General features: G+C 42.1%; 1 protein-coding gene and 1 non-coding gene across 5 annotated transcripts; both read right to left on the bottom strand.

The window, feature by feature from the left end:
• Positions 1-48,910: 48,910 nt before the first annotated feature.
• Positions 48,911-270,668, bottom strand: runx1 (RUNX family transcription factor 1). Of its 4 annotated transcripts, none has more exons than XM_059968726.1 (8): positions 270,573-270,668; positions 269,247-269,348; positions 99,328-99,572; positions 98,414-98,570; positions 97,277-97,381; positions 68,449-68,640; positions 56,265-56,426; positions 48,911-51,443 (listed from the first exon to the last, which is right to left on the bottom strand). In XM_059968726.1, exons 2-8 carry the CDS (start codon positions 269,302-269,304, stop codon positions 50,938-50,940), a joined length of 1,425 nt encoding a protein of 474 aa, XP_059824709.1. In that variant the 5' UTR covers positions 269,305-269,348; positions 270,573-270,668; the 3' UTR covers positions 48,911-50,937. The 4 variants fall into 4 exon arrangements, with proteins under 4 accessions (XP_059824709.1, XP_059824708.1, XP_059824710.1 ...); XM_059968725.1 differs by lacking the exon at positions 270,573-270,668 and adding an exon at positions 269,528-269,645; XM_059968727.1 differs by lacking the exons at positions 68,449-68,640; positions 270,573-270,668 and adding an exon at positions 269,528-269,645.
• LOC132393606 (U6 spliceosomal RNA) lies at positions 185,531-185,637 on the bottom strand. Its single transcript, XR_009511997.1, has one exon. It is a non-coding gene; the product is annotated as a U6 spliceosomal RNA (small nuclear RNA).
• Positions 270,669-288,358: the final 17,690 nt, after the last annotated feature.

The raw sequence follows: 288,358 nt of genomic DNA, 5'->3' as shown, positions 1-288,358 counted from the left end.
CAGCATTAAATATACCCAATGACTTGGCCTCCACAGCCATCGATGGAAATGAATTCCACAGATTCACCACTCTCTGGCTAAAGAAATTCCTCCTCCCTATATCCCTAAAATATCTGCTTCTACCACTACCCCTAACAGCGTCTTCCACGCGCCCATCACTCTTCACGTAAAAAAAAATCTCATCTCTGACATCTGGTCAATACTTTTCTCCAATTATCTTAAAAATTGTCCCCTTGAGTTAGCCTTTCCCGCCTTGAAAAAAATCCAAGACCGTCCACTCGATCTATGTCTCTTATCATCTTCTACACCTCTATCAAGTTACCTCTCATCCTCCTTTGCTTCAAAGAGAAAAGTCTTAGCTTGCTAAACCTATCCTCATAAGAAATGCTTTCCAATCCAGGTGGCATCTTGATAATTCTTCTCTGCTTCCTCTCTAAAGCTTCCCCATCCTTCTTACAATGAGGCAACCAGAACTGAACACAATATTCTAAGTGTGTGCTAATCATGGTCTTGTAGAGCTGCAACATTGCCTCATAGCGCTTGAAATCAATCCCCATCAAACCATACATCTTTATAACAACCCTATCAAATTATGCGAGAACTTTAAGGGATTTATGGACATGAACCACAGATCTCTGGGTTGAAGCAGTAACACCTTATATTCTGTCTGGGTAGTCTCCAACCTGATGGCATGAACATCCATTTCTTGAACTTCCGGTACTTGCCCCCACATTCACCATTCCCTATTCCTGTTTCCCTCTCTCACCTTTTCTCCTTACCTACCCATCACCTCCCTCTTCCATGGCTTTCTACCCTCTCCTATCAGATTCCCCTTCTCCAGCCCTTTATTTCTTTACCTATCAGCTCCCAACTCTTTACTTCACCCCTCCCGCTTCCTGGTTTCACCGATCACCTACCAGCTTGTACTTCTTCCTCCCCACCCCCCCCCCCCCTTACTCTGACTTCTCATCTTCTTTTCCAAGTCCTGATGAAGGGTCTCAGCTAGAAATGTTGACTGTTCACTCTTTTCCATAGATGCTGCCTAGCCTGCTGAGTTCCTCCGGCATTTTGTGCATGTTGCTTGGATTTCCAGTATCTGCAGATTTTCTCGTGTTTGCTGTCCCTGTGTTCCTCCATACTTCTGAGAATTCTGCCATTAACCCTGTATTCTCCCTTCAGATTTGACTTTGCAAACTGCATCTCTTTACACTGCTTAATATTTGCTAGAAGTAAATTTCTGCTTACTTTTGCAGGTGAAAATGGGTTTAAGTCCAACTTTGCAGAATGCCTTGGAGAATGGAAAACTTGTAATTAAAATCATTAATGTTGCAAATGGGAGTGTGGTTATAAATTACACAATTGCAGTTGCAACAGATCTACAGGACAGTTCTGCAACAGTAAAAGATGCGTTTATTCAATCCTTAAACAATAGTCAACTGTATGATATAGATCTTCAAAGAACAGAAATTGAAGGTAGGGAACTGCCACACAAACATTGCAACCATTGGCTTCATATTGCTTTGCAAATATCTAGAAATTGTATGTGTATTGAAACACAAACAGTTAATGCAAGATACCACTATAGCTACAGCAACAGAATAGAGTCAAATGTTGTCTATGTTTGGGTGATGCTAGGATGGGGCTTTAAAACCCTGGAAATGAAAAGGTAAGGAAAATGGAAGGAAGGGAGAAAAAAAGTCTTTTAAGTTTGAATAAGAAATTATTTGATTCCAACACAGTGAATTTGTATTCATGAGCGTGCAAGTTTGACTCACATTGGGTTTGGTGGCCAAATTTTTTCCAAGTTCAAATGAAAACTTGATTTGTAGATTAAAACAAATCTTTATAGGACAGTTGCATCATCCAGACCAGCTCAAAGGTTTAGCGTTGGTTGGACTGGATGGTGCGTGGCAGGCAAGGTTCAAATATTCGGTTAAAAGATACCTTTAAAAACAATCAACAAGTATTAAACACAATAGAAAGTCATGATTTAAATGTAAGGCTTTCTTTCAGATCATATTTACTATGAATGCTATTACTTTCTAGTAGCGGTTAATTGGACTGTAAATAGGTTCTGGAAACTCCCTCACTTACAGAAATTAGTTTATTTATTTATAAACCAATTAGTTTATTTATTGATTGATTGAGATACAGTGTGGATTAAGCCCTTCCAGCCCTTTGATCCACGCCACACAGCAATCTCCCAATTTAATCCTAGCCTAATCATGGGGCAGTTTACAATGACCAATTAACTACCAAGTGGTACATTTTTGGATTGTGGGAGGAAACCAGAGCACCTGGAGGAAACCCACACAGTCATAGGGAATACGTACAAACTCCTAACATGTACTTACTATTTTCCAAAGAGCCACGGGTTCATACAGAATGGCAACGTGCCTTTCATCCTACTGAGTCTGAGCCAATCATCAGCTCCTCATATATGCCTATCCTAATTCTCCCCACAAAACCCACAGCTCCGTGTAAAATTCTACCACTCATGAACACTCAGTGGCCATTTTATTAGGAACCTCTTGCACCTACCAAGGCGGCCACTGAGTGTTTCTTTCTGGTCTTCTGCTGCTACAACTCGTCCACTTCAAGGTTTGACTTGTTGTGCATTCAAAGACGCTCTTCTGGACACCGCTGTGTAATCAGGATTCAAGCTCAGGCCCAAAATGTCTACTCTTTATAGATGCTGCCTGACCTGCTGAGTTCCTCAGCATTTTGTGTGTGTTAGATGCAGTTTAATCTGCACACGTGTGAGGTGTTTCACTTTGGAAGGTCACATGCAATGGGAAAGCGTATAGCAGATTTATGTACAGAGGGATCTTGGGATCCATATTTCTAGCTCACTAAGGGTAGCCATGATACTTTTGTTTTAAATTGAGAAGAGACTTTCACTGAACCTCTTTTCTGGAAGTTTCCACCTCTAGCAAAGAAGCACATTTTCTGCCTTGCACTGAAGTGTCAAACCACATAAAGTGACACGATGACAATGCTAATCCATAATCTTCTGAAGAACTAAATCTATTTTCGAATATTTCTCTGTCTTGTCATTGCAGAGGTAGACAGCTGCCAATCTGATTTTAATGATTGTTCAGATAATGGAATTTGTATCAGGCAGGGTTCAACATATACCTGCCAGTGCAAAGCTGGATTCACAGACCAAGCTCCTGATTTTCCAGGGAGCGTGTGTGAAGGTAGGCCCGTCTCTGACCTTAATATCACTTCAACACTACAGGAAAGTGTCTTTTGCCCCAGGTGATCACTTTAATCTAACTCTCATTCCAGATGTGGACGAGTGTCAGACGGGCAACAACACATGCTCTGATTTTGCTGTCTGTACGAACACTGCAGGCAATTTCTCATGCAGCTGTTTCCAGGGAATTACGGACGACAATTCGGCAAACCCTGGCACACAGTGTGCAGGTAAAGAACATAATTGTTTAAACCTGGAATCGTGAGATAGGATGGAGTAGAACGAGGCCTGATTCCAAATCATCCTTGGCATAATTAACAACTGCTTAAATTGTTAGAGGAGCTTAAAAGTGATAAAATCTATAATTACACATCCCAGTCTTGACAATATTAATACTTATAATGATATCGTTATAAGAGATAGTCACAAATTGCTGCAAATGTTGATATAGAGTCAAAGCAAAACCCCCGGGATACAGGTCTATGAGCCCAACAAATCCAATTTCCAGCATTCAGCCCCTATCACTCTAAGCCTTAACCCTGCATGTATCTATGCAATGATACTACTGGACCTGCCTCAACCACTTCACTGGCAGCTCTATCCATATACACAACACTACCTGGATGAGAAAGTTGCCCCTCAAGTCCCAATTAAATCTTTTCTCTCTCACCTTAAATCTATGCCCCTAGGTTTATACACCCCTTTCCTGGGAAAAGACAGTTACAATCCATCTTGTCTCTGCCTCTCATAATTTTAAACAGATTCGATTTGTTCTATTCAAATGTGAAGCAGTTAGTACCAAATACTATAAAACTACACACTGGGACAGCATAAACCTCTAATGTACAGGCGCAGACGTTTACAAGGGTGGAAGGTGTGGGTGGAGTGAAAGGAATGGGAAGTTTGGAAGGGAACATTGAGAAATCCATGAAGACTTAACATCACTGTATGTGATATGTGATTTTTAACTTGATGGATTCTATGTCCAGAAGTCAACCTATTTTACAGCACTGTGCAATAGTCAAGCATATATATATAGGGGGCCTAAGACTTTTGGATAGTATGTATTTGTTAACATGGAGCAGGGAGCATGTTTGTCGATCTGGCAAGAGCAAAGGATGCTGGGAATGGCAAGGGTGGAGTGCCACAGGTGGGGTGTAGGACATGTGACAGAGAAGGAATTCCAGAGGCGGTGGGGGTGGGGTGGGAGGGTGGCACAGGTGATTTCACACCCAGCCCTGGAAAATCAGGCAAGACCATTTGATTACAAACAATGGTTTATTGATCATTACAGAATATCTCTCCGGTGCTTCCCACTCCCTTCCCTTTCCCTTCTGCTCTTCCCAACCACGATTCCACTCTCCCTACCCCTTTTCCACTCTCAGTCCACAATAGAGACCCATACCAGAATCAGGTTTATCATCATTCACATATGTCATGATATTCATTTTTTGGCAGCAGCTCAATGCAGAAAATTACCATAGTACTGTGTAAGTCTTAAGCACCTTAGCTATATACTGTATATGTGCCTAAGCTTTTTGCATAGTGCTTGACACCTTTTCGTGAAGAGTGTTTTGTAAAAGAACTCAGAAGCAGGAAGATGCTAACTATGGCCCTGGAGAGGATATGGGTGGGTGGCTTGAGAGAGTTTAACCTATAACCTCAGTGTAGCTGTGAATAATTGTTTGGTGAGATAGAGTTGGGAGGTGAAGGATGGGCAGATAGGTAGGTGTGGGGAAATACAGTGAGGTGAAAGGCTGGGAAAACCTCCTGCCTCATGAACTTTCTCCTCAAAATATCTCTTGCCTCTCTTCATCAACTTATCTTTGAGAAATTCAGACACTCCAAAACAAGCAAAACTAGTTAAATTAATAATTTCCAGCATCATTTCACTCTCCAAATTTCCAGCCCTGGAACAGGTTGATCTTCTACTCCTTAACTCATCTCAATTAAGCTGTGGAAATGTTAACACCTGCCCTGAATTCACCACAAAAAAAAATTAATTAAATTCTGATGTTCTGAAGAATTTTACACAGTATTGACCTGAATTTCTTTCTTTCTACTGGCAGATCCAAATAGCTGTTTCAGATTGAATGTTAACTGTGATGTGTATCGATGCCTGACAATGGGAACCAGCTGCCCCTGTAAGTAATTTTACCAAATCTGACTTTCATCTATGATGCGTTCTAGGTATTTAACAGGTGATCTTGAATATGATGTCACTGCCCCCTGGACAGTAATAATCCGTGCCCTCCTATATTCTTCTGAAACCTGGATTATCTTCAACAGGCATCTCCAGTTTTTTCTTGTCCTCTCTTCACTGAAAAGCACATTTTATTCCTGTTTTTAGTCTATTTCTTATTCAGAGATATAGTGTGGAACAGACCCTTTCGGCCCTTTGAGCCACGCCACACAGCAACCCACCAATTTAACTCTAGCCAAATCACAGGACAATTTACAGTGAACAATTAACCTACTAACAGGAGTATCTTTGGACTGTGGGAAGAAATCAGAGCACCCGGAGGAAACCCACATTAACACTGGAAGGAACATACTAACTTCTTACAGAGGACGTGGGAATTGAACTCCAAACTCTGACACCCTGAGCTGTTATGCTACCACTGTGCCCCGTATTGTATTTCCTTTCCCTGTCTCTCCATCTCTATGTTCAATGTCTTCTTGAACTTGGAGATAACATCACAAACCCCAGCTTCGTACTGGAATCCATTCACCATCTTCTGTTGTTTCAAGCCTGCTGAAACAAGCCTGCTGTTTCAATCTCCCTTAGAAAGTCAAGTTTATTTCAAGTGCACAAGTACATGGATGCACAAGCGTATGAAAAACTTACTGTACTTGTAGCAGCATCAGAAGCACATAGCATTAAAGACCTCTCGTAAAGTTCATAAAGTGTGTGGACTGGCAAAAGCGTTGCTTTTCCTTTCTGTGTCTTCTGACTTTCAATCATTGTGCCAACTACCCCTTATTTCTGCAAAATCCAAATATTGTAGGTGAGGGAAGTCTAATATAAAACAGGCAATATTGCAAATGATCAATGGGCAAATTAGCTTTTACTGAGACAGAAAAGAAATTAATGTTGAGTCAGCAGAACTCTTCGTCAATTTATTTTGAAAGGTTGCCAACGTGAAACATTAACTCTATTCCAGCAGACTCAGGAAGAAAGCAATCAGCATAACCAGAGACACCACACACCCAGGCCACTCCTTGTTTGACCCACTGCTGTCCAGCAAAAGGTTCAGGACACTAAAAGCCAGAACAAATAGACTGAGGAACAGCTTCTACCCCAGAGCTGTAGCCTCCATCACACCACTCCCACAGAACAATAACTGAAACTGTGAGCACACACACGCACACACAAGGACTCAAATACTTGCACTAAGGCCACTTTGTGCATTACTGTGATATTCTGGTGCTGCTGCAACTCATTTTCGGCTCCTTATCTATTTAATACTGTTTTTCTATTACTGTCTTGTTTTTATCTACTGCTTTGTTTGATTGCCTGAGAGGAAGCCAAACAGAGTTTCATTGCACCTACGTAAAATGGTAATAAAGATCATTCAATCCAATTCATTTCAATTCAGTTCAATTCACTGCAACAGAGATGCTGAACGATCTTCAGAGCATCTCCAGGTCTATTACCTTCCCTTCCCAAATACCCAAAAAGGAACTATCTCAGTATAGGGAGCTTACATTTTGCAATTATATGGTGAAAGTTTTTGGCCTGACAATTTGAAGTCTCCTGATAAATTAAAGCATTCTATTCTGACACATATTGCGTGGACGCAGCAGACCAGTAACTGGTTTGTCGTTGTTCCAACAGCAAAGAAGTTATTCAAGGGGAAAATAACATTAAAGTCCAAACCATTCAGCAATGAGTTAAAAAATCCTGCAAGTGAAGCTTACAAGAACTTAGCAAAAGAAATTATAACTACGGTAAGTGACATGTTGCTTGTTTACTTGGGGAGAAAAATTTGATAAATTAACAATTAGAATCAAGGGAAATTTTAACATCATCCCACGCACCTTGGAAAACTAGAATAAGCCAAAGGTTATTGAGTTAAAAATTGATTCACAAAAGGCTATTCTCAATTTAATCAAGAACGTTGAAGATCAAGTTGGGGACTCATTCTCAAGAGCTGGGTCAATAGTTAAAAGGAGGTGCAGTAGTCGCGAGGAACATAAAAATAAATAACAGCAGATTTCCTGAACAGGAGACTGTGCAATGCAAAGGGAAGAGAGTTGTGTGGCCAGGTAGAGGTATTTGTTTCACAAATAGCCATGGCTGAGGTACAGGAGGATTTTAAGTTGAATAATGTTGTGCCTTTGTTTAGGAAGGGCTACCAAGACAACTCAGAAAACTGAAGGGTAATGAGTCTAACACCAATGGGGGACAAAGCTACTGGAGGGTACTGTAAGGGACAAGATCTATATGCATTTGGAAAAGCAAAGACTGATTAGGGGTAGTCATTATTGCTCTGTGTGTGTGGGAAACTATCTCATAAATTTGATTGGATCTTTCTAAAGACAGTCAAATTTAAGAGGATATTAAAAGGATTGATGAGAGCAGGGCTATAGATATCTTCTCTACAGACTTCAGTAAAGCTTTTGACAAAATTCCACATGGTAGACTGGTCTGGAAGGTGAGATCATATGGAATAGAAGGTAAGCTAGCCAATTGGATAAAAAAAACGAAAACTGGCTTGCTGGAAGAGGCCGGAGGGAGGTTTTTATTCCCTGACCAGCGGTGTGCTACAGAGATTGGTGCTGGGTCCACTGTTTATCTGCTATGTTAATGCTTTGGATCAGAATGCAGGTAGCATAATTAGTGAGCTTGAGTATGACACATAAATGTGAGGTGGACTTGAAATAAGGTTGTCCAAAGTTTTGGGAGGATCTAAGACCAACTGGGAAACTGGGCAAAGGAATGGCAGATGATGCATTTTGGGAGGTTAAAACTTACACTTGGGTGGCGTGTGGAGATACATCTCTACCAAAGGAGGTGCAACACCCGCTTAGCCCCTGATCATATGAAATCATGGGAGCATTTGGTGGATGGTCATATGAGTAGCTGGTGCATATCACAAGTCCACTGACACCATGAAGAATATTGATAATGGCTGGGGTCAACCCATCTTATAGAGACGCTGCCCAGAAGAGGACAATGGCAAACCTTCTGTAGAAAAATCTGCCAAGAACAATCATGGCCATGGAAGCACCATGATCACTCACGTCAAATGACATAGGACATAATGAATGAACAAAATTTACAGGAGATGTGGCAGTATAAAGAGTGGCGTATCACCTAGTTGCCTGTTGAAAGAGGTGTATGGCACATTTTTCTTAATTGAAAAATGCATTGAATACAGGAGTTGGGGACATCATGTTACAGCAGTACAAGACGTTGGTGGGACTGCACTTGGAGTGGTGTGTAGCTCGAGTCATCACCAATTGGAAAGGGTGTAATGAAGTAAGGGAAGGTGCAGAAAAATTTCACACAACTAGAAGGTTTGGAGTAGTAGCTGAGACTGGATGGGCTGGGATTGTTTTCTTTCAACGAGGAACCCTACGGAGGTCAATAAAAACATGAAAGACATGGTGGATGGTCACAGTCTTTTTCCCAGGACAGTGGAGTCTAAAACTATAGGGCTTAGGTTCAGAGTGCAAGGGAAACATTTAGAGGGGAACTGTCAGACAAAACTTTCACACAGAGGGTGGTGGGCAAGTGGAACGAGCTGCCAGAGGAAGTGGAAGAGCTGGATACAATTACATACAATTACATGGTTTAGAGCAGAGATTCCCAACCTTTTTTTTTAATTAGCAAGTAGGGCTAAATCATGTAGGCAACTTTGTTGGTGTGGATGAGCTGGGTTTAAGGTCCTGTTTCTTCATTGTATAATTTTAATGTCCTCTAACCCTATACATTATTTTCACAGATTGTGCCGACTGTGCAAAATACACTGAACGACAACAGCTTTAACATCACAATCGGTGGTTTTCAGAATGGTAGCGTGGTGGTGAATCTCCTGATTTTCCTGAACTTAACCTCAAATGTCACTGTAAAACACTTACAAGAGGCTATCAGTGAGGCAACTAAAAACTTAGACAGTCAAAGCACTGTGAACGTAACAGGTAAGGATGAGCCATACCTTGGGCAATTTAGTCATTGTTTTAAAAAAAGGATGAAACTTTAAAATAAATTGAAGATGTCAGGAATTTGGAAAAAAAAGATAAAATACTGGAAAAAAACACAATGGGTCGGGCAGCGTCCATGTAAAAAGAAATAGTTAATGATTCAGGTCTGGAGCCCTGTGTATTAAACCCAAGGCACTGTTTCATTTGTCCAATGATTTACAGGGAGAATATAGAAATTAGATCAGATCATGAGACCAATGGTTAATGTTTAAGACAGTTCTACTAAAATTAAAGAAACCAGCCACAGCAGCTCTGTGGCACTGTAACTGTGGCCAGCACGACAGTGTAGCGGTTAGCTCAATCGCTTCCCTGCCACAGCGATCACTGATCATGCTTCGATCCCCCCATCTGTCAGTGAGGAGGTTGTACATTCTCCTCGTGACTCTGGTTTCCTCCCACAGTCCAAAGACATGGTTAGGGTCAGTGAGTTCTGGGCATGCTGTGTTGGTACCGGAAGTGTGGTGACACTTGCGGGCTGCCCTGAACAATCCTCGCTGATTTGATTTGATGCTAAATGATGCATTTGATGTACATGTGACAAGCTATGAACTCAGCCAATGATCTTGGGAAAGGAAGCAAACTGAATGGAAGAGCATCACATTATCTTCTCCTGTGAACCCAGTGATACTCAGTTTTGTGTGTGGTTCCAAAATCACCTCGTCAAATGGCTTTTCCTTTGGGATACTCTGTATAGGAACAAACTGAAAGGCCACACGGAGTTGATGTTTGAAACATCAGATGCATACCAGCAGACCGGTTAAACAAATCTACCTGAGCATGAATTTGATACAGCTTTTACATTCTCAGTTAACATAGAACATAGAAATCTACAGCATATTACAGGCCTTTCAGCCCACAATGTGCAGGCAATGTAATCTACTCTAGAAACTACCCAGAATGCTGCATAGCCCTCTATTTTTCTAAGCTCCATGTTCCTAACTAAAAAGACCCTATTGTATCCACCTCCATCACCGTAACTGGCAGTGCATTCCATGCACCCACCACTCTCTGAGTGAAACACTTAATTCTGACATCCCCCTTGTACCTACTTCCAAGCACCTTAAAACTATGCCGCCTTGTGTTGACCATTTCAGCCCTGGGAAAAATCCTCTGACTATTCAGATGATGAATGCCTTTCATCATCTTATACACCTCTATCAGGTCACCTCTCATCCTCTGTCTTTCCAAGGAGAAAAGGCCCAGTTTACTCAACCTATTCTCATAAGACATGCGTGGTTGACAAGAATATTGGTCAAACTATAGTTTGATAAAAGATTGGTGGCTACAGAAACACCTAACTAAGCAGTAAACTCAGTCCTGACTACAGAGTAAAATGATTATCCACATATGTGGAGAGGATGTTTGCAAAAGTGGGACAGTCTAGGACCGGTGGGCACAGCCTCAGAATAAAAGGACATCTCTCTAAAATAAAGATGAGGAACTTATTTAGCCAGACAGTGGTGAATCTGTAGAATTCATTGCCAAAGACAGCTGTGAAGGTAAAATCATCGGGGATATTTAAAGTGGATTATATTGACTGGTTCTTGATTATTAAGGGTATCAAAGGCTAAAGACCATAAGATGCAGGAGCAGAGTTACCCCATTTGGCCCATTGAGTCTGGTCCGATTCCCTCTCAGCCCTAATCTCCCGCTTTCTCTCCACATCCTTCCATCCCCTGACCAATCAGGAATCCATCGACCTTTGCCTTAAATATACCCAATGAGTTGGCCCCCACAGGTTACGGGTAGAATGCAGGAGAATGGGGTTGAGAAGGAAAATAAATAATCCATAATTAAATAGCAGATCAGACTCCACAGGTCGAATGGCATCTTACGCTCCTGTATCTTAAGATGTTATGTCAAATGGCAAATTCAAGTTTCTATTACATAGTGGATGCATGCTGTAAAATATTTAATGAAGTTTCATTTTACCACATTAGTGCAATCCACTTTCCTGTTTATTAGTTATTAGCCCACACTGTACTTTTTCCTGACAACACTCTGTCGCATCAATAATGGGAGAGAAGTGAAGTTTCCATTTTGCACCATAATTTGCAGAACGTGCACTATCTTGCTGATTTTGTTCCATCAACCCCCATCAACAATCCAGTCGAAGACCGTGCCTCAATTACTCTTTGAACAATACACTCGACAATCTGGAGGAACTCAGAAGGCCAGGCAGCTTCTATGGAGGAATAAAGAGTTGACGGTTTGGACTGACATCCTTCCTCAGCCAGTCCTGAAGTAGGGTCTTGGCCCAAAATGTTGACTGTTAATTCATTTCCATAGATGTGCTTGACCTGCTAAGTTCCTCTTGCTCTTTGTTTGTGTTGTTTTGGATTGCCAGCACCTGTAGAACTACTTGTGCTCGTCATTAATGTCTACTAGCTTGTATTTCTTTCTACCTCACACCTGCTCCATGATAAAAAAAATAGCCACGGTTTTGACAACAGAATGATCCTCGATGTCAAACAAGACAGGACAGTGTCCCAATATATTCCTCAACTCTTCTCATTGCAAAGATGCATCTTACCTCCAACAAAATTCTCCTCATTACAGGAGGGAGGCGAAAGGATTTAGAGAGGGTGCAGAGGAGATTTACCAGGATACCATCTGGATTAGATAGACTGATGAGATTACTGATGAAGCTATATTTTACTAACAGAATTGTGGCCTCAGAAAGACTTAATTAACCATAGACTAAATTCTGACTACAGACTAAAATGATTATCCACATATAAGATGTTGATTATGAGGATAGGTTGAGTGAGTGAGAGCTTTTCTCTTTGGAGCAAAGGAGGATGAGAATTGACCTAATAAAGGTGTATTTATGTTACTGAATTACTCTTTTTTTTTCATTGAATCCAACTTTAGGTGCAATCTCTACGACAGCAGCTCCCATCCATACAGAAGGGATTCTAGCAGAAAACACTGGATTCAAAGTGGCTGTGATAGTTTTGGGAGTTGTACTGGGTGTGGCCCTGCTGGTGATCATAGCTGTAACCGTGGCAATGATCCTCATTAAGAAGAGAACTGGACAATATTTATTCGACACCTCAAACATCCTCCAGAAGTTCACTTATCACAACATTTAGCGTGTCACATGAAATTTCACACTGAACACTTTTTTGGAGTTTTTGGGATAAGCGTTGCTGCATAATGCAGACTCAAGGATGATACAAGCAATATTGGAAATGAGATGTGGATTAATTGTATTTTCAATCTGGCACAGTTTTGCTCTAAATGTCCCTATGATTGGGAGATGAAATGGGAATATATATATATTACTAATTAAGTTATTAATTAAAATTACGTGATATTCATGGAACACAAATCTACACTACATCTTTAACCAAATTTTTGGTTATCTGCCCTCCTATCCCCTAATGGAGCTCTATGCCAAATACTGATTGTTTGCTATATTCGATATTGGCTGTAGATTGGGATGTTTTGCTGCAGCAAAGGTGCAATAAAAATATAAGTTATGACTATCAAATAGACAATCATAAATATATGATTTTCAATAACTTATCTATGGAAATAAGTAATGTTTATAATTAATATCCAAAAGATTTGAGTAGACCTTATAATCAGTTTTTTTTGCACAGTCAAATGTGGAGAAATGAAAGGGAGATCTTGCTAACTGTGACTGGTGACTATTGCATGAGAACTTTTAAAATTAATTGGTACAATTATTCCTAAAGAAGTTAACAGGAAAAGACCTTGCTGTCATCTAGAACCATTTACAACCTCAAGTGTGGAGGCAGCATTGATGTGAAGGAAAATGCAGAGTGCAATGTATGCATAAATTTCTGCAACAATACAGTCTTTTATTGATGTTGGTGGCACTGTCTGCAATTTCTTACTGATTGTTAAATCCGCACTAGAAGACAAACAGTTTTATCTCTGGGCTGCTTGTAAGGTCCTCTCTCAGGAGTGCCCTGTAGAGTTAATTTAAATTATACTTTGAAGTCTCTGCAGTAGGACTTTAACGCACAATCTTCTACATTTGTTTGAGCCAAGTCCATCCTGCCACACATAGTCCAAAATAAATGAACCCTTGAAAAGGAACTTTCAAAGAAAGACCTTGAATCATTACATTCTGTTAATTTCCTACTGTCCTGAAACATTTGACAAAACGTTAGCCTGATGTATATGAAAGAACAGCTTGCTGAAACTACTATACATATGAGGGTGTTCTCTTTCTATGGGTTTATCACCCGCACAGAATCTTATCTATTCATTTACATTGTGACATGATGTCTGGAACGGACAAAGATATCCCTGCAGGGTTTTGAGTCTCTGAATATCATAAAGCCTCAGGCAGGTCAAGTGCAAATGATAATTTCCAAACTGCATGTATTTACATATTTGTCAGTGCCCAGTGTCAGATTCATGAGTTGAGAAGCGCTAAATCTGTTGAAATACTGTACCCACCCAAGCATTTTATGTGTATTTTATGTGGACACTAATTGAACTCAAATGTTACTTTGGATGATTTTCAAACCTGTTATTTATATTTAACTGTATCTTATTTTCTTAACGTATTATAAAAGCCAAAGCTGAACAAAACACAAGTAATTACGTGATGAGTTTCATTGAACTGTTGTTCTCTGTAAGAGGCGGAGCGGGAAGAGGCTCGGAGGGAAGCTGGTTCTCTTCGCCGGTCGCGGCGAGGAGGCCGGACTGCGCAGGCGCGTGAGAGTCGGCTCGCGACGCAGCGGGAAGATTCAAACGGTGAGCAGAGGCTGAGTCCGAGCACCGAGACCGGACCCTCAGCTCAGGCGGGAGGGAGGGGAGAGAGGAGAGCAGTAGTGATAGGGGATTCGATAGTTAGGGGGACAGATAGGAGGTTCTGTGGAAGAGATCGAGAATCCCGGATGGCCTGTTGTCAGATGAGGTAAGGCCGGGTAAGCTCCTTTAATATATCTAATTAGCTTAGGAGTAGGTAATGGAGGCAGCAGTTAGGGCAGTTGAGTGCACCGTTTGCAGTATGTGGGAAGTCAGGACGAGCACAGCTGTCCCTGATGACTGCACCTGCAAAAGGTGCATCCAGCTGCAACTCCTGACAAACCGTGTTAGGGAACTGGAGCTGGATGAACCTCGGATCATTCGGGAGGCAGAAGTAGACAGGAGTTTCAGGGAGATAGTCACCCCTAGGAGTCAGGAGACTGGTAGTTGGGTAACTGTCAGGAGAGGTAAGGGGAATAGACAAGAAGAGCAGAGCACACCTGGGGCTGTTCCCATCAACAATGAGTATACCGTTTTGGATACTGTTGGTGGGGACGACCTCCCAGGGACAAGTAGAGATGCAGTGGTTGCATCTCTGGCACCGAGACTGGACTCTCAGCTCAGAAGGGAAGGAGGGAAAAGAGGAGAGAAGTAGTGATAGGGGATTCGACAGTTAGGGGGACAGATAGCAGGTTCTGTGTAAGAGATTGAGAATCCCAAATGGTCTGGTCCCAGGGTCCGTGATCTCTCGGATCCAGTTCTCAGTATTCTCAAGAGGGAGGGTGAGCAGCTGGATGTCGTGGTCCATGTAGGGACCAATGACATGGATAGGAAGACTGAGGTGGTCCTGAAAGGTGAGTTTAGGGAGCTAGGTGCCAAGTTAAAGGACAGGACCTCCAGGATAGCAGTCTCAGGATTGCTGCCAGTGCCACGTGCAGGTGGGTTTAGAAATAGTAAGATAGTGCAGATCAACACGTGGCTGAAGACATGATGCAGGAGGGAAGGCTTCAGATTTATAGATAATTGGGCAGTTTTCCAGGGAAGGAAGACCTGTTCCAGTGGGACGGTTTACATCTGAACTGGAGGGGGACAAGTATTCTTGCAGGTAGGTTTGCTAGAGAGGCTCCAGTGGATTTAAACTAGATGTGGGGGGGGGGGGGACCAGAGTGTAGGAACAGATGTATGGGAGAAGGAAGAAAAAGAAGACAGTAAAGTTCTTTGTACTGTTAGAGATAAACAGAGAGGAAGAGGTGGAGAATTTCTTAAATGCATTTATTGTAATGCTCGGAGCATTGTAAGAAAGGTGGACAAGCTTGGAGCATGGATTGATACCCGGAAATATGATGTTGTAGCTATTAGTGAAACATGGTTGCAGGAGGGGTGTGATTGGCAACTAAATATTCCTGGATTTCGTTGCTTCAGGTGTGATAGAATCGGCGGGACAAGAGGAGGAGGTGTTGCATTGCTTGTCAGAGAAAGTATTACAGCAGTGCTCTGGCAGGATAGATTAGAGGGCTCGTCTAGAGGGGCTATTTAGGTGGAATTGAGGAATGGGAAAGGTATAGTAACATTTATAGGAGTGTATTATAGATCACGTAATGGGGAGTGGGAATTGGAGGAGCAAATTTGCAAGGAGATAGCAGATATTTGTAGTAAGCACAGGGTTGTGATTGTGGGAGATTTTAATTTTCCACACATAGACTGGGAAGCCCATACTGTAAAAGGGATGGATGGTTTGGAGTTTGTAAAATGTGTGCAGAATAGTTTTTTGCAGCAATACATAGAGGTACCAACTAGAGAAGGGGAAGTGTTGGATCTTCTGTTAGGGAATGAAATAATAGGTCAGGTGACGGAGGTATGTGTTGGGGAGCACTCAGTGATCACAATGCCATTAGTTTTAATATAATTATGGAGAAGGAGAGGACTGGACCCAGGGTTGAGATATTTGATTGGAGAAGGGCTAACTTTGAGGCAGTGAAAAGGATTTAGAAGAAGTGGATTGGGACAATTTGTTTTATGGGAAGGATGTAATTGAGAAATGGCGGTCATTTAAAGGTGAAATTTTGAGGGTACAGAATCTTTATGTTCCTGTTAGGTTGAAAGGGAAGATTAAAAGTTTGAGAGAGCCATGGTTTTCAAAGGATATTGGAAACTTGGTTAGGAAAAAGAGAGATATCTAAAATAAATATAGGCAGCATGGAGTAAATGAGGCGCTCAAGGAATATAAAGAATGTAAGAAGAATCTTTAGAAAGAAATTAGAAAAGCTAAAAGAAGATACGAGGTTGCTTTGGTAAGTAAGGTGAAAATAAATCCAAAGGGTTTCTACAGTTATATTAATAGCAAAAGGATAGTGAGGGATAAAATTGGTCCCTTAGAGAATCAGAGTGGACAGCTATGTGTGGAGCCGAAAGAGATGGGGGAGATTTTGAACAATTTCTTTTCTTCGGTATTCACTAAGGAGAAGGATATTGAATTGTGTAGGGGTAGGGAAGTTATAGAAACTATGATGATTGAAGAGGAGGAAGTATTGGTGCTTTTAAGGAATATAAAAGTGGATAAATCTCCAGTTCCTGACAGGATATTCCCTAGGACCTTGAGGGAGGTTAGTGTAGAAATAGCAGGGGCTCTGACAGAAATATTTCAAATGTCATTAGAAACGGGGATGGTGCTGGAGGATTGGCGTATTGCTCATGTGGTTCCATCATTTAAAAAGGATTCTAAACATAAACCTAGCAACTATAGGCCTGTCAGTTTGACGTCAGTGGTGGGTAAATTAATGGAAAGTATTCTTAGAGATGGTATATATAATTATCTGGATAGACAGGGTCTGATTAGGAACAGTCAACATGGATTTGTACGTGGAAGGTCACATTTGACAAATTTTATTGAATTTTTTGACGAGGGTAAAGCAGTGGATGTTGTCTATATGGACTTCAGTAAGGCCTTTGACAAGGTTCCATGTGGAAGATTAGTTAGGTGGGTTCAATCATTAGGTATTAATATTGAAGTAGTAAAATGGATTCAACAGTGGCTGGATGGGAGATGCCAGAGAGTAGTGGTGGATAATTGTTTGTCAGGTTGGACACTGGTGACTAGTGGTGTACCTCAGGGATCTGTACTGGGTCCAATGTTGTTTTTCATATACATTAATGATCTGGATGATGGGGTGGTAAATTGGATTAGTAAGAATGCAGGTGATACTAAGGTAGGTGGCATTGTGAATAATGAAGTAGGTTTTCAAAGTTTGCAGAGAGATTTAGGCCAGTTAGAAGACTGGGCTGAGTGATGGCAGATGGAGTTTAATGCTGATAAGTGTGAGGTGCTGCATTTTGGTAGGACTAATCCAAATAGGACATAAATGGTAAATGGTAGGGCATTGAAGAATGCAGTAGAACAGAGTGATCTAGGAATAATGGTACGTAGTTCCCTGAAGGTGGAATCTCATGTGGATAGGGTGGTGAAGAAAGCTTTTGGTATTTTGGCCTTTATAAATCAGAGTATAGGAGTTGGGATGTAATGTTAAAATTGTACAAGGCATTGGTAAGGCCGAATTTGGAGTATTGTGTACAGTTCTGGTCACTGAATTATAGGAAAAATGTCAACAAAATAGAGAGAGTACAGAGGAGATTTATTAGAATGTTACCTGGGTTTCAGCACCTAAATTACAGGGAAAGATTGAACAAGTTCAGTCTTTATTCTTTGGAGCATAGAAGGTTGAGGGGGGACTTGATAGAGGTATTTAAAATTATGAGGGGGATAGATAGAGTTGATGTGGATAGGCTTTTTCCATTGAGAGTAGGGGAGATTCAAACAAGAGGACAGGAGTTGAGAGTTAGGGGGCAAAAGTTTAAGGGTAACATGAGGGGGATTTCTTTACTCAGAGAGTGGTAGCTGTGTGGAATGAGCTTCCAGTAGAAGTGGTAGAGACAGGTTCGGCATTGTCATTTAAAGTAAATTGGATAGGTATATTGTCAGGAAAGGAATGGAGGGTTATGGGCTGAGTGCGGGTCAGTGGGATTAGGTGAGAGTAAGTGTTCGGCACAGACTAGAAGGGCCAAGATGGCCTGTTTCCGTGCTGTAATTGTTATGTGGCTATATAACTTATTAAATAGTGCAAGTTATAAACAATTATACACACACACACACATATACATATATACACACACTATATATATAAGGCCTTGTATGTGATTTATATTTGGGGACCAATCCACTTGGATTATTATAATGTACTAAAAGATTGTCTGTGACACGTAGAAGGGTAGAAGTTAATGACAGATGGAAACTGATCATGACGAGAGCACGCATTCTCAACGTACTTTTTGCATTCACATTTTGAAGACCCATCCTACTAGGTTTAAAAACTTGTCTGCAGTCGAGTAGACAATGCCCATTTGTGTACATGTTTTAGGAAGATAACTTCTAAATGAGAATTAAGCTATTCTAGCAATTCCACATCACCCACCACAAGGAGGACTTCCCGATGGCCAAACATTTTAATTGCGATTTCCATTCCTGTTCCTATGTGTCCATCCATTGCCCCCTCTTGTGCCAAGCTTAGGTCACTCTCAGGGTGGAGCAGTGCCTCATGTTCTGTCAGGGTTGCCTCCACCTTGATGGCATGAGTATTGATTTCTCCTTCCAGTAAATAAATTCCACCCCCATCTTGCTCTATTTCCCTCTCTGACCTTTTACCTCTTCTCACCTGTCTATTACTTCCCCCTGGTCCCTTTCTCATTCCCTTTCTCCCATTGTCCACTCTCGCCTCCTATCAGATTCTTTCTTCTCCAGCCCCGATCTTCGCTATACACCTGGCTTCACCTATCATCTTCCAGCTAGCCCCTCCCCCCCTCCATTTTTATTCTGGCATTTTCCCTCTTACTTCTCAATCCCGATGAAGTCTCAGCCAGAAACAACAACTGTTTACTCTTTTCCATAGATGTTACCTGACCTGTTAAGTTCCTCCAGCATTTTGTGCATGACCAGCTATCCCATTACATTCATGTAACCTAATTTTCCTATGCTATGCTTTAGGACTGAGAGGAGGAGAAATTTCTTTACGCAGGAAGATTATGGATGGAGATTAAAGTTCTCTAACCCATAGAGCTGTGAATAGTTTCTATTGAAATCAAAAGGGTCACAACTTATAGTAATATTTAGAACCTGAAAAGGTAACAGATGAATTGGTCATGATCTTTCAGGAATCACTTGTTTCCAGCATGGTCCAGGAGGACTGGAAAATTTTAAATGTCACTGCACGCTTTAAGAAGGAAGGAAGAGAAAAGAAAGGAAATTATAGGCCAGTTAGCCTAACCTCAGAGGTTGAGAAAGTGTTGGAGTTGATTATTAAGGATGAAGTTTCAGGATACTTGGAGACCAATGATAAAATAAGTCAAAGTCAGCATGATTTCTTTAAAAGGAAATCTCGCCCAACAAATCTGTTAGAATTGTTTGAGGAATTAACAAGCAGGGTGGACAAAGGAGAGGCAGTTGACGTCATAAGGTATTTGATATGGTACCTCACATGAGGCTGCTTGACAAGGCAAGATCTTACGGTGTTAAAGGAAATATTCTGTAATAGGTAGAGGAATGGCTGACAAGCAGGAAGCAGTGAGTGGGAATAAAAGGGGTCTTTTTCTGGTTGTCTGTCCCTGACTAATGGTGTTCCTCAGGGGTCAGTATTGGGACTGCTGCTTTTCACATTGTTTGTCATTGATCTAGATAGTGGAATTGTTGGCTTTGTGGTAAAGTTTTCAGATGATAGGAAGATAGGTAGCGCTGAGGAAGTAGTGTGATTGCAGCAGGACTTGGACAAATTGGAAGAAAGGGCAAAAAAGTGGCAAGTGGAATGCAGGAAATATATGGATAATGAATTATATGGTGAAAGGAACTATAGTTGCCAAAGACAGCTGGCATTTGATAATGTATTCAAAAAGCTAAACAGGGACACTGTGTGTGGAACAACTCCTCCTCTGGTATTTTATTACAGATAAAGATATCTTAGAGTATATCTGGAACCAGTTTTCCTACAGTTTATGCCAAATGACTAATTGAGACTGCACCAAGTAATCTGCGTTGCCACAATAATATTTGGCTGTCAAGTCTCCAATCTTAACAGATGCTCAAGATTTCATTCATCTGATTTAGATTTCCAAAGTGAAAATATTCAGTGGGTAAGGATGTAGGGTTAACTGAGAAAATTGTTTTAAGTTTCAAAAACACGAAGAGATTCTGCCAATGATGGAAATCCAAAGCTACACGCGCAAAATGCTGGAGGAACTCAGCAGATCAGGCAGAATCTATAGAAATGAAAAAAACAATTGGCGTTTTGGACTGACCCATCTTCAGGACTGGAAAGGGGGAAGATGTCAGAATAAAAAGGTAGGGGAGGGGAAGGAGAACTAGCTAAAAGATGACAGATGAAGCTAAGTGGGTGGGACAGGTAAAACGCTGGAGAGATAAGAATCTGAAAGTAGAGGAGAGTGGACCTTGGGAGAAAGGGAAGAAGGGGGGACAGTAGGGGGAGGTGATAGCCAGGTGAGGAGAAGAGTTAAGAGGCAACAGTGGGGAATTGAAGAAGAGAGAAGGGAAGGGAAAAAGATTTTATTGGAAGAAGAAATCGCTATTCATGCCATCAGGTTGGAGGCTCCATTGATGGAATATAAGGTGCTGCTCCTCCACCCTGAGAGTGGCCTCATCATAGCAAAAGTGGAAGCCATGGACTGAGATGACAGAATAGGAATGGGTGTTAGTATTAAAATGTTTGGTGACCAGGAATTTCTGCTTCTCACAGCTGGAGTGGAGGTGCTCGACAAAGCAATCCCCAGGGATAGATTTCCTGTCATCCTCACCTACCGCCCCATGAACTTCAGCATTCAACACATCATCCTCCGTACCTTCCGCCATCTTCAACAGGATCCAACTAACTAATACATCTTTACCTCCCCCTGTCACTTCCTCTGTGATTCACTTGTCTATTCATCCCTCTCAGCTAATCTTCTTCTTGGGACATATCTCTGCAAAGTGACAGAAATGCTACACCTCCTCCCTTACCAATTTAATGATATCCTTTTTACATGGTTCAATAAGAAAGTTTTCTTTAAACAGGTGTTTGTTATTCTTAGTGACTGTTACACCCAAGTAAGTAAATTGATTCCTTACAGTTTTAAAAGGGAGATTAGTATTAATTGATACCAAATTATTTAAAGGAAATAATTCACCCTTATGTAGGTTCAAATTATATCCTGAAAACTGGCTAAAATGGGGGAGAAAAGAAAGTATGCAAGGTAACGAGGTCTCAATATTAGAGATAAGAAGCAATATATCATCAGCATAAAGCAAGATCTTATGAGTAATACTCCTTAAAATACCACAGATATCATTAGATTCTCGAAAAGCAATGGCAAGGGTTCTAAAGCTAGATCAAAGAGCTCAATGGACAGCCTTGTCTAGTTCTGCCTCCCTTATGAGCCCCAATCAGTCCTTCCAGGTAAGGCACCACTTCATCTGTGAATCCACTGGGGCTGTCTACTGTATCTGTTGTTTCTGATGTGGCTTCTTCTTTTTATGAAGCATCTATTTCCTTAATTCTTAAAAAAAGATAAAAACCCTGTTGAATGCTCATCATGTAGACCTATTTCGTTATTAAATGTGGATACAAAAATTCTTTCTAAAAAATGGCTAACCGCTTGGAAAATTTTTAATTAAAATCGTCTCTATGGATCAAATGGGCTCTATTAAAGGCCATTACTCTTTCTCTAATGTTCGGAGATTGATGAACATTATTTATTCACCATTATCTAAGCATTATCATTCTTCTATGGAAAAATAAAGGGATCCGTTTTTTTACAGGTTTATTCTGTGATGGTCAATTGATGACTTTTGAAGAGTTAATTAACAAATACTCTCTCGCTCATACAGATTTTTTGCAATATTTTCAGGTTAGACTTTTTTTACAACAATATTTACCTAAGTTTCCATATTTACAAGAATCTGATTTGTTGGATACCATTTTGAAATTGAATCTGTTAGTGAAAGGTTCCATTAGCAGAATTTATAATTTACTTTTGTTACAAGAAGAGAACCTATCACTAAAGATTAAATGAGAGAACTTAATATGACCTTTGTGAATGAAGATTGGGTTCAAATTTTGGAAAATGTAAATTCTTCTTCTATATGTGCCAATCACTGTTTAATTCAATTTAAAATTGTCCATCATTATTATTTAACAAAGGAGAGACTATCCAAAATATTTCCTAGTGTAGATAATTACTGTGATAGATGTAAAACTGAAGTAGCTACTTTGTCACATATGTTCTGGTCATGTTCTTCATTAAAACTGTTTTGGAAATCTTTATTTTCTACAACCTCTAAAGCTTTGAAAATTAATTTACAACCTAATCGACTAACTGTTCTATTTGGAATAGTTCCGCATCATATTCAGGGTATTTCATCTTCAGATTAACATGTAATTGCATTTGTTACATTGTTGGCAAGAAGGGCTATTTTATTAAAATTGAAAGATATCTCTTCCCCTACATTGATTGAATGGTTTTCTCAAGTAATGTTATGTTTCAGCTTGGAAAAAATTAGAAGTAGAACTTTTGAACCTCGATTTGATTTTGAGAGAAGATGTGGTTCTTTTGCCAATTATTACTATTTAATTTGAATTATTCTATATGGTTTCCTTCCAATTTTATTATTTTTTTTAAAAATGTGAATTGGTGGTTGATGACTTTTTCTTATATATCTAGATGATGGTTAAACGTATTGCTTCCGGGGGTTGATACCTAATGGTTTTTTTTGCAGTTAATGGGTTATTTTTCTTAGTTAGATGGGGTTCTTTTTTTTTTCCTTCTTTTTTCTGTACAATTTTTTTTTCATTTTTATATATTATGATTAGTTTTTTCTTCAGCTTTATTCATTGCATACATATCAATTTGTTGAAGTATTGTATTATTCTATAGTTATAGATGATTATGTAGCAATAAAAAGATTCTAAAAATGAAAAGTGGCTTCCCCTACATTGGTGAGAGGCCCAATGTAAACTGGGGGAACCCCTTTGTCTAGAACAGTGGTTCCCAACCTTTTTTTGTCCATGCCCCACCTAATCACCTCTAAAATCCCGATGCCCCCTGTGGTGATATATAATTCTTATTACTCAAAAGGTGAACCTCTATTCACCTGGAGGAAGCCTAAAAGACCATTAACTTGGTTTAAACAAGCTTCCAAAGAACATGGCATTCATGAAAGAGAAAAATAAAAGAACCAAACGACTGTTAAAGTTCTGAGGGAGAAATTACTAAGAAATTGTAAAAAGAAGAACATTAAGTGATATTAAAATAATAATAATAAATAAATAAAACAATGCCGATTCGTTTCTACAGCATACAAAGACAGATAGACCGTTTAAAAGAGATGACGCAATGTACACACCTTCACACCACCAACAACCGAAAGCTACTGCAAAAAGCAGCATTGGCGCGACCTCGTACGAGTTTCTTACGTATTTGGACTTGTTCATTCGTTCCTTCCTACATCAGTCAATTCATTAATTTAATTATGAAAGCCATTTGATGGTTGTAATGATGGTGATACACTATATATACAGTACATACGCAATTACACATGTACATACACACAAGTTTTTTTATGTGTGCATACTGTATATACACATATGTATTAACTCACACACACACATACGCACACAGACTTACTAGAAAAAATTCACTGTTAATAACTCATTCTCGAATTGCCCCCCTTAAAAATCAAATTACCCCCCTGTGGGGAGTACGCCCCACGTTGGGAACCACTGGTCTAGAACGTCTGTACAATCGGTAAATGTGGATTTTTGTGGTGGCCCACAATTTTAATTGCTATCCTTATTCCCATTCAGCATGTCGGTCCATGGCCCCCTCTTTTGCCACAATGAGAATACTCTCAGGGTGGTGGAGCAACACCTGCAGTGTAGAAACGGACACATCAGGCAATCAGAACATTTCTACTGGCTATTATTTCAAGCCTCATGAGAGGTTACTCCAGGCAAAGAAGCACTGTAGCCTTAAGAGGAAGAACATGTTTCATGGCATTAATTCAGTTATGTTAAATACCTTTGGTCCTTTCTCTCAGGACACCCTTGCCTGGACACATTCCTGACCGTGTTCAGCAGGAAAAGACTAGGAGAAAATAGGCTGTGGGATTGAAGCTCAGAGAATGCCAGTGAATTTGAACCTCCCTGGAAATGGTGCCGAACTTTTGATCACTCAAAGTCTGCCATTAACATCAACACATTTTTATCCATAGGGATGGCATGGAAAGCCAGTGATCATGAGCAAAAAGCCTGCATTATCACATTATGCAGAGTTATTTTCCCACTGGGATTGAGGGATCAAGAACTAGAGGGCACAGGTTTAAGGTGAGATAGGTAGGATTTTGTCTGTCTTATTACTGTGCAAGGCGTGTTGGAGTAGAGTTTCTGGATGGTGTGGAAACCCCTTCCACCCCCACTGAACGCATTCCCCCAAAGTCCCATCGAGTGAAATTGATAGTGTTTCTGCTGGGCCCTGTAAGCCAAGTGTGATGTAATGGAAAACTTGAAGATAGTTAATGTTGTGTCTGTATTTAAGGGCTGTGAGGACAACTCAGGGAACTATAGGCTGGGGAGCCTAACAACAATGGCAGGAAGGTTACCGGGAAGGTTTGATTTTATTTATTTATTTAGAGATCCAGTGCGGTAACAGGCCCTTCTGGTTCAGCGAGCCATGCTGTCCAGTTGCAGCCCAATGATAAATTAACCTTCTAACCCACATGTCTTTGGAATGTGGCAATATGGTCAGTCTATCTCCCAGCCAGCGAAGGGGAGTCTAAAACCAAAGGATTTAGACTTAGGGTGAGAGGCGAAAAATTTAAAGTGGACATGACAGGTAACTTTTTTGCTCAGAAGATGGTGTGTCTGGAATGAGCAGATAAAGGATGTCATAGAGAGGAGCAACGATTACAATGTTTAAAGGGCATTTAGGCAGGTGTGTGGTTAGGAATGTTTTAGACACTTGTGGGCCAAATGCAGGAAATTAGAATTAGCTAAGGTAAGCATCTTGGTCAGCATTGATGAGTCAGGCTGTACAACCCCCTGTTGTTAATAGTGCAGAAGGCTATCATTGATTGCAGGGGGATCTTGATCAGTCAGCAAAGTGGACTGCAGTGTGGTAATTGGATTTTAATGCAGATGAATATGCAATGATGCATTTTGGAAAGTCAAACCAGTATAGGACTTACAATATGAATGATACTGGGGTGTTTAATGGAAAAGAAGGATCTAAGAGTATATAAAATTGTTAAAAGTGCCATTTCAGCTAGACATGGTGGTTAGAAAAGATGTTTAGGGGGCATAGATTAAGGGTGATGTTGGGAGGATATACAAGGGTCCTAAGGAGCAACTTATTCCTGCAGAGAGTGGTGAGTAGATGAGAGGAACTGCCAGTGGAGTGTTTGAGGCAGGTACAATAGCATCATTGAAGAAGTACTTGGCTCCATACATGGAGGGGGCCGGGATTGTTGGGACGTGGGTCAAACATGGGAAATTGGAGCTAGCTGGGTAAGCACTGTGGTCAGCATGGATGGGTTGTTGTATTACTCTGTTGCTCCTGTTTTCCAAAGTGCGATCTGTAGGCTTTTATGCTGTAGCAATTCAAGTGCCAAACCATCCCATCCAGCAGGGAATTCCTGGCTTTAACTTCTCTTTCTCTAAAGTGCTCGGAATCTCCTATCCCAAACACTCTGCTTATAAACACCTCTCCTGAGATGAAACATTTCTCATGATCCACTATATGTATGTCAGTGGTTGGGAAGTTGTTGGAATCGATTGTTAGGGATGGGATTACAGAGTACCTGGAGGCACATGACAAGATAGGCCAAAGCCAGCATAGTTTCCTGAAAGGAAAATCCTGCCTGACTCACCTACTGCAATTTTTTGAGGTAATTACAAGCAGGGTAGACAAGGTGGTGCACAGGAGGCTGCTTAGCAAGATAAGAGCCCATGGAATTACAGGGGAGTTTCTAGCATGGGTGGAACATTGGCTGATCGGCAGAAAACAGAGAATGGGAATAAAGGGATCCTATTCTGGCTGGCTGCCGGTTACCAGTGGAGTTCCACAGGGGATGGAGTTGGGACTGCTGCTTTTTACGATGTATGTCAATAGTTTGGATTATGGGATTAATGGATTTATGGCTGAATTTGCTGATGATACAAAGATAGGTGGAGTAGCGGGTACTGTTGAGAAAACAGAGAGCCTGCGGCCTCATGTGCGGCACCTTGTCAAAGGCCTTCTGAAAATCCAAGTACACTACATCTACTGCATCTCCTTTGTCTACCCTGCTTGTAATTTCCTCAAAGACTTGCAGTAGGTTTGTCAGGCAGGATCTTCCTTTCAGGAAACCATGCTGTCTTTGGCCTATCTTGTCATGTGCCTCCAGGTACTCCACAATCTCATCCCTAACAATCAATTCGAACAACATCCCAACCACTGATGTCAGGCTAACAGGTCTATACTTTCTTTTCTGCTGCCTCCCACCCTTCTTAAATAGCAGACTGCAATTTTCTAGTCATCCGGTACAATGCCAGAATCTATCAATTCTTGAAAGATCATCATTAACACCTCCGTAATCTCTCTGGCTACTTCCTTCAGAACCCGATGGTGCATTTCATCAGGTCCAGGAGATCTATCTACCCTCAGACCATTAAGTTACCTGAACACCTTCTCAGTCGTAATTTTCACTGCACAAACCTCACTTCCCTGACACTCTTGAATGTCCGGTATACTGCAGACCTCTTCCACTGCGAAGACTGATGCAAAATACGTATTCAGTTCTCCTCTGCTATCTCTCATTACAATATCTCCAGTGTCATTTTGTATTGGTCCTATATCTGCTCTGGAATCGCTTTTACCCTTTATATACTTAAAAAAAAACTTTTAGTACCTTCTTTGATATTAGTTGCCAGCTTCATCATAATTTATCTTTTCCTTCCGAAAGACCTTCTTGGTTCTCCTTCTGCAAGTTTTTAAAAGCTCCCCAATCCTCTGTCCTCCCACTACTTCTGGCTTCCTTGTATGCCCTCTGTTTTGCTTTTACTTTGGCTCTGACTTCACTTGTCAGCCACAGTAGTGTCCTTCTTCCCTTTGAAAATTTCTTCTTATTTGGAATATATCTGTTTTGCATTTCTCTCATTTTTTGCAGAAACTCCAGCCATTGCTGCTCTGCTGTCCTTCCTGCAAATTTCCCTTTCCAGTCAACTTTGGCCAGTTCCCCTCTCATGCCATTGTAATCTCCTTTATTCCACTGAAATACTGATACATTGGAACTTAGATTCTCCTTCTCAAGTTTCAAGGTGAACTCGATCATATTGTGATCACTGTTCCCCAATGGTCCCTTAACTGTAAGCTCTCTTATCACCTCTGGATCATTGCACAATACCCAATCCAGCACAGCCAATCCCCTAGTGGGCTCAACAACAAACTGTTCTAAAAAGTCATCCCTTAGGCATTCTACACTTTCTTTCTCTTGAGGTCCAGTACTGACCTGGTTTTCCCAATCAACTTTCATGTTGAAATCACCAACGATTATCATGACATTGCCTTTCTGATACACCTTTTCTATCTCCTGCTGTAATTTGTAATCCACATCCCAGCTGCCGTTTGGAGGCCTGTGTACAACTGACATTAGGGTCCTTTTACCCTTGCCATTTCTTAACTCAACCCTTAGAGACTCTACACCTTCTAATCGTATGTCATCTCTTTCCAATGATTTAATATTTTTTCTTATACACAGAGCCACACCACCCCCACTGCGAACTAACATATCTTTCCAGTACACCGTATATCCTTGGATGTTCAGCTTCCAATGGCAGCCATCCTTTAGCCAAGTTTCAGAGATGGCCACAACGTCATACTTGCCAATCTGTAGCTGAATTTCAAGACCATCCATTTTATTTCTTATGCTATCTGCATTCAAATACATCACTTTCAGTCCAGTATTTGTTGCTTTCTGTTTTAACTGCACCACGTCTCTGTTGCCCTGTAACTCATCCCACTGGCTTTGATTAAGCCTCACCTCCTGCCTGTTCTTTCTATAATCTCTGTTGTGTGCTACCTTCAATTTATTTCTGTTTTCCCCTTCCTCAGGGTTATCATTCCAGTTCCCATCCCCCTGCCAAATTAGTTTAAACCCTCCCTAAAAGCTCTATTGAATGTGCCTGCTAGGATATTGGACCTCTTTGGGTTCAGGTATAACCCGTCCTTTTTGTACAGATCGTACCTCCCTCAGAAGAGGCCCCAGTCATCCAGGAATCTGAAGCCCGGCCCCTTACACCAGTCTCTCAGCCAGTGTTCTAAAACCTTCCATCCTGAATCACTCATTCAGCCATATATTCATCAGACCTGCCTTTCCACACTCTATAGCTCTTAGCCAGGGATTAAAAACGTTAAGTTCTTTCTTTTTTTAAGACGCCACCTAAGGTCAAGTTACAGAGCCTCGTCCTGCATTGTATTACCCTGTTCCTTTATAAGACCTTGCAACCATTCTGTGACATCGCTGACCTTGGCACCAGTGGAGCAACCAAGTCAAGTCAGGCCACTTTTTATTGTCACTTCGACCATAACTGCTGGTACAGTACATAGTAAAAATGAGACAACATTTTTCAGGACCATGGTGCTACATGAAACAGTACAAAAACTGCACTGAACTACGTACCAAAAAAAACACAGAAAAAAAGCTAGACTACAGACCTGCATAAAGTGCACAAAACAGTGCAGGCATAAATAAACAAGACAATAGGCACAGTAGAGGGCAGTAAGTTGGTGTTAGTCCAGGCTCTGGGTACTGATGAGTCTGATGGCTTGGGGGAAGAAACTGTTACATTGTCTGGTCGTGAGAGCCTGAATGTGTCAGTGCCTTTTCCCAGATGGCAGGAGGGAGAAGAGTTTGTATAAGGGGTGTGTGGGGTCCTTCATAATGCTGTTTGCTTTGTGGATGCAGCGTGTACTGTAAATGTCCATAATGGCGGGAAGAGAGACCCCGATGATCTTCTCAGCTGACCTCACTATCCGCTAGAGGGTCTTGCTATCCAAGATAGTGCAATTTCCGAACCAGGCAGTGATGCTGATGCTCAGGATGCTCTCAATACAACCCCTGTAGAATGTAATGAGGATGCTTCAAGAATGAATCTATCCTTCCCTGGTCGGGCCTTGCTAATCGTAACATTGGCGCCACCCAATGGTGGCAAGAAAGATTAACAGAACACAATGGATTAAAACTGCTGTCATCAAACCCTCGGGTATTCTTTGTTTAAAGTCAATTTGAGGTTATCGCCATGCATTTAGGCTTGAAATTCAAATATAAGCATTGACAGTTAAATTGACGAGTAACCCACAGCTCTATGGCGCCTGTGAGTAAACTTACTGGTAGGAATCTAAAAGTTAGGCTTTATTATTGAAACTAATCATCATACCCGCAGAGAACACAGTTGTCCATCACAAAGCGTTTTGTGTTCTGGGTTTAAGAACAAAGATTTTTTTCCAAATTGCCGATGTCACACATTAATTAGGCTGAACAGGCTTGAAGTGTGTTTTTGTAGACACGTATCACAATGGAAATGGGCTTCTACCTCCCCCTGGTGGATTGTAAATATATTACAAGTAGTTCACGCTTTTAATAAAGAGTTATCTTTAAAAACAACCTTTCAATCTTTAACTGGGCAAAAATGTAGCAGTGGATATTGCAGGAACATTGGCAAGTGATTTAAAGAAACATTATGTCCAACTACATAAAGCAGAGATAGGTTTTAATAAATGTTTTAAAGAAACAGAGATTGAGAATGGCCAAGAGTTATGAACATTCATATCAGGAGCAGTCGGCCCCTTACACTTTTGAGCTTGCTCTGCCATTCAATAAGCTATAACTCTACATTTCCACTTTTCAACCCATTGGCTTTAATGCCTCTGCCTTAAAAATGTCCAGACACTTCCTTCACCTACATGATCTTGCACTATATCTACCTCCAGTGTACTTCCTCTGTAGTGGCTGCACTTTATTCTGCATCTACTTTTGTTTTACCTTACTCTGCCTCAATGCACTGTTTAATGAATTAATCTGTATGAACAATATGCAAGACAAGTTTTCACTGGACCTCTGTACATGTAACAATAACAATCAACTCCAACTCCAGATTTCCAAGGACTCATAAAACCTTTCATTCCTCTTTGCTTAATTCTATACTCACCCCTTACCTCACCCCCCCCCAAGAGTCTGCTCTGTCAATCTCTCTCAGAACTTATGGTTCAATAAAATCATCTATCATTCTTCTAAACACCAGTGAGCATAGGCCTAACCTGCCCAACTGTTCTCCATACATTAACCCTTTCTTCCTAATAATCAAAAGTCTTTTAGCTTACCAACTTCTGTCCCGATGAAGGGTCTTGGCCCGAAACGACGACTGTTTTCTCTTTTCCGCAGTGCTGCCTGATCTGCCGAGTTGCTGCAGCATTTTGTGTGTGTTGCTCCTGGTAACTTGCTGTAGCTGCATAAATAAACCTTTGCACCACGGAGGTGATTGCACTGCTGAGGACACGTGACTCCGCCTTCAGAGCAGGTGACAAGGTAGCGGGGGCCAAACTGTCCCAGGCCATCAGAGAGGCAAAGCGTGCACACGCCCAGCGAATCCACAGCCACTTCCAGGACAGCGGCGACACGCGGCGCAAGTGGAAGGGCATCCAGGACATCACCAATTACAGGACAACATCACCTGCTGTGCTGGTGATGCCTCCCTTCCAGATGTGTTGAACAACTTCTATGCTGGTTTCGAGGTGGAAAATGACATGGTGGCGAGGAAGACCACTCCTCCTCCCAATGACCGGGTGCTGTGTCTTACCGTAGCTGATGTGAGGAGAACCCTGTGCAGGGTCAACACACTGAAGGCTGCTGGACCAGACAATATTCCTCGCAGAGTGCTTAGAGGATGTGCAGACCAGCTGTCAGATGTTCTAACTGACATCTTCAACATCTCCATGAGCAGCACCGTCGTTCCAACGTGCTTCAAGGCTGCCACCATCATCCTCGTGCCAAAGAAGTCTTCGGTGTCCTGTCTAAATGACTACTGTCCCGTTACACTCACATCCATCATCATGAAGTGTTTCGAGAGGCTCATCATGAAGCACATAAAGACCCTGGTGTCCCTTTCACTGGACCCCCTGCAGTTAGTGTACCGTCCCAACCGCTCAATAGACGACGCCATTGCCATCACCCTCCACTTGGCCCTCACCCACCTGGACAAAAAAGACAATACATTTGAATGCTGTTCATAGACTTCAGCATTCAACACAATCATTCCTCAGCACATGATTGGAAGGCTGAAACTGCTGGGCCTGAACACCTCCCTCTGCAACTGGATCCTAGACTTCCTGACTGGGAGACCTCAGTCAGTCTGGATCGGGAGCAGCATTTCCAACACCATCACACTGAGCACGGGAGCCCCCTCTGGGCTGTGTGCTCAGCCCACTGCTGTTCACTCTGCTGACCCACGACTGTTCAGTAATACACAGTTCAAATCACGTCATGAGCTCGCCGATGACACGAGTCATCATACAGAGAGGAGATGCAGCGGCTAACAGACTGGTGCAGAGCCAACAACCTGTCTCTGAATGCGAGCAAAACAAAAGAGATGGTTGTTGACTTCAGGAGCGACCGAGCACAGAGTGACCACTCCCAGCTGAACATCAACAGCTCCTCCGTTGAGATCGCTAAGAGCACCAAATTTCTCAGTGTTCACCTGGTGGAGAATCTCACCTGGTCCCTCAACACCAGCTCCATAGCAAAGAAAGCCCAGCAGCGTCTCTACTTTCTGCGAAGGCTGAGGAAAGTCCATCTCCCCCCCCCCCCCCCCCCTCCACCATTCTCATCACATTCTACAGGGGTTGTATCGAGAGCATCCTGAGCAGCTGCATCACTGCCTGGTTCGGGAATTGCACCGCCTCAGATTGCAAGACCCTGCAGCTGATAGTGAGGTCAGCTGAGAAGATCATCCGGTCTCTCTTCCAGCTATTACAGACATTTACAGCACATGCTGCACCCGCAAAGCTAACAGTATTGTGAAGGACCCCACACACCCTTCACACAAACTTTTCTCCCTCCTGCCATCTGGCAAAAGGTACCGGAGCATTCAGGCTCTCACGACCAGACTGTGCAACAGTTTCTTCCCCCAAACCATCAGACTCCTCAATACCCAGAGCCTAGACTGACATCTACATCATTTATTATTATATTGTAATTTGTCCTCTACTGTGCCTATTGTTTTGTATATTAATTATTCTCCTGCCCTGCACTGTTTTGTGCACTTTATGTAGTCCTGTGCCGGTCTGTAGTCTAGTGCAGTTTTTGTGTTGTTTTACATAGTCTAGTGTAGCCTTGTGCTGCCTCACATAGTCTAGTGTAGTGTTGTGTTTCATGTAGCACCAGGGTCCTGGAGAAACATTGTTTCGTCTTTTCTATGTACTGCTAGTCAAAATGACAATAAACTTGACCTGACCTGACTTGACTTGACCATGCATGAAGACACCCAGACCTCTCTGCATCACAGATTGGATGCTTCTTTCATTTTCCACACCAACATAATCTATCTTTATCATATTGTAGACTACTTAAATTCATTTTGTAACTTACGTTCCTACATATCTTACTGGCTAACTTAGCAACTATAATGTCTTGTAAAATACTGGGGCCCCTGCACCAACCACATTGTTCCTTGTACCTCAGTAATTAGCTTTCTGTTGCCCAGCCAGCTTTGTAACCAGACTGCAGGGTAACTCCAACAGCAGGAACTTTAATTTTTTTGCAATAACCTATGATGTCACATGTTAACAAACCTCAGGGACATCCAAAAGTTCCCTTGTATCCACAGTTACTTCCTGAAAGAATTCCACTGAGGGAGTGTCTGGGGGAATTCCAGAGCTGGAAATTTTGCCAGTCTCCATGGCAACTGAACAGCAGCTGCCTTGACCTCAGGAGATGGGGAGGGTGTCATTAAGTGTCATGCGATAGGCCAGGGTATTATCTTTAGTGAAATAATTGCCAGGAGGGAAGTCTGGTGTGCTGGGGATTGTGGGGAGGAAGGTGCTGGCTTCAGTAAACCTGCTAGCATCCACAGGATAAATCACTGAAAAGATGCCCCCAGCAGTCTCCTCGGAGTATGAGACTCTTCACAGTAAGTTTCTTCTCTTCACCAATGCTACCACAATGACCGGCACATCACTGTGAACGGTTGCAGCAAGTCGAGAGGGACTCATTTATTGGTGTCTTGTGACCAGGGCAGGTGGATCTAAAAAGCAGCCTGTGAGGAGTTATTAGTTGTCAGCTGATCTCTCCGGCCTGACTACCAATGTTGACAAGGAGAGCGGTGAGTTAACTGGGCTTACTTTGGAGATTGGGCCAAGGCCTTCTCTCTGCCAATTGAAAATGCTATTAATGACACATACTGTCATTTTCCTGATGAATCAGAAGAGAATGTTTAGGCAGGAATTAGCCATATTAGATTTGTTCTGCTTTTGTGAACAGGACATATTACAAGTAAATTTAATTGTCCTTGTAGTGGGCACACTCTTCTTAAAAAGACCATAAAACATAGGAGGAGCATCCGGCCATTCGGCCCATTGAATCTGCACTATCATTCCATATTGCCTGCTTTATTATTCTCTCTACCCTATTCTCCAACCTTTAACGCCCTTACTAATCAAGAACCTATCAAACTGTGCTTTAAATATACCCAATGACTTGGATTTCTCAGCTGTCCATGGCAATGTTTTCCACAGACCCCCCACTCTGGCCAAAGAAATTCCTCCTCATCTCTCTACTAAGGGAACATCCTTGCACTCTGAGGCTGTGCCGTCTGGTCCTAGACTCCCCCATGTCTCCACATCTACTCCATCTAGGCCTTTCAATGGGAAAAAATGTAGCAATAGACACCACAAGAACATTAACAAATAAAAGAAAAGAAAATAATGTCCAACAACATAAAGGAGATGTAGGTTTGGCAAGACAATAGAGTTGAGTGGATGTTAGGATTGTGATTGTAGTAAAGCACCTTGGCGATTGACCCAGAGAGCAGGTGAATGGTGCTGTGGTCAGGACCTTGCTGAGTCCTGCACACTTAACTGTTATCCAGTGCTCTGGTGAATTGAATTGGTTGAATGGCATCTGTGAAGTTGGGAACTCAGAAGGAAGATGAGAAGAATCACCCAGATTAGATTAGATTAGCAATATTTCTTGCCTGTGCATAAAAACATTGAGGCATACAGTGAAATGCGTTATATGTACCAACAACCAAACCAAGTCTGAGGATGTGCTGGAGAAGCCCACAAGTATGGCTATGCTTTCAGCACTAACAATATCGTACCTACAGCTTACAAACCCTGACCAATGTGTGAGGAAAGTGGAGCACTGGAGGAGATACATACAGTCACAGAGAGAATCCAAAATTGGCTTACAGACAGCAGTGGGAATGAACCCCCTTCACTGGAACTGTGAAGCGTTATCCCAACTGATACATTACCATGCCACCCACACATCACCTTGAGACAAACGTGGGCATGTCTGCTTCAAGCTTCTAGATGTGCTCCCACCATCAAGCACATCTACACACAGCATTGCTGTAAGAAAGCAGCATCTACCATCAAAGTCTTCCACCTTCCAGGCTATGCTCTTTTCTCACTACTACCTTCAGGAGGGAGGTGCAGGACCCTCAATACCCACACCACCAGGTTCAGGAACAGTTGATACCTGTCAACCATTGGGCTCTTGATAAGGGGATAACTTCAATCAACTTCACTTGCCCCGTCACTGAACTGTTGTCATAACTTATAGACTCAGTCTCAGGACTCTTCATCTCATGCTTTCAATATTTATTGTTTATTTATTTACTATTATTATTATTATTATTATTATTATTATTATATAGTTTTCTCAGATCAAGCTGAGGTACGGGCATAGCCAAGCATGCTCATTTGTCAATTGCTAGAAACTTTCAGACTATTCTTGTTGTGTTTAGTATTGTGTTAAGATTTACATAAATAATGTTGTGTAGCCCTAATTGTTTAATGCTACTGTGTAGTGACATCGGGATGTAACCAGCTTCTACACCAGAGCTGTGGCCTCCATCACACCACTCCCACAGAACAATGACTGAAACTGTGAGCACACACAAGGACTCAAATACTCACACTAACAGCACTTTGTGCATTACTGTGATATTCTGGTGCTGCTGCAACTTATTTTCTGCTACTTATCTATTTAATACTGTTTTTCTATTACTGTCTGGTTTTCATCTACCGCTTTATTTAGTTACCTAAGAGGAAGCCAAACAGAGTTTCATTGTACCTATGTATAATGGCAATAAAGATCAGTCAATTCAATTCAATAAATATTACTATTGGGACAATGTATACCCTGTTCATGTTCCATAGTCTCATTTCCCCTTTCAATTCAGCATATTTCTGCTGTTATTTAATCATTGATTTTCAGTATTTTACTGGTGCTTGAAAATGCTATACCTATAAAGTAAGTTGTCTTGCTTGTTTATTGTCTAATATCACATATCGATGTTTATTATGATTGTCCTATCTGTAATAATGCATCAGTCATAACACAATTTATAGAAAAGTGTGATTTAGTTTATGAGTTTGTTTTTTAAGGCAAGGCTCTGATGAATGATGTTTGCCCCTTGATTTTGCCTGTGTAACTAATCAAATTGAGTTAAACTGCTGTAGAATCCAGTAATGTGTTGGATTGTTTCTGGTTTCTATTGGAATTTTCTGCATTTATCATCTTGAATTTGTTGGTCTTTTATTATGTATTTTTGATCTTTTTTTGTGTTAACCTCCTGTTCCTGTGTTGCCAGAAGGGACCCTTCTGTTTCTGGGAAGAGGTCTCCAACTTTGAGTTTGACACATACTTGTCGATATCTAGTCTGCTCAGATCGTGGAGATGTCTTCTATGGAAGGTCATGTTCTTCCATTGGTTAACTTTTTTTCCTGTAGTGAGAACTTCTTCATTTTTCTGGGCTGTGGTTTCATTTAAGTTTATTGTTAATCGAAGTGCATTCAAGTGTACATAGTGTTTTCTAAAATTTGTGATTTCAGTTCTTAATTTTCTTTGTAAATTTTCAAGATCAGTTTCAGACCAAGATATTGTGCCAAAATATGGGTATAGCAAAAGTGTTATTGCCTTTCTTATAATTTTCACCGTTAAACCTGTTTGGCAGATCTTCTTAAGCCCTGAAGGAAATTCTGTCAAAAGTTTTCTCTTTATGACACTATAATCTATTTTCTTTGCTTGTTGATATCACAGATATTTATATGTTTCATATTCATCCATTGGTTTGTTTTGTATGCTGCTGCTGTTTTTTATATTCTACTAGCTCTATTGCACCTTTCTTTAAGTTTAATGTTGTGCCCAAATTTCATACTTATAACTTTAGAAAGTACTACTATTTGAATTCATTCCTTTAGGTTTACTGATGAAGCAGCAGGGAAGTAGTCACCCCTAGGTTGCAGGAGGCAGGTAACTGGATGACTGTCAGAAGAAGGAAGGGAAATGGGCAATGCTGAAGATACTTTGACCAGTCCCTTCAATAATAAGTATACTGTTACGAAGGATAATCAGCTCTGATGGGCAGAAGAGTGCAAGGTTGCCCACGTCCCCCTCCCCTGGGAGAATCACAAACCGTTACTGTTGCCAGGCTGCTAATGAGAGAGAAAGAGATGGAACAAAAACATACTGGGACTGGAACATTTGCTTCAGACAAGGGTGAGATAACACCGGGGGAGAGAGACCATATTATGACTCCTGTAAGACTCACGGCTCCGGAGAAGGCTGTTTACTTGGTACTATTCTGTTCATTAAAATTCCTCAGTGGACAGCTGGAGTGGGCTGGTTTGATGGGCTAAGCCATTCAAAACTGATTGACACCTGAGACCCTGTGAGTAGGGATAAAAGTGGGGTCTGGGGAGACACCCCTCAGACACACCAGGAGACGCACCAAGAGACACACTAGTGAGCACTGTTTAAGTGTTGGAACCCATAAGAAAAGTGGGGGGCATCAGAGACCGAACGAAGGATTGGTCAATTTTAACTCACAGTGTTTATAGCGAGGCCAGTGGGGGCTTGTGTGTGTGTCCACCCTTGCCTGGGTGACGAGTCCACCATAGAAGAACGGTCTATATTATTATACCCACACTTTTAGGTTTAGTATTGCTAACATGTATTATCTGTATATTTGCATTGTTGATATTGATTTGTATATTTTAGTAATAAACACTGTTTTGAAAATAGTACCAGACTCCAACGGACACTTCTATCTTTGCTGGTAAGACACCCAGTTACAGGGTACATAACATTATTATTTTGTATACTGTTGAGGAGGATGATCTACCAGGAGGGCTGTAGCAACTGGGTCTTTACAACTGTGATTCAGAAGAGAAGAGATGTGAAGAGGACTACAGTAGTGATAGGAGATTCATAGCTAGAGGAATAGAGTCGAGGTTCTGTGGACGTGATAGAGATACCCATGTGCCAGGGTCAGGAAAATCTCTCAGTCTGGTTCCCTGGCATTCTTAAGAGGAAGGAGGAGCCGCTAGAAGCCTTGGAACATATTGGCACCAATGACATTGGTAGGAAAGGTGAGGAGGTCCTGAAAAGAGATTTTAGGGAGCTCGGTTGAAAACTGAAAAGCAGGGATACCAGGGTAGTAATCTCTGGATTGCTGCCTGTGCTATGTGCAGTGATAGTAAGAATAAGATGATTTGGTAGGTGAATGCATGACTGAGAAACTGGTGCAGGGTCAAAGGTTTAGATTTATGGATCATTGGGATTTCTTTGGGGGAAGGCATGATCTGTACAAAAGGGACTGGTTACACCTGAACCCGAGGGTGACCAATATCCCGTGGGCAGATTTGTTAGAGCTGTTTGGGAGAGCTTAAACTAATTTGGCAGGGGGGTGGGAACCAGAGTGATAGGGCTGAGGATGGACTAGTTGGTTTACAAACAGAGGCAGTGTACAGTGGGACTGCTAGGGAGGAGAGACTGATGATACGGCAAAGTTGCACTCAACGGGATGAGTTGCAATGTAAAAGGAGGTCAAAATCAAAAAGGATGTTGAATACAGGACTGAAGGTGTTATACTGTTCTTGAATGCACACAGCATATGGAATGAGGTTGATGAACTTACAGTGCAGTTACAGATTGGCATGTATGACATTGTGGGCATCACTGAATTGTGGCTGAAAGATTATAGCTAGGAGTTTAACAGAGAGTGAATTTGTAGAAAGCCAATGAGATGTCTTTTTAGAGCAGCTCATGGTTAAGAACACTAAGGGATCAGCTATTCTGGATTGGGTGTTGTGAGGTAAACCAGAATTGATTAGAGAACTTAGGGTAAAGGAACTCATAGGTTCCCATAGTATGATATAATTCGCTCTGAAATTTGAGAAGGAGAAACTAAAGTCAGGTGTATTGATATTGCAGTGGAGTAAAGGGAATTACAGAGGCATGAGTGAGGAGCTGGCCAAATTTGCTTGGAAGAGAACTCTAGCAGGAATGATGACACAGCAGCAATGGCTGGAGTTTCTGGGAGCAATTCGGAAGGCACATGATAGATACATCCCAAAGAAGTATCCTAATGACAGGATGATGTAATCTTGGCTGACAAGAAAAGCCAAAACCAAAGAGAAGGCATATAATTGAGGGAAAATTACTGAGGACTGGGAAGCTTTTAAAAACCAACCAGAATGCAACTAAAAAAGTCATGAAGCTGGAAAAGTTGTAATACAAAGGTAGGCTAGCCAATAATATTAAAGAGAATAATGTTAGTTTCTTCAGATATATAAACTATGTAAAAGAGAGGTAATACTGGACATTGGACCGTAGGAAAACAATGCTGGAGAGGTAGTAATAGGGGAACAAGTAATGGCGTTCGAACCAAATAAGTATTTTGCAACAATCTGTGGAAAATACCAGCATTATGCCAGAAGATCAAGAATATCAGGGGGCAGAAGTGAGAGATATTACCATTAGTGAGGAGAAAGCGGTTGGGAAACTGAAAGGGCTAAAGGTAGGTAGTCACCTGGACCAGATGATATACACTCCAGGATTCTGAAAGAGGTGGCTGAAGAGATAGAGGAAGCATTAGTGATGATCTTTCAAGAGTCAGTTGATTCTGGCATGGTTCCAGAGGAGTGGAAAATTGTAAATATCACTCCACTTTTCAAGAAGGGACAGAGGCAGAAGAAATAAAACTATGGGCCAGTTAATCTGACCTCAGAGGTTGGGAAGATGTTGCAGTCGATTGTGGTTTGAAGTACTTGCAGACACTTGAAAAAATAGTTGTAGTGACAAATCAGTTGGAAATCTTTGAAAAAGCAAACAGAATAGACAATGGAGAATCAGTGGATGTTGTGAACTTGGATTTTCAGAAGCCTTTGCAAGTTGCTACACATGACGCTGCTTAACAAGTTAAGAGCCCATGGTATTACGAGAAAGATACAATCATGGATAGAGAATTGGCAGGAGCCAAAGAGGCAGAGTAAAGGGAGCCTTTTCTGGATGGCTGCCAGTGATCAGTGGTGTTCCACAGAGCTCTGTGTTGGAATTGCCTATTTTTATAACATGTTGATGATTTGGATGATAGAATTAATAGCTTTGTGACCAGGTTTCTGGATGATTCAAAGATAGGCGAAAGGGCATGTAGTCTGAGGAAGCAGATAGGCCTCAGAAGGATTTGGACAAATCAGGAGAATGGGCAAAGGAGTGGTAGATGGAAGTGTATGGTCATGCACTTTAATAGAAAAAAATAAGAGCATAGACTATTTTCTAAATAGAACAAAAAATTTTAAAAATCTGAGGACTTGGAGTCCTCTTATGGTATCCCCTAAAGATTAATTTGTAGATTGAGTCAGTGGTGAGAAAAAAATGCAATGAGAACTAGAATATAAAAGCAAGGATGTAATGTTAAGGCTTTATAAGGTGCTGGTGAGGCCTCACTTGGAGAATTGTGAATAGTTTTGATCCCGTTATCTAAGAAAGGATGTGGAGACATTGGAGAGGGTTCAAAGGAAGTTGAAAAAAATGATTCTTGGATTGAAACTTATACGAGAAGTTTGATGGCACTAGGCCCATACTCATTAGAATTCAGAGGAATGAAGGGGATCTCACTGCAACCTATCTAATGTTGAAAAGGCTTAAGAGAGTGCAGGTGGAGTGGATATTTCCTATAGCAGCAGAATCTAAGACCAGAGGACACAGCCTGAGAATAGAGATGAGGAGGAATTTCTTTAGCCAGAGAGAATCTTCGGAATTTGTTGCCTCAGCCAGCTGTGGAGGCTAAATCAATGGGTATATTTAAGGCAGGGGTTGGTAGACTCTTTATTAGTTAGGGCATGAAGGGGTAAGGAAAGAAGACAGGACAGTAGGGCTTAGAGCTGAATGGATAGCCCATGATGACATGGCAAAACAGACTCGATGGGCCAAATGGCCTAATTCTGCTCCTATATCTTAAGGTCTTACAGTCTTATATGATTTTGAATTGTCCGTGTTTCAAAGGTGTGCCAAGGTAAAACTTATTTGGTTTACTCTGTATTGATACCCGTAAATTAGAGAGCAGGATTAAATCTAGACAAAATCATAGTGGGCTTATAGAGTTGCCCTAGAAAATACCTCAGTTTATTTTGATCACAGTGGTTGTGTAGCGATGTACTACATACAGAGCTAGAGGTGACACGCAGTCGGTAAGTCGTTTCGAGACTAGTTTATTCAAACTTCGCGGTGCTGGCATTTAATCCCTAGCACCCACCCTCTCCGGGCGGAAATGACATCGGGGTGCATGACCAAAGTCTCCCCCTGTGCGCTGGCTATTTGTGAGCCGGTTTGCCTGCGCAGAAAGTGGGTCACCACATAACACCACCCCCCCCAGAACCTGCGATACACCCCTCAATGTCCACAGTCTGGATCAGCCTCTGTTTGGGAGGTCTGCCTCTGAGCCGCGGTGCCTGAACCTCAACTGGCTGCGCCAAGTCCACATGGGCTGGTTTGAGTCAGTCCACCGTGAAAACCTCCTCTTTCCCCCCAATGTCCAGAACGTACGTGGACCCGTTGTTGATCACCTTGAACGGCCCCTCGTACGGCCACTGTAGCGGTGCCTGGTGTCGGCCACTTCGTACAAACACAAACTTACAGTTCTGCAGGTCTTTGGGAACATGGGTTGGGATCCATCCGTGCTGTGAAGTTAGTACGGGGGCCAGGTTGCCGAGCCTCTCGCGTAGTCTGTCCAGGACTGCTGCGGGTTCTTACTCTTGCCCCCTTGGGGCTGGTATGAACTCTCCTGGGACGACCAGGGGTGCGCCATACACCAACTTGGCCGACGAGGTGTGCAGATCCTCTTCGGGCACTGTGTGAATTCCAAGCAGGACCTAGGGAAGCTCGTCCACCCAGTTAGGTCCTCTCAGGCGGGCCATGAGAGCCGACTTCAAGTGACGGTCGAAGCGTTCCACCAGTCCATTCGACTGTGGGTGGTGGGCAGTTGTGTGGTGCAGCTGCGTTCCCAACAGGCTGGAGGTGAACTGGGTGCCTCTGTCAGAGGTATTGTGGGCCGGTACCCCGAAGCGTGCTACCCAAGTTGCAATCAGTGCTGGGTGCAGGAATCGGCAGATGGGTCGGTGAGCGGGACCGCCTCTGGCCACCTCGTGAATCGGTCTACCATAGTTAGGAGGTACCGCGCTCCTCGGGACACTGGTAGGGGGCCCACGATATCCACATGAATGTGGTCGAACCTCCGGTGGGTAGGTTCGAACTGCTGCGGTGGGGTTTTAGTGTGCTGCTGCACCTTGGCTGTTTGGCACTACGCGCACGTTCTGGCCCATTCACTGACCTGCTTGTGAAGTCCGTGCCACGCGAACTTGCTGGAGACCAGCCGGACGGTTGTCCTGACAGATGGGTGCATCAAACCGTGTATGGAGTCGAAAACTCGCCGCCTCCAGGCTGCCAGGACAATGGGGCGAGGTTGGCTGGTAGACACGTTGCACAGGAGGGTCCTCTCACCTGGGCCTACGAGAAAGTCCTGCAGCTGCAAACCCGAGACTGCAGTCCTGTAGCTGGGCATCTCGTCGTCTGCCTACTGCGCCTCCGCCAGTGCTGCATAGTCCACCCCCAGGGACAGGGCCTGGACAGCTGGTCTGGAGAGTGCATCCGCCATGACTTTGTCCTTTCCTGAGACATGCTGGATGTCCATCGTGTACTTGGAGATGTAGGACAGATGTCGCTGCTGGCAAGCCAACCAGGGATTGGACACCTTCATGAACGCGAAGGTCAACGGTTTGTGGTCCGTGAACGCAGTGAACTAAGAGGTACCTGAAATGCCGGATTGCCAGATACAGTGCCAACAGCTCCCGGTCAAAAGCACTGTACTTGAGTTTGAGTGGTCATAGGTGCTTGCTGAAGAACGCCAAGGGTTGCCAGCGCCCCTCGATGAGCTGCTCCAGCACCCCACCGACTGTTGTGTCAGATGCGTCCACCGTGAGTGCGGTCGGAACGTCCATTCTGGGGTGCACCAGCATTGCGGCATCTGCCAAGGCTTCCTTGGCTTTGACGAAAGTGACCGTGGCCTCCTCGTCCCAAGTAATGTCCTTGCCTTTACCCGACATCAGGGTGTACAAAGGGCGCATGATATGGGCTGCTGAGGGGAGGAAACGGTGGTAGAAATTCACCATACCAATGAACTCCTGTAGGCCTTTAACCGTGTTGGGCCGGGCAAAGTGGCAGATCGCGTCCACCTTGGTGGGCAGAGGTGTTGTCCTGTCTTTGGTGATCCTGTGGCCCAGGAAGTCGATGGTATCGAGACCGAACTGGCGTTTGGCTGGGTTGATCGTGAGGCCGAAATCACTCAGGCAGGAGTAGAGTTGGCGGAGGTGGGACAGATGCTCCTGGCGACTACTGCTGGCTATAAGGATGTCGTCCAAATAGATGAACGCAAAGTCCAGGTCGCGTCCCACCACATCCATTAGCCGCTGGAACGTTTGTGCGGCATTCTTCAGGCCGAACGGCATTCAGAGGAACTCGAACAGGCCGAACGGAGTGATATGTTTTGGGAATGTCTTCAGGGTGCACCGGGATTTGATGGTATCCCCGGACGAGGTCTACTTTGGAAAAGATTCTTGCCCCATGCAGGTTTGCTGCAAAGTCCTGTATGTGCAGCACTGGGTAGCGGTCTGGAGTTGTAGCCTCGTTCAGTCTGTGGTAGTCGCCGCATGGTCTCCAACCCCCAGCTGCTTTGGGCACCATGTGCAGGGGGGAGGCCCATGGGCTGTCAGACCTCTGTATGATCCCCAATTCCTCCATCCTCTTGAACTTCTCCTTCGCCAGGCGGAGGTTTTCCGGGGGGAGAGTTTGTGCGCGGGCGTGGAGGGATGGTCCCTGGGTCGGGATGTGGTGCTGAACCCGTTGTCTGGGCATGGCTGCCGTGAACTGCGGTGCCAGAATCGATGGAAAGTCCACCAGGATTCTGGTGAATTCGTTGACCGACAGCGTGATGGGGTCCAGGTGTGGGGCCAGCAACTTGGCTTCACCCAGGGAGAACTCCTGGAAAGTCTTGGCATGTACCAGTCTTTTCCCTTGCAAGTCCACCAGCAGGCTGTCAGCTCACAAGAACTCCACCCCCAGGAGTGGCTGGGCCATGGCAGCCAGTGTGGAGTCCCACGTGAACCGGCTGGTGCCTAACTGCAGTTGCACTGTACAGGTGCCGTAGGTCTGTATCGTGCTGCCATTTGCGGCCCTCAGGGTGGGTCCTGGCTTCCTGTTGCGGGTGTCGTACCCCATCGGGGGCAAGACGCTGATCTCCGCTCCGGTGTCGACCAAGAAGCGGCGTCCCAACTGTTTGTCCCAGACATACAAGAGGCTGTCCTGGTGGCCAGCCACCATAGTCATTAGCGGTAGCTGGCCCTGGCCCTTGCAGGGCGGGCGACAACGGTGGGCTTTTGTGCCCCAGCGCTGGTGGTAGAAACACCACTTCACTGACCTCCTCACTCCTGCCTCTGTGTTGTGTGCACCTCCCTGCCGGGCCTGGTCTGGTCCACTGTTGGGCGTGTGGCCTGGTAATCTGACCAACAGACGCCACGATCTCCCTCTTGGCTTTCCACAGCACGCCTGCCTGGGCCGCCACCTATCGGGGGTACTGAAATCTGCGTCAGCCAGCAGCAGATGTATGTCCTCGGGCAGTCGCTCTAGGAACGCTTGCTCGAACATGAGGCAGGGCTTGTGTCCGTCAGCCAGGGCCAGCATCTCGTTCATCAATGCTGACGGCAGTCTGTCTCCCAAACCGTCCAGATGAAGCAGGCGGGCACCCCGCTCACGCCGTGAGAGGCCAAAGGTCCCAATGAGCAGCGCTTTGAATGCTTCATATTTGCCTTCTTCCGGGGGTGACTGTATGAAATACGCAACCTGGGCGGCCGTCTCCTGGTCAAGGGCGCTCACCACGTGGTAGTAACACGTGGAATCAGAGGATATCTGCCGAATCTGGAACTGGGCTTCTGCTTGGCTAAACCACACGCGTGGTCGCAGCGTCCAGAAAGTTGGCAGCTTTAGCGAAACTGTGTGAACAGATGAAGAGTCGGTCATCTTTGGTCCAAATCCCGTTTGGACCGTCGGGGTCACCAATGTAGCGATGTGCTACACACAGCGCTGAAATAACGACACGCAGTCGGTAAGTCGCTTCGAGACTAGTTTATTCAAACTTCGCGGCGCTGGCATTTAATCCCTAGCGCCCGCCCTCTCCGGGCGGAAATGACGTCAGGGGTGCATCACCAACGTCTCCCCCCATGCGCTGGCTATTTGTGAGCCGGTTCACCTGCACAGAAAGTGGTCGCCACATACTGGTCTTTTTTGGTTGTTGATGGTTATAGTACGTCAGTGCTTCATCAGATGTCGAACAAATTTCACAAATGTTGGGTGTATTTTATATATTTAAACTGCTTATTAACCATGAGTGTGGGATAGCATCAGATGGTTTTTGGTAGTCAATCTAACAACATGAAAGATTTCTGCTTTTTCACCAGGCTTGGTTTAGATTTACAGAATCTATTATCAGTTGTTCTTTACATCCTTTCATACACTTATAGCACGCTTTCTGCTCTTCTGCAAGTATATTTTGGCTATCTACTGGAACTGAGTGGTGATCAGTTGCAAGATGTATGATGTGACTATTTTATACATAGTTTGTAAACAAGTAATAGGATGATATTTGATGGGTCATTTGTGACTGCTCCGTTAAGTAAGAGATACGTTTTACCTTTTGTCAAAGAGATGGGCACTTTTACAGGATTTTAAGAAAATTGTTGATATGTGTTAATAGTTAAGACCATAAGATAAAGGAGCAGAAGTAGGCCATTCGGCCCATCGAGCCTGCTCTGCCATTCAATCATGGGCTGATCCAATTCTTCCAGTCATCCCCACTCTTCTGCCTTCTCCCCATACCCTTTGAAGCCCTGGCTAACCTATCTATTTCTGCCTTAAATACACCCAATGACTTGGCTTCCACAGATTAACCACTCTCCGACTAAAGTCATTTGGAACATTTCTATGAGATCCCCCCTCATTCTCCTGAACTCCAGGGAATACAGCCAAAGAGCTGCCAGACGTTCCTCGTATGGTAACCCCTTCATTCCTGGAATCATTCTTGTGAATCTTCTCTGAATCCTCTCCAATGTCCATATATCCTTTCAAAAATAAGGAGCCCAAGACTGCACACAATGCTCCAAGTGTGGTTTCATGAGTGCCTTATACAGCCTCAACTGCTCTCATATTCTATACCTCTAGACGACATTTGCTGTCTTCACCACTGACTCAACCTGGAGCTTAACCTTTAGGGTATCTTGCACAAGGACTCCCAAGTCCCTTTGCATCTCTGCATTTTGAATTCTCTCCCCATATGCTGCCCATTTATTTTTTCCACCAAGGTGCATGGCCATACACTTTCCAAAATTGTATTTCATTTGGCACTTCTTTGCCCATTCCCCTTAACTATCTAAGTCTCTCTGTAAGCTCTGTTTCCTCAGTACTACCCGCTCCTCCACCTATCTTTGTATCATCAGCAAATCCATTAGTCCCATAGTCTAAGTCGTTGACATACATCGTAAAAGGTATGGATGAAGACAGTAAATTTTTATACCAATAATCATGAATATTATCACTGTCAGTACTTCTCCAGTTGTGGGTACTTTTTATAACCGCTTTTAGCAAATCCATTGTAATTCAGGTGTTTGCATGCCTTCAACAGTATGAGTGTGTTCGTTTTCCCCCAATCCAGCTAGTTTCTTCATTGTGCATATGTCCAGATATGTGACCAAAAGTCCATTATCTCTGTATTCGTTCATAATTCTGTGCTAGGGGTGTTGGTGACATTTTGGTGTACTGAGGCCCTGTATAAACCTTTTCCATTGTTCCTGAAGTGATAATTTTGTTTTATTTGTCTGGCACATTTCATATACCAGCTGTCCCCCACTTTACAAAGGTAGAGTATTCCTATGAAACCTTTCTTAAGCCGAAATGGTGTAAAGCGAAGAACCATTAATTTATTTGGGAAAAATTTTCATAAAAGTGAAAATCCTCTTTGTAATTTGAGAACAGGTCACTAATGTAGGTCTTTTGTAAAAGGGAAGTGCGTAAAACGAACGTTCGTAAAGCGGGGGACGCCTGTACGCATATCTAATTTTTTTTCTCTTGCACTCACTAATTTGTTGTGTTTTACACGTTGGTTATTATCCAACCTGTTGGGTGTGGTCTTTCCCTGATTGTATTTTGTTTCCTGTATTCAAAGTAACTGCCCACAGAGAAACGAATCTCAGGGTTGCATTTGGTGACATATACAGTATGTACTTTCATGATAAGTTTACTTTGAAATTTGATATCTTCACAGTCATGTCACCGAGGGCGGGCATATTTGTGAGCACTTCCTCTTCTTGCTAACTGTTTGCTTACCCATCACTATTCACAATTATATGTGGAGATATCATCTGATTTAACAGTTGTGATATTGCTTTGCTCTTTCCATTGGATGCTAGTTTTGCTCTTTGAGATAAAATCACTATGATGAGCTTTTTCTTAATACGTCTGTTTATTCATTTTGTGATACAGCATGGTAACAAGCCCTTCCAGCACAACCCAGTTACACCCACGTGACCAATTAACTTACTAACCTGTACGTCTCTGGGCCGTGGGAGGAAGCCCACACAGTCACAGGGAGAATGTACAAACTCTACACAGAGAGTGGCAAGAATTAACCCTGGGTGTCCAGCGCTTTGAAGTGTCACACTACTGTTTTGATGATGTTTGTAATCATGGCTGTGGAAAACTTGCCTTATGTTGAAAGGCTGAACAAGTTTGTGTTTAAAGAATAGAGTCAGTGGAACTTATGAGACAGAAACAGGCTCTTCAGCCTTTTGAATAGCCAACTGACGAGTACCTCTCCACGCCAACCCAACCGTCTTAGTCTTTCTCAATAACAGAGATACAGGCCTAGGCTGATGGATGCTAGTAACAGTCATAGTACACAAGTGCAAGGCAGTGACAATATACAGCAGGAGAAAATCACCCCAACATTCAGTGGAATTGCTGTCAATGAATACCCCCTCTATCAATATCCTGCTGAACTTACATTTAAGGAGGTGCAGAGACTAGTCCACGACTGTTTTCCTAGAGCAACACACACAAAATGCTGGAGTAACTCAACGGGTCAGGCAGCATTTATGGAAGGGAATTAACTGTCGATATTTTGGTCCATGACCTTCATCAGGAATGGAAAGCAACAGGGCAGAAACTGGAATAAGAAGGTGTGGGAGACTGAGTTCTTATCTGTGCAAGGGGAGGGTGATCCGCATTAGCCAGCAATATGGACTGGCCATTACAAGGGCAGCATGGTAGCATAGTGGCTATTACAGAACAACCTGTAAGATCGGGTTCTAATTCCCACTGCTGTCTGTACATTCTTCCCGTGGCTGTGTGGGTTTCTTACGGATGCTCCGGTTTCCTCCCACATTCCAAAAGATGTACGATTAGGGTTAGTGAGTTGTGGACGTGATTTGTTGGCACCTGAAGCATGGCAACACTTGTGGGCTGCCCCCAGCTCATCCTTGATGCAAACAATGCTGGGGGTTAGAGAAGTCAAAGCGAGGGAAGAAAGAGGGTAATTTTACACAGAAGGGCATGAGGGGGAAAGAGGTGAGGAAAATTACAAGAAGCATCAATTTCTCTAATCTTTGGTAATTTTTCCTCCTCCCTTTTTCTTCAATTCCCCATTCTTCTTACCCCTCCCCCTCTTCTGCTCACCTACCCATCATCTCCCTCCTCCTTCCCCTCCCCCTTTTTCTGTGGTCTACTCTCCTCTCCGCTTCCTTCATCTTCAGCCCTTTACCCCTTCCAACAATCATGTCCCAGCTTCTGACAACCCCACTTCCTCATGTACCCACCTTCCTATTCACCTCGTCAAGCCTATCAACTGCCAGCTCATACACTTTCCCCTCCCCCCCACCTTCTTATTTTGGCTTCTTCCCCCTTCATTTCTAGTCCTGGATGAAGGGTCTCGGCCCAAAACATTGACAGTTTAATCCTCTCCATAATGCTGCCCGACCAGCTGAGTTCCTCTGGTATTTTGTGTGAGCACTGCAGATAATAAAACAGATGCAAGTCAATACTTGTCCAACAAACTAATTTATTAGCCAGCCACAGAACTATGAAATCGTTCAACAAACTTTGGTACAAAGAGTATGGATGACAGTGACGTTCCTCAGAGAACCTGCAGCAGTCCAGCCGCTCTGGGCATCATTCCCCGCTGTAGTCATCTGCTGTGCTGGAAGAAAAGGCGCCCAAGAGCTGGATTGCGGTGAACAGGAAGAGCTATCTTAACGCATGTGATTCTACCTACAACACCTAAGCTCGAAAATAAAAGAAAAACTAGAGTTTTGCAAATGCCATTGAAAATTCTTTGACCAAAATGAGAAATCTGAAAGCGGTGTGGAGCAGAGTGATGTTTGTACACATACTAGCCATGAGGAGCTGGAAGATTTCTTTAAAAAAACTCTTGCTTATTTACAAATATAGGTACAATAATAGGCTTGACTCAAGAAACTGATATTTATAGTTCATTAGAATTGCGTAAATGATCCAGTCTTACGTCAACACACTGAACACATGTTTAAGACAGCTGACATATCTTGATTTTATAAGGTAGCAAATAGACGCAGGAGAACCTTATATCTTGTTTTTAAAGAATAAACGACGAATTCTTGAAAACACGAGCATTAAATAACAAATCCAGCTAGATTGCTGCCAGCAGCCCTACACCTTCCCCTTTCCAATCATGTTCCATTCTTTGAAACACCAATTTAAAGTCCCGCTTTGCCATCATCTTTCTCTGTTGACCAGCAAATGAAACAATACTCACGAAGCAAATTAAATAACATTTAACCAATAACTATAAAAGCCACGACATTGTTTTTGGAAGTGGGCTCTGGTAACTGGGTAGAATGTGCATGGCCCCGAGATTTCGCCGGATGCTGGACACGCCCGGAACTGTTTAAATTTGCAGTGTCATCTGTCCATCTTTTACCCTTTCATATATACGTCTGCAGGTCAACTGTTATTCAACCCGGGACCATCTAGAAATGGTATTTACTCGACTCCACGGGCATTGGTTGCACGTCCGGAAAACAAAAAAACTCAGTTCAAATCTTTGCGCGAGGATGAATGAAAGGCCACCGATGTAACCGCCGGGAGTTGCGGCAAGGTCGGAGCCGCCACGTTTGGTATCAACATGCTTACTGCCAACTCCGCCCAAATCTGTGTTGGCTTCGAGGCTCTCTATCCATCCCCTCTCCTCGTGATATCGCTTTGGTAAGCCTGCTCCGTATCAGACAGGTAACCGTATGTAAAATGTGCGTGTGATCTTCGCCGCGTGCATCAAAGATGCCAAGGTGTTCCGTGCGTCTCAATCTCTGCAGGACAGACGAATCCTGCTCTCTGAAACCACCGGAGGTGTTGAAGAGGTGGAGAAGGCCGGTGCTGCCTCCACCTGGCCGGGCTTTCAGTGGGAAGTAGTCAACATTTAATTTAAAATGATAGTTGGAAAACATACAAAAATACACGTTAAATGTTAGTGCTCTTGGTCTATGCCAAGCAGCGGCCCTCTGTCCCAATGTGTCATGCTAGTAGAGAGAAAAAAAGACACTAACTGACGTTAGGGTGTGAAGCAGAAACTTGCCACAATTCAGATTTACTCCAGTTCGGCCGCTGAAGTGATTTCAGTCAGTGTTCTTTATTTTTTTCTCTCAAAAATTATTTTCTAACAAGATCTCCATACTGCTTCCGAAACTGGCTGCACTGTAGAAACTATGACCAAAGAAGGACAGACAGCAGCAAAAGGGTATGTTGGGAAATTCCTTTCGGCTTGTACACAAAGGTCTCAATTTATTTCCTCGGCGCCAAATCTAAAGGCGAATAGGAATCGAAACATTTGCTTTATGATAAGGTGCACGACGAAAAGATGTTTTGCCAGTAAACTCGAAACAGTTTGGGAGAATGGGAAAAAAAGAGGACAAAATCGTTTAGGGTAACCAAGCAAACACAATGATGTCCTTTTCGCGATCGAAGTTCTTGCTGTGTCCCCAGATCCATTGGGGATTTCGGCGAAGGTGGAATGGTCAGCTGAGGAGCTTTGTTTCAGTTAATATGGTCTCCACACGGCTTCTTCCAGCCTCCCAGCGGTGCTAATGTTTGTCGGGGAGTTGCTGTGGCTTCCATCTGCATCCACCACGTCGCTCTGGCTGGGTAGGTTTGGGTTGAGGAGGCTCGATCCCGTGGAGGCATTAGTGCAGGCGGGGAGGATGCGGGGCGGCGACCGCTCTCCGCCGGCCATCATGGAGAACTGGTAGGAGCCAGTAGAGGTGCCGTAGTACAGATGGTATGGAGAGGAGCTAGTTTGGAATGGTCCCGCCTGCCCCTGGGCAGAACCGGGGTAAGGGGGAGGCAGGTAGGTGTAGCGCGCTGCAGTTGTCATCGCTGACATGCCGATTCCGATGCCGCTGGTCACTGGCGTGGGCGTGTACGCGAAAGCTCCCGGGTAGTGCATCCGGGGGTCCGCGAAGCGGCTATCCGAGAGAGAGGGGAGAGCCGAGAACTGGCGGTCGATTCCCATTCTTGGGTCCCCAAATGCGGTGAGATCGGAGGCTCCTGCAAGAGAATACGGATCCAGTTAGCTAGGTAACTAACATTCAACACACAACAGGCAACTTCTCCCCAAAGTGCTCAACGTTTGGGGGTTTAATCCAGTTGGAAAATAATGAATAACAACGAAAGCAATAGCTTCAATCAAAGACCGGTTAGATAGTGCAGGCCGGCCTTCGGTCGGGCATTAAGTATAAAGATTGGGATGTCACGTTACTGTTGTAGTCGGCAGTTCTGGTCGCTTGGTTATAGGAAGGATGTGATTAAGCTGCAGAAGGCTCGGGGGGAAATTGACAAGGATGTTGCCACGGCGGGGGAGTGGCGTTACTGGAGGTATAAGGAGAGACTGGATACTCTGGGACAGTTTACATGGAGAGACGGAAGCGGAAGGGTGAACTCACAGAGATTTACAGAAACATGAAGAGCGTAAGTGACGTGGAAGGTCTTTTTTTTCCTTGGGGTAGGGGAGACTAAAAGGAGAGGACACAGATTTAAGGTGAGGGGGAGGAAATTGTTAAAGAAGGCCCGACGGCCACGTTGTAGTAAACATAGGGTGTTGCTTATATGCATCGTACCGCTGGAGGTCGTTGGTGGCAAGTACAATTACACATTTTGAAGATATTTGGACAGATAGATGATAGGGAATGATTTGGAGCGATTTGGGCCAAACAAAGGCAAATGGGACTAGCACAGATGGGCACACTGGTCGGCATGGAGGGATTGGGCCGAAGGGAGTGTTTTCCTGCTCTATATCTCCATAACTAAAAAAGCAAAAGGCGTTTTGTTTTACTTTCTCAATTCTGCTCAGAATCCACCTCAAATGGAACAAATACTTTGTACACCAAACTGTCATGCTGCACACGTCTGCAGATTGTTCAGTAAACGATGTTAAAAGACTGGTTATACCATGGGTTGGTACAGCAATTCCGACGCAGAAGAACGCAAGAGCCTGCAGGGAGTAGTGGTCGCTACCCAATACATCACAGCACAGCACAGCCTTCCCCACCACTGACGGAAGGTAGCATGGATCCCCAGCATATGGGACGGGTCCTCTTTTCTCCGATCATCAGAAACCTGAAGTCCCGCCCCGCCAAGTTCAGGAACAGCGACTTTCCCGCAATCATCAGGTTATTGAATAAATCTGCGCACGCCTGACCCTGGATTTCCAGCATTCGCAGGTTTTCCCGTGTTTGTAACCCTACCTCAGCAAGGAAACACTACGAGCCATCTCTTGCACTATAATGAAGTTGTCTCTCATTGTGTATTTTGCAAATTCGTTCTCCCTCTCTCCCATCCCCACGCTCCGGTGATGTGTGATGAGTCTGCCTTTCGTTGTCCGGTTTCCTCACCGTCCTTGTACAGGACAGGAGCTCGAATTTGAAATAGTTTCTGCAATTCGCAAATGCGTGGCCTGAAGAAATTTCCTCTTTGCTTTTGTTTGATAAGGGGCGAGAAGACAAACCAAGGATATTGGATTGTGTGGCGTCAGTAACAATAATGAGAAGGCGTCTTTTTATATACACTACTGAGGAATCCCTACCTGACATTCTAACAATGACAGTGTGTACTTATAAAGCATTAGTAATGTAGCAAATAAAAACCTCCGAATGGCCTCGGGACAGCTGTGTCAAACAGAATACGAGGCACACCACATAACAGGAAGTTGAGGCCGGTAACAAGAGCTGACCAACGCGGGCAGAGGAATAGATGGGACACCTAAAAGCGGGAGAGAGCGCCACGGAAGGCGACTGCCAAGGTGCCTTGACATTAAATTCAGGTCGAGTCCCGGCGAGCATGATAACAGTTCCCAGTATCATGCAGTCTAGGTTCGATGTCTCGGACACACCAATTCGGAATGGTAATGAACTCCTGGTTGATCTGCCAGGATCAAAAAGGTTTCGTGGTCATTTATCCTGCTGCCAGGCCAAGCATAATCAGGATTTGTTGTGGTTGTGATGGGATTTGTGGCCAGTCGATGGCAAACACGGGAAACCACTTCCTCTTTCCACAAGGTGACCCCATCTATCAGGGCCGTCTACACTGTACAGCGAAGCAATTGTCAACCACAGACTGTATTCCTGTGCAAACGCTGATTACTCATCGTCTGCCCAGTAAACATACATCGGTGATGTTGGTTTGGCTGCTTGTGTTTTGCCTCAGGAACTTTCCCTCAGTCTACACGGAGTTAACAATGCGGACTGTGTCCATGCTGCTCTTGCACAATCCGCACGGTGACTAAAGCGGTTGACTCACTTTGTAGATTTGCCATGTTTGGGAATGAACATAACCACTTCTTTGCTGAAGATGCAAATTTTAGAAAGATGATCGCATTTAGAAGGCTTTGTGTGTGTGAAAGAGACAGAGAGAGTGAGAATTTTACGCTAAATACAAACTCTGGGCAATTCTATAACAGCTGTTGTAACCTACATTGAGATTATTATAAACTTAATTGAGGTAGTGAATCAGGTTGCTAGTTTTTGTTTAATTGTTTTTTTTACAAACTATGTATAATTTATAGTTCAGGTTTTTTCTTGTTATGTTGCTTACATGTTTCTAAATGCCTGTCATGTTGCTGCCCGTAGGTTTATTCATTTCACCTGTGCGTACGCGTACTTGTGCTCATGAGAATAAACTCGACTTTGACCTTGACCTACAGCGACGGTGTTGTAACCCCCGCTGAAGTTATTCTACAACATGGAGTTGAAAGTTGTAACACTGAGGTCGCTGTAACCTACGCTATCGTCCTTCTAACCTATGGTAACCTACAGTACAACATAATGGAGACTAACGTACATGAATTTCATTTGTCGCTGTCCATCTCGGGGACTTGACTTGTTCGCATTGGCTACCCGCACTAATGACAAGCCAGTCCGGTTCACTCCATTCGCTCGCTTTCTATTCCTCCAACTGGCACTAGGGGTCACCCTTGTGCTCAAACGACAAAGTCTCAGACACACCAGATTCTGTAAATGCTAGAAATCTAGAGCAACACACACACACAAAATGATGGAGGTACTCAGCATCTCAGACTGCGCCTGTGGAGGGAACCATACAGTCGATACTTTGGAGACCCGATGCGGGGTTTCGGCCCGAAACGTCCAAATTCCTCCAGCATTTTGTGTGTTTTACCGAATGCCTTAGGGTGCCCGAGACACTTCTGTTTCCTCGGCCTTGAAGCATTACCTCTGTTTCTCTTATCACAGATGCTGCCTGATCCGCTGAGTGTTTCCGACATTTTTGTTATTTTATATTTCCAACATCTATATTCCCCCCTCCCCTGTTACTGCTTGCCCGAAGCCGCGAGTCAGAGAGAAACTCAGCGCCTTTCAAATCAAAGCGATCCGCCACATCGAGGATATCTTGGCTGCAAGCTGGATCTATTACAGCGGTGACAAGTCAGGACAACGTCTGCCAGACAAGGTGCGGCGGTGTTGTGAGGGTAATCAGACTGTGGAAGCAGACACAGGGTGACGAGCCAAACTATGACGAGCTCAACAATATCAGGCAGACCGCCGTGGTCTGCAAAGAGTGCAATATTTGATAAATAGAGGTAACGACTCTCTTCTGGGGGAGTGTCTTATTGTTTCTAACCTGTCTCATTATGTGGCGACTGTACAGCCGTCTCCCCTGAACGTCAGTGGGCGCTCCGCTTCACTAAAGTTACCGACTTTGCAATAACTTTACTGCCTGGGACTTGCTAAACTATTTCGTGTGGGCCACACTGTTCAGGGGAATTCCCTCAATCGTCCTTAGCCCAAGAGCGAGGGGGCCATGTAAAATAATTCTGCCTCCTCACACTCTCCCACCTCGGTGTACTTATGCATGGAAGGTTCTGTCTTCGGCAGCACATTCCCCGATAAAGGTTCACATCAGCAAACTTATCTTTACGACAGTCAGCGTCTCGCACAAATTCCACCTTGGGACCTAAGATGCACAGTATCCCCGGATAGTCCCATTGACGCTTGAATAGGTAATTAAATAAGGACAGCAGTCGCTTTACCTCCTGGCCTCAGCGCTCACAAATCGGATGGGATACCCACTCCACGTCCTCACAAGTGTGAGTTTCCTCTGTTAACATCTCACTGCGTCTCCCCTCAAAGTGACCCGTTCCCTGTTCAGCACGCAAAATGCCGGAGGAACTCAGCAGGCCAGCGTCGACCCGAAATGTCGGCTGTACTTTTTTTTCCATAGATGCAGCCTGGCCCGCTGAATTTCTCCAGCATTTTGTGTGTGTCGCTCAGATTTCTCGCATCTGCAGATTTTCTCTTGTTTGCTCCCCGGTTAGTCTTGCAGGTAATCTGGATTTTCTAAGACAAGGAAGTTCTATACACTGGGGTCTCCCTTGCAGTCTTTTTAATAGATTGTTAGATTAAATAATGTGTCTGGTTCTCTCTGTGATAATTCGAAAAAGTAGTGCATGATAGAAAGTTAGACTTCAAACGTGTTGTCATGTTATTTCGGCAAATAAGAAAAAGAGCCTTTGCTCTTCTCGTTAAATTGAAGTTTGTCTCCTGTATCAGTCTATTTTAGATCCTATTTATCTTGTATGTAAGGTATTAGTCCGCTGTCATGGGGTTCGACATAAATATCAGAATAGGTACGTATAATTAACCGCTCGTGAGAGTGGTCCGAAGACTACAGGTACCTCCATGTTTTAAAAATAAGTGCAGACTTTAATCTGCTTGGCTATCCCGCAATTATTCCCATTAGATGCAATACCCGCAGTCAGCTCAGGGGGGCAGGCTTGGCCAACTCTTTCGCGAGTGCAGCTCATTTTCTCTCCCCCCAAAGGTCACTTCTGGCTAAACTTTAAGACTTGTGGCTCACCTGAAAGCCGGCTGGAAATTTCGGCTGTGATTGTTGGCATGCCGCTTGCTCGGCCGGGGGATATGGGAGTTGCAGGATGAACGGAGGGTGTTGTTATCTGCCCGAGGTAAGGGTAGGACTGATCGTAGCTCCACGGCGGAGAGGGCTGGACGTGCCTGGTATCTGGAGAGAGAGGATGGTAGAAGGTGTTGAGACAGCTGGAGAGAAAATAAAAACAACCATCAAAACAGACTCGGGGGCTTATTGCGTCATTATTTCCAAACCATAAAACTTAGGAGCAGAATCTGGCCATTCGGCCCATCGACTTCGCTCCACCATTTATAAATCCCATTCTCCTGTCTTCTCCCTGTAACCTTTGACACCTTTACTAAGTAATCAACCTCCACTTTGAATATACCCCAATGACTTGGCCTGCACAACAAATTTCACAGATTCACCACCCTCTGGCTACAGAAATACAGGGGAGTAAACAGTCAATATTTCCAGCCGAGAGCCAAATTCTGTCAGCACTTGTCTGTGGTGCTGCAGAACCTATTCTGTCTGTGACAGCACCAAGGCTCTCTGCTTCTGGAGAAATTATTTCAAATACTTTGATTTCAATGGGGAATAGGTGGCATAGTTGACACTTCCCATCATTACATGGACAGTACTCACTAAGGGAGTGGAAAACTTTACTTGAACTTTGTAATGAGGAGCAGACAGGACACATTCATTTTCAAAGAGACCAATCCACTGGAAGTTTTCTGTGGACAGTACTTTTCTGGGGAAAGGATCCTGTGACCTCCCTGAATCCACACACCAAGTTGATGCTTGGTGCTGATATGAGATCCATGGGAGTGCTTGAATCACAGTAGGAAATCTTGTGGATCAGAAAATGGCAAGAAAGACTCCAGATCTGAAACAATTACGTCCCCCCCCCCTTTCCACAGATGCTGCCCAACCTGCAGAGAGCTTCCATTGTTTTCCATTTTGAACCTGGTGCCTGGCTCAACCCAGGGGAGGGCTGAGCACCAAGACGCCCAGCAGGAGCAGAAAGTTGAATGCTGCGTAACCTGGTTCTCTGAAGGCAGCTGCTGGAGTCGGGAAGAGCTGCTCATAGAGCCACAACCTGCAGGTCCAGAGGTGCAGGCTGATGAGCTATCAGCACAGAAATCGGCTTCTCAGCCTAACTGCTCCCTACTGGCCAGGAAGACCAACTAAGCTCATCCTATTTGAGCACATTTGGCCCACATCCCTCTAAACTAGAGGTTCCCAACCTTTTTTATTCCATGGACCCCAGGTTGGGAACCTGCTGTAAACATTTCCTTTCTCTGTATTTGTCTTTTGTTAATGTACCTGTATCAACTATTTCCTCTAGCAGTTCATTCCTTGCAAGGACCACCGTCCATGTGAAATATTTGCCCTTCAGGTCCCTATTAAATGTCTCCCCTCTCACTTTAAACCTATACTCTTTAGTGTTTGATTGCAAGCATCACCAGAACTATGCCCCCCTAGGATTTTATACAACTCTATTAGATCGCCTGTCATTCTCCTACGAGAAGCAGAGAATGAGGAAGGTCACTAGCGGAAGTCACACAAGAAAAGTGCAGGAGGATGGGATGGAATGCACGGACACTCCCTAATAGAGAGAACGTTTTCTAATGGAACCGTAATCACAGTCCAGCTCGCCCCGCTCTCTCATCCTCAACATTAACGCAGTCCACGGTAATGAGGCAAGAGCACCTAGATGACTCATTATAATCCTCCATATCTTCGCTTGCTGGACAATGCACACTAGTTACAGCACTTAAATATACCAGTCCCTGATCTGCTTACTGAAATGTGTTTATTTACTATTTTATTTAGAGATACTTCGCGGTAACAGGGTTATGCTTATCGCTGCACTACAGTGCTGCCCGGAATGACTCGCGGCCTCTGGTTACTGAGATAAGAGGGACATAGTGTTTCTGTGCGCATTGCTCCACTCAGATGCCCCAGTGCAGACAAATGTAGTCTCTTCCAGTTGGGATCTTCTAATGGTGGTGCTGCTGCTCTCCAAGTTTCTCAGCACACTGCAAGTTACTAGAGTGGTTAAGAAGGTGTATGGTGTGTTGGCCTTCATTACTCGGACAATTGAGTTCAAAAGTCATGAGCTGATGTTGCAGCTTCTATAAAACTCTGGTTAGGCCACTGCTGGAGTATTGCGTTTGTTCTGGTCACTTCATTGCAGGAAAGGATGTAGGAGCTTTCAGAGAGGGTGAGGTGATGTTAAAACTCTGGTTAGGCCACTGCTGGAGTATTGTGTTTAGTTCTGGTCACCTCATTGCAGGAAGGATGTAGGAGCTTTTAGAGAGGGTGCAGAGATAAGTTTATTTATTGAGATACAGTGCAGAATAGGCTGCTATGGCCCTTTGAGCCACACCGCCCAACAACTCTTGATTTAACCCTAACCTAATCACAGGATAATTTACAATGACCAACTAACCTAGCAACCGGTACATCTTTGGACTATGGGGGGAAACTTGGAGCACTTAGAAGAAACCGACATGGTCACAGGGAGAATATAATAATCCTCACAGGCAGCAGCAGGAAAGCTGCTAGGATGCTGCCTAGATTGGAGAGGATATCTTATGAGGCTAATGTTTTTCTCTTTGAAGTGAAAGAGGATGAGAGGTGACTTGACAAAGGATTACAAGATTATAAGAGGGATAGATAATGTGGACAGCCAGTGCACAATGGCCAAAATGAGGGGCATAACACTGAGGTTTTTGCAGGAAAGTAAACCGGGTTGTCGGGGTAGTTTTTTTTAAAACAAAGAGTAGTAACTGTATGGAAGGCACTGCTTGGGGTGGTGGTATTACAGATATATTGGGGACATTTACGAGTCTCTTAGACAGGCACATGGATGAAAGAGAAATTGGGGCTATGTGGGAGGAAAGGGTCAGATTGATCTTGGAATAGGTTAAAAGGTCGGCACAACATTGTAGGCCGAAGGGCCAGTACTGTGTTGCATTATTCTATGTTCTCTCCTAATATGTATCTCACTGACAAGGATTCTTTTTGAGTGAATTTAGGGAACAATTCCCTCTCTTCCCTCGGTAGCCAGAGTGTGTTGCAACATCTTTCTGCTGAGGTCAATGTGTCTTTGAGGACCGCTGTCCTTCTCGGATTGATGAGTAGCAAATTGTTGGAATTCAATCAAGTTGATCCCTTTTGGAACAATGCAGATTTCGTTTCAACTCATGTCACTGGGTGTAAATCGGATTCTCTGTCCTTTCAGGATCCAATTGGACATTAGTATTCTACACAATGTAGGTTTAGCACAACAAAAAGGTCAAGTCCTTTTTCTAGACTGCGTTGTGATTCCTGACAGCCACAGTCAGACACTATATGTTCCTTACATTTCATATCTGCACTAAGAACCAAGAGGCCTGGTACTTTCGAAGTACTGTATACACTGGTCCAAGCAAAAATACCATCCAGTTTCAAAACAACATTTGTTGCCAAAATGGAGACAAAGCTCTGCCTGGGGCAGTGTTTAATCTTTGCAAACTCAGCAGAATACCACACCTAAATCCTGACAGTAAATAATGAACAGACTCAAAGAAACATTTTTATGAACTGTTTTAGAACTTCTGCCTGTCTATCACTGATCCTTCGTATCAGAGCTTTATTCCTGAACTCAAGCATGTTGGGTCACCCTGTAAGTAGGTACTGGATTGTGTTTGTTTGTCAAATGAAGTTAAGAATATTGAAAACTGACTAATGAGGAAAATCTTTAACAGACTAGTGAGAAATAGCAGGCTCTGTATTTTGTCCTGACGAAGGGTCTCGACCCGAAACGTTGACAGCGCTTCTCCCTATCGATGCTGCCTGGCCTGCTGTGTTCCACCAGCATTTTGTGTCTGTTGAGGCTCTGTATTTTGTACAGTTCATTATCAAAGGGGCTGATATCTGGAAGCCTTTTGGGTATGAGGGATGTAAGGTGCCCCATGGGGTGCTGGGGTGGAGATACCTCTCTACCAAAGGAGGTGTAAGGTGCCTTCCCTCTGCTAGCCTGCAGGTGTAGTACCTGCTTAGCCCCCAATCAGGGGCACATGAAGCCATGGGAGCAGATGTGCATATCACAGGTCCTGGTTATACGACTCAGTCCTGACGAAGGGTCTCAGCCCGAAACGTTGACTGCTTGTTTCAATGGATGCTGCTGGACCTGCTGAGTTCCTCCAGCTTGTTTGTACGTGTTGGTTATGCGACCACTGACACCAGGCAGACAATCTCTGAGTATTGATAATGGCTGGGATCACCCACCACGTAAAGTCACTGCCCAGAAGAAAGCAATGGCAAACCACTTCTGTAGAAAAATTTGCCAAGAACAGTATTGGCCATGGAGACCATGATCACCCATGTCATACGACACGGTACACACTGATGATGATGAAACTGCCCCAGAATCAGTGGGGTGCAGTTAGAGGGGGTGAGTGGTTAGTGATACCAAAATGAAAGCAGGCTCTCTTTCCCATTTTCTGAAGGATCCCATGGTGATTCAGTAATTTTATCAACTCAATGATTCGGTGCTGGCTGTACTTCCATTTCTTTTCTCTTTTCAGTTTTGAGGGAACAACATTTCTCTTTCCATTGGATTAACCTCTGGCATATTGGTTATTTGGACGAAAAGGACAACAATGGGAATGAAGATGGGGAGAGTGTTTAGGGGACAGTGGGATTTATATCATGGATTTAACACAAGTCAAGGTAACCTCTGGGATTCCTATCTCAGTTCACTTCCATTAGGATCATTGCTCAGAATATTAGCTGTTGCTTTATCATTTCCCAGGGCAAACACTTTCAATCCAATTCCTAAGATGGTACAGTTCACCATATCAAGGGAACACAGTCTCACAGGTTTCCTTGGTCTACTTGGAGTTATAGTCTTGGAGCCAAACAGCATGGAAACAGACCTATCAACCTAACTGGTCCATGGCAACCAAGAAGACTGTCTGAGCTCATCCTATTTGCTCCACATCCCTCTAAACCTTTTCTCTCCATGCCCCGTCCAAGTATTTCTGGATGAAGTACGCATCAGCTGTGAGAAGATGAAGGAATCCAAGGCTTTCACAGCTGGGGTGATATCCTTGAGATGTCCAGACCTGGAGTGATATCCTGGGGATATCCAGACCTGGAGTGATATCCTGGGGATATCCAGACCTGGAGTGATATCGTGGAGATATCCAGAGTTGGACTGATATCCTGGAGATATATCACTGCCGGAGTAACATCCCCAAGTATTTTTCATCAACTAGGGAAGGGTTTTCTGTATCTTGTTCTCTAGAATTAGCCTGGGTAATTATCAGCCTTTTCAGCTTACCCAGATCATGTGATCTAGGGTGAAGTAGAATCTTTTTGCCCCAAATATGGTGAGATTATGGGATCTCTGGAGTGAGAGACCCAAAGACCAAAAGACCCAATCATGAAACTCAGCCACCACTTTTTGCAGCAGAATATTTGGATCTTGGATTGACCTGGATAACCACGTGTAGACCCACCAACATACAGCCACTTGGGAGAACATCATATACGAACTAAGTGATTGCAGAGGGAAGAAGGATGGAGAGTGGCAGCAAGACGTTCTGATCTCCGAACCCCTAACATGAATTGAGTGGCTCCCGTCTGTGCCTCACTTTCTCATTTTTACACCAGGCACAAGACTATTTGCCAGGAAGACAAATAACCATGAACACATAGACAGATAGCCCAGTCAACACCATCCCTTATCAGAGCATGCATGAAATAAGGGAAGCTGTCTGCTTACAAGACAAATATTGTCCATTCATAGACTGTGTGGCCAGCAAATTGATCTCCTTCTTGCACCTTTGGTCCTCCTGGATGCAGTTTCCAGGAAATATTAGAAATATTTTAATCTTAATTTGTGGTTAATGTTCTTTCAAAGGAATTTAACAACACCCACTATTTTAATGAGAGACTGCGGTAAACCCAAAAGGTTATTTAGTAACAGCAAAGAACCATTGCCTGAGGCGCAGGCACTATCATGCCTGACTCCCTGACCAGCATGGAAGACAAGTCAGGCGTAACTTGAGGAGACTCCCCAATGGAGACATCCTGCGGTTGACAGTCAACAACCTGAATGTGTTGTGGTCAGGTCACATGGCAAACTTGTACTTGTGACATTTCCCAGAAACACCCTGGACTGCCATATATGCAGAGGAAAAACTCTGAAATGCTTTGCTACTTGGCAACCTTCTCGTGCATGTCAATAAGCTACGGTAGTGAGCGGCCAAAGAACCAACTTCTGGACCTAAGGAAGCCTGCCAAGGTTCAGACCCTTCGACAATGGTGCCCAGAGGACACCACAATGGTTTTCTAGGTCAGAACAAGCTTCCCTCATGTCAAATTCCATGCTGAATATGATGCAGTGTTACAAAGTTTACCTCAAAATGTATAGCCAGCTACCTTAAAAATCTTCTTTTGAATCCCCTTTTACTTTGGCTTCCAAAGATGACCCTGATGACACAGGCAGCTAACAATCTGCTCATTGTCTCAGACAGGTGTTAGGTTTGAGTTGATTCAGAGCCAAGGCGTGGATCTCAGCCAAATCTCTGAGCAAAAACATATACCAGCCATCCGGAGCTGTTGCAGCAGCAAGCTGGGGAGTCAGCAATTCAAAGCTCATCTCTCTCTCTCTCTCTCTCTCTCTCTCTCTCTCTCTCTCTCTCTCTCTCTCTCTCTCTTCTCCCCCCCCCCCCCCCCACACACACCAGACAGAAGCAGGATCAGTCAACAGCCAGTTCTTCAGTTAACGTCTGCAGACTATCTGTAAAAATCAGACAAATGTCTGTTTGGTTTTACCCTGCCTTCCAAGCTATGTGAATGCCCTCCAAAGCCCAATAGTAAATGGCATTGATAAAAATCCTAGCATAAAGCTTTCAAAGACCCTGATCTGAAATATTAAGGGGTAGAAATTTGAAACCTTGCTCTTGCGCAGTGGACCACATTTCCAAACTGTGGTTCCACTGCTGTCAGCAGCTGCAGTGCTCCAAGTACATACATTACTCCTTTACCTGTGTAGTGCAGACAAAGGCAAACAATTTTTTATTTGGGTTAAGTGTTGCTTTTGGACTAAAAATCAAAAACAGGAACATCAAGCTCAAAGGAGGAGTTGGCCAGATGTTGTTTGAAGCAAGTAATGTCTGGTCTGGTGATCAACTTGTCCACATGCCTGCTCAATTCCCATTTCCTCTGCTCCCCTAATGTCATACCAAGTACTGATATACTGAATGGACTGGGCAGGGGAGAGTGGGATGGTGCCACCCTGTAGTCTCAATGTTCTTGTGCTGGCAAGCTTTAAAGATAAAAGTATTTTCCCAGTGCAGGCTACAGTCCAAACTTCTTCTGGGGAGCACAGATGTAGACAGAGTAACACTTGGCTATCATGTTCTCTGTGAAAAACCAACCCACCAACCTCCACTTATGTTTGAGAAATGGCACTTGGAAGTGGTCCCTGACGACAGTCAGAACCAAAGGACCACACCCTGTCAAAGGTCATCTACTTCGAGGGATAAAGGGAGAAAAGAAATCCAGAGGAGCATTTTCAGAAGGCAGCATGCATCCATATACAGCCTCCCATCCTTATCTCCAAAAAAAAATACACAGCATTGCAGGAAGCATTCAGATACAGTGCGATTATACACACTGCTATGAAAACTCCCCAAAAGACAAACACTGTTACACATGGATTTTCTGTCATTCTGAAGTTGTAATGTGATTATTCTTAATCAACAAGTGCATGACTTGTGGAAGTAGTTTCCATTAGTTTTGCTCACTATTGAAAGTCCATTCATAAAACTACAATAGCAGTTTGATAATAAATCTGTTTCCATTTGTCTTTTTACATATGATTTAAATTATCCAATTTGAAGTCAGTCCAGTGAAAAAGCCATGTTTCAGAAACTGTTTTTCCGGTTCAAACAGTAAAGAATCCATGCAGATAAAATCTGAATGATTTTATGAAAACATTTTTAAAATATTTTATAAAACTCAAAACACATTGGTTTGGACAAGCAAAAAGAACGGTGTGAACATTATTTTATTGAAATTAAAATAAATAAGTTATTTCCAAGTTTTCCCTCCTCTCCTAAAAGTGCAACATCTGGCTAGTTTATGATTAGATCTGGGTTTTGAACTTCTGCCCAAATAACCATCTCCTATGATATACACTGACAAGATAAATATGGATGAAAAAGTCAATTTTGAACATCTTATCTTAATTAGCAAACACTATCACTCCCAATTCCTGATCTGTGGACATGAATGGTACACTAACTTTACTTAAGTAATCCTGTTCCCTCAGAGTTGACTGGACCAAAGTTAGATTAATGCCATTCTAAAGATGCATTTCCAGTATGAAATATTGCAGACTAGGAATGTAAGACCAGGCTATATAAAAAAGATGACTGGAGAAGCAAGTATTTTTCTTGGAACAGGAGTTACACGCGAGAGCAAAAAGACAATTCAAAATAAAGAAGGGAGTAGATTGTGCAGATTGGTAGACACTGCAATAAATACAATGGATCTGAACACATGAACGCACGAGAATCTGCAGATGCTGGAACTTGAGAAATGCTCAGAAAATGCTGGTAGATTTCAGCAAGTCAGGCAGCAGCTGCAGAGTGGAATAAACAGGCGATGTTTCAGGCTGAAACTCTTCATCAGAATATTCATTGATAAATGCACTCAGTGTCCACTTTATTAGATACAACTGCTCATTAATGCAAATATCTAATCAGCCAATCATGTGGTAGTAACTCAATGGATAAAAGCATGCAGACCTGGCCAGGAGGTTTAGTTGTTGCTCAGACCAAACATCAGAATGGGGGAGAAGTGTGATCTAAGTGACTTTGAATGTGGAATGACTGTTGGTGCCAGACAGAGTAGTTTGTAGTATCTCAGAAACTGCTGACCTCCTGGGATTTTCACGCACAACAGCCGCTAAAGTTTATAGAAAATGGTGCGAGAAACAAAATAGAAGCATCCAGTGAGTGGAGGTTCTGTGGGCAAAAACACCTGTTAATGAGGGAAGTCAGAGGAAAATGGCAAGATTGGTTCAAGGTGACAGGAAGGCAACAGCAACTTAAATAACTGTGTGCTACAACAGTGGTGTGCAGAAGGTAATCTCTGAATGCACGACACCTCAAAGCTTGAAGTGGATGGGTTACAGCAGCAGAAGACCACAAACATCTGCTCAGTAGCCACTTTATGAAGAACAGGAGCTACTAATGGAATGGCTGCAGAGTGTATATGAATATTGTGAATGGCTGGATCTTCAAAAAGTACATTCTGAACAACAGAGAACAATTGAAAATACGGATTAAAGCTGATATATTTAGTGGTGAGATATTTGAAAGAATAGCATCTGAACACCTTTCTAGTCTCTCATTACCAAAACTGACAACTTTAAACAGTATTTTTGATCATCTCTACAGTTCATAGTGTGCAATATTCACATATGTATCAAAGAATGCAGACAACAGGACAGACATGTTGTTCCTTGTCAATGACTGGCTGCTGCAAATTTGTAATAGTATCAACAATACCAATCGTGGAATATCAACCTATTTTAGAAGTTGCAACGTCATTGTACAATGACGGAATGTACACAAACAAATGCCTGTCAGACGCAACGATGGAGAATCTATATCACGTTGCATTAAAAGTGGCAGCAAAACCAACACTTTGATTTTAACACCAGACTACTCAGGGGTTCAGGACTGGGTTATTTAAAATACAGCTGGTTTTTAACCGAGCTCTCATGTCCTTGACAATCTCACCTGGCTTCTCCGAACAATAAAATCAGGTCTTAAATGACATCAAATGGGTGACAAACAAGAGAAAATCTGCAGATGCTGGAAATCAAAGTAATCCACATAAAATGCTGTAGAAACTCAGCAGGCCAGGCAGCATCAATGGAAAACAGTAAACAGTCAACGTTTTGGGCTGAGACCCTTCACCAGTCCTGATGAAGGATCCCAACCTGAAACGCTGACTGTACTCTTTTTTCCTTAGGTGCTGCCGGGCTGCTGAGTTCCTCCAACATTTTGTGTGTATTAATCAAATGGGTGACTTCATTCTCTGCAGAGTAGGGTCAGGAATTGTATCCAAATGAAGAAGGAATGGTTTCAAGTATCCTAGTTACTGTGGTAATGAACAAGCCTAACTTAAAGCTTTCTGAACATTAATATAAGGCTTGAGAAGGGAAGATGGTTATGTAATTGAGTAGTTAGTATGTATACTACTCAGATGCTGTTGTTTCAGTTACTGTGGAAAAAGATTTTCAATTGTGTAGCCATATTAGGAGATGGTGCAGAGCTGAGATAATGTGTGAAAACCTCTTCATTAAAGTAGTCTAGGGGGTCCTAACCTGGGTCCATAGTTCCCTTGTTTAATGGTATTAGTCTATGGCATAAAAAAAGGTTAGGAAACCCTGAAGTAGTCTTTGACACAGAGACTGTTAGTGCAAGCAATTACCTGTCTGTAATTTAGAAAGATTACATAGATGATTCGGATCAAAATTATATGGTCATTAAGCTGGGAGAGTCATGGGAGTAGGTGCAACTATTCTTAGACTAAAGTTATATGGTTAGGAAGGGATGGGTGCAGATATGAATACAGCATTGGGAAAGCAGAAGCTATACAACAGAGATAGGGGACAGCAAAGAAATGGTGAACCAGCTCATGATTCCCACATAAGGACTGAAGGGGACTTGAAGTGAGTGAAGTGAAGGCGGCTGAGACATTACAGCACAGTTCAGGCCCTTCGGCCCAATATGTTGTGCTGAGCTTTTGACCTACTCTAAGATCAATCTAATCCGTCCCTTCCCACATAGCTCTCCATTTTTCTATTGTCCATGTGCCTATCCAAGAGTTTCTTAAATGCCCCTAATGTCTCAGCCTCCACCATCAGCTCTGGCAGGACATTCCATGCACCCACTACTCTCTGTTTCATCTTGTGCACATCTATCAGGTCACCTCTCCTCCTCCTTCGCTCCAAAGAGAAAAGCCCTGGCTCACTCAGCCTATCCTCATTATCAAGAGAACACCATAAGAAGAGAAGTATTCCAGAAGGACAGCTACAGGTGCAAAGCTTTACCGGTAACTAGTGCAATCGTTAAGCAATTACCTTGTCATCTCTAGAACAACTCAACGAACCTCAGCTTGATGTGTAAGCTGAGTCTGTACCCATGAAGTCTACATTGACAAGAAGCCACATGCTTACTTTGAATGGGAGTGTCGATAAACTGAACGAGTAAACGGCCTGAGACACAAGACTTCATTGGAAGGTGCCCCCTTTAGCCCATCAAAATGAGGTATCATATTAAATCACATAATTGTGATGAAAAGAAAGTGCTTGTGTGGAATCGGAACAAAGGTGACCTTTCATCTGCCCGCTTGTGTGATGTGGTGACAACCGGGCCAGAACCAGGTAACAACTTGTTTGGGTGACTTACTGAATGAACAGGTGCTTTCTCTTCTGCGGATTAGAAGAAACAAAGGCCTGCCATTTAGTGTAGGGTTCATTTGCCTGAGCATGTATCAATCAAAGACTATTTTGCATGTGCGCTTTGTCCTGTACTTACTCCACACTACTTTATTAGAATAATAAAAACAATGGTTTGACTAGACTTGAACGATAAGTGGTTTTAAGTTGAAAAATAAATGCTGGTTTTGAATAGATTGCAAAACTGTCAACGTCCTCCACAGTGTGTTTTCCCCCTTTTGACACAGGTGCTTAATCTTTTGCTGAAGGCTAAATTATATACATCTATGTGAGACTGGATGTTGGACAATGAACCTAATGCTTTATGTGTGTCATGAAGTGAATTCAGGTTGTGGAACAGAGTCCATCAGTCTGCCCACCACAAGGACATGTGTTATCATGTTTCTACTGGCAGATGTTGCCTTGATATGATTGAAGGATTAAACATCTTGAAGAATAATCTAATTTGAAAACAACAGAATCATCTCTGTTTAGAAATGGCACAATCTAAGTCAACTTACATAAAAAAGCTGCAGATACTGTAACAGATTGCAAAACTACTTTAAAAAAAAGAATAGTTCAACATAGCACTCAAAAGAAATTAGTAGAGATGCTAGGCTTGTCGTGCCTCTTTCTGCATAGCTGTCATGTACCTACCTTGAATTTGGGCCTGTGCCTGAGGGTTAAAGGCGGCTGTGGGGTTCAGTGAGGGCCGTGGGTTGGGAGCGGTAGTGGGGTGATGAGGGCTGAGCCTCATGGCCGAGCGACGTAGCTGCTCTAATTCACTGAGCCGTTCTGAGAAGGCCAGGCCCGCACTCTTACTCTGCTCTTCCAGCTTCTGTCTATGTCCTGCAGGACACAGGAAAACATTTGGTCTTACTTCAAAGGAAAAGGAAATAACGTCTTGATCATTTGTGTTGCAGGGTTAGAACTTCAAGTCAAGATTTTCCTGAAATATTAGTTCCCCTTTTTTTTTCCCTTCAAACACTTTGATTCTCTCACTTCGCACCAGGAAGGATGGCGTGACACCTGTGAATTCGTCTGAAAAGAGTTTGCACCAGGTACCTGTCTGACGGTTTCAAACTTAAAAGGAAGCACTCGTCCTAATTTTTGTATCAGGACATGATAAAAGCTAATCATAACTCACGTCACTGCAGTCTTGCATGACACCACCCCCACCACACCCCTTTCCCACTGTTGCCTGAAATCAAACAGACAGGCATGTGTCACAGATGAGGAGGGGAATACACTGATTGATGGCCCAGACGGTTTACACAGGTGCCAGATCTCAGGTGTTCTTCTAGACAATCTCCAAGTCAGAAACAAGTAGGATAAAAAAGCCTCTCATCAGTATTTAGTCTGGCTTGATACAAATCAACTTCAGATCTAAACATCTGGTTCTCCGTCAAGGGAGAAATTTGTCAGATATTCTTATCTTTTTCATTGCAATTTTTATACAGGCCAGACTTCCACCTACTGCCATATCTGGATGTGTTCTCGGAGACACAAAGAGATTGCAAATGCTGGAACCTGGCGCGATAATAAACTCTGGAGGAAATGAACAGGTCAAGCACCAATTTTAGGTCGAGACCCTGCACCGGGGCTTCAGAGTGGAGAATGAAGATCTCCTCTCTCCTCTCAGTTCCTCTAGCAGTTTGTCTTGCTCACAAGTTTGTGCTTGTCTTCTATTCCAGGAACTTCATTTCCTAATATTTATCTGACAGACTGGCCAGCAGAGACTTTTAAGGTCTTCGGGGTTGAGAGAAAGGCTAAAGTGGGAGGCTTTATATACTGTCCAGAGAAGAGTTAGAGTAGGAATGATTGTTGCAGCTTGGGAACAAAATGATGAATTATGTGAATTATGCTTGCAAAAATGGAGAATACAGTCAAGGACATGTTTTTGTGACTTGCATTGCATTCCCATGCAGCAGAGAATCCCTGAAGGAGAATGGTATGGATCCACTTTGCCAAACAGCTCCTCCTTCTGAGACCCAGACTTCCTGATAGCACACATTCACCATTTCCTATTCTAAATTGGCCAGCTTTGGCCAGCCAGTTTGGTGCAAAGCTCAGAGATGCTACCTCACCTTCATTCTAGGTATCTGTCAAATATCTCATCCAGTAAGAAGTTTAAAAGTACATCAAACTGCAGGCCTTTACTGCCTGGTGGCTTCTTGCATGATGCCTATCAAAAATTGTACAGGAAGAGGGTTGAATTTGTGATGTGTGTCACCGGTAGCACATTGGTTGAAGTTTGATGGGAGAAATTGCCCTTAGGTTCCTGATGCTAAGTGGTTGTGAGAGCTTCAGTAATCATGCCTGGGGGGGGGGGGTGGTGTGGGGAGGGTTGTGCCACAGTGACATGGGGTGCCAAGGCAGTGTACTAGTTACTGTGATGCTATTACAGCTCAGGGCCTTGGAGTTTGGAGTTCAATCCCAGTGCCTTGTGTAAGGAGTTTGTATGTTCTCTCCATGACCACGTGGGTCTCCTTGGGTGCTCCAGTCTTCTCCCACAGTCCAAGGACGTAGCGGGTAGTAGATTAATTGGTCATTGTAAATTGTCCCGTGACTGGACTTGGATTAAATAGGTGGGTTTCCAGAACAGCATATTCCACACTGTATTATTAAATAAAAATAATATCAGCTCGCACCTCCTTACACTCGCAGATGCCAACAGTGGCCACTAAGATAATGCTTAGTGTTTTCTCAGAAGCAGCTACAGGCAAGTTTCACCCCCTCTTGTGTCCCGCATGCCAATTTGGTTTGAGGAACCGAGTGAAATTCAAATCAAGAATCTGTCTCAGTTCACTGAGAACGTACTTTCTGTCCACCAAGTTCCAGGTGCCAATTTTGGCATTACCCTTCAAATAAGTTATAAAGATGCCAAAACAGATAAGCATTTCAGAAACCAAATCTATCAAAGCCACAATTATTTGCAGCTCCTTGAATGACTTTTGCCCAAACACAAGCTCCAGATTCTTTCTGCCTGCTGGAACGGCATCTATTCCTTCACCCAATGTAAATTAGACTGAGTAGCCTACATCAGTGATTTAGATGAGGGGAGTAAATCTATTCTATATCTGTTTGAATATATTGAGAGAAGCAGACCCAAGATTGCTGAAGATACAAAGCTGGTGAACTTGTGAGCTGTGAAAAAGGTGAAAGGTGATTTTAAGGGTAAGTAGATAAGCTGAGTGAATGGGCACAGAAATGGCTGATGTGGAAATATGTAATGTCATACACTTTGGCAGAAGCATATAAATGAAAAGTACTTTATACATGGTGAACATTTGCTAAGTGTTGGTGTTCAAAGAGACAACTGCCATTGTAGAGAAATTCCTTTCACTTAACTTGCATGTGGTGAGAAACACATACAAAATGCTGGGGGTGGCATTGCCTGCAGTGATCCCTGCAAAACTACATGCGCGATGATGAGTACGGATTCAATGTTCCTGCTGAGGGAAAGAGGTACTTGCGACAGAGGGTTTGCAGCATAAATTAACTAGACTGATTTCTGACCAAAAAAAGGTTTGCTATACATGGAAGGATTATGCAAACGGGGCTTAAACTGTCCATAATGTGGCAGAGTGAGAGGTGATCTAACTGAAATGCATACAATTCTTATGGGGCTTAAATGGATGAATGTATGGAGTTCGCTTTCATAGGCTGGAGACTCCAGAACCTAAGGTCACAGTCTCAGTATCAGGGTTCTGCCATTCAGTGCAGAGAAGAGAAGACTTTTCTTCATCCAGAGGGCAGTAAATCTTTTGAATTCTTTACCCAATAAGGATGCAGATGCTCATTTGCTGAGAACCTTCATGGCAGATCAATAGCTTTTAAGATATTAAGGGAATCAGGGGATTTGAGGTTAGTGTAGGAAAGTGGCAGTGAGGTAAAAGAGCGACCATGATCTTGTTCATTGGTGGAGCGGCCAGTGAGCCTGCTCCTTGCAATGCTCCTTATTCTCTTCAGTTCCCAGCTTAAAGAAATACGAGCCCAGCCTAGCAACGGAATAGCTCTGCATGGCGGAATGCTTCTCTGTTCTGACGGCAGAGTAATGTTTGTGATTGTTGGGTTGCCCACAGCACAGCATGTTGAAAATCACCTCAAAATATAACAATTTTCAGCTCAAAAAGCCAAAGGATGTTTGAGAGAAACTGCACGCACAATGAATGGATAGTATGCTTCCTTTCATGTTCTAAATTCAAGACATCTATGTTTACAGTCCGTAGCCCGGAGTCATCGAATGTTAGACTGTTCATTGAAGGAGGTAGGTGAGCACTGATCCTGCCCGTGAAGAAATCTTCCTGCTTAACCAACAGCAAATGATGATGTCCATGAAGAATACAATGCCTGAAGCTCATACTCCCCTCCCAGAAGAAAGAGGGAATATTGATTGGTGATAACAGAAACTACGTCCAAAATATGGAAATTCCCTAACTGATTTCCCACAGCACTTAATCACAGGGGTGCCTTTTCATAAAGCCAACTGGGATCAATTCTTAATGCAAGACCTGACCTTTAGTAACACACGCAAAGTTCTGGAGGAACACAGTGAGAGAGGCAGCATCTATGGAAGCAAATGCACAGTTAGCATTTCCAGCTGAGACCCTTCATCTGGAAAAGCCTGGACAGAAAGGCAGCAAAAGCCAGAATAGAAAGGTGGAGTTAGAGGGATAAGTACAAGCTGGCAGGTGAGGGGTGAGACCAAGTGAGGGGGAAGCGGTTGAAGTGATAAGCTTTGGTCTCACCCCTCACCTGCTGACTTGTACTCCTCTCCTGCCCCCCTCCCCAACTTCTCATTCTGGCTGCTGCGACCTTTCCCCCCAGTCCACATGAAGGGCCTTGTCTTGAAATGTCAACTGTTTATTTCCCTCCACGGATGCTGGATCTGCTGAGTTCCTCCGGCATTTTGTGCGCGTTGCTCAAGATTCCCAGCGTCTGCAGAATCTCTTGTGTGTCTGCCCTTTAGCGAGGGGTTCATGAGTCAACAAAGCGTGTGTGGTTCAGTCTAGCATCTAACAACAAAGAGCAGACATGTCTTCCTTGCAGCTGGAATGTAAACTCTGGTTTAGCCGGAAGTGAATCATCACTACCCACTACAGTAAGATATACAGTACATGAGCAACCAGCAGAAAGCAAGCACTCCATTTCATTCGCTGCTGGCCAAGTTTTCAAAGATACATTGTATATTTGTTATCGAAGTATGTATAAATTATACAGCCTTGAGATGTTCCTGTTCACAAACAGCCACAAGGCAAGAAACCTGAAAGAACTCAATTATCGAAGAAAGAAAGAGCAACACCCAATGTGCAGTAGAAGAGGGAAAAAAATCATGCAAACAACAAAGGTTCAAAGTTCAATTTGTTAGCAATGTATATACATTATATAACCTTGAGATTCATCTCCTAATAGGCCCCCACAAAACAAAGAAACCCAAAAACAAACCCCATTATATGGAAAAAGACTAACTCCCAACGTGCAGAGAATAAAAAAAAATCATGTCCATAAGAAAATAAGAGAATAAAATAACCCATAAAAAGACCATCGAGCACCAAATGTGCAGTGTAAGAGCAACATCATGCAAACAGTAATCGCAGGCAAATAGCATGTGCAGAAGCAACAGCGTTCCAAACTGAGCTGAGTCCACAGGCCCAAATCCCCGGAGCAGCCTGCGTAGGCCCAAAGCATCGGCCTCAAGTTCATATACCTGAGCTCGCAGGCACGAAGCTGCCTCAGCCTCGGTATCTAACAGAACTTGAGTTTCTAAACTCACCAAATATGCAAGCAGACAACTCAGTTGCATCCAGTAAGAACCATAGGCATATTAAAGATCGATGGGAATGTTAGCTCCTGTCAATCTGATTTCTACTTAGGGGAATACATAATTACCTATATTTTCTTTGTCAGCCACAAGCTTTATGAAGTACTTTTCCTTAGTAGTTTCCTCAGTCAATCTGAATAAAATTCTGTGGGAGTTGTCTCCCATTCTGTCACTCTTGAATACGTGTTTCAGGAAAGTCTCCCAATACCATGCAGATAATTGAACAAACAGGTATCATATTCTCTCTTTGCAAAGTCTCAGTTCGTTTAAATACTTCCCCACAAAGCTGTGAGACTTAGTCCTCACCCTAGCTCTATTATTTTTGAGGGTAATCCATGCCACAAGCCTGAAACAAGACCATAAGACATGAATTAGGCCATTCAGCCCATCATCTGATCCATCATTTGATCTTGCCTGATTTATTTCCTCTCTCAAACCCCTTTTCCTATCTTTTCCCCATAACATTTGATGCCTTTACTAATCAAGACCCTAATGGCCTCTGTATTAAATATACCCAATGGTTTGACCTCCAGAACTGTCTGCGGCAATGAATTCCACAGATTCACCACCCAAGCTGGTAAAAGCTTCCTGCCTGTATTGCCCTATCAGTAATGACTTTTAACCAATAGCTTGCACTTTAAGCAAACAGCTGATCATAAATATTGCAAAATCATTATGGTATAAACAACTATTTCAAAGCGGTTGCAGATATTGACATCTGTGTTAAATATTGCTCTGTTGGTGGAGCCAGCTCCAATCTCATTTTGACAAGAAGGATTATGTTGATGAAACGTCCAATGCCCAGAGGTTGAAGGATGGCTTGTCAATGATGGAGTAGCCATAAATGGGCATGGATTGTGGAAGCAGAGGAATGATATACAGAAAAGTAACAGCAATGGTGGACAGAGGGAATAATGATAAGGAATGGATGAATAAGCAGGAAATGTGATGGCTAGAGTGGGATAGGGAAAAGGGTAAAAAAAAAACAAGATTATGAGAAACTGAAGGATCTTAGCAGGTCAAACATCATCTATGGACGGGACTAAACAGTCAACATGTTAGGCTGAGACCCTTCGTCGGGACTGGAAAAGAAGTGATAGGAGAAGACAGTGGACCATGGGAGAAAGGGAAGTAGGAGGGGCACCAGCGGGAGGTGATGGGCTGGTAAGGAGAAGGGAAGGGGTAAGAGGAGAGGCAAGATGGGGAATGGAAAAAGAGAGAAACGGAGGTGAGGGGCAGGAGAAATTACCAGAAGTTAGAGAAATCAGTGTTCGTGCCATCAGGTTGGAGGCTACCCAGATGGTATATGAGGTGTTACTCCTCCAGCTTGACAGTAGAGGAGGCCACGGACTGACATGTTGGAAAGGGAATGGAAAATAGAATTAAAATGGTGGCCGCCACAGAATCCCACCTTTTGTGGAGGACTGAGCGAAGGCGCCCAACAAAGCAGTTTCCAATCTGTGTTGGGTGTCATTAATGTAGAGGAGGCTGCACCGGGAGCACTGGATACTGTAGATGGCAGTAAAGTATGAGAAAGAGAATACAAAGTGTAAATAGAATGACACAAAATGTAATTCCACTGACACCTCAGTAAATGGCCTGGTCAGTGCTCAGGGCTACTTAACAAGTGGCAAGTAGCACTTGTTCCACACAAGTGCCAGGCAAAGGTCATCTCCCAGACGGCAGGGACATTCAGTAACATCACCATCACTGTCCTTCTTTTTGACCACCCACATTCACCACTGGCCCAAAGTTTAACAGAACCAACCATGTAAATACAATGGTTGGATACCCGTGGCAAGTGATTCACCTCGAGATCCCCCCTACAAAGCTTGTCAGGAATATGATGGAATACTCTCCAGTTGCCTGGATGAGTGCATTTCCAATTACATCCAACAAGGCTGGCAATGTCCAGAGAGGATGCTGGAGGCCAAAGAAGATGACCTACCCTGGGGTGAACGGAATGTGCACGTGCACGGGTGGGTGGCTGTGAGGAAGGAGCAGGGCTTGTTATGCCATTTTTGTGACACTTGTGTTCTGAGTTTTTCTGTCGAGCATGCTGAGCATGTTACATGGGCACCAGGATGTCTAGTGACACTTGTGGGCAGTCCTCAACACCTACTAGCGTGTGCAGGTTGTTAACACAAATGATTCATTTCACTGTAAATTTTGGTGTTCGTGTGATAATCTGAATCTGAAGTAGTTTGTTGAATTGGAATAAGCTATTTGCCACTCTGCACTCTGTATATTTACTGCCTTCATTACCAAAAAACATGGGATTCAATGCATATTATTTACAACTATTCAGTGAAGCTTCTTCCAAAGCAGCTCCACAAACCACAAATTTTATCACTAAGGAGGACACGGGCGGTCAGGAACAGCGCCACCTGCAGGCGGTCCTTCCAAGTTTCACAACATCCTTACTTGGGAGTCAATCGTTATTGTTTGGTCTATGTCCTAGATCTTCATAACCAAAACGCTGTGGGAGTACCTTCACCAGAATGGTCATAGCAGTTCGTTCACTAACCCTCCTCGAGAGCAGTTACAAGTGGGGACGAAAAACAGGCCTGTAAGTGGATAAGCAAGAGAAAAGAAAAAAATACTTTTCCAGAATGAAGATCAGAAAGAGTTAAGAATAAAAAGACAGAAGTGATGAGCTAAGGAACATACAAAGAGAAGGGTGAAGTGCAAACAAGCGACAGCTTTTGAAGGAAATCTCGGTTGGTTGCTGTTGGTCAAACTGAACTTTTCTGTTACCCAGTTTTCCTCAGTAGGAAACACATTTGTGGGGAATACTGTTAAAATTCATCATTAAAGATCAGAGAATGAGATTAAAGTTGGTGAAGGCTAGAAGGGCCTGTGTGGACAGGCAAACTAGGTTTAGTTTCTAGACTGGCCTTGAGCTCAGAGTCAGATCAGATTACCTTGCGTAGTTCCTTCTGCTCATGTTCGAGTGAGGGGCAGTAACTCTTGAATATATTTAGAGCCAAAACTGGATGGGTAAAGAAGCAGACAATGCCTACATCATCAGTCTCCTGAAGTGACACTCTATCTTTGACTCCATTCCATAGTACAGTATCTGCCACAACATGAAGACAACTGCAAACCTGCAGAGAGCTGAAAAAGCTACCCGACAAATCAAAAAGCAACAAGGCCTTTGATGCAGGTGAAGTCACTTCTGAGGTATAAAATATGATGAAGTACTTCCGATCCAAATTTATGGCCTGATTTTTGTCTTAAAAAGAAGAACACTTGCTCTGAGATGTCAATCAGAACCATGAGAAAAGTCTGCAGATGCTGGAAATCCAAAGCAACGCTGGAGCAATTCAGCAGGTCAGGCAGCATCTATGGAAATGAATAAATAGTTGATGTTTCAGACAAAGACCCCTCTACAGTCCCGATGAAGAGTCTCAGCGTGAAACATCGCCTGTTTGTCCTTTTCCATAGATGCTGCCAGACCTGGTGAGTTCCTCCAGCAAAGCCTTTAGTTGACAAAATATAAACGTTCAAAGTCTAAGATCTCTTAGGCATGGCTGTAGTGCCGAGTGGTCTTTGTTTTCCTCTACAGTTTACAATTATCATCAATACTATATGACTAGAGATGCAGCATCTGTGATGTTATCCAAATTCAATGACAGGAGGGATGAGCCAACATCAGTTTCCTCTCGCCAGCATCAAGACTCTGGTTACGCTTAAAGCAGATTGACCAAGCTGTATCATACCATACACATAGCTAACCTTATACATAAGTGTATTACTCTGAGTCCTGTCTCTGCAAGAAGATGCCAGCCAGGACTGGAAAAAATACTTCAAGGACGTTAATGTGGTTTCATTAAGAAAGTTTAAGACCCTTGCTGACACGGGGATCTCTGTCCCATGCACGTTCACAATAGGAAGCCACAAAGTACTCTGAGCCTGTTTGACAGGTAAGTCCAGAGGTGATGCATCGACATCCCACCCGCTCACTCCCATTATATAACACAGCTTGCGGCAGGTTCTGCATAAAAAGGTATATCAGGATGTTGCCAGGACTTGCAGGACTGAGTTATGAGGTGAGGATGGTCAGGGTAGGACTTCATCCGTAAACACAAAGGCTGGAAATCCAGAGCAGCACCCACCGAGTACTGGAGGGAATCAGTAGCTCAGGCAGCATCTATGAAGAAGAATAAGCAGTCGACATTTTGAGCCGAGACCCTTCATCAGGAAGGGGGCAGAAGCCAGAATGAGAAGGTGGGAGGGGTGGGGAAGTAATACAAGCTAGTTGGTGATATGTGAGACCAATTGAGGGAGAGGGTCAATGAAGCCCATTTCTTTTTCAATCCTGATGAAGGGTGTCAGCCTGAAACATCAACTGTTTATTCCTCTCCATTGATGCTGCCCGACCTGCCAAGTTCCTCCAGCATTGTGTGTTTCCAAACATTTTATTCATTGGTGCATTGGTGGTTTGCGGGATCATCTCGTAAGTGTATTAAGTCATGAGGGCCATCGAGAGGGTGAATGTACATACATCAGCTTTTTCAAAAGACTTGAGAACATAATTTTAAGATGAGAGGAGAAAGATTTAATAGGAACCTGAAGGGCAACTTTTACACCTGGTATATAGCTAGTATATGGAGTGAGATGCCAGAGACAGATACATGGACAGTTAGGGTCAGGTCAGGAATTCCAAATGTTTTTTGTGCAATGGATCAACACCATTAAGCAAAGGGTCTGTGGAACCCAGGATGGGAACCCCAAGTTAAGAGGTATATTGGCAAGTGAAAGAACTAGCTTAGGTTGGCATCTAGGTTGGTATGGAGTGGTTGGCCTAGAGGGCCTGGTTCCATACTGTGTGACTCTGACTCTTTTCCACACAAGACTCTTCAGCTACCTCCGACCCACATAAACTGAAGTGGAATTAAATCATCCCCAAGGCCATCATAGAAAGAAGGAGGAAACCCATGCAAGAACAAAGTATATGTATTCACATCTACATGTTGCTTAGATTCAAATACGGTTCAATTTCATAATTTACACGTGGGGTGTAAAGCAATAGTTATCAACATTTTGCTTTTGGAAGTGATTTCATTCATTGATCCTTGTGAATATCAGAATGGACACTGTCCCATATGATTACTTCGCTTGCATCTGACTCTGAATTTGAGCACAGTAGTATGCAATACACACACTTCATTTACCCCAAGCACAAGAGATTCTGCAGATACTGGAAATCCGTAGTAACAACCGCAAAATGCGGAAGGAATCCAACAGATCAGGAACAGAAGGAAGTTTTAAGCTGACACCCTTCATCAGGATCTTATTTACCAGTTATCTCTGATGTATATGTGACGTGGGTTGCATATAATGCAACTGGAAACTGCACTGCACACAAACTGGGGTTTACTGTTACATAATTGTAACTAGATTTGGCATGTTGGTGTCCCCTCTCGCTGTGGCAGGACAATATCTGTCTCTCCCTCATGAGTGAGAGAGAGGGCCTGTTGAGATGGACAGTAGTTCCTGATGGACTTTGGGGGCTTATTGTTGCATGCTGGGGAATAGTTGATGCTTTTGCTGCTGCTCATGCATGGGAGGAGGGAGGGGGGCCTTTGGGGTTCTAATGTTTTCCTGTCACTCATTCTTATTTTTCCCTCTCTATTTCTGTGAGGAGTGAAGTATTTCAGCTTGTATACGATACACGTACGTTCTTGGATACTAAATTGAACCATTGAACCAATAACCCCTTCATACAAGAAGGAAAGCATCTCACTTTTCGCCACTTGCCTAAAGAGCCAGCAAGGAACATGTATCTAAAAGCAGGGCACAGAAGGTAGAATATCCATAACAGAGCTCAGTGAAACACCAAGTCATTTCAGTCAGTGAATGGCGTCAACTATGTTAAGCACTTGTGTTTAATATTCTGGTAGGTGCTCTCACAATATAATTGCTGGCAGCGCAACATTATTACCCTCTAGCTATCTTCGTTGAGACTTCTGAAATGCTCTTCTATGAGGTGGGTATGACACAGAGCACCTACACCAAGGACAACACACTTAAATTGCCACAGCAATAGTAATAGAAATACAGGCACTTAGTCTGAATCTCCTCCTGTTTGCTATGGGTTTAAAATAAAACTGCAAGAGGAGCAGTGTTATATCAGTAGCACTAAGTGTGTGTGGTGTGCTACCCACAGGTTGTACTGACCCTCCCTCACACAGTTGAGTCTCATTGAAGGGCACAGAACTGAATGTGCGGACGTGTGGACAGCCCACAGCCAGCAGAAAGCAGCAGAAAATCTCTCTGCCACAGACATTAATCAATGATGTTAATCCCTTTCAAATGTTTCCTTTTAAAAACTTCTTTAATCCCTTTAAAATATTTCTTCAGTTGAAGCAAAACTAACATATAAGAGACCACCAGGGGGCAGGCCAGACAATAAAAGCCTTTTATGCTTCCTGTATTATACAATTTAATAGTTATTAAGATCACATGAGGTATGATAGATGGAACATGTTTAGAATAAAGCCCTGTTTCTAACATTTACACTGTTAAAAAAATCAAGATGCAAGGGAAGAAGCAAAAGAAAATCCAAAGACCTACGATCATTTTTACAGTTGCATCCGTGAAACCGTGACTCATCCAAGAGATTAATTACAGTTTGAAATCTGAAAGTTATAAGACATAACCAAACTTACAGTGACTTAAACAAAGAGTAGGAAGTGAAAATGGGAATTAAGATGTAAGTGTGAGACTAAGGGAGGAACTGGGTCAGGCATGAGATCAGAGAAGAGGGGTTGGCTAAGAGATGTGGACTGGATCCATTGACACCCAGTGGGGGAGTGGATACCAAGTGTGAAGTACAGCTCCTCTAGGGGGTTCTCTGCCTGTTGCTCTTCTACAAAGCAGATGCTCCGACTGACTGGTTTCACCATATCCTGTTTTCATTGTCTGACCCTGTACATCGCCTCACCTTTTCATCATCTCCTTCATTTGCGCAATCGCGCTTTTCTAATGACTCACATTGCTCCACAGAGATGATCTTTCATATCATTTAACGTGTTCCTGCTTCTCCACTCGGCAGCTTAACCCACTAACACCCGCCCTGAGGGAGAATGATGGAGGTGATTCGGGCGCAGACATTGCCCGAGACGCCAAGGGAGCCTCTCAGTCTTTGAATTACACACTGTCATCCTCCTGCGTCAACAGAGAAAGAAGGCACAGTAATCTTCTGGTTTAATGCTGATTCGAAGCAAAACATCTCTGGTAATTTGCCAGCCCCTCAGGATAATGGAATGATTATGCAATCAGATTTAAACGTACCGTGAAATACGCCATTTGCGTTAACGACCAACACACCCAAGGATGTGCAGGGGCACATCAGATATTCCAGCACCAGCCCCTCTCATTCACTGTCATTAATGAAGCTCCCCAGATATGCATGAGGGCAAAAGCACTTGGCAGCGGCAGATTTGGTTGACTGTCACATGGTGAACACACGAAAGATGAATGAGTTTACAACACGGCAGTAGAAGAAAAGACCACAGCAGCAAAACGAGCCCCTTTCCCACCCACCCAGGTGGCTGGGCAACAAGAATTAGGGGCAGCTGCTTCAGAGAGCTCCAACAAGCTCATACATTTTGTGTGAAGACATCATTGCACCTAATATGGAAAAAACATTAATTGAATAGTCTTCTAAGAGCAAAGAGCAGTCAATGAGCATTATTTCCTTTGAGAACCAAAGCCTATAATGGTTTAGCACCTTCGACAGACTTACACACTACTGCATACATTTGTCCGTTCACCTACTACGTCCACGAGTCTTCCCATCTATCCATTCCTCATTTCTCTCATTTCCTTTCACATAAATCTCTTCTTGATTATTTTGCAATAACTTAACAGGGGGCAACTTACAAGAGACAGCTAACCTGCCAACACACTTTTTGGATGTGGGAGGAAAAGAAAGTGGAAGTTAGAAACACATGTGATCACAGGAAGCACATGCGAACTCCACACAGACAGCATCTGAGGTCTCGATTGAACCTGGGTTATTGGAGCTACAAGGCTCAGAATGATAAGAAAAAGAAGGGTACAATCCTTGATGATGTTTAAAGGGAACAGCAGAGGGAAAATTAAACAGTTTGAAGACCAATGCCTAAAGCTGCATCTGCAAACCTGTGACTGACTTATTCAGAAGATTAATAATAGGGCAAAATCTGAAGCTTGTAGGCCCCAATGCAGTTTCAATTTTCACACTTCATTTGAGTAATATTTAGTTCTGAGATTTAAATACAATTACCAAACCAACAATAAGTTACACAGAGTTAATATAATATCACAGGGATGTTATCAAACAAAATTTAACACTAAGCTCTATAAACAGATACCTGAGCAAGTGAAAAGGACAGAGAGTTGAACGCACCTAGGATAAGAATTACAGAGCTCACAGTACATCCTGCCAGAATTTGGATAATTGACATAGTCTGGTGTCAGAGAACATGGAGTGGTACAGCATAGTACAGGTCCTTGGGTCTACGATGTTGTGCTAAACTTTTAACCTACTCTAACATCAACCCAACTCTTCCCTTGTCTAAACCACCATTTTGTTTTCATCCACGTGTCTATCTACCAGTCTCTTAACTCTTCCTAATGCATCTGTCTCTACCACCATCCCCGGCAATTCACTCCATGCACCTACCACTCTCTGTGTATAAAAACTACCACTAATATCCTCCTTATATTTTCTTCCAATCACTTTAAAGTAATACCCCTCGATTTAGCCTTTTCCACCCTGGGAAAATGTTTCTGGATGTCCACTTGATCTGTGCTTGTTATTGTCTTGTACAGCTCAGTCGAGTCACTTCACACCTTCTTTTGCTTCAGAGAGCCCTATCTCGTTCAACCAGTCCTCATAAGAAATGCTTTCTAAACCAGACTGTATCCTGGTAAGTGCCCTGTGCACTCCAGAATTCTTCCTATAAGAAGGTGACCAGAACTGAACACAATTAACCAACCAACCCACACATCTTTGTGAGGTGAGAGGAAATTGCACTCAAAGCAAACCTACTCATGTACAGAGTGATGTCAGGTAGGCAAACGACGTGGCCACAAATTACCAGACTCTACACTCTCCCAAAACAGGCACTCTGTTCCAAGTTTTGCTGTGAGCGGAATTATTCAAGGATATGCTCAAAGTTTCTGTGAAGGGTTGCTATTGATATCCCTATCGATTTCTTGGGAACCCCCAGTGCATGAGCTCTCAAAGTGAAGAAGGAGCACTCGGAACAGCGTTGAGAACAAGGAGATGGTGAACCCGGAGCAGACCACGGAGCAGGAGATGCTACCAGCCCCATGAGCCACCTCCCGTCATGGAGTCTGCATGTTCTACATTGACCTCTGATGCACAAAGGCAGAGCTGATGCAAGTCATTCTCAAAAGACAGCCTGGGAAGAGGGGATTAATGTACAAAATAGGAGCAGGAGGAGGGTGTGTGGTCTCTTCACAGCCACTTCTATTGATCCACAACATCATGGCTAATCTGGTCTTGCTCTCAAATCTCCTTTGCTTGTTCCCCAGGGACCTCGATTTCCCTGTAGTCCAAAAATCTATCTGAAGATAAGCTTTACTTGTCGCCATGCTTCTGACGCCAACGTAACATTCCCACAATGCTAACCACCACGCTACTGTGCCGTCTCTTAGCCAGTTTTGAAGATATTCGGCGATATGGACACAACATGTCTTCACGGTCGAAGAATTCCAATGGTTGTTGGAAGATAAATTCCTGTTTAACTTCCTCCACGCTAAACAGATGCTACAGTGGTGTGGCAGTGCCAATGACCTGGGTTCAATCCTGACCTCTGCTGCTTATCTCTGTGGAGTCTCCACGATCCCCAGACACGTCTGAGATTCTCTTGACTGCTCTAGTGCTCTCTGTATGGAGATGAGAGAATCTGGGGGAGGGGAGGAGTTGAGGGGAATGTGGGGAGAGTAAGAGAATCGGATTGGTGTAAGGTTAAAGGAAATGAGTGCTTGGTGGTTGGCACCGACTCAATGGGCTGATGTGCTCTGTGATTCTCCTTACTCTGAAGTCATGTCCCCTATATCTAGGCTTGCCAAAGAGGGCTGGAGTGCAGAGGTCCCTGATGCTGTTCAGCTGGTAAAGCTTTTGTAGAAATAGGGAGAAGGATGGACTCATGGACTGGTGACCTCTGTGAAGCATTATGCTCAGAGCTGAGGGTGAGTGAGATGGTGCGAGTCAGGACACAGGTGGACGGCTCTGCACAAGGCTGTACATGGACTGCTCAGTGGTACTGGCTTTGTGTCAACAGCAGTGTGTCGAAGAACCTGCCTGAGCCAAACATGTGTCAGTTCAGGAATTAACTTCAGCTGCAGGACCACCTCATTGAATCGGTATCATATATCACAGCCTTCATGCCAGCTGTATCATATATCATATCATATATCATACATCACAGCCTTCATGCCAGCTGCAGGACCACCTCATTGAATCGGTATCATATATCACAGACTTCATGCCAGCTGCAAAGCCAATCTTGAAGGATAAAATGAGGGTGTGTGAAGTTCCCAGCCAGCCCACCTTTACATTAACAATGCTACTGACCTGCTGCCCCAGATGAGATTCCCTTCGTTGTCAGCAGACAATTTGCAATGTCCATAAATTTGACCACAGGCAAGGTAGGCCACTTTCTCATGGCCGGAGAGCACTGCCCGGCTGTTCCTATTACTCACACTTCCCCAGACTCCAAAACTAGCTTGAAGCAGACGTTCTGTCCATTCCAAAGAAAGGATGGCACAATTGGTCGTTGGGATGCACAAAACTCTGTTCAAGCTGACTGTAGCATGTTCACCAGTTCAAGGACAAACACATAATCAGCGGCCACTTTACAGGAACGGAGCCCGGTGTGGCCTTCTGTCGTAGCCCAGTCGTTTCGTGGTTTGACACGTTGTGCATTCAGATGTGCTCTTTTGTACACCACGTGCGTGGTTATTTGAGTTACTGTTGCTTTCTAGTCAGGTTGAGCCATTCTGGCCATTCTCCTCTCACCTCTCTCATTAAAAGGGCCCTTGTGCCGACAGAACTGGGTGTTTTTTGTTTATCGCACCAGTCTCTATAAATTCTTGAGACTATTGTGCATGAAAGTCCCAGGAGACCAAAGGTTTCTGAGATACTCAAACCACCCTGTCTGGCACCAACGATCACTCCATGATGGAAGTCACTTAGATCACATTTATTCCCCATTCTATTGTTTGCTCTGAACAACAACTGAACCCTTTTGACCATGTCTGCATGGTTTGATGCATTGAGTTGCTGCCACATGATTAGCTGATTAGATGTTTGCATTAATGAGGCGGAGTACAGGTGTACCTAATAAAGTGGCCACTGCGTATATTTGTCCACAGGCAAAGTGGGTTGCTCTGTCATGGCAGGAGAGCAGCATTGGGACAAGACTATAAATTACTCCTCCCCAGAAGCAGATTCCAAAGAAAGGATGGTGTAGATTGTTGTTGGGATGTGAAAATGCTGTTTGAGCTAATTGGAGCACAGCCCCAGTTAAGACGCAAACGTACTTACTTCCCTCAATCCATCTATATAACCTACTTTAACGCGGAGCTCCTGAGGGAAAACCATGTGGCCGGCGTGGGGGGGGGGGGTGGGGGGAGAACATGCCAACTCCACACTGACAGCACTGGTGGAAAGGATCAAACCCAGCTCTGGCACTTGGTAGCACAATGCTATTACAGCCCCAGCAGCCCAGGTTCAATTCCACCACTGCGGTCTGTAAGGGGTGTGTACGTTCTCCCAGTGAGCATGTGGGCTTCCTGTCACAGTCCAAAGACATATGGGTTAGTAGGCTAATTAATCACATGGATGTGCAGAGTGATTGGGCTGAAAGGACCTGTATTTATGATGTATCTTGAAATGTAATTTAAATCGAATGTCTATTCATCTTCATTTCCATTTATATTGCCTAAATATGACAAACGCAACAATTTGGGAGAAATTTGTATGGTCACCATTGTAGTAGAGACACATTAGAAGAAGGAACTGTAAATGTTTAAATCACAATAGAATAATAATGCTCATTTATTTAGTAAGAATGTATCATATTGCTTGGACGGACTCCAGTTGGCTTTGCAGCTAGAACCAGATGAACCTATGTTGCCGTATAATTCTCAGCATTAACCTTATGAGAACTGAGCAAGCTTGTGAGAACCAAGCAAAACGGCTCGTCTGTTTGTTTAGTTGTTCAGCTTTCATAAACACTCACACACCACCACACACAGTCACATCCGCCCACACACAGCCACTTTTACAGAGGCCCCCCCCCACACACACCCACACGCTCAAGTGCACTGAAACACACACACATATGCAGCACATCTGCGGCATGCTGACCTCAACCCACACTCACACCCTCCCCCAAACACACACACACACACACACATCTACACATACACACATCTGGTCACACAACTATGCCTGCAAACACACACACACACGCGCACATTAGGTCACACAACTATGCCTGCAAACACACACACACACACACACACACACACACACACGCACATCTGGTCACACAACTATGCCTGCAAGCACACACACATCTGGTCACACAACTATGCCTGCAAACACACACACACACACACACACACACATTAGGTCACACAACTATGCCTGCAAACACACACACACTCATTCACAAATGCACACACATACGTGCGACAACAACGTGGCAGTGTACTGGTTTGCGCAATCGCTTCACCGCGATTGAGGTTCAATTCCTGCTGCTATCCATAAGGAGTTTGCATGCTCCCCCTATGGCTGTGTGGGTTTCCTGCATGTGCTCCGGTTTCCTCACGCATTCCAAAGATGTTTAGTTAGGGTTAGTGTTAGTATGTTGGTGCGGGAAACACGGTGACGTTTAAGGGCTGTTCCCGGCACAATCCTCACCAATTCGAGTTGACACAAAAGATACCTTTCACTGTACGCTTCAATGTTTGGATGTATATGTGATAAATGAAACTAATCTTTATCTTTACACTCCAACATACCAACATACTTATGGATATCTGTCTACACATGTAGCTACTCCAAATAGATCGATATATATGTACTTGCAAACACATAAATGCTTTTAGTCCATGAAACACAACACTTAAGATTCTTTGCATCTTAGCTGTGGTGGCATTCTTGCCTCTGAATCAGGATAAAGTCTGATGTCAGACATTTGAACACAAAAATGTCAGACAACTTGAGGGAATGCTACACTGCTGCTCTACTGCCAGAGCTGAGGCATTAAGCTGTGACACCATCTGCTCTGACAAATGATTTTCAAAAGATCCTGTAACACTGCCTCAAAATGATGCAAAAAGGCCACCCTTGATGACCTGCTCAACTTTTGCCCCTCAATCAGCATGACTCGGTGCTGCTTATAAGAACTTTCATTGCACAGATTGGCTGTTGGACAATACTGTGCAAAACCCATAGGCATGTATATATCTATGGAGCCTAAGACTGTGTACGTCACTGTACTGCTGCAACAAAAGATCAAATTTCATGACATATGTGGCTGCCACGTCTTTCCCCGTTCTCCTGCTCTGTCCAACTCCTTTTGCAGCCTCCCTGCTTCAACACACCACCTGCATCTCCACCTATCTTCATATCATCCACAAACCTGGCTACAAAGCCATCAATTCTGTCATCCAAGTCATTGACATACCTTAACTTAAAGGACTGCAGATTTTCAAGAAGGAGCATCCCCACTACTTTCTCAAGGGCAGTTATGTACAGACAATAAATTTTATCGACAACTACAGTACTATGGAAATATAGCTATATATACTGTATATAACTAAGCCTTTTGATAAAATTACTGTAGTAATTTTATGTAAAGCACACCAAGAGAAAAAACTAATTTCATGCCATATGTGAGTGATAACAAACTGGATTCTGATATGGGTCTCTTTTGTGGACTGAGTGGAAAGGGGGTCAAGGAGAAGGGAATTATGGTTGGGAAAGGTGGAAGGGAGAGAGGACGGAGCGGGAAACACCAGAGAGATGTTCTGTAATGATCAATAAACCAATTGTTTGGAATCAAGCGATCTTACCCGGTGTCTCAGGGCTGGGTGTGTCTGCACCCATGCCACCCCCTGCCCCTGGCACTCCTTCTCTGCCATGTGTCCCACACCCCTCCCATGGTGCTCCACCTTCGCCATTCCCAACTTCCTTTGCTCCCACCAGATTTACAAACTCGCTCTCCACACCACATTGACAGATGCAGTACTGTGCAAATGTCTTAGGCACCCTAGCTATATATACATGTGCCTAAGACTTGTGCACAGAACTGTATTTCCCACATTAGAACAGAGCCTGCACTTCGAAAGCTAGTATTTAATATGTGATAAAGGTTTTTAGGATAACTTGACATGATGCCTTTTCTCTCTTACAAAACAAGTAGAATTGCTTTTAAACGGCTCAAAGCCCTGAATAAACTATTTATGTATGAAAGACTTTAATTCATAAGCCCTCCATATAACCAGTCATAAAGATTGCTCAGTCTGATAATGCCAAGTACTCAGGCCAAACAGGTTTCTGCCACAGCTTTAACCGTAAAAAAACAGTTGTTAGTGTTTTCCATCCATGTGACCCTTTCAGAATGCTTATGCCTCAACTAGATTGTGCAAAACTAAAATACAGTAGACTTCTTGAGACCTAAAAAGAATAAATTATGATATTAGCACAAAAATAACATTGCAGGCCGTAATTTCTTTGCCAGAGGTTTGTTAAGCAAATCTATTAATTGGTGCTGGCAAACAAACAGTCAAGGGTATATTTTGACAGTAATGCTGTAAACCAGTTCTTGGTTCACTATTTTTTATGGATGTTTATCTATTCATTTTAAATAAATGAATGTTTCTGTTGGAATAGCAGAAGAATGACATTAGCCAGTATCAGTAATGGCATGCTTTAGGCTGTAGAACATATTCATTGAGTTTAACATATGTTATTCACTCATCATTATTTTAAAGGAGACCTCGCTTATTCCAAATGGTGTTATGGTAGAGAAAGGTCATACGAAGGTACTAATTATTAGCGTGCTGATTAGAAACATTAATTTCTTGACTTGTATTATCTAAGATCTACAAGGAGCTAAACTAGGTCAATCACTGTGCGGAAATGCTTCTAGGATTCGAATACATCGAATTTAAAAGTGACATTGGATTGAACAATATCAGCATTCCTGCAGAGCATACTAACACAGGCTGCCTAATATTATCTCATTCATTGATGTCTTTTTGGCAGTCACACGCCTGACAGTTTGCACAGAAATGAATAATACTCCTGACACCATAAATATCTTTGTACATTTAACTGATGCTGACTGGATTCTTCAAGTAATACACACATAGTGCACTGGTTCCAAGGTAAATTGCAATGGGCCAGACACTAATATGCCAATTTCATTTGGTTACAATGACAGAATGGGTATTAAATCCAAATCCAATTCTTCTCCCAAGTTATTTGTCATTTTTTTTTTAAATTGCTTAAGTCAGATGAAAGTAAAATTGTTTGGGGCTTGAAAAGGTTAGTAAAAATGATTCAATAGCATGACCTTATCTTTATTGCTATAATGGTATGAAGTCTACCATACTACTGGCAATATACATAATGCAGCTAACTTTGATTGCTGTAAGAGCTAGTAAAACTCCTCACACTAGTAGAAGGCACCTATTAACAATATATTGTGATTTTCCATGATGAATTTATCCATGATTACCATGATATAATCACTTTGTTTGCAGTGTATTATACTTCCTCATCTGCGGTATACCACAGTGAACTATGCAGTGAGAAAATAAACCTTCCAGATCCAAAAAGTAGGAAAACCTGAGATGTTTCTTTAAAAATCTGGACATGATACAGATGATGAAGGAATAGGCAAATTGGGCATGAGAAAAATATTCTCCGCTCAGATGCCAGTTTAATTCAGCTGTTTAAATATTGCTGAAGATTCAAAGTGCCTGCATATCCACATGAAGATAGGCTCATTGAGCCCACACCAAGCACCAACTATCTATTTATACTGATCCTACACTTATCCCATTTTATTCTCCCCACACAAAGTGCTGGAAGAACTCAGCAGCTCAGGCGGCATCTATGGAGTGGAATAAACTGTCAAAGTTTCAGGCTTGGCCCAAAACATCAACTGTCTGTTTCTCTCTGTAGATGCAGCCTGACCTGCTGAGATCCTCCAGCATTTTGTCCGTGTTGCTCTCTTGTGTGGAATCTCTTGTGTTTATTATCACCTCGTTTGCAACTCCTCCCAGATTCTACCACTCAGGTGCACACTATATTTATAGTGACCAAGCAAGTGGAAGGAGACTGGAACACGCAGAGGAAACGGCTACGGTCATAGGGAGAATGTGCAAACTTAACACAAATTGGGCACCTTTGGAGATCAGGAGTAAACCCATGACTTCGGTGCTGTGAGGCAGTGGTACCACCACGTCACCGTCTTATTCAGTCAAACACCCTGTCCTAACACAATTACTCCCCCCAACTTCTCCCTCTAATCTACTAGTGACAATTTCATCAACCAAACTGCATGTTTTTAGGATGAGTGAGGAGATCTAAGCACTCGGGGAACCCCACACAATCACCAGGATGACAGAAATCTGGAAATCACCGAGTTTAGGATTCAACAAGGATCACTAGATATGTGAAGCACCACAGTACTGCCCTATCTGAGTGGATTGTGGTCTGATTGGCACTTTCAGTGCAATCTAAATATAATCATGGGAAAGCACTTTATTTCCAGGAAATTATTTCATAATTCTGAAATATTTTTATGATACTTTACAACCAATTTGTGAAACAGAATTCCAAAAAATCTATGATAATTTTCCTACTGATAGCTCATTTTATGGACAGAACTGTCAAATAACCTATGAAGTTATTATACAAGAGTTATAGATCGGTGGGACCTCACAAATTTTGGGGCAGCGCAGTAGCATAGTGCTTAGTACAATGTTTGACAGTACCAGTGATCTGGGTTCAGTTCACACAGCTGTCTGTCAGGAGTTTGTACTTTGTCCCCCTGACCGTGTGGGTTTCCTCTGGGTGACCCAGTTTCCTCCCACGGTCCTATGGCATACCAGTTGGTAGGTTAATTGGTCATTGTAAATAATCCTGCCATTAGGCTAGGATTAAATTGAAGGTTGCTGGGTGGCGGGGATTTAAGTGTTGTAAAGGCCTGTTCCATGCTGTATCCCAATAAATAAATAAAATAAATAAACAGAAATAAAGCAACACACACATAATGGTGGAGGAACTCAGCAGGCCAGGCAGCATCTATGGAAAAAGAGTAAACTGTTGACGTTTTGGGACGAGACCCTTTGGTAGGACTGGGTCTTGGTCCAAAACATCGACTGTATTCTTTTCCATAGATGTTGCCTGGCCTACTGAGTTCCTCCTGCATTTTGTGTGTTGCTTGGATTTCCAGCATCTGCAGAATTTCTCGTTTGTGAAATAAAAATAAATAACTGTTTCTACAATGCATGATACTGCTCTCTGAGATAAAGATAATTAGAAAACTGCAACTAGCTACTAAGTACAGGTACAGTAAGTGTCGATATATCAGCAATGTGGCACCAATTCTAGACGAGATTATAAACCAACTTCTTTAGATATACATATCTGAGATATAAGCCAATGCTAATTCCATAAATGCATTTCCAAATTTCACTGAGGAAACTGAGTGGGCAAAACTAGCAGCAAATTCAATGTGGGCAATGTTCTGTCCCCAGCAGAACATTTTTTTTTGGGATATTGGTAATTTTTACCAGCTCACATTGCCATACAGATAATGTAATGGTGAGAAATTGCTTAGAAATGTTTGCAATCATTGTGCTGAAGATTTGTTATAATTATAAATTTATTAATTTACAAGAAAATTAATCTCAGGATTGTATATGGTGACATACTGTACATGTACTTTGATAATAAATTTACTTTGAACAATGCTGCAGAGTGCTGCCATCAGGAAGAAGGTACAGGAGACTCAGAACTCACACTAGCAGGTTCAGGAACAGTTATTAACTCTCAAACATCAGGCTCTTGAACCAGAGGGGATAATTTCTCGCAACTTCACCCACCGCGTCATGGAGTTGTTCCCACAACCTATGGACGCACTTTCAAGAACTCTTCATCTCACGTTCTTGATATTTATTGCTTATTTATTTTGTTTCTGCTTTGTATTTGCAGTTTGCTGCCCTTTGCACACTGACTATTTGTCTGTTCTGTCGGGTGATGATACTATCATGTTTCTTGGATTTACTGTGCATACCTGCAAGAGGAGAAACCTCTGGGTTGTATATGGTGACATATATATACTTTGATAATAAATGTACTTTGAACTTGAACTTTAACCTTTGAAGACACAACCATAATTTTGACTCAGCAGCAATGAAATAACAAGTAAATATTTCCAAGTCAGAATTTTGTGTGACTTGGAAGGAAAATTAGAAGTGCTAATGTCTCTTAGCTCATACCTCCTTTAGAATCACGAGTCTGATGCTACTTCTGAAGGTGGCTGACTGAATTGTAGCAGTGGCAAAATGTACTGCAGTCTCAGCCGGTTAGATGCTTAAGACAATAAATGAAGTAATAATCTCTGTTTTAATATGAAGAGTCTTTTTGACTGCACACTAATAGACAAGTGGCGAGAATTGTATTACAGATCTGATTGGAAAATAATGGAGAGCAGGCAATGGTAAACAAACCATTCATCACTGAACATCCAAATTCTGACCTGATTTAGACACCTGACACACTATTCATGTGTTCAAAGGTCACCTCTCCAGATTGTTAATAAAGAGAGCAATGATAATGCCAATAAGCATCATGAGGAAATTATGTCACAAAGATGACTCCAGTCAATGCCGAACCTCATGCCCTCCCAATCCCAGCTCTCACTGATTTCAGGCTTACTGAGTCTACCAAAGGTTCTTTGAAAAACTTCAAATTTTGATGTCTGCACATGTAGGGGAAGGCAAGAATACGTTCAAACTCATCTTCAGACAATCATGCTGCCAAAAACTAGAAGACCAGAAGATATAGGAACAGAATTAGGCCATTTGGCCCATGGGGCCTACTCCACCATTTCATCACAGCAAGTTTATTATCTTTGACATCCTTAATAATTAAGAAGCCATCAACCTCATCTTTAATGAACTCAATGACTTGGCTTCCACAGCCGTCCGTGGCAGTGAATTCCACAGGTTCACCACCGTGTTAGACTTTCATTACTTACATATGTAAAATTACCACTTGGAGTGAAATAGCCAAGACTAAATTATCATCTAAAATATGGTAAGTAGAAATTTGTGACAAAATGGCATTTAAATAATTCACAGCAGTTGAGTGAATAAGTCAAATAACATCAAAAATATAAAATTGTTTTCTAGACTTTGTCATCTGTGTAAATACCAAATACTGATCTAGCCCATAAATCATTTTATATTTAAACAACCCTGTGCAGCCAAAGTACATCATCAGTAGTCTCCTAGCATCTCACGCTGTTCAGCATATGATAAAAATCCCAGGAATCAGAAGCTAAATATGATCAAAATTTGTAACTTTAAATATTGCACTTTATATTGAATTTGGTAAAAGTTGTGACTTAAAAAAAAGAAAATGAAATGCCTTTAAACTTATTAGCAATTCTTATGCTTCTCGCAATTCCAGTTGTCAGATTTAAAATTAAACTGCTATATTTACAAACTGTAGTTAAATTTGTGATCAGAATTGGCTTCTACCTTCAACAATCTTAAGAAAAGACAAAATAAGCAAACTATTTTTTTAAGAGGACTTTCATTTTGGAATACTTAAATTTAATTTTGATTACTATCTGGTTTTGGAGTTTCAACAGTCATTTCTGCTTTAAAAAAAAAGCTAGTTACTTCACAGTAAGTTATTTAAACTTGAAGCCTTGGCTTCCAAATTCCAAGAATCATTCTTTATCACAGCACTGTCAAATCTGGCAAGGCATAGTAAAATTTTCAGCATGACTTGCTGTTATAGTAAAGGATTTGATTTGATAATATGCCCTGTAAATTTCTTCACTTACCTGTACAAAAAATAAACCAATAGAAAGACCCAAAGGCAGTACTGGCTTCAGTGCAACTCTGAAGTGCATGAAGCCACGTGCCCTAACTTCTCTTTATATCACTTTGCTTCTCACTGTTTTTAAAGTATATCATGGTGAAGCAATTGTTTAGGAGATGAAATCGTTAATCAATATGTATATTTCTATCTTAACTCCACCATGGACAGTCCCAAGTGAAAGGAGGAGGGTCAGGCATGGGGCTAGCAACCCATCCCATAAAAGCCCAGAGCTACAGAAACACCAAAGATCTTATTCCTGGGAGCGGAAGGACATTTGAAGATGGGCTGCACTCAGGGACATCTTGAAAAGTTGGCCCAAGACAGAGGACTCTGGCAAACTGCAACTGGCAGAGTATTCCCCAGTAGGAGTAAGGGCTTAGGTAAATAGGTATACTTCTACCCTAAAAATATCCTGCAATTTGTATCATTTTTAAGTTGAAAGAGTCCAAGTGATAATAATATTAACTTATAACATTAGCTATCAAATCACAATTTCCTCTACAATCATTAATAAGTCTTTGGTTAGTTGATCAGCTATGCAAACCGATGGCATATTGTTAGAACACAGAACAGCACAATAAAGGAGCAGCCCTTCGGCCGACAATGTTGTGCCAAACCAATTAAATACATAATCAAACGGCCAACTAAATTAATCACTTCAGCCCACACAATGTCCATAATCCTTCCATTTTCTTCACATTCATTGTTAATGAATTATCACAGCTCTGGTTTATAGAGAGCACTTTGACTCAGCTCTGTGGTTTGGCAATGAAGTGAGCTGAATCTTTATCTGAAATCTGTTGGTTCCTCTGATGTTTACCAAACACAAGATCAAAGGTAATTCTGTGGTTTTGATGAATGTATGGAAGGATAATCTGCTATTTATAACATTACTAATTCCTTATCAAACCCCCCCAGTACCCTAATTGTGTTTTATATGTTATTGTAATTCCATGTAAATATAGAAACCTTATGCAACACATACAAAATGCTGGAGGAACTCAGCAGGTGAGGCAACTTCGATGGAAATGAATATTCAGATAATTTTGAAGTACTTTTTATTCTAGTAGAGATTGATTTTAGATTTAAGCCTGATTTATTATTTACAATACAGAATTTACACTTCAAAGTACAGAAAATAAACTAACATTTACTAATAGTTACTTTAATAAACTAACTTCAAAATAAATGTAAATATTTTGTATCAGTATAATTATTTGCACTTTAAGAAAATATGATAGTCCTTGAAACAAGCTGTATCTTTTCATACTCTTTTAATCAGAAAGTCATCATCACTACCCACTGCATGTGCAAACCACATAAAGAATCTCAAAGCTTCTAGATATCCAAGATAAAATTCTTTTGACTGAATATAATGTGCTGGCAAAGAGAGACAGAATTTTAAAAAAATGTTTGAAGGGAAGGATCAGTGGAATTATTAATCTCTTCTTTTTGAAATGAAGTAGAGCAAATCATTTCAGGCTTTTGTTGATATGTTTAGCTTGGTATATTAAGCATAGCCAAACACTGAAATTAAACTCAAAGTAAAAATAATATATTTCCAGAAGGAAAGTATTTGTGATGGTTGAAACTATGAAAGCTGAATTTGCTGAAGTACATTAATTAATAACAATTATGGCTATCAAATATTGTCACCCACCAAGCTAAATAAATGTCTAAATACTTACATAAATACATTTTGAAATATTTGTGCACATATTCTTTGCACATTTTGGTGTTTGTTATTGAACAAACACCATGTATTTGGCTGCATAGATGAGTATTTTAAAAGCAGGAAATATATAAAGAAACATAGTGAAATTAATAATAAATAATACACTCTGCATTTTAGTTAGAATCATTGCATCAAATCATCTCAAAAATGACTGTGGTATTCCTTTGTAACTGTGCCCTCCTTACAGGTATTCATTGCCATGCTCTTCTGTAAGTCACATCTTTATAAAATGCTTAAAAATAACACCATATTTAGGGTAGTAATTCCATATCTTACGTTACAAAAAATTCTAAGTGTCTTTAGAATTGGATTATTAAAGCAATGGTGTGTTTAGTTTATTCAAGCATTCTACAACTAACCCTGCTTATGTAATTTTTAAATATGTACAATCATGTCAGCTTTACTTTTTTTATATTTACCCTGAGAAAATATACTTACTCCACATTCCTGTTGAAGTGTCAAATAAACTTATCAGATTAAAAAATAGTCATTTTTGTTGATGCTCTGATTTGGCGTAGATTAATCTTTGCAGCAGAATATATCATGTTTCTTCAATAACAAGAACTGACGTTTGAGAAGAATATGTGTACAAATCATTCACAATGTACTGCTTATCTTACCGTTTATTCAGCTTGTCAGGTGATAATAGTGGGCATTTCTGTAAAAATATTAATAGCTGCAATTGTTATTAATTATGTATAATGAGATTCCGTTGCTATGGCCTGGTAATGTCTAAAATCTGACAAAGTATTAATTATGTGAGACTAACTTCCAGCATTAGATTTCGCAACAATTACAATTACTTAAAAACTGAGTCAAACATGATTGAAGTGATTTATATAGTAGTCTGCTTGCTGTTAGCAGGTGAGCTTTCCTTAATAATTTACTATTGGATCTGCTTCTACTAATGGACGTAGATAGTCAAAAAAATTCCCTAGCCCGCAATTTATAAAAAAAAAGCATAAAATCATCCGATATAAGGCGTATTAAGGATCTCCGTGAACTGTCTTTGATTAACGTAAGGAATGGAATTCCACAATATTTGAATACTTAAATAGAAAGAATCTTTAGTTGAAGTATTTGTGTAGTGTCTGCATTATACGTATAGTGAATGTAACGTTTTCTTAAACGGCCGGTGATGTGCGAAGATATAATACATGTTCAAATTACATTTAATTTTTAAAGTCTTGTACGGATATGTTTTACACCTTAATACCATTAATGTTTCTACATAATAATTTATGAATAAAACTTCACCAAACTGGCCACCAGACAGTCTCACAGAATCATGAAAATCATACTAATAATAGGGTAAGAATCTTTCCATATATGAATAGTTCATTTATCTGATGACAGAATTATCTAAAATACTCGGTAGACGTCCCATTACGGTTTGTATTCACTTGAAAGCTACGGATATTTGATTTGCTCCCATAACTATACGCGCCCGCCTATGTACAGCAAAACTATCGGCGTGAATCGAGCTTTACTGTTTTATAAAACATTTGGCTTGCATTTAAGATAAACAGAAGTCACCTGACTGTTGGATTTTGACAGTTTCGAACAAACAGCAGATAACTTCTAGTGCGTTTGCAAAATGTAACATTAGGTTGCATTTGAACGATTCAGTGAGACCCAGAACACAGAAAACAATTCTGGAAGTGTCCCCATCCGACCGCATCATTACAGAAATATTGTAAAGGACTCAACACTTAAATCCCACGCACTCGGATAAAGCAAGGACAACTCGGGTACTCACTCCTGGGCTCTCTGGGTCCGTCCACGGTAATCTTGATGGCCCTGTGGTAAGTGGCGACTTGAGGAGGGTTCGTAAACACTGTGATGGTCAACGTAAAACTCTTCCCTGAAACACGGGCACAGCAATCAATGAGCAGGTTACAGAGACGAGGGAGGTTTAAGCAATAATCGGAACATGTTACTCGTATTAACAATAAAAATTAAAATCAGGCCTAAATCAACAGTTCTACTGTTAATGTATATCTAAATATTTTAATCGAGTGTCACAGCATGCCTTCATCACATTTTCCGTTCTTTGTAAGTGTTAACTCTTTTCCATTAATAGAATCCAATCACTGGCAATTTTCTGTGACATTAGAAGACTAATCGCCATTTATAGCAAAAGGGGAAGCAAATGTTTTATTGAATTAATTGAGTATCCTTTGTAATATATTTTTTAAAAGATTACTTAATCCCAGTTTCCTTCTGTCCACAAAATACCTAATTCTGAACAAGGGTTTTTTTAAAAAAAATTGTGTTCTTATGCAAATATAGCAGTTAAATGCTGTTCAGATTAGTTGGCATTTTAATTGCCTTAAATTCATTGTAAATTCGGCTGCTAACTTTGCGGGTTGATTTAGCCATCTTAATGTCACCCAAAGAGGTGGTGAAAATAGTTGGACTAAGCGAGGGTTTTCGGCACTGGTTGGATCACTGTCAGGTCCCAAGTGGGGTATGAGGGGAGAGGACGATGGAGCCGTAGAATCGAAACGGATCACTTGAAATTGTGACTAGGTCGATTGAGTACCCGTTTGGTGTCTGCGAAGATCACCCCCACCCCCCCCCCCCCGCCGCTTCCTATTCCTAAACCACCATCCCAAATAATAACAACCCCTGACCAAAGTAACACCAAGTCCCTCAGCGGATTGTCAGCAGCCTCAGATATTAAGCACGCAGTTCCATCTGACAACATAGAGTCAACAAAACCCGATATAATCTACATTTTGAGACTTTATCAGGCCCAGATGACTGCTACTTGATACTTTCTGAGCGGGTATATGCGTTGAGGATTATAACTATATAATCAAGGGAGCAACAACGAAAGTCTGAGGACCTCCCGATGTGATGAGTTTTGTTTTATTTTCTTTGCTCTGACTACCTCGTCCACTCCGGCCGACGAACCGCAGGTCGTTAAAGCGGGCGACTTGGTTCTTCATGACGGCCGTGGCGTTACGCAGCTCAGCCGAATAGTTCTCGTCGTTGCCGGCCAGGACCGTGACCAGAGTCCCGTCAGGAACATCTCCCAGGGCGACCACCTGCATCCGGGAGAGGAGCACAGGTCAGGGCGAGTAAGGGAAGCCAGGCAGTCCACCGCCTCGCCAACCCTCTACCGCTTTATCGCCAAATTGAACCCTCCAAATAACCCCTCTTCCCATCTTGTCGAAACGCAGTGCACCCCCCCCCCCATGCTCTGACTCTAAAAGCAGCGCAGAATAAGTGATTCAAAGGGTGCGTGTTAGTGCAGAAAGTCCCTCTGAGTTAAAACAGCAGCCATGAATCGAGGAATATACACGGGAGGGGCGCATATGGCCTATTCTTACTTATATTTCTGAGATACTTGTAAAAACACCCTTTGTCTATTTTTTTTCCGCGAAATGCGGTTCTCTGCACAATCCCGGCCAAATGTGTGGGAAAGGCCCGCGTGTGTGGGTGGGAAAGGGGAGGGCGTGCGGGGGCGGCAAAACGGGTGTAATTATAATGCAGTGTGTAAAAAAACTTAAGTTATGGAAGACCAGTACAAAGGCTAATCTGGGGGTACGTTCATCTAAACCTCCTCCTAATAGTTTAACTGGACCTGTCACTACTGCATATTGGTTTGGGATTTTTGAATCACTTTAACGCATATATTAATCTACATCTGATAGTATAATTAAAACACACAGCAACAATGCTAACTTTTTGCTCTTTAAACTGTACAAGACCCAGTGAAGGTTCACTTATAGCCACTGTAGGTGCCAGTGGATCCTCCGACTAGTAAAACCCACCAAAGTACACAGAGCACACGGGATTTACCTTAAATGCGATAGGAAGGGTCTTGTTACACCTCCAGTGAGTCGGCAGGACGGAGCAGAGGAAATTTGGACTGTCGGTCCGGACCAGCTCTCCGGGATGATCAGCTAACACGTCGACCATGCTGCGATCCGCCGGCCGCAGTTTACCCAGAGCGCTGTCCGGCGGCGCCAGCGGCAGGGAGTCACTCATCTTCGCCGTGCTCAGCGTTGTCGAAGGCGGCGTGAACCGGCGGCTGGTGTTGGTATCTACAGGGATACGCATTACAACAAAGCTTAGCAATCTCAAAGACAAAAATTCTCAACACCGGGCAGCTACAGAAACTTGGCCTGTCCGAGGGTCTCTGCCTCTCTCTCCCTCGTCTCCTTCTCCCCTTCCCTCAAACAATCCACCTGCGACCCAGTGCAGACCCCCGGAGTCTTTGGAGAGATGAAGCCTCCGCTCGAGTCTCTGGCGAGTTTCAGTCGCAATCAGCAGGCGTAGGTGGGGTTTATGATCGGTCCGACTCAGTGACGGGTTAAAGTAACGAAGTGTCCACCTGTAGACGTTCTGTTGTTGACCCCCTTTCAATTTTCAGTTCTACACCGCGGTTCTGGTAGCCGGCAGCTCTGCCGCAGCATATCGAGAGAACATTCGCTGAAACTGTCGCTTGATCGTGCAGATCACCGATTAAACTCAAAAACAACGAAGAGGCAACTTTCTTAAATAAAAGAAGCTCGGTGAATTTATCCAGCAGTTGAAAAGACCACAGTTCACTCTGCTCAAATAAAATAAATCCAAGTTACTTTTCCCCTTCTCTCTACGATCACAGCCACGGTTTAATTCTCGCAGCTTTCGCTTTCTAGATCTTTATTTTGGGGGTAGCGCGGTTTTGCAGCTCGGTTAGACTTGTGGCTCTCCTGTGGTTTGAGACGTGCAAACACCATATATATAATCCCCTGACCAAAATTCAGAGCGCACAGAGAGAGAGAGAGAGAGAGAGATCAGTCCAACGTGAACTTCACACGAGACACCCGCCCTGTGGATGACTGCACCAAATAACACAGAGCCTTTAAAGTTCTTTTTTAAACTTCAGAACAACAGCTGGAGAAACCTAAAGAAGAAATTGACTTTTTCAATCATAAGTAACTTGCTTCTCTTTTCTGCATCGGCACTCCTCCTCTTAAGGTGTTGTCCTTGTAAAATAAAATGATTTGAGCACTAAGCTGGCAGGAGCAGGAGCACTTCAGCGCTTTATGAATGAGTCTTTCTCTCTCCCTCTCTCTTTCTCTCTCTCTCTCTCTCTTTCTCACTCTCTCTCTCCTTTATGATTTAAGGTGAATGTCTCGGAATTTCTACACAAAACCCCCGGCGATCTCTTGCTGTCAGCACGAACCCGGCGGATTTGCATATCCCATGAACCAACCAATCGGCAGCGCATTCTAGAATTCGGGCCCGGCCAGGAAGGAAGGAGTGGGCGGACCCTTTGGATGGCTTCCAGCCAATCGCAGAAAGCGTCTTTGTGCTTTCGAAAGCGCCCGGGAGTGCGCGGTTCCGGAACGCCCGTCGCGCCAGGACGTGCGCGCGTGCACGAACAAGCACCGCTACCATCAATGGGATTCCTTCTTTCTGAACCTCATCCTCAAGTAATCTTGCAATGTAAACTAACCTCTTTTACACCTTATTAGATCTAGAATAAAAGTTATTTTCAGAATCAAAAATGTATTTATTATCCTCTGTTCCAAGTCCATTGAGCAAAGGAACCATAAACCTGTTCGAAGTTACCTTTATTTCGTGCATTTCCCCAATACATCCAATATAAGCAGATAACCAAACAAAACAGAAAATATTTAGTTTATCCAATCCCCATTGGCGACCTTTTTCTTTTTGACTGTACTGTTTATGTACTGACAACTAAATATTTATATATATATTCGATTTGGAGTTTATATCAGTAATTTTAGCTTTTTTATTTCTAAATATTATGTTATTTTTGGGATTTCAGGTTTTTAAAGTTATCTCCACAACGTTAGCATACAAACACACATGTAGTGTAGGGGGTGAGCAGACAGCGGACATGCCTAGTGGATTCCTAAGTCTGGTCATTAGTTTACATAAGTTTATATCCGGATAAATATATATTTTTGAGTCAAAAAGCTTTGGAAACTATCATAAAATCTACGTCGACTGAAAGAAAACAACGCATAAAGTGCGAAAACATGACATCAGTATGCACACCCTGCGGTAGATCAAAATTAAAGCAGCTTAAAGGCTTGTTCTATTTGTTTATAAATTTCTAATTATAACGTTTTAAATATGTTCAAACACGAGGGCTGAGGCACTAGGCTACACGAAGCTCTCTGCTTTCCAGTCCCATCTCCTACTGAGGGAACAGCCACTTCCTGGTGCCTGTGTATTTTTGATTATGACATTAATGGTCTGGCCGCCGGCAGATAATCACACAGGTATGATTTCTATTCCACACACTCCGTGGTTGGTGACCCTTTGGAAACCGCAGGAATCCAGCTACTGTCTGCGACACTGCAGCAAGAATGGGAGATTAAAACAACGTGAGACGAACGGCGACCGACTCATGAGGCAATGGGCCGAAACCTCGCTAGTTTCCTGTCATGGTAGAAAATTTAATAAACAAACCAAATGAAAAAAAAACCAGCCCACGCATCTCTGGTTTTCTTCGACACAGCAGAACTGCGTCTCGGGAGCAGCAGTTCCTAACGATGAGCTCCAGAGGGCAGCAATGGACCTTCAAGCGGCGCTCTCGCTCTGCACAGGTCTGGCAGCTCAGCAAAAACTGGAGTTCTGTTTTTGGCTGTTAAATTATCTTTTTTTTTGCAGGGCAAGCACTACCTCTTTTTGAAAGAAGAACAGAATGTGCGTATTAACCCCATCCACATCGTAGGCGAGTTTATCTCCTGACGGATTAAACACTACATTAACTATATATTTTTTATTCCACGTGTCAGACATATCATGTGCGCGATGCTACATGTCTTGGCAGTACATTTTGGTTTCTATAGCTAAACAGGAAGAGTCTCAATAAAGATATGAGTATTAAGAAAAATGCAGCGGCAGCCTTTTTGTAGAAAAAAAACGATTTTCCAGAATACAACGCTGAGGGCTGTATGCCCAAAAATAACAAGACAATTAGAAATATTGATTTATTTAACTTCAGAGATTCACATGAATTAAATTATGTTTATAAGATTGAATTATTATTTTGGCAAAATGCACAAGGCGGCAGGATAAATGTCTACTGACAAAATTGTAATAGATTTTCTTTTGCAATGCCAGGCCAACCTTTTAAAATAGAAATGATTTTGAATTGAGTCTCCGTCTTATTCTTCCCCTCTTTCATCCGGTATTAACTAAAATCGCCCTCTGTGTGGATTTAAACATTTTTTTCATCTGGGGCATCTGCAAGGAACTATGTTTATAACCTGATTGTCAGAATTACTAATATTTCCAAAGGTGTTTTAATTTAAATTTGATATTTTTTTCTAATGGGCGACTTGAATCTTATATTTTGGCTGCAATCGATTCAATGCTTCGTCCAAGCAAACGTAACAGTTAAATAATTAATTCATATGACATGATGTTAACGTTTAACTCTTTTCAACTCATAGTCATACACGGACGTGAGGCTTAAGTGACTGCTCAGTTATCTACAGTTTAATCGGCTTTAAAGGCACTTAGAAGAGCCGAATATCAATAATCAACTTCAACTGTTTAGTTTAAGTTCAGAATAAACTGACACAATATTGGTTGGTTTATTTTAAACTAGTAATCCCTACAAAGAAATCATGACTATTACAGTTATCAGAGAGAGAGAGAGAATAAGATCCCAACTGCAGTTACAGCCGGTTTCAAAGGCATCGCGGGAAGCCAGGGGTGTAAATTCATTGAAACCGTGGCCAACATAACGAAAACAGCGAAGAACGTAAACTTGGATGGGAGCATTATCAGAAACGAGGAGATTATGTTTAATAAAGAGGATCATTTTTGAGTTGTGGTTTGAGAATCAGCAGAAATAGATCCATTTGAAATACACATTTGAAATAAAAAGCCACAGGCTGTCGATATGACTGGCTGGATTGTTAGTTCGTCGTTTCTCATCCAACGTTTCCCCGTAGCTTTAAAGCAGGGGTTCCCAACCTGGGGTCCACAAACTCCTCGCTAAGGCTCCATGGCATTAAAAAAAAGTCTGGGAGTGCCTGCTTTACAGGTTTATTGATAACAAAAATACACTACATAACTTCAGCGATGTACCTGAATCAGTTGTACGTAAGTCAGGAGACAGAAACTGCCTCTTCAATTCGTGCTGCCTGATCTCACAAGATGTGTGGGATACTGTGTGGGCGGAAATATGTTTACCTGTGCAGAAATGTTACTTTCGTTACTGGACTCGTGGATGAACTCATAAATTAAGAGTAGAAATTAAAAAGGATCTAGATGCGGCTGCTAATACAACGGTAATCTCGAAATGTGTTGATGTCAATTCAATAATACTTTTGTTTTAGTGATTCTGTTCGGCTTTGCATAAACTACGCGCTCGTGCTGATTAATGTTGCTGAAAAACAGAACACTATAAAAATTTCATTAGACTGTGTAGTGATTGGTTTAACTAAACCAAAGTAACGTGACAGAAAATAAACTTATTTATCTTGTCTGGTGTAGAAGTCTATGCCCCTCTTAAATGTAAGCATGGTCACTGAGGCCTTGTTACCTTAATGAGGAGACTGTTTCTCCCAGAGATTATTAAACGTTTCCATGTCACATGGTTATGTAAATATTTGATGAAATTGGCCGGGTCTCCCTCTGTTTTCAGTGTGGAAGGAGAGTGGGGAAATTACCCTACGGTCCAACTTCACTTTATCGATTGTCAGCTTCCTTCAATAATTCCATTGTCTCCAATGGTTTAACGGTTTCGCGGAGCAGCCGTGGGTAAAATCGAAACGGGCAAAGCCAACATCGTTAAAAGTTCAAACCACAAACATATCTGGAAATCTGAAAATGTATTAGAGCGGATTTTATTTCATATGCAACATACCTCAATGCCTTTCAAAACAGACCAACGAGTTTGGTTATTTTAAAACTGTTCTCTTCTACAATAGTGACCACTCATAGTTTACCTGGAATCAATGATCAGTTGCACATGCATGAAGTGTAAATGTCCTCCCCTTGAACAGACGGGGCAGTTGACTGAGTATGAAATTACCTAAGTATGCTTCAGCTTGTAAGGATAGACGGTGACTGTTAAACATTGAGTTGAAATCTAAATCCCAAGGGCTGTCATTTGCTGAACAAAGCAACCCCCTATCGCAGAGCTTTCCAAAGATTTTATAGTGGAATTTACCATAGGAGTTGTTTTGTTGGAACATTTGTCTGATAAATTGTAAAAGGGCTTCAGTCGGTAAACACCATAGTTACCACATCTGTAACTGATGCCAACAATTTGCTTTCGCCCTGCACTCAAATCTGTATTCCTATTTCAAATTTCAAGTCCTGCTTTATGCCATCAGAAATCTCGCATAAACAAGAAGTAATTACCTGGAACTAAACACCTTGACATCCCGTTCCTATTCTCAAACTCCGCTTGATTTGCAACCCATCTGACCGTTACCCGGCGAGATTGAAGAGTTTATTAGTGTACTATTTTTTTTACAACGGTCTCCTAATTTTAAAAAATATTTTAACTGTGTACGTGTACGTTGCATCTTCGCAAAGACCCTGCAAACACAACATCTAACTGTCTGGCGTGTGTCATACTTATAAACCAATAATCTAGATGCCAATCAATGGCAGTTTGCCCTCTCCGTCTGGATAATGGTGAAAATACGTTTTGGCGTTGATTTTTTTTTTGTTTTAGAAACAGACAAAGTCCATCTTCTATTTACAATTTGTTTCCTTTCTTGAAGATCTACGAGGTTGAATTCTGATTCGGTTGGAGGTTGATTGAAAGATCAAATTCTTCTCCATCAGAAACCACGGCCCCACAAATACCATATATAAACTTAACTACGTCTAAAAGAATACCGGGTGCGTTTTTAACAATGGTAAATGTTTGGGTAGATCGCTGTTGTGAATGGGTTTACAAGCATCTTATTGATTTTATGGGGACCATCTTAAGGAAGAGTTTTGAACATAGCTAGCAAGAAACAAAAAAATACAATACGATGTTATTGCACAGATAGCAATCGTTTCATCACCGTTTAATCTCCGGCACCCAACATTTCGCTGACCATGGTGCTTATAGTGTTTCCGCATAATGTTACCGAACCCATTAAATAAACGGAGCTCGTATTTGATTTTGAGTAGCGAACTAAAATTAATGGTATCTGGGGCATTTGTTTTTCAATCGGGAGGAATCAAGGCAGACGGGATTTTCAGTCATTCGGGGGATAATGAGCGGGGATTTGTTTTGTATCGTGCTGCTCATTGCCGGTGTAGTATGCGGAGACCACAGATGAGAGATCAGCCACGTAGGATGCTGTTGGCCGTAGTAAAATGTTCTCTCCTGCTGTGACGTATCACACTTCACTCGTGGCCCATCTTAAAGCACTTATTTCATACTGATGGTTATGTTACTCCAGTGTGCTGTGTCTGTTATCGTGGGTATGGTAACTTGGAAGTAATTTATCTCCTTAAAATATATATATACAAGCCCACAAGGCATCAGTTATTTGTTCAGCCTACCCGCATCAAGGGCATATATACAGCAAAGTGCCGGAAAAGGCCAGCAATATCATGAAGCATCCCACCCACTTTACTCATGGACTGTTTGCCTCACTCCCATCAGCGAGGAGGCGACGTAGCATCCACGCCAGGACCATCAGACTCAAAACCAGTTATTTTCCCCAAGCAGTAAGGCTGATCAACACCTCTCCCACCAACACACCCTACCACCGCTTCTTCACTATTTCCTGCCAGAGTATCCTCATGTACGGACGCCCCTGAGCCTAGGGTCACTTTACTGACATACAATCTATGTATATATTATGTTTTTTAAATTATTGTGTTCTTTATCTTATTGTGTTTTTTTGTGCTGTATCAAATCCGGAGTAACAATTATTTCGTTCTGCTTACACTTGTCTACAGGACATTACATTAAACAATATTGAATTTTGAAAAATGCAGTCTGATTTCTGGATTTTTCGTCAATTTCCTGCAGTCATAGAAAATATAATAAAGGAAATATACGTATGCTCGAAAGGTGACGAGCATCAAATCCCTTAGGAAGCATTTTTCGTTCCAGATTTCGAAAGAAGACTTGTCCTGAGTTACTACTAAGTATATTTCCATGGTTACTAACTATAGTTATGACCACAGTTTCCGGGTTTGGACTTCGTTAGCTGTTGCATTTTCTACCGATTTCTGGTTGCACACCTGAATTTTTTCCATTTGTCACCTCCCACTCTAAACCGCTGGTGTTTGTCTGAGGGTGTGCTTAAACAGTAGTTTTTTATCCACCCTTTTAACATGAATACGTCATATTTGTTTTCGTACGTGCGTAGCCACCCTGTCAGAGTCAGTGTAATTTGAATTAGCCTCTACATATTGCTTAGTAACGGTAAGGGGAAAGGTTGATCCACGAAGCCGAGTGTAACGGAAGCTGTTCTATCAAACAGCGCCGTTTAAATTCCTAAAACTATGCAGGCTTTCCTCTTTAACTTTGCTTGCCAGTAACTCTGTTGTACAGTTAGTCTGTAGCGGCATTGAGATCCCGAGTATTCAAATAATTCCCAGACCTCACACAAATAAATAATCGATTGCCTTGCCAAAACTAGAGCTTGTAGCTGTCAGTCTGGTTACTCCTAACCCCCCCCCCCCCCCCAAAGCAAACACTTAATACCAATGCGAGGAAGTTCCTTTCGCAGACTCTTCCGATATGAACTTGAGTTACAAAGCTTATCTTACTCTTGAACTGCACAGCGTGGTGAAGGCATAGCCCCGCTAATTCTGCATATTAAATCAGCATTCTCTTCCGAGGACTACAGGGCATTAGTTAACTGTCCTGCCTGACACGTTTGTAACACAGACTGTTCCAATACAGTATCAGAGTGCCTTGCAATGGTACCTGCTGCAATATATTATTGTAATTAAACAAGCCATCTTGACATTTGTATTTAGCTTGTTGGAGCACCCAAACCTACATGTGTGAAATACCGCAGTCTCATCTGATTGAACGGAGAGTCTCGCTGAAGTGGAAGGCCTATTAACCACGACCAGCGCCGCTAATGCATCATCACAGCCACAGTTAAAGCCGCAACTTAATCTCATAAACTCCTCTTTCCACTTAACAGGCCGATTGAAAGGCCTTTTAAGGAACTCGTCTTTGATTGCAGCCTAGCCAATGAAAGATTACAGCTGCTCGTAGATGATGATAAACTATCTCTCTTTTTTATTTTGAGTGCACGCAGGCACGCATGGAACATATTCTAGAACAGAACCGCTCGAGAGACACAACGAACAAAAGGGACCGCTCGGCAGAAAATGACATCCCGCGACCAATCCCGCGCACTTGTTCACCGAGGTTGTGGTGTGACCATTTACTTCGCAAGAATCACATAGAAAACAATCAACATTTTGCGTTGAAATGCAGATTTGTGCTGAAATAGATGATATCCAGAAAATAACTTTAACTCGCGTTCAATAAGAATAAACGTTAATTACCAAATTGTTGCATCAGGCACAAATTACCAAATTTAAACAAAGTGGCCTTGCGTTGTTCATGCCATATTATTGGGACAAAATCACATGCTATTAACGTTGATAGCTAGACATTTAACACATGCAGGTCGTGTAAAATAGTATTGTGTAACAGGAATGAAATTCGACGCTACCAAAGATGTTGGTTGCAGCTCTTCCGTCTCGCATCAGGTACATAGCCCAGGAGAAGGGAGGGAATAAACCAGACTGCCCCTTATTCATTGTCAAGGTTGCCAAAAAACAGAAGTGGTTGGTAGTAGTGAGGCACCAGCTGCGAAATGCTCAGTGTTAGGGCAAGGTGTTTGCTTTTACTTGGACTCAATCTACCCTAGAGATTATTAAATACTGACAAATTGGAAAATGACATGCAGTCATGCTTAATAAGTTTTTCACTTACCAAACTCACCAGAGAGTTTGATCCGTTTTTGCCTGAGGCATTTAAAACCTGGTAATTTCAATTAGACACTGAAATGATGTTCATCTTTTCCATCATGTTATTTAAACTTGAGTTGCAAGGAGAACTTCATTTTTGTTCACAATATATAAAAAAGAATATATCTTGAGAATTACTGCATATCTTAGAAGGATGAGTATGTTAGAAAGGTGCTCCTTTTCGCATTCCTTTAACATGGATATTAGTCCAATTAGAATGAATGGGTTGATCCAAATAGAAATATCCCAAAATGTGCTAAAGCCTCACAAGTTTACATGAGGACATGAGTTGAGAGTTTGGGGACAAAAGTTTAAGGGCAACACGAGGGGGAATTTCTTTACTCACAGAATGGTAGCTGTGTGGAACGAGCTTCCGGTAGAAGTGGTAGAGGCAGGTTCGGTATTGTCACTTAAAGTAAAATTGGATAGGTATATGGACAGGAAAGGAACGGAGGGTTATGGGCTGAATGCGTGTCAGTGGGACTAGGTGAGAGTAAGCGTTCAGCACGGACTAGAAGGGCCGAGATGGCTAGTTTCTGTGCTATAATTGTTATATGGTTTACATGATCAATAACATCTAAAGCTAACTAGGAAATGCTGGAAAGAACAGGCCAGGCAACATCTGTGAAGACAGTGAGGATGCTAACATTTTAAATCAAATAATCTTTCATCAGAATTGATAAGATTCAGGTCACTAGCCTGAATTTCTGTTCCTCTTTTAGCAGGTGCAAGCCAATCTCCTAATCTCTTGAACATTTTCTGTTCTATCACCACTTTGCTGCCACTGCAGGAGATTGCCTTGAACATTTTCTAAAATATGGGTAACAGCACTGCATTGATGATGCACAGATAAAGCAGTCAAAAATTGACATGTTTTGAAGGGTCAGTGCCATTGCAAATAATGAAATGAGGAATTAATTGGCCTCTGGGTCATGAACAAAGTGCATTTATACACTCAGTGGCCACTTTACTATGTACAGGAGGTACCTAACAAAGTGGCCAATGAGGTGATGTTCGTGGTCTTCTGTTGCCATCCACATGAATGCAGAGATGCTCTTCTACACACCACCATTGTAATGCCTGATTATTTGAGTTACTGCCACCCTCTTGTCAGCTTGAAACCATCTGGCTATTCTTCTCTGACCTTGTTCATTAATGAGGCACTTCTACCTACAGAGCTGCTGCTCATTGGATTTTTTTTTGTTTCTTGCATTATTCTCTGTAAAGTCTAGAGATTAATGTGCATGAGTATCCCAGGAGATAAAGTCATAGAGAAGTACAGCACAGAAATGGGCCTTTTGTCCCATCTAGTCTATGCTAAAACCATTTAAACAGTCTACGCCGATTGACCTGCACCGGGACAATAGGCCTCCATACTCCTAACATCCACGCACCTATCCAAACCTCTTAAATGTTGAAGTTGAGCTTGTATGGATCACTTGTGCTGGCAACTCACCCACACTCTCACAACCCTCTGAGTGAAGAAGTTTCCCCTCATGTTCCCTTTAAACTTTTCACCTTTCACCCTTACTCGATGACCTCCAGTTGTAGTCCCACCCAATCTCAGTGGGAAAAAGCCTACTTGCATTGACCCTCATAATCTATATCTATATCCCTCATAATCAGCAGTTTTTGAGATGCCCAAACAACTCCGTCTAGCACCAACAAACATTGCACAGTTAAAGTCACTTAGAGCAAATTTCTTCCCCCATTCCTCTGAACAGCAACTGAACCTTTTAATCATGCCTGCATCCTTTTAGCATTGAGTTGCTGCCACATGATTGGATGATCAGATTTTTCCATTAACAAGCAGGTGAACAGAGGTACCTAATAAAGTGGCCACCACTTGTATATCACTTTTACACACTCTGGCTTTGTCAAAACTGTTAATAGCTGGGAGGCAACTCTACAGCCACTTTTGTAACTTTGAAATCAATTAGAAACAAGCATCAAGCATTGAGTAGGAAGAGCAAAATAATTTTATTTCAAGGCAACAAGTAGACTGATCTTCTAAAATGGAGAGCAGCAGGGAATATCCTGGCAGTGAGAAAAGATTACTGATGCAAAACAACCACAGGCTCTTTGCCCCTCAAAAAGTGATCTGGACGAAATAGAGGATGAAGAGACAGTAATAACATCAAATCTTAGCTTGTTTATTTATTGAGATACAGCGTGAAATAGCTTCTGGCCCTTCGAGCTGTGCCACACAACAAACCCTAATTTAGCCCAAGAATAATCACAGGATAATTTACAGTGACCAGTTAACGTACCAACCCATACTTCTTTGGTCTATTGGAGGAAACTGGACAACCCGAAGGAAAGCTACGTGGTCATGGGGAGAATGCACAAGCTCCTTATGGACAGTGGCTGGAATTGAACATGGGTCACTGGTACTGTAAAGCGTTGTGTTAACTACTTTACTACCATCCTGTCATGCTTTTGTCATTCCGACAGGAAAAGGCCAAAGAAAGAAAATGAGGGAAAATACTGCATTCCTGACTAATTGCCTTCCCCATCTTCTTGGTTGATATTGAGGTTGGATAACCATACAAAGAAAGATAGAAAACCTGCAGCACAATACAGGCCCTTCAGCCCATAAAGTCATATTAAAAGGAACAAAATTAGGCCATTCAGCCCATTGTGTCTGCGCTGCTATTCCATCACAGCTGGTTGCTCAATGATTCCAGATGATTCCAGGGTTTGCATGGCGATGCCTGCATTCTAACACAGAACTGGGGCAAACTTGAAGAGTGTTATTTGATGCAGAGGAAAAATTGTGGTGGCATTTCCACATCATTTTTCAGGGAGTTCTCGGCAGGAAGAGAGTCACCTTCTTTTAAACAGGTGGGAAAAAGATTACAAACAAATTGAGATTATTCTGGCTTCATCACTCTTCCTTTGCGGTACTGATGAGGGGCTTTGGCCCAGAACTTAATCCTCTCCACATATGCTGCCTGTATGTTCTCCATTTTCTGTATGTTGTTCTGGATTTCATGTACCTGCAGAATATTTTGTGTTTCTAAGTTAAGCAATACGTATGCACAGGAATGGCAGACTGTTATATTTGACCCATGGCAGACTGTTATATTTGACCCATTTGCCCCAGTGTTGGCATGCCTCTCCCCCCATAATTCTCAGCAATCTGATCTTATTCCTGCAGCACACTTTGCACCATTTTCTTGTGCCTGCTGCAGCACATTTTATTTGCCACGTTCAGTGTTATTATTGCTTGCTTTCTCATATATTGTCCATCTTTAACGCACGGCAACACTATTACATCCTGCTGTGTGCAGCCAAGCATTTAACACAGACATGATTCACTCTTTATCGCAGGGTCAACTTTCCTTTGAAGATTGGAGAGTGAAGTAAGAGTGAAGGTCTACTCTTCCTCATGAAGATAACTTATCAGCGTCGTGGTCAAAAAGCTACACACACAAAATGCTGGAGAAACGCAGCAGGTCAGGCAGCATCTATGGAAAGGAATAAGCAGTCAATGTATTGGGCCGAGACCCTTCATCAGGACTCTGCTCATGAGGATGGGTCTTGGCTGAAATGGCAACTTTTATTCCTCTGCATGGACGCTTCCCAATTGGCCAGTGGTGTAGTGGCATCAGCACTGAATTTTGAGGCAAATGATCCCAGGTTTGAATCTGACCAGCTTCACTCAGCCTTACACTTGTAGACACTATCTTGGAGCCAAGCAATACACTTAGTTCATACACCCCCAGAAATTTGACTCTGAAGTTAAGCAGAGGAAGAAGTCTGGAGGAATAGCTATGAAGTGGCTCCATTGTAGCGCAGTGGCTAGGAAAATGCTATACAACTCGGGGCATCAATTTTCAGAGTTCAGTTCTGGATTCCATTTTAAGCAAGTTTCTATGCTCCTTCCTGTGTGTGTGTGGGGGGGGGGGTTCCTGGTCTCCTTCACACAGTCCAAAGATGTACCAGTTATTAGGTTAATTGGTCATTGTCAATTGTCCTATGATATGTTAGGGTTAAGATCAGCAGGTTGCTGGGCGACGCGACCTGGTGGGCCGGAACAGCCTGTTCTGCACTGAAAATCTCTAAATAAATAAATAAATAGAAGGCAGTCTGCAATGCCCTGGAAACCAACCATATGGAGAAAGCTTAGTGTTTTTTTTTCCTTTTGCTTGCCTTCGTCCAAGGGAAGTTAACAAACTGCTAGCCTTTCACTAATGTGGTGTAATTGACTTGCCAAGTTGCTATCTGTACAGGAAACATGTTAATAATGTTCCTCATGTCCCCAATGATAGATTTGAATGAGCTGGGGGCAGTGGAGTTTAGGGCCACAGCACATTGGACCATGCAGTATGTATCTCAACATAGAGCTGAAGCAGGAGGGAGAACTCACAGAAAAATAGTCACTAAATATATTGCTTCTCTGTGACGGCCAGGTGTGGCATAATGCTTAGGAAGTTCCCCTGTGCCCTTAATTGGAGTCCTTGCTGGCTTTTATGTTGTTGCTCATCACACTAATTTGACAGCCTTGGCAGCAACCTCAGCAAACTAATTACCACCTAATCAATCAGCTCTCGGCAAAGTGTGGAAAGGTAACATCGAATGTACTATCCAGTGGCTTTGACTCAACAGTGCCTGGTATGGGTGCCATTCAGCTGCATCCCTCATTGTAGCCTCGGAGTCCGCAGCCAGGGGTCCATGGACCCCTTGCTTAATGGTGCTGGTCCATGGCATAAAGAAGGCTGGGAACCACTGAATATATAGCGGCAGCTGAATTCTAGAGATGAGTGAGAATTCAAGGTAATGGTTAATCATGTGCAGCTTCAGGGAACCCTGGTGAGACTGAAAGCAAGAGGTGTTAGAGGACCCGTAGAGGCGTTAATGGTTGGAATGAAATCTTTCAAACTTGCATAATGGAAGTTGGTTGTAGTTGCTGGAGTCCAAACAAGTCAGTACCTAACATTAGTGCAGGAGTGCCGCAAAGTAACTATATAGCTCCAGACAGGTTCAACTGCTTCACCTATTATGTTCTTTCCATCATAAGATCAGATCACAGGACATCAGCTGAAGACTGCATAATGTTCAAACTCATTTCAAAAATAAAGACCATGCCCGCAGGCGGCAAGACCTAGACCATTCAGGTCAGGACTATTAAGTAGATTTGTGCCACGAAGCCTCCACCTTGACACTACCACCATGGAGATCCTACATCTGAATCCTGGAGGTGACAACTGACCAGGGTCCCAAATGGATCAGCTACATAAATACTGTGGCTGCAGGAGTAGGTCAGAGTCTGAGGAGAGTTGCTCTTTTTCTGACACCCAAAACCCTTCCAAAGTTTACAAATCAGGCATGTGCCAGAATACCCATTTGGAGGAGTACAATGCAAGAAGCACAAATGCTTGAATAGTTGAATGCCTAATCCTAAGTGTTAATTTTTTTCATTATAGATGGTGCAGTACACTCAGAGACCATTTTATTAGGTACCTGCATTGTGCGTTCAGAGATGCTCTTCTGCACACCACTGTAGTAACACAAGGTTATTTGAGTTACTGCCACCGCCTTTTCAGCTTGAGCAATTCTGGCCATCCTCCTCTGACCCCTCTCACTCACAAGGCACTTTATGCCCACAGGACAGCTGCTCACTGGATATTTGTTGTTTTTACATCTTTCTGTGTAAACTCCAGAGAATATGTGAGAAAATCTGAGATGTTTCTGAGATACCCAAACCACCCCATCTGGCACCACAATTAAAGTCACTTAGATCACATTTTTTCTCCATTCTGATGTTTGGTCTGAACAACAGCTGAACCTTCTGACCATGTCTGCATGCTTCTATGCACTGAGTTGCTGCCACGTGATTGGCTGATTAGATATTTGCATTAAAACATGAGTACAGCTGTACCTAATAAAAAGGCCACGGAGTGTATGTGGTTTCTATAGAGAACACTGCATTAACTAGTCTAGACTGCTCTGAGAGCAGTTCCCAACCTCTCTAAAACCAACAGCAGTAGGTGCATGGAAACACTGCCACCAGCATCTCCCATTTTGAATGCACAATTACCTGGTTTAGAATGATTTAGCCAGTTCTTCATTGTTGCTGGTTCTACACCCTGTAGCTCCGCCCAATAGGATAACCTTGACAAGAGATATTTCAATCATTCAGGAAGTCTAACTCAGGTAGACCACTTGGCAGCGTGGATGTCGGGTTGAGGGTCCTACTTAAGAAAGTTCACCACAACACTCTCAATAGCTGTTGAAATGGACAATAATTACTGAGCAACACACAACATTTTGGGGACATCAGGAGGTCAAGCAGCACCTAAGGTATGGGATCAACAGTTGAGTTATCAGGCTGAGACCCTTCTTCAGGTCTGGAAGGTACAGGGAAAGAAGCCAGCAAAAGAAGGTGGAGAGGGGATGGAGTAGAAGCTGGTAGGTGATAGGTGGAATCAGGTGAGGAGGAAGGTGGATAAATTGAGAAGCTGAGAAAGGGACACAAAAATGTAAAGGGCTGAAGAAGAAGGAATCTAACAGGAGAAGAGAGTGGACCATGGGAGAAAAGTAAGGAAGAGGGGCACCAGGGAAGTTGACGGGCAGAAGAGGAGAAGAGAAGGGGTAAGAGGAGAGCCAGAGTGGGGAATGGAAGAAAAAGGGGAGAGAGGAGAATTTATCTGAAGATAGAGAAATTGATGTTCATGCCATCAAGTTGGAGGCAACACAGATGACCTATGAGGTGATGCTCCTCCAACCTGAGAGTGGCCTCATTGTGGTAGACCATGGATCAACATGTCTGAATGGGAATGGGAAGTAGAAATAAACTGGGTGGCCATCGGGAAATCCTGCCTGTTTTGGATGGAGCTAAGATACTCAACAAAACGGACCCCCAGTCATGTCTCATCGATGTAGAGGGAGCTGCACCGGGCTACAGTAGACAACTTTAACAGACTCGCAGGTGAACTGAGGCCCTGAATGCTGGTAAGGGAGGAGGAGACGTGGCGGTCGCAACACTTGTTCCACTTGCAGGATAAATAGACACTGACCCTGCTGGCAAAGCCAGTATCACTAATAAAGAACAAACTACATCCCCCTCATATCCATTCATTGCAAGGAAGCAAATCTCAACAGAGTTCAGTGCAGTTTGTATGTTAGGAGAATGAGTAACATTTGCAGAGAGCCTACTTCAGCACTACTTTGTTTACTTACTGCCTCCAGTTCCTGCTAACGTATGGTTTACACAAATCTCCTATTTAGTTCACGATTGAGAACAGAAGAGTAGAACCAGAGTTGATAAAAGGCCATGCAGCCCATCCATCTCACCCACTCACATCAGTTAACATTCTGGACTGGAACAGATTATTTGGTTTTTATTGCTGCCAAATTCATATCCTTCTGTTGCTTGTTGAATTAGGAATATGTCCAGCTCTTAGTTCAATGCTTCATTTATTTTAATAAATATAACTAGCTCTTTGCCAGTTCCACATAGTCAAGGCCCAGAGGTTATACCATCATTCATTCAGTGCGTATTGGATTATATTGCGTGGGTTAAAGCCCTTACACCAACAGGAAGTTATTCCATAGTAAGAGGATAAGACCAAAAAGAAAACATATAATGTATGATTACTTCATAAAGCTACATTTTAAGTGGAGCTGTTACATATTGGGTGCAGAGTTAAAGTTGGGCTAAATAAAGGGTTCTGTTGACAGAATGGCCTCAATCACATGAACACTGGATTAATATCAGAGGTTATACCATGACGCTTACCTCCTCGCCTGCTTTCTGCTCAGTTTGGGGCATTTCATGAAATGTTGCACTCTATTTCATTTTCCTGAACTTCAGATCAGTTCTGCTTCTTTGGAGTCTTTAGACATTAGATCTATTAGGTTTATTTATTAGGTACCTCCTGTTCATGGTCTTTTGTGGCTGTGGCCCATCCACTTCAAGGTGCAATGTGTTGTGCATTCAGAGATGCTCTTTTGTACATTCCTGTAGTAATGTGTGGTTATTTGAGTCAGTATAGCCTTCCTGTCAGCTTGAATCAGTCTTCCTGTTCTCTGCTGACCTCTCTCATTAACAAAGCATTTTCATCCACAGATCTGCGGCTCACTGGAGTTTTTTTGTTTCTCACACCATTCTCTGCAAACCCTAGAGACTATTGTACTTGAAAATCCTGGGAGATCAACGGTTTCTGAGATAATCAACAATCTGGAACCAACAATCATTCCCCGGCCAAAGTCACTTAGATCACATTTCTTCTCCTTTCTGGTATTTGGTCTGAACAACAACTGAACCTCTTGACCATGTCTGCATGCTTTCATGCATTGAGTTGCTGCCGCATGATTGGCTGATGAGATATTTGCATTAATGAGCAGGTGCACAGGTGTGCCTAATAAAGCAGCTTCTTCATATGTGTCATGATGTCTAGAGTGTTCCACTTACTTTTTCTGAAGTAGGGCTGGTGTGAAGCAATGTGGGATAGTGACAATACGTGTGCATATCTTTGTCTACTGTGATCTGAAGAAATTTGAATTCAGGAGTCAGCGAGGGAGTAAAGTTAAATGCTTATGATCAGTCTCCAGTGACAGCCATAGATAAGAATACAAACATTGAATTACACATAATTTCAAAATGTGAACTGCTTACGGATACTTAATGCCGAGGCTTAAGACTGAAGACTAACCACTTTGGAGTCAGTCTCAGGGTTTGCTGAGTCTTGGTGGCCAGTGATGACAGTCACCTCTTGTTTAATACTTAATATTGATGGATAGGACCTTTGGAACTAAAGCCAAGTTTGACAAATTTGGAAAGGAAACTGAGGGATGAGGTTAAAATAAACATGAACAAAATGATAATAAAATCAACCACAAAATCTGAATTCAAAATCTCACTTGGCTGCTTATACTCATCAGAAACAGTTGACGTCATGCTCATTTATGTCTGTATTGTAGCTCCAATATTAATAGATGACTGGTACCTCACATGTTAAGTTATTAAGAAACAAATTAGAATTGTACCAAGGGAATGTCTGTGTACAGATGGACTAAATGGCTCAACTTGCTTGAAACTATTACTGTTACTGAACGGTAACTTAATAAGCCTTGCAACAAGAAGTTGCACCCCTCTCACACAGGGTTTCATAATCTTTTCCTTTTAATCTAATTGGTGAGGCAACGTTATTTGGTAATGTGCGTTATTGTGACAGTTGTGCTGCTGACTGTCACTCTGATGTTTCAGCAACTTATAAACAAGGTGTTTCCTGATGAACTATAGTGATGAGGCTCAGCTGCCTTCATTGTGTTTCAATGAGATAAAGGATTTCAGCCAGACACGATCTCCACACTGGGCCACCACTGAGAAGTAGGATAAGGTTATCATTGTGGAAGTTTGACACTCAGTGCCACCATCACCACCTACTCTGCTCAATCCCCAAAGTATGCTCTGCCAACACTTCTGCCCGTCTGATAACTGTGACGAGGCTGCAGGGCGCACAGTCTTTTTGTGCACTTTATTTGAAGGCAGAGTTTCAGATTGAAAAACTCACCCTTTGTTCTGTTTAATAATTCAAATGGGAGTATTGTGTGGATACTCTTAACTGCTACTTAAAAGTAATTAATTGATTTTCTGACATATCACTTAACAATTTATTGCACTGACATGAAGTTGGGATCTTCTGTTGATTGGAATGGATGATTTGATGTTTACCCAGGCATTAGTTTAGCATGGAAAGTCTAGAAACCCTTTCACATTACAACTGCTTAGTTTTCTGAAGGAAAAAAAGTTCCTTTTTTCTTGTTTTTGAAGTCAAGGATTCAGCATGTTTCTCTACTTAGGGATTAATAGTCTTTTTTGCCATAACTGGCTGGATAATGAGTCTTCTTTTTTGTTCTGTATTTTCTAAAGCTCGCACATAAAGGCTGTAATATTTCTTTATTGTAAAGAAATTATGAGGCTGCTGGATTGAGGAGAACAAAGTTCTGTTATCAGTTGGAGCATCAATGAGTAACCATAAATTACTGCAATGCCGGGTGGGACATTGATGAAGATGATATCTTTGAGAAATGCAGTAGTTTTATGCCTTCGATGAGATTACTAATAAAGAAACCAGGAGAGAAGAACTGACTGCTGCAGTGGGTTAGGTACTAGATTCCAAAAATGTGACTTAAGTTCATAGTTTGCTGCAGGTCTTGAAAGACTCTATAGTTAGCAAGAATAAACTTTTTTAAGGGTTCTACAAGAGTAAGCATTGGTCAGCTCTAATTCAATCCCCTATGAATACGTGACTTTAATGTTAAAACACTCCACAGATAAATGTTGCTGTCAATTGAAGATAGTACCATATGGGGATGGGGGAAATATCAGATGAGATATTGGGGTTGTTTCTGTGACAGAATTTTACCTTTGATTGGCATGCCTGATTTTACTTGATGCTAATGTTGAAGGTCTGAAATGGAGGTTGCTCAGTTACCTAACAAAGTGAGAGGGGAAAAAATTCTGTTCTGATAAAGCACCTGTTGTACTCTCCCTTCAGTTTGCAAATTTGCATTTGTGCTAAATTGCAAACCAGTTTATAAAGAATACATGTATAAATTTAGTCAGAAACCACATTGTTGTACTGCATAACAATTGTGGTAAAGCTCCATTTGCAGAAAGAAGCTATTTTCTGTTGTTTTTTCAAAAGGAAGTTCAATGATTAGTTATAGACTTTTTTGGAACATTAGAGATATGACCAGCACACAGTAGATCAATGACACACAGCCACACATTTTTTTGGGAGTGGTTCACAATGTGAAGCGTTATTGTTGATTTGATCATGAACTGCAAGGCTCTATTTCTCCTTGCAAATTTAAGTAGTGTTTTTACACAGCGAACCAGCTGAGGGATATAGAGAAAATGAGGCTTGAGCAATGGATTCAGTGAGGTGAGTTGAACCATTATTTTTAAAGTGCATCATTTGGCTTTTTCAAAAGCTGTACAATTTGTACAACATTAGGTTTCTCACTGTTCCATCCATGGAAGAACAATATGTCAATGAGGAGTTAGCCAGACAGGCAACTTCTATATTGATTGGAAAGTTGGAAGTATTGCTGAGGTTACAATTACCGAGAGGATGGATGGAAGTACAATGGGTAGTGCCAGTCAACATTCCCCTCTCTTTGATCTGTGTGAAGCCTAACACTGGAGTAACTGGTAGACACATGGGAGAAGCTATAGGCTGCAGCCTTGTTAATTGATCTATTGCCCTAGCACTGTGCTGTTTTGCTATAAAATCAATGTGATCAGAAATGGAAAAGAATGGAGTTCACCTCATAACAGCAGAGACTCAACAAAAGAAAATGGTGAATGTGAGAATGGAAGCAATGAAAACCAAATACTAAGGTGATTCGACAGCTGAAGAAATTTATACAATGTGGAGAAGTTCACGCCTTTTTTAAAAACAGAACCTTAAAAGAAAGGTGTTATACATCCAAAACAAAAGCAATGTACATAAACTAAGTTACATTAAAAAATAAAATCGAAGACTTTGTACTACATCTCCCTGAGATTTCTTGTTGGAAATAAAAAAGGTCGTTTTACATATCTGCCCATAATGAGGCTGGACCACTATTTGGAATCAATTCATCCAACTTTCAGTAATTTCTACCCCTTCCACATTTTTCTCTTTTTCCATTTCACTTTTTGGCATCCCACTTATCCCTTCTCTCTTCTCATTTAACCAATATCTCCCTCTAGTGCCTCTCCTCCTCCCTTTTCTTCCATGGTCCATTGTTCTCTCCTATCAAATTCTTTTTCCTTCAGTCCCTCAACTCTTCCACCTATCACCTCCCAGCTTCATACTTCATCCTCCTCCCCCACCCATTCACTTTCCCCCTCATCTGGTTTCACCTATCACCTGCCAGTTTGTACTCCTTCATCTCCCTCCACCTTCTTTTTCTGACTTCTGTCCTCTTCCTTCCCAGTCCTGACGAAAGGTCTTGCTCGAAGTGTTGACTGTTTAGTCCCCTCCATAGATGCTGTATAACCTGTTGAGTTCCTCCAGCACTATGTGTATGGTTCAAAAGTATTGAATTCAATGTAAGGTGCCACCCGTTTATATGTAATAATAAACCTATAATGGAAGTGGATCATCTAGTAGGATTCACACCACTGATCCCATGGCATTGCTGTGCATGATGGGTGTCCATGTGCCACAGGGCCATGGCAGAGTGGACTTGATGGGGCAAGTGGCTTAATTATGCTTCTATGTCTTAAGGTCTTACTCAACCCTTCCTCTGGCTCATTTTGTGGGAAACACCAACATCTTGTGAATGGTGAATGTGGAAAATTGAAATAGTGATGAAGTAGATAGCAATTTGAATTATGAAGCATTTAACACTGTTGTGAGAATCAGCTAGAGTTGGCAAAGTGGAGACACGGCCATCACAATGTGGTGTCCAATTCCACTGTAGAGAAAATGTGGACGATAGTCTTCTCATCTTGTGTTGTGTCTAATAATGCAACAGAGCTGTGCACAGGAAAGGGATTCCACGCCTGAAGGCCCCACAATGTATTATTAGTTTTCTTTGTTTAGATGATGAAAAAACATTTAATTAAAAACATTGAAAAAACTAACGCGTGGATCTGCTATTGTCAATGCACTACAAGGTACTTGGGTTGAGAATAGAGCATCACTGAGGGGGAGGGGAAGAAACCTGTGGTTAATAATTTACAAGCTGGTTTAGATGGTGAAAAGTATCACGGATTTGCTGAAATAATTGATTGATTTTCTGACACAACAGCTGAAGTTGCAAAGCAGTTGCTTCCAGCAAAAGTGTTGGTAATTCAAGCCATCCCAATCTTGAAAGGATTTTATCTCTTGTGTTTTGCAGTGTCTCACTACAGGGAAAAATAAACTTGAGATCAGCAACAAAAAAGAACAGATTCCAAATGATAAAGTAGCTCAATCAACATGACTGAATAATTTTCACTGAATATTTTTATTTATGAGTTTGGAACAAATTCTGATCATTCTTTTTACAAGAGGCTTCTCCATGATACTGACCATAGTTTACATACCACCAAAGGTCAATGTTAAGCAGGCACTCAGGGTATAGAGAGCTGCCATCAGCAAACAAGAAATAGCCTACTCTGACCGCCTTTCAAGTCATTGTTGGGGACTTTCATCAGACTTCCAATTATCATCAACATATCACCTGCAGCACCTGGGGTCCCAACATACTCGACCATTGTGATACTACAATAAAAAAATGCCTACTGTTTGATCTCTGGACTGCATTTTAGGAAAACTGATCATTTGGTTGTCCCCCTTCTACACGCATACAGGCAGAGGCTAAACAGCACAGCATATATGAAGGAGATTGAAAATCTGGTTGTTTGGTGCCATAACAACAACCTCTCACACTATGTCAGCAAGACCAAGGAGCTGATTATTGACTTCAAGCAGAGGAAACCAGGGGTCCAAGAGCCAGTCCTCATTGGATGATCAGAGGCAGAGAGGGTCAGTAAATTTAAATTTCTTGGTGTTATCATTTCAAGGAATCTGTCCTGGGTCCAGTAATTCTGAAGAAAGCACGGCAGCACCTCTATTTTCAACATGAAGATTCAACATGCCATCTAAACTTCTATTTATGTGTGGATCAGGGTATATTGACTGGCTAGAAAAAGTTATAGATACAGCCCAGTCCATGGGTAAAGCCCTCCCCGCCACTGAGCACATTCACATGGGACACTGTCGCAATCAACATCAAGAATACCCTCTATCCAGGCCATGCTCTCTTCTTGCTGCTACCATCATGAAGAAGGTACAGGAGCCTCAGGACTCACACCACCAGGTTGAGGAACAGTTATTACTCCTCAACCATCAGGCTCTTGAAGCAGAGGGGATAACTTCACTCAACTTCACTAGCCCCAAAACTGAACTGTTCTCACAACTTATCGACTCACCCCCAAGGACTCTTCATCATATGTTCTCTATATTTATTGCTTGTTTGCTTATTTATTTATTTATTTATTTATCTATCTATTTATTTATTTATTTATTAATTCTTGTTGTCTCTGCTCAAGCTGGTAAAACCTGAGGTACAGGCATAGCCAAGCACACTCATTTCTCAATTGCTAGGACTTTTCGAACTACTCTAGCGGTAAAACTAAAGTTTTGAGGCTTTCTGGAGATTTACATAAAAATGCTGTGTAGGCCTTATTATTTGTTGCTATTGTGTAGTCACTTTGGGATAATAACCACTTGTAGATATTACCACTGGGACAATTTATACCCTGTTCATGTTCCATCATCTTTCAATTTCCTCTTTTAGTTCAGTCTGTTTCTGGTGTTGTTCACCTATTGGTTTCTGTATGCTATGTGTGTTTGGAATGGCTATATCCATTAAGAAAGTTGTTCTTGCCTGTTTATCCTGTAACATTATGTCTGAGCAGTTATTATGGATTGTCCTATCTGTAATAGTGGATCAGTTGTAATATAATTTGTAACTTTCTGACTCTACAACTGGATTAGGTTTGTATTTATAGTAAGGTATGGTGTCTTTTATGAGCTGCTATTTCAAAGCAAGATTTTGGTGAATGATATTTGACACTTGATTTTGCCTGTGTAAGTGATCAAATTGAGTTAAACTGCTGCAGGATCCTGTAATGTGTTAGATTATTCCTGGTGTCTCTTTGCATTTTCTACATTTATCATCTTTAATTTGTTGGTCTTTTATTGTGTATTTTGATTGTTTTTATGTTAACCATCTGGTCCTGTATAGCTAGAAGGAATCCTTCTGTTTCTGGGAAGAGGTCTCCAGTTCTGAGCCGGGCGTTTCACGCTTCCCTGTTGATGGGTAGTTTGCTCAGATCGTGGGGATGTCTTCCATAGAGGGTCATGCTCTCCATTGGTTAACTTTTTCTTCAATTGTGATCATTTCTTAATTCTTATGGGTTGTGGTTTCATTTAAGTTTAGTGGTGTTTACTTCTTATCAGAATTGGATATGCTGAGGTGGAGTGCTGAATTCTATTTTCACTGATGAAAATATATCCTTAGAAGTTTTATCTAATTCTTGTGAATTCTGTTATTCCTTGTCTTCCTTCTGTCTTAGGTAGTGTTAATCTACGTAAGTGCATTCTAGTATACATAGTGTTTTCTAAAATTTGCCATTTCAGTTCTTTTTTCTTTGTAAATTTTCTGGATCAGTCTTGGACCAAGATATTAAACCAAAAGGCTACATTAATACAGGAATTGTGAAAGTGTTTATTGCCTTTGTTATATTTTTACTATTGAGCTCTGTTTGGCAAGTTTCCTAAAGCTTTGAAGTAAATTCTGTCAAAAATTTCCCCTTTATCATTCTATTATCCATTTTGCTTGTTGATATTCCAGCAACTTATATGGTTCATATTCATCCATCGGTTGTATTGTATGCTGCTGCTCTGTTTTATGTTCTTCTCGCTCTATTGCACCTTTCTTTATTTTTAATGTTCTGCACTTATCTAGTCCAAAGTTCATGTTTATATCTTTACAGAATAGTTCTACTATTTGAAATAATTGCTTTAGCTTTGCTGATGAAGGAGTGTATCATTTCAAATCATCAATGTATAGAAAGTGTGTCAAAGTATATAATTCATTTGATTGTTTCTGATTTGATACCTTATTTTTGTCTGATTCAGTAAATTAGAGAGCAGGTTTAAAGCTAAGCAAAACCCTAGTAGGCTTAAAGATTTGCCCTGGAAAAGGCCTCAGTTTATCTTGATAATGATGGTTGTTCTTTTTTGATTGTTCATAGATAAGGTGATTATAGAATGCCAATGCTTCATCAGATCTTAGAGGAATTTCACAGATATTGGGTGTAGTTTATATATATATATATTAAGAACTTCTATTAACCATTAGTGTGGGACAGATACAATGTTTTTTGGCAGTCAATATAATAACACAAAAGATTTCTGCTTTTCCTCTGGGCTTGATTTAGAATTACAGAATCTATTACCAATTATTCTTTACATCCATTCATACCCGTATGGCAAACTTTCTGCTCTTCCGTATGTACACTGTGTTTAGCTAAGTGAGTGGTGATTAGTTGCGAGATGTATGATGTGACAATTTTATATAAAGTTTGTAAACATGCAATAGGATAATATTTGATGGGTCATTTGTGATTTCTCCGTTAGGTAAGAGATATGTTTTACCTTCTGTCAAAGAGTTGGGCACTTTTGATATGTATTAATAGGTATGGATGAAGGCAGTAAATGTTTATACCAATAATTATGAATATTATCACTGCCAGTACTTCTCCAGCTGTGGGTACTTCTTATAACTGCTTTTAGCAAATCCATTATAATCGAGGTATTTGCATGCCTTCAACAGTGTGAGTGTGTTCTTTTTCTTCCCAATCCAGCTTCCTTCTTGATTGTGCGTCACTCTGTTTAACAAGATATTAGACGTTCATCATCTCTGTGTATGTTGGTAATTTTATGCTAGGGTGGTGTTCTAAAGGGACACCCTCTATTCTGAGGCAATGCCCTCTGATCCTAGACTCCCACACTGTAGGAAACATCCTCTCCATGTCCACTATATCTAAACCTTTCAAAAAGGTTTCAATGACATTCCCCCCCCCCATCCCTTTTAAATTTCAGTGAGTATAATCCTACAGCTATCAAACACTCCTCACACATTAACCCCTTGATTCCCAGGATCATTCTCATAAATATATAACTGGATCTGCATCTAGTTATATATTTAATATAGTTAACATCATTTTTATTTACTAGGAGAGTTCAGTTTAAAATCTGAAGAGACTGCCAAATGTCTTACAGGGAGGAAAAAACTATTTCCCCTTTCGGAGGGTCACTAATGAGGAAGTCAGTTTGAAAATGAATTTAAAACAGAGATTACGAGATTTTTCTTAACACAGTGGGCCATCAAAGCATGCAGCTGATAAGGAATGGTTAAAACAGAAGCTAAAGATAATTATTCAAAACAGAGAATGATAAGAAGCTGAGAGGTGAGATGTGGATGGTGCAACGAAGGTCTGGTACAATTATACTGGACCAAATGCCATCATCTAGAGAGTCAACTATCACAGTTATAGCTGCTTTAGGAAACAGGAGAAAGCCTTATCAGAAATGAGCCTCTAGAAGCAATTGGCTTTTGCTATATTTCAAACAGTAATGGGAAGCGTGATGAAAAAAGAATATCCAAAAGATCTTTCCAACTTCTCTTTCTGTTTATTATTCCCATACAGACAAGATGAATTTATTCATAGCTTAGACAGTGAGCTCACTGCAATAATAATATGGAATAATTAATACTAAAAATTAAAATAACATTGGGTGTTGGCAAAACAGGAAGCTTTCACCCTGCATCCTCTCTCAGATGGATATCTGCGTGAGAGGCTATTCTATGAAGATTGCACAAAATTTCCTGCAATTCAGAGTCTCATTGAAATAAGGCAAAAACCTTAGCAAAAAAGATATATTTTTAATTCATCCATTGGTTGCAGACGATATTGGGAGGATTGGCATTCACTGTCCTCTCTAAATGCCATTGAACTCCATGGTTTGCTAGGCAATTTCAGAAGGCAGCTAAGAAATTATCCTCATTGGCAAGTCTGGAAGTACAAATATCAGACCAGGCAAGCATGATATTACTTAATTAATCAGGTTTTTAAGGTGCTAACTTATGAATTTCATTTTAGACGCACTTAAAATCTCCAGCAACCATGATAGGGTTCAAACTGATATTTTCAGAAAGTAGTCAAAGCCTCTGATTGTGATCCAATAAGGTAACCACTGCAATTCTGCCCTCTGTCATCAGGTTTCTGAATTGACAAAGAACCATAAACACTCCCTCACTATTTTTGCTCTATTTATTTAATTTAATTTTTAAAATATATATTTCGAGTTCAAGTTCGAGTTTATTGTCATTCAACTGTACACTTGTTTACTGCCAAACAAAACAACGTTCCTCCAGACCAAAGTGCACAACACAGTACATAAAACTCACAAACAGCACATAAAGTAATATTACCACAAATAAATTAACACGGAATAAGATATATTCCAGAAGACTGACATTTAGCGTAATGTGTATTTACAACACAGGTTATAACAGTATAAGGCTACTGGCACTTCATAAGTGATGAGATCTGCATTGTGTAAGGGAGTTCAGTGGTCTTATAGTTTGGGGGAAGAAGCTGTTTTGCATCCTAACGGTCCTTGTACTAATGCTATAGTACTGTCTGCCTGATGTTGGGGGGTGTCAAAGAGATTGTAATTGTAATTTCTTATTGTAGTTTATAGTTCCTTTTATGTATTACATAATACTGCTGCTGCAAAGTAACAGATTTCATGACATATGTAAGTGATATTAAACCTGATTCTAATTCTGAATATTTTATTCCCTGGTGCCTTTGCTGACACTTTTCATTCAGGAAGACTGTACTTTCGAAGGTTGGCCATGACTAGGATCAACTCCCGCCTAGGCAAGGATCTGGACCCACTGCAATTTGCCTATCACCATTGTAGGTCTACAGCAGCTCTCTGCCTTGGGCTTGGATCACCTTGAAAATATTAATACCTACATCACACAGCTGCTTATTGATACAGCTCAGCATTTAACACAATCACACCCTCAATAAGTTCCAAACCTGCACCTATTTACCTCCCTCTGTAGTGGATCCTTGACACGAGATCACAGTCCGTGTGGGTTGGAAATAACGTCTCCACCTCAATGACAATCAACGCTGGCACACCTCAAGGATGTGTGTTTGGCCCTCTGCTCTACTCTCACTACACTCACAACTGTGTGGCTAGGCACAGCTTGGATAGAATATAACCTTACTGCCATTGCTCAAAATAACAAGACTCCATTCCTTGCAGTATGGATTTTTTTTAATTCCCGTATTTACATGCACCAAGTAATTGATCGTCCAATTGGCAAGCTGGGGATTAGCATTATTCAGCTGTACAACAGCCCTTGGCCTGAAGTTCTTTTTCAGTCTTACTGTCTCGGCTAAGATGTGTTTGTATCTCCTACCCAATGGTAGAAGATTGAACATTCAGTGTCTGGGAGGAGATGGGTCTTTAATGATGTTACAAGCATGCCGTAGGCATCAAGTTTTGTAGACTGTCTCCAGGTCAGGTAGTTGAGGCCCATTGATGTGTTGAGCTGTCTGAATGACCTGTTGGAGTGCTTTGTGATCTTTGCTGCAGCTAGAGTACCACACTGTCATTCCATATGTCAGTATGCACTATTGCAGATCGAGAAAAGTTGGCCATCAGTTTTTGGGAGAAGGTAAGTTTTCCTTAAATACCTCTCGTGGTATAATCACTGTTATGCCTTCCCTTCTATTGAGGTTGTACTGGTGGTCCAAGAGAGCTCTTCAGTGATGTTCATCTCCAAAAACTTGAAACTGGGGTCACTTTGCACTACCTCACCATTTATGAATAGTGGGACTTGTTCAGGACATTGTGTTTTCCTGATGTTAATCATTCTATCTACAGATTTGTTGACTCCTCGATCTTACTGACATTGATTGCAAGGTTGTTGTTGTGACACCACTCAACCAGCTGATTGATCTCACTCCTGTACACCTCGTCGTCACCATCTGAAGTTCTGTCTATCATAGTTGTGTCATCAACAAATTTAGAGATGGGATGATTAGCTTCAGGAAGCCCTCTACCATCAAGGAGGAGGCCCAAGAATACTCAACGCTTCAGGAACAGCTTCTTCCCCTCCACCCTCAGATTTCTGAATGGACAACAAACCCATGAACACTACCTCACTATTTTACTAGTCAGGTACAGGATCTCATACTCCAGGTACCCATCTATCTGTACTCGACTGGGAAAGATAATGTCAAGTGGACTAATTTTTAGATGAGTTTAGTCAAGATGTGATATGTGCAGCATACATCCATAAATTTAATGAGCTTACCCAATTAGTTTTGTGAAACGCCACAGTATTTTGTTGTTTTCAAGTATATATCCTATATTGCTTTTCAGAAAGTTACATTAAGGCCACATTTAACAGAAAGTAAATAGCCAATGCGGGAAAAAAAGTTTCCCCTTCATGTTCCTTCAAACTTTTGACTCCTGTTGTCCTTACTTTATTGTTAATTTCCCCCTCCCCACCAGTGGAAACACTCTCCCATTTAAAACCCTTGTTTTCCATTTAATTCCGCAGTAAGTTTGTCTGCAGTGTACTTGATTACACTAGGCTTGATCTTGCTGACCTAGTTCACCTACCAACCCTGACACTCCCCTCCCCCAACTCTTCTAACAACCTGGCTCAGATGTTGACATAGGATTTCTCTGGTTTGAGGCATCCAGATATTAGTGAAGCAGTGAGAAAGCCTCCTGCCCCAGACAGCTGCTGGAATCTCTGACTTCTGGCATTCCTACCCTCAATTTTGCAGGCTGCCAACTCTGTGAATGATTTTTAGTAGTCCTTATATCTATCTGACACCGAAACACTTAAAAGTAATTTAAAACTAAAATGAAATCACTTTAGAATGGTAACCCTTACCATTGCTTCCTAATTCTTCCCTATAAATTTCCTATCAAAATCAATAGGGTCTTGGCTCCTATGTTAGCAGTAAACTGGCGCAGAATCTGAGAGGTAGTTCCCCAGCATTAGATGGTTCCCTTGCTAAGCTAAGTAAAGTGATAGATTCAGTCTGACAAATCAGTCAGTAAGACTTTCCCTTCTATGCTTTTCAATAAATGGGTGCAAGACCTGGATTTCAACAGCCAAACACCAACAACTCAAATCAGCATTGCCAGAATTAACCAGTGAGACCCAATTCTCTTTATTCACCTCGGCACTGTTGGGATTTTCCTCATCTGGTGTCGGGAAGTAAAGTAGGTTAATGAATTTAATTGATCAATTTATAGAAGTGATTGATTCCTCAGGTGAGGTAACAACTCCATTGCTATTGTAGAATGGGAGAAGTTCAAAGTGAATTATTTGCTGCTGCTTTGAGTCTCGCTGTTTTTGAGTTTTATTTCTCCATGTCACACAAACTGCTCATAAGCATTTGAATTTGTTTTAAATCACAAAAGAATTCTCAGAAGCGTGCGAACATGTAAAATTTCTAAGTAAGTCAACACATTATGTAATACTGGTGGTTGAAATTCCACTAGTAAATGCTTACTTATTTTATTTGTCTATTAATTAATTGATCAATTAATTGCTTGTTTGTTTAGAGATACAGCATAGCCCAATGAGTACTGCCCAACAACCCACCTATTTAACCCTAGCCTAATCAGAGGACAATTTAACCCAAGCCAAGTCACAGTGATCAAATAGCCCACTAACCAGAATGTCTTTGGACCGTGGGAGAAAACTGGAGCACCCAAAGGAAACCTACATGGTTACAGGAACTACGTGCAAACTTCTTATAGATGATGCTGGAGTTGTACTCCAGACTCTGGAGCTGTAATAATACTGTGCTACTCGCTATGCCATCGTGGTGCCTTTATATGTGTAAGTACTCAAGGATGAGTATTTTGAACTTTGAACTTGCATTGAGAGAGGAAAGTTGCATAAAACAGCCCCTTCCTCTTTTTTTAAGATGTTTAACATCAACCAAGCAGTGAAAAAAAAAGCCTCAATTCTTTAAAACGTTCTCACCCTGAAGACAGAAATTCTTCTATTCAGCAGTGGTCTGACATGAGCTCATGTGATGGAATGGACTCGATATGTGCCAAACTGACACTTTGACAATGAGTAGATTGTAGGAGGACAAGCAAAATGAGGGGGTTAAGCTTCCTGAAGCTTAGATAATAGTGTACCCATTCCTGAAAATAGGGACCATAGTGCGGTACAAAATCAGTCACATCTTATGCAATGGTTGGCAACAGTGGTCCTGGTGTGATCCTTTGACAAGCAGTAAGTTAAAGGTCAAAGCAAGATGAAGTGGCTTGCCACATTTTGATGGCTTCAGGAGGATTTCCCGCTATTCTTTCAGTCCAATATTGTTATTTTGATGTTATCTACAGGGGAAAGAAAGGGTCTACCCATTCCAGGATTTGACTGCCTAGCATTGGTCAGGCCCTGATTACATCGGCCATCTTCATTTTCAGCTTCTGGCTGCCCCAATAACCTGAGAGAGGGAGAGACAGAGAGAGAGAGAAGAGCGACAGGCAGACACATTCAGAGGGAAATAGACAGAGAGAAAGACAGTATTTAAGTACTCCCGCACATGTGTGCGCTTATGTATATGTGGTGTCTGTGCGTGTTTGCGTGTGCGTGAGTCCGTGTATGCATTTGTTCACTGACATGTGCACATGTGTCATGTCCATGTGGCATTATCTGTGAACCAGATGGCTCAATATGAAGATTATAAGCAACAGATATGAGATTGGAATAAGTGGGTTACTCACTGTAAAAATAAAAACTGCTCACCTGATTTATTTCCTCCCCATTAAACTGTTAGACGGGCAAAGAACAATTTTAAACAACAGAAAGATAAATATACACTGGCTGGTTAAGACTGATACTAGCAAAGTAATACTAATGCACAAATAAACTGAAAAATATTTAAACAATAAAAAATTTATAGTTCACATGCATGGATTTTTGAGAACTTTGCCAAGCATTAATAATGGTTTAGGTGGCTGGAGATCAGTATTCGAACTCAGACTGTCAGCAAATGCTTTTCATCTGACTGTGATAAATTATTGTACCATATTTAGAAGGATATATGCTGCAGTTTTGCATCTGCCCATAGGGGGTGCTAGAGATCAGTCTTGATTGCTCAGGTGAGGTAGCAACCACATTGCCAATGCAGATCCAACCAGTAGAGTAACTGAACTGAATTATCTGTGGTGGACATATGCCTGGCAATTCTTAAGTTTCAGTTTTGTCAGCAAATGCTTTCAGCCTGACTGTGGTAAATCACAGTACCATATTTAAAGGAATATAAACTGCAGCTTTCAATGCACCCATAGGGGGTGCTAGTGATCAGAGACTTCGAAGAGCTTTCCTTTTCCTGATATTATCTTTATTCCCAAAATAGACAGCTGTAAATTACAGAAGAATTGCTAGGTTTGTTCAGATCTGGCTGCAAAGCAGCCTAGACTGATTTTATTAAAAAGTGGATAATTTCACATGCTCCCACATAATATTCAATCGCTAATCTTCTGTCCAGAAATCTCAATGTGTTTCATTCTCCTATTATCATAAAAACGTACACTTGTAAATGTGTTACTGTGAGATTGGCGATGTATTGTAGGGCATGGCAGAAATGAATAAAAATGAAGATTTAAAGAGAAACACTTGAGTGCTGTGAATTCAACAATCAGGAATAAAATCTACACTATTTAAAGAAATTTTGATGTACATACAATATTTTACAACAGTATTTCTGAAGTTTGTTACATTCTAACCAGTATCATGTAAGATAATTACTTAAATAATATGAATGTACATTGGTTATTACTTATTTATTGAAGCACAGTGCGAATTGGCCTCTCTGGCCCTTCGAGCTGCACTGCCCATCAGTCCTCTGATTTACTCGTAGCTCAATCGCAGGACAATTTACAATGGACAGGACCAATTAACCTACCATCTGGTACATCTTTTGACTGCAGGAGGAAACCAGAGCAACCTCAGGAAACCCACACAATCAAGGGGAGAATGTACAGACTCCTTACAGGCAGCAGCGGGAATTGAACCTGAGTCCCTGGTACTATAAAGCTTTGTGCTAACCACTATGCTACCTTGCTTCCCATTGTCATGTGTATGAAGGTACAGTGAAAAAGCTGTTTATACAGTGCATTGAGGTAGTGCCAGGTAAAACAATGACAAAGTTCAGAATAAAATGTTACAGAACAGAGAATTGACAGTGCAGGGTGCAGACATAATGAGGTAGATTGTGAGGTCAAGAGTCCATTTTACGATCCTGGGAAATCATTCAATAGTCTGATAATGGCAGGATAGAAGGTCTCCTGGAACCTGGTGGTACATGTTTTCAGGTTTTATTACCTTCTGCCTGATGTGAAGAGAGAATGTCTAGGGTGGGTTGGCTCTTTCATTACGCTGGCTGCTTTACACTGTCAGCGAGAAGTGTAGGCAGAGGCCATAGACGGGAGACCATTTTCCATAATGAGCTGAGCTTGGTCCACGACTCTCTGTAGTTCACGTGGTCATGGGCAGGACAGTTGCCTTAATGGTGCGACAGTGCTTTCAATGGTGCATCAATAAAAATTGGTGACAGTCAGATGGGAAATGTCAAACTTCTTTAAATTCCTGAGGAATTTGAGGTGCTGGTGAACTTTCTTGGCAGTGGCATCAACGTAGTTGGACCAGAACAGGCTACTGGTGTTGGAACTTAAAGCTCTCAACCATCTTGTCCTCAGCACTGTTACTGTATATAGGAGCATGTACACCACTCCTTCCCTTCCTGAAACCAATGACCAGTTCTTTAATTTTGCCAACATTGACAGAAATGTTGTTGGCATGACACCATGTCATTAAGCTCCCTGTCTTCTCCTTCCTATACACTGACACTTTTGAGATACAACACTCTATGGTGGTATCATCTGCAAACTTTTAGATAGAGTTAAAGCAGATTCTGTCCATTCAGTTGTGATTGAAAAGGGCATAGAATAGGAGACTGAAAATGTGGCCTTGTGGGACATCAGTGTCGAAGATAATCGTGGCAGTGCTTCTGCTGCCTTTCCTTACAGATTGTGGTCTGTTGGTCAGGAAGTCAAGCATCCAATTGCAAAAGAAAGCATTGAATCTGAGGTCTAGGTGAGATTGCTTGGAATTATAGTATTGAAGCTAGAGCTGTAATCAATAAGCATTGGTCTAATGTAGGCGTCTTTGTCAACTGAATGCTACAGAGACAAGTGTAGGGACAGGGAAATGTCCTCCACCATAGACATATTTCAGCAGTAGGTGAATTGCAGTGGGCAGAGGTTGTCTAGGAGGCTGGAGTTAATATGTGTTGTGACCTCTTGAACCATGTCATAATGATGGATTTCAGTGCCACCATGCAGGAGAAATTGAGGAACATTATGTTGTCTTGGGCACTGGAATGATGGTGAAATAAGAAGCAGGATAGATAAAGGAGAATCAGTTGATGTTGTGTACTTGGACTTTCAGAAGGCCCTTGACAAGGTGCCACGCATAAGGCAGCTTAACGAGTTAAGAGCCCATAGTATTACAGAAAAGATATTAGCATGGATAAAGCAATGGCTGATTGGCAGGAGGCAAAGAATGGGAATAAAGGGAAGCTTTTCTGGTTGGCTGCCCATGACTAGTGGTGTATCACAGGGTTCTGTATTAGGATCATTGACTTGGATGATGGAATCGAGGCTTTGTTGCAAAGTTTGTGGATGATATGAAGATAGGTGGAGGGTCAGGTAGCTTTGAGGAAGTGGAGACACTACACAAGGACTTAGACAGAGTAAAGGAATGAGCAAAGACGCGGCAGATGGAAAACAGTGTTGGGAAGTATATAGTCATGCTCTTTAGTAGAAGAAATGAAAGGGTGGACTATTTTCTAAATGAGGAGAAATTTCAAAAATCTGAGGTGCAAATGGACTTGGGAGTCCTTGTGCAAGATTCCCTAAAGGTTAGTTTGCAGGTTGAGTCTGTGGTGAGGAAGGCAAATGCGATATTAGCATTCATTTCAAGAGGACGAGAATGTAAAAGCAAGGATGTAATGTTGAGGCTTTATGAAGTGCTGTGAGCAGTTTTGTGCCCTTTATCTCAGAAAGGAGATAAAGAGGATTCAAAGGGTTCAAAGGAGGTTATCGAAGATGATACCAAGATTATCATATGAAGAGTATTTGATAGCTCTGAGCCTCTGCTCACTGGAATTCAGGAGAGTGCGGGATGACCTAATTGAAACTTACCAGTTGGTGAAAGGCCTTGATAGAGTGGATGTGGAGAGGATGTTTCCTGTAGTGGGAGAGCCTAGGACCAGAGAACACAGCCTCAGAATGGGGGGGGGGGGGTGTTCTTTTAGAACGGAGATGAAGAGGAATTTCTTTAGCTAGAGAATGGTGAAACTATGGAATTCATTACCACAGGCACCTGTGGAGGCCAAGTCTTCACAAATATTTAAGGCAGAGGTTGATAGTTTCTTGATCGGTCAAGATGTGTGAACGGATACAGGGAGAAGGTAGGAAATTTTGGGCAGAGAGGGAAAAATGGATCAGCCATGATGAAATGGTGGAGCACACTCGATGGGCCAAATGGCCTGATTCTGTTCCTGTTCTTTATGGTCTTGCCTTTCTGTTTACCCGTTGCACAGAAGATACAAAAGCTTGAGAGCATGAAAGGTCGACATCTATCCCAGTGTTATCTGACCCTTGAACTGATGTCTCACTCACTAAAAGAGGCCCTCTTGATTTTCCAGTAGCCCTTGCACTTCATTTGTCTAGCTGCACTTCACTTTCTCTGTAATTGCAATGTTATGTTTCTGGCTTCTTCCTCCTTCCTTTCCAGTCCTGATGAAGGGTCTAGGTCCAAAATGTCAACTGCTATTTCCTCTCTGTAGATGATGCCTAACTTCCAGAATTTTATGTGTGTTACTATGTTCTGCATTCTGATTTCTTTTCATTCCCTTGATGCAATTATAGATGGTACACAGAACGAAAAGCATTTCCCTGCAGTTCAGTACATCTGAATAATAAACCAATACCAATATCAAAATGGACGGAACATGCCGTCACGATCGGAGAGATAAGAACAAGGAATCAGGACAATGGCACCAATTCAAGCTTTGGCACTTGATGGATTATATTACTGTCTGAGTGAGCAATTGTGAAAATGTTCACATCGCTTTCATCAAGTACGGATGAGTGCTGGACTGATCATGGCCTGATCTGCTCCAGTATTTCCATCAGCCTGGAAAGATTAAAGAATAGCTTTTTTTGTTACATGTATACAGAAATAGCAAAACATACCATAAAGTGCCTCGTTCTTGCGTCAATGACCAACAGAGTCTAATAGTGCTGGGGGCAACATAAGAGTCGCCATGCTTCCAGCATGAACGTTGCAAGCGCACAGCTAACTAACACTCACCTTTTGGAATGTGGGAGGAAACCGGATGGAGCACCCGGACAAAACCTATGAGAACATGCAAACTCCTTACAGACTGTGACAGGAATTGAACCCGGACTGGTGTCAAGTGATTGCTCCAACTGCTGCTCTACCGTGCCACCCAGCATCACTGGAAACAAATCTACAAAGAAGATCGATCTCAACCTTTCAACACAAGAGATTCTGCAGATAGTGGAAATCTAGAGCAGCACACACGAAATGCTGGAGGAACTCAGCAGATCAGGCAGCATCGATAAAAATGAAAAACAGTCACTGTTTTGGGCTGACACCCTATGCTGAAGGGCCTCGGCCTGAAACATTGACAGTTTACTCATTTCTACAGATGCTGCCCAACCTGCTGAGTTCCCCCAACACTTTATGGGAGTTGCTCTCAATACCAAACTTAATGCTTTCAACTGAAGTCTACCAGAATTTTCCAGCTGCAAAGAGGTAACTTGGCTTCCCTTACTCAGGACTGCCTTGCTGAGCAAAAGCAGTAGACTGAGGAACTAAACAACTGCGCAATTGCTTAATGAATAAATTACAAAAAAAAAGGAAAAATGAGTGCGGTAAAGGGTTCGGCAATGGTCTGGTTTGATTGAGAGTTACATACAGGAATGAAAAGCTTATTTAGAATTCTATATTTTTTTTTAATTGTCAGCCTTGAAAGATTGAAACATCAGGGGCATTCGCTCTCCGTGTATAAACACTTGTCCTCCCAGAGTGATAAGCCTGCAACTTCCTCCACAGTACATTGTCGAAACAAAGCCAAACTGAATGAGACTGTCAATTGCTGGACGTGTCACAACCCATTAGTCAGTTCTGACAAGGAGGACGTCTCAATGTGTTTCCCTGAAAGCATCACTTACATTGGAATCTCAGAATCTGGCTTAATATCTCCGGCATATGTCACGAACTTTATTAACTTTGTGGCAGCAGCACAATGCAATATATGATAAATATGTAACAAACAGAATTATCGTAAGAGTATATATATGTGTGTTAAATTAAGATAGGTAGTGCAAAAGCAGACATTTAAAAAAAAGTAGTGAGGTAGTGATCATGGGTTCAATGTCCATATAGAAATTGGATGGCAGAGGGAAAAAAGTTATTCCTGTATTGCTGAGTGTGTGCCTTCTAGCTCCAATACCTTCTTCTGGATGGTAACAATGAGTAATCAAACAAAACTCATTATGAACCACTAATTTTCACTTTCATGGGACTATTTGTAAACAAGTCTACAATTACCCTATAGCCATCAGAATTGGCACAGGTAACTTCACTCACCTCAGCTCTGGACTGATTCCACAACCTACAGACACACTTCCAAGGATTCCACAACTTGTGTTCTCAGTTGTATTTATTTATTACTATTACCTTGCACAATTTGCACATTGGTAGTTTGTCAGTCTCTGTTAATGTGCAGTCTTTCATAAAATTTATTGTATTCCATTATTCCCTGTAAATGCCTGCAAGAAGATGAATCTCAAGATAGTATATGGTGACATATGCATACCTCAAAAATAAACGCATTGATTTTGAAGTCTTTCTGAAAATATTTCTTCTTAATCAGCAACTTTAGTAGAGCATGAAATCTTTCTTCTAAATTTTATCCCTGAATGCTATAGAAATCAAAAGTTCAAAGTAAATTTTGTTATCAAAGCACATATATATCACCATATACAACCCTGAGATTCATTTTCCTGTGGGCGTACACAGCAAATCTAACTCTAACACAATCAGTGAAAGATCAGCCAGAGGCAGAAGACAACAAACTGTGCAAATGCACGTAAATAGCAATAACTAACGAAAACATGAGATAATGAGATAAAGGTTGCTTCAAAGTGAGATCGTTTGTTGCTGGAACATTTCAATGATGGGGCAAATGAAGTTTAGTGTGGTTATCACTTTTTGCTTAAGGGCCTGATGGCTGGGGGGAGGGTAGTAAATGTTCTTGAACCTGGTGGTGCAAGTCCTGAGGATCTTGTATTTTCTACCTGACGGCAGTAGCGAGAAGGGAGCATTGCCTGGGTGGTGGGGATCTCCAATGATAGGTGCTGCTTTCCTATGACAGCATTTCATATAGATGTGTTCAATAGTTGAACTTTGCCAGTGATGTACTGAATCCACTACCTTTTGTAGGATTTTTTGTTCAAAGTACTGAACTTACATTATCTTGCAGTTGCAATGTAAATGGGAAAGAATGTTGTCTGAGGACCTATTCTCTGTATATGGGCTGGGATAAGTGACAAGTTGTTTGTTGTGTAAATTTGGGTGGGACAGGTGGTGCATATAGCATTGATAAGAAGCTCAGTTCTAACCTTATTTGCTCTGCAAAAGTTCCTTCAGAGAACCACAAGAAATTAACCAGCATATGCTGCATAATTTCCATTTAATTTCTGAGTCCTCATCTGCATTAGAGAATATAGTTTGCATCTCCCTCACAGCATAATGACTCCACACCCATATCAGAGTGTAAACCCCACACCTTTTAGTGAGTATGGATCCCGTACACGTTGGACGCTCAATTTCTGTGCACTAAGAGTATGCAGAACCCGCAGACCTTTCTGAATACAATCTCTTCCTTGCTGTGTTAGTCCGGAGAGAAACTCACTGCCATTCCCACTCCGGTGGCCCAGCAAAAAGCTACTATCAGATTTTCTTTCAATCACTTGGCTCAAAGAGGGTCAATACTTAAAAGGATTAACTCGTCATTCTGCAGATCCTGGAAATCCAGAGTAACACACTCAAAATGCTGAAGGATTACGAAATATGCCGATGATATTAAACCTGATTCTGATTCTGACTTTGATTCTGGCATTTCTTTAGCCAATGAGTGGTGAACCTGTGGAATTCTTTGCCACGGGCAGCCGTGGAGGTCAAGTCTTTATGTATATTTAAGGCAGAGATTGATAGATTCTTGACTGGTCGAGGCATGAAGGGATATAGGGAGAAGGGAGGTGATTGGGGCTGAGAGGAAAATTGGATCAGCCATGATGGAATGGTGGAGCAGGTGCAATGGGCCAACTGGCCTAATTCAGCTCCTATATCTAATGGTCTTATGGTCTTAGTTGGGGCTGAGGCCCTTCAACAAGATGGGAAAGGAAAGGGCAAAGTATCCTCCCTTTATTGTGAATATTTAAAAGGATTCTGCCTATTTTGGGCAGGAGCCCTTTGCATTTGTCCAACTGATGAAATTATTACCAAAAGGATATCACATGGTGACCTGAGTAGTTTGGTTGCTTCCTGGCCAGTTTTTCACCGATTATGAAATTTTCCTCAAATGAGTAAATGCACACAATTCAGATTACTGAAAGCTCTGTATTTGTGAAAGTTATGGAGCAAGGTGGACAGCAGAGGCTTCAGGGTGAGGAATCCGGTGACAATGCCAGATTTGTGTCAGCAGCATTACACATGAATCCAATGTCATCTAAGTGAAGCTGAGTATTTACTTGTCTTTCAGATGTTGGTACAATGCTGTAACTAAGTTTAACTTAACAGAGTTAATCATAAGCACGAGAAAATCTTCCAATGCCTGAAATCCAGGCAATGCACACAAAATGCTGGAGGAACTCAACAGGCCAGGTAGCACTTATGGAAAAGAGTATAGTCAGCATTTCGGGCTGAAAAAGATGAGGTGTCAGACTTAGAAGGTTGGGGGAGGGGAGGAAGAAACACAAGGTGATAGGTGGATCAAGTGGATGGGCTACAGCAGCAGAAGACCATGAAAGTACACTCAGTGGCCACTTTATTAAGTACAGAAGGTACCTAATAAAGTGGCCCCCTGAATGTATTTTAAAGTGTAATTATTATTGTCATTAATAGAAAAATACAATCTATTAAAATCTTTAATTGTGGACAGCTCATTCAGTGCATGTACATTGAAAAAATCCACAAAGCTTTATCACAAAACCTCTTTCACCATGCAGATTACAGCTGTTTACAAAGTATTTCCTCAAGGATTTTTAGGGAATGACAATAAACGCCAGCCTCTCGGGCCTTCTCCACATGGAAGAAGACAGAGCAATCAGTTCTTTCCCTCTGCTTGGGGACATTTCATCAGCTCAATAAAATCTCATTAGCTCATCAAAAAATCAATCTATGACTCTAAATGTTACTAATTGTTTGTTGTGTCTGCCAGTCAGAGATGTGCTATTCACTATTTTAAACAGAAACTAGTTGAGAACATAGTGAGAGCAGTGAACTCTATTCACATCACATTCTAATTAACATCTTAAAGTCAAAAACAACAATTTGGAAACTTCAGAGTAACATGATATGCCCTCTGATGTAAAAACCTTTAGTATAGTACATCTTGAATACTGACACGTGCTCAAACATTTCTGCAAATTGCGAAAGGGAAGGTCATTTAAGCAAACCCCATGAGATTTCAAGACCTTCGGTTGGTATGTTTCCCATTGTAGATGGAAGTGCACTAATAACTAGATAGAAATGTGGTTGGACAGTTGACTACTAGACCCAAGGCCTACCAAGAAAAATATTGGCAGCTGTATGTAGAACAGTTTGGAACTATATGAATCGACTTCTTTAATAATGTAATTGCATTAAAACTACCGTATTCAGTTCATGTCAGTTTTATTGAAGCCCGTACTCTAAAAGACAACTACAATTTGCCATCAGCCTTCTGAATGAACAATAGCCAACCCATAAACATGACCTTTTCTTGGCTGTTTTTTACATTATTTTTAAAATTTAAAAACTAAATTCTAGTAAGATTATAAAACTATAAATTTAATATAAATTATGTTTTTAAATGTATTTATGTATTACTGTTACCACAAAACAACAAATTTCACAATATATGTCAGTGATATTAAACCTGATTCTGATTCTAACAATTATTACTCTGTTAGGGATTCAAGTCAAATAATATCCAAAATACTGAAGTTAGGAGTTTGGCATTGATGAAAACCAAAATGAAACTAATATTTAAAATATTCTTTAAGAGTTTTCGACTTCCAGTACTAATTTTATTTAAAATTAGCTGGAGTATTTTGGAAGGGTGCCAGGTTGTTTTCTGTCCATATGTATCTCCCCATGAAATAATACATGAACTGGACTGCCTTTTGTCTTTCTCATTCAACGACATTAATGATCTGAGAAGTGCAAATAAAATACACCAATGTTACCTTTTACATTATTCCCTTAATAAAACACAAAAAGGTGGAATGACTGGGTTTTTAGTTTCAGGAATCAGGTTAAAGCAGGCATATGTAGCTTTGGCCCAAGTATTTAGTATTCTCAAATATCTTCCAAACATTGTGCCTATTCTTTGATGTTCACTACTTTTGGACATTACTAATTTCTCTCTGCTTCAATATGAGCTTTAAGAAGACCATCATTACCTCAGTCTCTAAGGAAAACAAGGTAAGATGCCTTAATGATTACAGCTTGGTAGCACGGGCACCCACAGTCATGGCTTCGAGAGGCTGGTCATGGCATGCATTAACTCCAGCTTTCAAACCAACCTGCAATTTATCGACACCAAAACAGATCTATGGACTCCATCTCCTTGGCCCAGCACTCATCTGTGGAGTATCTGGATGGTAGAGTACTGCTTGTTGACTACAGCTCTGCCTTCAGTACTCTATTTCCAAGCAAATTCATCTCCAAATTCCTATAACTGTGATTCAGAACCTCCCTTTGCAATTGGATCCTTAAGATCCTGGCCAACAAATCCTAGTAAGGATACACCACTGCCACCATAATGCTCTACACTGTTGCCCCACAAGACTGCACACTCAGCCCACTATTAACTCCCTAACCACTCCCAAATGTGTAGCCAGATTCTGCTCTAATTCCATTCACAAGTTCACAGGTAATACCACTGTAGAGGCTTGCTTCTTAAATAATGATGAGTCAGAGTACAGGAAGGAGACTGAAACCTAGTGACATAGTATCATGTCAACACACTTTCTCTCTGTCAATGTCAACAAAAGAGATGGTCACTAACTTCAGGGAGGGGATTGGTACATGCTTCAGTTTACGCCAAAGGTGCTGAGGTCGAGATGGTTGAGAGTTTCAAGTTCTTGGGAGTAAATATCAGCAATAGCCTGTCCTGGTCCAACTGCATTGGTGCCAAGGCCAAGAAAACTCCCAGCCTCTACTTCCTGAGGTAGCAACAGAAATGTTCTGTGTCCCCTTTGACCTTTACCAATTTTTATGGTGCATTATAGAAAGCATCCTGTAGTTTGTCATACCAAGCTATGACATATGAAACTACAAAGAGTTATAGACACAGTTCAGCACATCATGGAAAACAACCTCCCCTACATGGATTCTATTTGTACATCTCATTGCCTTAGCAAAGCAGCCAGCATAATCAAAGACCTCACTGATCACAGATAACCAGAGACCTCACTGACTTCCACCAGCAGAAGATACAGAAGTCTTCTTTGTAGAAGACTTTGTCAAGAAATGGGTACAGAATATGAAGTGCTTCTCTACCACACAGAGGTTCACTGGCTTTCAAGATGACAAGTGTTGAAGCACTTATTCGAATTAAGGACAGAAGGTTCACTTTTCTTGAAAGAAAGAGAACACCCACTCTTGAAACACCTTGAAAAAGAAAAGGATTGTATCCTTGTGGTGGCTTTCCTAGCAGATTCTTTTAACCATACTTGGAGTATTGTCAACAGTTTTGGACCCCTTATCTCAGAAAGGATGTACAATCATTGGAGAAAGACCAGAGCAGGTTCACAAGGATGGTTCTGGGAATGAAGGGGTTAACATATGATGAACATCCGGCAGTTTTGGGCCTGTACTCACTGGAATTTAGAAGAATGCTTGAGAATCTCATTTAAACCTTCCAAATGTTGAAAGGTGGATGTGGAGAGGATGTTTCCCCTGGTGGGGGCATCCAGAACGAGAGGGCACAACCTCAAGATTGAGGGGCGACCTCTTAGATCAGAAGTAAGGAGGAATTATTTTAGCCAAAGAGTGGTGAATCTGTGGAATGCTCTGCCACAGACCGTGGTGGAGGCCAAATCCATGGGTATATTTAAAGCGAAAGTTGATAGATTCCTGATTGGTTGGGGCATCAAGGGAAATAGCGGGAGGGCAGGTGTATGGAGTTGAATGGACCACAAGACAAAGGAGCAGAAGTAGGCCATTCGGCCCATCGAGTCTGCTCCACCACTCCACCATGAGCTAAACTATTCTCCCATCTAGTTCCAAATTCTGGCTTTTTCCCCATATCCCTTGACACCCTGACTAATTAGATACCTATCAATCTCCTCCTTAAACACCCTCAATGATCGGGCCTCCACAGCCGTATGCGGCAACGAATTCCATAAATCCATGACCCTCTGGGTAAAACAATTTATCCTCATCTCTGTTTTAAATGGGAACCCTCTAATTCTAAGACGGTGGCCTCTTGTCCTGGACTCACCCACCAAGGGAAACAGCCTTTCCACATCTACTCTGTCCAACCCTTTCAACATTCGAAATGTTTCTATGAGAACCTCTTATAGGACTGGGGATCAGATATGATGAAATGGCAGAGTGGACTCAATGAGCTGAATGGCCTAATTTTCTCCTGTTATGGTCTAAGCCGGGGGTCGGCAACCTGCGGCTCCCGAGCCATTTGTGGCTCTTTCACCTCTGTGCTGCGGCTCCCTGTGGCTTTGGGAAATAATTGGTCAGTATTTAATTAAAATGTATTTTATGTTAGTTTGTTAGCTTTTGAAATGTAATTCTAAATTTGAAGATTATGGTGATCTTGTACAATCTAAGTGTGGCGACACATTTCCTGGCACATCCGAAACGGCTCACAATTAGCCAGCATTCCGGCTAAGGGAGATAGCCTACGGGCGTTTGTGAGTACGCGTCTTTTGCAGCATCTGCGTCCATGGGGGCTGGGTTGAGGGAGGCTTAAAAGCAAGGCTGTTTAGTTCGAATAAAGTTATTCGACTGCAGTTTACTGACTGCGTGAGCACACCGCTACAACGTGTTTTTATCGCTATTAATATACGTCACCACTGCCAATACCTGACACCCGCCAGTGCGCGATTTCTTTAATTTTTCGATCCAAGGTAAGCCAACTATGGAGAATTCTAAAAAAAGAAAAGTGACTGAAGAAAACAGAACGTTTAATGATACGTGGACAGATTCATTTGCTTTCACTGTTGACGAGACTGGTTTACCGGTATGCTTAATATGCAATGAGAAACTAGCAAACAACAAAAAGTCAAATGTCGCAAGGCATTTCCAGAGTAAACACGCAGCCTTTGCTCAAAAATATCCAGATGGAGATGAGAGAAAAAAAGCCGTTTCGGAACTGATGCGGAAGGTTGATCTGAGCAAAAATCATTTCCAGAAATGGATGAAGTCTGGAAAATCAACGACATACGCCAGTTATATTGCCGCTCAGGAAATAGTCAGGCACGGGAAGCAGTTTACAGATGGTGAATATATAAAAGAATCTTTCATTAAGATTTCAGAACATCTATTCACGGACTTTAAAAACAAGAGTGAAATTGTGCAGAAAATCAGGGATATGCCCCTCTCTGCAAAGACTGTCAAAGACAGAACCATAAAAATGGCAGAAGACATCACAAGACAGCAAATTAAAGACATCAATTCAGCTGTGGCCTACTCGATTGCCTGTGATGAGTCTAAAGACAAAGGTGATATTGAACAAATAGCGTTGTTCTGCCGGTATGTAAACTCTGCCGGGCCACAGGAAGAACTGATTGAGTTGATACCTCTAAAAGACCAAACACGGGGGGAGGACATCTGTGAGGCTGTCTTGAATTGTTTAAGAGCCAAAGGAATAAAGACCACCCATCTGGTGTCAGTAGCTACTGATGGGGCTCCGAATATGACGGGAACGCACAAGGGATTTGTGGCTTTACTGCAGAAGTCGCTGGACAGAAAGCTGCTGACTTTTCACTGCATCTTGCACCAAAAGGCACTGTGCGCTCAAACATTTCCTCCGGAATGCACAGAAGTAATGGATGTTGTCATTCAGATTGTCAATAAAATAATGGCAAAAAGTTTAAATCACCGTCAATTCCGTTTGTTACTGGACGAGATGGAAAGCGCATATTCTGATCTCCTGCTGCACAACAAAGTCCGGTGGCTGTCCAAAGGGGAGGTGCTGAAACGCTTTGTCGCGTGTCTGGAAGAAGTGAAAACTTTCCTGGGCAGCAAAGGGCTCACCTTTCCTGAGCTGGAACAGCCAGAGTGGCTGGAAAAGCTACACTTCATGGTAGACATGACAGCGCACCTGAACACGCTGAACACAGCTCTTCAAGGGAAAGGACGCAGAGCCCTGCACAAGTTGGAGGATGTTTTGGCATTCGAGCGCAAGTTGACAGTGCTTGCCAGAGATTTACAGAAAGGCACTTTGTCTCACTTCCCCAATTTGAGAGAGTTCAAACAAGGTCACGACATGATAATTTCGGAGTATTTACATTCTGCAATCATCGCAATGCAAACATCGTTTGGGAAACGCTTCTGTGAGTTCAGAGAGGAAAAAAACACATTATCCTTCCCGGTCACTCCCTTAAGCATCGATCCTTCCCTACTGAATACAACAGCATTGGCAGGTGTGAGTCAACCTGATCTTGAGATGGAACTGGCCGACATAGCCGACAAAGACATATGGGTGTCCAAGTTTAGACGCTTGACAGCAGACCTTGAAGATGTTGCCCATCAGAAGACCGTTCTTGCTCAGAATCACAAATGGAGTGATATTGAAAACCTTCCAAAACCGGACAAACTTGTGTTCGAAACATGGAATGCTATGCCCGACATTTATGTAAACATGAAAAAGTATGCGCTTGGAGTCCTGTCGATCTTTGGATCCACATATGTATGTGAGCAGGTGTTCTCCAACATGAACTTTATTAAAAACAAACATCGCGCACGCCTCACAGATGACAGCTTGCGATCCTGTGTAAAGATGAAGGTGACGTCATACAGCCCTGATGTGCAGACGCTGTGCGCTGAGGTCCAGGAGCAGAAATCCCATTAACCAAGTATGATAAATATTTTAATTGCCTATTATTTTATGTATATTCATATTTTTTCATTGTTCAGTGAAATAGTCCTTTTATTTTTCAGGCTGACAGCTGGCTGATGTTATTTTTGGTTTGCTGCTGGCGGCAAATTTAAGTTTGGCGTTTTTCATAAATACAAGAGGGACTCAAATAGACGTTGAGTATTTTACTTAAAAGTAACCTTCAACCCAACGTCTTTTTTTCGGAGTTCAAAATGTTTTTGTTGCATGCAGAAATGTAATTTCGGTTTCTCTGCAGGAGTTCATCAATTTCATAAATGCAACACATTATAGTTTGTTTATACATAGCATAAAGGCAAAAAAAACGTTGTATGCAGTGTTATTTCATTTTAAATGTCAAACGGGTTTTGCGGCTCCCAGTGTTTTCTTTTCTGTGGGAAACGGGTCCAAGTGGCTCTTTCAGTGGTAAAGGTTGCTGACCCCTGGTCTAAGCAAATACAATTGGCTCAAGGACTGCTTTTATCCTGCTTTTATAAGATTATTGAACAGCTCCCTTGTATAAAAAGAATGGCTCTCAAATTCCATCTACCCCATTATGATATTGCACCTTACTGCCTACCTGCACGGCAGATTCTCTCTACTATAACATGTTATTCAGCACTCAGTGTTGCTTTACCTTGCACTGTCTCAACGCACTGCATAATGATTGATCTGTATGAAAAATATGCAAAGCAAGCTTTTGGTACATGTGGTAATAATAAGCTAATTTATCAATTTATTTGAGACAAAGACACCTGTTACTCCTTCCACAAATGGAAGAAGACTACTGTCAATTCACCTCACTGCTGGAAATGTCACTTTGCTCTTGTGTATAAAACATATTACTTAAAGATTTAAGAACTGTCAATGTGTTTTGAAGAAATTCTATAATCTGAAATTTGAAAATATTTTTGAGATGATGCTATAGGAACGTAATTAATAATTTTCTTTCCTTCAATTTATTAGAATAAAGAGAAACATTGAACTATAGGATGGTGTAAAACAGAAGGTGACCACACAGTTCATCATACTCGGCCTTCTTGAAAGATCCAGCTGATTAATGTTCAACCTCATTGCTCCTTCTTCCTTTTTTATAAACAATTTTTTGATTTGGGTAAATTCTCTTTTTATTCATGGGTTATGGATGTTGTAGTAAAATTGGCATTTATTATCCTTCCCCCTTTGTACCTGAAATGATGTGGCATATAACATTCAACCATGATCTTAAGTCTGGAGAAACATGTACGTGTCTCTGGTTAAAGATGGGAGAATTACTTCCTTGAAGACTGTCAATGAATCATATAATGATACCTAGACTATTGTTCCTTCGCTGGTTCTGGGACGCCATTTCTAGTTGTTGCTTTAGCTTCTAGCTAAGGTCTAGATTTGCTTGTCTTTCCCAATACAATGGCAAATGTGCAGTTCACAAAAATAGCAGGACAAATTCGAACTCTAGGCTAAAGTGTTCTGTCATCCACCCTTCTGTGTTGATTTGAAGTGGGGCTGGGAGTATCAGTGTGGTTACAACCTAACAGCTTATGAATTTGAAGCTGGAGAGGACAATTTTGTCCTTGAGTTTACTCCGCCATTCAGTAACATCATGACTGACCTTTCACTTCCACACCTCTATTCTGCAGTAACTCCACAACCTTTTGTTTCATTGATATGTAAAAATCTACCAATGTAGTCTGAAGGCTATTACAAACTTTGTAGACGTGGTGGAGAGATCCAGCATGCTTGGGCGATCAGGCATCATTAACAAATGTAATCTAGTGGCTGAAGTAAAGAAACGGAAATACTGATTCATTCAGCAGGCTAGGCATCACTTGTGGAAAGAGAAACAAAGTTAATGTATCTGGTTAAAATCCCTCCACTATAACTACGACATTAACCATGTTCTTCTTTCAACAGATGCTGACTGCCCTGCTGAGCCTTTCCAGCATTTTATCTTTTGGTTCTAGATTTCCAATATCTTCAGATCTTTTGTTTTCATTTGGTGTTGGGCTGTGTGGACCAGAAGAGTTGCCCAATACATTTTGCAATACTGAACAGAGCTGAAGTCAACCAGGCCAGATTATGCAACTGAAGGAAGCCTGGGGGCAGGTCTACAGCTGTATGAAGGAGGAGGCTTTGAAAGCATTACCATATGTTGTAATAATAAAACAAACTTAATTCCTAGGAAAACAAGACTTTGGCACAGAAATAATGTCTACTGCCCTTTATTATAATTCTGTTGTTTTCCCTGGCCTATCACACGGAAGGAGTGGCAATCTTTTCCTCACCTAAAAAGACAAGTTGTGTTGTGTTCACAATTAATACCTCTGAAGCATGTGTAGTTGTACTATGACTCGCCTTGACTTTGTGTTTAGTGAACCCTGATAATATTAATTTTAAATGGGTTATTTAAATTCAGTGCTTAATTGATACCTTAAATAATTGGATGGAGGACCATCAATATAATAAACATTGCTTTCATTCATCATTCTTCCAAATGCACACACATACATTTTAGGTATCACTTTCTTTGTAATTTTAAGACATTCGATAGTTGAGGTTCTTTTCATAGTGCATATTTTCCACTGCATTGCAAAAGTTGTACGTTTTTGATAATGATAAGAGCAAAACAAAATCAATAAACTACTTCAGGAAAACCTGATCTATAATTTCCAATAATTCATCATCTTCCATCCTGTATTGCTTCTCAAATGCACTGCCTTTGAAGGTTATTAAATAGCTATACTTATTGACTTTATCCCATTAATTTTGAAGAATGCATGCAGATATTTCTGACCTATCTTCGGTTGTTGATTTCCTGATACATTTCCATACATCTCAAATGCCACTATGCAGGAAACAATGCACGTAACAAACTATATTTTAGACTTTATGGACTTCATTAACCTGTTCACATTTCCATCATTTTAAATGTAAAATCCAAGCTCCATTTCCATGATCCAATGTCTGTCTGTGCTGATTATTGATAAGTTACAGCACATATCCTTAATCCTGATAAGATCAATAAATGGAGGAATAGAACTCCCGAGTGAACTGCCTTGGCTTTAAGTAGCCTTGACTAAGTATTTTATGAACTGAATGATTTAACTTAAGAAAACATACTTCTAAATTGAATGCATTTAATGAATTGTTTGGAAATATGTGAAAATTTTGCCTTTTTTATATCCTAAAGTCACCGAGGAAAATTCTATGCATCAATCAAGCAAAACACTAAAATATTCATCCATCTTCCTGTCTTCATCAACTCTGTCTATGCTGAGCAGATTTGCTCGAGCCTGTATCCTGATATGCTGGAATCTTTTGGAATGACAAGGAAAGGAAAGTTTACCAGGCCAAATATTCCGATTTCTGTGATCAGTGGAAAAAAAATTAACAGCATTCTTTAACAGTGCACACATAATGCTGGAGGAACTCAGCAAGCCAGTAATCATCACTGGAGGGAAATAAACAGTTGACCATCTCGGGCCGAGGTCTTTCATCATGAATGGAAAGAAAGGGAACAGTCCCCATGGTCTCAGCCTCAAATGTTGCCTTTTTATTTCCCTCCATAGATGCTGCCTGACCAGCTGAGTTTCTGCAGCAATTTGTGTGCATTGCTCAAGATTTCCAGTATCGGAGAATTTTTCTATCTCCAGCACCTTTTTCTGATTTGCCTGAATTGGAAGGCCCTGGAAGTATCTCCATCTATAGCCCAGATTCAGGAACACCCCTCCTTGTCTCCTGATGTCCTTCTCTTTGGCTTCAATAACAAGTCATTATTCTACCAATTGAGATATCTGATTCTCATATAATTTACTTGCTTCTGTGCTCTCCTAAATAGTTTGAAATAAGATAATTATCTAAAGGTTGTAGCACAGCTGTGAGCCAAAAGAGGAACATTATCTTAGGCCTTGGATTCATTCTCAATGAAACAGATGTGAATGTTAACAAAAGGAAATTATAATTCCATAGTGAGGCCACCCAAGAGGAAAAAAGTTATAAGTTCAATGAAAGACGATATAGAGGGCAAAATGAAAACTGGGAACTTCTTAAACTGTGAATTTCTCCATTAAGTACCCATTTGAAATCCCTTAATTTTTGAAGAAGTGTCAATTAAGACATTTTTGACTCTTTCTACTTTGTAAGTTAGATGCAGCTTCTTGATAGCTTGCCTGTTAGACTTGCATGGATAAACACAAATATTCTGTCTGGGCAGCCTCCAACCTGATGGCACGAACATTGATTTCTCTAACTTCTGGTAAATGCCCTCGCCCCATTCCCCATTCCCTCTCTCACCTTATCTCCTTATCTTCTTCCTCTCCTCCCCCACCTTTTTACTCTGATTTCTCCTCTTTCGTTCCAGTCCTGATGAAGGGTCTCGTCCCGAAACGTCAGCTGTTCACTCTTTTCCATAGACTGGACTGCTGAGTTCCTCTAGCTTTTTGTGCATGTTGCTTCAGATTTCCAGCATCTGCACATTTTCTTGTGTTTGTAAACACAATCTATAATGTGTTATATTTAGTCTAAAGGGTCTCATTTATGCTTACAGCAAAATAACTGTAAAATGTGTCTCAGTGTAGAACTGGAAGGTTAAAAACTACTGCCAATAGATTGATTCTTCTCTAATTTACCCATTATAATGGTGGTCATGTTTCCCAATCTGACCCAATGTCATATAATCATCTAAATGAAAGCTCCCATTTACAGAGATAAATGGCAAATTTAACATGTCAAGTTAGTTGCAGTTGTAAAGAAATAAGAGAAACTGCAGATGCTGGAATCCAGAGTAAAAATCAAATTGCTGAAAGCATTTTAAGACAACTGCTGATCTTAACCCAAAACATCAATAATTCTGTTCCACTCACAGATTCTGCTCAACATGTTGAGTTCCTCCAACAGTTTCTTTTGTGCTTGTAAGTGTGCTTAACATCCAGTGGTGCATTTGTATGACTACTCAACCTCTGATCATGTTTAAACTTAATGTCTTACTTTGAATGGGATTTGCTTGACACTTTGCAGCATCACAGTATTTTTGATAACATTGAGGCGGCACGATCGTGTAGTAGTTAGCACAATGCTTTAAAGTACCACGACCTAGATTCAGTTCCCGTCACTACCTGTAAGGAGTTTATACTTTCTCCCCGTGACCGCTTCGGTTTCCTCTGGGTGTTCTGGTTTCCTCCCAGAGTCCAAAGATTTACCGGTTGGTAGGTTAAATGGTCATTGTAAATTGTCCCATAATTAGGCTAGGATTAAATCAAGGGATTGCTGAGTGTCGTGGCTCGAACGACTGGAAGGGCCTATTCTGAGCTCTAGCTCAATAAATAATAAATAATTAAATTGAACAAAAGTGCTTTAGTCAGAAAATAATTGCATTTTTGCATTGTCTCCCTCTACTTTAGAGCACCCCGCAGCCCTTTTCAGCAATGATTTGAGTTTGGTGTGGACACTATTACAGCATAAGATTGAAACAGACAATGAATGCCCGGCAAGGTCGCACTAAAAGCAATGGTAATTACCCGATCTTTTTGTGATGTTGGTGGCTGAGTGATAGATATTACCCAGTTCACTTGCTCTCAAGCCAGCTGGGTCTTTCACATTGTCCTGAACCAAAGTCTCCTCGCAGCATGTTATTTGAAATATGACACCTCCAAAAGAGCAGCACTCTTTCACTACTGCACTGCAGCACCTACCAGATTGCAGGTTGCAATTCATGGTCTGCAACTATCCAATGACAAATATACAGATTCTGATTCCCATTCAGAATTACGGCTCAAATCCACATGAAACCATACTGTAAAATGTGGGCCTCTGGTCCTTGAAACTGGAATCTTAGTCTTACAGTCATTTGGCCTCCAACCTCCACTCCCTGACCCAGAGTTGCAGATATTGGGCATCTGACCTCCAGACAAGTCCGCTCAGGGACTTTGACCTTTGGGCCTCTGCCTCTGAACTTGCCAACTTCTGTCTTTGACTTTCAGGCTTCTACCTCCAGACTCCCTGAGCTCTGGACTTTGACCTTTGGCTTTGCCCTTTGGACCTCAAGGACCTCTTGGTATTGACCCCAAGGCTCTCTGATCATGGGTTTGACCTTTGATCGTTGATCATGACTTTGGGAATCAACTTCCAGAATATTTTGATGATTGTGACCAAATTGATTCATTCACCAAAACATATGAGAGGATGGGTTTGAACATTTTCAAAGGAAAGGCAACATAACATCCCAACTTTTATATTCTATGCCCTAGACTATGAAGGAAAGCATATAATTTGCCTTCTTCACCATCCTATCTACCTGTATTGCCACTTCAGGGAAATATAGACTTGAACTCCTAGGTCCCTCTGTTTCATGTCCTACTACTTACTAAATGTCCTCTTTGACTTCTCAAAATGTGACACCTCACATTTATCAGGATTAAATTCTATCTGTCAACACTCCACTCAGCTTTTCATCTGCACTATAAATTACTGCCGTCTTAGACAACCCTTATCACTAACCACTCTGATTTTGTGTCATCTGAAAAGCTACCAGCCTGTCACCACTGTACAACAATATCCTCCGATAATAAAGGACCATCACTCAATGAAAGTAGACAGCGTTGATGAGACTCACCATGACCTTCGGTGCACCAGCATGGCTTTTAGCTGCCTGAGCATTTGAAGACTTTGACCTTAAATTAACCACAATGCTTATGGTCTGCAGGACAGCAGTGATCACTAGTTTGCTGTTCGTCTCTGAGCCATGAAATAGCTATAAGCTATAGCATGCACCTCAAATCTCTGCAGACATAACACTAATGCTGCTTCCATAAAATCTGCTAAATGCACTAGTTGGATAGCCAGTCTCCACTTCTGGACCAAGTCCCCAACAACAATGCTCTAATTATACTCATAAACACAAGAGATTCTGCAGATGCTGTAAATCCAAAGTAACACACATAAAATGCTTGAGGAACTCAGCAGATCTTGTAGCATCTATGGAGTGGAATAGACAGTTGACATTTTGGGCTGAGCCTGATGAAGGGTTTCAGCCCAAGATATCGACTGTTCGTTCCTCGCCATAGATGTGGCCTGATCTGCTGAGTTCCTCCAGAATTTTGCGATTACTATGATTATACTCAGTTTAATAGGCAGGACACACGTTTTGCAGGACACAACTTCCAAACTGTGCATTCCACTCTGAACTCTGTCATAGCATAACATTAGCAGGCAGACTGGAGATCAGCATTCCTGTGAGTTTCTCTTTCAAGGGTGTTCCCAAACCTTCAATGAAAAGTTGTAACTTCCGTATTGACTAGTTGAATCTCTGGCCAAAACACACTCAGGATGGATGTGGAGCAGTTTGGATGGTATTGAGGCTTCCCTAACCAAACGGCTCCATTAAACATCTTCCTCTACCCCTGTGGCAGAGTCTGTGCATATATTTTCATGTGTTAGAACCTACAGAAGAGAGCAGAAGTAGCTGATCCTTGACAGCAAGAGACAGTTCATGGATAGATCGTTATTAGGTGCTCACATATCAAGCAACAAAACAGACCTTTTCCATGGAAGTTTACAGTGCGGACCATTTGTCAGTTCACAGAACTCTGAAGAAAGTGACAAATCACGAAGGCTGCACTCCCCTTGGAGATGAGGGAATCGGTTTCTTTGCAGCGAAGCCCTGTCAACTTGAGAGTTCCTGAGATGCCGAGAGTGATGCCGCCAGGAGCTTAGCTCATGGTAGGTTCACCGTGGTGGTAAAGTCAAGGGGAAGCTTTCAGACAAAGAGCAATCCAACCGGGACCTCAACAGTGGACCTGGCAGAAGATAATGAGAGATCACAATGGCCGTTGAGGGCAGGAGAAGGCTGCAGCAGTGACGGTTCCTCTGAGGTCTTGCACTCAAAGCCACTGGACCCAGATCCCCATGTGGTGGCTGCCCGTGACTCAGCCTCCCCACATTAAACAAAGCCACATACAGTTGCTCTCCATTAAGGGAAGAACCACTTAGGTCTGGGGTTCCCAACCTGGAATCCATTGACCCTTTGGTTAATGGAAGGGCTGCATGGCATAATGAAATTTGGGAAGCGCTACCTTCGGAGAACACTACACTCGACTCGAGTTATCGTACTACTGTTACCGTAGGGAATAAGTGAGAGTAACAATTGGATTTCCACAATTAACTGTGCACGTGCATGTCCTGCAGGTTGCTATGGTTTTCGACTGTGCAGCAATGGTGTGTGCTGACTAGTCATTATAGTTACAACATTTAGATAAATAATTTTTCCTTTCTCCTGCGGGTGCTTTCACTGATGCAACATCCACTCGCACCGATTTCCATCTGCTACCTCTTCCTTCTGACTCCATCTTCACAAATGATTGTAGAAAATTGGGCATCACAGTTGTGTAGCAGTTAGCACGATGTTATTACAGCTTTGGGTGTTGGAGTTTGGAGGTCATTTTCAACATCATTTGTAAGAAGGATCTGTATGTCTTCCCTGTGGAATGCATGGGTTTTCTCTGGGTGTTCCATTTTCCTCTCACAGACCAAACATGTACCAGTTAGTAGGTTAATTGGTCATTGTAACTTGTCCCACGATTAGGCTAGGATTAAATCAGAGGTTGTTGGGCAGCATGGCTCAAAAGGTCCAAAGGGCCTATTCCATGACTGAATCTCAATGAATCTCAATAAATCATGAGAAACTGTTTGTCACGGTTGCCAACGTAACTCAACAGCATCATGTCCCTTTGTCCTCTGATGTTCACAACTCTCTCTCTCTCTTCTCCTCCCCCCCCCCCCCAGTAATTTTTTTTTCTTTTCTCCCTTTCTTCTTCTTCTATTCTCTACTCTGGCCTTTTATCTTTTCTCCTCACCTGCCTATCAGCTCCCCCTGTTATCTCCCCTTCATTCCTTTCTCCCATGGTCCACTCTCCTCTCTTATCAGATTTCTACTCCAGCCCTGTATCATTCCTATCCACTTGGCTTCACCTATCACCCTCTAGCTCATCCTTCTTCCCCTATCCCCACCTTTTTATTGTGGCATCATTCCACACCCCACCCCCCTCTAATCCTGAAGAAAGGTCTTAGCTCGAAATGTTGACTGTTTTATTTATTTACTTCCATGAAAATATGCACTTGGAATCTGACACACAATATCTCACACATTGCACATGTATACACTGAGACCCACTCACATACCCACTCACATAAATGTATAAGTGGAAACAAACCTATGCACACACACATACACACATGCATATACACACATTTACATAGTTTCACACAGACACACACATACAGTACTAATGTACATGCACTGACACAATATCACATACATGAATAGACACACACATGACGTGCACACTGACACAATTTCAAACACACACACTCAAAAACTGGAAGCTGAAGGATTTCTTTGTTCACTTGCTTGAAGTCCTACAGCCTTTTTGCAGCTGAGTTTTTTTTTGAATGAACTAGTTCAAAGAAGGCTGGAAGTTAAACTTAAGCCTACAATGTTAATAGTTAATTGTTATCAGTTGTTATGCTTCCATTTGAAGCAGAGGGATGCGTGTTTCATTCTAACAGTAGTGACTGGAGCCCACTGTTTCGGCTCAGTCCAGTACGCAGAGTGAGCTTTGCCTTTGAGACACGTCTCCTGTGGGATGTGACATTAAATGGAGACCACACTTTCCTCTCACAAGGGCATAATACACCGGGGCATTACTTTGAATAGTTCTGTTGCTTAATATTTATCTTCCAAACAATATCACCAACAAAAAAAAACTAACTGCTCCTTATTACATTAGGATGACTTTGTGTTTAATTTGGCCATCTCATTTCCTGCATTACAATACAGAGTGATGAACGTCACTTGCTGTGAAGGGCTATGGGACTGCCTATAGATGTGAAAGGAGAAAGTTTATCTTTCTACAATACTGTCGTTCTTTATTGCTTTAAAATTAAAATCAATATGATTTCAGCAAAGCACATCAATAACCAACTAATGTTGATAATGAGCTGTAAACAATGATAAAAGTTATTTTGCAGGGTTTTTAAATTTCAAAATTTGGCCTTTTTCACTTTTTTTTAACGCTTTATAATGGGGGGAATGTTAATTGGTAAAGTTGGCCCCAACCAACTTTATTGTCACCATCATGGTTAACCAATGAATACTTGTTCTGCAGACCTTCCCATGGTACAGTGATGACAATATTTCCTGGATTTTCATTGGCTGTAAAAGGCATTGGGGTAGTGTGAGGTTGTGAAAGGTACAATATGAATGCTTTAGTCCTGAGAAGGGGTAGGACAGGTCAAACTCATCTGGAAGGTAGACATGGGCATTAGTTTCAAAAGATCATAATGAAAGCAAGGTTGCATAGATTTCACTGAGGGCCACATTCAAATGTCTTGCATTTGAACAATTAAGACGCTCATCTTTCGCAAAATTGTTGGGATTGACGATATTTGAGAACAGGAACAGAGGTAGAAGCCAGCCACAGCTAGGGAACTAGCCTGGACTTACAACAAGGGCTGGGCATGGAGAGGTGCAGGGAGGGCTTTCCACAACGGTTCTGAAATACGAATGAGGCAAACCGTAAGGGAGAACCAGGGTGATGGCCTGTTCCTATGGAGATTATTCTTACTTATTCCTCCTTTCTCTGGGTATTTGGTTGGATCTGGGAGGCTCCATTATTGGCTCTTAGATTTGCCAGGCCTCTGTAAATTTTGTTTAAAATCCTATTGCTCTACGAAAATGATGTTTATTGATCTGCAGCTGTTACATTTAGCAAGGCTCTTGAGCCTGTATTACAGTCAGAGTTCTTAAATTATTGGAAGGTGGAATCAAAAGGTCCAGCCTAGTCTGAATGCAAATTCACAAACCATTCTCAGCGGAGGCTATGTAGATGGAGTTAAGTGAGGAAGTTGTTGTCATTGATTGTTGAAACACTTTTCCTTGGACAGTTCCTCAGCATTACTTCCACTCTACTTTTGTGGGCCCTGAGATCATAACTGAGTCCAATATGGAAACCATAATGTCTTCCACGTATGCGGCAGCAAGTGGTTGAGAGTGAATGGAGGTGTAATTTGTGAGGTGGTCCATTCCTGCTGCTGACACAGGGTCGCTGTCTGCTTTGTGGCTCTTAATACTGTCCAAGTAGTTCTCTGGACAGTCATGGGACAGAGATACCGATGTTAGGAGGCTTTGAACACTTTCCTCTGTGCAGCAGTAATCTTCCCAAGTAAGAATTCTGAACAGATTGTGAGTTTGGCATGAATTGAAGGTTGCTCTGTCTAAATCACTGAGTGTAACCAACGATACAGTCTCAGGTTAGCCTGGGATAGGATGTTGGTGTGCTTGAACTTGGAGACAATTTCAAGGACCAAGAGGATTGCAGTACCTTTTGAGTGTCTAGAGGTAGCAGTCTAGATCTCAGAAGCATGTTAGAGGGAAGGGATCACTGCTGTCTAGTAGGCCATGGCTTTTGTCCCTGGCCTGAATCTTGACCTTCAAATGCCCTTTTCTCCAGGGCTTACACCTCTGTCAAACTCTGCACCAGGTCAAAAGATCTACCAACCGCCTCAATCCCTGGGTGAATTGTAATTTTGCTACTGTGACCATGCTAAAACTAACTATTCCTCCAGACCCTTCTCCTCCCCTCCGAGTCTCAGTAGCTACCGATATAAGTCTGCTAAAATGGTTCAGCATTTTGGAAATTTGTAACGGATTTTGATTTACCCCATGTACAGGTATTGTTCAGGAACAATAGAAACATTTGTTACTGAAGAGCCCATGTAATGTTAAGTGCGAGCTGAATCCTTGGTGACTTTGATGGTTACGTGCTTTTTTTTCCAAAACATTAGGGGAGAAAATAGAAATCTAAAAATAAACACATGTTGATATTACTCACATCCTCCTCTTGAACTCTCTTTGCATATGGTTTTGCTTTTCATTTACCATTCTTTTCTTCTGACTAATTACGGCTGGAAGGACATCTTAGTTTGCCAGATCGCCAAGGGATTTACTTTTTTTAAACCTTAACTCTCTTACTGTCGTTTAACAACACTGGGGATGTGCTCCTTTTCACACTAAATGTTAAGGTTTTATTCTGAAATGACAAACCCGTTTATATGCACATTTATTTTCTGTTATTTGTGGAACATTGTTATGTGCAAATTGGCTGTTGCATTTGCCTACAAAAACAAGAAAGCACACTTCAAAAGGCATGCATTGGCTATGATACACTCTGGGAGGTCTGGAGGTCATAAAAGTTTTCATTTTAATTCAAGTTAAAGTCTTCAAGTTCTTTAATGCTTTTGATTGATCTCATCCCAAATAACCAGCCTCTCATCGTTGACATCAATTCCTTTTCCCTTCAGAAGAAACATTGGACTGTTACTGAATGTGTTTTTATTGATCATTTTAAGGGAAACTTATTCCAAAAGTTGTCTTTCCTTTAAGTAAGAACCTTCTGTTTGATTTCTGTCTTGTTCCTTACTTCCTGGTTTCTCATTCCCCGTCCACTGAGGAACTCTTCACTGTTAGCTCATACTTCTCATGACAAAGGAAGAGGCCATTTGACCCATTGAGTTGTTGTCAGCTCTCAGAGCATTTCTATTGGCACATGCCTATTATCCATTATCTCTGACATGCCCATCAATTCTGGATGACGAATAATTTAGAAGGGATCTAAAGGGCAACTGTTACACAGTGGAAACACAGAATGAGTTGTCAGAAGAACTGGTAGAGGCAGACACAATTACATATTTAAAAGGCATTGAGACAGGCATATAGATAAGAAAAAATACATGGATACAGGCCAAACACAGGCAAATAGGACTGACTCAGATAGGCAAATTGGTTAGCATGGATAAATTGGACTAAAGGGCCATTTTCCTGGACATATAACTCTATGACTCTAATTTCTTCCAACCCCCAATTCTCTTGCTATCAGGGACAATATGTCAGTAACCAATTAATTGGCCAGTATATCTTTTGGGATGTGGGAGGAAGTCAAAGCACCCAGGGATATTGATGCAGTCACAGGAAAAATGTGCGCATACCACACAAAAAAGCACATGAGATCAGTTGTTGACTCAGGTCACAGGAGCAGTGCAGTAGCACTGTGAGTTGCTGCATTTCTGTCCAATTTAGTCTCAATTTTCCACATTTATTTTGTCTTTTTTCAGTATGGTGTTAAAATGCCTGATATTATGACCTTAAAATGTTTGCTGTTCAATCATGTTCAATGCATCAACACAACTTTAACAGGGCAGTTCTATTTATTTCGATCTGTGAGACCAGTAGCCAAGACTAGCACCCATGTGAAATTCATTTGATATGCTGCCTCGCTGGTGATCGACTATATGATATCTGAGAAAGTGTGCACGATATGTTGAAGCAAGGGAGATGGAAGTCATGGTCTGCATCAGGAGAAACAAAATAGGGTGAGGGGAGGTGAGCAGAAGTCAAAGCCTGGTGATGTGAAGATACCACTTCAAGGAAATTAAAATGCAGGTGCTTGAAGCTGTTAATCATTGGCTGACTCTCAGTTCCAAGCATAAGAAAAATATGCTGCCAGCTATTTACCCATGATGGGGACTTTTACCAGCCTGAACCAACCAGGGTGCTTACTGGGTTATACAAGCAGAAAATGCTGGAAATACTCAAGAGGACAGGCAACATCTGTGGTGAAAAGAAACAAGAATTGAAGTAGAAGATTGATGACCTCCGATCAGAGTGATCTCCTATTTCCAGCATTTAGTGCTTTTATTTCAGATTTCAGATTTAATCTTGCACTATGGGGTCAGTGAATGAAAGGAGACAAAGAGGTAGTACTAGTTAGGAGGCAGTGGGTAAAAGAGCATCTAGATTCAACCCCAATGAGTGCTGGTGAAATGAAAGGAATGAACTTTCAAGGCAGAATGTGATGCAGCAAAACAAAACTTAACATAATTGATTGGGTTGGATTTCTAAGCACATAAGGGTAGAAATTGTGGAGATATTGGTCACCATCATCTTTATATGCACATGTCATGAAAGAACAATGAAGTCACCAATGTTGCAAACTTGCTAAAGAAAGAGAAGGATAATTGTGGCATTTTATAGGCTGGTCCATTCAACTATAATGTTGCAGAAGCCTTTGAAACAATAGCCCCTTGGACAAGCATGGACCAAAACAAAAGAACCAGCATTGATAAGGGCAAGTCAGGGCTGTGTAAAATAACTGAGGTTTTTTTGAGACAGCAGAGGGGTGTGGATGAAAACAGTGCAGTTGATGTTATGAGCTTAACCTTTCAGAAATTGCTTAATAGTGTTAGGTCTACTATTAATTTTGAAACAACAAATGGAACACTGACACTGTGGGGATAGAATTGGCTAAGAGATAGTGTTTAGAGTTGTGGTGTATGACTGTTTACCAAACTGGAGGGAAAGATACACAGTGTTTGCCAAGGTTTGGTGCTACATTTTTATGTATGTATCAATGACTTTAATTTTAGTTAAATGGGAAGAATTAGAAATCTACTAATGCCATTAAACATGGAAGTGTGGTAAATTACCAGAAGAGAAACATAATAACAGAACAGTGGAAGGGTTAGATGTGGGGGGCAGGGGGTGAAACCATTCAGAAATTTATGAAATGATTCAATTTGGTGGGGAAAATGACAAAAGGTACAACATTATAGGACCCATTGCGAAATGAAAAGAGATATGCAATGTTTGTGTAGAGATCTGAAAATGATGGCAAGTTAATAAAGCAATAAATAAAGTCAATGGGATCTTGGGTTACATAAACTGAGGCAAATCCACAACTTTGGATCTTTGCACCTCTATCTCAGGAGCACAGAAGAGGGTACAAAAGATTATTTGAATAATCCCAGGGATGATGGAGTAGGTTTATACGGATAGGCTGGAGAGGTTTGGACTGTTTGCCCTGGGACAAAGAAGCTAATGAAGATTTTATAGAAGTGTTTATGAAAATAAGGAGTCTCTGTGTCCAAGGGCTGATCAACAGGGGTAACAGATGGCAAAAGGAATAAAGATAACACGAGGACATTAATTTTATACAACAAATATTCCAGATTCAGAATGCACTGTTAGACTGGAGGAAACAGATTCAAATGAAGCTTTCAAAACGGAAATGAATAAATATGAAGGATGATAATGTTGCATTGAACTGGGGCAATTGCAAGATAGTGGGTCTAATTGAATTACTCTTTGAATAGGAATAGACTCAGTAGGCCAAAGGCTTTTGCTCGGCTGCACTCTTCTATAATTCATTCAATTTATTTATTTAATATTCCGTGCTAAAAGTTTATTTTCCCCTCAGGGTTTTTGTGCATCATTCTACAAGTTAAAAGTATTAACCTTCTTCCAAACCTCTGGCACTGTCATTCTGGATAATGTGCTTCGATGCTCATGAGGAGTGCTGGGTCCTTTGTTACTTGTCATCTATATCAATGATCTGGATGATAATGTGGTAAATTGGATAAGCAAATTTGCTGGTGATACAAAGATTGAAGGTGTAGTGGACAGTGAGGAAGGTTTGCAAAGCTTGCAGAGAGATTTGGACCAGCTGGAAAAATGGGCTGACAAATGGCAGATGGAGTTTAATGCAGACAAGCGTGAGGTATTGCACGTTGGAAGGACAAACCAAGGTAGAACATACAAGGTAAATGGTAGGGCACTGAGGAGTGTAGTAGAACAGAGGGATCTGGGAATACAGATACGTAATTCTCTAAAAGTGGTGTCACGGGTAGATAGGGTCATAAAGAGAGCTTTTGGCACCTTGGCCTTTATAAATCAAAGTATTGAGTGTAAGAGTTGGAATGTTATGGTGAGGTTGTATAAGACATTGGTGAGGCTGAATTTGGAGTATTGTGTGCAGTTTTGGTCACCTAATCACAGGAAGGATATTAATAAGGTTGACAGAGTGCAGAGAAGGTTTACAAGGATGTTGCTGGGACTTGAGAAACTGAGTTACAGAGAAAGGTTAAATAGGTTAGGACTTTATTCCCTGGAGCGTAGAAGAATGAGGGAAGATTTGAGAAGGGTATATACAATTATGATGGGTATAGATAGAGTGAATGCAAGCAAGCTTTTCCCACTGAGGCTAGGGGAGAAAAAAACCAGAGGACATGGGTTGAGGGTGGAAAGGGAACTGTTTAAAGAGAACATGGGGGGGGGGGGCGGGCTTCTTCACCCAGAAAGTAGTGGGAATGTGGAATGAGCTGCCAGGTGAAGTGGCAAATGCGGGTTCACCTTTTACATTTGAGAAAAAACTTGGACAGGTACATGGATGAGAGGGGTATGGAGGGACATGGTCTAGATGCAGGTCAGTGGGACTAAGCAGAAAAATGGTTCGGCACAGCCAAGAAGGGCCAAAAGGCCTGTTTCTGTGCTGTAATGTTCTATGGTTCTAACAGGTTTCAGGGAGAGACACACTTTGATTTTTCTTCACTTTGTCTTGGAACGGAACACCAGAATGTTCTCCCAAACCGCTATTTATCACATCTTTTGAAAAACTGAGCTGGCTAATTTAGCTATAAAGGAAAAAGCACAACAGAGATCCTTCCAAGCTAAATATAGAAATAGTTCAAAAAGACTTGATAAGCCGTTTAATGCCAGCTTACTGTGTATCCATTTACTTACTTCCATATTTGTTTCAATTCCTATATGAAGAACACATGTTTAGTCTGGTTTAGTCTGGAAACTGATTGATTAATTTGAGATCTAAGCATTCTAATTATGTTGTCTAATTACAGTTTTTATTTTTCTTTTCATTTCTCTTCCTCTGTGTAATTTCTTAGTTTGATAAATCTACTTTTCAAACACTGGTAAGTATATAGCAGAGATCTGCAAGTGGTATTATGAGAAACCTGCACTTCTAAGGAAAGTGAGCTAGGCCTCAACCTCTTCTTTTCCTATTTGGTTTTGGTTGGTTATGCTTTGCAAAGCATTTGGTGGGGGCAGTTTTATCTATCAGATGGCCAATATCTAAGGACGTGTCTCATGCCTGTGGCCATTGAAGTGCAGCTGGTGAAATCACACATCCCAGATACCCTTTGTGGCAGAGGGAGGTTTGGGTTTGTCCTTTGTACTCATGGTGACAATGGCACCCTGAAGTTTATTTAGTCTTTCTTTTGAGAAGTGTGGATGCCAGGTTGGACAGTGGAATCCTCTTCTTACATAATGTAGGAGGGCAGAGAGGCCTGCAGTGTTCCTGATGGCTACACTTGCAAGAAGAGAATTCAGCTGTCTGTTCAGGAGTTGGAACTGGAGTTGGATGAACTCTGGATCATTCAGGAGAATCAGAGGCTGATAGACAGGGAGGTGGTTACCTGAGGTATGGGAGACAGGTAACAGGGTGATTGTCAGGAGAGGGAAAGGGGATAGGCAGCCAGAACAGGGTACCCTTGTGGCCATTCCCCTCAACAGCAGGTTCACTGCTTTGGATACCGTTGGAGTGATGACCTAGCAGGGGAAAGTCTCTGGCACTGAGTCTGGCTCAGTGGCTCAGAAGGGAGGGGGTGTGGCAGAAGAGGCAAGCTGTAGTGATAGGGGATTCATTGGTTGTGGGAATAGAAAAGAACTTCTGTGGACAAGAATGAGATTCCTGGATGATACGTTGCTTCCTGGTTGCCAGGGTCCGGGACAGCTCAGATCAATTCCACAGCGTTATTAAGTAGGAGGGTGAGCTGCCACAGGACATGGTTCATGTCAGTACCAATGACACGGATAGGAGGGGCGATGAGATTCTGCAAAGTGAGTTCAGGGAGTAAGGTGCTCGGTTAAAGGACGGGATTTCCAGTGTTCTGATCTCAGAACTGATACTCATGCCACGTGCTAGTGAGGTCAGATATAGGATGATCATACAGATTAAGAAGTGGCTACGGCGATGGTACAGGAGCGAGGGCTTCAGATTTTTGGATCTTTGGGCTCCCTTCCAGGGAAGGTGTGACCTGTACAGAAGGGATAGTTTGCACCTGAACTGGAGGGGGTCTAGGGGTCTAGTCTCCTGGTGGGGGGGGGGGGGGTTGCTCGTGCTGCATGAAGGGGTTTAGATTAGAGTTGCAGGGGCTTGGGAACCAGATTGCCGGAACAGATAGTGAAGTGGTTGTTGAGAAAGACGTTCTTAGGCACTGGGGCTAAAGCACTGGTGACCCTGTTTTCATCCAAGGGGTCAGTGTGGACATGGTGGAGGATTACAAATACCTGAGGATACGAATTGACAATAAACTGGACTGGTCAAAGAACACTGAGGCTGTCTACAAGAAGGGTCAGAGCCATCTCTATTTCCTGAGGAGACTGAGGTCCTTTAACATCTGCTGGCTGATGGTGAGGATGTTCTACGAGGCTGTGGTGGCCAGTGCTATCATGTTTGCTGTTGTGTGCTGGGGCAGCAGACACCAACAGAATCAACAAACTCATTCATAAGGCCAGCGATGTTGTGGGGGTGGAACTGGTCTCTCTGGCGGTGGTGTCTGAAAAGAGGATGCTGTCCAAGTTGCATGCCATCTTGGACAATGTCTCCCATCCACTCCATAATGTACTGGTTAGGCACAGGAGTACGTTCAGCCAGAGACTCATTCCACCGAGATGCAACACTGAGTGTCATAGGAAGTCATTCCTGCCTGTGGCCATCAAACTTTACAACTCCTCCCTCGGAGTGTCAGACACCCCTAGCCAATAGGCTGGTCCTGGACTTATTTCCACTGGGCATGATTAACAATATTATTTAATTAGTTATGGTTTTATATTGTTATATTTCTTCACTATTCTTGGTTGGTGCGGTGTGTAACGAAACCCAATGTCCCTCGGGATCAATAAAGTATGTCAGTCTGTCTGTCTTATGCTCTCATACAAAGTCAGGATCAAAAGGTCAAGCATAGTTTGGGGCTCCCATACTCTTAAAAGGGCTGAATGGGAAAGAGTTTGTCAAATTTATTCAGGAAAGTTTCCTTAATTAGTACATACTGTAGATGTCACAACTAGGGAGAGTGCAATACTAGATCTCAAAGAGGTAGGGTAGGTGACAGAAGTTTGTGTAGGGCAGCACTTTGCATCTAGTGATCACAATTGCATTAGTTTCAGGGTAATTATGGAAAAGGATAGGTCTGGTCTTCAGGTTGAGATTCTTAATTCAAGAAAAGTCAATTTTGATGGTATTAGAATCTGGCAAGTGTGGATTGGGACAGGTTGTTTTCTGGCAAAAGCGTACCTGGTAAGTGGGAGGCCTTCAAAAGTGAAATTGTGAGAGGACATAGCTTGTATGTGCCTGTCAGAATAAAGGGCAAGGATAGCAGATGGAAGGAGCCTTGGCTTTTGAGAGATATTGAAAAAGGAGGTGCATAGCAGGAATAAGCAGGTAGGAACAAATGAGTTACGTAAGGAGAATGAGAAATGGAAGAGAGCTCTTATGAAGGAAATCAGGAAGACTAAAAGAAGGCAAGAGGTTGCTCTGGCAGACAAAATGAAAAAGGTCCTAATACAGATATATTAAGAGCAGAAGGATAGTGAGGGACAAAATTCATCCTCTGAAAGATAAGAGTGAGTTGAGCCAAAAGAGATGGGGGAGATCTTAAATGAAACTTTTGCATCTGTATTTCCTCGGGAGATACTGAGATTGGGGATGTAATGGACAGTGAGGAAGACTATCAAAGCTTGTGCTGAAAAGTGGCATGTGAAATTTAATGTAGACAAGTGTGAGGTGTTACATTTTGGGAAGACCAACAAGGATAGATCTTACACAGTGAATGGTAGGGCACTGGGCAGAGTGGTAGAACAGAGAGATCTGGGAATACAGATCCATAATTTGTTGAAAGTGGCATCACAGGTAGATAGGTTCGTGAAGAAAGCTTTTTAAATCAATGTATTGAGTACAGGAGTGGGAATGTTATGCTGGAATTGTCTAAGATGTTGGTGAGGCCTAATTTGGAGTGTTGTGTTCTGTTTTGGTCACTAAACTACAGAAAAGTTGTAAATAAGATTGAAAGAGTGCTGAGAAAATTTACAAATATGTTGCCATGACTTGATGACCTGAGTTATAGGGAAGATTTGAATAGGTTAGAACTTAATTCTCTAGAGTATAGAAGATTGAGTGGAGATTTGATAGAGTTATACAAAATTATGAGGCGTATCTCTAGTTGCAGTCTGACTCAACCACAGGATTTTTCCACTAAGGTTGGTAAGACTACAACTAGACATCATGGCTCAAGGGTGAAAGGTGAAATGTTTAGTTGAACATGTGAGGGAACTTCTTCACTCAGAAGGTGATGAGAGTGTGGAATGAGCTGTAAGTGGTTGTTGTGGGGTTCATTTCAACATTTACAGTAAGAGAAATTTGGATAGGAACATGGATGATAAGGGTATGGAGGGTTATGGTTCTGGTGCACTTCAGTGGGACTAGGCAGATTAATGGTTTGTCACAGACTAGATGGGCTGCTGGGCTTTCTGTGCTGCAAGTGTTTGATGACTCTATGACTGTATTATGTTTAATTTATGTTTCCCTTGTGAATTTTGTGCATATGATGGTAGTGTGTCTGTGATGCTGTGATTCATTGCCACCGATGGCCGTGGAGGCTAAGTCATATTTACAGTGGACGTTTGATAAGTTGCTGATTAGCCAGTGCACCATAAGTTATGGGAGAAGTGAAGAGAACGAGATTAAGAGGGATAATAAATCAGGCATTATTGAATGGCAGAACAGACTTGATGGGCAAAATGGCCTAATTCTGCTCTTAAGTTTTATGATTTTATGCTGCTGTAAGTAAGTTTTTAGCTTCACTCATGCATACAATAATAAACTCAACTTGCTGTTTTATTACTGCATCTGCTTGATCTTACAGTAGTTCATTGAGGGAACTCTCAAGCCTACAGTGTAGATTACCCAGCAGAAGACCAAGTCCAAAAGGTGGTGGTGCAGAAATGGACCAGCAAGCTCCGAACCTCACATTTGACTTTCCACTGGGCCAGAGGGAGTTAAAATTGTGCCTTTAACCTTCCTGCCAATCAGTTCTGTTTGACAATGAGCAGTGATTTAACACATTTAAAGTTAACACATTCCCAGTGAGGAATGTGAAGGGCATTGTCATAGATTCACATAATACAACATGGAGACCTTTCGGCCTGTTTTATCCATGCCACCCACAACATCCTTCTTTCTATTTTCAGCTGCGAGTCCCTATCATGGAGACAGGCTGTCCAAGGCCTGGCACGTGCAGTAATTGGCCTCAAAGCCCTGAGCCAGTGAGAGAAAAACACTCTCCTGTTTCTCATCATTCCTCTGAGGTTGTGGCTGAGGATAGTGCAACCTTTCTCTTTATTCTCCCCGTCTCCTTGGTTTGACCAGCCAGATGTGGCATGTGCCAGGTGGCAGAGGAGGCCCGCAGCCTACTTTTCTCCTGCAAGTGTACATAGGGGACAGGGTCAAGCTTCACTGCCGCAGGTGAGGAAATGGCGCTGGGTTACAGTCCAGGACACAGTGCTGGAGTTGGGGATGCCCAGACTTGTCAGGAGGTTTAAGCCTATGCGGCGATGTCTTGTGTCATTGTGAGGCCTGAGTGAATGCTGCTTCTCCTTTGGACCTAGGAAAGCAAATGACCCTCCCACCCTCTTCTTGGCCACATTAAGGCTGAACTAATGGTTGGCTCACACTGCATTTCTACGTCACCTACGGGGTGACAATCTGCATGGTTAAAAGGCCAGAGTCAGGGTCTGGCCACCTAGTGAGACAGAGATAACTTATCCCTCAGTGAGAAACCGGCTGTGCCATTCTCCACATTTTCTCCACCCCAGACGCTTGCACCAGGAAACCACAGACATGTCTCCCTTTAAACTGAACACTATAAGCCATGTGGAAGGGCCAGAACTCTGTCAGACATTGTCAGGAGAGGATAGTGACAACCATACAGAAAGTGGAGACACTAAGGACTGCAGATGCCAGGATCTGGAGCCACACAGAGGATGTGGAGTTTACAGTTTCACACTGTCGCTCTCGGTGAATGATATGTCTGTGTTTGGTTAGTGGTTCTGAGTTTAGAGTGGATCCCTGAAGCCTTCCATTGAGGATCACGGCTCAAGGAAAGTTGTTGAAAACATGCTAAACTGTGAAATGCTGTGACATAGTTTCTCAGCTTCTCTCATGGTGTACTTCCGACTTCACACATGCTGCCCTGGATGGCTGCCCAGCGGAGACCAGGCACAGGAAGGCAGGATGAAAACCCTCCAGCACCATTCCTATACAGGCCCCATGGTTTGTAACAGAGCTCATTCAACTGCTCTCTGGATTGTGTGCTTAGCAGCATTCCTTGTTTTCCTCCCTCACCAGAGGGCTAGAGAAGGAGAGAGTACCAATAATTAACGGCAGAGATAAAACGCACATTCATAGCTGGAGATCGGAAGACCATAAGATATTGGAGCAGAATTAGGCCATTTGGCCCACCAGGTCTGCGCATGGATGTTTTTTATTCAACCCCATTCTCTTGCTTTCTCCCCCCAGCCCTTAACCCCCTTGGTAGTCGTGTCACAGGAGGTGGGCTGGCTGCTTGTAGCCTTGCTTTACCTCAGGAATTACTGTTACCTCCATGTTTTCCGGACAGCTCGGTTCTCAAATTCATTCTGTTTGAAAGGGGACATTTAAATCCTCTTTAGCATTTGCTAATGTGGGACAAATCATCTCTGTTAGTTCTCTTGATGGTGGATGATTGACCATTGCTGACACTTCCCACCCTATCCTTCATATCCAGGGAAGAAAGCAAACTGCTGTGTAGGAATGCACACAAAATGCTGCTGGGACTCAGCAGGTCAGGCAGTATCTATGGAAAAGGAACAAATCAGTGATATTTTGGGCTGAAACAGTTATCAGTTTTGATGATGATGTTCCTCAAGTTTTCTGGCACCTGCAGGGTGAAGCGTGTTCTTTCCGTTGAATTCTTAGTGTACGTCTGCTTGGTAACATTTGTCAAGTCTTGTCTATGTTCTATCGAGGGTGGTGAAGTAGGGTAATTTTAGGCAGTTTCTAGAGCAGGTCACATGGTCAGCACAACATTGTGGGCTGAAGGGCCTGTAATGTGCTGTAAGTGTCTATGTTCTATGTTCTTCATTACTATAACAGATCTTGACAGCATTAAATAGTCACAAACACACGTGACTGCACATGCTCACACCAACATTTTTGCACTTATTATAAATACAGATGTGCTGTGTGCAAATACAGAGCAACATTCAAGATGGAAGGATGATGAGGCTTTTCAGTCCCTTGGGTCTGATCTACTATTCAGTAAAATATTTGCTGCTACTTTCCTGCTCTATACACCTTGACTTCATCCACAGACTACATAAAGAGCTGTCAAACTTGTTCTTGATTATACTCGTCAACAGATTCCACAGCCACCTTGGGTTAATTCCAGAGATTCACTACCCCTCCAAGTGAAGCTGTACATACAGAAACGTCAAAGGATGGAATAGGTGAAGGAGTTTACTAGCAGTCCTGAGATCTTGGTTTTGGTTGGACTTCCATGCTCTCCCATCTGCAGCCTCATACATCAACAAACCCCTTCTGAGAAACATTGAGTTAAAGCCATCTGAAAGTCATTCCACTCCATTAGAAGGGAGGGAGGGAGGCAAAACAAAGGAAATTATAGATCAGTTATCTTGACTTCAGTGGTTAGCAAGGTGTTGAGGTTCATTATTACAGACGAGGCTTTGGGGTACTTAGAACATGGAACACAGAACAGTGCACCACAGGAACAGGCCTTTTATACCATACCAATTAAATTAGCAATCAGATGGCTAACTAAACTATTCTGTTCTGCCTACACAATGTCCCTATCCATCCATTTTCCTCACATTCATATGCTTATGTCAATGTCTCTTAGGTTTCTACCTTTACCACTGCACTAGGCAGCATAATCCAGGCACCCACCTCTCTCTGTCTAAAATCTTGCCCCTCTCACCTTATATGCATGTACTCTGCTATTAGAAATTACACCCCTTAGTAAAAGATATTATCTATTTAGACTATCTATGCCTCTCAAAATCTTATAAACCTCTATCAGATCTCCCCTCAACCTCAACCACTGCAGAGAAAACAACCTAGTTTGTCTAACCACAAGCCCTCTAATCCAGACAATATCCTGGTAAAGCTCTTCTACACCATCTCCAAAGCTTCAACATCCATCCTATAATGGGGTGACCACAATACAGTAGATGTGGCCTAACTAAATTTTATAAAGCTGCAGCATAACTTCCTGACTTTTGAATTCAGTGCCTTGACTAACAAAAGCAATCATGCCATATGCATTCTTAACCATCCTATCAACCTGTGTAGCCAATTTCAGGGAGCTCTGAACTTGGACTCCAAGATCCTCCTGCTCATCAATATTGTTAAGATTTCTTGCCTTTAACACTGTACTGTCTCTTTGCATTTGATTTACCAAGGTGCAACTCTTCACATTTGGCAGGGTTAAATTCCACTTGCTATTTTTCCACCCTTATCTGCAACTCATCTAGATCCTAATATATTATTTGCCAGTCTTCTACGCAATCCACAATGCCATCAATCTTCACATCATCTGAAATCTTACTAAACCATTTCTATCCAGGTAATTTATATATATGAACAACAGCAGACATCCCAGTACAAATCACAGACCTCCAGCTAGAATAAGTCTCTTTGACCATTACCGCCTGTTTTCTATAGGCAAGCCAGTTCTGAAACAAAAGCTATTTGGAGTCACATGATAAAAAAGGCTAAAGTCAGCTTGGTTTCCTTCAGGGGAAATCTTGCCTGATCAATCTGCTGGGATTCTTTGAGGAAATAATCGGCAGGATAGACGAAGGAGAGTCAGTGGATGGTGTTTACTTGGGTTTTCAGCAGGCCTTTGACAAGGTGCTGCACATAAGGCTGCTAAGAGAAATGAGCCCACGTAGGAAGATTGGCTGACTGGCAGTAGGCAAAGAATCAGAATAAAAGGGGCCTTTTCTGATCGGCTGCTGATGACTAGTGGCGTCCCACAGAGGTCAGTGTTGGGTCCACTACATTTCACGTTAAATGTTAATGATCCAGCTGATGGGATGGTTCACTTTGTGACCAACTTTGCTGATGATACAAAGGTAGAAGAAGGGCAGTAAATGTTGAGGAAGTAGGTATTTTGCTGAGGGATTTAGACAGATTAGAAGAATGGGCAAAGAAGTGACAGGTGGACTATAGTTGAGAAATCAAGCACTTTGGTAGAAAGAAGCATACACTATTTTCTAAATGGGGAGGGAATTCAGAAATTGATGGTGCAAAGGGACTTGGAAGTCCTAGTGCAAGATTCCCTCAAGGTTAACTTGCAGCTTGAGTCTGTGGTGAGGAAGGCAAATGCAATGATAGCATTCATTTCAAGAGGACTAGAATATAAAAGCAAGGAGGTGATCTGGGATTTTATAAGGCATTGGTCAGGCCTCAGTTGGAATATTGTGAGCATGTTTGGGCCCCATATCTGAAAAGGGATGTGCTGACATTGGCGAGGATCATAAGAATGATCCCAAGATTGAAAGGGTTAAAGTATGAGGGGTTTGATGGCTCTAGGCCTGTAAACAATGGAGTTTAGAAGTATAAGTGGGTTCTCATTGAAACCTATTGAACATTGAATAGCCTAGATAGAGTGGACGTGGAGAGGGTGTTTCAAATAATGGGAGAGTCTAGGACTGAAGGGTACAACCTCAGAATAGAGGAACAATCCTTTAGTACAGAGATGAGAAAGAATTTCTTTAGCCAGCGTGTGATGAAACTTTGGAATTCATTGTCACAGATGGCTATGGAGCCCAAGTCACTGGCTATATTAAAAGCAGAGTCTGATAGGTTCTTGATCAGTAAGGGTGTCAAAGGTTATGGGGAGAAGGCAGGAGAATGGGGTTGCGAGGGAAGATAAATCAGCCATGATTTATCACAGAATAGGCTTGATGGGCTGAATGGCCTAATCCTGGCCTCATGGTCATATTTGAATAGGGTTGCTATTCTGGAAAGACCCTGACAAAAGCAATGTCTATAAATTAACACTGCAGGCGGGTGCCCTTCTGAACACCCCACCCTAATCTTGCTCATCCAATCAGATCCTTGTGTAGTGGCTTTAAAGTAGCGGGTAGGATCGCCACACAGTCCAATGTCAATACAAAAGCAGCTTTGACTTACTCTGAAATAAAGAGCAGTAGAAAAGAAGTGCAGTGCTGGTATATGTAATGAATTATTGTTTTGGCAGTAAGATAAAGGCTGTTATTAGCAACAGGAGAGACCAGAAGATCTTTCAAAAAAAAAAGATGGAAGTTAATGGAAACTCATCTCCTGTCCTTACCCTCATTGCTTGCAGCTGACTCTCAGCTAAAAAGACCCAACTGAGTGAATGAACATTAAAAGGAGAGGTTGAAAAAGGAAATGAATGGAGCTTTATTAGAGCATTTCTTCTTCCTCCTGCTTGACCCAATTATCAGATTTTACATTTCAGCTTAAGACAGTAGATCAAACGACAAGAGCCACTTTGTACTGCAGCCAGGAGACCATATGATGCCTCTCATAGAACTTCCCATCTGCCAAGAAATTGTGCCTTTAAGTAACTTTGCTGTATCTTGCAGCAGTAGCATGATTAGTGATGAAACTAGTGCTGTGGAAATTATCCCAGGATTTTATTGTGCTTCGTAAACATTTTCAACAGAAGAATAAAAACATAAGAAAATAATTAAGGAAAGAAGCCCATCACGAATGCAGAAGGTGATGTGTGCCAAAATATTCTGTGGTAAAGCACACAGTGTTTATATTAAAAAAACATACAAAATATGAAGTATGCTTACAAGCAACTTTTTCCCCAGATTGCAGATCATTTAACTTCAAAGCTGGAAAAAATACATATATTTATATTGCACCCTATCACATTTCCCAGGAATTTCCCAAAGGACTGAGCAGAAAACAAATTACTTCAAAGTGTTCTTACTATTATGCGGGCTGATATGGCAACCATCTTGCACACAGCACAGACTTGTGAATGGCTGTGAATTGCATGAGCAAATTAGCTGTTTTTGGTGATTTTCATTAACAGAGGAATGATGTCAGAGTACTCCCGGTTCTCCTTAAGTAACATCACGGAGTTTTCTCATTTTCACAATGGGATCAGTGGGGGGCAGGCAGCCTGCAGCTGTGCTACTGATAGGAAGGCAGGAGTGTTGGATTTAACACCCCTACTTGGCATGAAACAAGTAAGTGGCTAGAATGAGAGAACCGAAAAACCCAAGCCCAAACCAACCTATGGCTGTCTCTTCAGCATTGAGCAAACATAAATCAGGCCAACTAAAAAGCTCAGAAGGTCAGTACTAATGATACTTAGGATACATGGAAACATAGAAAAACCTACAGCACAATACAATCCCTTCGGCCCACAAAGCTGTGTCGAACATGTCCTTACCTGAGAAATTACCTAGGGTTACCCATAGTCCTCTATTTTTCTGAGCTCCATATACCTGTCCGGGAATCTCTTAAAAGACCCTATTGTATCCACCTCCACCACCATTGCCGGCAGCCCATTCCACGCACTCACCACTCTGCGTAAAAAGCTTACCCCTGATATCTCCTCTGTACTAATGTATCATGGTCGTGAACTGACTAGAGTGAATATTAGTTAGCTTTGATTTCCAGCTGCTAGTGCAGGAAAGGAGAGCTGCCTAAGCTAAATGCTTGTGGCCTTGAGGATGGAATTCAGGCTCCTGGCACTGTAAGATTGGTTTGTCATTCGAAGAAAGTAATTTTTGATCCATGCCAAACCTCTGTTCTTGTTCATGTCAGATCCCATAGCCCTCAGTCACCATAATGTTCTTTCCCCTCTCTCAGTGGAAATGATTATTCCTCGTGATGTCATCTCCCTTCTCCCAGTAACACAAGTCATACCATTCAATAAGATATTTTACCTCAGTAAAATTACCTCAGTATTTTATCTTCAAAAAGTGATGCCTCAAGAAGATGGAATCCATCATTAAGCACGCCACCACCTGGGACATGCCCCTTTCTTATTACTACCATCAGAGAGGAGGGACTGGAGCCTGAAGACACATACTCAACATTATAGGAACTGCTTCGAACCTTCTGCCATCAAATCTCTGAACGGATATTGAACTAAACATCGAACAATACCTCACTATTTTGCTCTCTTTTGCACTATTTATTTCTTTTAATTTGTTTTAATATATTGTATATTTTGCATTGTATTCCATAGTATTTTTATGTTTTGCTGCCACAAAACAACAAATTCCACGATATGTGTCAGTGACATTCAATCTGAATCTATGCAGTTGAGTCGGCAGTAACACCATATCGCTTAATGATGCCTCCCTGCAGTTTAAACATTGCAAATATGCCCAATCCCTGGCAAAGTCGGCCATCCTGCAGCAAACTCTTCAGCTGGCTCAATACCTACAGATCTATGGTCGAATCAGGACAGCCTTGATCACATTGGATAGCTCAAATCATGACAGTTTCAATCCTTTTAATGTGCATATCAACCAGTCACTGCTTCTTAACTTATTCCATTTTACTTCTTGCTCTCTACAACTTTGATCTAACAATGTCTAATCTATCTGTTAAAGACAGATTAATGATGTGCCTGAATCAACATCCTAACGCAAACGGAGGAGTTGCTAAGCTCTTTGAGATCATGGAAGAATTCTCAATGGGCTCAGTGGTATCCTGGTTGATTTGTATCCTGACTTTATACATTTCATAATATCTTCAAGTTCAAGTTTATCTTCGATTCTATTATAAATATATTACAAAACCCACATTTTAATTAATGACCTAATGATCTAGTTGTTCTTGTGGATCAGAATTCAAAACTTTAATGCTTTTTGTGCTGAAGGTTCTGGGTGCTTCTTCACAGTGATGCCACCGTGTTCCTGGTCTTTTCATTACTCTGTTACTGACACTTCAGAATTCTTTTTGTGCAACTTCTCTCTAATTTCACTAATATATCAGCAGCACTCTGTTCTACTCTGGACTGTCTCTGTTGTTATTGTTGTATTTATTATTCCATGAAGACTGTTTACTCTGTGAATTTCACACGAGCAAGGAATTTCTTAGCACCCAGGGGTATATGGTAATAAATTAATCTGAATCTGAGCCCACAGGTCACAGCACAATGTTTCAGGCCCTCCCACCAGTGGAAAGAGTTTCTTTATATACCTTATCCAGAAAATGTCAATCTAATCACCCCTAAACTTCAAAATTCTAGGAAAATAAAGGTTTGTATATTTTTTCCTTAGACTGTAACCATTGCGTTCAGATTCCACCATTCCTTCCAAAGTGTTATGAGTGCAGCTGGTCACAACACTCCAGGTCTGGTGTAGCCAGCTCTTTGTACAGCTGTAAAATGCCTTTCTAATCCACTTCACTTAATTCAAAGTCAATCACTCCATTGGCCATTTGATTATTTTCTGTACCTGTCCATAACATTTTTATGATTTTTGTACACGGTCCCCTAAACCTAACTTGACATCTGCACTTTTAGTATTTCACCATGTAACAGATTACTGTATTAGCCAATTTAAGTCCAAGTCAGTGAAGTCACATTCATTGAAGCCCATTTGCTAGAGTTTTGTATGATTGCCTAATCTATTAATATTCCATTATAATTGACTGTTTCCATCCATTCTGAATTTCATGACCCCTGTCTTTGAATATGTAGCTTTCTATACCATCAGTTGAGTTGCTTATAAAAATAGGTAGTAGTACGGCCAGAAACACAGACCATTAAGGGATGCCACCAGTCATAACCTGTCAGTGCATTATCTCTCAATAATACCCACTATTCTCCTGCTTAGCTGGCTTCGTAACTGGCTGAGTAATTAGCTAACAGTCTCTTACAAAATAATATATCAAATAGCTTCTGGACACCGGACTAGAACGAGAGGCCACAGATTAAGGGTGTAAGGTGAAATATTTAAGGGAATATGAAGGGAAACTTGATCACTCAGAGGGTGGGGTAAGTATGGAACGAACTGCCAGCTGAAGTGGAGGATGCAGCTTCGATTGCAGTACGAGAGAAGTTTGGATAAGTACATGGGTGAGAGGGGTATGGAGGGCTATAGTTCAGGTGTGTGTCAATGAGATAAAGCACAATTGCTGTTCAGCATGGACTAAGTGGGCTGAAGGGCATGTTTCAGTGCAAAAGTGCTCAATAATTCTATGACAATGTGAATAAAACACACAGAATAATACCTTGTCTCTACTTGAGGCACCTCTTCATAAAATTCCTTCAGAGTCCTCATGCACAAGCTACATTTACAAATCCCTATAAATTCATCTATAAAACAAAATTATTTAAATAAGATTAATTGCTTTGCATCACTCTGCTGTTAGTAATACCTTACACATTTCAAAGTAATATATGGTACATGACATGCTTTGAGATGTGGCAAAATAATGTTTCATTGCAACGTTTTCTTTAATGGATTTGATGGCTGACTTATAGATAATTAAGTGTAGTATTAATATCTTAAACTATTTAATCACTCTTGTTGCCTTAGAACAAAAGCCAATTAATTTATAAATATAAAGCACTAAATGAATTAGTTAGGAATCAGATACAACTTAATTCTTGGTAAAAATATAACAACATCATTGATGTTCATCTCCTTGGTTAGTGAAATATAATAACCAATCAATCTGTTATATTTTCTCTATCAATCGAAATTGAGGCATCTATTCCTTTTCCACTCCACATTTCTTCTTTTTTCCTTTCATTCCTCAACTTCCTTTGCACAGTGAGTCATAGCAATCTGCTCCCTAAGTTTCAGATCTAATTCATGTATATTATTTCCACCTTGCACCATGATAGTCCATTCTACCTTCTCCAAACCTCTTTGTTTTGAAAACAATATTGTAGCAATAGTCTCTACCATGTCATAGCTATAAATGTGGCTTGTTCCTTAATGCACAAAATTAGTTAGAATTCATAAGATGAAAGCAACCCAACAGGTGCTACACAGATCTTTTAATGTACTTTCCCTCACAGGAAATTCTGCTATTATTCATACCTTGCTATATTGTTTTTGTTTTGGATAATAGGACTTTACAGACAACTAGGAATAGTAGGGAGGATGTTTGGCAACTGAGACGATCATGGAGGATGTTGTAGTTGGCATGAAAGAGTTGGGCCGAATGGTTAGATTCCTTTCTGTATTACCCTGACTCTGACTCAATGACAGTGACTCAGATGCTTCCTGGGACAATGAATTCAGGTGGAAGTGTGTTATTATGTGTGTGCATAATAAGGGACCACTTACACCGCACCCTTTACCAGACAAGGTGCACTTCAAAGTTGGAGTGGATTTGTTTGATAGTAATGGGAAGAGTCATGTTGTTGTAACAGACTACTTTTACAATTGGCCAGGGGTTGTAACACTGCAATCAACATCCAGCAAAGTGGTCATTGCCTATCTGAAAGCTGCGTTTGTGAGACTTGGGAGTTCCATGCAAAATAGTATCAGACAATGGTCCACAATTTTCAAGCTGTAAATTTGAGTCCTTTGCTATTGATTGGAGGTTTTTACATACAACTTCAAGCTCACATCACCCAAAATCTAATGGCCTAGCAGAGAGTTTGGTCGAGTTAGGGCCTCATGGAAAAGGCACAAATGGATGAGAGGACTTCCATAAATGTCAAATGTCACTGCAGAATAGACTTCAGCCAGCCAAAATGCTGATGGGTCAACGCATACACACTAACCTTTGAGTGCACAAAAATCTGTTGACACTTAAGGAGCACACAAGATCAAATTGGCTAAAGACAAAAGGAAAGGACAGTAGAAACAGTATTACGACAGGACTGCAAAAAGCCTACCAGTCCTGAAGCCTGGAGGTCAAGTGCGAATCCAGGATCATAATTCTGGCACATTGTCCATGCAAGGATATGTGCATGAGGAAGAAGCTCCACATTTTTACTAGATCCAGATAGAGCAAGGGACATCACTGAGAAGGAGCCATGTGGATCTACAACTACAAGCTCCAACCCTAGCTATGACACATTACCTGTCAGTACACCAAAGAGGCCAGCAGATATAAAAAAATGAACATATGGATCAGAGTTCTCAGAAAGACACAAATATTAACTTAATGAATGCAAGCAATACACTTGTGGAAACCAAAAAGGATAACTTAACAACTCCAGATTTTGATTGAAAGTTGCTGAGTGAAAAAGGGACCAGCTACAGAATGTACATGTCTTTGTTGGAAAATGATTATTGATCCTTGCAGGTTTATGAGGTTATAGTATTGTGTTTGTTTTTCTTTAAAGGGGGAAGATGTGTTATTATGCCTGTACTTAATAAAGAACTTCAGTTCCCAGTGGGCAATGCAGATGATTCACCCTGCAACTGGAAATGATATTGGTGAGCTGGTCACATATCCTCAGTGTTAAGCTAGAGCCATTCTGTAAACAACATGTTTTAGCATTTTATCCACACTAAATTTATCTTTATTAAGAACAAATATTACAGGAAGGGAGTGACTCTGGGAGTCTTCAGTATTGACTCCAAATCCCATGAAGTTTTGTGGCATCATATTAAATTCAGACAAGCAAACTTCTGTCTGATTACTTTTGGACTGGGCTGTAGTATTTATTTTTTATATCATTTAACTTTCCTCTATGCTTGTTTGTATTTTATATAATCACTGATATACATCTGATTGTTCAGTGAGTTTTCCAGTAATTGCAATGCATTTCCCAGTGTATTTGCCTCAGTGTTTTTTGAGTACGTGTGAGGTTATCCACTTTGGGAGTAAGAACAGGAAGGCAGATTATTATCTGAGTGGTGTAGAGTTAGGTAAGGGAGAAATGCATAGAGATCTAGGAGTCCTTGTTCATCAGTCACTGAAGGTGAATGAGCAAGTGCAGCAGGCAGTGAAGAAGGCTAATGGAATGTTAGCCTTTATTACAAAGGGAATTGAGTACAAGAGCAAGGAAATCCTCTTGCATTTGTACAGGGCCCTGATGAGACCACACCTGGAGTACTGTGTACAGTTTTGGTCTCCATGGTTAAGGAAGGACATCCTGGCTGTAGAGGAAGTGCAGCGTAGATTCACAAGGTTAATTCCTGGGATGTCAGGACTGTCTTACGCAGAGAGGCTAGAGAGACTGGGCTTGTACACGCTGGAATTAAGGAGATTGAAAGGGGATCTGATTGCAAAATATAAGATTATTAAGGGATTGGACAAGATAGAGGCAGGAAATATGTTCCAGATGCTGGGAGAGTCCAGTACCAGAGGGCATGGTTTGAGAATAAGGGGTAGGTCATTTAGGACAGAGTTAAGGAAAAACTTCTTCTCCCAGAGAGTTGTGGGGGTCTGGAATGCACTGCCTCAGAAGGCAGTGGAGGCCAATTCTCTGGATGCTTTCAAGAAGGAGCTAGATAGGTATCTTATGGATAGGGGAATCAAGGGATATGGGGACAAGGCTGGAACCAGGTATTGATAGTAGATGATCAGCCATGATCTCAAAATGGTGGTGCAGGCTCAAAGGGCCGAATGGTCTACTTCTGCACCTATTGTCTATTGTCTATTGAAATCTTCTTGATTTCAGTGGTGGGTGTCATATAAAATAAATCTGCTACTTCATTGGTTAACAGTTAACTCCAGTCTGGTATGAGGTGACATGACAGCTTTTGAATGCTCGCTATCCTTTGCTTCTTTTGCCATACTTCTCCTCCCTCTTTGCTTTTGTAACGCTCAATAAAATGGCCATGAGCAACCAGCTTCTTGCCTCATTCTTGACTTTTGAAGAACTTTTGGACCACAGAAGTATCAGGATTACCATCCTCAGTGAATGAAACACTGCTCTTCCATGTTGACCAACACTTAGAGGAAATTCTGATAGTTCTAAGGCCACAGACGTTACTCTGACGAATGTTCATCCCTCTGTAGCTTCATAGCACCTGTTCTGATCAAGTTGGATGAGTTCTGATTGACACTGCTGCTAGGCCAAGTCTGAGGCAGGGGAGAACCACTACAGGAGATAAATCTGTTTGACCTTGTACTCACCAGGGTACCCCTGGTAGCTGTAGAGGCCACTGTGCAGTCCTACAAACGGGTCTCAGCCCGATACATCAACTGTACATTTTTCCGTGAGTTCCTCCAGCATTTTGTGTGAGTCACTATACAATCCTTGTGGAAACAGCCTTGAGTTCACCTTGAGGAGTTTTTCCATGGTGTTTTTTAGCACTACAATTGCACGAATTGAGATAGATTTAATTCAGAATTTTCTATCCCACACGGTCGTGGGAATTGGTTTATTAGTGTCCGTTGGACTGGGATACAGTGAGAAGCTTGACTTGTATTCTGTTCATACAGATCAGATCATTACACAGTGAATTGAGGTAGAACAAGGCAAAACAATAGCAGCATATGGAATGAAGTGTAACAGCTACAGAGAAAATGCAGTGGAGGTAACCAATAAAGTGCAAGGTCATAACGGGCCAGACTGTGAGGGCAAGAGTCCATCTTGTCATGCTAGGGAACTATTCAATAGCCTTGTAACTGCAGAATAGAACCTGTCCGTGAACCTAGTGGCATGTGCTTTCAGGCTTATGCCTGAAGGAAGAGGGGAGAAGAGAAAATGTTCAGGTTATGTGGGATCTTTTTATTATTCTAGCTGTTTTACTGAGGCAACGAGAAAAATAGCCAGATTCCACAGAGCGGAGCTGATTCCTGTGACGTGCTGTTTTGTCCACAACTCTCTGCAGTTTCTTGCTTATACATGCAGAGCAATTGCCATCCATTAAGGTGAGGGTTAGGGCTAGCTGGTGATTAGGTGGGCAGCGGGAACATTACCCCTCTTGTGTTTCTTGATTTTGTTATGTGAGATTCAGTGTCATGCAACCCTGCCACTTTGATCTGGCTCACATCTTCATTAACCAGGTCCAATGTGTGCCTTTATTGGGATCTTTCTAATTTTCAGGTTTATGGTTATGAATATGCTAAGGTGATGGGGTTATTATTTATGCTTGGTATGGGGGGTGATGTTGGATTGTAGGGAATGAGTGCTCAGGTGTGGGGGCATCTACATAAGGTTTAGTGGGGAGCTGGCAGCATAGGTTTAGGGTTATGGGTAAGGTTGGGGTGTAATTATGTGGGCAGTGGGAAAATTATCCTTCTTGTGTTTCTTGATCTCATTACAGAAGATTCAATGTCACTTGATCCTGCCATTTTGGTTTGGCCCATGTAGTCTTCCCAAACCATGTTGCACAAGATAGGATGCTCTCTATGGTGCATCAATAGAAATTGGTATGGGTTCATGGGGATGTGCTGTATTTCTTTAGCCTGTCAAGGAAGTAGTGGACCTGGTGAGCTTCCTTGGCCATGGGCACCTATGATTTGCATTGGACTATCAGAAGCAGCAGAAATGGACACACCACAACCTGTAATCTGGCCTGGCATTTCCCTCACCCTGCCAATACCCTTAAACCAAGGGATTACTTCCAGTTTGGTGGGGAGTCTGTGAAGGAATACTGCACACAGCATCAGGCATAATGAAAGCCGTGGTGTTAACCTGGTGAAGCTGTACAATAGCCTGCAATAGGAGGAGCTCAGCAACTTCACAAGCAGCAGGTTAGGCCAAATCCCAACAAGTCCAACTCATCAAGGCGATGAACCAATAAGCTAATGACAGGAGGAGACACCAAGAATATCCCCACCCTCAGTAGTGACAGGGCCCAGCATGCAAATGCTGAGACAAGGCTGACATCTTAAGCCAGAGGTGTTAAAAAGATGCTTCCTCCTTTGAATCTCACAACCACAGAAGCCAGTCTCCAGCTAAATCAATTCACCCCACATGATACTGAGACATGACTGAGACCATCAGATGCACAAGGGCTGTAACGTGAGACAAATATCTGAGCTACAGAAACAAAATGCTTGGATGTCTAGCATTATCTGAGCTCCAGTGTTGCAAATGTGTGTTCTCAGGCTGAGCTGTGCTTTGAGTCACAGTGCCCCCATTACAATACTGGCAATGCTGTCCAACTTACACAAAGCAGGACAAATCCAACCTGGCTAATTACAGTGTAATCACTCTACTGTCAATGATTAGCGAGGTCATCGACATGGACAATCCTGTCCTAACAGTAAGCTGTGCACTACTTCCCAGTTCACATTAGATCCAAACTTTATTACAACCTTTGTTGAAGGATCAGAGGATTAAATTCCAGATACTGCATTTGACATCAAGATGCATCTGATTTAGCATGGTGTCAAGGAACCCTGGCAAAGCTGAAGTCAATGGGAATCAATGAGTAAACACTTACACACCTTCCACAAAGGAAGTTGGTTGATTGGTCATGGAAGTCAATCATCCTCGTCCCAGAATGGCACTCAGGACAATATCCTTGAGCTAACTACTTTTAGTTGCTTCATTAGTGACCTTATCATAAAGACAGGAGTGGGGATATTTGGTGATGATTGAACAATGTTTAATTCTATTGCAGTTCTGAAGCAAATGAAGCTCCCATGCCCTCAGCAAAATTCAGACAATATTCAGGCATGGGAAAACAAGTAACAAGATCGCAAAAGTAGCAAGTAATCATTGTCAACAAGACAGCATTTAACCATCTATTTTTGACACTTCATTGTTGAGTACCAAGGAAAGGCCAGGAACTCAATAGGCTAACCCCATAAATGCCATGGTTATAAGAACATATCAAAGACTGGATTACATAACTTACTCTCTGATATGCCATGGACTTCCCATCATCCAGAAATCAGAAATGGCCTGCATGGTTGAAATGCAGAGGCAACAATTTCCAAGTTGCTCAACCCTATCCAAGACCTCATCCATGACCCTAAGCATTCATTCTCTCTCTTCACCAACATGCAATGGTTATACAGCATGCCATAAACAAAATACCCTCTGTACCTGCCTCAGAGGCCAGTTCCCAAACATGAAACCTCTAACATGAAGAACCTGGAAGACAGGTGCATGGAAACACCACCACCAGCAGGTTCCTACTCTCCTTATTTGGAAACATATCTCTGGTGCTTCAGCATCTCAGGGTCTAAATCCTGCAGCTACCTACCCTGCAGCACTTTAATGGAAGCATTGCAGAGGTTCAAGAAGGAGGCTCATCACCACCATCTCAAGGACAATTAGGTTTGCTTTAGTCTAATCAGTGACATCCAGGTTCCAAAAAAGTAAATTAACTTAGAAAAATCCTCAAGAGGACATACTAAAATACAGCGCTTTGTACGAATTTGGACTTCCATAAATTGGACCTTTCAAATAATTATAAACCTGTTTACTGCCTGTAGTGGTGACATAGAAATAACTTCTGCACAAGGTCAGATGACAGGGACACTGTTTGTCAGCCTGTTTGAGATCAGTGAGGTATTTTAGGGTGCCAACCAATTTCCAGTTGATCAGCCTACGGAAACAACCCATGTTGCTTTGCAAAGGGAAACAATGTGTAGGTGGATGTTGTCAATGGGCCACCACATCCCTGATGTGTGTTGACATTATGGGAGTAAAAAGGAAGTGATTTGGTCTTTTGGAATTCTCCACTTGGATCAGGTGTATGTTTATCTGGATCTCAATTTATTTATATTTTGCTACACAAATGCTACTTCAGTCTATGAGGGGATAAAAGCATCTTTATTTTGCTTACAGTTTGGTTCCCCAGCTGAAAAAATACACTCTGCTTTTGCTTTTTACTTTTTAAATGGATCCCACAAAGAAATAGTGTGCTTATGAGGGATGGATTAGAGAGATAATCTGTATTTTAAAAAAAGATGCAGACCTTCATAGGTTGTAAACAGTCATGTCTCAAATAGGATGTTCTTTATTGTTATATTTATTCTTATAAGCAAGATGGAAAATGCTGACATTTTCCAAATTAGAACCTCAATCATGGCTGTACCTTTTATTGAGGGAACTGTTCTCTGGCGATAAATTTTGGTAAATGTGGTTTATATAACACAAGGGATTCTTCCTCCTTCCCCCTCCCCCCACCTTTTCATTCTGGCATTTTCCTCCTTCCTTCTCAGTCCTGAAGAACGGTCTCGGCCCAAAGCATCGGCTGTTTATTCATTTCCATAGATACTGCCAGACCTGCTGAGTTCCTCCAGCGTTTGTGTGTGTTGCTTTGGATTTCCAGCATCTGCAGACTTTCTTGTGCTTAGGACATTCTGCAGATGCTGGAGATCTCAATCAACACATACAAAATGCTAGCGGAACTCGGCAAGTTAGGCAACATGCACGGAGTAGAATAAACAATTGACACTTTAGGCTGAGAACTAGAAAGGAAAGGGGCAGAATTCAGAATAAAAATGTGAGGGTTCATCTATTTTTAGGGCAGGATAGAATTCAGAGGCAAAGTTGATGAAATTGATGGGCTGAATATGGGAAAAGGAAGTTGCGCCAATGCAGTTGTCAATGTAGCAGAGAAAAGGCTGAGGAGCTGTAAGGCTTAGAACTTGGACTGTTCTACAAAGCCAACAAATAGGCAGACATAGATGAGGCCCATGTGAGTGCCAATGGTCACACCTTTGGTTTGGATAAAATTGGAGGAGCCAAAAGAGAAATTGTTGAGAGCGAGAACCAGTTCAACCAGACAGTGGAAGGGAATTGGTTAGTCTATTGACAAGAAAGAATTAGAGAGCTTTAAGGCCTATCCAATGGGGGTGGATATCCACAGTGAAAATAAGGTGGTCTGGACCTGCGAACTGTCTGTGATTAAACTGATAGAAAGCTTTGAAGAGTTATGAACATAGATAAGAAGGGACTAATTAATACAAGAGATCCTGCAGATGCTGGGAATTAGAGCAATACACAGAAAATGTTGGAGGAGCTAGAAGATCAGGCAACATCTGTGGAAGTGAATAAACTGTTGATGCTTCAGATGGAGACCCTTGATCAGGATTGAAAAGGAGGAAGGAAGATGCCAGATTAAGAAGGTGGGGGGTGGGGGGGAAAGAGGGCAAGCTAGAAGGTGCTAGGTGAAGCACCTAGGGTGGGGGAGTTGGGATGAAGCACGAAGCTGGGAGGTGATAAGTGGAAAAAAGCAAAGGGCTAGAGAAGAAAGAATCTGATAGGAGTGAAGAGTAAATCATGGGAGAAAGAGACGGAGGAGGGGTGCCAGGGGCAGGAGAGCTGAAGAGGTAAGAGGTCAGAGAAGGGACTGAACTAAGAGTGACAAATTGGTGTGAGGTATGCAGATTCAAGCTTAGTGGGGCAGGAGAAGGCAGAAGCAATTGGCCTATGTGGATCTTGGGTAGGAAGCAGAAACAGGCATTGCAGATTACGGGAACTATGTGGAATCGACATATAATTAAGTTATATTGAATGAATATTATTCCACAGTAGCCATTCTCATATCCATATAAGCTTGGCCATCATCCATTTATCAAGTTTTGTTCAACTAGACAGTCATAATCCCAGCAACTTTCATGTTTTGCATTTTTTTAAACACCCAGGAATTTGAGATTGGAGAAGCTATTATAATGTATCTTGCCTGTCCTTTATTTTCATAAAGGCAACCCTCACTTTAATGCTTAAGGAATTCATAAATCATGACATCAAAATTTGAGATTTAGAATAAAATTCACGTTCATAGGATTTATGTGGAAAAAACAACAGAATGTTTTTCAGTTTGACACATGAGCAAATGAAGCAGTTTCTTGTTATGAAAAATCATCTTATGGCTCTTGTTCTTGGAATGAAATCCAGGAGTCACCTGTAAACTGTAAACATTTTCATGAGCCACTGTCAGGTCTTTTTTGCTCTAGAGTCATGGAGTCAAGCAGCACAAAAATCTGCCCCTTTGGTTGACCATGTCCTTGCTGACAATGACCAGAAGCCTCTTTCTCACCTTCTGCTCAGATCCACTCTTAATCTATAGTTTGATTATTATCTATGACCAGCTTGAACTTGCCTCAGGCTGTGTTCACTGACAACTTGCCTGATACTCTGCTCACCAGAATGTGGGAACATGATTCAGGGTGGCCAGAAATAGGAATGGCTTTTGTTAAGGGAAATTTGTCAATTTTGCAATGTGTTTGTGAATGTATGTACTAGTCTTATGTAGGGGCCATGCTAACTTTCTTAGTATCATTCCAATTTTAGTGAATGCTGTTACTACTCACTGCTGTGGCCTGAGGTTCCACCTGCTTCAATAGAGGAGCATTCATACCAGTGCCCAAGAAGACTAGGGTGAGCTGTCTATCTATTGTAATGAATTGCTTTGAAAGGTTGATTCAAGGTAGAATTAACCCCAGCTTGAGAAAGGACCTGGACCCACTGCCACAATAGGTCTATAGTGTCTGCACACACACCAGTCCTGAATGAGAGTAAGTCTTAGAAATGGTGAGCAGCTTCGAGTTCTTGGGTACCAATATTTCTGAGGTTCTGTCCTGGTCTAACATATTGATGCAATCACAATGAAGGCATGCCAGCAGGTTTACTGCATCAGGAGTTTGTGGAGATTTGGTACATCACCAATGGCTCTTGAAAACTTCTGTAGATGTTCAGTGGAGAGCATTATTATTGGCTACATTAAAGTTTCTAATGAAGGGGCCAATGCAGAAGATTGAAAGAGGCTGTAGAGGATTGTGGAGTCAGCCTGCTCCAACATGGGCACAATCCTTCCTACTATAAAGGACAGTTTCAAGAGGCAGTGCCTCAGGAAAGCAGCATCCAATATTAAGGACTCTCAACATCTGGGACATGCCCTCTTCCTGATACTACCACCAGAGTGGAGAGAGATGAATCTGAGACATACTTGTAAGTTTAGGAACAGCATCTTCCCCTCCACCATCAGATTTCTGGAATGGCCCATGAACACTACTCCATTATTTTTTACACTATTTATTTCTTCTATAATTTATAATAATTTTATGTCCTTGCACTGTACTGCTGTTGAAAATCAAATTTCACATCATGTACATTCAGCAGCCACTTTTTTAGGCACACCGGTTCACCTATTTGTTAATGCAAATATCCTGTCAGCCAATCATGTGGCAGCAACTCAATGCATAAAAGCATGCTGACATTGTCAAGAAGTTCATTTGTTGTTCAGACCAAACATCAGAATGAGGAAGAAATGAGATCTGACTTTGACTTTGTTGGTGCCAGACAGGGTGATCTGAGTATTTCAGAAAGTGCTGATCTCCTGGGATTATCATGCACAACAGTCCCTAGAGTTTACAGAACATGGTGCACAAAAGCAAAAAGAAAATCCAGTGAGCAGCAGTTTTGTGGGCAAAAACACCTTGTAAATGAGGGAGGTCGGAGGAGAATGACCAGCCTGGTTCAAGCTGACAGGAAGGTTTTAGTAACTTAAGTAATAAGCAATTAATTAAGTAATATTCCAAAGGGTCAAATAATATTCTCAATAAATATCTTTCCTATTTACCTCCATTCCTTAATTTTTATGTTCTATATATTGTAATAGATATGTTGAATTAACATTAATTAGCTTATTAATTTTATGTGCAATGATCAATTTTTGATTTCTGTTGTTGGTGAACTAATAGACAAAAGTATAAAATTAAAATAGTAAGCATTCATTTACAGTATATATTCATTCAGGGAATCTGGACCTTGCAGGCTAATCCAATATTTAATTGTCCACCCCTAACTGCCCTTGAGAAGGTGGTAATGAGCTGTACTCATGAACCACTGTGTCTCCTGAGATGCGGGTATACCCACCATGCTGATAGGGAGAAAGTTCAGTGATATTGACCAAGCAAACCAGGATGGTGGTGTTCCCATGTTATTGCTGCCTTCGTGCTTCTATTTAGTAGACATTGTGGGTCTGGAAGTCTTGGTGAGTTGCTACATTATGTCCTGCAGACATAATGTACAAGTTGCAGCCTTGGTGCATCAGTGGTGGAGGGAATGAATGGGTTGCCTATCCACCGAGGCAGTGAGCGCAGTTGTGGTCGACTGAAGATTTCAAATGGACTGAAGGCTCTGGAATATATACATACATACTCCGTGGCATATTATACTGATATTCTATATGGGTTTGTTGACTTGCATGCGCGAGGACTGGGCCTCGAGCTGCAGTGGGGGGGCAAGTTGAGCGTAGGGACTCTTTTATTCTGTGGTTGTGTGCTGTACTATGTCTGATTGTTGGTACTATGTTTTGTACCTTGACCCCATAGTAATGCTGTCTCATTTTGCTGTATGCGTGCATGGTTGAATGACAATTAAATTGAATTTAATTGAGTATTGAATTGAATCAAACAGGCTGCTACCTGGTATGGTGTTGAGCTTCTTGGCTGTTGTTGAAGCTGCACTCAAACAATTAAGGGAAGAGTATTTCATCAACCAGGAATGAGGAGAGTATTCCACCACACCCCTGACTTGAGCTATGAAGATGGTGGACAATTTTTGGAGAGTTAGGAGCTGAGTTACTCACTGCAGGATTCCAAGCCTCTGACCTGCTCTAGTTGTCATATTGTCTATATGGCTTCTCAGTTCAGTTTCTGGTCCATGCTATTCCCCTGGATATTGATAGTGGGGGCTTTCAGTAAAGGTAATACCACTGAACAACAGCGGTGATAGCTGGATTTTCTCTTATTGGATATCTACATGGTGTAATGCAAACATTACTTGGCCTGGATACTGTCCAGGTCTTGCTGCATTTGTTTGAAGACTGCTTCATTATCTGAGGAGTCACGAATGCTGCTGAACATTGTGCAATCAGTGAACGTCCTTCTGATCTTACTGATTATGTGACAGCATCATGTGCAACGAACATAACTTGGCCCACACTAAGGAAAATTACTTGCAGATATAAACCAAATAAATTGTATATTGAGCAATTCACCTCATGAGATGGTTTGTGTTGTTTCAATAACTTCAAAGCCAGAATATCTGATTGGAATGAAGAAAGTTTTAGACTTAGTTTCACATCCAGCCTGCTTCAGCATTTGGATTTTGATATAACAAATGCAGAAAATCTATCTACACACGAGTATGTTGCAGCAAAGGCATCAGACACATTTTTGCGTTATCGCTTCATTTTCCACCCCTATGCACATACTGAGAATTGATATTGAGATATTATCAATTCTTTTACTGCTTTTTAATTTTAAACCAAGATAGTTTGTTTTAATAGCAAACACGAGGAAATCTGCAGATGCTGGAATTTCAAGCAACACACACAAAATGCTGGTGGAACACAGCAGGCCAAGCAGCATCTATGAAGAGAAGCACTTTCGATGTTTCTCGCCCCAAAACGTCAACAGTGCTTCTCCTTATAGATGCTGCCTGGCCTGCTGTGTTCCACCAGCATTTTGTGTGCGTAGTTTGTTTTAGTAGTGTTTCTGCTGCAATTTTATTGCATTAATTTTATTTCTTTGCTCAAAATATTGGGAAGTCACAAGCCCACTATATTCCTTGCAGCAAGCTCTGCTTTTTGTTCCCTTACCAACATTTATACCTATTATTTTTCAATTTTATTGTCTCTCAATCAAAGGCTTCTTGATGTGGTGCCATAAGAATCCTTAAATTCAGTATCTGAATCGAAGGCAGACATATGTACTGAAGCCAATGGGAATGAGCATCTCAGGCTGATGTGTGCTTGGCTCCAGGCCACAATTAATTCTGTGCCCCTCTAATCATTGGCAGTCAACTTAATATGCTTATTTTATTAGAAGATCTTTCTTGCACAAAATAAATAGCCTGCCAAAAGCTAAGCAACTAAGATTCACAACTTGATTCAAATCAGACTAGCTTTGATTGAAGTCTTGGTCACCATAGACCATCAGGGTTAAAGAGTCTGCTTCCATGCTTGATAACTATGGTTCCATGTGTTGGGAATCTGTTCTTCTGTTGGCACCCCTCAGCATGCACAATACCAAAGAATTCAGCATAAAACAGCGGGAGATGATATTTCTTGTTTCGTTAAAGGCAAAGAGCAGAAAAGCTGTTAAGTGATCACAATGACACTGCTGTGTGAGCTAGTTTTGGTCTTTGTCATCATAGTAATGTCCCAGTTACCTCCTCCTCAAGCAAGAGCATGTAAAGCAGCACGTGCTAAATAGATTTTCTGATTTCTAAATGCAGAACATGGAAGGATGAGAAAACAAATACAGTTTTGCATTAAAAAAAATCAAATTTAGTTCATTCCTGAGATCTTTATTTAACATTACCTTGGCAAGGAATCCCAGTGGTGGACCTGTGAGCCATTTACCTTATTAGCTATTTTAATCTTTATGGAAGAACTGGACTCATTGTCAACCAACTAATGGCCAAGGAGGTTGAAAGCAGAAAACAGCCTTTCAGCACCATCTCTAGTTCATTCACTCCTGCTGAAGGGTCTCGGCCCAAAACGTTGACTGAACTCTTTTCCATAGATGCTGCCTGGCCTGCTAAGATCGCCCAGCATTTGGTTGTGTTGCTCTGGTGCATTCACGTTGGTTTTCTCCTGCTCAAACTTGCTGAGGATCTTAAACCCCTCAACAAAACAGCATGGTATAGCAGAAGTTTGTTGAAATTGTGTATGTTCACGGTGCAAGTTTTTATTCCACAACCTTGCCTTTGCTACACTTTGAGATTTATCACTGTCAGCCCAGTTACCTTTTTCCTTTCCCACAAATCCCTTGAGATGATCATCGGGGCTCAATGTCGCATACCATAGGGATAATGGTATAATGCTGCAGCCTTTTTATTTCAATTGTCGTTCTAAATATGATCAAACACAGGTAGTCTTTCTCAAGCTTGAACCCATTCACTTGTGTGCGTAAGGTGCTCAAACAGCAATCAAATGCTTAGACATTAATCAGCAAATGGGTAACATCATAATTAGTTCACCATTAAGTGCTTCAGTCATGGGCCAGCCACTGAAAGCTTACAGTCACTACACAAGAACTCAAGCACTAATTAATCTATCATGCAGGTACTTCTATTCCCTGCCGAACTTTATGAACTGCATTTGCACTCTATCTCTCTCAAGTGTAATCTTTCTTTTTTAAAATTAGGAAACCAAAGGTATGCCTAGTATTGCTGGTGCTGTCTCAGCAGGGCAGTAAACAATTATTAGTCTTGAACTCCAATCCTCTTGCAATAAAGGTGAGAATATCAATCACTACTTGTCACAGCTGCATGTTAATTTTAGTCATTTGTGTACAAGGATGTTCAAGTGTCACTGATCTCCAATGCATTGCAGTCTCACCATTTAAGCATTTTGCTTTTCTATTTTACATGTTATACCTCACCTGCCATATCCTCACCAGCTCACATTGTTTATTTCCGATCAAAACCTTTAAGTATTTTCCTCAAAATCTGAATTCAGATTCAGCTTTTGGAGCATGACCTCTTCCTCCAAGTAATAAATAGATAGGACAGGTTGAGTGAGCTAGCACTTTTCTCCTTGGAGAGAAGGAAGTAGAGAGGTGACTTGATAGAGATGTACAAGATGATAAAAGATATAGGTAGAATGGCCAGCCAGAAAATAATACCCTGAGAACAACTTTAAGGTGTTTCAAAGAAGGCATGGGGTTGGGAGGGGGAGTCAAAGGTATTTTTTTTAACATACAGGGAGGTGGGTATGTGGAAAGGGACAGATATATTAGGGACATTTAAGAGACCCCCAAATAGGTACATGGACGAACAAACTGGAAATGATCTAATTGAAAAATACAATATTTTTGTGGGTTTGACAGGGTGAGTACAAGATATTTCTTTGGGCAGGACTGCCCAGAACCAGGTGTCACAGCCTTGGAACAAGTGACTACCCATTCAGAATAGGAGTTCCCTCATCCTGGGAATAGTGAATCTTAGGAAAGTCTATCCAAGAGATATAGAAAGAGGTTCATTTATTGGGTATCTTCAGATCAGAGACCAACTGAGCTTTAAATGGTGGTGGGAATGAAAGGATATGGTATTGGAATGTGGAATACTTATGCTAATGTACAACATGCTTAGGGGATTATAGTCAATTTAGTGATGATGGGCAATATAAAGGAAAGAATAGAAGAACTTGAAAGGGGACATTTTAATCATGCATAATCAGGCACGATATCAGAAAAGAAAATCATCCTTGACCAAAATAATAGAATCTCTTGAAGAGGTATTGGAGAGAATTGGTAACAGTAACACTGCATATATACAGGATGCACATACCAAATGCTGGGAACTCAGCAGGCCAGGGAGCACCGATGGAAAAGAGTACTGTCAACATTTCAGGCCGAGACCATTTAGCAGGACTGCTGAAGGGTCGCGGTCTGAAACATCGACTGTACTCTTTTCCAGAGATGATGCCTGCCCTGCTGAGTTCCCAGAATTTTGTGTGCATAGCTTGGATTTCCAGCATCTGCAGACTTTCCCTTGTTAGTGATTGGATATCCACAGGATGGGTATTTTTAGAATGGATTTTTGAAAGATACCTAATTAGTAAGGACATCAAATGTTTAGTGGAGAAGGGCTAAGAGGGAAAATAGATCAACCATGATTGAATGGCAGAGTGGACCTGATGGGTTGAATAGCTTTATTCTGCTTCTATATCTTATGATCTTTTGGACTGCTATTTGGCTTTAAGAAAAAAACAGAGAGTCTGAGCAAAGAGAAGCTATTCACAGTGAAAGGAAATTAAAAGTAGGTGAGTGATACAAAGCCATTTTAATCTTGATTAGATCATTCTGAGTATGGGGTATTCTGCCCACTATATTATGAAAACAGTATAGAGATGGGGATGTCATCTAAAGAAAATTTACAAGGATGTTACCAGAAACACAAGGGAACACATATCCAAAAATATAACCACATGGCTCTCCTTTCCTTTAAAATTTTCATTGAGACGTAGTAAAGTGTTTCAATTGATTGAGTATAGATGGAATATTTCAATTTGTGGGAGAAACATTTAGAAGCATATGATAGAGGCATGTAAATTTAATAGGGAGTTCACTTATGCAAAGATTGGTGGGTATGTGGAGCTCCCTATCACAGGGTTCAACTGAAATGAATTGTATTTAAGAGGATGCCAGGCTAGCACATGAGGGATAGGGGAAAAGACTGTTACATTCATTTTATTATTTTATTTTATTGTGATACAGAGTGGAATAGGCCCTTCAACCCACGCTGCCCAGCAATCCCCCAATTTAATCTGAGTCTAATCACAGGAAAATTTACAACGATCAGTAAATCTACCACCTGGTACGTCTTTGGACTGTGGGAGGAAACCAGAGCACCCGGAGTAAACCCATGCAAGGAGAACATACAAACCCCTTACAGAAAGTGGCAGGAATTGAACCCTGGCTGCCTGTACTGCAAAGTGTTGGGCTAACTACCACACTATCATTAGGCAAGAAAAAAGGGGAAGAAGAGCCTTGAGTATATACATTGGTACAAACTGGCTGGACAAAATTACACGTTTCTGCTTTATGTAGCCTTGCTAACATTATCATAACTTAATATGTATTTCTATCTATGCAAAAAGTCACTATTGCTTTCAATTCATAAAACTCAGGCAAATGTTGAGCTCAGAGGAGTGAATTCTGGGCTGTGGTATTAATGTGAAACAACTGGCTTGCAAAGGTGAAGTGCAGGTTAGAGTGGGTGGTTCCAGCTGAGTTACTGATCACTTTGTCAATTATTTCTGCCACTATTTGCATTCCAGCAGCTGTGCTTGCTGTTACTTCCTTGCTGCTGACGCTCAGGGCAGCTGCAGCCGGGACGCAGACAAAACACCACGCTTGTTGTTGTTACCACCTTCCATCCTGCAGGTGAGCCATTCGGTTAACTATGTGGCTCTGCACAGTCTCACCACTGAGGAAGTACCTACTGACGAGACGGAATGCTGACTGTTGTTTTAATTAATCCATTAAGTTATGGTAAAGTGAAAAGGTCAATTGAAACTCGTCTTCTTTAGTTTGCCAACTCAGCAGTGGTTGTGAGCCATTTGTAATAGTGCCCAAGTATCCTTTCCCACACTTATACACATAACCTATAAGGCTTTACTCAAGAATTAGCTGGAATCCATAATGTAAAAGTGCTCTCCATTTAGACTGTAAGCCAGAGAACAGTCTGCTTTTATTTTTGGAACAATGATATTTTACATTCTGGAAACAAGAGATCTGCAAATCTTTACATCTGTCTCACATATGAAAATTAAAGAAAAACAGTGAAGTCAACATGGAGATATGTAGGAGACAGACCAAAGACAATAATGAGAACAAAAGCCTGCAAGTTGCAAAATGCAGCAAGTGTTTGAGTTCCGGAAATCTAGAAAACTCGATTAAGTATTCAGTGGTGGGAGTTGAAATATTGTCACAACAACTGAAGATAAATTAAATAATCTGGTGTTTAAAACAAGACCACTCTTAGTAATGGTGACCATGAAATTACTGGATCGTTGTTAAAAACCGATCTGGTTCAGTAATGGCCTGAGGGGAAGGAAATCCTATATATGTGACTCCAGACCCGTAACAGTGCGGTTGCACCTTAATTGCCTTCTGAAATGGTGCAGTTCTATCAAAACCACTACTTGAAGCACAGTAAGAACAAAAGTAGACAGACCACCCATCACCAAACTCATTCACAGCGAAGCCGCTCCCAGATCCCATGCTCTTCCTCGCACATGTCCAGGAGCTAGTACCTAATTTTGGGGAATTATCCCACAGATTTTACCATCCCCCTCAGCTGATAAATTAATAAACTTCAACACTGAGCACTAGCAGGTTTCTACAGATGTCTGGTGGTAAGCATTTGGACTGCTTTCATCATCAGTTGACACGGCGATGCCAATGCATAGGATTGGATAGAATTACGCTGTTGTTAACCAAACCAGCTCCATCACGGGCATTAGCTTCCCCCCTTCGATGACATCTTCAAAAGGTAATGCCTCAAGAAGGCAGCACCCATCCTGAAGGACCCTCACTGTCCGAGATGTGTTCTCTTCTCATTACTACCGGCTGAAGGAGGTACAGGAGGCCTGAACGTGCACACTCAGCATTTTAGAAGCAGCTTTTACTCCCCTGCCATCAGATTTCTGAATGACCCATGAACCAACCCATCAGCACTACCTCATTAACCTGCTCTCCATTTGCACCATTTTAAAATATATTCTTCTTATTATTTATAATAGTGTTTATGTATTGTACTGTACTGCTGCCACAAAACAAAAAGAATCATGACATATCTCAGTGATAATAAACCTGATACTGATTCTAAACACCAACTGAAAGAAGTGGCAAGGATTTAAATGTTCCCAGGGTGGAATCTTCAATGCTCATAAGTGACTCAATGTCGTCATCACTGATTTAACTAGCTAAGTTCATAATTTTGGAGATTCCTGTGCAGAGTGTCATCAACCGAATGATTAGTGCATCAGGAAGGTGGCTTACTAATAACTTCTGAAGGGCATTTAAAGACATGTAATGAAAACTGCTTTTACCAGCAAAACTTGCATATTCATAATCAATTTGAAATAAGAATTTAAATATGAAATAAGAATAAGCCATTAAATAAGAATCACAATAGGAAACTTCAAAATGGGTCTGTACTTGTCTCTACAGCACCAGTGGGTTGGAATAACTTCAGATTTTTTTTTAAGTAAGCAGCTTTCTTCAAAGTGAAACAATTAAGTTCATGCAAATGTAACCCTTGAGAGAATTTGTGGTTATTGTAAGATTTTATTCAACATCAGAAGGATTGCATTAATTTCAGAAACACAAAACAAACTTCTGTTTCCGAACCTTGACAATCCCTCTTTAAATCTTGTTATCTATCAAAATCCCATAGATTTTAGAATGGTTCCTTCAGACTCGAAGGCAGCAAATGCAACCCCACTACTTTATGGAGGAAGGAGAGACAAAATGACAAGCTAGCCTGTCGTCAGTAGAGGGGAAATGAACATTATTAGAGAAGTGGCATATGAGACAAAGAGAATAATAATACAATAGGGCTGCGTCAAGATGAACTTATAAAAGAGAAATCAAGTTTGACAAACTTGAGTTTTTTTAGAGGACGTCACTAACGGAGCAGACTAGGATAAATCAGAGGATGCTAAGTATTTAGACTTCTGACATGCTTTCAAAATGGTGCCATGTAAGTGGCTATTAAACAAAATTAGAGAACATAGGATGGGATTAATATATTGATATGGATTAAGACTTAGTAAAGTCAGCCTAGGTTTGAAGGCTGAGTTGAGTTGGATGCTACAGGGTTCTTGTCTCTACAGACAATTTTGCTCACAATCAATGTGTTCAACTATCGTACTTCTGACTAGATACAAAACTGTGTGGCAATGTGAGGAGAATGCAAGTGTACTTTATGATAATTAATATGCAATAAAAACAAACTATCAAGAAAGCAAATGATATCTTGATCTTCATTTCAAGAATATTTTAGTACAAGAATTACTAAATTTTACTGCAATTCCATTGAATCCTGGTGAGAGTGCACCTGGAATTGCGTGTACGCATCTGGTTTCTCTACCAAGGAAAGGATATACTTCCGAAAGAGAGAGTGCAACTAAAGTTCATGAGGCTAGCCTGTGAATTTGTGCAGAGGAACTAAGCAGACGATGTTTAGAAGAATGGGAGGAGATCTCAATGAATGATACAATATTCTCATACTGTTTGACAGGGTAAGAGGAGGATATTTCTTTGGGCAGGATTGCCTAAAACAGGAGTCACAGACTTGAAGTAAGGTACTGGCCATTGAGAACAGGAATTTCATCATTCTGGGAAGAGTGAACCTTTGGACTTGTCTACCTAAATGATAGAGAGATGCTCAGTTGTTGAGTATCTCCAAGTCAGAGACCAATTGGTTTCTGGTTTAATATGGCACTGGTGAATCACTGTGACGACTTTCCGGCAGCTAACACAACTACTAACTGCTTTATTACTGACATTTTTTTTCTCAAACGATCACTGTAATCAATAGCCTGTAACTTTCCTTTTGGAGTTGAGTTTTTGACATGTCTGTATGACCTGGCATTTTTGCAATGTGAACTGAAGGGTTGAAGACGTAGGATGGTTGTGGTGTGGCAAGTACAGGCCAAATTGAGGCGGCAGGCCCTGAGCCTGAGAGTGGGAAACTAGCCAGTGTTTGGCTGTTGCTGGAGAGGGATTGGAGTTGATTCGAAGCAGTAAATCCAAGGTGAGACAGAGTCAAAGCAGCAGAATGCAGGCTCAAGACTGAGGAACAAGCTGAACTTTGATTGAGCTAAGTGCCAGGCCAAATTGAGCCAGAGAGCTCTCTGGACCAGAGAGCATTTGAAGCTGGTAGGGCCTGGATCCAAGATCAAGATATGACCCAAGGTTTGACCAGTTTAAGCACAGGCCAGAGTGAAAAGGTCAGGGTCAGGGAGGCAAGGTAAAGACTGGTATTCAGCTTGCTGCGCGGCGAGATTTACTCATCTCTGCTCTGCATTGAGACTGTGGCCTTCAACTAATGTGCTTCAGGACCGACTGCACTGAAGTCTGGCTTTGTGACTGTGAACTCACTTTCATGAACTTCAGTTCCAAACGTTATTTGTTTACTTTTATTGTTGACAGTTTGTTTTTTTTACACATTGGGTGTTTGACGGACTTTTTAAAATGGGTTCTATTGGGTTTCTTTGCTTTGTGGCTGCCTGTAAGGAGACGAACCTCAAGGTTGTATATAGTATACATAATCTGATAATAAATGTACTTCGAATTTTGAATAGGGCTTTAAATGATGGGGGGTGGGGAATGAAGGGATGTAGATTTAAACAGGAATCTAGAACTTATGCTAAGTATCAGGCATGTTTAATTGAAGAAAGAGCGCGACTATAGTTTCATTCTTAGCATTTATCTTCGTTGGCTACTATGGACAAATCAGAAGCAGCTGTGTATTTTCTGCACTCTTAGGATAGAGAATTAACTTACATTGCATCAACTATCTTTGCTGGTGTTCCTTGTACAGAACATATATGGACTGGGTTAATATTATAAGCGATAATTTAAACTGCCCCTATTTTGCAAGTGGTTACAGGTTGATGCGAATAGGCAGTTTAAATGGTTCGGCATGGACTAGATGGGCCGAAGGGCCTGTTTGTGTGCTGTACTTTTCTATGACTCTGTGGGTTCTGTCAGACTCCATGCTCTGAATTCACAATGGTTGAAAATCGCAAGATGTAGTCTTTAACGGGGTATCCTGCCCCTCTTGAAATAAATCTCCTCAGTCTGAAGCATTGCTACCATTTTCTCAGACTCTGCCAAAACCCCTCCCTGACTCTATCATACTACTGAACTCCAAAAGGGATGAAGTCCTCAAAACACCAGTAAATGCTGCAAACATCTCACAAAATAATATAAATCAACTCCAGCGCCATTGTGAATGAGTAGTCCTGATGTATTGAATGTTAGAACATCCCACCCCTGTGGTTATGAAACATTATATCACCCTGAACAAAGGCATGGGGAATCTGTGTAATCTGGACATGCTGCTGAAATACTTCATACATGTATTCCCCGTGTATATTTTAAAAGAAAAAAAATAGGAAAACAAAAACAGCCAGCCATTTGAACTATGGAGAAATTCATCCATCATTTGAAATACAATAGGTGGCAGTTTATCAAAGGAAGGTCCTCTGCAAGAATCAGGAATTTAAATTTGACTGCTTTTGGGCAAGAGACATTAAAGCAACAAATCACACACAAAATGCACATCCTTAATGTTGTTAGTAATAAATGGTAAGTACCCAGTCGTCCTGCTGATTTCACCTAATCTCATGCATTTGATGGTTTATTGCTCGTGATCTAAGGAAGAAAGAATCTGCAAGTAAGTGGTTCCCAAGAAGTTTCTAATATTGAAATATAGCAATACGTAACTGCTCCTTCCTGTTATACTCAAACCCCAACCACTAACCAGATGTTAAGGATGAATACCAATGAGGCAATTTCAGGTTTCTTTGGCCTTCTCAATCTCAATAAACCATATGCAAGCCATCCCAGGCAAGCTATAAGATGTAAGAGATGAAGGGTCTCAACCCAAAAAGTCAACTGTTTAGTCTTTTCCATAGATGCTGCCTGGCCTGCTGCGTTCCTCCAGCATTTTGTGTGTGTTGCATAAGGTGCAAGAAACATTTTCCATTGTACAGGCAAGAACCAATGATGTACATGCAGATTGTGTGGGGTGGCAAAGAGCAAAAAGAAGGCAGCGAGTGAGGTGGTAGAGAGAGAGAGAATGAGAAGGAAGAGAAGCAGATATATCAAGAGCGGAAAAGTGGAAGAGAAAGTCTCACAACTCACAGGTGCAGGTTCCGGATCTGATGCACAGACTAACCTCTCCTCACTTAGTGCCAGGGTTCGGATTGTTTGATGCCCTCCCTCCCATGGTTCAAGACTGATGGAAACCATTGGCTCTCAGGGTCTGCCCCTCGGCTCCAACTGGATACAATTCAATGATGTATATTCATTCATGGGATGGAGGTTACATCAGCGTTTACTGTCTGTCCTTAATTACTCTGAACTAAAGTGTTGACCATATTGGTTGGCCAGCAGTCACATACAGTCCGTAGCACAGCAAATTTTGTTGAACAGGTCTGGTACTGACTTACATTCCCCACCTCATTCACTCTGCAGTTCACTCCAGTTCATCTGCAACTGGCTTAGCCAACAACACATGGAGCAAAGAAAGAAAAAAAATTAAATTTAAGCATTAGCTTTATTTGTCATATGTACATTGAAATATACAGAGAAATGCATCATTTGCATCAATGACCGACATATTCCAAAGATTATGCTGGGCACAATCCTCAAATGTTGTCATAACTACCAGTGCTAACATAGCATGCCCACAATTCACTAACCCTAACCATTTGGAACGTGAGTGGAAACCAGAGCACCCAGAGGAAACCCGCACAGACACCGGAGAATGTACAAATTCCTTACAGACAGCAGCAAGGATCAAAACCCGATCAGTGATCACTGGTGCTGGAAAGCAATTGCACTGACAATTATGCTATCATGCCGCCCAGTAAATATGGTCACATCAGAGTGAACCCTGCTACACAGACTCCACACTTTGTCCATGTGGTCCTCTCACCCTGAAAAAACTATTTCTAGTCTTTAAACTCAGTTATTTTACAAAGAGTTATGGTATCACTGGTAGCCCAATCAAAAATGGGGACTGCAGGAGGCTGGAAGTTTAAGGGTGCAAGGCCAAAGAATATCAGGGAGGCAAGGGGGGAGGATCTTAGATCAATTTAAACATAATAAAATTTTAAAAATGATATCAATGTTGGTTACTATGGCAAAGCAGTTGTCTAAATGACATTCAGATAATCTGTGACCTCTTTATTAGGTACACCTGAACGTTCATGAAAATTCAATCAGCCAATCATGTGGCAGCAACTCAGTGCATAAAAACATGCAGACGTGGTCAGTTTTCCAAACAACAGAATGTGGAAGAAATGTGATCTAAGTACCCCTGACTGTGGAAAGATTGTGGTGCCAGGTGGGGTGGTTTGAATATTTCAGAAACTGATGATCTCCTGCGATTTTACAATGGTGGTCTAGAGTTCACAGAGAATGATCTGATAGATATCTGATATCTGATATCCAATACAGGACAAAATCTACAGATGCTGGAAATCAAAGTAATACACACAAAATGCTGGAAGATCTCAGCTGGAGGAATTCATCAGACGTGTCTTGGCCCAAAACTTTACTCTTTTCCATAGAGGCTGCCTGGTCTGCTGAGTTCCTCCAGCATTTTGTATGTAAAAAGTATCCAGTGAGAGGCAGTGAGAGGTCAGAGGAGAATGGCCAGACTGGTTCAAGCTAACAGGAAGGTGACAGAAACTCAAATAACCACGTGTTACAACAGTGGTGCGCAGAAGAACGTCTCTGAATGCACAACATGTTGAACCTTGAAGTGGAGGGGCTGCAGCAGCAGAAGACCATGAACGTACACTCAGTGGCCACTTTATTAGGTACAAGAGGTACTAAGTAAAGTGACCCCTAAGTGTATATTACCATCCTGCAACAAATAGAAGGGAAATAAAACAGCAATTAACTTGCAAATATTTTAATAGCACAAGTAAGTTTGATTAATTGTTTATTAAGACCTTCAACGGTCCAACCTTTGTTTAAAAAAAAGCCTGTTCCTAAACATGAGTGGAAGCTTCTGCAGACGAAAGAACAGCTGCTGCTCAAACAGTTCGGGGTAGGGACCATGAGACGAAGCGTTTGACTTTAATAGCTGGAAGTGAAGCTTCACGTACCAGCTGGGGGCAGATGTTTTTGCTTTCTACGCGGGGCTCAGTTTGTGACTTAAGCATTGCCAGATGGATTAATATTTTAATCCACTGGTTCTTGCCTGAAAGTAAACTAAGCAGCAGGTTAGTGGATTTAACACTGGAAAAATAGAGCGTGGAATAGCTACAAATGTTTAGAATGTCAGAAGCAAGTATAGAGGTGATGACCTATTCGTAGATTGCTAATTATTAGAAGAAGTTTGCTTTTTAAAGAAGCATCCTATAAGACAACACAGTCAATTAGGGATGTGATACAATGCTGCCTCTGCCCAAGAACTGAAAGGAAAACTATGCCAAAAATCCAATAAAATTGTCTGTATAAACCAATAATCACACATGCCAAAAAAACTTTGTTAGGAAATTAAGGGTCAATAGCTTGATATGCTCTCTGAACACTGTCTGGTCTAATCGTCAGATACAGTAACAATTTATAGAATTCTCTCTCAATCACCACAGATATTTCATTTTCACCATGAACCTTTCCACACAGCTTCCGTACAAATTAAGAGAGGGGAAGCATCCTTTCTTGGCACTTATTAACCTTCTAATTTATGTCACATTTATTCATTATGAGCTACACAAAATGAGATAATTTACTTTCAATAGGCAAACCAGGGTTTTCTTACAGAGCCTTGCCCCATTAGTTAATGGTAGATTTAGTTGCTCCAATCTCTGCCCCTCTCCTACATTTAATGCATCAGAGACTGTCCTTAAAGGATAGCCAAGTCCATTCAGACCAGCATAATACCCATTAGGACTCTTGCTATTATAGAAATGGGCCCATCATATTCATGCTGATCTTTTTGTCCAACCAGACTATTCCCCGTGCTGTGTTAATGGTAGAAGGGATAAAAAAAAGTAGACTATTTTCTAAATGGAAAGCAAATTAAAAAATCGGAGAGCCCTTGTGCAGGAATCCCTAAATGTTAATTTACAGGTTGAGTCAGTAGTGTGGAATGCAAAAGCAATGTTAGCATTTGTTTCGAAATGTCTAGAATATGAAAGCAATGCTGAAGCTTTATAAGGCACTGGTGAGGCTCACTGGAGTACTGACAGCAGTTTTGAGCCCCTGTTTGAAAAAGGATGTGTTGACGTTGGACAGAGTTCACAAGAATGATTCTGGGATTGAAAGGCTTATCATATGAGGAACGTTTGATAGCTGTGGGCCTGCACTCACTGGAATTCAAAAGAATGAGGGGCATCTCATTGAAACCTATTGAATGTTGAAAGCCCTTGATAGAGTCGATTAGGAGAGGATGTTTCCTGTCATGGTGGAGTCTAATACCAGGGGACGCCGCCTCAGAAAAGAGGTACGTCCATTTAGAACGGAGATGCGGAGGAATTTTCTTATACAGAGAGTGCTGAATTTGTGGAATTTGTTGCCACAGGCGGTTATGGGGGCTAAGTCATTGGATATATTTAAGGCAGACATTGACAGATTCCTGATTAGTCAGGGCATGAAGGGATACAAAAAGAAGGCAGGAGATTGAGGCTGAGGGAAATGGATCAGCCATGATGAAGTACTGGAGCAGACTTGATGGGCTAAATGGCACATTTCTGCTCCTATATCTTATGGTCTTATGGCCTTAATTGGCTTCATTGTTTGTGTGGTAATAAGGGAGCTGTAATTGGTCTAAGAACCTGAAAAGAAAGATTTGCCATTAACCACTATCCAACAACTTCAGCTGTATCATGCAAGTGTGACTACATGAATGTACCTTGGGTGGGGAGAAAGCCAGCTATAATGTGTAATGACTAAATGGGGGTGATAGTCATTGGCCTGGATTCAACACAACTGATAGGTCTGCTTCGGAACAGGACAGTGTGAAAACCATCTGGCTTCAGGCAGGATTCAAGTGCAGAAGAAAATTTGTGGCATAGCACAAGGGTAAGAGGTGGATTGTTTTAACTTTGGATCATTATCTTCAAAAGAAATGGAAATTGGGAGACATGCAAAACAGATGACCAAATCAGAACCGCCTGCTTTACACAATCAGACAAGGTCAAAATGACGTACTCTAATGATGCCATTCCATTCTTGAATTTACCAGCAGTAAAGTCTTGACAGAAAGCAACAGGAAATAATCATTCAGAAGCAAATCACACAAATGGAGAGAAATACTTTTTCACATTTGCTGACTGAACCACTTTGCTGGTTAAACCCTTATTTCAGTCATGTCACACAGCTACACTCAGTGGCCACTTTATTAGGTACACCTATCCACTTGCTCATTATTGCAAATATCTAATCAGCCAATCATGTGGCAGCAATTCATTGCATAAAAGTATGCAGACCATTAACTCAAATGAGGTTCCGTTTGTTCAGACCGAACATCAGAATGGGGGAGAAGTGTGATCTAAGTGACTTTGACTGGGGTGGCTTTAGTGACTCAGAAAAGGCTGATCTCCTGGGATTTTCATGCATAACGCTCTCTAGAATTTAGAGAAAATGGTGCGATAAACAAAACAAAATCCGGTGAGCAGCTATTCTGTGTGGGCAAATGCCTTGTTAATGAGAGAGCTCAGAGGAGAATGGCCAGACTGGTTCAAGCTGAGAGGAAGGCAACAGTAACTCAAATAACCACTCATTACAACAATGGTGTGCAGAAGAGCATCTCAAAGTGCACCGCACATCAAACTTTGAAGTGGATGTGCGACAGCAGCAGAAGACCATGAGCGTACACTCAGTGGCCACTTTATTAAGTACAGAAGTGGCCACTGAATATAAAATTCCCTGCTATCTGTATGAGATATCTGTATAAGCATTGCTTAGGTGGCTTAGGCAAGACTGGCCGTAACCCCGTCAGAGTGAAAACCATCAGGAGAAGGGAGGTGACAGGAGAAAACGATTAATAATCAATGACGTGTTCCTGGGAAATTGTTACCATCTGTAGAAAGTAAGTTGAATGAATGAACCAAAGTGTGGTTGCTCAATTTGCTGAAACCACGACAAGTGGTAGGAGAACAAGTTGTGAAGAGAACTACAAAAAGAAACAGATGAATTAAAAGAGTGAGCAAAATATAGCAAATATAATATTGCAAAATGTGAAACTGTATATTTTGGCATGAAAGAAACTAAAAAGCACGTTATCTAAATGAAGAGAGAGTGTAAAGCTCTGAGGGTCTGGGGATCCAGGTGTCTTTGCTTCTGAAAGAATAGCACTCAGGTGCAGTGAGGAATTAGGAAAGTGAACAGAATATTAGTATTTATTGTCAGGGAATTCAGTACAAAGGTATGAAAGTTATGCTTTGATTACATTGGGCACTGGCACTGGTTCAATTTTAGCATGCTGTGGAGAGCTTTGTTTTGTTTAGGGATGTTAATGCAATTCAGACCTTTACTAGACTATTACTTGGAATAAATGTGTTGCCTTAGGAGAGTCTAGGCTTGTAACCATTGTTTAGAAGAGTAAAAGGGAGTTACTGAAACATAAGGTTCTGAGGGGATTTGAGCGTATGGATGTGAAGAAGATGTTTCTTCTTCTGATAGAATTTAGAACCAGGGGTCATCCACGTAAAACAATTGAAATTTTTTTCCATAAAAGGGTGATGAGTAATAGAACATAGAACATTGGAAAGGCCCTTCAACCCACAATGTTTGTGCCAAATATGATGACACTTTAGACTAATCCCATCTGCATATACAGGGCCTATATTCACTGTATCTCCAGACTGTTCCTGTGTCTGTCTAAATGCCTCTTAATTGTTCATATTGTATGTGCTCTTATCACTCCCATACCATACATTCCAGGCACCCATCACTCTCTGTGTAGGTAGCTTGTCCCACACACCTCCTTTAAACTTTCCTCCTCTCATCTTAAGGTTATGTCCTTTAATGTTTGACATTCCCATGCTGGGAGAAAGATTCAGACTATCTAGCCAATCTATGCTTCTCATAATCAGGTCACCCTTAAGCCATGAGGGGCCCACAGTAACATAGCAGTTAGTGTGATGCTATTGCAGCTAAGGGCACCGGAAGTCTGTACATTCTTCCTGTGGGACTCCTCCACTTGCTCCCGTTTCCTCCCATTTTCCAAAGACGTACCAGTTATTCAGTTAATTGGTCACTGTCAATTGTCCTTTGATCAGGCTACTGTTAAATAGGTGGATTGCTAGGCAGCTCATTGGGCTAAAAGGGCCTGTTCTGTGCTGTATTCTAAATAAATAAAACCCTCAACACTCAACTTGCTCAACTCTTCTTATAGCTAATAGTCTCTAGTCCAGGCACCATCCTGGTGAACCTCTTCTACACCCTCTCTAAAGCCTCCATTTCCTTCCTGAATTGTGGTATGCAGAACAATACACAACACTCCAAAGTTTTATACAGCTGCAACATGACTTCCTAATTATACACGCACTGCCACAACTGATAAAGTCAAGCTTGCCATATACCAAGTGTACCAAGTAACTCTGTTTCTCCAGCATTTCGTATGTGTTGCTTTGGATTTCCAGCATCTGCAGAACCTCTCTTGTTTAAAGTATACCATATGCCTTCTTTAACACCCTACCTACTTGTGTTGTCACTTTCAAAAAACTATGAGCTTGTATCCCAAGATTTCGATGTACATACATCAATGTTCCCAAGAATCCTAAACATCCCTGTGAACACCACTGGTCATAGACCTCAAGTCAGATTAGCATCCCTCCATCACTACTCACTGGCTTCTATAGCCAAGCCATCTTTGAAACTAATTTCTGATCCAATGTGTCTTAGTCTTCTGGTTCAGCCTGTCATGAAGGACCATGTAGTATGTACTAAAGTTCATTGAAACAATGTCCACTGCTCTACATTTAGATAACTCAACCACATTTCCAAAATATGCCCTTCCTCTTGTAAAGGCATGTTAACTCTCCCTAATAAGCCCATTCATTTCCAGATGTGAGTGGATGCTATCCTTAAAAATCTTCGCCAAAAACTTCCCAAACATTGTTGTAAGGCTCACCAGTCTACAATTTCCTGTTTTCCATTGTTGTCCTTCTTAAAGACAGGGACAAATTTGGCCATTATCCAGACCCCTAGAATCTCACCTGTGCATAAAAGAAGATACAAAGATTGCTGTCGAGGCCCCAGCAATCAGTTCTCTCAATAATCTGGGACAGATGCATCAGGCCCCAAGGATGAGGGCCTTTGGAATGCTTTTATTCAAAGGGAAGTGGAAGCAGAATCTCTGAATAATTTTAAGGCATATATAGATAGATAATAAAAAGATAAAAAATTACCACAGGTAGAAAGAAACACAAAGTTTAGATTTATATCAGAATAACCGTGATTTTATGAAATGGTGATACATGACAAAGGGATTGGCTTAGAGTATTGTGAACAGTTTTGGATCCCTTATCTAAGAAAAGATGTGCTGGCAAAGGAAAGGGTGCAGTGGTGGTCATGAGTGTGGAGAGGATGTTTTTTAAAGTGGGTGAGACTAGGACTAGAGGGCACAACCTCAGAATAGAGGGATGTATATTTAGAACAGAGATGAGGAGGAATATCTTTAGCCAGAGAATGGCTTATCTGTGGAATTCATTGCTACAGATGGCCTTGGAGGCCAAGTCACTGAGTATATTTAAAGTGGAGGATGATAGGTTCTTGGGGAGAAGGCAGGAGAATAGGATCGAGAGGGGTATAAACCAGTCAGAATGGAATGGCAGAGCAGACTCGACGGGCAGAATGGCCTAATTCTACTGCTATATCTTACGGTTTTATGAACAATCCGTTCCTGCTTCTAAGTATGTTTTATAAACTATTCAATGACTTAATCAGCTTATTCTACATACAGTCTCTGTGTTATTAAAGGCTCTAATACAACGCCCCAATAAACTCCACATACCGAGAATTCTCATTGTGGTAGTTTACCAGAGGGCCAATTCCAGCATTGATGTCACTCCAACCAAATTACCAGATGGGAAACACAACTGACTGAAATGAGCAAATATCAATCGACAGATCTATCCAGATGGTCACTTTGATGTATAATGCTGTGACTATAAAAAGGATTCTCCCTCCACCCCCACCCTACCTCCGGATGTTTTCATGTTTTATTGTTTTACAGCATTGAAACACAATGGATTTAATATGGTTTTTTCTTTTGACACTAATCAACAGAAAAGACTTTCATGTCAAAGTGAAATAAAATCTCTGCAAATGATCTAAATTAATTACAAATATAAAACACAAAATAATTGATTGCATAAGTGTTCACCCCCTTTAATATGAAGCACCAAATTATCACTGGTGTAGCCAATTGGTTTTAGACATCACATAATTATGTTAAATGGAGATCAATGTGCAGCAAAGGTGTTTTCATTGATTATAGTAGAAGTACACCTGTATCTGGAAGGTCCAACTACTGATGAGTCAGTATCCTGGAAAAACTACACCATTAAGACAAAAGAACACTTCAAGTAACTCTGCGACGAAAGCTATTAAAAAGCAGAAGTCAGGAGATGGATACAAGAAAATTTCCAAGTCACTGAATATCCCTTGGAGTACAGTTAAGTCAATCATCAAGAAATGGAGAGAACATGGCACAGCTATAAATCTGCCTAGAGCAGGCCGTCCTCAAAAACTGAGTGACCGTGCAAGAAGGAGGCCACCAAGAAACCTATAACAGCTTTGGAGGACTTACGAGCTTTAGTGGCGGAGATGGGAGAGACTGTGCATACAACAGCAACTGCCCGGGTGCTTCACCAGTTGCAGCTTTATGGGAGAATGTCAAAGAGAAAACCCCTGTTGAAAAAACTCCCATGAAATCTCAGCTAGAGTTTGCCAGAATATATGTGGTAGAGTCTGAAGTCAGCTGGAAGAAAGTTCTATGGTCTAATGAATTGAGCTTTTTGGCCATCAGACCAAACACTATGTCTGGCTTAAGCCAAATACTGCACGTCATCAAAAATACACCATCCCTACCATGAAGCATGGTGGTGGCTGCATCATGTTGCAGGGACGTGTCACTGCAGAAGGCCCTGGAAGGCTTGTGAAGTCAGAGAGTAAAATGAATACAGCAAAACACAGGGAAATCCTGATGCAGTCTGCAAGAAAATTGTGACTTGGGAGGAGATTTGTTTCTTATCAAGACAATTACCGCATGCAAAAAGCCAAAGCTACACAGGAGTGGCTTAAAAACAATAAAGTTAACATCCTGGAGTGGCCAAGTCAGAGTCCAGATCTCAATCCAATTGAGAATTTGTGACTGGACTTATAAAGGGCTGTTCATACACAATCCCCATGCAATCTGACAGAGCTTGAGCAGTTTTGTAAAGTAGAATGGGGAAAAATTGCAGTGTCCAGATGTGCAAAGCTGATAGAGACTGATTCACACAGACTCAAGTCTGTGATTGCTGCCAAAGGTGCATCTATTGAATACTGACTTGAATGGGGTGAGTAAATATGTAATCAATTATGTTGTGTTTAATAATTGTAATAAAATTAGATCAACTTGTTGATATTTGTTTTCACTCTGACATGGAAGAGTCTTTTCTGTTGATCAGTATCAAAAAGCCAAATTAAATTCACTGAGTCAATGCTTTATACATGAAAACTTCTGAGGGGGGAGGGTGGTTGAATAATTTTTATAGGCACTGTACTGGGACCTGAATAAACCTCCATTCAATATATGCATACTTAACCAAAAGGAAGTGGAATTAACAGTACGTGACATTCCTGTAAGTGTAAGATAACTTTCTACATGGCTTGCTGACATTTTCAGTATCTGTTATACATAAAAAACAATATTTTCTACACGTAGCATGCCAATTTGTGGATAAAGAGTGGGCCGACATTGCTGATATTAATTTTAATTATCTAGTGTGATATGTCTATCTATTCTCTGATGAAACAACATTAGATCCCTGCATGTACCTTTGCATACTACACAAACATGGCACTTGTTTATCCTGTTTATCACTTGTTTATCCTGACAAGATGGTGGAATAGAGAAAGAAGAAGAGAAATTGAGAGCAAATGATTACAAGTTCTCACTTGTTACCTCAGGTGCAAGACTAAACAACTCAAATAATTGAACCATTTGGCTAAGCACCAATTATATTGTAGAATGTAAATTAAAACACTTAAGTCTATTTGACCATGCTACCTAGACCATCTTGCATACTATAGAACGTTGAATATAGAACAGTACAGCATAGGAACAGGCTTTTCTGCCAATTAAATTAGTAGTCAAATGGTCATCTAAACTAATCTCTTCTGCGTACACAATATCCATATCCTTGAAAGTTTCTAACGTATGTGCCTCTACCAGACAGCACATTCCATATACCGACCACTCTCCGTGTAAGAAATTTGCCCCTCAGATCTCCTTTGAAATTACCCCCTCTCACCTTAAATGCATGCCCCTTGGTATTAGACATTTCAACCCTTCAAAAAAGATGGTTTGATCTATATATGCCTCTGAGAATCTTATAAACTGATCAGATCTCCCCTCGGCCTCCACCGCTCCAGAGAAAAGAACCCCCATTTGTCCAACCTTTTGTTATAGCACTTACCCTCTAATTCAGGCAATGGCCTGATGAACCTTTTCTGCACCCTTTCCAAAGTCTCCAAATCCTTCCAGAACTCCATGCAATAATCCAGATGCAATTTAACTAGAGTTTTATAAAGCTGCAAATTAAAGTTCGTGGATTTTGAACTCAGTGCAAGGATGTAATATGCCTTCCTGACCAGTCTATCAACCTGTGTAGCCATTTCCAGGGAGCTACGAACTTGGACCCTAAGACCCCTCTGCTCATCCTCACTATTAAGGATCTTACCCTTAACAGTGCACTCACTCACTCTTTGAATTTCACCTTTAGTGTTCCACCTTCCCATCCTGGCATTTACAATGCCTTGGATTTCCGTATCAGTGGTGAAGGAATGGAACTCACAGCTGACCTTGGGCTCGAAGCTGAAATCTGCCTTTCACCTTGAAGTCTTTATTTCCCTCTTTTCCAGTGTCAGTTACTATTACATGTGATTTCTGTAGTTTTGACCGGGCATCTAATTGCATTGAGGAATTCTGACTGACAGCAAATCAGGAAGTTAAAAGGAGTTATAACCTTATAATCATGAAAAATGGAATAAAGATTGTGGCATTGATATGGATTTTCCTTTTGAAAAGAAATGACGGGGGATCTCTTTAGCCAGAGGGTGGTGAGTCCGTGGAATTCCTTCTACCAGCTGCTCTGCCTTCTGTCTGAACGCTGGCCCCGTCATTGTTATTCACGAGGCCAACCTCTGTTGTGTCGTCAGCAGACTTGATTCTGCTGGAGCCGGATCTGGCAGGCCCAGTCGTGTGTCAGCAGCAGGTCGAGCATGCACCCTGGGGGCGCCGGTGCTCAGCGTGACAGAGCTGGAGATGTTGCTGCCAACAGGGACTGGCTGTGGTCTTTCTGTCAGGAAGTCCAGGATCCAATTACAGAGAGAGGTGTTTAGACCCAACAATGACAGTTTACCACCAGCTCGTGAGGGATGATCATATTAAACTGCGAGTTGAAGTCAGTAAACAGAATCCTGGCATATGATTGTATTATTTTATGATCAGTGAAATTTTCAGATGATTATTTAGAGGAAATTTGATTCCATATCCATGAAAAATAGCTTTCCTGTACCAGTCAGATTGTTCAGCAGAAATTACAGTATGTCTTAATAAGATGCTGAAGTCTCACTCAACATGGTGTAATATTTTATAGCAAGAACAAATGGCAAAAAAATGAAGTTTAGATCAAATCTTTGATCATGCCTTGTCAGGTTTGCTGAATCCTGCAAAAATATAATCAAATAGAAGAGCAATGAACTAGTAATGGCTAATTTTGGATCTTTTATCTTTTCAACACTACTCCCCAGAATGCCCTCCAAATTCCTCCGTTATAAAGGTGAGTATGGATAGCGGTTGTTGTATCTCCATAGAAATAGCCGCACTTTTGTTGAAGTAAAGCACCTCAGATTTAAAATTTGTAGGAGCTTTGTAAATTGCTCCTAGTATAAATGGGGAGTTTATTGGAATGTAGAGAAAATACAAATAGGATTAATATCAATATAAATGAAACGTTAATAGGTGGCATGGACCGGACCTGATGAACCGGAGGGCTGGTTTCAGTGCTGTGTTACTCTGTCTCAAACACCATTGCGTTAAACATGCTCTCATCTTATTCTTCACAATGTGCAATGGAGGCTCCATCCTGTTCAATAAAGCTGCACTCCAGTTTCAGTGAATATAAAAATTTGGGTATGCTATAGAGAGGGTAGAAAATACCACAGGCCATATTACCCCCAGCTGAGTGGCTGGAAAAGTTGTCACTGACTTGGAAATAATATTGGAAAGAAGCTGTTCCAGGCTTCTATATATATTAATTCAAAGCCATCCTCAAAATCTCAGAGGAGATTGAATTATGTTTTCACTGGCAGTGAGAGACAAGTAGCATTGAATTGGTGGATGGAATTACGCTAGGCCCAATTTCCTTTCCCATTAGCTGTATTGTGTAGAAGGTCTTGTGGAACGTAAGTGCACCTTCGCCTGTTTTGCATTACCAAGATAACTTTCTTGGTAATGCAAAAAGAGTTAGAATTGACTTAATCTAGATTCATTTTGAAAAAATGAAAATCCCTCTCACCAACTTTACAGTGGAATACACTACATCATGCACTACTATTAACAACACAGATGACAGTAGTTCTTTGGCTCATAAAGCTACCTAGATTTTCAGCACAGTTATGGGTGACTTAATATACAGTAGCAGTGTACAAGGAAGTGCAATCCTATCAAAAAAAAAGTCAGGCAATTGGAGACATTCCAACACCTAACAAGATTCCCTTAACAGAGAAAGATCTGGAAAAACTGCATGTTACATACAGTAACTATTGAAATGATGTTCTTTACCATTGTTGCTATGTAAGACAATGAAAATCTTCAGAAATGTCAAAGTGAAATCAGTTATAACAGTACTCCTGGATTGAATGGGCCCAGTGATGAAGACAGAGATGACAATTCAGTGGTGTAGCTAAAACATGAGAGAATATTAGAAGTATCAGCACTGGGATGAAAAAAACGTGGGACAATATGGGCAATATTTTGTTCTTGGCAGTGTGGTGGTGTAGTGGTTAGCGTAACACTTAACAGAACTAGTGATTTAGGTTCAATTCCCATTACTGTCTGTAAGGAATTTGTACGTTCTCCCTGAGACTGTGTGGGTTTTCTTTGGGTGCTCCAGCTTCCTCCCACAGTCCAAAGATGTACCGGTTGATAGGTTAATTGGTCATTGTAAATTGCCCTATAATAAGGCTGGGTTTAAATTGGGAGTTGCTGAGCAGAGCGGCTCGAAGGGTCTATTCCACGTTGTATCTCAATGAAATAGAACAATGATAATTGGCCATATAATGTGAAAATGAACAAATAAAAAGCAAAATGAAGGCCATCATGCCATCAGCATGATTGAAAATTATATAGACAATGATGTTTTCAATTCTATCCCTCACAAATCTAAATTTACACACAGCAGCAAACATCGGCCACAGATGTCTGATGTCAGCAATATTTATTTAAAGGTGTCCAAAGGATATTAATGAATCTCTGATGAATTACTGTAGCCAACCCTAATTTGGCTCAAAATCTACCAGCAACTTGTACATTTATATGGAACCTCCAAGTGGCAACATTACCGTATAGTGAAGATCGATATCCAAGCAAGATGAAATTCATTAAGTTGAAGGAGTGAAGTTTCTCACTGTTTCATTTCTATTTCTAGTTGTATAATCTTCCATTATTGTAAGATGTTATCAGTCCTAAAGTGGATAGATCAGGCAGCTGTAAATTCATTCACTTTAATCTGTGAGCTGCTGTGAAAAGTAATTTTACTGAGGAACTAACATTCTTAATCAGTTCATATTTTTGTGCAGTCAAACCCCTTGCGCTCAATGGATAGTCACTGTTTTAGGTCAAGACCCTTTATCCAGTCCATTTTAAGGATTTCAGCCCAAAATGTTTCTCTTCAGATGCTTCCTAACCTGTTAAGTTCAGTATATATTTTATTTTGTTCCGGATTCCAGCATCTGCAGTCTCTTGTCCCTGTGAACTCTCTTGTTGTCCATCAGCCAGTCAATGCTCTCTTTAAACTTAGCCATTTTGTTCTTTTTGTAATATCTATTCCCACTGTGAAAATGGAGATAATATCTTAATTAATGTCTATCATTAGTTTTAGGCAACAAGCTTTTTATTACTGGATGTTTTATTTGTATCTTTTCCTGCATCTGACTAATTACTTTTCATTGCTGATTATGGCCAATGAGCCTTTTAGTTTTCTTTCAATCTGGGCAAGACCTCTTTTAACCTAAACATGCCTGAATCTTACATTCTCTGCTGTTCAAGCACCCCTGTTTATTTTCTTCTTCCCTGCTGTCTTGGGCTCACCCTAAATATATAGTGGTTATGTTTTCCCAACTTTTCCCTTACTTTTAACCAAACCAAATCCAGCAGCTCCTCTCCTTACCCAAACAGCAGTTTTTTTTTGACTAAGGAGCTGCTCCAAAACGTATGGGACAGCAATCAGAATCAAGTTCATTATCACTGACATGGAGTACACCATGAAATATGCCATTTTGTGGCAGCAGTGCAGTGCAGTGGAACACATAAGCAAATAGTGAAAGTTAGAATGAAAGAAAATTACAATTACTGAAAAAGAGGAATCATGGAACATTCAGAAATGTGACGGTAGATGGTAGAGGAGAAGAAACTGCTGAGCCCGGGTCTTCAGGCTGCTGTAATAGCTCCCTGAAGGTAGTGATGTGAAGAGGGGACGTTGGTCAGGCTTCTTGTTCATGGTTGTCGCCTTCTTGAGGTACCTCCTTTTGAAGGTGTCTTCGATGGCAGGGAGGCTTGTGCCTGTGATGGAGCTTGCTGCCTCTTTGATCCTGTACATTTCTTACATAATTTCTGTCCGAGGTAATGTTTGAAACAATTAATGATTGTAGGGCTATGATTATTCTCCAATGCTCTTATTAACTTTACTTCAGTAGTTTTAGTTCAAGACCAGGAACAAATGCTATGAGTTAGAAACGTAGAAACATAGAGAACCTACAGCACAATACAGGCCCTTTGGCCCACAAAGCTGTGCCGAACATGTCCTTACCTTAGAAATTACTAGGGTTACCCATAGCCCTCTGAGCTCCATGTACCTATCTAAAAGCCTCTTAAAAGACCCTATCGTATCCACTTCCAAAACTGTCGCCAGTGGCCCATTCCATGCACTCACTACTCTCTGAGTAAAAAACTTACCCTGACATCTCCTCTGTACCTACTTCCAAGCACCTTAAAACTGTGTCTTCTTGTGCTAGCCATTTCAACCCTGGGAAAAAGCCTCTGACTATCCACACAATTAAAACCTCTTATCATCTTATACACCTCTCTCTGGTCACCTCTCATCCTTCGTTGCTCCAAGGAAAAAAGGCCAAGTTCACTCAACCTATTCTCATAAGGCATGCTCCCCAAGTCAGACAACATCCTTGTAAATCTCCTCTGCACCCTTTCTATGGCTTCCACATCCTTCCTGTAATGAGGTGACCAGAACTGAGCACAGCACTCCAAGAGGAGTCTGACCAGGGTCCTATATAGCTGCAACATTACCTCTCAGCTCCTAAACTCAGTCCCATGATTGATGAAAGCCAATACACTGTATGCTTTCTTAACCACAGAGTCAACCTGCGCAGCAGCTTTCAGTGTCCTATGGACTCAGACCCCAAGATCCCTCTGATCCTCCACAATGCCAAGAGTCTTACCATTAATACTATATTCCGTCATCATATTTGACCTACCAAAATGAACCACCTCACACTTATCTGGGTTGAACTCCATCTGCCACTTCTCAGCCCAGTATTGCATCCTATCAATGTCCCACTGTAACCTCTGACAAGCCCTCCACACTATCGACAACACCTCTGACCTCCAACAGTTGAATGGACTCTCTCAGTAGTGATCCAATTCTAGTCAGAGATTCTTTAATTTTCATTTTGTTAATCCCCTTATGTCACAGCTGATTTTACTTCCTGCTGAGAGAAACCTGAATGCAGATATTGGCTTTAAGGCACCTATAGTTTCAATTGTTGTCATCCAAAGAGATCATCTAGTTTCTGAAAGAGATACTTATTTCAGCCCTTCATCCCTCCTTTTCCAATTAGCACCCAGAATGGTGGACTGTTTCAAAAGTTCCCAGTGCCTTTTGATGATCTGAAATCTGTTGATAAGGAAATCTGCACCAGACAGCTCCTTAAATCATACATTTGCTTCTAATTTCCGAAGCTAAGCCCTAAATATGCACAGAAGTGACAGACTTCCTACCTCATTCCCTATCCTGCCTTGAAGACATGTACAAGTAGGCAAAAATCTGAAAATATTTAGAGGAACCCATTTTGATGAGTATCAAGGTTCACAGTATGCAGTGTACATTAGCAGCAATTCCTATTTAACAATATGCATACTTTACCTTGAATACTCTCAATATTTATTGATTGCAGCTACTGCAACGCATCAGTCACTGTAATCTAAAAGCTTAGATAATGGGAGTATCAGTTTGCCACCTTTTATGTATCTGTAGAATTACCAACAGAGGCTTATTAAAGCAACAATCCACCATTGTCAATATTCTCCATCTCCGCATGCCCAATTCAACTGATTTGGATAAATACTGACAGGTGGGCATTTTCTCTCACAGCTGCCAGTAGTTAAAAGTGTGAAGTCTGGAAATAGTAGAGTTCTCTGAAATTTGAGTAACCACGGGAGCAGCAGCTGGTCTGGACGTAGCTCAATCTCCCAGTGCTGCTACAAGCCTGAAGTGTTCAGCCTGCTTTCCAGATATTGTTAATCCCTACATGTTTGATCCAACTGTGTGCTACTCTCACTTACCTGGGCTCCCACTGAGAACTGCACTTGGCAATATGATAGCCCTAGCAATGGAAAGTCATTTTTTCCTTTAATGCCTTGTGGTTCTTGTTCCATTGGAGTGATTTTTCCTCACAGGTATAAGTGAAAGTTATAGTTACTGAATTCCTAGTTACTCGTCCATGAGCCAGGGCAGCAGCCAAGTCAGCAGTTTTTAAATAATTGACCATCTGTGTCAAATTAATGACTATCATAGAGTTATGATAGTCTTTTAAAATTAAGAATTAAAATGAATTAATTAGTGCTGATGAGGAAAATTCATTTGGTTCCCAGGACATATTGGGATTCCAAACCTGTAGGCACTGCTGTAAATTACACAAGAGTAAACATTACATAGAAGTTAAATCCCACAAGCTATAACACTTCTTTCAATTATGCAGCCCAAAGGCACCAACATTTTAAGCTCTAACCTGAAGAATGGCATGAGGTACAGAGGAGAACTGGTGCTGTTTTATGACATTCCACCATGAATCAGTGCCTTCAGGTTGGAAAAATTGGAACATAAACATCTCCTAACAATCAATTTCTTCATTTAGAATATCTTGAGTCAGATGTGGTTAAGTTTCTTTATATATTTTCTCAACATGTTTGCTTTTTGAAACTGTCTTCACTGTTTCGACCACTGTAACCCTGCTATGCCCTCTTCCTCAAAAGACAAATATCATTTTCAGTCAAAGTTTAAAAAAAAATGACTTGCCTTGTTTTGATTATTTTTTTAAAAATATGTTCTGCTTGTCTGGTTCTAACAATGGAAAACTGAAGCAGAAAATGAGTGTATGTGGGTTTACTGAAGCCAGAAATAATCTGTCTTTGATGCTTTAAATTGAGTCTATAGGTTGTGCAAACATTTTAATATTGGGACGAGTTAAGTTGAGTGTAGTTATCCTCCTTGGTTCAAGAGCATGATGGTTGAGGGGTAATAACTGTTCCTGAATCTGGAGGCATGTGTCATGTGGAGTATATTGACAGGCTGGATCACAGCCTGGTATGGATAAGCTCTTTTTTCACTGCTGCAATCAGGAAGAAGGTACAGAAGCCTCAGAACGCATACCGTCAGGTTCAGCGGCAGTTACTATTCCTCAGCCATCAGGTATTGAACCAAAGAGGAAAACTTCACTCAACTTCACTTGCCCTATCATTGAAATGTTTCCACAACCAAAGGAGTCGCTTTCAAGGACTCTCCATCTCTTGTTCTTGATACATATTGCTTATTTATTATTGTTATTTCTTTCTTTTTGTATCTTTACAGTTTTGTTTGCACACTGGTTAAACACCCAGACTTTCATCGATTCTATTATGGTTATTATTCTATTATGGATTTATTGAGTATGTCCGCAAGACAATGAATCTCAGGGTTGTATATGGTGACATACATGTACTTTGATAATAAATTTCCTTTGAATTAATTGAAATAATGTAAGTATCATAACCTGATTGTGGGATCTTTATTCAAACAAATTAGCAGCTGTACATCCAACGGCGTATATATTTCTAAAGTGCACAATTTGTCATAAACCTCTATAGGGCATCTTGAAATCATGAAAGACCTTTTATAAGTGCCAGTCTTTTATTTACTTTTCTGAGGGATCCATTTATTGCAATAAAAGGCAACAAAATTACAGTTGCTTAAACCACTGAAAGGAATTCGCTTGAAGCTTTAGTTTTTGTATTTCCGTTGTCATCAAAAAAAATTAAGTCTGATATTAGCTTAAAATGTCCATTAATTAGAATGACAATTATGAACTTTAATGTAATGGATGCAACTATCAACAAATAGCCCCTGCAGTTGACTTTAATGAAGAAAGTAATTGGATGCATAACCTTTACATCAAAAGGACTTTGAACCAATAGCCTGTTCATATTGGTTATAGTTCAGAGATATACTGGTATCTTCCTTCCTATTTAGAATCTATTGCTGCTAGATCAGACAAAAAGCGTGGGTTCAGTGGTATAATATAAAAATCAATAATTACGCAATAATTGTTTTTAAAGCAGCTTTGTTTTTTGCCAATTCTAAATAATTTAACACCTCTTGTCCTTGTACCTGAAATTAAAGATTGTAAGTCAAAGTGTTCCTTTGTTCGCACTATTGGCATGTGTCATAAAAGTTGTGAATATTTCTACATTATCACTCATTTCATCCACCTTAATTAATTGGTGGCCCCACATCTATTATGTTGGTGCAGATGGATGGTGGTTTAGGAAGGTAGGTGCAATTGCACCTGCTGCGTCATATAAAAAATAAACTTAAAAGGGTTATATGAGTGAATAAAAGTCAAACGAATATAATTAAAGAGATCTAAAATACATTAAACAATAGAAAGTACATGCCTACTGTAATTATACCCCTGCTATTGCAGCCCATTAACCAAGTAACTGTAACCTGATATATTATTAATGTGTTTCTGTTAAAATTATGTAAGTGTAATTAATATAGAGGTGAGTGAAAAACAGCTGTGTTTCATTGAAAGACTTAAATTTGTATATCAATTCTTTTATGACTTCAGAATGTCCCAAAGTACTTTACAGTTAATGAACAGTAGTCACCATTGTAATGCAGGAAATGCAGCCGCTCTTTTGCAAACAAAGAAATGATAAACACCCAATAACTTGCTTTGGTGATGTTTACCAAGGGATAACAATTGCTTTCTCCTGAATTGCAGTATGGGATCCGTTTTCTCCCCCTTCAGGATGAGACCACTGTTTAATCAATGCCTTATTGGAATAGCATAGGACTCTTTCAGAGCTACAAAAATATATCCAAGACTCTGGAGCAGGACCTCTTCCGATGATACCCCAAAGTGGAGGGAAGGGGTTGTTAACTGATACATGGATTTCGACAGGTCAGTCATGTGAGAAGTTGAACATTGCAAAGTATACAATTCCGTAATCAAGTCCACAGCTGAGAGTAATCTTCACCGTGGATGTTCAGTCACTGTGCAAAGCTATCCCCCATCAGTCATCAAAGCTCCCTGCTTCTTTTTTGACAAAAGTAGCAACTATTCTCTTTCTCCACCACCATCAGGTAGAACTGGTTCTCGGTCTGAACAAACTTTCCTTTGACTCCTCCCACTTTCTCCAAATTTGAGGGGTAGCCATGGGCACTCGCATGGGCCCTGGCTCTGCCTGCGTCTTTGTCAGCTACTTTGAACAGTTTGAACAGTCTATGTTTGAAGCTTTTCCTGGTTATACTCCCAACTCTTCCTCTGCTACATTAACTGCATTGATGCTGCTTCATGCATCCATACTGAGCTTGTCAGTTTTATCAACTTTGCCTCGAACTTCCATCCTGCCCTTAAATTCACTTGGCCCATCTCTGACATCTCCCTCCCCTTTCTCGATCATCTTTTATAGACCTACTGATTCCCACAGTTTTCTTAGCCTTGCCTTTTCCCACCTTATTTCCTGTAAAAATGCAATTCCCTTTTCTCAGCTTCTTCGCCTCCATCACATCAGTTCCAAGTCTGCAGATTTCCATTCCAGGACATCAGAAATGTCCTCCTCCTTTAACGAATGGAGCTTCCCTCCCTCTACTATTGACGTGGCCTTCACCGTTTCTCTTTCATTTCCTGAACATCTGCACAAACCTCATCTTCCCGGCACCTTAACAGTGCGAAAGTCCCTTTTGTCCTTACCTACCATCCAATCAGCTTCCATATCCAACATGTTATCCTCCACAACTTTTGCCATCTCCAAAGGGATCCTACCACTAATTATATCTTTTCCTTCCCTCATCCCTCCCCCCAACTTTCCACAGGGATCATTCCCTCTGTGATTCCTTGTGCATTTGTCTCTCCCCACTAATCTCCCTCCAAACACTTCACCCTGCAAGCAACCAGGGTGCTACAACTGCCTCTACACCATCTCCCTCACCTCCATTCAGGGCACCAAACTGTCCCTCCAGGTACGGACAACACTTCACCTGTGAATCTGCTGGGGTCGTCTTCCCGGTGGCCACACATTTTAATTCCTATTCCTGTTCTGATGTATTGATCCCTGGATTCCTCTTGTGCCAAGAAGAGACCACCCTCAGGGTGGAGGAGCAACAACTTGTATTTCATCTGGGTACCCTCCAAATGATGGCATGTGTATCGATTTCTCCTTTTGGTGAACAAATTTCCCACCCCACATCCACTTCCTCTATTCCCCACTCTGACTTTGTACCTCTTCTCACCTGCTTATTACTTCCCCTGGATCTCCTCTTCCTTCCCTTTCTCCTATTACCCACTCTATCCGATTCTTTCTTTTCCATACCCTGACCTTGCCCACCCACCTGGCTTTACCTATCACCTTCCTGCTAGCCTCTTTCCCCTCCCGCAGTCTTTTTATTCTGCATCCCTCTTTCTCCTCAGTCCTGAAGATGGTATCAGCTCAAAAAGTTGTCTATTTCCTCTTATCCAAAAAGGCTGCCTGACTTGCTGAGTTCCTCCAGCATTTTGTGTGTGTGTTGCTTTGGATTTCCAGCATCTGCAGACTTCCTTGTGTTTCTGATTATAATAGACGCAGATCAGTTTTGAATCTGAGGGCAATACTTAAACATGGTGCTAAAAATTTCCAAATTGCCAACAAGAATTCGTTGCATATTAAATACACCTTGATCTCATCTGAGAAACTCAGTAATTCAGTATACTCCACCAAAATTACACTCATTGATAATGTGTCATACAGGGTTGTTGAATCTTGCTGTGTAAAAACAGCAAATAGTTTGCAGCAAAAACTTTACTTTGGAATAATCACTAATAGTTGAAGTACTCTGCACTGTTCCTGAAAGACACAATTAAGACCCAAATAAGCGGTCTTCAAAAATGTTTGTCCCCTCGCTCAGTGTCACTCAGAATTGATTATTTAGGATTCAATTACGGGACAAAGGATTCTGGGACAATTTAATCTACAGAATGAGTGGGCATATTTGGATAAAGCTCTGGAAAAAATGTATGCATTTCAAAATTAATTATTTGGTTATGCAATGTATTGAAGTTTCTGTGAGAGGCAAAAGGTGATAAAATATAAACAAAGAGTCATAGAAAGCAGAGTTTTGAAACAGGCCCTTTGGCCCATCTGGTCCATGCTGAACCATTTGAAACTGCCATCATGTTACCTGCATAAATGTACCTACTATTTATTTTGTACTAGGGCAGATTTAAACCCCTAATTCTACTGACACTATTGCTCACAGTCTGCAATGTGTTGAGAGGAAAGGGGTTAGGATACCTCTTTAGGATTAATGCAGCTTCATGCACACCTGCCATTACCCAATGACTACCACAGTCTCTCCAATCAAATCGGTGACTAATGTTATGAAACGGGGGTCTTTCTGCACAAATATAGGACTACACTTATTTAGAATGAGGCAGTTAAGAAACTATCCTATTAACTGAACACTTCTCTGTGTGTGGCAGAGCACGGTCGCCCAGGTGGGCACCATCTGTAAGTATGATGCCATGTTAAAGCACTGGAAAATGGGATGGAAAATACATCAGCAGCTGGAATCCAACACAAAATATTTAAAATATATCTAGTAATATCCTTGCATCATAAATATAAAGGAAGATGTATTTAAGAATTATAGATAAATATATAAAACTGTGTGGCAATATATCTTCTTTTTAACATTCATCATGCAAATGTATCAGTAAGAGTAATGGAATCTTTTGTGAATGTGTGAGTCTCTGTGGATCTGTTGCAGTGTGCGATGATATAAATGGAATGTAATCTCGACTTCTGGTATTCTTTCTCTGACTGAAACCCCATTCAGCAGGTGCACATAAATCTTTCTCAATTTGTCACTGCATCAGCCTTTCCACTACTGTGGTTTTCTTCATAGTGGGAGCATTCAGCTCTGTCAAAGAACATCCCCTTCTGCCTCTGAACTTGTTGTTCGCTGCTTATGAGGTGACCTCAGAGCATTTACCCCAGAGTTTTTAAAATGCCCTGGATGATCCTGGTCAGCTGCTTTATAATTTCCAGCTCGAAAAGCCAATGTCCCTAGTGTATTTCATTATCTATGTATATTGAATTCTTCTCTGCAGGTGCAATTATATTAAGCTTCATTTAATATCAACTTAAAACACAGAAAACCTTGAGGATTATTTGTAGAGCCGCCTGTCCGTTCTAACACACTTTCTTTGTCACCACTGCAGAAAGCTTTAGTGGGGTGACACAGTAGTGTAGCAGTTAGCATGCCCTTATTACAATGCCAGCAACCGAGTTTAATTTCACTGCTGTCTGTAAGGAGTTCGTACATTCTCCACATGACCATGTGGGTTTCCTCCAGGTACTCTGGTTTCCCCCCACATTCCAAAGACACAGGTTCATAGGTTATTTGGTCAAATTGGTGCAATTGGGCTTGTTGGGCCAGAAGGGCCTGTTACAGTAATGTATCTCTAAATAATTTTTTTAAAACTACATGCTATATCATGAAACAAACCATTCAACTCAATGACATTTTCCTTGCTTGTCCTGTCATCTTTCCAATCTAAATCTATCATTATCTCCCTCTGGTCACTTATTTCTTGTGTCACATGACCTGACATAAATTTATGCTATTTGTTTCAACTACTCCCTGCAATGACAACATCCACATTCTCACCACACTTGGATACAGAAGTTCCTTCCAAAATATCCTTTGCATAATCAGTTCATTCATCTACTCAAAAAAGAAAAAGCTGAGATTACTACAAAAAGCACGCATTATGGCATGCAAGAACATCACCTTAAAACTTTATAAATCTCTGGTTAGATCTCAGATTATAAAGATTTAGTGTGTCAATTTTTGGACTTTGAATTTAGAAATGATTTGGAGAGTGTGCAAAAGAGATTTACTGCAATGATGCCAGACTTGAAAGATCACATTTACCTGGGGTGACCAGGGAATCTACAGTTGTGTGTACTTACAGCAAGTAGAGTTCGGAGAAAGTTCATCAAGGTGTTCAGTATTATCGAAGGTTTTTACCCTTCAACCATCAGGTTCCTGAACTAGAGTGGCTAACTTCACTTACCTCAACACTGAACCGATTCCAGAACTTATAGACTTACTTTAAAGGACTCTTACAACTCATGTTCTCAGTGTTATTTATTTGTTTGTTTGTACATTTTGTCTTTTATACATTGGTTGCTTGTCAGTCTTTGTTTGGGTGTAGTTGTTCAATGATTCTATTGTGTTTCTTTGTTCTACTGTGAATCACTACAAGAAAGCAAATCTCAGAGTAGTATATGGTGACATACCTCTGTACATACTTCAATAATAAATTTGATTTGAACTTCTGTTTTGAACTTTTTTAAAAAGTTACTGAGTCTACTGGAGAATAGACAGTTATCCAAAGGACATTATGTTCCAAAAACGACCAAAGGAAATTGAGGAGAGAGATCATTTTTCTTCACGTATTGGTGTGATCTGGACTACACTGATTGAAAGGATGGCAGGAATTAGGAACTTTCAAATTGAATTGGATATACAGCTGGAAAAGATAATAATTCTTAGGCTCATGGCAAAGTGTGAGTGTGGAACTGATCGGCTTTCTCGGAGCTAGCAAGGGTATGAATTTTCTTCACTGAGAAGCTAAACTTTCTTTGTATCTGAACTGGATATTAAAGGGCAAAGCTATCCAGAGAAAACCAGGTCCCCAATGTCCAGATAAATGTGCCTCTGCATACCAAAAGGACATCTGGTCATTTGTCCTGTTTGTATTGCTTGGTAAAGTTGCTTTCATAAATACAGCAGTTTAGCAAGAGAATGTAAATGGTTTAATACAGGTTACATATAGGTTTTAGGTTACATGGTCGGCACAGCATTGTGGGCCGAAGACCCATAATGTGCTGTAGATTTCTATGTTCTATATAATTGACATTTCCTGATTTATTTTACAGGGAACATTAGTAATAATCAATAACTTTAGATTTCAATCATAAAATTATACAATAGAGAAACAGGCCATTTGGCCCATCTGGTCCATGCTGGCCACAACATCCTCTCTTCTAGTTCCAATTCCTCACATTCAGCTCATAACCTTCCAAGACCTTCCCCTCCATGTACCTATTCAAGTGCCACTATATGTTACAATTGTACACACCCTGACTACTTCCTCTGTCAGCTCATTCCAGGTACTCACTAAGCAAGCTACTTCTCAGGATTCCTTTTAAAATCTTCCCTCTTGTATTGTATCTGTGCCCTCTAGTTTTGGACTCTCCAACATTGGGGTAAAGACATTATCCATACTTCTCATGATTTATCATAAATGTCTGTGAGGTCACCTGTCATTCCTCTAATCTCCAAGTAATAAAGATATTGTGTTGCAATCTCTCTTTATATGTTAGGCCCTCCAGTACAAGCAGCATCCTAGTAAATCTTATCTGCCCTCTGTCTCCAGGTTGACAATGTCTTTCCTATAACTGACCGAAACTGTACACAATAATCCAAGTAAGGTTTATAATAAGGAGTTCCCAATCTTTTTATGCCATGGACCGCTACCATTAACTGAGGGGTCTGTGGACCCCAGGTTGGGAGCCCCTGAGATAGAAAATAAGTTGAAGCAAATATGCTGTGAATATCTTGATCTTAGAGAGGAAACAATGGTGGGAGCATTGGTTTGGATGGTGTGCATGGATTGCATCATATTGGACTGATGAATCGATTCCTGCTTTTTCATTTGCAGTTATTTCAAATTAGTCCCTGTCAGAAGAGGTTGTTGAGAAAGGATATGGCTGTGGGTGGGCAGAAACCCATAAGTAGAAAAATAATGCCAAAAGAAAGTAACTTTAACTTGTCATTCAAGCCTAGAAAGTAAGAGGGCTATCTCGTATATGGCACTATGAGAACAAAGCTATTGGATAATAATCCTGGCGGATCATAGACGGTTTATACAGTTACTCTGCATGAGAGACAGAGAGAGATAGAGCTCTCTGTTACAATGTGTTTTTAGCCAGAATTGAAAGATTGCTGAGAGTTCTGAGCATGATAGGTGACTTTGGATCTTCTGTTATAGGTATTTATGAATACAAACTTTTTTTTTGCTTAACACAGGAAGTTTGCACTGGCTCATTTATTTTACTTTGCAACTTTTTGGCATCTTCAGTAAGAACAAATGTAGAATCTATGAAGATTATTTTGAAAGCAGATCTTGTGCCATAGATACCTGGAATAAAAATACGATTTAATCTAATCTTTGAATTTAGATCTAGAATTGGGTAGATGTAGTAGAACAAATGTAGAATCTATGAAGATTATTTTGAAAGCAGATCTTGTGCCATAGATACCTGGAATAAAAATATGATTTAATCTAATCTTTGAATTTAGACCTAGAATTGGGTGATGACACATTGATGGGGTTATGAGTTCTTCTATATCCTCAATGTTCGGTGTGCCATCGCCAACTGATTTGAGGACCAAAACCACATTTATCCATTGTTGAAAATGGTAAATGTAGAGATGTCAAAATATAGAGTGCTTATACAGTATAACACGAGCAAGGCAACATCTATGGAAAGGAATAAACAGTTGACAACTAGTCCCAATGAAGGGTCTTGGCTTGAAACATTAACTGTTTATTCTTTTCCATAGATGCTGCCTGACCTGCTGAGTTCCTGCAGCAATTTGTATCTGTTATTCTGGATTACCAGCATCTGCAGAATTTCTTGTCTTTATAACATGGACAAGCTTCTGGCAAGATCAGAACAAGATCAAAATGGATTGTAGTATCATACCTAAGAAAATGAACTGCTGATATCCTGTGACGGCAAAATTTAAGGGATGTAATATCTGAAGATGCCTTATATGGGGTCACAAGTGTTGGTAGATTTTAGTAAGGTTGGCAAGATGATCCATGCATTACTCTAACCTTAGCAAAGGCTGATTTGGTAGCAATGATAACTCACAAATTCCAGTAGTTTACATAAAGTATAAACAGATTTCTTGACTAAGTTTTGAAACCTTTCATTTTAATTTGCCACCTGATGAAATGCAAGAGGTGACAATCTCCATAAGGCAACATTTCGAACCACCGTGGAGACAGAGCTGGTGAGCCTATGGATGGGAAGCTGTAACAGAGCTGTCACTGTAGTCAGAATCAGATGTATTGTTACTGACTTACAGCATGAGATTTGTTATTTTGAGGCAGCAATACAGTGCAAAGAAATAAAATTATTGAAATAAATAACTTGTGCAAAAGAAGCAACAATAGTCTTCATGGACCATCCAGAAATCTGGCGAAGGAGAGGGAGAAGCTGCTTTCGAGTCAACATGGGTGGTTCTTCAGGCTCTATGCCTTTCCCCTGATGACGGTAATGAGACGGGGGTCATGTCCCAGATGGTGAAGCCCTTGAGATTCAGGGGATTATTCTGATTATTGCAAGTTGCAAACTCAGCCAGCTCCAACATGGGCATTAGCCTCCCCAGCATCGAGGATGTCTTCAAAAGGCAATGCCTCAAAAAGGTTAAATCTGTTATTAAGGACCTCCATTACCCAGGATATATCCTCTTCTCATTGGTGTAAGGAGTTTATACAGTGGCCTGAAGACACATACTCAAGGTTTTAAGAGCAGCTTTTCCCCGTCCTCCATCAGATTTCTGAATGGACCCATGAACACTTCCTCACTCTTTTTTTCCCTTTTATTATACAACTTATTTAATTTAATTTTAATTATAATTTTATAGTAATTTATATAGTTTTTATAATGCAGGATTTCACTGTTCACCAAAAAGCAACACATTTCATGACATATGCTGATGATATTAAACCTGATTCTGATTCAATGACATTCCAGTTTTGTGAGAGTACTGCCAGGAAGACACTGATCATCGCTCTAGACAAAACCAACCTGGCTTTTATTCATATATTGTTTCCTCACTTGCTTGCTCCCTGAAGATTGTCAATGTTGTGAATATTTTGAAGAAAACAGTAAATGGAAACATCAGTGGGCATTCCCACACAATAGCACAGGGTGAACTTCGACTTCCTGAAGTTTACTTTGACACCAAAGTGTGAGCTTGCATCTATATTTGGCATTATAAATTTCTTGTCAATTACATCTTCCCAGCTAAATACACTTATCTGATGTTGACTCCAGAGAGTTGTAAAGAAAGAGAGACATGGATGTTTACAGAGCATAATGATGATTTTTTTTTGGTCTTGGTACAAATGGTCATAGATTTACCGAAATGATATCTGAACCAAAGGTAGTAGTATTTCCTGGAACTTGTATAATAAGAAGCCATTTAATCAGGGTTGAAGATATTGAGAAAAGCTGATAGGATAGAAAGAGGGCAATTATTTCCTTTGCTTTGGAGGATTAGGGGAATATTTTCTGATTTCTTTAGAAAAATAAAATGAGTGTGGATAGATTAAAAACACATGTGCATAAAATTACTCTCAGTACTTAATATAACTCAGTAATACAGACTTTAGAATTGATTGACAGGGGAGTTGCCCAATCTTCCTCTTCTCCAGGTAGCAGTAGTATTTTCACCAATTGCAACCTTAATGGTATACCGTCTTGCCAAGAACAATCAATGCCATGGAAAGATCTTGATCACCTACGCCATCCGACATGGCGCATAATGAACAAATGAATGTGTTTTTTTTTACATTGTAACATGAATATAATTCAGAAATACTAATTAGGTTGCAAAGCAATTTGTGACATCTTAAAGTCATGAAATACTTTATACAAATTCAGTTCTGATGCAAGGTCATTAATTTGAACTGTTAATGGCTGCCTGACCTGCTGAGCATTTTTGATTTTGATATCAATTTCCAAAAATCCACAACTTCTATCTGGGACTTTCATTGTAGCAATTCTTACTTTTTTTCTTTTTTTCCCCTTTGTTTTTTCCTCTTGTAAATTGAAAGATGTTTGACATTGCCTCTATTACCTGCTGTTCTCAAAGGCTCCTGACCAGCCTTCCAGAATTTATAACATGTGTAAGCTGCCCTCTGGGATATTTCCCTCACCTGGAATACAGTTATTTTTTCTTATCATAGATTTGTTTTTTTCCCCTCCATTAACATAATCGTTCCCTCTTACCAGATGGTGCTGTATTGTGTGCTGGAAGAAGATAAAGGCATCATTTGGGAGCAGTTTAAACCCCTTAGAAGTTTGATATTCTTACAGTGGCCAGACTGCAGTGGTTAACAGATAATGAGGTGTTAAACTAACCTGCTGAATGAACAATTAATGGATTAGCATTTATGAAAGTGGGTACTGGGTCATTAATCTGTGGTGTTGAGTGAAGAGTGTAAATGCATGGCTACAAATACTACTTACCAAACAATCGAACTACTCAAGTTCAAGCAGCAATCCCAAGCAATAGTGCAAGAAGTAAATATTCACTGACATGAAAAGTTAACTTACTCCTTTGATCTGGATCCTTCCCCTGAACAATAACATGTGGTAAACTCTTGCTTTCTAACACACTTCACGTCACAACAGATATTATCTGCCCTGCTTGTTCACAGTGATTCTGGGGACAATGGAGCTAATTTCAACCCACAGAGATTGTAACCAAACCCGTGCTTGTGTTTCGTATTAGTTACAGACACGTATTGCGAGAGGAGAAAAGATTTTCACTGTGTGGTGGGTCCAGGGATATAAAACAGGCTTTTGTAAAAATTTGTATATCTTTGAAAGTATTTAGTTTCATAAAACTAGCTCTAAGTTAATTCCCGAATTTAGCACTTTGAGTCACATCTGGGATAACTATTTCTTTGGAAAACTATTTAAAATATTTAGAGATTAGAGATTGAAAGATTATTTTTCTTAACTATTTAAGCTTATAGTAATTAATTAAAAAAAATCACTATTAGCCTTAAGTTTACACATACAGCATGCAAGGTTGCTTCAGCATTCGTAGAGAAGATTGTGGATTCTATTCATGCAGGCAAATGCAATTTAAAAGTTTTTTCAGTCATGGGTGGAATTATAGTAAAAGAACTGAGCCATTTATGTCAAATGCAACCTAGAGTACAGACCACTGACTGACAATCCACTGAAATAGTGTATTCCAGGACTGAGAGCAAACAGAGATTTTGAATAAAATTGAAGACTGAATAATGAGGAAAGGCTGCCTTATGACAGAGTAAGTCATTAAGAGATGCTCTTGTAATGCTACTTAATAAAAAAATAGACTTGCAAACACTAGAAGATGAATTTTAGAATGTGGGACCAGTATAGATTGATGATTGGCATAGATACGGTACGTTAGGCTGAAGGGCCCATTTATTTACTGAATCTACCTGATTCTATAAGTCTACAACATAAGATGTAAGGTAGGACATTTGACTACATGAGGACGTTGCAACATGCAACATTCAGCCTTATCATATATCCCTTAATTTTGTAAGTGTTTAGAAACCTAACAGCTCCCAATTTGAATACACTTGAAGGCAGAGCATTCTGTTTTCCTAAGCATCCCTGAAGGCAATAAATAACACACACAGGAAACTCATGGGATTCTTGTCCTCAGCATCCAGAGAACGAAATGCAGGAGCTCACGGAGATGGTGGATGACACACAGGGGCTCACGGAGATGGGGGATGAGACAGGGGCTCACGGAGATGGGGGATGAGGCAGGGGCTCACGGAGATGGGGGATGACGCACAGGGGCTCACGGAGATGGGGGATGAGACAGGGGCTCACGGAGATGGGGGATGAGACAGGGGCTCACGGAGATGGGGGATGAGGCAGGGGCTCACGGAGATGGGGGATGACGCACAGGGGCTCACGGAGATGGGGGATGAGACACAGGGGCTCACGGAGATGTGGGATGAGACACAGGGGCTCACGGAGATGGGGGATGAGACAGGGGCTCACGGAGATGGGGGATGAGACAGGGGCTCACGGAGATGGGGGATGACGCACAGGGGCTCACGGAGATGGGGGATGAGGCATAGCGGCTCACGGAGATGGGGGACGTCGCACAGGGGCTCACGGAGATGGGGGACGACGCACAGGGGCTCACGGAGATGGGGGACGACGCACAGGGGCTCACGGAGATGGGGGACGAGACACAGGGGCTCACGGAGATGGGGGATGAGACAGGGACTCACGGAGCTGGGGGATGAGACACAGGGGCTCATGGTGATGGGTGATGATGCACAGGGGCTCACGGTGATGGGGGATGACGCACAGGGGCTCACGGTGATGGGTGATGACGCACAGGGGCTCACGGAGATGGGTGATGACGCACAGGGGCTCACGGTGATGGGTGATGACGCACAGGGGCTCACGGAGATGGGGGATGACGCACAGGGGCTCACGGAGATGGGGGATGACGCACAGGGGCTCACGGAGATGGGGGATGAGACACAGGGGCTCACGGAGATGGGGATGACGCACAGGGGCTCACGGAGATGGGGGTTGACGCACAGGGGCTCACGGAGATGGGGTTGACGCACAGGGGCTCACGGAGATGGGGGATGAGATGGGCTCACGGAGATGGGGGATGAGACAGGGGCTCACGGAAATGGGGGATGAGACACAGGGGCTCACGGAGATGGGGATGAGACACAGGGGCTCACGGAGATGGGGGATGACGCACAGGGGCTCACGGAGATGGGGGATGACGCACAGGGGCTCACGGAGATGGGGGATGAGGCACAGGGGCTCAAGGAGATGGGGGATGAGACAGGGGCTCACGGAGATGGGGATGAGACACAAGGGCTCACGGAGATGGGGGACGAGACACAGGGGCTCACGGAGATGGGGGACGAGGCACAGGGGCTCACGGAGATGGTGGATGACGCACAGGGGCTCACGGAGATGGGGGATGAGACAGGGGCTCATGGAGATGGGGGATGAGACACAGGGGCTCACGGAGATGGGGATGAGACACAGGGGCTCACGGAGATGGGGATGAGACACAGGGGCTCACGGAGATGGGGATGAGACACAAGGGCTCACGGAGATGGGGGATGACGCACAGGGGCTCACGGAGATGGGGGATGAGACACAGGGGCTCACGGAGATGGGGGATGAGACAGGGCCTCACGGAGATGGGGGATGAGAGGGTCTCACTGAGATGGGGATGAGACACAGGGGCTCACGGAGATGGGGGACGAGACACAGGGGCTCAGGGAGATGGGGGATGAGGCACAGGGGCTCACGGAGATAGGGGATGACGCACAGGGGCTCATGGAGATGGGGGATGAGACACAGGGGCTCACGGAGATGGGGGATGAGACACAGGGGCTCACGGAGATGGGGGATGAGACAGGGGCTCACGGAGATGGGGGATGAGAGGGTCTCACGGAGTTGGGGGATGAGGCACAGGGGCTCACGGTGATGGGTGATGACGCACAGGGGCTCACGGAGATGGGGGATGAGACACGGGCTCACGGAGATGGGGGATGAGACACAGGGGCTCACGGAGATGGGGGATGAGACGGGCTCACGGAGTTGGGGGATGATGCACAGGGGCTCACGGAGATGGGGGATGACGCACAGGGGCTCACGGAGATGGGGACGAGGCACAGGGGCTCACGGAGATGGGGGATGACGCACAGGGGCTCACGGAGAAGGGGGATGAGATGGGCTCACGGAGATGGGGGATGAGACAGGGGCTCACGGAGATGGGGGATGAGACAGGGGCTCACGGAGATGGGGGATGACGCACAGGGGCTCACGGAGATGGGGGACGAGGCACAGGGGCTCAGGGAGATGGGGGACGAGACACAGGGGCTCACGGAGATGGGGGATGACGCACAGGGGCTCACGGAGATAGGGGATGACGCACAGGGGCTCACGGAGATGGGGGATGAGACACAGGGGCTCACGGAGAAGGGGGATGAGATGGGCTCACGGAGATGGGGGATGAGACAGGGGCTCACGGAGATGGGGGATGACGCACAGGGGCTCACGGAGATGGGGGATGACGCACAGGGGCTCACGGAGATGGGGACGAGGCACAGGGGCTCACGGAGATGGGGGATGACGCACAGGGGCTCACGGAGAAGGGGGATGAGATGGGCTCACGGAGATGGGGGATGAGACAGGGGCTCACGGAGATGGGGGATGAGACAGGGGCTCACGGAGATGGGGGATGACGCACAGGGGCTCACGGAGATGGGGGACGAGGCACAGGGGCTCAGGGAGATGGGGGACGAGACACAGGGGCTCACGGAGATGGGGGATGACGCACAGGGGCTCACGGAGATAGGGGATGACGCACAGGGGCTCACGGAGATGGGGGATGAGACACAGGGGCTCACGGAGATGGGGGATGACGCACAGGGGCTCACGGAGATGGGGGACGAGGCACAGGGGCTCACGGAGATGGGGGATGACGCACAGGGGCTCACGGAGATGGGGGATGAGATGGGCTCACGGAGATGGGGGATGAGACAGGGGCTCACGGAGATGGGGGATGAGACAGGGGCTCACGGAGATGGGGGACGAGGCACAGGGGCTCACGGAGATGGGGTATGACGCACAGGAGCTCATGGAGATGGGGGATGAGATGGGCTCACGGAGATGGGGGATGAGACAGAGGAGCTCACGGAGATGGGGGATGACGCACAGGGGCTCACGGAGATGGGGGACGAGGCACAGGGGCTCACGGAGATGGGGGATGATGCACAGGGGCTCATGGAGATGGGGGATGAGATGGGCTCACGGAGATGGGGGATGAGACAGAGGAGCTCACGGAGATGGGGGATGAGACACAGGGGCTCACGGAGATGGGGTATGAGACACAGGGGCTCACGGAGATGGGGGACGATGCACAGGGGCTCACGGAGATGGGGGATGAGACAGGGGCTCACGGAGATGGGGGATGAGACAGGGGCTCACGGAGATGGGGATGAGACACAAGGGCTCAGGGAGATGGGGGACGAGACACAGGGGCTCACGGAGATGGGGGACGAGGCACAGGGACTCACGGAGATGGTGGATGACGCACAGGGGCTCACGGAGATGGTGGATGACGCACAGGGGCTCACGGAGATGGGGGATGAGACAGGGGCTCACGGAGATGGGGGATGAGACACAGGGGCTCACGGAGATGGGGATGAGACACAGGGGCTCACGGAGATGGGGATGAGACACAAGGGCTCACGGAGATGGGGGATGACGCACAGGGGCTCACGGAGATGGGGGACGAGACACAGGGGCTCAGGGAGATGGGGGATGACGCACAGGGGCTCACGGAGATGGGGGATGAGACACAGGCGCTCACGGAGATGGGGGATGAGACAGGGCCTCACGGAGATGGGGGATGAGAGGGTCTCACGGAGATGGGGATGAGACACAGGGGCTCACGGAGATGGGGGACGAGATACAGGGGCTCAGGGAGATGGGGGACGAGACACAGGGGCTCAGGGAGATGGGGGATGACGCACAGGGGCTCACGGAGATGGGGGATGAGACACAGGCGCTCACGGAGATGGGGGATGAGACAGGGCCTCACGGAGATGGGGGATGAGAGGGTCTCACGGAGATGGGGATGAGACACAGGGGCTCACGGAGATGGGGGACGAGACACAGGGGCTCAGGGAGATGGGGGATGAGACAGGGGCTCACGGAGATGGGGGATGAGAGGGTCTCAAGGAGTTGGGGGATGAGGCACAGGGGCTCACAGAGATGGGGGATGAGACACAAGGGCTCACGGAGATGGGGGACGAGACACAGGGGCTCACGGAGATGGGGGATGAGGCACAGGGACTCACGGAGATGGGGGATGAGACAGGGGCTCACGGAGATGGGGATGAGACACAAGGGCTCACGGAGATGGGGGACGAGACACAGGGGCTCACGGAGATGGGGGATGAGGCACAGGGGCTCACGGAGATGGGGGATGAGGCACAGGGGCTCACGGAGATGGTGGATGACACACAGGGGCTCACGGAGATGGTGGATGACGCACAGGGGCTCACGGAGATGGTGGATGAGGCACAGGGGCTCACGGAGATGGGGGATGACGCACAGGGGCTCACGGAGATGGGGGATGAGACAGGGGCTCACGGAGATGGGGGATGAGACACAGGGGCTCATGGAGATGGGGATGAGACACAAGGGCTCACGGAGATGGGGGACGAGACACAAGGGCTCACGGAGATGGGGGACGAGACACAGGGGCTCACGGAGATGGGGGACGAGACACAGGGGTTCACGGAGATGGGGGATGACGCACAGGGGCTCACGGAGATGGGGGACGAGACACAGGGGCAGGTAGATGGGGGATGATGCACAGGGGCTCACGGAGATGGGGGATGAGACACAGGGGCTCACGGAGATGGGGGATGAGACAGGGCCTCACGGAGATGGGGGATGAGAGGGTCTCACGGAGATGGGGATGAGACACAGGGGCTCACGGAGATGGGGGATGACGCACAGGGGCTCACGGAGATGGGGGATGAGACACAGGGGCTCACGGAAATGGGGGACGATGCACAGGGGCTCACGGAGATGGGGGATGATGCACAGGGGCTCACGGAGATGGGGGATGAGGCACAGGGGCTCACGGAGATGGGGGATGAGACAGGGGCTCACGGAGATGGGGGATGAGAGGGTCTCACGGAGATGGGGGATGAGGCACAGGGGCTCACGGAGATGGGGAATGAGGCACAGGGGCTCACGGAGATGGGGGATGAGGCACAGGGGCTCACGGAGATGGGGGATGATGCACAGGGACTCACGGAGCTGGGGGATGAGACAGGGGCTCACGGAGATGGGGGATGAGAGGGTCTCACGGAGATGGGGGATGAGGCACAGGGGCTCACGGAGATGGGGGATGAGACACAGGAGATCACGGAGATGGGGGATGAGACACAGGGGCTCATGGAGCTGGGGGATGAGACACAGGGGCTCACGGAGATGGGGGACGAGACAGGGGCCCACGGAGATGGGGGACGAGACAGGGGCTCACGGAGATGGGGGATGAGACACAGGGGCTCACGGATATGGGGGATGAGACACAGGAGATCACGGAGATGGGGGATGAGACACAGGGGCTCATGGAGCTGGGGGATGAGACACAGGGGCTCACGGAGATGGGGGACGAGACAGGGGCTCACGGAGATGGGGGATGAGACACAGGGGCTCACGGAGATGGGGGATGACGCACAGGGGCTCAGGGAGATGGGGGATGAAACACAGGGGCTCACGGAGATGGGGGATGACGCACAGGAGATCACGGAGATGGGTGATGAGGCACAGGGGCTCACGGAGATGGGGGATGAGACACAGGAGATCACGGAGATGGGGGATGACGCACAGGGGCTCACGGAGATGGTGGATGAGGCACAGGGACTCACGGAGATGGGGGATGATGCACAGGGACTCACGGAGATGGGGGATGAAACACAGGGGCTCACGGAGATGGGGGACGAGGCACAGGGGCTCACGGAGATGGGGGACGAGGCACAGGGGCTCACGGAGATGGGGAACGAGGCAGAGGGGCTCACGGAGATGGGGGACGAGACAGGGGCTCACGGAGATGGGGGACGAGACAGGGGCTCACGGAGATGGGGGATGAGACACAGGGGCTCACGGAGATGGGGGATGAGACACAGGAGATCACGGAGATGGGGGATGAGACACAGGGGCTCATGGAGCTGGGGGATGAGACACAGGGGCTCACGGAGATGGGGGACGAGACAGGGGCTCACGGAGATGGGGGATGAGACACAGGGGCTCACGGAGATGGGGGATGACGCACAGGGGCTCAGGGAGATGGGGGATGAAACACAGGGGCTCACGGAGATGGGGGATGACGCACAGGAGATCACGGAGATGGGTGATGAGGCACAGGGGCTCACGGAGATGGGGGATGAGACACAGGAGATCACGGAGATGGGGGATGACGCACAGGGGCTCACGGAGATGGTGGATGAGGCACAGGGACTCACGGAGATGGGGGATGATGCACAGGGACTCACGGAGATGGGGGATGAAACACAGGGGCTCACGGAGATGGGGGATGAGGCACAGGGGCTCACGGAGATGGGGGACGAGGCACAGGGGCTCACGGAGATGGGGAACGAGGCAGAGGGGCTCACGGAGATGGGGGATGAGGCACTGGGACTCACGGAGACGGGGGATGAAACACAGGGGCTCACGGAGATGGGGGATGAGACAGGGGCTCACGGAGATGGGGGACGAGGCACAGGGGCTCACGGAGATGGGGGATGAAAACACAGGGGCTCACGGAGATGGGGATGAGGCACAGGGACTCACGGAGACGGGGGATGAAACACAGGGGCTCACGGAGATGGGGGACGAGGCACAGGGGCTCACGGAGATGGGGGATGAAAACACAGGGGCTCACGGAGATGGGGATGAGGCACAGGGACTCACGGAGACGGGGGATGAGACAGGGGCTCACGGAGATGGGGGATGAGACAGGGGCTCACGGAGATGGGGGATGATGCACAGGGACTCACGGAGATGGGGGATGAGACAGGGGCTCACGGAGATGGGGGACGAGGCACAGGGGCTCACGGAGATGGGGGATGAAAACACAGGGGCTCACGGAGATGGGGATGAGGCACAGGGACTCACGGAGACGGGGGATGAAACACAGGGGCTCACGGAGATGGGGGACGAGGCACAGGGGCTCACGGAGATGGGGGATGAGACAGGGGCTCACGGAGATGGGGGATGAGACAGGGGCTCACGGAGATGGGGGATGAAACACAGGGGCTCACGGAGATGGGGGACGAGGCACAGGGGCTCACGGAGATGGGGGATGAGACACAGGGGCTCACGGAGATGGGGATGACGCACAGGGGCTCACGGAGATGGTGGATGAGACAGGGGCTCACGGAGATGGGGATGAGGCACAGGGACTCACGGAGACGGGGGATGAGACAGGGGCTCACGGAGATGGGGGATGAGACAGGGGCTCACGGAGATGGGGGATGAAACACAGGGGCTCACGGAGATGGGGGACGAGGCACAGGGGCTCACGGAGATGGGGGATGAGACACAGGGGCTCACGGAGATGGGGATGACGCACAGGGGCTCACGGAGATGGTGGATGAGACAGGGGCTCACGGAGATGGGGGATGAGACAAAGGGGCTCACGGAGATGGGGATGACGCACAGGGGCTCACGGAGATGGGGGATGAGGCACAGGGGCTCACGGAGATGGGGGATGAAAACACAGGGGCTCACGGAGATGGGGGATGAGGCACAGGGGCTCACGGAGATGGGGGATGATGCACAACTACATAAAGCAATGGAGTATTTATTTATTTTAGAGATACAGTGTGGAATAGGCCCTTCTGGCCCTTCTGACAGCAATCAACTGATTTAATCCTATCCCAGTCATGGGACAATTTGCAATGACCTGCTAACCGGTATGTTTTTGGACTGTGCGAGGAAACCCATGCATCTGCAGGTAGGATGTACAAACTCCTCACAGGATTGCACTCTAATACATGGACATAGTATAGTGTCATGCTAAGCACTACGTTCTGGTTGCCACCGTATAGTAAGGAAATGATTCCACTGAAGAGGATACAGAAAGATGTTGCCTGGGATGGATCATTTCTGCTATGAGGATGGAATGGGGAATGTCAATGGGTTATCTGATTGAGCTGTTCAAGTTTGTGAGAAAAATAGGTGGGATAGATTATGAGAAACATTCCCCTTATCAGGAACATCTATAACCAGAGGACACAGCTTTATGAAAATGGGTAAGACTTTGAGAGGAGATTTCAGAATTTTTTTTTCAATCTCTGGGTGGTGCTAGGGCTCATCACCCTAAAGAGAGGAGGTGGAGGAGCTGAAGGTCTGGTGCCAGGCCTGAAGGTCAACAAGACAAATGAGGTGTTATTCGTTTCAGGTGAGCTCACACCACTCTTTACATTGGCTATTTCAAGTGAGCAGTTTCAGATTCCTGGGAGTGCTCATACCACATAACCTCTCATGGTCCCAGAGTACATTCGACACAATCAGAGAAGCTTTCCAGTGCCTGAGGAGGCTGAAAAGAGCTGAACTGTGCACATCTATGCTCACGTCTTCCTACAGATGTGCAGTAGACAGCATCCTAACATGCCACGTCACTGCATGGCATGGAAACTGCACTGCAGCACCAAGAGGGCACTCCAACAGGTAGTCAACGTTGCCAAGCACATCACCGGCCTACCGGCAGCAAGGACAGAGGGGTGTGGGGAGGAAGGCTGGTAACATCATGAAAGGTCCCACACACTCTGCTCCAGGACTATTTATCCCACTCCCATTGGGGGGAAGCTACATAGCATCTGTAATGGCAAAAAGTACTGCATCTATGCCAGGCCCACCGAACCCAAAAACAGTTACTTTTCCCAAACAGTAAGGCTAATCAACACCTTCACCATTAAACCACCCACCACCACTGCTTTATCATTTCATTCAGAGTCACTTTATGTGCAAACACTCCTCTGCTTAGGATCACTTTATGGACATCTAAGTATGTGTATATAAGCCATTTTATGTATTCATATTTATTGATTATTATTATTATTATTATTATTATTATTATTATTTATCTTATTGTACTTTTTTGCACTGCATTGATTCTCCTTTACACTTGTGTAATGAAAATAACATTAAACAATTTTGAATCTTAATTTAGGAATGACTCTTCTTGAAGAATCAGGTATAGACAGAATAGAGGAATTTAGAATAACATTTGAAAGACTGTGGCCTAGATGGCTACAAGCCTCCAAATAGGCTCCGAAGAGTCTTGGCTTGAAATATTGACTGTTAGTTCATTTCCATATTTACTATCTGACTTGCTGAGTTCCTCCAGCAGTTTGTGTTGTTATAAAAGCTACAAATTGAGTACCGGAAAGTAGAATTACTCTAGCCCAGCACTAGATAGCCAACATGGACACAACTGGCCAAGGGGCCCTTTTCTGTGCTGTATCATTTGACTTAGTTTTGCACGTCCTACTTGAACAGCGACACAGGCTCAAAGAGCTAAATGGCATAATCCTCCTCCTGATATCCAATGTGACAGCTGAAACATTTTAAAGCTGAAATAAGAGTTGATTGATTGCATCTAAAAGGCAAAAGGCAGGTAGGAAACATCCGAAGTGAACAAAACTAAGTGTTTGAATACACTTAAAGGAAAGACATTTTATTTAGAAATACATGTTTGAAAATCATAAATCTCCATGGAACTGAGCTGCATCTAAACTGTACTTTTATTTAATTGTTGAATGTAAATTTTCCAACAGCCACGGTTGGATTGCAACTCACATCTCCTGATGAATAGTCCTGGCCTTTGGATGTTAGTCGATTAACAATATGGCTGTTCTCCCAGATCTACAGTATGTACTATCCATATCTTCTTTCACCTCTCATCATTGTGGTATTAAAACTGACCACTATGACTCTAATTCCTTTTAAAGAAGTAATCAGGTCCAAAAACTGAGAAAGCGAGCAGCTAACAAACAAACCTGAAGATAGAAGTGTCTTATCAAGTCATAAATAATGCCAATCTGCCGCTCATCTTCACAGGCCCGAGAACTAGGGTTATGCAAATATTTATAATAAATTTGCAAGGCCTTTGGTAGGCCTGGTATTGGGATGTGCCTCTTATGGCTCTTGATTTAAAATACTGCATAGTGGCTCCACTACTTGGGTTTGAGGAGTGAATGCCAAAACAAACTGTACAACTAGAGCATTGAAATTCGTCCATTTCGGGATCATTTGTAAATTCTGAATCTCAAAATTCAGTCTATTTTGCTCAGCTTCCATTTTATAAATAGGCTTTGAAAATACTGGTATTATTTCTCACTGCACATTCCTGTATGTCAGTGTAAAATCCAAGCAATGGTGGTCTTGTTCATAACTTTCATAAATACTCACTCCCCAACATCACATGGCAAGATGACAGAAACAACACCACCATGATTTTGCTTTGTCTGTACCTGTGAGCCTTTCAGGCTTGGGTCCTGGCTGTTTAAGTGACCACACATATCCAAGCTGGATTAGTGATAATAAAACACTAGACAGTAAGGCTCCAGTAATGGTAAATAATGGAACACTGCCATTACAACTACACATTGATGGAAGGAAGTGAGTTCACTGTGTATTTCTTCTTTTCCAGTACCTATAGATGCAGGACCTGTACCTAGTTTGTCTCTGTCTCTGATCTTGGGCACCTACCTGATGTGTATCACCTTATTTAGGAATCATAGAGCACTACAGCACAGGAAACAGGCCCTTCAGCCCATCTAGTCCATGCTGAACTATCAACTTGCACCTGGACCATAGCCCACCATACCCCTCCCATCCAAATTTTCCTTAAATATTGAAATCGTCTGTATCCACCACTTCCACTAGCATCTCATTCCACATCCCCACCACTCTCTGAGTGAAGATGTTCCCCCTCACGTTACTCTTAAATATTTCACCTATCAACCTTAACCTATGACCTCCAGTTCTAGTCTCACAAACCTCAACAGAAAAAAGCCTGCTTGCATTTACCCTATCTATACCCCTCATAACTTTGTATACCTCTCTCAAATCTCCCCTCATTCTTCTATGTTGCAGGGAATAAAGTTCTAACCTACTCAACCTTTCCCTATAACTCAGGTCCTCAAGTCCCAGGATCATTGTGGTAAATCTCTTCTGCACTCTTTCAATCTTAGTGATATCTTTTCTGCAGGCAGGTGAGCAGAACTGCACACAGTACTCCATATTCGGCCCTGCAACGTCCTGTACAACTTCAACATATCATCCCAACTCCAATACTCAGTACAATGATTTATGAAGGCCAATGTGCCAAAAACTCTCTTTGTGTCCCATGTACCTGTGAGAGTATTTTCAAGGAACTATTAATTGAATTGATTTTATTACTTATATCAATCACATACTCGAGTAAAAAGCTTTACCATAAAAACTTAAGACACAGGAGCAGAATTCGGCCATTTGGCCCATCAAGTCTGCTCTGCCACTCAATCATGGCTGATCCTTTTTTCCTCCTCCTCCTCAACCCCATTTCCCAGCCTTCTCCATAACCTTTGATGCCATGTCCAATCAAGAACCTATCAATCTCTTGTCTTAAATGCACCCAACGACCTGGCCTCCACAGCTGCACATGGCAACAGATTCCACACATTCACCACCCTCTGACTAAAAAAATTTCTCCGCATCTCTGTTTTGAATGAATGCCTCTTTATTTACGTTAAGTCTCCGTCCAAATGTGCAATGTGCAATTTATAGTAATTTATAATAAATAGAATGTACAACAGGACAGTCAGTATAACTTAGAAATACAATCATATCAGCATGAATTAATCAGACTGATAGTCTGGAGGAAGAAGTTCCCCTGGAGCCTGTTAGTCCTGGCTTTTATGCTGTGGTACATTTTCCCGGATGGTAGCAGCTGGAACAGTTTGGGGTAACTCAGGTCCCCAATGATCCTTCGGGCCCTTTTTACACACCAGTCTTTGTAAATGCCCTTAATAGTGGGAAGTTCACATCTACAGATGTGCTGGGCCTTCTCCACTCTCTGCAAATGGATCTGCACTCCCAAATCCTTTGTTCACTGTACTCGGTTTAATTTCACATTCATGTTGTGTTTAATCCAATGATGAGTAGGTTGTTTGAGTTGCTAAATAATTTAAATTTAAATTGTTACCTCTGAAATGAGTTAGAGGCTGAGGATCCAATTCCCATAACTGGAGACATGGAAGTTTGGAAAGAATAAAAAGAGAAGAAGCTTTAGTGTTACATAAGGTTGGTATTTTATTTAGGATGGACTTCAAATGCTCTTGCCATTTGATTATCATATGATCTGGAGCATTGCAAGTGAGATCAGTTGGTGGCAACAGGCTGTTGAACTGCTTTTAATTATCTCTAGTGATTAAAAATATCAAACAGTTCAAGAGAATTTAGCAATTTACAATGCCTCTATTATAAGTAAGCTTATTGTAATTTAGATTAATGATTATTCTAAATTATTCAAAAAATAAAAAAAATAAATTTACTTTGATACAAGTTATATAAATTAGTAGAAGCATTAACAATAAACCAATCAAAGGAAAAAAGTAGATGTGAGCTTAACCTTTCATTCAAGGCGGGCAGTACTTTTCAGATGAATGGAACTGTGCTATCTTCTCAATACTTTTAACTCATGACACTGATGTGAGTTCTATTGTATTGGTGCCTCCCTCTCTCTTCACCTACTTCCATTTACACTGGGCCAGTAATTAAATGCACGCTAACTCAGTAAACTTCTGAGTAGGAAAAACAATTCCACATTCAATGTGAAATACTTCTAATATAGATTGAAACATTATGGTAATCTTAATGGGACAATTGACATCAGGAGATCTCCTTCTCTCTACCTGTCCTTGCTACCAGTTGAAATTTGTGTGTATTTGAGTCCATCCCAGGATTAATCAGGCAGAGGTCTAATAAGATAGGACTTCTAATCATATTTCCTTTTTCCCTGATTGCAGCAGCTTTTTGGTGGAGATGTCTCACTTTTTAGATAAAGCATCACTGCCATGATTCTGCTTTGATCCTTCACTGTTTTAACAACCACCTCTCTCTGGCCTGAACAACAGTACTTCAACTCTCTTCCCTCTTCCTCTCTAGTCTTTGTGTCAGCAGTTTGATACAATTTTAATGTTATAAATTCATAATTTCAAATTATGTTCCAGGTGATTTGGCATTTTAATACAATGAGACATACTTTATTCTCAAGCAGATTTCAGGTGTGCAGCCGTTTCCAGGGAGTTAGCATTCACAATAGAAAATACACTCAGTGACCACTTTATTAGATATTGTTTGTACTTGTAGCTATTGCTTGTGGTCTCCTGCTGCTGTAACCCATCCACTTCAAGGTTCCGCATTTTCTATGTTCAGAGATGTTCTTCAGCACACCATTGTTTTAATGCATGGGTTTTTTTGACTTACCTTGCCCTTCATATCAGCTTCAACCAGTCTGGCCATTCTCCCTCATTAAGGAAGCATTTTTGCCCACAGAGCTGCTGCTCACTTGGTGTGTGTCCTTTTTTTTTTGCACCATTTTCTGTGACGTCTAGAGACTGGTGTGCATGAAAATGCCAGGATATCAGCAGTTTCTGAGATACTCAAACCACCACGTTTGGCACCAACAATCATTCCACAGTCAAAGTCACTTAGATTACATTCCTTCGCCAATCTGTTGTTTGCTGTGAATAACAACTAAACCTCTTGACCATGCCTGCATGCTCTTATGCATTGAGTTGCTGCCATACGATTGGCTGATTAGATATTTGCAGTAGCGAGGTGCACCGAATTAAGCGGCCACTGAGTGTAATTTAGTTGTGAGTAAATACCATGAAGACTTCAACAACTGTTCTCCATTGTTGATCCAAGCTCATGCCATCCCATGTACAAACAACTTCTGCACATTTTAATAGCTTCTTAAGATAAAACTCAAACATTGATTAATAGCATTGAGAATCACTAACCACAGGAATTCAGACACATACCTTTAATTCTATCTCTGTTTAGCTCTTTCATGTATTACTGGGCTCAAAGCCTGTACATTCATAGAACTTTAGTTCTCTTAAAGCACACTGGGACACGACACCTCAGGACAATTTCTAGAATTGGCATGCACAAATTATTTCTTATTATGCTGTCATGACATTCAGCCCAGTTAACGTGGGTATGGTTAGTCACTCTTGCTGCAGACATTGCTCATACCTAGTGATGGAGCAGGAGGTCAGATGCATCAACATTTGAACTCCAGCTCTTTTGATTTTCATGCCACGATGCTCAATGGCAAAAGTCACCTTGGCCACAACCCTCTACTGAATAGCTGTCAGAAGGCAAGAATGCTCTTGGGACCATTTCTTTCTGTGTCTGACTGTAGATTTGCATCTTTGAAATTAATTACTCTATGATCCAACTACAATTTGACTAACCATAATCATAATGTCCTTGTGATGTTAACTCCAAAGTAAGTCTTTGATCCATCTCCAAAAGACCACCACAACGATGCCATTAATAATCTTTGGCCTCTAGAACATAACTCCAACTGTTGCTATGCAGACAGACTGCAACGTAGCATTTACAACAAAGAGTTAACTATCACCTGTTATTGGAAAGTGCACATGGGTACACTCTGTGCATTCAGCACAACAGATGCTTTTATAGATGGTGCTTCTACAGAATGGATCACCAGAAACTGATATCAGCACTAGCTTCCTGTATTTACATTGTTGAAATCAACTATCTCAGGCCCTTATTTTCATCCACTTAAACAAGGGAATTGGAGCATGGACTTCATTCTCCTGAGATCTGAAGTAGTGATAACTTGAACTGCAGAATCATCTAATCTCTCCAAAGCATCACGTCTTGGTAACCACGGAAATCAAGTTTGAGAAACATCGTTCCACTTATTGCTCACATTGACTTTCTATGAAAATCAAGTAACCTGAATGTTGTTCTTGAGAATGATTCAACACACAAGTGGAAGGTAAGTACAACAGTACATTATTTAGACTTTTGATCCTGTTTGCCATTCAGTGAGACCACAGCCAATCTGGAGCCTAATTCCATCTCTTATTTTGGACTCAAAGTATGTAACACCTTGCTTAGTAAAAATTAATCAATTTTGTTTTCAGTATTTGCAATTTATTTTGCCCAAACTGCTTTTAATTTTAAAGCAGGAAAAATGTCTACACTGTTTATGTGGATAAGTGTTTTAGAAGTCACTCTTCAGACCTCCAAACTTTAAGATCCTTACAGTTGGAATCCTCAGCAACAGGGAAGAATTATCCTCCTCATAATCTAGCAAGTCTGTGATAGCTTAAAGTCCTCTGTTGGATCACCCAAAATGTTCTGTATGCACACTTGGTATCTATTGGTTTATAACTTAAACTTTGTATTACATTGGCATATTATATTGACATTGTTTATAAGGCAATACCACTTAAAATTCTGAATACAGTTATATGGAGAGTAAATCTTTTTAATTATTTGAAATGTTGCTAAATCCAAACCAAGGCTAATTGGGATAAATCCTCCTCAGAGCAAATAACCTGTATTCTGAAGGGCTGTATCCAAAAATTTCCTCCATCTTTTCTTATAAATTTCAGCAATAGCAATGTAAACATGCAACCTTGCTTTAAAGAGTCAGTTTACTGGCATTTGAAAAGGTTCTACCACAGAGACTTAATGATTGAATGTAATTGCCAGCTTTCCAAACAGCATGATCTGACCCATCAGAACCAGAAAGGTCCCTGATAGTACAAGTCAAATCCACGCCAGGTTTCAAAGGTTCAATGTACATATAGGTAGGTATGTCACATCCGGAATTATTTCCAGGTAGCGGACGATTTCCTTCCACGCCGCTCTGACGTATTGAGAAATCGCGTACTAGGCAAGTTACAGCAGTGGTGTGCCATTGCCTTCTGCTAGGTGAGGTTTTTTTAGAAAAAGAGATCACCAGCTCTTAACGGGAGCCGGCTGGATTCGAACTTGGGACCTCTCCCCCCGCAGTCCGGTGCTGATGCCACTACGCCACCAGCCAGCTCAAAATACATTTGTGTCACCATATACAACCCTGAGATTCAGTTTCTTGCGGGCATTCACAGTGAATACAAAGAAACACAATAAAACCAATGAAAAACTGCACGTGGCAAAGAAAATAACCAATGTGCAAAAGATGACAGACTGTGCAAATGCAAAAAAAGAAAGCAAACAGAAAATAATAAATAAATAAACAAACAAACAAACAAGCAAATAAATAAATAGATAAATAAATAAATGGATAGATAAATGAATAAATAAATAAATAAATAGATAGATAGATAGATAGATAGATAGATAAATAGATAAATAGATAAATAAATAAATAGATGCTAAATACATATTGAAAACATGAGATGAAGAGTGCTTGAAAGTGAGTCCAATGGTTCTGGAATCAGTTCAGTCCCGAGTGAGTGGAGTTGACCCCTCTGGTTCAAGAGCCTGATGGCTGAGTGGTAATAACTGTTCCTGAACGGCATCCTTCATTCAATATTGAATGAAGTTGCACGTCATTTTCCAGAAATTGATTCACAAGTTAGAGATTACGAAGGAAGTACTTGGAGAATTTCATACTTCTATGTGACTACCTTTTTACACATTTGGGAATTATACAGTTCCGGAAGGCAAAATTCTCAGGGCATCCCCTGCACTTTATCTTCTACTGTTACTTAACCAAAGGGGTGAAGCTCAGCCCTCAATGATTAAAGCTAAACCCAGCCAGGGATCAGCAATTACAGTACATCCTTGCCTGTACATCATAACAATTGTGGTTTCACATCCAACTCCAGCATTGTCAGCAGAAAAGCACATGGTCAAACTTGACTATGACATCAAACCTACCTGTGCTCTGAGTAGAGACCCCATGGTGTTATTTTGTGTCCTAAAAAATATTTATAGTTGTTATCTGTTGTGACTTTGTTCTACATGAAATGGCATCAGTGTTTCTAAATCACAGTAGTGACACTGAATTACAAAGTGTTGTTGATAGTGCAGAGGGTTAACATAGATGACAAGGGGATCTGGATCATGTTGGAGTGGTTCAAGGAGTAGCAATAGTTCCATTGCAATACAAAAGCCCAAAACCCCACATCTACCAGGCTCAAGAATGGTAGTTTTTTCATTGTTATACGGTTACAAAGTAGTTCCCTAATACAATGTTGGAATCTTGATCTCACACTCTACCTCATTATGATCTTTCTGAACTACATGCACCTGGGCTGAGTTCATCAATTTCATCAGCTTTGCCTTCAACTTCCACCCTGACCTTAAATTCACTTGGTCTATTTCTGTCACCTCTCTCCAATTTCTCGATCTATCTATCTCCATTTCTAGTAACAGTCTACTAATATCCTTTACAAACTCACTGATTCCCATAGCTATTTTGATTATACCTCTTCTCACACCAGCTCCTATAAAAATGCCATTCCCTTTCTCAGTTCCTTCATCTCTGCTCCATCTGTTCACAAGATGAGGCTTTCCTTTCCCAGTCATCAGAGGTGTCCTCCTTTAGAGAATGGGTTTTCCATTCCTCCACCATTAATGCTTCCCTCACCCACATATTTCCTGAATGTCCATGCTCACCTCATCTTCCTGCCACCTTAGCAGGGATCGAATACCTCTTGTCCTCATCTACAACCCCGTGAGCCTCTGCATCCAACACATCATTCTCTGCAACTACCACCATCGTCAATGGGACCCTACCACTAAACATATCTTTACTAATCCCCTCCCACTACCCACTTTCAAGATCTCTACAACTCTCAGATCTCAGTATTTATTTATTTATTTGTTTGTTTGCCCAATTTTTTGCACAATGTTTGTTAGTCTTTATTATTTACAGTTTTTTAAAATAAATTCTATTATTTTTTTATTTTCTTATTAACACTTGCAAGAAAATGAACTTAAGGTAGCATATAATTATATAGCAGCACGCACAAAATGGAGGAACTCATCTGGGCAGGCAGCATTTATGGAAATGAATAAAAGGTCGACATTTCTGTCTGGATCCTCCTTCAGGATCGAAAATGAAGGGGGCTGATGCCAGAATCAAAAAGTGGGGTGGGTGGGGGGGGGGGGGGATGGAGGATAGCTAGAAGTTGATAGGTGGAGCCGGGTGGGAGGCAAAGGTAAAGGGCTGGGTAAGAAGCAATCTGATACGAGGGGAGAATGGGCAATAGGATGACATATACATCCTTCTACAATAAAATCACATTGACTTTGACATTATCTGCAGTTTCACTAAATTCCCCACTTTGTTTATATTTTTCAGTTACTGCTGTGCCTGACACAGGGGCTGTCCTAGAAGTGCTTTTTGAAGCAACCAAGATAGGAACTGGGGGAGTAGGCACAATAGAGATGATTAGATAGTAGGCAGCTTTCCTGCATGTTGGAGGAAAATACCACCACTCTGCCTTGGACCAGATTACTGACAGTTGCACATTTACATTCAGTGTGAAAGCCTGACCCACTCAGGAACAATCATTTCCATTGTGAGGCCAAACTTTGAGTCTTTTATAGGTTCATAACTGATTATTAACTGGAAAGAAAGAGCAACCACTGTATTAAAACTAGAGCTGACCATTATATCAGAAATGCATTACGAGAGCTATTGCTGGTTTGGTAGGAACATATACTGCTTCATTTACACAGAATGGTTAGCTGAAGCTGGGTGAAAATTGCAGTCGTATTTGCAGCATGTGGCTTTTCACCTTAGCCAGCGTTGAAACCTAGAATGTTAGACCATAAGACCATATGAGCAGGATTAGGCCATTCAGCCCATCGAGTCTGCTCTGCTATTTCATCATGTCAAATCCAATTTTCCTCTCAGTACCAATCACCTGCCTTCTCCTTGTCCACATTCATGTCCTGGCCAATCAAGAATTTATCAATCTCTGCCTTAAATATACATAAAGACTTTCCTCCACAGCTACCTGTGGAAAAGAATTCTACAGATTCACCACTCTCTGGCTAAAAGAAATTCCTCTTCCTCTCTGTTCTAAAAGGATGCCCCTCTATTCTGAGGCTGTGTCTTAGACTCTTCCACCATAGGAAACATCCTCTCCACATCCACTCTATCAAGGCCTTTCACCATTCAATAGATTTCAATGAGGTCACCTGTCATTCTTCTGAGTTCTAGTGAATAGAGGCCCAGAGCCATCAGATGCCATTGTTACCACAATGGGGCATTACTTCTTTGATGCCTCATTCCCAGTCCATCTCAGGCAGGCATGGTTTAATTAGGCAGGTTACCATGTTTGTTTCAAAGTAAATTTGTTTATGTATAGTTCTTCATAAATTCCAATGGATTTCTTTATTTTCCTGTAAATGCCTGTGAGAAAATGAATATCAAGTTTGTATATGTTGACAAATACACATATATGGTGGATGGTTGTATGAGCAGCTGGTGCACATCACAAGTCCCGGTTATGCGACAACTGACATGGGCCTGACAATCACTGAAGAGTATTAATAATGGCTGGGGTCACCCGTCTTATAAAGACACCGCCCAGAAGAAGGCAATGGCAAATTGCTTCTGTAGAAAAATTTGCCATGAACAATCATGGTCATGGAAAGACCACGATCGTCTACATCATATGACACGGCACATAATGAACGAATGAATGTGCCAAAAACTTTCTTTATGACCCTATCTACCGCTGATGCCACTTTCAAAGAATTATGGATCCATGTTCCCAGATCCCTCAGTTCCCTTCTGCTCGCCGTGTAAGTCCTAAACTGTGACAGAATTTTCTTCTATTGTGCATATTTTTCACTGAAACTGCAATTCTTTAAGCAAGTGAGCCAAAAATAGTCCACGCTTGGTGGGCAACATGTCCAGCCCAACTGAACACACTTTAACAAAATGACAGGGAAGCTGTTAGCAAGAGAGCAGACCAGCATTTGCTGCAAGGACTGGTGGTTAAATTGGGTTTGCAGCGACAATGGAAACCACAAACCTGTGTCACGCTGATAAGAGCCCAAGAGTAACTGTTGCTGAACTTCCGACTCCACACATCACCCACAGACAGAAGCATGTGGGGTTGCTCTTTTCCTATTGACACCTTTCAGAAAGAACTGGTTAATATGACAAACAGGACACTGTTTTCTTGACCCTGAACCATTGTTGATCAGATGGGACAATTACTTACAGAACAAAGAGCTGCCATGTTTGACATCTTCCCCTTTCCTTAGCAATAAATACAAAGGTAACTCCGCAGGTCAGGCAGCATCCACGGAGAAAAATAAACAGTCAACATTTCAGGCTGAGACCCTTCGTCGGGAATGGAATGGAAGGTGGACGAAGCCAGACTAACCAGGGCTTGTGATGTGCACCTGCTGCTCATATGACCAACCACTGCTGCTCCCATGGCTTCATGTGGCCCTGAACGGGGGCTAAGCAGGTGCTACACCTTGCCAGAGGGTGACCTGCAGACTAGCTAAGAGAAGGAGTATCTTGCACCTCCTTTGGTAGAGATGTATTTCCACCCTGCCATATTGGCCTTCATAAATCAAAGAATTGAGTACAAGAGTTGGGATGATATGTTGAAATTCTATAAGAAATTGGTGAGGCCTAACTTGGAGGATTGTGTGCAATCTTTGTCACCTAACTACAGGAAAATAATATTGAAAGAGTGCAGGGAAAATTTACAAGGATATCATCAGGACTTGAGGACCTGAGTTATTGAGAAAAGTTGAAGAAGTTAGGACATTATCCCCAAGAGCATAGACAATGAGAGGAGATTTCACAGAGGCATGCAAAATTATGAGGTGCATATATAAGGTAAATGCAAGTGGGCTTTTTCCACTGAGGGTGGATAAGACTAGAACTAGAGGTCATGGGCTAAGGGTGAAAGGTGAAATGTTTAAGGGAAACATGAGGAATTTCTTCACTTAGAGGGTGGTCAGTGTGGAACAACATTTAACGGAAATTGGAAAAGTAGATGGATGGGAGGGGTATGAAGAGCAATGGTCTGGGTGCCTTGCAATGGGATTTGGCAGAATATTAGTTGGGATGGACTAAAAGTGTCATAGAGCCTGTTTCTCTGCTGTAGTACTCTATGACTCTATGAGACGTATGAATTCACATTTCTTAATTTAAGTGTGATAATTTTACTGGTGGAAGCATGATTGATAAATAAATAGATTCCAAGAAACACATGATGTGTTAGTCCTGTGTAATGGCTAAAGGCAGCAGCGTTTCAAGTACTAATAAGCAAAGTGTAAATTTTCAACAAAATTAGAGGTGAATGATATAAATGTACATAGAAGAGAGCTTAACATGCTGGAAATAATTAGTAATCCCTCAGGTGGAAGAAATATATAATGTTATATGATACCTTCTAACACTGGTTCTCTTTCTTTCTAGGTAGATGCAGAAGACCATAAGATATAGGAACAGAATTAGGCTGTTTGGCCTATCGAGCCTGCTCTGCTGTTTCATCATGGCTGATCCAATTCCCTCTCAGCCCTAATCTCCCATCTTCTCCCCATACCACTACATGTCCTGACTAATCAACAATCTATTAACCTCTACCTTAAATAAGCCTAATGACTTGTCCTCCACAGATGCCTGTGGCAACAATTTCCACAGATTCCCCACTCTGAGGCTAAAGAAATCCCTCTTCATCTCCACTCTAAAAGGACACTCCTCTACTCTGAGGCTGCAACCTCTGGTCTTAAACTCCCCCACCATAAAAAAAGAACATACTCTCCAAATCTACTCTAGAGTAACTGATCATATTTTATTTATATTTCAGGTTTCCATCATCTGCAGTACTGTGAATGGTTAGTCCTTGACTCAAACTATGCAATAAATTGGGGCATACCTGTAAATGACTTGTGGGGAAGTGAATTAGAGAGTCACTTCAAGGGACAATAGATGCAATTTGAATCAATATTGATTTGATAAAGTAGTGATTTCTTTATGGTTTTGTACAGGATATGAGGATAAAGGGCATTGGTAATGGAAACCAAGGAAACCCTAAAGCTGGTAAATTGGAGCTGAGGAAAACTGGTCTGGATGGGGAGATGGTCACAATGTATGTTTTGAGTAATCATGTGAAGATGTAGATTGGCCAATAACTATTAAGGGTCAATGCTGAAGTGTTGTGAAAGAGTCTCTCAAGAGCATGAAGGGAAATTAGGGTTTCAGAGAAGGAATAATTACAGGATTGCAAATAGGCAGCATGTTTATAGAGAATTGGCATGATATGGAATAGCAAAGTGACTGCAGGGCCAAGGCAGAATACTTAACTCTTTCTAATGTTAATCCTGAGTAGATTCAAAAAGCTGACAGATGAAGCTGCAGTCACTCAGCAGCAACAGAAATTGAATAAACTAGCATTCTGGATGATAACGAAACCGTAATAACCTGCCCATTTTCTAATAGCAATGTCAAGTAGGGCATTAAGTGAAGAAAACATCTTCATGGCCACGTTTTTAAACTACTTCTTTCAGAAACAAGACCTGACCCCATCTTTTTCCTTTCTAAAACCTTTATTGTTCCTCAGTGCATTCTGCCTGGTCTTTCTTCACAGTGGCAATCAAGTGCCTGGTCGCCTGAGTTATGAAATACGCCTCAGGAATACTTCTGTGCAGCAGTGTGTACTATCTACAAGGTGCACTGCAACAACAGACCAAAGTTCCTAAGGCAGCACCTTCCAGACTCAGAACCACTACCATCTAGAGGGACGAGAACAGCAGATACCTGGGAACACCACCACTTGGAAATCCCCCTCCATGTCACTCATCATCCTGACTTGGAAGCGTATCGCCGTTCCTTCATTGTCGCTGGGTCAAAATCATGGAATTCCCTCCCTAACAGCACTCTGGGTGTGCCGACGCCTCAGGGACTCCAGCGGTTTGAGAAGGCAGCTCGTCACCACCTTCTCAAGAGCAACTAGGGATGTGCAACAAATACTGGCTTAGCTGGTGACGCCCACATCCCATATATTAATAAATATGAATAAATAAAACATATTTGTTAACTGAATGCAAGTAATTGGTGTTGTAAGTCCTTAAGAAGAAGAACGTACCTCAGTATTTAACAGAACTGCTTGAAAAGTATCTCTTAAAGATTATTTGGATATTATGGCATTTTAAGAAGATGAGGACTGTTGAAAATTGCTATGAATTTCTCAGTTGTAACACCAAAAACAAATAAGGTTATTCACACGTTCAGTTTATTGTTTCCAGAATGCACTGAGTGACCTCAAAGTCACATGGTTGAGCAATTTATTTTTAAGCTTGGTGTGTTGCTACATGAATGAAGATTAATGACACTGAGGAGAAGACTCAGGGCTGAAACATGAAGGTGACGTAGCTACTGGCTCCGAGAATTTGGCCCTTTCTCCTGTAAGCAGTTCCACTTTTGATAAGCCACAAATCATTAGCTCTAATCTGTATTCATAGCCAAAGCACTCATGCTTATTTATTCTGGATATTTTCACAGATTAGACCAACACTCTGTTTTACAACATTATAGCACCAATCACCCAACATGATGTGCACTTGATATGTATTGGTCAATATGGCAATTACAATTGTCTGTGACATGCGTATCCATCAATGAGCAACTCTCTTTCATTTGGGAAACAGATCTGTTAAAAAGAGGCTTATCCTCGTCCCACCCTGTCACTTGTAAAAATGCCATCCCATTCTCTCAATTCCTCTGTTTCCACTGCATCTGCTCTCAGGATGAGGCTTTTCATTCCAGAACTAATGAGGTGACCACCTTCAAAGAAAGGGGCTTTCCTTTCTCCCCAATCAATTCTGCCCTTACCCCATCTCTTACACTTTGGGCACGTCTGCCCTTACCCCATCCGCCCACCACCCCACCAGGGATAGAGTTCCTATTGTCCTCACCTACCACCCCATCAACCTCTGCATCCAGCACATAATTCTCCATCTCCAAAAGGGATCCCAACACCAAGCACATGTTCCCCCCCTTCACTTTCTGCTTTCTGCAGGGATTGTTCCCTAAGTGACTCCCTTGTCCATTCATTCCTCCCTACTGATCTCTCTCCTAGTACTTATTCTTGCAAGCGGAACAAATTCCACACTTGCCCCTACACCTCCTCCTTCACTGCTGTTCAGGGCCCCAAACAGTTCTTCTAGACAAGGCCACACTTCACCTATGAGTATGTTGAGGTCATTTACTGTGCTCGGTGCTCTCGGTATGGCCTCCTGTATATCGGAGAGACCCGACATTGAATGGGAGACTTCATCAAGCACCTATGTTCCATCTGCCAGAAAAAGCAGGATATCTCAGTGGCTACTCATTTCAATTCTACTTCCCATTCCCTTTCCAACATTTCGGTCCACGGCCTCCTCTACTGTCGCGATGAGGCGACACACAGGTTGGAGGAGCCATGGTTTGTATTCCATCTGAGTAGCCTCCAACCTGATGGCATAAACATGAATTTCTTGAACTTCCAGTGATTGTCCCCAACCTTTCACCATTCCCCATTCCCATATCCCTCTCTCATCTTATCTCCTTACCTGCCCATCACCTCCCTCTGGTGCTCCTCCCCTTTCCATTTCTTCCATGGTCTCTGTCCTCTCCTATAAGATTCCCCCTTCTCCAATCCTTTACCTCTTTCACCAATTGACTTCCCAGCTCTTTAACTTCACCGCTACCCCTCTCCTGGTTTCACCTATCACCTACTACTTAACACTTCTTCCTCCTTCCACCCCCCCACCTTCTTAATCTGACCTCATCTCTTTTTTTCTCATCCCAATGAAGGGTTTTGGCCCGAAATGTTGACTGTATACTCTTCTCCATAAATGATGCTTTGTCTGCTGAGTTCGTCCAGCATTTTGTATGTATTTCTTTGATTTTCAGCATCTGCAGACGTTTTCTTGTTTTTAATCCTTCTAACATGGAGATTGGGTTCTGGCGACAGTGTTGAAATCTGACTCATGTTTTAACTAATGTTTTGAGCAGGCATTCCCAACCTAGGGTCCATGGACACCATGCCTAATGGTACAGGTCCATGGCACAAGAAAGGTTGGGATCCTCTGGTTTAGAGCATCATGCCTTTGGTATTAAGAGCCAACTCAGTGGATGAAACATGGCTGCCAGAGGACAAAGGAAATACTTTGAAACCTTTTTTCATTGTGTGATCAAGAATAAACAAGATAAATTTGGGCCTTTTCTATCCTGATCTCCTCCCTTCCCATTCAGGTCATAATAGTGAGTTGCTTGCTCTTAAGATGCAATTTTTATTGTGTTCCCAAATTGACACACAGACTACAATGCCCATCGCACTTACAATGTTGCATGAAAAGCTTTCTAGTACCATTGCCTGATTTCAGTGAGCACTGGGAGGCAACAGACATAACCTTTACTACATATTTAACCTTTATGTTCTTCTTGACTATGTAGTGCACGTTCAAATCAAGTATGTTTTGTACTTTTAATAATCTCTTAGATAGACACGTGGATGATAGATAAATGGAGGACTGTGTAGGAGGAAAGGGCAAGATTGATCTTAGAGTAAGTTAAATTGATGGCACCACATTGTGGGATGAAAGGCCCACATTGTGCTGTAAAGTTCTATGTTCTGCAGCATTTCTAATGTCATAAAACTCCCTAAGGTAATTGACAGCTACAGTGCATCATTACAAATAAACTTACACTGAGCCAATACAGGGAAGGCTAGAAAAGATGATGAAAAGAATTGTCAAATATGTAGGTTGAAGGAGTGCTTTAAAGGGAAGGAGATAAAGATGTGAAGAGGTTTTGTGAAAAATTTCATCAGTTTAGGTTCCTGGTAACTACCAGCACAGCTAGTAATGGTGGAACTAAGACCATTGGGGTGCTTGGGACAGAAGTAGCGCAGAGTTCTTAAGACTTGGAGCCTGGAAGAGATTTCAGAGAAGATGACAATCATTCACAGAAAGACCAAGGAAAATGATTCTATCATAATTGTCATATTCTGCATTCAAAATAAGCCATTGCTGTGCTTAGAATTATTCAGATTGACAGAATCATTGAATCAGCATTGAACCAGGCTCCTTGGCTTCCAGAGTGTGTGTTAACCTATGTAGTTTTTTATTGATTCTATGGTATTTTTCCATTCTACTGTGAATCCTACAAGAAAGTGAATCTCGAGGTAGTATATGGTGACATATACGTACTGTGATAATAAATTTACTCTGAGTTTTAAACTCTAAAGTGCCTATTTACAGTAATGGCATTTTATCCTCCACCCATGCCCAGCATTCCCGTCCAATTTGACTGCTCACCTGCACACAAGGGGCAATTTGCTAAATTAACCTACCAACCCACATCTTTGGAATGTGGGAAGAAACCAGTACACCCAGAGGAAACCCATGTGGTCACAGGGAAACCGTGCAAACCCCACGGTCAGGATTGAACCAATTCCCCAGAGCTGTGAAGCAGGAGTGCTAACAGTCGTGCCAGTGTCCAGTTCTCCCCTGTAACTACAACAACATATCTGCGTGGCAGACTGGTGATGATGCTACATCAAGTATGGAGCTTCTTCAAGATAGGTATTCAGTCATTCACAATCAAAATGTTCTGTCCAATATCTACCCCTCAATTAGCATCATGAAACCCAAATGTGTACAGTACTGTGCAAAAGTCTCGGGCACCTTAGATTTCTTTTAATATGGTTTCTGACGCTATGGCCTTCACAGAGTTCTGAACTCAACATCATTGAGGCTGTCTGGGATTATCTGGACAGAAAGAAGCAAGTGAGACAGCCAAATCCGGTAGAAGGTCTATGGCAAGTTCTCCACGATACTCGGAACAATTTGCCAGCTGATTTTGTTATAAAACTGCACAACAATGTACCTAAGAGAATTGATGCAGCTTTAATGGCAAATGGTGGTCACACCAATTATAGATCTGATTTTGTTTTTTACTGTTTACTGCTCCCTATAGTATTTTTTTGCTATTTAGAAATTTTTCATTTTTTCATTTCTGAAAGCATCTTTGCTTTACAGAATGTTTTCACATGTGCCTAAAACTTTTGCACAGTCCTGTATGTCCTTGATATTCCTCGTAAGTATGCAGTTTGGTTTCAGCTTCTGTTGGTGCTCATATTGGACAAGCTTAGTTGATGTACTTGGTGCTTTCCCCTCAATCATTGCTACCTAGTCTACTGTGTGTTTTGCCTCAAGCAAAGAGATTAAACTTCTGTCCCTTTGTCTGGGTGGTATTGCATTGTAAATGTTGAATCTAATAGGCATAAGTGCACTATTGTTACCCATGTTACGCCAGTGACAACTCGACAGAACTAGTTCACTGAGACAAGCTGAGGCCACAATGGGCACCATGTACACAATTTTTAAAAATTGCTTTTTCTCTATGAGTAATCTTACTGGAGATTTCCAAACCAGGACAAAGACCAGTCTTTAAAATGACAGTTCAATCTACAATCCTTTTAATCCCATGCTCTTTGCATTAGAAGTCAGCAGGAAGCTTTTCTAAATTGGAGGTTAACTTCTGCGAGCTGGTGTTCATAGCAGAATCAGAATCAGGTTTATTGTCACTGACATATGTTATGAATTTTGTTGTTTTGTGGCAGCAGTACAATACAAGACACATTTACTATAAATTACTGTAAGTTACAATAAAAATATATAATGCAAACGACAAACAGTGAAGAAGCATTCATGGACTATTCAGAAATCTGACAACAATGTGGAAGTTCCTAAATTGTTGAGTGAGTCTTCAGGCTCTTGTACCTCCTCCCTGATGGTAGTAATGAGAAGAGGGCATGTTTCAGATGCTGGGGTCCTTAATGATGGCTACAGCCTTCTTGAAGCAAAGCCTTTTAGAAGATGTTCTTGATGGTGGGGAGCCCTATTCCCACAAAGAACACAAGAGATTTTACAGATGCTGGAAATCCAGTGCCATACACACAAAACGCTGTAGGCACTGAGCAGATCAAATGGTATCTATGGAAATGGATAAACAGTTTGCTTTTTGGATTAAGATCCTTCGTCAGGACTCAGCCCGTAACTTTCAAAGTTTATTCATTTCCATAGATGCTCTCTGAACTGCTGAGATCCTACAGCATCTTGTATGCACTTCCAACCTTTGGAGCTGGCTGGGTCTACAACTCTCTGCAGGCTCTTGCAATCATTGTGCATTGGAGACTGCATCAAATGGGGACACAACCTACCAGAATGCTGTTCATGGAGCATGTGTAGAAATTTGCTAGAGTCTTTGGTGACATACAAAATCGGCTCAAACTCCTAATGAAGTAGAGTCATTGGCATACCTTCTTCAGGATAGCATCAATTTGTTGGGCCCAAGGTAGATCCTCTAAGATGTCAATGGCCACACTATTCACTCCTTCCACTGCTGACCCCTCAGTGAGGGTATATGTGTGTGCACATGGAAAAACTGATTGCTCTCCAAATTCTCCAACAATTGAAAAATTATGAGGGCTGCAAGGCCTTTAACTTTCATTCAGATCAATCTTTGTCACCAAGAGCACAGTGGAAAATCTTATCTCTCTGTATTAGGGCAAACATAGTCAGTGGCCAATTTTGCTGATTCCTGGACAACAGTGGAAAATCTCACACCAGCTTCTAGCAACACTTATGCCCACAACTCAAGCCATGATTTACCTTGTGTAATCTCTAACAGGGCAATCCCTAGCAATCCTACTTAACTGTGAAACGTTTGGTCCAGTCTATAAAAATATACAAAAGACAAACTGTGAGGAAGTGTGCGTGGACCATTCAGAAATCTGACAACAATGTGGAAGTTCCTAAATTGTTGAGTGAGTCTTCAGGCTCTTGTACCTCCTCTCTGATGGTAGTAATGAGAAGAGGGCATGTCTCTGGTGCTGGGGTCTTTAATGATGGCTACAGCCTTCTTGAAGCAAAGCCTTTTAGAAGATGTCCTTGAGGGTGGGGAGGCTTGTTCCCATGGTGAACACTCTTCCACTTAGACATGTTGAATTACCACCCGCGCAAAATACTGCTGCACCTGATACTGCTGCACATTGTGTCCTCAAGAGAGAGGTAATTGGAGAGGGAAATGGATTAAGGACAATTAACCTACTAAAGAAATGTATTATGCAGGATTTTATAAAATCTAATTACATCAGTTAAAGACCCACAAAACTATATAGCCTCTTTCATGATATCACTTCTGTACTCTGTAAAGTATACTCTTTTGACACTTGCAACTACAATAATAGTGGCTGGTGCTGGGTCTGAACAGCTGTAATGAACAGCTTTTGACACTGCTAGAATGGATGAACACCTAGGAAATGGAGAAGTATGAGCCTTTATGCAATATCATCCAGCCAGCAAGCTGCATGAAACCTGACTCCTCACAAAGCACAAAGGAATTTTTATTCACGGGATTTCATAGCCGGGGGAACATTAAAAGGAAGGTGTTTTAGTAGATGCTGTAAGGGTCAGGCAAGTATATAAAAAAATTACAATAACCACAGAGACTAGCCTTTGTATTAAGTAGTTAACACCTTTTTTTTAAATGAGTGGCTGAGGTAGGTTTGATGCCTCTTGAAACAGGATCTAATTGTACTACTTAGGATAAGTATCTGATAATAGTTTAGGTAGCGAGAAGGTTAAAGAAGAGTTTGGTAGTAACTGTTGGTACACAGTAGCTGAACATGCAATACACTTGTATCATGTTCCTCTCTTAGTTTAATGCAGGCACAGATGTTTACTTGCAATGGTTTGGTGCCTCTACTGATGCAGTAGAAAAAGGGACACCATTCCATGCAACAGCAGGGAACAGTCACTATGGTAGCATAGTGATTAGCGCAACGCTATTACAGTTTGGGCGTTGGATTTCTGAGTTCAACTCCAACATCTGTGAGGAGTCTGTAAGTTCTCCCCATGGAATGTGTGGGTTTTCTCCAGCTATTCTGGTTTCCTCCCACAGTCCAAAAACCTACAGGTTAGTAGGTTAATTGGTCATTGTAAATTGTTCTGTGATGAGGCCAAGGTTATATAGAGGGCTGTTGGGTGGCACAGTTTGAAGAGCCAGAAGAGCCTAGTCCGACGAAAGGTCTCAGCCGGAAACGTCGACAGTGCTTCTCCTTATAGATGCTGCCTGGCCTGCTGTGTTCCACCAGCATTTTGTGTGTGTTGTTGTTTGAATTTCCAGCATCTGCAGATTTCCTCGTGTAGAGCCTAGTCCAGGCTGTATTCTAATAAATAAATTAACAGTTACATATCTGGTAATGCCACCAAAGGTAACTTCTGGGCTCATATGCAAAATCTGAATATTGGACTGTAGGAATAATATTGATCTCTCATTTTGATCTAACATATGTTTTCAAATATGATTCTTTTAATATTAATTACAAACATTAAATATTGGAAACAAAGCATGCCTGGTGGAACCAGTAGGCAAAAGGAATGTTAGAACCAGAACCTTTCCAATTCTCTCTGTCAAGGTCACTTGACCTGTTGTGACTTCCTTGCCTTTACATTGGTTAATGGTCTTCAGCCAAATACACTGAGATACAGTCTTTCAACAGGAAGTACTGAAGTCTCTAATTTACATACATTTCCATGGGCCCGACCTTTCTTCAGAACAACTTTGGGATAGTGAATAATGCAGCTATTAGAGCAGCTGCCTCATAGGTTCAGTGACTCATGCTACGTCTACACTACACTGGACAAATCTGTAACCAAAGCTTTTTCTCTTTGTTTTTACCCTTCATCCACACTAAAACAGCATTTTCGTCCCTGGAAACCAGAGCTTTTCAGAAACGCTGTCCAAGGTGTGTAATTTTGAAAACGCCGCTTGGGCAGATCAGTGTGGACGGGGTAACCGGAGAAATCTGAAAACTTTTGTCAGATGGCAGCGCGCCATTTCATTGTTTTCCTGAACGCAACCCCCCGTGCAATCTAACAATTTCAGAACAGACAGCAACAAGACTGAAGCCAGAAGAATTAGAAATGTAATCACCAAATACTTTGACCCATAACTTACTGAATAAATAAGTATACTCACTTGGCCCTGTTTTCTGTCCTTGCTTGTATGAAGGTGGTTTACCTATTTATGCAAGTACTTCTCTGACAATAGATGTGTAACAGCCAAATGTGTTTGGTAATGTGTTAGATGTGTAATCTGTCTCTAAAGAATGGAACTGAATTTCAAATCTGGGAGTAAATGGTGATGCTGCTCTCACATAGTTTAGCATTGCACATTGGAGATAAGGTCTTTGGCAGGGAACATTGTACTATTCTGGAGTTTCAGCCAGCACATTTTGTTTAAGCCCCAATGAGAATCTGAATTCACAAACTCCTGAAGCAAGAAGCGTACTTACAAGATTCACTCGACATCGAAGTGGCTTATTGTAACTGACTGCTCAATTATCGGTATCAATGGGTGTGAATGCCCCGAGGCTTCCATAAGTGACAGCTATTTCCCAAGTCTAGTTTTACTTATGGATGAACTATTTTCTGTCAGATGCTGACAGGTCTGCAGCATCTGTCTAGTATCTTGTGTTGAATATCGAAGCTGGCAGATCCTGTTCCTTCTGGATGTGACTGAGCTTTGAAATGGAGCATACCATGTCCGCCCAGGTGTTACTCAGCCTCTGCATATTTGCATAATTGATACAGCCTTGTACAGATTCCATTCTCATTTACATTTTGCGTAGGGATACAAAGACAAATTTATTACAACTGTTTTTGAATACTGGCCTCAGGAAGGTCTTGACTGACAAGTTTGGAAAGGAACTGCCTTCATTGGTGTTAATATTTAGACACAACTTTAAACTGCTGTCTCTGAATTTAAGCATACTGAACTCAATGGAAACGTATTGCGCACACTGTTATCTTAAATGAAACTTTCATTTTAAATCCTTAAATTTGTCCCAATCTGCTCAACCAACATCGTTCTGGACTGATTGGGGTGGGCTTTTAAATAAGCAGCTATTACATACTAAGAAGATACTTGAATTTATTTCCATTTTGTAATTCAACCATTTTCAGTGAGGTTGAGGCTGTGATGTGGAATAGATATTGTGGGGTAGACAACATAGATGGGGGCAAAGGTAATTAATGCAATGCATGAAGACAAGATTTTCTGCAGATGCTGGAAATCCAGAGTGACACAGACAAAATGCTAGAGGAACTCAGCAGCTCAGGAAGCATCTATGGAAAAGAATTATCAGCTGAGATGTTTTGAGCCGACATCCATCATCAGCAATGGGCATATTGTTGTCAAAGGTCTGTGTAATCTGTCTCATTCACTGAGTGAATCAAACTCAAAGGTTCTATCAGTAACATCTTTGTTTTTAACTCTGAAAATCAGTATTATCCTTTTGAAGTCACTCTCTTCAGATGACAGTGATGGTATTGGGGACTGAATTTAGAAAGTCCATGACAACAACTAAATAAATCGGCAAAAAAAACAACAGACAAAATTTCATTTGCAGACTACCAAATGGAAACTGGAAACAGGAGGAGGCTGTAAACTGTCTTGAAACTGCTCAGGTTAGAGTTCAATCAGTTCTGATTATATTCTCCAACTGGGATGAGAAATAACTACAGGGCAAAATGGGTAGGTGAAATGTCCATCATGAAGTAGGAAGAAGCTGCACAATACTAAAATGATCAAGAACTTCAACCGAATTTTGCACGATTATAGCTTCAGAAATACGCAACTATCATTCAGAGACCTGGAGTAGTAAGGAAGAGCCATTCAAAACGCTACAGGACCAACTCAGAAATTGAAATAAACCAGTCCTAAATGACCAAACTAATATTCATGAAATTGCTGTGAAGGTCCAGCTGTTTAAGGGAAGAAACCATGAGAGCATAAGAGTGGCCATTGCTTTGACAAATTATGTTACAATGCTGAGAAGATGCCTCAACCTTTGCCTATTGCCACAAAGGTCAAAGGTAGATGCAATCTCAATGGCTCTTCACACGACTTTAGACCACCTGGACAACACAAACACTTCTATCGACTATAGCTCAACATTTAATACCATCGTTCCCACAATCCTGATTGAGAAGTTGCAGAACTTGGGCCTCTGTACCTCAATCTGCAATAGGATCCTCGACCTCCTAACTGGAAGACCACAAACTGTGTGGATTGGTGATAACATATGCTCATTGCTAACAATCAACACTGGCACACCTCAGCAATGTGTGCTTAGCCCACTGCTCCACTCTCTATATACACATGACTGTGTGGCTAGGCATAGCTCAAATTCCACCTACAAATTTGCTGATGATACAACCATTGTTGGTAGAATCTCAGGTGGAGACGAGAGGGAGTACAGGAGTAAGATTTTCCAACTAGTGGAATGGTGCCGCAGTAACAACATAGTACTCTATGTCAGTAAGGCAAAAGAGCTGATTGTGAACTTCAGGAAAGGTAAGACGAAGGAACACATACCAATCCTCATAGAGGGATCTGAAGTGGAGAGAGTGAGCAGCTTCAAGTTCCTGGCTGTCAAGATCTCTGAGGATCTAACCTGGTCCCAACATATCGATATAGCCATAAAGAAGGCAAGACAGCAGATAGAATTAATTAGAGGGTTTGAAGAGATTTGGCATGGTCAACAAATACACTCAGAAACTTCTATAGTTGTACCGTGGAGAAAATACTGACAAGCTGTATGAAAATACTGAAAATACTGTCTGGTATGGAGGGGCTACTGCACAGGACTGAAGGAAGCTGCAGATGGTTGTACATCTAGTTAGCTCTATCTTGGGTACTAGCCTACAAAATACCCAAGGCATCATTAGGGAGCGGTGTCTCAGAAAGGCAGCGTCCATTATTAAAGACCTCCAGCACCCAGGGCATGCCCTTTTCTCACTGTTACCATCAGGTAGGAGATACAGAAGCCTGAAGGCACACACTCAGTGATTCAGGAACAGCTTCTTCCCCTCTGCCATCTGATTCCTAAATGGGCATTGTATCTTTGGACACTACCTCACTTTTTAAAAAAAATACAGTATTTCTGTTTTTGCACATTTTAAAAAAAATCAATTGTATACATGTAATTGATTTACTTGTTTACTTATTATTATTTTTATTTTACTTATTTTTTTTGTCTGCTAGATTATGTATTGCATTGAACTGCTGCTGCTAAGTTAACAAATTTCATGTCACATGCCGGTGATGATAAACCTGATTCTGATTCTGAAATATGGGCCCTTGGGCCAAATAATCCATTTCCAAACCTTAGTATAATGTAAATGTTATCAATTGTAGAATCGTTGACAAAATGGTTGTATTACAGAGTAGAAAATGGGGGAGGGGGAACTGATGTGTTACAATATTTCCTAATAAATCAAGCAAGAATGAGAGTTGACATTGGTTATTATATCATCTCTTTAGCTTCCTACTGAATATTCTACAAATAGTTATAGCCACCATTTCAATTTTGCCTTGTTTTCTTTTATAACTGATTTTCTTATTCTTTTCCTCTTAGGTTTCCTCATATTGTTTGCATTTCTATTTCCCTAGGTCATAAGTTTTTGCCAACACCTGTTATGTCACTTCTCGTGTTTTGGGAAAAGCACAACAGGCAGTGGGAGAAAATCGACAAAAAATTTCATTTGACAGGGAAGGCACAATTTGGATAGAACAGAGAAACGTGCAGGACAGCTTCACTACGGGAACCTGGAGGACAATGGAGCAACTTCACAGTCATGAGATCCAATTTGCAGTGAGGAGTATTTAACACTGGATGTATTTAAGGAGACTGCCTCCTTGCATGGTTCAAGATTACACTAACAACATTGTAAAGCTGACCCAGTGATACCGGTGGAAGAACAAATGATGATTTGGTTATATAGCTTAGAACATTACAGCACAGAACAACTCACAATGTTGTGCCAGCCTTTTAATATTCTCCAAGATCAATCTAACTCCTCGCTCCTACATAGGCCTCCATTTTTCATTCATTCATGTCTTAAATGTCCCTAATATTGTCTGTCTCTACCACCAACTCCTGGCTGTGTGTTCCACACACTTGCCACTACAAGAACAAACGTAATTCTAATATTACCTCCTTATACTCTGCTCCCATCATCTTAAAATTATGTCCTCATATGTTAGCCATTGCAGCCTTAGGAAAATGAATTGACTTTATTTCTTGCACCCTTCACATACATGAGGAGTAAAAATCTTAACCTTACATCTCCATCGAAATGTGCAATGTGCAATCATAGTAATTTATAATAATTTATAATGGATAGAATAGTCAGTGTAATATAGAGTACACTCAAGGCAGCGTGAGTTCATCAGTCTGATGGCCTGGTGGAAGAAGCTGCCCCAGAACCTGTTGGTCCTGGCTTTTATGCTGTGGTACTGCTTCCTGGATGGCAGCAGCTGGAATAGATTGTGATTGGGATGACTTGAGTCCACAATGATCTTACGGGCCCTTTTTACATACCTGTCCCTGTAAATGTCCTGAATTATGGGAAGTTCACAACTACAGATGCAAGGGCTGTCCACACCACTCCCTGAAGAGTCCTGCGAATAAGGGAAGTACAGTTCCCATACCAGGCAGTGATGCAGTCAGTCAGGATGCTCTCAGTTGTGCTCCTATAGAAAGTTCTTAGGATATGGGGGCTCACACCAAACTTCCTGAACCGTCTGAGGTGAAAGAGGCGCTGTTGTGCCTTTTTCACCATGCAGCTGGTGTATGCAGACCACGTAAGGTACTCGGTGATGTGGATGGCTCTGGCTGCCCAGTACAAAATAGTAAAGTAAAAGATATATTGGTTACTCTTCATTCAAACAGTGCAGTGGGATGTTTCACACCCACAAGAAGAAGAAGGGAGTAGCAGACCCCAGATAACATCTGAAGGATGTCACCAACTAAGATATGGCCTTCAGTTTGGAATTGTTCATTCATTCACTCCCATTCCAAATGAAGAGTGATCAGGACTTCCATTCAGAATGAGAGTGCTACCCACGGCTGGCACCAGGTTGTAGACAAAGGGTGCAGGAAGCCAGCTGCAAAAGTTGGAAACACAAATACCTGCTTCAGGAATTAGTCAGCTCCAGCACATGCCGAAAGCTTTAAAGAGTATGGTGTCTTGATTCAAATAAAGCTGCCTCAAATTTCCCTTGGGCTATCCACCTCCACGTGGAATAATACAAGTTTGCACTTCTGAATTAGCATATTGCTATTGGAAAACCATATAGTGGGAGAGGATTAACAAATTAGCCACTATTCCTTAAATGCCAAACAGAACTTGACTGTGTTTCTGCTTGATTAAGTGGCCATGCTTCACATTCAGTTCCAGAACTAGAAAACTAATATAATCCAGTTTACATCAGCATCTGTAGTGTGCAACCACAGCCCTTCTCCATGGACTCAGGAAATCCAAGATGCCTTCATATAGGTGCCATGTGCATATCCATAACTATAAACAGGGCTCAAATGTCACATAGGATCCTGACAGATAATGGTTATGGCCACGTGGGTTCAGACAAAGTGATTCCATTCAGATGGTACCCATGACTTCAGACTCTACTCTCCAAAAGCACTGTAAAACAAGAGAACCAGCTCTGTGTGGACTGCTGGAACACACGGTCGGTGCAGCGAAACAACTTGAACTCCACCTTTAGTAGTAACATGAACTGATCCATTATTATCCATGTTTTGAAGAGTCACCTGAATATTATTTATGAAAGTGTTCAGATTTTTCAGCACGAGTTATATATTGAGGATGGCGTCCCTCACAACGCATGCAGCCATGGAGCTAACACTAGTGGCGATTCTGTTGCACACCACATGAAGTTGTTAGTTTACCCCGACGGACATGGAGAGACTAGCCAATTTGTTTACCTCAGAAGGGCGTGGGTTAGTGTGTACAGAAGCACGGAACAGTGTCAGCAATGTTTCCGACCAATGAGGGGATAAAATCTTACTAAATGAGTTCATTGACTCAATCACACATCAAAATGAGTTCAGGCAACTGCTTACCACCACCCAGCTCTTAATTACCGGGTAATCTCAACATGTTATTACTTCTCGGTGCTGCGATATAACATTTTTCAATTAAGTTATTTGGATATATACAATCTAGTTAATAAACAAAAGTTAAACTTGGCACAGGTTGTGGTGTTTGCATTATAAGTCAGGTCCTTAGCTAACGTTTTTGGCCAATATTTGTCCCTCAAGACAGCCTGAAGTCGAATTTATCGGCATCTCATTGTGGTACCTAGCTGCACACAAAGTTTTCTGCAGCGGTTTTGTGCCTGGGGTATATTTCAGAGGTTGTGCTTTGTCTGCAGAATGCTTTAGGCTTTCTTGAGGCTGAGAACGGCGCTCTATAAGTGCACAATTTCCCTGCCATTGCAGCATTTGGGCGAACATTAGAGTCCTTTATTGCACAGTTGGCATGACTTGTGTGTGTGTAAACATATTTCCTGGAGGGTAACTGTTTATTATGCTAAGTAATTTAATGTTCCTTGAGTAAATTTTGTAGAGATAGCAGTTTTGAGAAGAATTAATTTAATCCTATATTCCTCTTTTCAATTTCCTGTGCACTGATGGCTTGCAACTTAATCATTTTTCTGATGCCAGTGATTGGAAAATAAGTAATTCACAAAAATAAGGCATCTGTTTTCACTAATTCTGACTGGTGTTTGTGCCATGGAATTGTACAATCCTGGTGTAGTTTCTAAGTGAACATATGATCTTAAACCAGTCAGTCTCACTCAGCCTAAACCTCCCAGCCTGTGCTCATTCCACAGCCTGAAGTTTTTCAGATTATGGAATGTCTCACTGTTAGTGAAGTATCTGCAAGGATCCCCTCAGAAGTTGCCAGCACATCATTTGGTTGTATCATGAAACAGGGTAGATGCAATGAGAACAGCATGTATTGAAGCCCAGGGTTTAAGTCATCAGCGCCAGGAAAACTGCTCAGGAGGAGGATTCCAGTTGATTTAATCTTGTCCATTTAGAATCAACAGTTAAGTTTAAGACAACTGAAGCCTTTGATCCAGGTAAGTATCAGCTTCTGGACAACCTTTTGAATCCAGGCCCCTTCCATATTGCAACCGATTGTGGATATTCCAGGGGACATTCAAAAGAGATAGGATTTCCTCCTTGCTAACCTGCTCAATATTTGTCCCTAGTGCAAAACTAATAAACTAGGCTAGTTTTTTGGGATGCCTCACTGATCACAAATTGGTTCCTGAATCACACAACACTGAAGCTATTCCAAAGGTCTTCATTGTCTGCAAAGAGCTTTGCCATGTCTTCAGGTTCTTTCTGTGACTCCAGAAACTCAAAACTTTATTGCAAGCTTGTCTGTGAAGTTTACAAACTTAACGGTTTACAAGGCATCGGGAAAGCTCTGCTTGAACACAGGGCAGCATTGAGTGAAATTTTACCTGCACAATTAGGTATTTACTGAATAGGATTAATGTTTAAACTCACTGTAAACTGAAAACATCCGTCCTCTTGAGGCGCAGTGTTTCATTGGAAGGTGTGACTTCAGCAGTTTCCTCGTCGAAGAGCATAAGGGATAGCCTGGTGCGGTATGATAGAAAAGACCCATATCCTTTGTGGTGTACCACACTCAATTCATGCGTCAGCTTTCTTCCAGTGTTTTCTTGGAATAGAACAATTGTTTTTTTCCCCTCCTTTCTCATTTTTAACACAGTATCGTGCTACAAGAATTATGGATTTCCTTCTGAGAGAACTGCACAACCTGATAAAGTGAAATATATGGGACGAGAAGTGCATGCTATTTCCCTGCTGCCAACAATTTGTGGCAATAAATTTCAGCAGTGTTTGTGCAGAAAAGGGATGAGAGAGGCACCCGAGATGTTTCTGTCGACCGGGCCGTGCAGAGCTTGGAGAAAACTGCAGCAGAAACAAATTGCCTACAGACGTGGTTATTTATCCAGCATGTATGAGTCTGGGAGGTTTTCTGTTTCTGCCTCATATCTCGAAGCTGACCAGAGTCCAGTGTACAAGCAACAGAAAAGGGGAAGCCAATCCAAAAAAACAAGTTTATCACAAATACCAATGGATTAAATATGCTGGTTTCACTCTTAACTTTCTAAGTGCACTCAGTATGACTCCATGCCAACGCAACTTGCTTACGGTAATTATTACTTTTTCTTGATTTGTTCATCTATCAGGAAGACCAATCAATGGTAATCTAGCTCCTTTATGCTTTTTCGTTTGCTTATACTTAGCTCCAGTGTGCTGGGTTAAAAATGGCGCCTTAAGTAATGTCCGTAACTTCTGAACTGTTCAGCAGATCGTGCCCCAGCTGCCTGCATTCTGCAGAAGTGAAGCCCGATTATTTATACATTGCTTTTTATTACCTTATCAAACTTGTAAAGATTTCCTCTATAAGTTTTCCTGTTGATACAGTGGGAAACAAAACAAGGGGTAAAAAAAGGCAACTTGAATCCAGGAAGGTCTTTCTCATTATTTGAAGAATATTGCTTCCTCCGGCTGCTAACAATACTGAGGAAGCAGTCGTTCAGTGAGCCTAGGGAGTTATTAGTAAGGTTGAATAGAGACTGTGGCCAATCAACAGAGCTGAATGATGCTGTAGGAATGCACAAATCATCCAACTACCATGAGACGATAATAGAAAATTTCTCCCTTTCCATACAAATCCTGCTCAAAGCTTGAGAAGTGACAAAAGACTTAGCAACAGTTTAGAAAGAGAAATATCCATACTTGCTTCAGGCGAGTTGCTCATGCATCATTCACTCTGCTTTCCTAAATGATAGGTTTTTTTTTGTAAAACACCCAACAACTGCTTGTGACTCGCAGTGACATAAGTTTCCAAACGCGTATCTTGTCCTTCTGTTTCCGTACCGGCATGGGTGACTAACTCAGTGTTTTCAAAATTGCTTAACCAAAGCCTTCAGTCTTTCTTTAGTCAGCCCTAAAGAGTGCAAGTTTGACTCTCGCAAACCATTAGGCAAACCTCGCATCATGTTGTGCAATATGGAGCTCAAAGCAAACTATTTTATTACTTCAGGAATGCATTTTTAAACTGGAGAAAATTGGGAGCCACAAATAAATACGTTATAAAATATGTTAAGCATCAGCTAAGAACTCAGTAGCCTGTCATCAGGCAACCACAAAATAACAGCATCCTTTCTGCATTTTGTTTTGAAGGACTTTCTCAACATTCACCATGAATAGAATCATTTTTAAACACTGGTGCTTACCTCTCATGAAGCATTGTTGATATGAAGGAAATGACTCAAATATGCTGTTCGAAGCCATGGTGTCCAGTGAAGTTGTCCTAACAGGCTGCACAGGTCTCCCACCTTTTCAAAGCAAAACCAACAAAGTTTAAGAGTCGCACTCTCCACTGCACCGTTCATCTCTGGCAGTTTCCTTTTACCTTATCACATAGCTTCTGCAGCACTGCAAACAACACGATAAGGTACTTTTTGAGGTCTGAAATGTAAAAATAGTGGATTGGTTGTGGTTAGATGATGCTTACCACTGTACGAAATGCTTGGCACTCTGTGGTTTAAATCAGAATGAGTTGCTGTTTGCTGACCAATATCCCGGACCCACTGTTGTGTGACTGGTCTGCACCCAACTTGTGGTTCTGTGGTTGTTTATGAGGCCCAAAGAGTTTCACACAACCAAAATTACAAATTTAACTGTTCCCTTTTGACAATTCAACCTAATTGGCTGTCACTGATCATGTGTCCCGTGTGATGTCGCCTTTTTTTCTTATTGTAGATTGCCCTTCCCACCCCACCTGCCCTCCCCCTGGCTTAGTCAGGAAATAGCAGAGGCTAGAGTTTGCAAAACTGACTCATAGACTCTTTTTGCTTATTATGCAAATAGAATGTTATGATTTTGTACAAAGAGCCTGTGTTACTTTAAGAGCTGCTTTAATCTGCCATTAAACTTTCCTTGCAACTTTCATATTCTTTATACACTCTAGAAAGAAAAAGAGATACTCCATTTTATTATCTTGCTATATATATCCAAAAGAATTTCTTTATGCAGGATGAAATAAATAAGATCTTGTGGTAACTTTGAATCAGTCCTGTTCAGAATAAGTTTCGAACTTTCTATTTAGGGGATTTTAGTACACAATTATTTCATCCCTCAATAATTAAGGAGCTGCAGATTTTTTGGTTTCACTTGTTGAAATACAGACTTTACATTTTCAATAACTATTTAATTTAAAGTTAAAAGAAATGAAGTGTGAATCACAGATGAGACCCAGGACTTCCCCTACTCATACCTGAGACTGACCATTAGATGAGGAAGGTCAGATTTGTCTACATTGTCTCCCCACAGTTGAATTACCTGCCTGCCTTTAACCCACCTGAAGAGTAGGGAAAGTACCATACTGGCACTGATAGAGGTAGCAAACTGGAAAAAACTTTATGGTTTTAAACCATATAATCAGTTTAATTGATGCATTATCTAGCCCATAAGTGATTACAGAATAGAATACCTTGATATAAAAATTACTCAGTTAAGTTAAGGGTTTCAGCCAAGTTCAAGAGTGTTTAAATACTCACCTTGGACTAGGGTACCACCGGTAACTGTAGCAGCACTTTTTCACAATGTCCCGATCCAAGCAGTTATTTATAAAAGGAAATATATTTTGTGCTTTTATATTCTAATTGCAGTCCATAGATTTGAAAGGCAGGTCAATATTCTGCGTCGGTAAAAGGCACATTATTCTTATCACAAGCTTACACCGCCTTTTTTTTTCAATCGGACAATGCAAATGTTTGGTACTCCTAATTGATAGGTTGGTGTAGGACTGGTTGTATAACAGCTGCCTCACTGCAAGTATCCTGTGAACAAAGTTTTGAATTTCCTTCATCGTTAACCACATCAGTATTTAACCCATCCATCTGCTGCTAACTTTTCTTTTTGTTCCTATGTATACATGCAATCTCACAGAAAAGAAGAAATCCCTTAAAGCTTTAACCTCTGACAATCGGCTGCAAGCTTCAACAAAGCATTTACAGACCGTTATTGCGATGGTTTGGATGCATGTCCGTAAATAAAATCAGCATGTTTGTGAGATGTGCTCCATGAATTCTTCCTCGTACTCTCAGCCTATTATCCTTCACAAAGTCTGCTGCTCATTTCCATGCAATTGGTGCCACAAAATTTGGAATCATTTGATGTTACATTAGAAGAAACGAAAGCAAAGGGGGTGGAAAGAAAAAGAAGCATTTGTCTCTCCTTTCTTCTTGAATTGTGTTTCGACATAGCCATTGGCAAGGCTGAGGCAGTCAAAGAATAAGAATCCGCCCCCCCTCTTATCCCCATAGAATATCACTGTTAATTGTTCCCAGTCTCCCACATGGCTCCATTCCATAAGAGGATGCTTCTTCGGAGGTCTGCTAGCTCCTCGACATCAATGGATGAGCAGAGATGTTAAAAATCCATGCAGAGAAGCCAGCAAGAAGCAACACGCTCTGGAGAAGCTTTAAGAGTTTAACTCTGAGTCATAAACAATCACTCTTTATCAGTCTATTCATCTATCAGCCTATTCCTATTACTTCAATTCTGGATCTTTTTATCCTACAGTGATGTTTAAATTATTCCAGAAAGTAAAGGTAGACGCCATCTTTAATGGGACAGTATGCATCCAGGAATGATGATGTTAAATCATAAAAGTTTTTTAAAATCTAATTCATGCTGGTCGATGTTCGCATGTTCCCATGAAGTTAGGAAAGAGGAATCAGCTTGCAATTCTGCATTCCTTCTGAGAAAGGCTTGTCCAGCGAGGGGAAGAATGGTCTTTGCATGATGGTCATTCGGGTCAGTGTGTCCACCAGTATTCACTGACAAAGTAGGGGCCCTTGGGACTGGATGCATTCTGACACCAGCTCACCAAAAGCACGGGTACCTTTTCAGTCCATAGTCACTTAAGTTCAGTCCCATTGCAAAAATGTAGTGCAAAACCGTGCTAGAGGTGGGATACTAAGCTGGGACCCTTTCAGCCTTGTTGGTTGGCTGTGGTGGAGTGAGCTGTGTTAACAACTCAGTGACTCAATGGCACTATTTGAGGAAGCGAAGGGGATTTTCTCTGGTATTCTGACCAATACTGTTCCCTCAAAAAATGTTTTAAATAACCAGACTCTCTAATCATTTACTTATACGTACAAGTTGGTTGTGTGTTTCTTTGTGTTGTCATAGTGCAATACCAGAATATATTTCACTGGACGTACAGTGCTTTGAAAAACTCTGTGGATGTGAAAGGCACTGCATTATTGGATATATGTATCTGTGAACTGATACAAGGAAAGAATTTGCTTCAATAAGAAGGAAGAATACAAAGAAAATGAGGTAAGTTTACTTTTAAGGATTAACCAGTTAATATTGTATTAACCTGTTACTTAACCGTATGTCTACTATCTTGGAAATTATTTATCAGGGACTAAACCTTCATCATGTCTAAGTAACTATAACTGAACAGTTTACCATTCTAAAATATATGAAGTCTCACTTATCAACTTGAGTATGATACATTTTAGTTGATCATGGGAAATTGAGCAGTCAGAGTTTATCTGTAAGATAACTCTATGTTTTGAAATGCTGAGCTATGGAATCGAGATCCTTGTTCATTTAGAAGTAGTCTGTTTGATGGATGCATATGGAAGACAATTCAGATGCCTATTTAACAGCACCAATTATTGGATTCATTACATCCCAGACACTCATGAACAGCAGTTGAACTGAGTGCATTTCTGGCATCCAAACCAGCTGGTGTGTCAGAGGGGCACATTCCTTGAGTTGGGAGGGGCAATAGGGAATAGTTGTCTTGGATTTGTGATGGCTAAGTTGAAATGTTAGTGGTTGTTGATTTTCTGCGTAATGTCCCTGAAATGCTAATTATTTGAGGGAATGTAAATATTGGCTCTCTGCTTCTTCAGTTCAGTCATGTTTTAGGGATGCTGATGAGAAGAAAGAAGACACGTATCTCAACAAGAAGGTAAACACGCTGGCTGAGTAGTAATTCTTATGCAACTACTAACATGGCATGCACCCCTTCCTCCCCCAAACCTCCCCAGAGATGCTAGAATACACCTTGTGTATGTTGACCCAGCACTGCATACTTCCTTGCCGAGGGAAACTGTTGGCAGAGAGTTATGAATGGATGCCAACATCTGGACTCGATCATGGTGTCACCCTAATTCATCTGATGGCTAATCGTTGTCCTGAAAACACTGTGGACTCCGCATCCAATCGTCAAATTCAGTATCAGCTTCAGAGTTGAAAGTGATCCTGGGATGGCACACCTCCCAAGCTGAGGGCACTAAGGAAGATGCCGCAGGTGCCGCAAACCTGCAATAAATACGGAGGAGTGTACCTTGCAGTTAAAGTGGTCCATGGGCAAATTAGGGTGAAATTGCCTCTTACCTCCCGTTTCAGTTTAAAATAGTGCCACTTGTGCCTGAAGGAAGGACCAATAATGGAGAGAAGACAAGGGTCATCTATGTGTTGGTGGGGTATGAGGATGGAGCCTCTCCAGGCAGGGTATGATAGGGCCGACACAGAATCAGTTGTATTAATAATCATCAGGAGGTCATTTGCCGTTGGTTAAAATGGAGGCTGCATAATTTATGAAATGAAACAGGATTACAATCAAAATTCTTCAAAGGTTAGTGGCGAAGCAGTCATCACGGAGCAAAACTCCCGGCAGATCAAGGCATTCTTCAGCACCACGCAGGGAAAGTCTTGGCTTGCGAGTTAAGGATAATTTCTGTCAAGTGGAGCAAACTTTGCGCACTGGATTAAACCCGAGCAGCATATCCCGAAAACCAAAGGGCTTCGGCAAGTCTTCAGACAACCGCACGTATATGTGAAACATCTTAAAATGCAAATTTAATGTCAAGTTTTAAAATTATTTTAATGTATTATTTGTTTTGAAAACATTAATAAAACAAATCACGACAGATAAATTCGTTTCTGTTTTCCATGTGTGTCTAATTTAAAAGGAATGTTATTTCTCCATTTAATTCTTTATATTTCGGCTATCGATGAGTCCGGTTGGGAAGAGGAAAAGACTGTTGGGCTCCGAACAGCTCTTGGATTGAATTCATTTGGAAGCGCAGCAAGATGGGACTGGCACGTTCGTTGGCACCGATGCAATGCTGTGGCCAATCTCTGTCACTGAGGGACAGTAAAGTGTTTTCAAAGCAGCTGCCTCCGGTCACTGCCCGGGAGGAATGCCACTTTGGAAAGACTCCCCACCCCCGCCTCTCAGCTCTTGCCATGCGCTTTCTCTTTTGCGAACCCGGGCCAACACATTGCTTCTTAAAGTTGTTCGAACGTGGGAAAGTCAGTTAAATGAAGGGCTGGACAGATAAACACAAGAGATTCTGCAAATGCTGGAAATCCAAAGCAACACATTCACAAAAATGCTGGAGGAAATCGCAGGTCAGGCAGCATCTGTGGAGATGGGTAAACAGTCGACATTTCGGGCCGAGACCCATCTGCAGGAGTGGGAAGGTTAGGAGTAGATCCTTGAATTTGCAGATAGCAAGCTTTGCAGGGTTGTAGAATTATCACAGCGCTGCGTACCTGCAGGCTGCTACCAGAGTGTGCGTATTGTACGGTTTATAACGTGTTTTGCGCACATTGCGCTGTAAAATGGAGAACGCATCAGAGTGACTGTGGAAATTCCTTTTCCTCCTCCCCTGTTCTGCCTTTGCTAAAACCTCGGGGAAGTCTGTTTTAATTTGAGGCCGCGGTCTGCCTGTTAAAGCTGTGGTGGTCTTCCTGCAAGGTCTAATACAGACACTAAAAGCAAGCGGAGACCCTATTCAAAGTTTAAAGTACATTTATTATCGAAGTATGTATACCATATACATCCTTGAAATTCGTCTCCTTACAGGCAACCATTAAACAAGGAAACCCAATAGAACCTATTTTAAAAAAAGAAAACAGTCATACAACCAATATGGGAAAAAAAACCGTACAAACAATAAAAGTAAGCAAATAACATTCAGAACAAGTTCAGAAGGGTGAATCTTGGGCCATGAAGCCAGTTATCACTGCAGCCTGTCCAGTTGCAGACCACAGCCTCAGTTCAAAGCAGAGCTGAGTAAAGCTTGCCGAGCAGTGAGTTAAACCAGCTTATCTCTTGCCCCTGGCCCCGATACCCTAACCTACAGGCTTAGTGGCTATCTTTCTGTACAGCTAGGGTCAGAGGGAATTATCACTGTCTGAGGATTTAGGGGGTAATAAGAGGCGTGTGTGTCCCTGATCCAACACGTCCCCGCCTGTGATCTGGCACCTGTTATAAGAACTGCAGCGAGGGGGTTATCCTCAGCTCCGAGTGTGTGTTGGTGGAATGTCAGTGTCTGGGATCATCAGTCTTCAGGTCAACAAAGGATCATGGAGTGAAGTTGGAAGAATGTTTCGTCCACTCTTTCCATTTTCTCTCTGCTCTCAGTCCTGAGTTCAAGGCCTGGAGTTCAGGGTCCCATCATCGGTGAGTGTGCAGTTCGGGGCATGGATTTCAGGGTCCCATCATCGGTGAGTGTACAGTTCAGGGTCCCAACATCGGTGAGTGCAGAGTTCAGGGCATGAAGTTTGAGGTCCCATCATTGGTGAGTGTACAGTTCAGGGCATGAAGTTTGGGGTCCCATCATCGGTGAGTGTACAGTTCAGGGCCTGGAGTTCAGGGTCCCATCATCGGTGAGTGCAGAGTTCAGGGCATGGAGTTTGGGGTCCCATCATTGGTGAGTGTACAGTTCAGGGCCTGGAGTTCAGGGTCCCATCATCAGTGAGTGCAGAGTTCAGTGCCTGGAGTTTGGGGTCCCATCATCGGTGAGTGTACAGTTCAGGGCATGAAGTTTGGGGTCCCATCATCGGTGAGTGTACAGTTCAGGGCATGAAGTTTGGGGTCCCATCATCGGTGAATGTACAGTTCAGGGCATGAAGTTTGGGGTCCCATCATCGGTGAGTGTACAGTTCAGGGCATGAAGTTTGGGATCCCATCATCGGTGAGTGTGGAGTTTGAGGTATGGAGTTTGGGGTCCCATCATCGGTGAGTGTACAGTTCAGGGCATGGAGTTTGGGATCCCATCATCGGTGAGTGCAGAGTTCAGGGCCTGGAGTTCAGGGTCCCATCATCGGTGAGTGCAGAGTTCAGGGCATGGAGTTTGGGATCCCATCATCGGTGAGTGTACAGTTCAGGGCCTGGAGTTTGGGATCCCATCATCGGTGAGTGCAGAGTTCAGGGCCTGGAGTTCAGGGTCCCATCATCGGTGAGTACAGAGTTCAGGGTCCCATCATCGGTGAGTGCAGAGTTCAGGGCATGGAGCTTGGGGTCCCATCATCGGTGAGTGTACAGTTCAGGGCCTGGAGTTTGGGGTCCCTTCATCGGTGAGTGCAGAGTTCAGGGCATGAAGTTTGGGGTCCCATCATCGGTGAGTGTACAGTTCAGGGCATGAAGTTTCGGGTCCCATCATCGGTGAGTGTGGAGTTTGAGGCATGGAGTTTGGGATCCCATCATCGGTGAGTGTACAGTTCAGGGCCTGGAGTTTGGGATCCCATCATCGGTGAGTGTACAGTTCAGGGCATGAAGTTTGGGGTCCTATCATCGGTGAGTATGCAGTTCAGGGCATGAAGTTTGGGGTCCCATCATCGGTGAGTGTGCAGTTCAGGGCATGAAGTTTGGGGTTCCATCATCGGTGAGTGTGGAGTTCGAGGCATGGAGTTTGGGGTCCCATCATCGGTGAGTGTGGAGTTCGAGGCCTGGAGTTTAGGATCCCATCATCGGTGAGTGTACAGTTCAGGGCATGAAGTTTGGGGTCCCATCATCGGTGAGTGTGCAGTTCAGGGCATGAAGTTTGGGGTCCCATCATTGGCGAGTGTGGAGTTCGAGGCCTGGAGTTTGGGGTCCCATTATTGGTGAGTGTGGAGTTTTGGAGGGTCCTGCTGAAGTGTTTCAGCCCAAAATGTCAACTGTACTTTTTTCCATAGAATCTGCCTGGCCTGCTGAGTTCCTCCAGCATTTTGTGTTTGCTGCTAGAAAAGGAAATGGGCTTGTTTTGCTGTTCTTGTTCTGTTACTATTGTTTGGTTTGTTGCTGTGCTTCATTGTTCTGCTGAACATACTATGTGGGGCATGACTGGCAGACTGTTTCCAGGCTCTCTCGGTTGTCAACACAGCCAACTCAGTGCACTGTATGTTTCGATGTACATGTGATAGATAAATGAATCTGAATCTGACATGTGATCTCAACATGAAGGAGGTACAGGAGCCTCAGGACTCACACCACCAGGTTCAGGAACAGTATCATTCCTCAACCACCAGGCTCTTGAACCAAGGGGATAACTTCATTCGCCTCATCATTGAAATGTTCCCACAACATATGAACTTCACTTTCAAGGACTCATCATCTCACGTTTTTGATATTGATTGCTTATTTACTATTTCTTTCTTTTTGTACTGCACAGTTTGTTGCCTCTTGCACACTGATTGAACACCCAACTTGTTGCGGTCTTTCATTGGTCCTGCTACGGTTGTTATTTTGTGGGTTTCAATAGGTACACTTAATGTCAGAGAAATGTATACTGTATACATCCTGAAATTCTTCTTCTTCTTCGCAAAAAAGAAAAATTTGTTGAGTATATTGCAAGAAAATGAATCTCGGCATTGTATATGGTATCATACGTACTTTGATAGTACATTTACTTCGAACCTTGACCCAAAGCCTTGACAGTTTCCCTCCACAGATGCTGCTCGACCTGCTGACTTCCTGCAGCGGATTGTTTTCTGTTCCATTTGGCTGGTTTGTATGGAACAGAATGCTAGGCGTCCAACAGCCTTGTCATTGAACATAAAGTGCAAAGCCAAACACAGAGTCACTCGGTGGAGTTTGTTGTCACATGTACAAGGACGACCAAGTACAGGTACGATGAAAACAGGCACGCAGGTATAGGCAACACATCATACATTAGTCACGCAGTGAAGGAAAACAAAAGACCATGCAGAACAAGACATTAATGAAAAGTTATCTACAATCAGAGGGTAGAATTATTTAGCACGTAGCCCTTTGGCCCCTCCTGTCCACACTGACTATCATATTAACACTGGCATGAAAACATTAATTCCCGAAACATTAGAAGTGACCTCCGTTTATTTTTCTAAAATATGGTTGCCTCCCCCACCCCCTCACAATTCACAGCCCTTTAGAATAGATTAAAGCACAGGATTCCCACAGTAAGCAAGTCCAACTATCGAGGCTGAGTTTATTTAGTGATATAACATGGTGTAGGCCCTTCCAGCCCTTTCAGCCATAGCACCCCAGCGACTTCACAACACCAATTAATCCTAACCTAATCACAGTACAACTTACAATTACAAACTAACCTACCTGGTATGTTTTTGGACAGTGGGAGGAAACTGGAGCACCCAGGGAAAATCCACGCATTCCACTGGGTGGAATTACCGAGAGTCCTTAGCAAATGGTGTTGGAATTAAGCTCTGAACTCTGGAGCAACCCAAGCTGTAATGCAAACCACTACACTACCATGGCACCTATTTTCCCAAATCCTCAAGCAGGAGAGAGGGGGAATGGGGTGATATGCGGTCACTGGGCATACATACCTCTGTTGTAGTGCCTGACCTGATGCAGGGTAAAAAGCAGAACATCACCCTATCCCTTTGGTGGAAAGACTAGTGAACTAAGCTATGTGGTTTGGGAAGGATGCCCTCACTGGAACCAAAATGGTCACAGCTTCCACCCATCACCTTCCCCCCTCAACTGGTCTCACCTATCATGGGTCAGCTTGTGTTCTTTCCCCTCCCATAACCTTCTTCTTCTGGCTTCTGTCCCCTTCCTTTCCCATCCTGATGTACGGTCTCTGCCCGAAGCATCCACTGTTTATTCCCCTTCATATATACCGCCCAACCTTCAGAGCTGCTCCATTATTTTGTGTGTGTTGTTCAAGATTTCCACATCTGTGAATTTCTATTATTATTAACCTTCAGGCCAATTGCTAAGGTTTGTGGTTGATTTGCCTGACTGGGAGACATCTTGGGCATCTTAGAAATTCAGGAATTGAAGTTTTCCTGAGCAGTTTTGAGCCCCATATTTAGGGAAGGATGTGATGGCATTGAAGAGAGTCAGAGGAGGTTTACAAGGATGATCTCAAGAATTAAAAGGTTAACCTATGAGGAGTGTTTGATGGCTCTGGGCCTGCACTCACTGCAGTTGAGAAGAATGAAGGGGATATAGTTGAAACCTATCGAATGTTGAAAAATACGGTTAGACTGGATGTGGAGAGGATGTTTACTATAAATGAGGAGACTAGGACACAACCTCAGAGTAGAAGGATGTCCCTTTAGAATAGACAGGAGGAGAAATTTCTTTAGATAGAAATAGTTGGCTGTGGAAGCAAAGTTGTTTGGTATATTTAAAGCAGGAGTTGATAGGCTTTGATTAGCAAGAGCATCAAAAGTTACTGGGAGAAGGCAGGAGAATGGGGTTGAGAGGGAAAATAAATCAGCCGTGATCAAATGGCGGAGCAGGCTCAATGGACTGAATAGCCTAAATCTCCTCCTATGTCTTAGGATATTATAGTCTTATGGCATTTTCTGGACAGACCACAAACTCATTGCAGGATTTAAGGGTGAATGGACCCAATAAATAGCCACCCACAAATCACTAATACCTCAAGGGTTGTGGCTATGATGGACGCAGGTTGGAATACAAATTCCTGGATTTCTATCAGCAATTATTCAACTTCCACTCACCCCTACCTTAAATATTGATTTGAAAATCTGACTAGAGTTAATAACACATTCTCTCTGACCCATGCAGAAGCATCTGAGGTACAGGACACTCTGCAGAGAGTTTGAATGGGACTACCAGCCATCAATCTTTATTACACACAAGGCACAGATTTGTGGGCGTGGTGAAGGGAGAGAACTGGGTGGGGGGTGGTAAGGGATAAGATTCACAGAAATCAGTCCTAGAGTCTGGAGGTGGCAGTATGTGGGGGGGGGGGGTTTATGGGCTTGTAGCACTAGGTTAAGAATGTTAGACAGGGGTTGTCCAGGAGATTAGGGAGAGGAAGTTTAAGGACTCATGTGTAAGAGCTTAAGTAGATAATCTGCAAGGTTGGATAGGGGGTTGTGAACAAATTAGTAGGGAAATTATTTCAAGAAGATGGTTAGTTAAGGTCTGCTTATTTGTTTGACCCAATCCACTCAAATAAATTTTGTCCAAGTGAAGTTACCAAGACCATTGGTATCACTGTGTGTGGTTCTCTGCCAACCTGATATCATTGTTTTGAACATCAATTGCAACCCAAGCACTGAACCCTCTGAATTGATTAGCATCCAACCCATCTAACACTAGTTCCTCACCATTGATCATCACCCTGGCCTCTAATCCTGCTTCGTCACTCTCAACCTTACATGACAGTTGTCATATTTACCCAATTGGCTACAAGCCTCACTTTTCCTTATTATCAGCTTTCCCCATTGACTCATAACCTACCCTCTTTGGCAAGTGATCACATCCCTCAATGATTATGGAATGGTCCACAATCGATTTTAAACTCCCTTCCAATCACTGTGCTCTGGGTTACACATATACCTCCATCTCTTCAGTCCTATCAAAGCCTCTCTCCCTTTTAACACTCTAAATCCAGCCCCCAGACTGTTTTTTATTTGGAGATACAATGTGGAACAGGCCCTTCTAGCTCTTCAAACCACACTACCAGAAACCTACCAGTTTAACCCTAGCCTAATCAAGGGACAATTTACAATAACCAATAAATCTGTTAACCAATACATCTTTAGACAGCAGGAGGAAACCAGAGCTCCTGGAGGAAACCCACACATTCTACAAGGAGAATGTATAAACTCCTTATAGAGGACAATGGGATTGAACATCGAACTCTGACACCCTGAGCTGCAAGAATGTCCCAGTGACCCCCCCCCCGTCCCAGTAGCTAATCATGATGCTACTGTGCTGTTCCTGTCTCTGATATGTTCTGCAGTCTTTATTTTTCAGTTCCTTGTGCATCAATCATAAAAAGGAAATCCAGAAACAAACCCTTCTTTCACCAGTGATGAGCCAATTAATACACTGCCCAATTTCCAAGCAAATAAACAACAAAAAGGGATCTTTTGTAATAGCAGTGCAATCACTCAAGTCGAGAATGATGTTCTTCTAAGGGGTTATAGGTACTCCCTTAATGGAGAATGCCTTGGTGTGACTTTGTTTAACTTGGGGAGACTGATGCACAGGCAGCCACCACGTGACTGATTGGGGTCAAGAATCTGGTGACCCTTCACTGTGGTAGACTTCCTCCATCTTCACTGCTATTGTGATGGGTCATCATCTTCCACCAGCTCCACTGCTGAGGCCTTGGTTAGGTTGCTCTTGATGTGGAATGCCCCCTTCACCTTACCGCCATGGGTGACCTTACCAGGAGCTAAGTTCCAGGCGGTATTGCTCTTGGGACCTCATCAAATCATTAGCCTCTACACCACTACATGTGTGATGATCCCCAAAGAGGGGTCCTTTGTACCCACTTGAGAAAGCAAATTTGGCTTTGGTTGTCAGTGCAGCGTTGTCTTGTTGGTTTGGCAATATTGTATAAGGTTAGTGATTGAGGAAGGAATATCTGAGGTGTTCCATTCACCACCAAGAAGAAATGGCTGAATAAAAAAACAATGTGGTAAGTTGTAATGGGTTGGAATGAGAAACAAAGCACGTCAAACAAATGGATGCATTTTTAACAAGTACTAAAAAAACAAAAACAGAGATGAAAACTGAAACTCCAAGCAGGATTGGAGGAAAATCTTCCACCCAAGCAACTTGTCTTGTTATCTTTTACCATAAACAAGGAAACAGAATTAGGCCATTTGGCCCATTGGTTCTGCAATGCTATTCAATCATGGCTGATCCTTTTCTCCCCCTCCTCAGCCCCAGGCCCAGCCTTCTCCCCGTAGCCTTTGATTCCATGTCCAATCAAGAACCAATCAAGCTCTGTCTTAAGTATACCCAATGCCCTGGCCACAGCTGCCCGTGATAATAAATACCAAAAGTTCTCCACATTCTGGCTAAAGAAATTTCTCCGCATCTCTGTTTTTAATGGACACCCCTCTAACCTGAGTCTGTGCCCTCTTGTTCTAGACTCCCCCAACATGGTAAACACCCTTTCCACATCTACCATGATTCCTGGAATCATCTTTGTGAACCTCCTCGGAACCCTCTCCAATCCCAGCACATCTTCTCTTAGATGAGGAGCCCAAAGCTGTTCACAGTACTCAAGGCGAGGCCTCACTAGTTCCTTATAAAGCCTCAGCATCACATCCTTGCTCTTGTATTCTAGACTTCTTGAAATGAATGCTAACATTGCATTTGCCTTCCTCACCACTGACACATCCTGCAAGTTAACCTTTAGATATTCTGCACAAGGATTCCCAAGTCCCTTTGCATCTCAGATTTTTGGATTTTCTCGTTTGGAAAATAGTCTGCACATTTATTTCTTCTACCAAAGTGTTTGACCATGCATTTTGCAACATTGTATTTCATTTGCCACTCTCTTGGCCATTCTCCTAATCTGTCTAAATCCTTCTGCAGCTCACTGTTGCTTCAATATTACCTGCCCCTCCACCAATCTTCGAATCACCTGCAAACCTGGCAACAAAGCCATCTATTCTATCAACTGAATCTTTGATATACCGTCCAGCATTTAAAGAAGTGGCCCCAGCACCGACCCCTGCAGAACACTACTCGTCACTGGCACCAAACCAGAAAAGGATCCTTCTATTCCCACTTGCTGCCTCCTACCAATCAGCCAAAGCTCTACCTATGCCATTAACTTTCCTGTAATAGCATGGGCTCTTAATTCAGTAAGCAGCCTCGTGTGGCACCTTGTCAAAGGCCTTCTGAAAGTCCAAATATACAACATCCACTGCATCCCCTTTATCTATTCTACTTGTAACCTCCTCAAAGAATTCCAACAGTTTCACCAGGCAAGTCAGTGCCTGAAGGGAAATCTTCCTTATTTTCCCAAGGGAAATCTTGCCTGGCGAAACTGTTGGAATTCTTTTAGTTTAGGAACTCATTTAGTTCATCTGCCAAGTCCTTGTCCCCCATTATTATTTCTCCAGCTTCATTTCCTAGCAATCCTATATCTACTCTCATCTCTCTTTTATTTTTATTTACATGAAAAAGCTTTTACAATTCACTTGGGTATTGTTTGCTAGCTTGCTTTCATATTTCATGATTTCCCTTCTGATGAGTCTTTTAGTTGCAGTCTATAGGTTTTTAAAAGCTTCCCAATCCTCCATCTTCCCACTACTTTTTGCTTTGTTGTATGCCCTCTCATTTGCGTTTACATTAGCTTTAACTTCCCTTGTCAATCACAGTTGTACTGTTTTGCCATTTGAGTATTTCTTTGTTTTTGGAATACCTATCCTGCTCCTTCCTCATTTTTCCAAGAAACTCACACCATTGCTGCTCTGCTGTCATCCCTGCCAGCATCTCCTTCCAATTTACTCTGGCCAACTCCTCTCTCATACCCCTGTAATTTCCTTTCCTCCACTGAAATACTGCTACGTCAGACTTTACTTTCTTCTGATCAAATTTCAAGTTGAACTCAATCAAATTGTGATCACTGGCTCCTAAGGGTTCTTTTGCCTTAAGTTCCCTAATCAGCTTTGGTTTATTACGTAACACCCAATCCAGTATAGCTGATCCCCTAGTATGCTCTACCACAGACTGTTCTAAAAAGCTATCTCACAGGCATTCAACAAACTCACTCTTTTGAGATCTATTCCCAACCTGATTTTCCTAATTGATGTGCATGTTGAATCCTCACATGACTATCATAACATTGCCATTTTGACATGCCTTTTACATTTCCCATTATTATCTGTGGTTCACATCCCAGTTACTGTTGGGAGGCCTGTGTATAACTGCCATCAGAGTCCTTTTACCTTTGCAGTTTCTGAACTCAACCCACAAGGGTTCAACATCTTCCAATCCTTTGTCACATATTTCTACTGATTTGATGCCATTCTTTAACAGCAGAGCCATGCCACCCCCTCTACCTACCTTCCTATCCCTCTGATATAACATGTAACCTTGAATATCCCAACTACAACCATCCTTCAGCCACGAACTGGTGATGGCCACAACATCATACATGAAAATCTGTAATGGTGTAACAAGATCACCGACCTTATCTCTTATATTCCATGCATTGAGATATAGCATTTTTAGCACTGCATTTGCTACCCTTTTTGATTCTGCATCCCTAATGTACAAATACTCACCCTGTTGGCTGCAGCTATGTCCAATCACATGCCTGCCCTTCCTGACGGTCTGACTGCATGCTACCTTTGCTTTTTTACCATCTGTCCTATCCTGAATTCCTTCACTTTGGTTCCCACCCTCCCTGCCCAATTAGCTTAAACACTCCCCAACAGCTCTTACAAACCTGAAAAATACAAAAAAATACAACTGCAGATACTGTGGATCAAAGAATACGTACAGAATGCTGGAAGAACTCAGTAGGTCAGGCAGCATCCGTGAGAAAAGAGTAGACAATGTTTTGGGCTGAGACCCTTCATCAGGAATGGGTCTGCCTGTGAGAATATTGGTCCCTTGGGTTCAGGTGCAACCCATTCCTTTTGAATAGGTCATACCTCCCCCAAAAGAAATCCCAATGATCCAAGAACCTCAAACACTGTCTCCTGCACCAGCTTCTCAACCACACGTTAATCTTCCAAATCATCCCATTTCTACCCTCACTGGTGCGTGGCATAGGCAGTAATCCAGAAATTACTACTCTGGAGGTCCTGCTTCTCAGCTTTCTACCTAGCTCTCTAAATTCTCTTTTCAGGACCTCTTTGCTTTACCAGATGAAGGGTGATCTACCGTGAGCCTGGTTCTCGGAGCAATGCTTCCTGATGGTGTTTTTTTTTCATGTTTGTTCCTTCAGTTAGAGGGATCACACCTCAAAAAGGTGAAAAAGCATGTAAATCTAAAATAAAAGCAGAAACATGGAGATAAGTTGGGTCAAATTCTGAACTTGGATAAGAAGCTCAGTAGATTACCAGACTCCAGACATCTCTCACCATGCCTGACTTGTGCTTTCTTTTACTACTATTAAGGTGCAGCAAAAGACATTTCTTGAGGCCTCTGATGGTCAGAGTCAACCATGGACGTTGCATCTTAGCTGTCCAGTTACACAAACCAGGGCAGTACAGTATGGAGAGGAAGCTGCTGCCCATGGAGCAAGCTCTCCCTCTCCATACATCTGCTGAACCCAAAAGGAACGGCAGAGATTGACACAATTTGGCATCAGCAGCATTGCGGGGGTGCCAGTCAGCACTAAACTCAACCTAGGACTGTCTTAGGGACTCTGGCTCTGGTCTTTTCCCTCGGAGCTTTCCCCATGAGTCAATATCGTCGCTGGGCAGTGGAGGTCTGAGATTAGTTTTCCTCTCCTAGAAAGCTGCCTACCATGGCTGACGAGCCCTATCTGCCCAAAATGACTGGCTTTAAGGCGCCAGTAGCCTGCCTATGCTTCTTCTCCAGTCAGGAGAAATTGGCCCACTGGGCTAAGCCACACGTTAAGGACAGGAGATGGTCTTGGCTGTTCGAGGTGCACACCATTCAGAGCATCTAATAGGTATTAGAACCACATCCCTATTACCACCCCCAGCTATAACAGCCTTAGGGATTCAATTTCCACTCACCCCTACCTTAAATTATGACAATCAATTATATTGATTTGAAAATCTGTCTGGAGTTAATAACCCATTCTTTCCTACCCATGCAGAAGCATCTGTGTCTTGATATCTGACATCTTTTATCAATAATGCCAAGATGTGTGACAGGGATTAATATGATTCAATTACTTTTATTCTGACTGTTCTTTCTTTCAGGTGTTAGCTAGGAAGGGAAATGCTGACTGAACTATTTTATGATAGTTCTTTCAGATCTTCTCTTTCTCAGACTGATACCGAACCCACGGACCCTGGGCTTGCCTTTTTTCTCCTTTAATTATTTTATTTTTGCAAGCTTCTAGGTTTACAGACTAACTTTGAAACCATTGTGTCGTGCTCATAATTAAGCCATGAGTCAGTAGGCCACAGGCATAACCACTGGTGCCAGACATGTTCAGCCGAGCTGCTTTACCACCTGTTAACATTAGTTCCTTGTGTGGATGGAAAGACGGTGAGGTGCAGTCAGATTCACTGGAATGACATAAACACGTCCCAAGGAGGCTTGGAACACACTGGAGAGAATTGTGCATTATTACCTCGTGCTGCTGATATGTACGGACTAGACAGTTTACCATTGGCAACTTACCAGTGCTGATCAAATTAAGATTTGCTTTTATTGTACATTTTTTCCCATACAAAGAGGTTCTTCAGTTTAAAGTCTTTTTTTTTTGTTGTTTTTGAAGTCCTGGTGTTCACTCCTCTCCCAAAGAAAATTAACTCTTTGCCATCTTGAGTTCTCAAACTGGCTGACTGCCCTCCAGTATTTCACCTCGGCTTCACGTAAGTGGGGTTGTAAGTTCCAGATGATACTGGAACATCACAGTCTGACTCAACCACAGAACCGTACACTTCTGCTCACTCTTTTCCAAGAAGGCTCTGTGAAAAATAGCCAGGAGTAACCCCACCAGAGCTCAGCTTAACCTAAGGTCACTATGCCATCATAGCTGGCATCCAGAAATACTTTGGCAACACAGATTCACAACAGCTTCTTCCCCGCCGAAGCAATGTGGTTTTTCATTCAACCTGAAAAGCATTAACGCTACCTCGGACTACACTTTATTTGCCTTTTTCTCAATTTTGCACTTGAGTCACAGTGTTTTGTTTTGTTCATTCTTGTGTAAATTACATATAATTTATGTTAACATAGGTTTATATTAACTGACATAACTCATATTCTCAGCATTATTTATTTTATTTGCATAATTTTTATTTCACCCATTGATTGTCAGTCGTTGTTAACATATACTTACTTACTGACTATTACACTACTGGCATTTAGGGCATCAATGAAGGTCCTCCATCTCTGTCTGTCGTTACCGTCGCACACAGATACAGAAGGACTCTTCATTGCTGTTTCCATAACAGTATTTTTTTGACTAGAGGGGGTGTTTAGCCCCTGAACCTGAAGTTCTGGTGAGTCCCACTTAGTCTGGCCTATACTCTTTGAACTGTTTGGCATGGGTGACCCTACCAAGAATCAAAGCACAGGGCTCTGACTCCAGCTAACATACTCTCTGGGTCAATGAGGAATGCAAGCCTCCAAACCCTATGACAAGGTTGTAGTCATCTTGGAGGTTGTTTATGTACAGTTTTTCATAAATTTTACTGTATTTTTTTCTCTTGTAAATGCCTGCAAGAAAATGAATCCCAAGGAAGGATATGGTGACACAAATGTACTTCAATAATAAATTTGACTTGTATTTTATGTTTATCCTTGTCTTGTACTGCTCGTGCAAAAAGCACATTTTCTGTATATGTATCTACATGACAAAAATAAACTTGATCCAGAAATTAAGAGTTTCAACAGACAGCATGCTTTGGTTCATAAAAGGGAATCCCATGATATGTCGTATATGAATCACCACCAACAAAGGCTGATTAATTGATCGTTTGTTTCACCTGCTGTTCTGGGATCTAGTTGTGCACAAACTACCTTTAGAATTAACTGTACATGAGAATCATTTTACCACAATTGTGGAAGTGTTTGTGGTGTTCTGATTGGGCTTTGAAGTCCCTGGTAGAAATCTATTGACCAATTTGAAATTAAGTCATTGGAGCTTCAATTAAAGGTCCTTTTTTTTTACATCAGTTACCTGTTTTTCTCTCAGCTCTTGCTCATTCCGTGCTCTATTCCCATCTTCCCACCTTCAGCCTGGTTGGGAAAAGGAATGTGCGACAGTAGGAAAACTCTGAGTGTATGAAATAGCAGGTATTAAGTAACACAAACTATTTACCACAGCCAAATTAGAAAATAAAAAAGAACTACATTGTAAACAACAAACAAGAGAAAGTCTGCAGATGCTGGAATTCCGAGTAACACGCACAAAATACTGGAGGAACTCAACAGGCCAGGCAGCATCGATGGAAAAAGAGCAGTTGTCATTTCGGCCTGAAACGTCGACTGTACTTTTTTCCATAGATGCTGTCTGGCCTACTGAGTTCCTCCAGCATTTTGTGTGAAAGTAAACAATTTACTTTTAATGAACTGGCATCTAATGATTAGGCTTCCTTGTCACAAAAATAAAAAAAACATTCACAAAAATTAAAATTAACATACACAAAATGCTGG

Source organism: Hypanus sabinus, chromosome 4, assembly GCF_030144855.1.
Source record: "Hypanus sabinus isolate sHypSab1 chromosome 4, sHypSab1.hap1, whole genome shotgun sequence".
Taxonomy (NCBI): Eukaryota; Metazoa; Chordata; class Chondrichthyes; order Myliobatiformes; family Dasyatidae; genus Hypanus; species Hypanus sabinus.
The sequence above is the reverse complement of the archived record's forward strand: the minus strand, read 5'-3'. Positions and strand labels throughout refer to the sequence as shown.

Coding starts and splice junctions, on each gene's coding strand:
- runx1 (XM_059968726.1), bottom strand. CDS start 269,304: ATGGCTTCGAACAGCATATTTGAGTCATTTCCTTCATATCAACAATGC. Junction 56,427..68,448: donor GGCACAGGCCCAAATTCAAG/GTAGGTACATGA, acceptor CTCTCTCTCCAG/ATACCAGGCACGTCCAGCCC. Junction 51,444..56,264: donor AATTTCCAGCCGGCTTTCAG/GTGAGCCACAAG, acceptor ATTCTCTTGCAG/GAGCCTCCGATCTCACCGCA.